Genomic DNA, 243,793 nt, shown 5'->3' on the forward strand with positions numbered 1-243,793 from the left:
TATGCAAAATTGTTTGACCACTATATGTTGTGTATTGTGATCTGCTGTGTACTGGTCCTAAGACTTGGTTTTTGTCTTGAGTTCCAGATGTGGTTGCTTGCAAGTGGCACAGACTCTGGAACTAAGAAAATGAAATGAGGCAGAGTGTCCTTCAGGTATCGATACCATTTTAGGGTGGGTAAGATCAGGTTCTAGAAGGGAAGAAGGAGATCTAAGGCTAGGGTATTTTAGGTTATATAGCTCTAGATTAAGAGTCTTGTACATGTTTTGATAACAGATTTAAGCATTACTGTTCCCTTATTAATTAGTACCTGAGTTCTCTGTACCAGTTATGTGTACTTTATTTCATGTGTCAGGTTTGTTTGTGTTGATAATTATCCTTGCTCTGTGTCAATGTTCATACAGTTATAGAACCGAACTTGTTTGAAGTTCAACTAATTACTAGTTAAGTGTAAAGAAAATATTTTCCCATGAATATAATCTTTTTGGTAAACATTCATGTGATGAAGACTTGCTGTGGAAACTGTTCTTATGTTTGGGAAGATCCTACTTTGAAATCCCTTTGTGTTGCTGAAAAAGGGTGTCAGTATTAGGCACAGGAAGCCTGTGGAAATAAAATTTTGCCTAATTATGTGATATTGATAAATTTTTCTGTACTCCCTAAAAGATTCTTGGGATAAGGCTAAAATTAAGGGCCACATTTTCAACAGTATCTGAGTAAACCTTACAACCTGTTTGAGGAAACAGGGTATGGTTCTTCATTTTGCATGAGCAAGTCACAGCTTGAGTTGCAAGGTTTTGATAAATGGGAAATTTTGGTACTGATTTCTTGGGTTGGAAACAACTCTGTGATGTCTTTTCTTGTACTATGTTCTTGCTTTTGTCTTCAGTTAGGTCACACTATTATATCAAGGCAAAACAGCATTTTGGCTGGGATCCTGAATGCAGTATTCTCCCTTTTATTTGTGATCTGAGGTCTGTAGGAGGCCACTAGAGATGATGACTGGGAGCAAATGAAAGAGTGCTAGTACAGAAAGCTATAATGACATAATCAAGCATCTGTTACTATAATGTGAATGTTGGTCATTCTGGGAGCTGGGGCATGGATTGTTATAAGCTCTTTTCTGAGGTTATTTCAAAAGCAGATATTGAGGCTGGCAAGGTCTGGGGCAGGTTTGATTCTCTAGGGCTTCCAAGTGCATGCTGAGTTAAAAGTTACGAATGCATCAAGAAGCAGTTTTTCTGAGCATAAGTTTTTTTTCTCCTTTAACTTATGCTTGACCTCAATATTAAATACCTTGGTCACCATCTGAATGAATTATATAGTGTAGGTCATTTAAAAACAGAAAATAGAAGCCTGCAATAGGCTTTGATAGGGTTGGTGAGTGTTCTTGAAACCGGAGGGTTGAGCAGAACTGAGCAAAATGATATGATCTCTTTACTGGGAGCTGACATTCTTTCATAAGTCATCACTGTGCTACCTGGCTAGGTAACTGGGTTTGCAATTTGCCATTCTTTCTACAAAAGGCCTACTACGCAACTGGACATTAGCAGCTAATGAATTGCAGACTATAGCATCTTTCTTCTTTCACATTTGATCTGTTTCTTGCCTGTTTGGTAAAACAGTTTAGACTCAGTATAGTGAAATAATAGCAGGAAAAAGTATTATTCATATGGGTAACAGAGCTGCATAGTTACTTCACGTGCTATTACAGCTAGTTTGTCTCTCTACAATTCAAATGTGCTCAAAGGATTAGGTTTTGAAAACCTATAATGTGAAGTGACGCAGACAGTTAAGCAAGTCAAGTGAAATTAAAAAATAAATAATGACAAAATTTTTCTTGGCTTATTATACTTCACAGCATCTTTGAATCTTGAAATTGATCACTTTCACAAAATATCTTTAGCAAATAGTTAGAGTATACTCACTGTGTGATCATGCTTTATTTCCCTGGATGTACATTGATTGATTTATCATTGAATGCCTGTTAGTTCTTAAGCTATGACAAAAGTAATTTTTTAGTGGCTTAAGCCGTGAACCATTTGAGTTTTGAAGGTCTGGGGGGAACCTAGGGGTTTTGGTTTGGATTTTTTACAATGACTTAAAATTAAACATACTTAGGATATAATCTTTTCTTAACCTCAAAGTAATCAAAATGTATGTGGAAAAATGGCGTTTCACATTTTTTGTCGTGTGTTATTATTGAGGAAGTAAAAAATAGATGAGTACTTGGTGGTGCGCTAAGGCTGCTTGGTGTGCTTCATGAAGAGGTTGCTCATGGTTGTCCTGACTTTATTGCCCTCTCAAATAACTTGTGGTGGTTAATGTGCATTGAGCGGCCATTAGATTATAAAAAATTCTTAACAGGTGATCAAAGCAAAGTGTCCAGAAGGCAGGAGTCACTACATAAAAGAGGTGAGGCAGTCTTTCAGCACTGTCATCTTGTAGGTAGTTTTTATCAGTGCTCGTTACTATCTTCTATTGTCCAACTTGGTTTGAGGCATAGTTTCAGTATGGTTTACAAGGGAAGATTTGGGAAAGCTTTTGAGGCATATCTGCTACAGAAAGTGCATTGTAGTCTTCAGTTTGTACTAAATTGATATTTAATTCATTGTACGAAAGTGCTTTTCCCACTGTTCATCCTCTAGCCTAATATAGATGCATCTGTAGATGTTCCATAAACACAACATTGGCTACAGCAGAGCTCAATGACCCAATGACCTGCTTCATTAACACTTGTTCTGGGGCTTTCCAGTATCTGATGGAAGGGCCTAGATCCCACTGTTCTTTGTTTCTCTTGTGTTTCAGTTGAGATCAGTGCTAACTAATGATAAGTGGGAGAATAATGTAGTGTTGCAAATACTTTTACAATAGCACTGCTTATTTTACACTCTTTCTGTCTGTAGAAGAGTAGGTTCCTTTCGATGCTGTATAAAAAAGTGCCATATGTTCATTTTATGTCAAGATCTTATTCTCTCATAGGTGCTTGACTTGTAGACATGAGGAATCAGAGCTCCACATGAGGAATAAGTTGAAAGTATAAATCAGATTGTTCAGTTGGTCCAGGCTATGGTTTCTAAAGCAAACTGAAACATGCTGATGGTTCTCTGGTGGTTGATGTAGGTTTGTTCACTGCATGTTTGGTTGTTTTTTTGCTTCTGTAGGCTCTATTTCTGCTTTCCCTGTTCTGAAACTTTAAAGATGCCCACAAGTGTTTTTCCATTAGTAAATTGAAGGTTTGAGGGAAGACAAAAATAAGATGAAACAGAGTTCCTGTTGATTTTCATCCTGCCTCTGCCATAAGGGAAATATAACATGTTTTCAGGTTACTTAGATGTGGAAATTGTGGGCATATGATGTCAAGCACCTTGTGTAATATGCAACTCTGCTTCTTTGGCCTTTCATTTTTCATCAGGGAATCTCAAGTCTTCCTTGCCAGACTGAAATCCATTAGGTTCCTGTGTGATATGTAAACATTTTGTATTGATATTCTTCCATAAATTTGGTCTAAATCAAATGCTGGGTTATTGACATGCCTCAGAGGAAATTCCTATTTTGGCTTAATGTCATGCTTATCAACGTAGAATTTTTTTCCAGTGTATCTTCCATGATTTAGAGGTGATGTGAAACTCTGTACTTGATTTCTTTCTGTATGAACATGATAAAAAAGAGAGGTTTTGTTTCATAAAGGTCAGATTACATGAAAAAGTCACACTGTTTTGGGGGATTCTTCTTGGACACATGCACTTTTACTGGGTCGTATGTGGGTGGCCTGCCCTGATAAAATCAAATATTTGAGTAGGCTGCTTGTGGACTGCTCAGTAAACAGCTCAAGTACTGTGTTTAGAAGTGTCTTAAAAGGCAATCGTGCAACATTTTCTGCTCAGCATATTGCAAAATCTTTGGTAGCTCCTTTTCAATAATCTGCTTGCATTTACTGTCCTGTTACGTTTCTGAAGTTATTGGAAAGAAGTCTCTCTAGTAACACCTAAAGTGTTTATTTTCTCTTGATTTTCTTTTTGTCTTGTGCATCAAAAAGACTGTGACCCATCCTTACCTTAAAGGGCTAGAAGAGCTAGGTTACCAGGATATTAACACAGTGCTACCCTCCCTCCAGTCTCAACAACCTTTTTATTATTTGCTTCACATACATAATTCTCCTTTCACCGTTCCCTGCATGCACACTGAATGTTGCAAGCAATCAACAGCTCTATTTTCAGACACTGTAAGGCTTCACTGTTTACAGACTTTGTTTGGTGACTGACATGATAATTTCCTGGTTTCAGGTTAGGTCAAAATATAGGTAACTTGGTAAACATGTGTTTTTAGTGAGGGTGGTGAGCACAAAGATGGTGTTTCACGAAACTCTGTGAGAACACCTGGAATGACTTTTATACATATTGGGCATGTCTCTTCTGTGTTGATAAACCTGTGGGCAGGGTTTACATACATGGTGTTTGACTCACCTTTGCCAAGCTACCTGGGTTAGTTCATATCTCAGGATTTTTGGGACATGGCTTGGGTTTGAACCTTAAATCTCTGAGTGTGACATAGATACAGGAATTACAGAAGGTCACCTTAGCTCCCCAGGCTTATGCAATGCTCTTGGAGAGGGTTGCCAAATCTTCTCAGTGCGTTGCCTGGATATTTGGGAGTCTTTGTCTTCCATGCGTCTCATAATTGATTTGGTCCATAGTTTGCTCTTTCCTTGTGTCCTGGCAAGGAGGTCTGTGTTATATTTTTCTGGCTAAGTTTGCCCTTACTTAGCCCCTGTCCTTCATTTTTCTTCTTGAGCCTGCTTTTCGTAAGTATAACCTTCCAAAAAAGTTATTGTGGAGGTGTTCTGTTTCATTTCCTTTTTTTTTTTGTTGTTGGTTGATTTTTGATTTGGTTTGTTTTAAAGGTACCTGGAGTTCATAGAACAGGGCTAAAATGTGTTTAACTCCCTGTTTGGCAAGCTGCTTCCCCATGGTGATATTAACGTGTTGGTGAAGAAAGGAAGCAGAACTTTTCCTTCCTGGTAACTCAGTCCAGTAAAATCATAGATTGCCAGAACTTGTTTTCTGCCTGCCCCAGTCTGACCTCAGTTAATACTTGGCTTGGGGGAGAACTCTTGCTTGTTATTACGTGTTAGCAAGTTAAATATTTAATGAATTAACTTGACAGCTCACCTAGTTTTACTGCACACCTACAACTGAGATGCTTGATTACAAAGTATTATCACAAAGCTGAAATAAAATATTCATATATAGTTAATGTGAAATCCCTAGTAGCTAACATTCCACAGTGGCTTCCCTGTGCATGAGATCCTGTCTTCCACACTTGTAGTGTGTACGTTCTGCTCCACTGCAGCATGTTCTCCCGTATAGCTTGGGATATCAGTGTATTCCAGTGTCTAGCTGCCCCTTAGACAACCAAAAAAGGGGTGGCACTGATTAACCCAGAAGTTAAAGTAGGAGGTCTCCTGCTTGCATATTCACAGGGTAAAAATTATGCTTCTTGCTGACTCTTTCACTGCATGCCTTTTTGCCATGACTTTCATTTGGTATTCTGTCTGTGGCAGGCAGATGGAAGACTAAAAGCAGGTGTGAAATTTGACACAGAGCTTTGAAGCCACCGGTGAAATAAGGATGGAATCCCTCCACCTTTGTTCAGTGTCTTCCTCTTTGGTCCTGAAGACATTGCACTTATTCTTATTCTGTCTGAATTGCTCTATTTTGTTTCTTCATTCAAATCTAAATGGTGACATAATGATGGAGTAGAATTCTGGGGATGAAAGGAAAGTTTGGTATTCATAGAATCATAGAATAGTTAGGGCTGGAAAGGACGTCAAGGTCATCAAGTTCCAACCCCCCGCCATGGGCAGGAACACCTCCCACTAAACCATGCCAACCAAGGCTTTGTCCAACCTGGCCTTGAACACTGCCAGGGATGGAGCTTTCACAGCTTCCTTGGGCAACTCATTCCAGTGCCTCATCACCTTTACAGGAAAGAACTTCCTCCTTATATCCAGTCTAAACTTCCCCTGTTTAAATTTTAACCCATTACCCCTTGTCCTGTTGCTACAGTCCCTAATGAAGAGTCCATCACCAGCATCCCTATATGCCCCCTTCAGATACTGAAAGGCTGCTATGAAGTCTCCACGCAGCCTTCTCTTCTCCAGGCTGAACAGCCCCAACTTTCTCAGGCTATCTTCATACGGAAGGAACGCTGGTCCCCTGATCATTCTCGTGGCCCTCCTCCAGACTTGTTCCAACAGTTCCATGTCTTTTTTATGCTGAGGACACCAGAACTGCACACAATACTCCAAGTGAGGTCTCCCGAGAGCAGAATAAAGGGGCAGAATCACCTCCTTCTACCTGCTGGTCACACTCCTTTTGACACAGCCCAGGATACAGTTGGCTTTCTGAGCTGCAAGCACACACTGAAGCACCCCCAAGTCCTCCTTGGGCTGCTCTGAATCTCTTCCCTGCCCAACCTGTAGCTGTGCCTGGGATTGCTGCGACCCAGGTGTAGGACCTTGCACTTGGCATGGTTAAACTTCATCAGGTTGGCATCAGCCCACCTTACAAGTGTGTCAAGGTCCCTCTGGATGGCATTCCTTCCCTCCAGCGTATCAACCGAATCACACAGCTTGGTGTCATTGGCAAACTTGCTGAGGGTGCACTCAATCCCACTGTCCATGTCAGTGACAAAGGTGTTGAACAAGACCGGTCCCAACACCGATCCCTGAGGGACACTGCTCGTTACTGGTCTCCAGCTGGACATTGAGACATTGACAACTCTTTGTATGCGGCCATCCAGCCAGTTCTTTACCCACTGAGTGGTCCACCTATTAAATTGATGCCTCTTCAATTTAGAGACAAGGATGTCATGTGGGACAGTGTCAAACACATTACACAAGCCCATGCAGATGACATCAACTGCTCTACCCCTGTCCATCAGATCCGTAACCCCATCATAGAAGGCCACCAAATTGGTGAGGTAGGATTTCCCCTTAGTGAAGCCATGCTGGATGTCACCAAGCACCTTGTTGTTTTTCATGTGCCTTAGCATGCCTTCCAGGATGCTGTAAGGCATGTGACAGCCCAGTGAGAGAAACCAAATACAAAGCTAAAGCTGTTTTGTAAGAAAACAGACGCAGTTCATATTAATTTAATGACACTGGCTGAAAATTGATTTAAAACAATGCAATTTAAGCTGTTTTAAAATGGATTAAAGCCCACTGATTTTAAGTGAAAATAAAAATGCTCTATGTCACACTAAGGTAAAGGTGGAATAATTTCTCTAGGTGCTTGTTTGTTTTGTCAGCATGGTGTTCATTGCTGTTCTTGCTTTGCTTTATTTTATAAAAGACCTTGTATTCAGGCTCTAACAAACCATCACTGTCTCAGGGTGGTTGCTGTCTTCCACCTTTTCTTCCATTCACACTAGTCTTACTGCCTCAGAAGGCTGGGACTGTCTATAAGGAAGGTGCTGTTAGCCATAAAGCCTGCACACGTAGGGAGAGCCACTGAGAGGCAGGTGGAAAACAAACATTAATTTTTTGATTTTAAAAAAGGTCATGGGAGGCAAAAGTTCGGGATGAGTCAGCATGAAGCTCTGTCTGAGTCAGGGTCACATCACAGTTTTGGATGTATTTTAGTCTGTCATTCATTGACAACCCCTTTCAGAGAGAAAAAGGAAGGCTTTTTTAAGTCTTTGTACTAATAAAGTGTTTTGGGAGATGTACCCTGTAGGTAGCAGCTACTGTGTATTAAGGATTTTAAACCAACAACAACAAGAAAAAAACCCCAAACTAATTTACAAGTACTTTTAGAGTAAAGGAAATGGAACTAAACAAACCAATTGTCTTTAAGGTAAGGTTGTCTGAGCCTTAGGTACGGTATGGCATGGCTTAGAGTCATCCATGGAAATAAATAGGAAGTATACCTGTTTACATCATTTGGGAAATGGATGTTATCTCTGATTTTTCAGATTTCTTGCTCATCAAGCACTGAGGCAGGAGCCAGCATAAAAATATGACTGGTTAAAGAGGCAATAACTCTCCCAATGGCTGTAATAACAAAGTTCTTTTGTGATTTAAAAGAACATCATGTTGAAACATTAAAGCATATGGAAGGCTTCCAGATTAAGAAAATTAATGAAACTTAGAAGCTTCTGATTTATAGTACCACTGAATACAAAGCTTTACAAGATTGTCTCATTCAGAAGCCTATAATTAGAGTATAGCTTTCTTGTGGGAAACTGTTTCTTTGCGTAATTGAAAAGACAAATTCCTTCCTAGTTCTAGCATATATTTTTATTTATTTTTCATGTTATGATTCAGAAACAAGTATTTTTTTCCAAAGGTTAAAAAGTCAGCAATTCTTATTTGACAATGTGTGACTCAACTACATTCAAGCAAATCATACATGAAATGAGAACTAGCATTCAGGACTGTCTTTATCACACAGAAGTCTTTTGTTGTTTTATTAGGTTTTGGGTTTTTTTGTTTTTTTTTTTTGTAATAAGTTAACCCTGAAATTAAGTTGATTGAATCTGTCTTAAAGACTGCTCTGTTTAAGCAGTTTAGTGAAGGAGAGGTTGTCAAATAATCATTTGCCTGAGGTTATGATGATATTTAATACCTGTATAGGAACCTCTGGCTCCTCCTTTGCCCTCTTTGGCACAGCAAATGGGAATAATAACCTAATTGAGAATTATAGGCTCCACAAGAACATGCGCATAATCTGTTACTGTTCTCTCTGAATCTTTTGTAGGTACATCAAGAACAAATGGTGGTTTCTTCACAGCCAAGATCCAGCAGCTTTTGATTATCTCCCATTTCTAAATGTCTGATTTGTTTTGCTATATGTTCAAGTTAGTCAGCTGTAGTAAAAAATGTCTCCAGTGCAGAAGCTTTTAGAAAAGTCAGGTGTTTCAGTTAACTGACACTATTGGAAAACAGAAAACAGTCTAGCTAGTTTGGGATGAGTCCAAATGTACAGTTGAAATATTTGAAACTCAGCACTGTTTGATGACTGATATATTCTTGCAAAGTCTGCATACTTAGAAATAATGGAGTGTAGATTTCTTGATATCCTTTCTAAGTTGTTCTAGAAACGGAGGAGGCTCTGGAATCACAGTATAACTCAGGATCTAAATTGGTATCTAACTGAAGTATAGTTCCCCTGGTTTAAGTAGAGGGAGAATATTGTCCCATCTTCACATGCCCAGACAACCTTCCTGAGTTGGGTGCTTTGGTACTTGAGGGTGGATTGGTGAGGAGATGCAGAACTTCTTCAGAAGTAATGCCATATTTGTGCTTGCTACCAGATTGACCTGACATTTCTCTTTATACCTGGAGAGTGCTCTGTGCTTACTTGGATGTCTTATTTGGTGCAGATGTTTCATGTCTTGAATGTCAATTTTATAGAAGAGTTTAAGGGGTTAAGGTCAGGCTGGTTGGGTTTATCCCTTAGTTAGGTCAGCTGTCATACATTTGGGACTATCTCACCAGCCAGGGAGAGCCTGCTCTACAGTTAAACATCTTTCTTTGCTACCTTTCCATTCTGATAAACTGAAGTAGCTCTCACTGAGCTTTAGTTAACTCTTGCATGTTTCTTATATGCCCCCTGTGAGTTTGGCTTAGTCAAGACTGCCCTTTCTGTAATAACTTATGATCTAAGCTCCAGATACTGCAATAAAAAGAAAAAACAACTGAACAAGTGAATGATGGATCCTGAGATGAGATCATTGTGCAAAATAATGAACAACACCTTTCAGAAATGAAATACTACTGTAATTCCAGTGATGTTCTGGCTATCATAGTTGAGTTACTATTGCCCTGGAGGTTTTGTAATCAACCTACTGTATTTCAGTCTCACGTCTGCTAAAACACCCCAGATAAGTGACTATACTGATTCAGTTACACTCATTTATTACATGCTTACATTCAGTGTAGGCAGAGAGATAAAAAGGCAATCTTCTGTACAGAGGATACTCACAACAGGACAAGTGAGTTGGTACTAATAGAGGGGACCAATAAATGTGGAAAGGAAAAAACTAGCCTCTCATGAGGGTTTGGTTAAATATGAAATGAGGAGCAGCTTACTGCTGAGGCCTCCAGTTCCCCTGTACCAAGACTGTGCCTGTTTACAGTTCTGCATGAATCAAACCTCTTGCAGACCAGCCTCTCAAAGCATGCTATGGCTATACTGCTTTAACTACTATTCTGTGATAACTCTGAAGATAATAAACATGAGAATTTTCCTGTCAAGTACTTCATGGTCAGAAACTCAGAAAGGTGTGGACTTCTCAGTTTCTAGGTTTGGCCTTGCTCAGATGGCTACCTTCTGTATTTTGTAAGGAAGAATCAAGCAGTACCAGTTTTTCAACAGGGAAGTAGAAAAGAGTATCAGGTTTTACCTTTTTAAAGATGCTGTTACAAAGCAGATTCAAGCTGTGACTTTGATATTGGTGGTTTGTCAGTTTTCCTACAGTGAAAATTGCTGTAGAGATCATAGTCAATACAGGTAAAAAGAGAATGTCCAAAATTTTACACAGAAGATGGTTGAACACTGGCTTTGCAGGGCACTGCTGCTGTGCAGCATAAGATGTGTTTCATTGTCCTGCTCTCTGTGTGAGTTTCCTTTCCTGGTCTGTCTGACCATGTACTGATGTTACTCAGGGTAAAATGGCCAGCCTGATTGTGAAGCCACGAGTTGATTCTGATACCTCATCGTAAAGCAGATGAATGGGAGTATTGCATTCAAACATGTAACAGCAACACAGCTGAAGTATCAGGCATCAGTGACAGCTCTTAAAAGTAGAGCTCTGGAGGTGCTCTGTGTGATGGTGGTGGTGGGGGGAGGCTTTCTTGTTACAGGAGTGGATCATAAAAATTACACATAACAGCTAGTAGGAAACTTAGCTGCTACAGAGGCCCTGTGCAAGACTGAGTAATGCTAAATAATACTGGTGAAATATTGCTGCTGGAGGCAGCAGTAAGGGGTCTGGAGACTCATCTTGCAGATATTTGTCTGTATATTCTTTCTAATATGAGAAGTCATTTATCAACAGGAGTAGCCGCAAACATACCTAGGAGAGCTCTGTAGCAAAAGACAGGATCAGCATACTGATGTGAATGTATACGTGAAGTTTAGTTTAATTAACAAATACACTGTGTACCATGTTAGTGCAATTATTGCACCTGAAGGAAACTAGCTATTGAACTTGATTTTACACCATCTGGAAAGCAAAGTCATAATTTGAGCTATTGTTTTGCTAATACCTGTGAAAGCTAAGAGAAAACACATAAGAATTAAGTAATGAAGATTTTATGGGAGTCTTGCCAATGGTCTCTGATTTTTGGAAGAGTGCAAAGAAGGAATATGTTTACTTGTTTTGGTAAGGGACGTAGGGCTGGGAGGAAAATTAGCGACAATTTTTTATTAAACATGGATTGAAGTGGAAGAGCAAAGAAAATGGAGAGTCCTAACACCAAGGCATACCCAGATCATACCACGCAGACAGTAAAGCCAGAGGTGTTTGTATTCCACATCGCATAGCAATGTTTTGTTTTTTTTTTTTGTTTTCATGCAAGCATTTGTTGATGAACTGAAAAACATGTATTATTCAGTCTCACTAAGCTGCAGTACTTGTAATGATTTCTGACAACTGTCAGTATGCCTGGGCACCTCATCAGAACATGCTTTGCTTGACAAAAGCACCTGAGGATGAAAGAAACTTTAGGTATTAATTCTCTTTTAAAGTTTGCAGCATTATTATAATTACATGAAAATGTGGTCTACTTAAACCCCCTCTATCAGCTGTTAGAACAGGATACTGCTGCGTTCCCATTGATAGGGTAATTTCTATTGTAGGAATCCATACTAATTAAAGGTAAAAGGAGCTCTGTAACATACTGTGTTTGGAAGGGAGCTTAATTGTGGCAGATTCACAATCACTTGTAAGAACTCCATGTAAGATGATACTCGTGGATCTAGAAATATACCAATGAAGAACGAAGAACAGGTGGAAACAAGTTTCCAGGGATTTTTTTGGATGGACATAGAATCACAGAATGCTCTGGGTTGGAGGGACCTCAACTAGCTCCAACTCCCCTGCCATGGGCAGAGACACCTTCCACTATACCAAGTTGCTCTAAGCCCCATTGAATCTGGCCTTGAATGCTGCCAGGGATGGAGCAGCCACAACTTCTCTGGGCAATCTGTGCCAGTGTCTCACCAACCTCATAGTGAAGGATATTTCCCTAATATCTAATATAAAACTATCCTCTTTAAAGTCATTACCCCTTGTCCTGTCACTACAAGTCCTTGTAACAAGTCCCTCTCCAGATTTCCTGTAGGTCCCCCTTAGGTACTGGAAGGCTGCTCTAAGGTCTAACTGGAGCCTTCTCCAGGCTGACCAAGCCCAACTCTCTCAGCCTGTCTTCATAGGATAGGTTCTCCGTTCCTCAGATCATCTTTGTGGCCTCCTCTGGACTCACTCCAACAGATCCAATTCCCCCTTGTGCTGGGGAACACAGAACTGGATGTAGTACTGCAGGTACTCATGAGAGTGGAATAGAGGGGCAGAATCACCTCCCTTCTGAAGCATTAGATCATAAATGTTTAAAATTAAGTATAGGGGGAAGTGCATGTTGAAGAAACATTGCATATTCAGAGTGAACAAGACCAATGAACCCCTTGTCACTAGTAAATGGACATAAAAATTCTGTTCAGAAAATAATTAAATTGTTATAAAATATGATTTTATTTCAAGAATGGTCTTTTACTTGTGCTGCTGTTGCCATGACACAAGTAAGCGTTATGGGAAGACAAGTAAGTCTAGAAGTCTGCATGATTCATTGAATTGTTGAATCCATTTTAGAGTAAGGACAGAATTGTTGTGTAGAGCTGTATTTTAGCATGTTGCACAGGATATGTATTGTCTTTACAGTTTCTGTTGTAAGCATTTTGCTTGTTTATACACTGTCATAGGATGGCATGTGGGTAAGAGTGCAATCTACATGTCAAGGAAATAATGGTTTCCTATTTCCAAAAGTACAAAAAGCAGAAAACTGGAATAGTTGTTACTGAAAAAATTGTGATCATGTTGGTATTGGGTATTAAAGTTGAATTTTCTGTTTCTCTCTAGCAAAAAACCCACTAAATATTGCCTCTGTTGACAAGGTGGCTACAGCATTCAGGAGGAATACTGAGCAGCTATATTGTGTGAGTAATATCTTGCAACAGTTGGCCTTGACAGTATTACACTTTCTTAAGCGGATTTATAATCAACTAATATTTGAACACCTCCTTTCAACACTTAAAGCATCAGCTTTTATTTTGTCATGACTGTTTCAGAAGGCAGTCTCTATCGAGTATGAGGACTATTTTCCCCCAAATTTCAGTCTCCTGAAATGCTAAATGAGATGTTTGCAGCTTTAACGAGAGGCATATTTCTTAGTTCATCACTGGTGCTGTCACAAAGGATATTTGCGCTCTTGTTTGGACAACAGAAGTTTCATTCTAACAATTTCCAGGTAGAAAAAAACTGAATGCTGAAGCCCAGCTTTAATTAAGTGTGCAGCATCTAGCTTAGCTTCTTTAAAAGGCTTAGACAATGAAATACCTAATAATTAAAGGGATAAGGTAAGCTAATAACTAGAAGCTAAAACAAAGAACCAAGTCTGGTTTCTTTTAATCATGAAGTGGGTTGGACTTGAGCATTGCAGCCCTTGTGGCTTAGTTCATCTAGCTGAAGTAATAAATGTAGTGCTCATGAAAAAGGGAGTGAAAAATAGTTGACAGCAACTTTACAAGACCCATTAATTTTCTAGATACTGCCACAGAGGAAAACATGACAGTGTGATGGGTATTTTTCTAAAACAAGCAAAAAACCCCACTAGTACTACTATTTCAGAGCTGAGATAACTCAATAGACACTGGAGCTTACCTGTCAGCTTGCTACATCGAGGCTGTTGCTGTGAGCAAAGAATTGCTGGATTTAGAAGAAAAAGAAGAACTGATGTTCTGGATATGTTATATGTTATATACGTCTCTTTATTGATGGCCTTATTGAAATGTGATAGAATTTGAAAGGCATTTTGCTGGTACTGATATCTTTCAGGGCAGAGTTACATTAACAGTAGTGTCCATGATATTTTAAATCTGGAAATTTTTTCAGTTTCTGTGACAATGTGGATTTTGAAAATTTGTACCAGAAACTATAGTTAAAATTTAGACATTATAGTCTAGACAGAATTTCTGGAAATTCTTTTCTTGCTACAGAGTTGGCTCTAATTGAATAACTAGACTATTTATTACACTTTATTAAATACTGCATTAGTCAAATCCTTTTTGACTTTGTCCATTAATTCATGTCTGCTCCTTTCTGTATATTCAGGTCCTTAGGTATAGAGGGTAATTGCTATTCTTATTTTCATGATCATATACACAATGTATACTGGAAAAGAGAAAAATAACATCTTGCATAATCAGCTGAAAAAGTAACATCTCATATAATGAGCTGACAAAAAAGCATGGCTGTGCACCTTTGAGCACACCTTTGAAGTTCAAGCAGGCCAAAGAAGCTCGGGGAAGAAACATTAAGGTGAATGTTTTACCAACTTGATCTACAAAGAGATCTAGTAGATATAGTGGAAGGCTGGGATTACTTTTAGGTAGGTGGCTAGTGTTGGAAGAACAGATTGTTAGATAAAGGAAGATTTTTGACTTGGTTTGCTTTTATCAAAGCATCTTACAGACATTTCAACATCAGTATGATTGTGACTTACAGTACTGGGTAGTAATATTCTGTCAGACGATGTTCATCTTGGAAAAACAATGATGAAGGATTGCTATTTTACAAAAGGGCTTAGAGTTTAACATACTTGGTGATGGGCTTGAAACTGATAGTATTCAGAAGCAAGAACTGAAGACGATACCAGACAAGAAATAAGGAATAAGATTTGACGTCTGTATTTTCAAAGGCTGTTATATAGTGGTTTCCCTTTGCATAGTGTTAGATAAAAAAAAAAAAGTTTTCTCTGCATTTTATTTGGAAATACACTTTGAAGTTAGCTGTCATAGTAGAAGCTGACATAATTTAGGAGGGTTAAAAGTGTAAAGTATTTCTACAACAATATTGCAGCAATTTTTTAATTTATGTTGTTTATTAAAGGTATTTATCAAGGTGAGCAGACCTTAATCACACTTTATTTTTTTCCCTTTAAAAACACCTCTTTCAATGCATATTAGTAGAAAAATATTGTAGTTTGGAGAAAACATGTAAGAAACGGTTGCCATATCTGATAAGATGATTTTTCATTATTTTTGCATGAGTCTGCTTATATTCTGTGACTTAATGTTTGAAATGACAACACTGGTGATGTTATTTCAGAAGGATGAGTTTACTACAAATTACATGTAGTAAAAAAAGTGGGGTTTCTGAAAGATGACATCTCTCGGAAGCAGCTATTTCATGACATACAATCTCTATCTTTTTATTGTATGGAAACTTTCCTTCTAAGTGGTTGTCAGAAAACCTTAGAAGGAAGGAAAGACACTTTGCTGATCCTAGGACAGTGTTTGTTTCATAGGTGTGTGCTTATCTCTGACAACCACAGCAGATCTAATACATATTTTCCACAAAATTTTTCAGGCCAGTATTGTCTGTGCTTTCTTCACCAATGATGAAGCTAAAGATGATGGTAAAGAAAATGTTGAAAGGAAAGTATGCACAGCACACAGTGAGAGATCTTTTCAACATCAGAGCGGAAGTGGCTTTTTGGTAGGTAACCAGCTTTTCCACATTTTGTATAAATTGAGAAGTTTCAGGAGGCTTTCAGAGGGCAGAGGAATACCAAATTCCCATGAAGCTGAGCTTGTTGAACCCAACCAAGGCATTCTCAAAAACTGCTGAAGCAAGCAAGCCCAGAAAACAAGGCCAAATTCTGTTTTGAACATATATAAAACGTAAAAATTGCTACAGCCTGGATGGGACAAATTCCATGGACATATCGTGGAAGATACTCTAGTGGTTTTTTTCCATCAAATTAAGTTCTTACAAGGAACACATCTTCATACTAGTGCTCACGCTGTATTACTATATTCTTAGAAAAAAAATCCCAAAAGCAAGCCACACTTTGCACAAGCTGGGCAAGGGAAATGGAACACAAATGCTATTGTAGGACAAAAATTCATTTGAAGAACGGGAAAATGCCACCATCAAGATTTCAGCAGTATGGGTTCAGCCCTTCTCTTAGTTTTCTGTTCTCCTGGTAGTGAAATGGTTATAGTAGCTATTTAAATAGCAGAGGAAACTGGAGAAGGGTAAGAAAGGGATAGTCCAGAGGAACTAGAAATGGAATAGCACAGAAGGATGTCACTTTCTACATAATTTTGCCTTGCTACAAGCTGTTGAGGGCTTTATCGTTGTCATCAGTCCCCGCTGTCAAACTTTAGACTTAGTTCACCTCTGTCAACCGGAGGATGAGTCTTGTAGTGAAGCTAAGGTATGCAGATCAGCACTGAGAGCATAGGTCTTTCAGAAGAGAGACTTCATAATGCATGCTAGGCAGAGAATATTTTGCAATTGTACAAAGAAAGATTAAAATATGAAGAGAAGGATCCCAGATGAAAATGAGACCAGATGTTTTAATTTGCATAGAAGCCAATTGTGATTTTGAATTTTGCATGTGGCTGAATTTAAATGATCTTAAACACCCATAATTTGCTCTATTTATGGAGCTGGGAAATCTATATCTCTGTGGAATTTGGTGCAACTTATTTAGATTAGCAATAACCTAACCAATAAGGGAAACTCCAGTCTGAGTTTTTTCATTACCTCAGGCTGTAACTGTCACTAGTGTGTGACTGTGCAGCTGAATGTTATCTGGTGAGCTGCCCTGATGAAGCAAACAGCTGGCTTTGCCTGAGATTCTGGAAAAGAATTGATTAAATTTTTACAGGTTCAGAAGTACCAGTGAAGTTTTGGAAACGTGCTTGAGGCTATAAAATGGTCACTTTGATCCAGGACTATTTGGTGTTTGGACTTGTTCAAATGTTGGAGTTTGGTTTGGCCATTTGTGGGGACAGCCCAAGTAGATAATTACTATTTTGTGCAATGCACCTGATCATCAAGGCACAGGTTTTCTCTTAGGTCTACTTCAGTATTTGTTCTTGCTTGATTACTGAATTTATTTTACAAGGCAGAAATGCAAAAATACTCCTAGAAGGTGATGATACAAGACGTTTTGGCCAAAATGGAAGCATGAGTTGTGTGGAAAAAAAGGCAGGAGCTGACTGCCTTGAATATCCTCGGTTGGCCTGTGAAAGTTTTGTTTGGCAGAAGGATGGTGATAAGAGTTGGGCAGTAGTCTAAAGCCTCCGAAGAAATGGTGTCTGTGTCATTAAGTTTTCTGCAGAAGGGTGCAACGCTCTAGTTTTTCTTCCTATGTTTGAAGAATAACACAAGCCTAGCATTTGATTTCCCCTTCTGACTAAAAATACTATTGTGAGCATAGGTCGGTGTGTAGCGCTGCCCCAGAAGGCACCCTTGTCATCCATCACCACATGGAGAAATGCTTTAATATGTATTTATTTCTTAGGGTGAGAGGCAGGCATAATGCTTTTTCTTTGTTTTCCTAAAAGTGCCTGTAACATAATGCTGTTCATTCAGGTGTGAACTGAATGCATTCAGTGCTGAAGGAATTGGTCCCTTTACATCTGAAGTTGATTTGTGCAAGCAGTTCTCACACATAAGTTTGGGACCAATTGATATGATTTTCATGCCATTTGAGAGACTGTAGGTACATGCGTTGTATCAATGAATTACATAGTTTCCTGTAATTGCTGCTTCTCCAGTGCAGCAAACTTGTAATTGCAGGAAAGAATAATGGTACCTAGGGAGAACAGCAAACAGGACTGCAGAGAGGTGTGAAGGAAGAACATATACGCTAAAATTGTCCTGGTGACATTATAAAGCACAAAAGTAGCGTCTGAGTGCTTTATGCTACTGTTTATATGCTTAATGGAAACAACAAAATTGCCTTTGAAATATTTTTAGAAATCTTTCAAGACTTCTTGTCCAATATTACAGATATTCTTTTTCCCCTGGGCTCAACAAACACCACCAAAAAACCCCAAACCCAAACCAAGAAACCAACCAAACCACCAACCTCCAAAACACAGGAGTCTTTCCATCCTATTTTTGTCAATGAAATAAGATTCATTTTTTTGATGTGAAAGCTGCTAAGTAAAAGCATTCAGAGCAAATCAATTCTTCCTAAAAATTCTGGAAACAAAATGGAATTGGATGTAAAGGCATAGTTTATTATTGACTTGTGGCCATCCTGCACATATTAGAAAACGAATTAGAGCTTTTTAGGAGCCACTCTATTTAAAAGAGAGCTAAATTAAATTGTTTACTTTTCTATCCAGATCATTTCTTTTCTGTCCATTGCATTCCGTCACAGTTACGACTCGTTGCACCACTTTCACCCCATGCTAATCCTAAAACGTGCCATGCATCTTGTACACAAAATGTTAGGATTTTTGGTTAGAACTGAATAGTTGTTTTAAACCAGAGTAAATGGTTGCCTCCAGTCTGTAAAAGATATAAACATTTATTATTTGATGATAATATTCACAAAAGCAGCCACACGAAATCACTGACTTCTCAGCCTCTGCTATCAAGGGACACCTGCAAAATATTTGCAAAATGAGACTGTGAACTAAAATTCCATATTAGTATACTGAAAAGTAAGGAGCCAGTGAACTTATTTTATTATCTGTTACAGTTTTCCTATTGGCTGCTCCTGATAATGTGAATGATAATGGCTGGGTTTTTTTCACCTTTGAGATGGACAAAGAGTTCATTCCCCTCATTCTGCTAACAAGATTTTTCTGTGTGATGATACTGTCATCAGTTTGGTTCTTCTTCCCCACAGGAAATGTCCAATTGATTAATGTAATTACATTTTACTAAAACCAACTGTGATTCACTTGTATTAGATTTTTACTTTGCTTCTCCATCATGTGAAGCCAAAGCTTACCATTTACTCACTCAGTGATGACACATGTTAACAGTGTAATTCATAGAAACATTTTCTTTTACAGAGAAAGATTTTCAGTGGGTGTACCAGAGCATTTAACCTTTTGACTTAATTGAACCATGGTGATGGATGAAGAGATTTAAAATATTTGTAAAACCAGTATTAAAGCAGCAACAGTGAAGTGCAGTTTGTGGCCTGCACTCTGCTGCCAAAGAGATTGAGAAAAATGTGTTGGCAGTATCAACTATTGCATATTGTTTACTTTACTTACTTACTTCAACTGAATTCGCACTGGAGTTCTATCATGTCCAGTATGGCAGCACTTGGTGATGGCATGACTTCATTCATGTTCACTTCTACTTTCTTTTAGAATTTTGTACTGGCCATATGGGACTATCAAAGGTTGACTGGGTCTTACTCATCAGTCCTTGACTTTCCAGTTGCTGAATCAGCTTACGGATGGAACCAACAACCCTTGATTGGAGTTGTATTGTCACCAGCACATTGTCATGGTAGCAATTGGTACCTGCTGTTCTTTAACTGATAGTAACCCTATAACAGAAAGATCCTCTGAGAGACCAGGCAAGATAGGCAGCTTCTTGATCTTCTGTGTACTTAAGGCAGTTATACCAAAAGCCCATCGGTACCTTTTTGGGCCCTTGAAGTACCCTATCCTAACTTAGTCTGTGCTAAGGATACTTGAAGCCTCCAGATTAGGCACAGTAGGATGCTTCTGCCACTCATTTCAGTCAGGAGACATACCAGTCCTCTCTGTTGCTATGTATCCAACTGCAGTACTGTTCCACAGTAACAGGAGTGCAGAAATAACAGACATAATGAGAATAAGAAACAAAGTGGTCTGTGTACTACAGGACTTGAGTCACATGCCAGAAGAAATTCTCTGCTGTTTCTCATCTGTGCTCATGTGGAGTGTGTAAATACCCACTGAGACCTGCTGCAGAGCAGACGTGGTCATCAGGTGTAGCGATCAAGTGATGAACAGGTAGAAAAGGTGGTATATGAGGAGGGCATGTCTAAGTTTCAGGAGTAGTCAGAAAAGGCATTTCAGTTTATGCTCTCCATTCTCAGTCTTGAAAAGAAAGTCTATACATCCCAAAGGTACAGATGATAGACAGCAGTCTGTCTAGAGAAGTCCTCCCAGATGGTAAGTGGTGCTTATCATTGGTGGTAATGGAGCACCCATGATCTTTGAAGCTGAGAGCTTCTGTGCTGTATAGTGTAATAGGTACCTGCAAATTGTGTTGTGGATTTTGGAGATTTTACATGCTAATGTGCTTTCATCTTCTTTTTAGTGCATCTTAAAGCAGTTTTTGCCCAGTTGATACATTTATTTTGGGCCTGTCTGGTTTTGTGTGTTATGCACAATTTGGTATGGATTTACCTTGGATCCTTAACTTCCCAATGTCCTTATTCACTTTTTCATTCTCTCATTTCTTGAGGGTGCTTTGGCCACATGCCATGAGTCAGTAGCATACTGAAATAGGAGGTATACTAGAATTTCTGTGACTGTTTTTAAATTAATGTATAAATCAATTTCTCGGATGTTGCTTGGGGTGAGTGACTTAGTGTTATAAATGAGGTTTTCATCTTTGTTTCTCCCAGTAACAGTGGGGTGTAGTGTGTAGTTGGCTGGCATAGGTGATGGTTTCATGATTGTAGTTCATAAGTATAATGCAGATGGCTTTGGGAAGGAATTGAGCAGAAATATCAGCATTGGAGTATTGCCATCAAAGCATCTGTGAAATGGAATGTTTCTGCCTTTACACGCCTTTCAGAGTTTAGTTAATGTATATGACTGAGCAGTAGTAAAAACGGTTTATTTTCTCCTCTAAACACAGTCTGTGTTGAGCATGTCTTTTTCTCCTTTGGGAGTCCCTTCCCATCTCCCAGTTGGCAGTATCATTTTAATAATCAGGATATTGCTGCAGGTAGATGCCCACAGGTAGGTCAGTGAAACAGTGGTGTGTCTGCTTAGGATTTCTTCTTCTGCTGCAGTATATAGCTGGCCCTGTGTCTGTAAGCTTTGGAAAAACTAAGTTACTGAGTCATATTACTTAAGTTACTGTGCATCTCAAAACAAGAGATGTGTCTGAATGTGATTTGTTTTTCTGAAGCAATTTTCAGCCCAGAGTTCATAAGAGCAAAATGATGGCCACTTCTCACTTGCTCTTTTGAGACTGTTTACCCCACATAGCGGAACCAATACTAACTACTTTTTCCTCCCCTCTTCCAGGCCATCTACATGCCACCAAACATGGAAAAAATTATGAGGCCCTGCCCAAAATTTTCCTGTGCCAGAAAAGATCCTAGAATCAGTGAGAGCTCTGTGATTTTTATGGTCTGTGTAAAAATTGGCAAGGCATTATTTAGTCATGCTTTATACAGTTGCTTGAAGTGATAGTAGATGCGTTTCCTGATCCATTGAGATGGGATTCACAGTACAAATTCCTCTTTACTTTGCTTCCAGAGTGGGTGATTTCATCCTGTCCATCTACAATAGAAAATACAGAAAGGAAAGTGCTGTGCCAGAATCTTGAGAACTGAGCTTGAGTATCCAACAGTCACTGTATGCATATAAGGTTTCTGTTGCTTCCTAATGGAAGCACAACATGTTGGGCATTGTAGAAACAGAGAGTCATTGTCCCAGGGAGTTTAAGTTGAAACAGATGTGTTAGAAGTGGGGGAGGAAGAGAAAGGCACAGAATAGCAGCATGGGTTGCCCAGATTTGCTTGGCTGGCAGAAACTTGGACTAGAACTCAAATCTCATGGCCTCTAGCTCATTGCTTTTTTTGGGCTGGATCCTGTTCTCTGTTTATATCCCTCATGACATCTGTCTCATTTCTGAGACATGCCAGGTAGGTTGAAGAGAAGAAGTTAATGGGACATTACCCCTGCAGTATGGATATCCAGAAGGTCCCAACACTACGATTATATTTCTCTTTTTTTGAAGGGGGAATGTGAGGAGGGAGGGGGGTTACACACAGATTTGCTGAAATATTCCAGTTACAGGATTGACTTGTACATGACTTCTATGCAAGGATCAGTAGGAATGGTTTTACCGTCTGGGATGCATTTTCCAACTCCAAGTTTTTCAGCTCCATTGTCATGTTAGCAATATAGCGACACGCTGCTGTCTGGGGAAGTGGGATGGCTGTGCCAAACCTTCATACCATTGCACTTCTGTAGATGGGCCAGGAATGATTGTGGCTTTTGTTTTTTGAGGGGGGAGCCAGTCACAAGAGTACTGCATTTTCTCTTGCATCTGGTCCCCAAGGTCTGGCAAGCAGGAAGGCTCAGATTGCTACAAAGCCTTGCTCTGTGTTTGACAGCTAGGTTCTGGCTGAGAACTGGCAAGATTTCTGGCAGCCTTTCTTAAAGGGATTTGCTTCCCACTGTGGGCTTAATGGTAGATGCAGTCTGATCTGGTTCCACAGAAAGATTCTTTTCTCGTCTAACCAGCTATGTTTTCTTCTTGCTCTACGGTCACAATTAGATTGGTGAGGGGATCTTGGCTGGGCAATGGGAGGTTTGGATGGAGGAGACTTCAGCAAGTATCACCATCACAGAAGCCTCTGTTGTTCTTTCCCTGATAATAAAAGTTTTACCTCAAAGTCAAAGAGGCTCACAAAATAAATGTACTGGAGCATCAGGTTCAGAGTTCCTAGCCTGAGAGTGGAGGAGAGCAACTTGTCAAGGAAGAGTCAATAGGAGGAGAAACTTTTAACTTGTTAGGGTTTGGAACTTCCTGTGGTGGGGATGAGGCTATTCCTCTGTCAACCATTGTTGGCATGGTAAATGTTCCTTGCAGGACTCCCTGTAAGTGGAAAATTTCTGGTTATTTGACATTGTCTCAGTCTTTCAGAACTGCTTCTCCATAAATGGAGATAAGCAATGACAGAGGGTCTGAAGGGACATGTAAGATTGCAGAGATGGTCAAGAGATCCTGAAGGAAATGTGGTATTAAATGCTGGGAAGCCTGTAATTTCTGTCTGGTACGTAATCCCAAAGCTTTAAAGAGTCCCAGTAATGGGGAGTCAAGCACAGTTGCTGGAAAGTTATCCCTTTGATAGATACAGGTAAATATTATTCCTAATTTGGAATTATTTAGTCTCACTTGCTAGCTGTCCCAAATGGATTTAGCATGCATTTTTAATTCTCTAGTTTTTTTTCCCTGATACCTGATACAGGCAGTGATGCACAGTGTGAGGCAGGTGTGAATGACTGGTAGCCTCAGTCAGATCACTCCCTTGTTTTTCAGCATTTGAGTCCAAATACTAGAAGATGATGATGAGGATCATGAGTTTCCTTATGAGGAAAACTGCAGGACCAATGCCTTCCTGGGAGCAGCTGATGAGGTTCTTAATTCTGGAATTACCAGGTCCCGTCTTAGTTTTTCCATTTTTGGATCTGGATTTCTGTCACAGGTGGTTTCTTCCACAGCTCTGAAGAAGCTGGGGAGCAGTGTCTGTTGATTCCCATGGATAGCATTGCGTTAAATGATGGTTGTGAAGGGCAACCATTTAATCTCGGCAAAAATGAGATTAAATTAAAAACCAAAACCAAACCCCACAGCACAACCTGTATGCCAGGTCCTTTATATTTATATATTTAATACAAATTTCACCAGCTCTGATTAAATAATTGCTTGATGAACTATAGGGGTCAAAAATTCAAAGGTCTGTATATCATCCGTCCTGGATTGTACTGGAAGTAGTAACAACTATCGTTTTGCCTTGGTGACTTGAAAGCATTACTCTTAGTATTAAAGGAAGGGAAGCATTTTCTCTTCTGTAACAGCCCTAATTACCTCATTGTTACAAGAAGTGACCCTTTTCATTTATGTGGCTGCTTGCCTGGAGGAGGAGGTCATTTGCCATAACACTATGATAAAATCTCTGAAATTAAAAACTTTGAGTACACAGGGCATCAGACATACAGTAGGTTCTGGAAAATACTCCTAAAACTAAATGAGGCATGTGGAGATGACAGCATCAGCCTTTATTACCATGATCAGGTATCCAGTTACGTTGCTCTGTTTGAATATTTGATTCTATGCAGTCTCTGCCCATGGCAACCCCTCCACTCACTGCATCTGTGTTGTGTAATGTTGGGGAAACTGTGATGATAGGGGACCTCTGTGACAAGAATAATATAGATACTTTAAAATACTCAGATGTAAAAATCCTGCTCTTGTGCATAGGGTTCTTCTTGCGCAAAGGGAGTACTGCAGTACAAGTACTTCTTGCTTTTCATCTGCTTGCTGAAAAGCAGAGTATCAATACAGAGCTTTAGGGAGAGGAAGAACAGATGACAATGACATTGCAAGAGGTAGTTGAAGTTTTTTCTGTTGAAAGATTATTAAGCACCTGGAAGGCATAAAACACATAGTGGAAGTACTCTGAGTCAGTTGCATAGCCTTGAAAACAGCTTGTATGTGGGAGAGAATGCAAGAGTGGCATTCATGTATCAGTAGAAAGAGGTCCCTATTTATGTTTGATCAAAACGAAGTATGCAGAGTGGCAAATGGGGCTTTTGGACTATGAAGATAAAAGCTTTATTTTGCTGTACTGTTAAAAATACATGGCGCAAGAGCTCTCCAGTATTTTGAAGTAAGTGCACTGTTTGAAATGGAGGCATGTCAGTCATACCTCAGGATGCATTCAAAAGAATGGAAGAGAAAGGACTCTAGACTGCTATGGATTTATAAATATTGAATTTGTTGCTAGAACTATCTGTCACTTGAATCCCCTCTTGGAATTTGAAGAGCTTAATTGGGAGATCCTGAAAGCTCCCAAAGCAAACAGTGAAGCAGAGTAAATGTTAAGCAGCTGTCATTTAGTGCTTTAAAACTCAACTGGCTCTCCAGATGAAGCAGGGAGCTGTGGCTGTGTTTGTTCTAGTTCTGAGCTCTCAGTTCTGTGCTACAGTGCAGTAGATAGTTTGTGCTTATCCCCAAAATCTCTGGTCATGCTTTAGGAGCTCATAGCCGATTTACTGCAGAGCACTGGCAAGGACTTTGTGCAATGTGCCATCTTTGAACCCCCGTGATTTCACTATCTGAATGCTGTTTTCAAAGAAGAAGTGGACAAATATAGGACAAACACAACTGGAGAAAGTTGTGTAGAAAGATGCTATGCTAATGAGTTTGGGAAGTGATGAATATCATATCACTTAACTGTCTGCTTTCATAGTGTCCAGACAAAAGAAGGTTTTCTCCAAGTTAGGCAGAGCTTCACAATGAGCCATGAAGATAACTGTGCTGCAATACTGCTGCACTGAAATAGCACTCAGGTTTTCCTTAGCTCCAGTTCATGTGATGCATAGTGGAGAATAGCAAGCACTGCAGCTTTGAGTACTCAGGTACTTGGTACTCAAGGTGTAACTGAGCTTACAATGAAGGTTGTGATGAAAGGGAGCCTATAGGGATGCTGGGGATGGACTCTTCATTAGGGACTGTAGTGGTAGGACAAGGGGTAATGGGTTAAAACTTAAACAGGGAAAGTTTAGATTGGATATAAGGAGGAAATTCTTCCCTGTTAGGGTGGTGAGGCACTGGAATAGGTTGCCCAAGGAGGTTGTGAATGCTCCATCCCTGGCAGTGTTCAAGGCCAGGTTGGACAGAGCCTTGGGTGACATGGTTTATTGCAAGGTATTGCATGGCAGGGGGGTTGGAACTTGATGATTTTAAGGTCTTTTCCAACCCTAACTATTCTATGATTCTATGGTTCTAAAGTAGCCAGGATTAGAAATCACCAAATTTGAGTAGGATTCCATCTCACCATTTCTGATTTTCTTGTTTGGCTTTACCGTGCTAGTTTAAATCTGCATCATATAATGTATTACGTAGTTGTGGAGCCCCCATCCCTGGCAGTGTTCAAGGCCAGGTAGACTGGGGCTTTGAGCAACCTGATCTAGTGGAAGGTGTCCCTGCCTGTGGCAGAGGGGTTGGAACTGGATGAGCTTTAAGGTCTCTTCCAATTTAAACAATTCTGTGGTTCTATGATTTGTTTCTATTAGCCTTACTTTTTTTGCTTACCAATAAAAGCTGACCAAGAAACACTGGAATGTGTTGTCCAGGGAGGTTGTGAATGTTCCATCCCTGGCGGTGTTCAAGGCCAGGTTGGACAGAGCCTTGGGTGAGATGGTTTAATGTGAGGTGTCCTTGCCCATGGCAGGGGGCTGGAACTTGATGATCTTAAGGTCCTTTCCAACCCTAACTATTCTATGATTCTATGTTCATCTTGCCTGTTTCCTTCTGCATCTTAAATGATGTACTTCATATGATGAAGCTAGTCACTGTTCAGAAGTGACGGATCAGGACTGCCATTGGGGAATCTGTGTTGATGTTAAACACTAGTTCTGTTAGATTCCTCCTTTCCATGTGCCACAAGGGTAAAATACAATGCAGTTGTTGTGTTTGTTTTCTCGACTAAAGAATACAGACATTTCTTAATGAAAGCTGTTTGAGACAAGGGCTTCTTACCCCTCTATGGTTGTTCTTTACTGATGTAACATAACAGAAACTGACTTGGAGGGTGATGTTTTGCTGCTGATGTCAGCAGAAAGTTACTGCTGTGATAGATTTGGACTTGGGGATTTTTAAATGGACACAGATTGTGCCTTCTGCAATAACAGTACCTACGCACTTGCTGTAAAAGCTTTTTGTTACAAGAAAGCATAGGAAGGAGTACAATGGCACCCCAGGAGGATGTTCTCTGTGGTGTTTTCATACTTCTACTCAGAGATTGGCCTTGACAGTTAGGTGAATGAGTGATCTCTGGACAGTGTGCAGACAGCTCAGTGGAAGTCTTGGGAATTGTGAAATACAGATACAATGGCAATGAATTTCATTGCTGAGGTTTTCTGAATCCTTTGCCTGTTGATTTAACTGTGTTAAACTCATCCCATCTGATACATTCATTCCTGCAGTCAGGTTCACTGTGGGGTGCTGTTTTTCCCTTGTAAATTTACTGCTGCTTTATGGGGTGGATGTTTCTGGTTTTCCATTCAGCCTATTAAGAGGCACTGTAAACTAGAGCTCCTGTTTACTGCTGATTAATACCCTCTAGTCACTTGAGGAGATTGCTTCTCCAGTGGTGAGATCCTCTGAGCTCTTATGGCTTGTTTTTTTCCTACGGCTTAAATTGGTACATTGCTTATGAAAATGCAGTAGCTCAAAGTCTACACCTATGAGAATAAGTTGAGACTATGCATTTTAACACCAGTTAGCAGAAACGCAACTATATTATTAAGTTACCTGCACTCTTGTATGTATATTGAATATATCACCAAAATAAAACCTGACACAAAATATTTTTGGTATTGCTAATTTCAGCTGGGCTGCTGCAGCTGCTAAATGGACAATTGGAGAGTTTTATGTAATGTATTGCACAATCTAAGTGTAGATGTTAAATTTTAGGGGAAGAGATTTTATTTTTAAAATTTTTTTTTTTTTTTCAATGTCAGTGTTCCCAACAGGGACAGGAAAAAAGCTTTTTTTCCCATGTAAATTTCACCTTCTAAAGAACATCCTGTTCTGTAGTTTTTTTAATGTACTTAAAAAAACACCAAGCACAAAAAACCCCAAGAAAACAAAACTGTTATTTTTTGTATGAAATCAAGGACTCTGCAAAATAGCGGTGTCAAACTGAGAAGAAAACTTATGCTATCTGTATATTTGAAGGTTTTACTCTATAGAAAGGAACAGAAAAGTAAAACGTTGTGTTCTACTCTATCTGTGCACATAGGATCCAGACCTTGCTGGTTTGAGCTTTGACTTACAATAAATCAAGATTCACTGTTACATTAGAAAGGGGTTCTTTATTTCTATTCCTTCCTACCTTCTGCTGCCCCTTGAAGGGATGCGTATGCTTGTGTTCTGTGCTTCTGACCAAAGATACAAGGCCAGTTACCTTCCGACTGTCCTGTGGGTCCAAATAAAATTTGCTTTACGGCTGGGAAAGAAGAGTATGTTTATGCTAGTAAGGGCTAATTCCAAAGTAATCTTGAAGAAATACCGGAAGATGTTTAGACAATCAAAGCCAAATGGTGTACAATCATATCTATTCTGAGACCCTGGCAACAGCCTTGTGAAAGAATCAAGTCTTGTGATTCCCAAGTACTTAAACAAAAACATTACTTTTAAAGCTTTTTGTTGATGTACCTGATCTTGCCTTGTTTCTACATTTCTGCATTGGTTTGTCACACTGCAAATCATCGCTATATCTATTGAAGCTCTAGTCTGTGTCTTCTGACACTTTTTCTGGTTCTAAGGAATTAGTATAACTTCAAGCATATATTAGATAGGTGACCATCTTTTCCTCAGTCAGAACACAGTTGAATCAACTTCCTTCTGTGAGTCCAGGATAACCTCATGTTGTTTTTCATAATGTTTTTAGTACAACTCTAGACTCAACAATCTGGACTTGAAGGAAGTAGACCAGATAAAAATGTTTGGACTCTTGTAAGAGTATGAAGAATTATCTGCTGAATACCGATATCCAACTTAAACACTAGGTTATACTGAGCACTTCTACAGAAAGGAAGATTGAAGTGATGAAAAACCTTTTATTCCAGTTCTCTCATGCAACTTGATGCATGACATGCCTATCTTAAGAGTCCTATCTGAGTCCAAGTGATGTAGACCGGAAAACAGAACATGTAGTTAGGAATTATGTTGCTCTGTGCAACTGAAAGTTGTATGTGAGGTTCAGTTGCCAAGTACAGGGATGAAAGAAGTTGCAAGGCAGGGAAAGCAGAAAATATACAGACTGCTGAGGAACATCTTGCTGCAGTTGAGGGAAGTAGATGTCTCGATGTCTCTGGGATCTTTGAGATGAAATGGTTCCAAGCTGGACAGCTATATTTTTGATAGATTTGAAGGTGCCCAAATTATCCAAACATTCCTGATGACTATAAGAAGTTTCCTGTATGTGCAGGGAAGTCTTTACATTTTTCAATCCATTTTCAGATGTGTCAGGTTTGGGCCCTGTCTCCAACAGACTTGCATGTCTGTTCTTTAGGGCTATTAGGTTCACCCATTTGTGAAACATCTTGCAAAATCTCTCCCTATGGGAACAGTAAAGACTTAAGCCACTTGTCAGGGTGCTGAGTATGGCTCATCCTTTTCTTACAGGACACAGAAGGATATTTATTTGGTAAGTTCTGGTTGTGTTTTCTACCTTGTGGCATTAAATTTTGCTGAAACCTGTCATGTTAAATTCGAGTCCTCTCCTTATTGACACTATGATATTGCATGAATGAAGGAAACAGCAGTGAGCCAGCAATAAAAAGTATCCAACAAAAGTTAAAACAATAGTGTTTAAAATTTCTACATCTTCCAAAATATTCCAGGCACTGGGGAGATAAGACAGATTTAATCTGTGAGTTAAGAATACTGATTGCCATGAAACTGAAAAATGACTGTCCAGTCTGTTCTACTGCGCAACATAACCAGAGAGAATAGGATGAGAAGATTCAAAATCTTAGTTCCCTGTCATGTGAAGTCTTTGATATGTCTCATTTTGCTCAGGTTTGGTGTCCTAGGAGTTAAGATGGGAGCGTCTTGGCATGGAAAATTAGCTGGGTACCTACCAGCACCAAACCAGGCTTTTCTTAGTCTTAACTGTGTATTAAATGGAGTTGGAGTAACTGTTTCAGTTACAGACCTGTTCCTACTGATCTTTCACAAATGTAGCTAATGAATGACTGGATATCGATGATCTCCACACAGAAAAGCAACTCAGGATGAAGGATTTCAATGCAATGAGCCCATTGCTGGATTGTTTTACAGTCTGAAACAGCCTTAGAAGAGTACCAGGTAACAAACCACAATGACTGCAGAGAGAAAGAACAGTAGCAAAAGGCCACCAGCAAGTGAAGTAAGGAAGGAAATCTGACTACAAAAGGTCTCCTCGTTGTTGTGATTAGGTATTAATAGTCAGACTTCAAGTGTGCAGTTCTTCAAGGACGAGTGGCTTTGCAGCTCAGTTTTTGAAAGCACCTGCATTTGCAGACACAAGGCTGTGATCTTTCCGCTGCGTGTTAGCAGGTCTGGTGCAGGACCAGGGGGTATGCATGTACCCACTGCTGCAGCCAGCAGTTCCAGTCTGCCCTGCGGCTCACTTCCTGTGTGTCTCTGCACTTAAGAAGTACATTGTGCCACTCTCCTTTCCCTCTTCTGGTAGCTGGAAATTTCCCTGCGGTTACTTAAGAGAACAGTACAGCAACTGAACAGTAATTTCCTTTAATTTAAACAAGAGTTCTTGTGTGTTAATATGGCTTTTCTTCAAATAAAGGCATAGATCTGCAGACTCAAAAGTTACAGAAGTGCCTGAATTAAGCATTTATATGATGTTGATTACTGTGATGCATAAAGTGAGGCTCCCACATGTACAGGCACCTCATCAGAGTGTTCACAGTCCTTAATGGTGGAAGGCTTTCCAGCCTGTTAAAAAATGTTTTTTCTAGTATGTCATTCTGGCTGTTCTCCCTGTGAGCCTGTGTTTGGCAGCTAACCAAGCTGAAGGCTAGTCCAGGTATCCTGCTGTGTGTGTGTTTAATTCTGTCCTACTCCTCACCATCTAAAGTTTGTGCATATTTACTTTCTCTTCTTGAGCAGCCATATGTATACCCTGTTTACTCTTCTGAAAAAAGATTACACTGGCATTAAGTCTGCAAGACTCCATGGTTTCTCTAAACTGGTGTGGCTGTTGGGACAAGCTGCATTTGGTGGGGTATGGCATGCTCTGTCTGATGCTGAGGACCTCTATTGGCCTCATGTCTGAGTTTGGCAGGGAGATATAGGGATGGCTTTGCTTCCTCCTTGTTTTATCTCGATAGACTTCTTTTCCAGGGACAGGAACAAGGACCAGCCCTCATACTGAGCATCTTGCTTAGTTCTCTTTTCTGGCTGGTTTATATCACAGCAAGCTGGGAAGCTGAGGAAAGCATCTTGGGCATTCCCCTTTATTTAGGCACTAATATCAGGGCTGGCTGCTGCAGGTCTTGACCCTTCTTGCAGCATTAGTGAGAGGCAGAGGTAAGAGATTTCATTCAGTATGGGTAACCAGGCAAATGAATGAGTTTTTTATTATTACTATTATATTTTCTGTTAAAAGTAGAAGCTGCTCCAGTGCAGTGGTATCCCATTACCACTGCTGCAAGCTGTAATGTGCCATATATTACAGTATGTAAATGTTCTTCAGACCTCATCTATTGGAAACCTTAATAGATCTGAGGAATTTGTTGGAAAGCTGATTGTTTTCAAAAGGCTGCAACTAATTCTTGTAGTACTCAGGATTCTTTAGTGCTGTCACATTGGGTGGAGCTGGAATTGGCACAGAACTGTGAGAAATGGGTAATGGGAGGGAAGTTTGGTGGGAGTATGTTGAGGTCTGTCCAAGCTGTACACTTGTCAGAGGCTGAGATTCTGGGTCGTACAAAATGCTTTTCCAGATTCTACAGATTTGCCAGCTCCAGTCATTAGAGGAACATCACATGTGGTGTGAGAAGCCGAAAATGGGCTGGGTTTTGCTGTTAGTGTGCGCAGTATGTGAAACTCTGCTTGGGCTTGAAAGTGTAATGTGCTGTTTCAACTACTATTATTAGTAATTTTTAATCATGATCTTATTGTAGTATAGTATTAGAAACTGCTTTTTGTCTCCTGATGGGGATCTGAAAGAAGAGACCAGTGACACAGAGCAATTGGGATTTTCCAAGAGAGGTTGTCTTTCCACGTATAACCAGTACTGTGGGGTCTGGTGTGCTGGGCCGAGGTGGTGGGAGGGAGGATGGAAGTTACACATCATTCATTGCTCTCTCTGAGCACAAGGAAAAGTGCAGCCTCACGCTCACTGAGTCACCCAAGAGCAGACGACAGTAGTGCCATTCAGAGAAGGAATGGCAGTTCATGAAACCGCATTACAGCTGTGGTTTCCATCATAATTCCTATTCTGATTTCTGCTGTGTGACTTGAGTCAGAGCTGGGCCTGTGGAAAAGGCACAGGGTCCTCCCTGTACAGGTCCTGTGGAAACCTCTATGAGGTCTACACAAGCTAAAATCCTTAGTCCTCCTTGAACAGGCTATTGGTACTAAGTTGCAGAGATGCAGACTGTCGAAAGTAGATGAGTCAAGACCACAGAAAATGTGTTTAGTTCATGGAATCATAGAATGGTTTGGGTTGGAAGGGACCTTGAAGACCGTCTGGTTCCAATACCCGTGCCATGGGCAGGGACACCCTCCACTAGACCAGATTGTCCAGCTCTGTAGTACAGGAAAGACATGGACCTGACAGAGAGGGTCCAGAGAAGGGCCCCAAAAATAACCAGAGGGATGGAGCACCTCTCCTATTAAGACATGGGCCTGTTTTAAGAGTTAGGGTTGTTCTGTCTGGGGAAAACTACAGGGAGACTTTAATGTAGCCTTTCAGTAGTTGAAAGTGGCCTGTTAGAAAGCAGGGGAGAGACTTTTTAGCAGGGCCTGTTGCAACAGGATGAGGGGCAATGGCGTTAAACTACAAGAGGGGAGATTCAGTCTGGGCATGAGGAAGAAATGTTTTACCGCGAGGGTGGTACAACACTGGCAGAGATGCCAGCAGGTGACAGATGCGCCATCCCTGGAGACAGCCCAAGGCGGGTTGGATGTGGGTCTGGCCAGTCTGATCTAGTTGAAGGTGGGGAATCCCCGCGCGTTCCGCCGGCCGTGCCGTACCGTACCCCCGAGGACGTGCGGGTCTCCGTAGCGCTCACCGCGGGACAGCGACTCGCGGGTCTGCGAGCTGCGAGAAACTGAGCGGCAGCGGTCTCGGATTCCTCCGCGCCGCAGCAGCAGTGCCGCCGGCTGCCAGTGAAACCCGAAACCGGGGCTGCGGCTGAGGGCCGGCCCTGGGAGGCCGTTCCAGCCCCTCGCACCGTGTGTATTTACACATCCATGCGCACACGGACACTCTTCTCAACTTCTCGGGCTGCGAGCCGTGCGGCGCCGGGGCTTACTGGAGGGAGGGCACTGGGAGCGCGGAGCTCCGGCGTGGCGCTGGCAGCCCGCGGAGAGGAAGGGAAGGAGGGGAAACTTGTGAGTGCACTCAGGCTGAAACAAGCTGTCACCGGTTCCGAGTTTGTCTGGGGGAGCCACCGCATTTATGGGTGAGGAGACTGAGTCTGCTTGTGGGCAGTAGGAGTCCTGGCCCGGGGCAGTTTCGGAGCTCTCGCTGGACTGGGTCGGCAAGGCAGCTGAACGCACGGTAGGTAGCATCGATGCGGGCTGTCCCGTGGTCATTGCAGGACAAATAATTGCTGCAGACCAGGAAGCAGAGGCAGCAGCTGTCTGTGCGTGTTAACGTCTGCTCTTGTCTGCCGGGCATGTGTGTGTGTAGGCATCTTTAAGTGGTGTTGTGTGCTGTTACTCCTTAACAGTGTTACATACTTCATAACAGGATTTCTCTTTGTTGGTGTCACGGGTACAAGCAGAATATGTGTCATCTGGCTACTTGTTGGCTTCAATATAAGTAAAAGCCCTTTGTGCTTTCTGCGATCTCCATGTTAAATCTTTGGATTTGTGATGGCTGTCTTACAGTCTTCCTCAAGTATCTGCAGCAGGCTTGCAGAGATCAGTTCTCACTGGGACAGACGTACCATAAGGATTTGACTGTAATCACAGAAGAGTTAGGGAATCTTCGGTAGGTGTCTAGAGCTATTGACTGGCTTTCTTGTTAAGATAAGGGAGTCTTCTCTTTTTTTTCCCTCCACTGGGCTTGTATGGAATATTTATCTTTCTTAGTGGTAACCTGAACGTATATTGTCAGTTTTGGGGTTTTCTTCTTTCAGCAAATTGGAAAGTAGTAAATAATTCATGTTTGATCTTGTTACAAACATTTTTACAACACATGACTGCAGATAAACAGCAGTGGGGATTTTCTGTTTGGTTGGGTTTTTTTTTGTTGTTGTTGTTTCTTTTATTATTTTTTTTTTTTTAGGTGGGTACTCTTCTGTGTAGGTAGAAATAAAACCCCAGATTAATTCCCTGTGTAGCACAGTGACTTTGTAACACTGGATTTGGCTAATAATGTGAATTCTGTCTGTGTTAAGTAGCATGGTAGCTGGGAAGATTGGCAGGTTGGGTCATATTGGATCAGCAGGTATTAAGACGCAGTTAAGTTTTTCTGTTGCAGAGTAGTTCTGTACCTGAAGGTGACAATAACTTCTGTATGTTCAGGGGGGAAAGGATTCCCCAAGGGATAAGAATTAAGGGAGAGGGATTTATCAATACAAGGGGCAATGTGTCTTGTCCTAACTAAAAATCATGGAAGTTGCATCCTATACTCACAGAAGGCATGCAGAATTACAAGCAGAGGTAGAGAGAAAGGAGGATTGAGTGTCAAGTGCTTGTTTCCAGTCCTGTGAAATTGTCACGCTGTGGCAGGATTTGTTATTGCAAAAAGCATCTTCTAGTATATTATACTGGTGACTTGTGTTAAAAATAAATGTGCTTAAGAACTCGTGTTTCTTTGTTCATGGTGTATAAAATCTGCCTCTTCTTTGATTGGTGTCCTGTCTCTCACCTGCTTTTTCTTCTCTTGTTCTTTACTTGACTCTCATTCTTTAATGAAATTAGACAGATTTATATGAAACTTATTGTGTGCCCCCCCCGCCTTCTTTCCTCAACAACAACAAAAAAAAGCCTCACAGTAAGTAAAAAATGTAAAGCCATGTAGAAAATCCAGCTAACATGATTGTGTGAAAGGCAAGACTTACATGAGAGGGAGGCTGTGGGTTATTCCTTTAAGACATGCCTCTCCTGTGTTTGCAGGTTAGTGCATGAAGTTCACTTTTATCAGTGGTCCTGTAGCTAAGTTCAGTTTTCTGAAGATGGAGTTCAGAAAGCTAGAAATTAAGAAAGGATTGCCTGACAAGTAATAGTTTGAACTCTTGATAAGGCCATGTCTGCAGAAGTAACTAGAATAGAAAGACCCTCCGAGCTCCATGTGCAGCTATAGCAGACCTCTCAGGCCCTTTTCCTCTCTTGCTGCTTCATTCAATATCTGGTTTTTTTCAACACACCATGTGAAAGAAAATTAAGAAAAGAGTTGAAATTCGGGACGGGCAGTTTGAAGTGATTTGGATCCTATTACCTTTAGCTGTCTTCCCTGTAGGCTATTTGGTATTTATTGTGACCTGAAGGTCTTTGGAATTACGCTTTATTCCTGGAGCAGTTACTTACTGGCTTTATCTATACTGGGCAGAAGGAATGCTTGACATGAGTTTTTCTTTTTTAAATAACCTCCTGGAACAGAGTGCAACACTTCATCATATTGGGAGGGTTTTAACATTGTAAACTGTCTTGTGGGTGAGTGAACTGTATGTTAGCTTTTAGCCGGGAAGGAAAAGAAAGGGTTGTCTTCTCTTGGAATTCTAAACCAAGAAAAATGCTGGAAGAGAATATTTGGTACAGGTTTTCTTCATTTACTGTCTGCGATTTATCTTACCTGGAATCCTCAACATTGCAGAAAGCCGAGTTGCCAATAGTGTTGGTTGATAAGGAAGTACACAGCTTTTATGAAACTTGTGACTCTACTACCTGTCTTGGGAGGATAGAAAATTAAAATGACAGTAGAGGCCAAATTTCCAGCTTAGATTCTCTTCCTACATGTAGGACTGCAAAAAGTCCCAGTAATAAGATTTGGTCTATGTTAGTTTCTATTATTGTGCTAAAAAGGAGGTATGTAACAGAATTGTTTTTTATAGTTGTTGCCTGCATTTATTTAGAAAAGCTTGATAAAGTTGCCCTTTTTTAATTGAGGGAGAAAGTTGGGTCAGCTGCATAACACTCAAAAGGGTATGAAAATACCAGACATCTCAAAGATCTGGCTGTACTTCAGCTTCGGCAGCATAGCAGACATCCCCGAGTCCTGTGTTGAGGCAGATAAAGGCTTCATATGCAGAGCTGAAATCCCAGCCTTATAGCAGTGAGGAGGATATATAGGCTTCGGTGGCAGCACTGCTATGGGAGCCAGGAGATGCTACCTTGCCAGGACTTTGCCCCATCCCTGGAAATGCTCAAAGCCCCATTCAACTTGGCCTTGAGCAACATGGTCTAGTGGAAGGTGTCCCTGCCTGTGCAGAGGTATTTGAACTAGATGATCTTTAAGGTTCCTTCAAAGCCAAACCATTCTATGACGTTGTGTGTGAGCTCCCAGAAGCAGCTGGATGCCATTAGGAAGCAGCTTGCTTTGGTCCCTGTGGTTTCCAAACCTCATTAGGACAGCCAGCAGTTGGGAGTTGATGCCTCCCAGGCCTCATGGTTCTGTGGTCTTTGCTTTCAACAGGTACCCCCACAATACAGCTGTGGCAGCCAGTCTGGAGGTGGCTGATCTTGGTGTGAGGGGCTGCATGCTGAGGGACATCTTCCTATCCTTCAGCTTCTTGTACACTTCCTGACTCACTCCTACTTCACCATTTTGCCAGTTAGATTTCAGTGATCAAAGTGTGGATGGTAAGGACCGGAGTGAAGCTGTGAATTTATTTCATGTTGAATTGATTATGCATTCAAAATGATCCATAAGGGTCCTTGATTAGCTGCCATTATAAGCTAGATCATTTATTTTTTGAAAAATATCCTGTTTTGCTAATAGAAAGTCACTTGATAGGCTCTTAATGCTCTGCATTATATCACATGATAATTATTGTCTTAAATGATATGCTTTACAAATTTATTTTATTTGACTGTCTTTACCTACCACTTTTGTTAGTTCTGGTTCTTACTAGCTCTTTTAGTAGCCTTCTTTATAAAAATTCCTGCTTCCTTTAGAGTTACTATATTATTTGCTACCTTTTCTTTGTAAAAGTGGAAAACAGAGTTCCTTGATTATGATGTCCAGTTCTTTAATTATTTCAGCCTTTTAAAAATGGTTTCCAGTTTTAGAAAATGCTTCTAGATGTTTGGATACTAGCACTAGAAGTAATACTTCGGGGTCAGTCCTGTGAAATCCAGAGACACAATAATGATCTGTATACTTTATTTTTCCCTTGTTAAATAGTCTTGTGATGATGCTGGGGATGGGGCTGTTGTGTTGAACAGGGACCTTGAGTTTTCCTTCAGGAGGATGTTCTCAGGTACTGTCAGATCTTCACAACTTCTGCTGAGCAAAACCACAGATGGCTGGCTGTCAGTCGCCTTTCCTCTTTGTAATTAACGGCTTCCTTGGTACTTGTCACTTGCACTGTTTTTCAGTCATTATCTTTTTTCTTTTCTTACCTTTTTTCTTCCAAGTCATTGGCTAAATTGCAAAATAAGATAGTTCCCTTGAGACTAGAAACCGCCTGCAGCGTGATACTGCGTTTTGTTTACAGTCATGGTTTTTGACTTATCTGTTAACTCTTTGAACTAATTTTGTCTGCCTGGCTCAGCTCTTGTTCCATTGGGCTTTGCTAATGAAAATGTCATGCTCTGCCGTGCCAGAGGCCTTTGAAGGAGAGAGCACATGAACTCAGTGCTTTTAACTTTGTCAAACTTCTGTTGTTTATTGTTGTACTGGTTAGTTTGGAGCGGCTTTTATGCTCTGGCTCAATGAGACAAACTTGAGCAACATGTAGAACCCTTTGGCAATGTTTATATAGTTTATTGTCGTGGCATACCTTTAGTTTTCCTATATTTAGTTCTGTGCAATTTTGTGTAATAGCGATTATGATTAATAGCTCTTTAGCAAAGATTTCTTTCATGTCTGTTACTCCCAAGAAGTAACTGGTGTATTCCTGTCGTCCTTTTCCCACATCTGCCTTTGCTTTCAAAGCAGTTAAAATTTTAACTGGACTGGTGTTCTTGGCCTGTCAAATTGAACAATCATGAAGTAAAATGCAAAACTCCAGCAATTTGCCTGTGTCCATCCCTCTAGATGTCACTAACTGGGTGAAACAAACATGCTTTTTCCTGTGTTTGTGTTGTCTGGGCCGAAATCTGTTGGCTATTTCCATATTTTGAGGTACTTCTCTGTTTTGCAAGGAGGTAAAGTGATCCTTCAGCAGGTAGAGAAAATAGCCTTCCACTTAATCCTTGCTGAAATGACCTGACCTTGGCTCCAGCAGCGGCATCCTGGATTTCCCATAAGCTTCCTTTCTAGCTCTTTCTGTAACTTTCCCGGCTACCACATCCTCTTTGTGAGAAGAAAAATACGGAGAAGGACAGAAGTGAGACCAGGGGAGTCCCTTGCTTCCCAAAAGTGCTAGTAGTTTGCAGCTTAAGCTCGAAAAGCTTTTAAAAAGAGCAGAAAGAATGGTCAAAGACACAAGACAGCTTCTGTCCAAGAAACAGTGAGGCAGGAAGGAACTTGTCAGCCAGATGAGATGACTGAGAAAACTGCATAAATGAGTGATTGGGAAAGAGTGAGCAGAGGCCAATTCTTCACTTATTTCCAATAGAGAATTCCCAGGGTGTATCCAGGAGTGATGGTGGCATGCTCAAAACAAATGAAAGGAGGTAGTACTGTGCACAAGATGTACATAAGGTGTAATGAAGTTGCACAAGTACTTGCCAGAAAATACTGTGGTTAGTTAAGGGAAAACCCAGTTTTAAGGGGTAGCTGGGTGAAAGTCTTGTCGTGTTCTTGTCTTAGATTTTCTGCTTGTTCCTGAGAGTTTGCTTGAGTCACAGTTGGAGATGGGATGCTGGGCTCCTTGTAGGCATCCATTTATTCAGTTTTGACCTTCTTGTGTTTTGATGTTACTTATGTGGGGGGGGAAACATGCAGTTCTGTGTTTGTGGCTTGATGGAAGGGAGCTGAATGACCACAGCAGACCATTGCAATGTGTGAAAGCTTGCCTTTTTCAGTTGGAAGTGTGTGGACATATGTAAGCATAAGAGCTGGTGTTGCAAAGCAAGTTGTGATGAATCTTTGTGCTTTTGATTTTTTTTTAAAGTTCACAACCATGTTTCCAGGTAGTGCTGTGGGGATGTGTGGGCACAGTGTTACAGGATGAGTATTCAGAAAATGCATCACAAGAGTGAATCACATGAATTCAAGTGGAAAAGAACCCCTGAAGCGTGTTGGAACTTACTCAATGAGTTTTTCTCTGCAGTGCTGGCTGTCAAGCCGGGTATGTAAAGGCGGAAAAAGTAGCTAAAGTACTACTGTGCTGTGACAGTCCTAGTGTGATAAATGATTGTTTAGCAAACGGGAGAGCACTACAGTCAAGGGTACTTAAAAGTATGCTAAAGGCCCCTCTTCAGTTGTTTCAGAAAGAAAAATAATGCAGAGGATGCAGACAATTAGCTTTGCTTCTTATTCTTCACATCCTACTCTGTAGATGAGATGGATGTGGTTACAGTTCCCCATGCCCAGAATGGTTGCTAATTCTTTCAGTATTTATTGGGAAAAAAAATTTCTGTAAATCTCTAAACCTTGGGGAGCTGCATGTTCTATGATAGCTCCAAGATCTTATTGCCACCGTAAGTGTGGTGAGGCACTGGAATGGGTTGCTCAAAGAAGTTGTGAATGCTCCATCCCTGGTGGTGTTCAGGGCCGGATTGGACAACCTTGGGTGACATAGTTTAGTGTGAGTGGATTTCTTTTATTACTGTCTTTAGGTACTGGAAGGCTGCTCTAAGGTCTCCCCAGAGCCTTCTCTTCTCCAGGCTGAACAAGCCCAACTTGGCCTGTCTTCATAGGAGAGGTTCTCCAGCCTCTAATCATCTCTGTGATTCTTGCTCCCTCAGGTCTTGCTTTGGGTGTTGCAGAACTCCACACAGGACTGCAGGTGGGGTCTCAGCAGAGCAGAGCAGAGAGGGAGGATCACCTCCCTCAACCTGCTGGTCACACTCCTTTTCATGCAGCCCATCACACAGTTGGTTTCTGGGCTGTGAGTGCACACTGCAGGCTCATGTCGAGTTTCGTCAGCCAACACACTTAAGTCCTTCTCCTCCTGATCCACCGAGGGTCCATCCATCAAATCCATGATTCTTCAGTTTAGGGACAACGATGTTGTGCTGGACAGTGTCAAATGCCTTGCACAGGTCCAGGTAGATTACATCAGTTGCTCTTCCCTTATCCACCAATGCTGTAGCCCTGTTGCAGAAGGCCACCAAATTTGTCAGGCATGGTTTGCCCTTAGTGAAGCTATGTTGGCTGTCACCAATCACCTTCTTACTGTCCATGTGCCTTAACATAGTTTCCAGGAGGATCTGCACTATGGCCTTGCCAGGCATGGAGGTGAGAATGGCTGGCCTGTAGTTCCTTGGGTCTAGCTTTTTTAAAAATGGGGATTATATTCCCCATTTTCCGGATGTAGGAACTTCACTGGACTGACACAACTTCTCAAATATGATGGAAAATGGCCTGGCAACTTCATCCACCAGTTCCCTCAGGACCTGTGGGTATATTTCATCAGGTCCTGTTGACTTGTGCACCTTCAGGTTTCTTAGGTGGTCTTGAACATGGTCATCTACAGCAGGCAGTTCTTTGTTCTCCCAGTCCCTGCCTTTGCTTTCTGTGACTTGGGCAGTGTGGCTGGAGCTCTTGCCAGTGAAGACTGAGGCAAAAAAAAGTCATTGAGCTGTCTCCATGTCCTGGGTAACCAGGTCTCCTGTTTCCTTGTGGAGGGGGCCCACATTTTCCCTGGTCTTCCTTTTATCTCTGATGTGCCTGTAGAAGCTTTTCATGGTGCCCTTAATGTCCCTGGCCAGATTGAGTTCTGTTAGGGCTTTAGTATTCCTATCCTGATCCCTGCTAGAACTCATTCTCAGTGCTTCCTTTTTGGGGTGTAACAGATTGCTGCAGTTCAGAAACAAGAATATGAATGCACACATGTATCTAGGAGATGAAGACAGACTTTCGGGACTACATTTAGTTAATTATATCATTGACTAATTTGTCTTGGAAAGCGTTATGAGTAATTTGGGATCTCGATGTTGTTACGTGTGAGATAATGATGAGGGAAGAAGCTCTGCTGTACGTCTGCTTGTAATTATGAACTACCTACTACGGTATTTTGATTGTCCACAAGAAGTCAGAGCAAGCAGCCTATTTGCTGAATAAGCAACTATGGTAGAGCCACTAGATGTTTCCTTCGAGGATTTGGTTTTCTGGGTGTTTTCTCTGTGTGTGTTTGTGTGTCTATAGTGGGCTTGTGTTGAGCTTTTACCTCTTGTCCTTGATGGAGATTAAAATTGCATGTCAGTTGCATGGATAGTAACTGTGATTATCACCACTAAGTGGTCTTGCAACACACAAAAGAAGTCGTGGATGCTAGAAAGAAATCTTATCTCTGGCAGTGGCAGTATTTGTGCAGCTGTTCCTACAGATGTTTCTTTTTCCTTCTCTTCTGTAAATTTCTCTGAAGAAGTAATCCAACAAAGAGAAACATTAAAGGGCCTGCCTGGAGAAAATAAAAACTTGCAATGCCTTTTAGTTTGGAGGCAGTGATGGAGATAGTAGATTCACAGTTTAAAAAGGACTGTGAAGTCTTACTTCATGTTTACAAGTACAAAGCCTGTCTAGGGTCTGTGTTCAGTATTGCTAAATGGAGGTGTCCTAAAAATGTGAGTTTTGCAAATAGGCGCTGAAAGTGACTGTAGTAATTCGGGGATCTTAATAGCACTTCTGGAACCCAAATTGATTTGATCTCAGTAACTTCACTGTAAAATGTGTGGAGTTTAGAAGTGGGCAGGAAAAGTCCCAGTCAAAAAGCTTGTTCTGACAAGAGTTCTGCAGTGTGGCTAAAAATGAAGTTTACAAATGAAAGCATAGCAGCAAGCCTTCCCTCCCCCTACTCAATAGCTGGTTTGTAGACTGGGGATTAATTTTGTTCATATGTATTGCAAAATGTCATTCAGCATCTGCTGTGAGATGCGTTTATTTGCTGTTTAAAAAAAGTGAAAGTACAATTCCATAGCATGGAAGAGGTAAGTCATGAAGGTGCCATTTTAAATACAATTTAAGTAAAAATTCTTCAAAAGTCAGTAAATTAATTTGAATGTAAAACATTATTAACATCATTCATGATGCTGAAACCCCTTCTGTTCCTAGGAGAGTGCAGGGCTCAAACTGGCGTCAGTTAACTTCATCATCCAGAAACTTATAATAGATGATAGTTAGAAAAACATACATTTTTTTATAGACATCTGTCTTGATGCCAGCAGGCTTTCTTAGGTTGGGTTTTTCTCTCCAGGGACACTACTAAGTAAGCAGCAAGAACCTGTAAGAAGGCACATTGTAAGTAGTGTTTTTTGAGTAATGAAAACTTAAGAAAAACAATATACATCTGTCTGTAAGCAAAAGATCTGATCAGCTTTTGGGTTGTTTAGTTTTCCATGTAACCTGGTATGTGTGTGATGTCTGCTTCCTAAATGTAACCCACTATGCTTCAGTACTCTTTCTTAAGAGAAAATCAGACCTGGCTTTGTGCATTGTAGTGAGAATGAGAGAGCAGCCTTAACCTCAGCATGTAAATACATCAGGTGGGTAAACATCAGGGAGGGGCAGAACTCTTTTGGGTGATGATGATGGAGTAAATTGATGTAGACTGTCCATGAGCATGCTGGGTTGAAAAAAAAATTCTAACAGAGTAGGGAGTTCCTGGGTCTGCTGGGTTGGGACTGAGGGGGATATTAAATCAGTTGGTTTGATGGTGCTTTTTCACTGTCTGTAAGTAGCTGTGTTGCTGGCTCCCGTGGGACTTCAGAAGCTGGGCTTAATGATTCTGGTGGTCCTTTACTGTCCTGCCTGTTTATCATGTGTGGACAGTTGTAAAAGAATAGTCTAGTCCCTCACCATAGGAATATTTTACATGTATTATGAGACGTGCCAAGGCAAAAATATAATTGACAGCAAATCAACATGCTTGCATCACAGCAGGACCCTTATTTTCACTGTGATGGTTCTGTCCTGCATGAGCCAACTGTTAATTCATTTCTGGTAGCTTGACTGATTTTGAAGAATTTACAAGGTTTCAGCATAAGTGTTGCAAACAGTTCTGGTCACTTGCCATGATGATTTGACTCCTGATTTGGTCAGCTGTTACTGGTAGGCTTTACCACATTTAGAAATAGTTGTTGTCTCTGCCTTTGCAGCGGTCTGTGGGTCTTTGTATGGGAGTAGCCACATAACTCCCTTCAGATGCTGTCTTCTGCTAGGTGTAAGGGGAGAGGGAAGCTTCTGGGAAGGAGCAGGGGGCAGCTGTGATGATGACTCTGTAGACTGGGGAGCTTGGCATGTTTTTTAATGCACAGCATTCAAATATCTTGGAGTTGACTGTTGTGTCCTCTCCTGTTTAATATGTGCTGAACTGTACCTCTTGCACTTCTGCTGTCAGCCTGAGCTCACACAGCTTGCAGTGCTCTTGGCTGACGCCAGGAAAGGGCTAAAGCAGCCGGTTGAGTGTGTACCACCTGGCACATTCAGTGTGACTATTTATCACGTAACGAGATTAAGCCATTGTGCAGCAGTGCTGTACAATGCAGGCTCACGCAGCTCCTGATACCTTTCCTCGGCAACTGGAAAAGTACAGAACAGGAGTTCAGCATCGGGGTGATCCCCTGCTAACATTAGAAATAAAATCCTAAATGCTGAGACTCCCTTCAGATGTTTGCATGTTATTTGACGGTGTCACTCCTGGGACATTGCTTCGGAGATCTTCATCTCCCAGCATGAACAGAAAGGCTATGAAACGTGAGTTTTACCATTTCTTACTTTCATTGGGACTACTGGGAAATGGCACCTTAGCCAAAAGGCCATTTTAGTTATTATTAGTCTATGTAGGACTATGCAGTAAATATTTTGCAGCTTACTTAGGTGCCCAATAGGTAATGATAAATTACTATACAATACCTGATGAAAATACCCAGGGAAGGAAATAATTTCCAGTCTGTACCATTATACCAAGTGCTGAATGAACCCAGGTCAATAAAACAATAAAGAAAAGGTCACGCTACTACAGTGGAAGGGCAAAAACTGGAATAATGGGATACAAGCAGTGCTACTGAGAGATTTGAGGGACATGCCTTTGCAGTATTTCAGTTTCCCTTCTAAGGATGTGAAAAACAGGCAGTTATCACTGAGCTGTTGCTGCGGACAGGTAGTTATGACAGGGATAGATCTGATTTCACTTGCAGACCGATTGCCTGATAGTGCTAAATTGTGGACAGAGCGACTGGGATGTATTGATAGATGTGGAAATGTGCCACGAGGAACTAATTATTTCCCAAATGACCAGTGAGAAAATGTTTGCTTTTTTTCCCCCCCCTTGGATTTCATAAAAAGCTTTCACCTGCCATTTAGCTCCCCCTTAGAAATAATTGCCTCCAGTGTCTTAGGCTGGTGGGATTGTCTGGGTAATTTAAACCAAAATTGAATGTCTGGGGCCTGTGATGCCACTCAGATGTGCAGATATTTTAAGTAGGTCATACTTATTTTCTAATGACCTGAAATACCTGACAAATCTCCATACAACATGGCTCTTGAGGAGAACAAGAGTATGGCAGCTGTGGTAACATTTTTTCACTCAGTGGTCTGATTTTTTGAGCTGCAGGAGCATTCCTCTTCTTTTTGTACTTTCTTCTTGGAGAAGACGTTTAGCATTTTCTTCTGGATCTTGGAGGTGCTGCATGAGGGACTGCTGTATGTGTGACAGATCAGTGATCTGTTCAGTTTCCTCTGTCATGTACCTTAAAAAGAGAGCTCTAATGCAAATACAGTGTCATGTACTTTACTTATTTGTAGCCTCACTGCTCCTTTCATTCCTATCTGGAGATCAGAGGTCCATGTGAGGTCTGGTTTGTACCCATCCTATTCAGTGTAGTCTTGACATACTCAAAAAATACCATGATACTTCCTGTTAAATCTAGACCTTTCTCATGGAAGATTTTTCTTTGCCTGTTACTGCACTTTATCAAGTCTTGTTCTTTAATATGTGTGGTGCACACCTTCTTTACGTATTTATATCTTGAAAAACAGTGTTTGTTTTCCATTTTCAGTTCTCTAACATATTATGTTGGGGATGGAAAGACAGATAAAAAACAAGCATATTTTAATTGAGGAAGAGTCCCTGTCTGTCCATTTTTACAGTTACGGAACGCGTACATAAAATAAAAGCTGGACCATTAGCCAAATATTCTGCTGGAGGAATATTTGGTAATATCAGCAACTAAGGTAGTTCAGGATTTCCATGCCCATCTTTAAGACCTACACAGAATTTCTGCTCTTTAGAAATTGTAACTTGCAGTGCCTAGAGCTGTAGGCATTTGCATTTACCTGTCCCATTGCTTTTGAGAATAAGTAAGAGAGATAGAATAGGTTTTGTATCCCTAGACAAGATTTATTCTTGTCTTTGAATAAATCTTTCCCCTGTCATGGAATGAATCCACCGTTTTATGATTTCAAGCACTAAAGAGGTAATGTTGCCCTGGAGAATAATCAAAAGTATTAGGGAAATGCCTAAAGCATGGAAACCAAATAGCAAGTATGTCTAAAATCACTCGGCACTGGGAGATTACTGGAAGTTGCAGCTCATGTGTGGTGAATGTTGGCTGTGATATGCCAGTACAGCTGAAAGGATACGTGTACAGCTATGGATGTTAACTTGGAAAATACGAAGTGTGGAGCTGGTGGTAGCAAGGTACTCCTTAAATTTTGTGTGAAGTTAATGTCTGTGCTTGAAAAATAGGATGCAAATCTGAGCTCAGAAACAAGATGTGTGTGTTGCTAGAAGTCTGGAAAAAGTAGATTTGTGTGTGTTCAGAAGCATGCAGAAGCTCAGCTTTTTAGCATCTGCTGCAGACGATTAGCAAGGAAAGGGTTGAAGTCTTATTGTAAAAACAAAAAGATGATCTACTGGAAAACATAGAATGACACAATGGTTTGGTTTGGAAGGGACCTTAAGGATCATCCAGTTCCAACCCCCTGCCATGGGCAAGGATACCTTCCACTAGACCAGTTGCGCAAAGCCCTCTCCAACCTGGCCTTAAACGCTTCCAGGGAGGGGGCATCCACAATTTCTGTGGGGATGCTATGTGTCAAGAGCATCAAGAAATAATCACAGAGACGAGGTCTATTAAACAAGTTTCTTGGTTTGTGTATGTTTAAAAGCAAGAAGGCTTGAATAGTTTTTCTAGTTTGTAAAGTTGGATGCCTAGACAGATTGCTTGGAAACTGGTATGAGCAAATAGTTTGTTCTGAGACTCACTGGAAGTGGAACAAAAAGAATCTGTGTGTTTTGCCTAGTCCATCATTTGCAGAATATTTGAGGCTAATAAGGAGTAAAGTAGTGTGGAAATCATGACATGATTCTGTAATTTCTCCCCTGTTAACTGGCCTTTTAAAATTTTACAGAGCTCTTTAAGCAGCAACTTGTATTTTTGGTGGTGGTGGTGCTGAAACAACTCTGCAGGAAGACCGGATGTTTTAGCTGAAAGCTTATGTGAAAACACATTAGTTTTCACCAAGCTGACATGAAAAGGTCGCTGAGTTCCAAGATAGTGATGGTGATGCCATCCTGGGACAAAAGAGTACACAGTAAAATTGCTGTTTGGTTGGGGTGATGGGGTTTTCTTTGGTTTTGGGTTTGTTTCAGTTTATGTGACAGGATGTTACTGAGCCTGTTTCATATATATGTGCTATGTCATATAGTATAACAAAATTGTCAGTTCTGTTGGTTTAAGTTGTGTTTGAAATGAAAAGCAAATAATACACTACTATTAAGTAGCATCTCAATAAGGCCTCGGTGCTCCATTGTGACATTAGAATGGCTGATTGTTCTGGTCATGAAATTTGTAAAAAAGTCAAGGAAGATGCAGAGATTGAAAAGGTTTTTCATGGTAGGTGTTTTAGTGATGGAAGAATAATACTAAAGCCTCTGGAGTTGGGAAATGGGGAAGCAAGCCTTGGTCTTAACACTTGTACACTTAAGACAGGATTGAATTGGTAAGCTGGTGTTCAGACAAGGAATTCATGAACAAGGAGGCAGCATTTTTCTTGCATGTGTTTTTACTTTATAGATAGAGCTACTTTTCTTAGAGACTCTGAAAGAACAGGTGTATTGCTGCTAGTTAGTGCTAGTAGCATGTGGGGTTAAATTTGGCATTGTGAGTGAATTATAACTTTTTTTTGTTTGACATGGCAACATTTAACAGCTAAAAGGTGAACTTCAAATGTATGTGATTGATTCTTGCACAACACAATTGCTCACCACCCACTGACTGATACGCAGCCTGTCCCTGAGCAGTGATCGGCCCCTTATGGTCAACTCTCTGCAGTTTCTGTACTGAACATGGTGTTTTGTGGTGTGAAATAACCCTTTGGCTAGTTTGGGTCATATGTCCTGTCTCTGCTCCCTCCCAGCATCTTGTGCCCCTCCTCACTGGCAGAGCATGAGAGACTGAAAAGTCCTTGACCAGGGTAAGTGCTACTGAGCAACAACTAAAACATCGGTGTGTTATCAGCATTGTTCTCAGACTAAAGCTAAAACAGCACTGCACCAAATATTAAGAAAAATAATTCTATCGCAGCCGAAACCAGGAGAACAGAAAAAATATGACACTTCAGCCTGCACCCTTGAAATGTTGGATTGTTTTAAACATTGTTATTCTTGTTGTCCATACTGGTAAGAAATTTAAATGAAATGATGCCTTTTGCAGAGCTGGGGAAAAAAACCTCTGTGGTAGAAAATCAATAATTGCCATGCCTCTCCCAGCTTTTGCAGCGCTTGCCTTTACCCAAGCTGGCAGTTCAGTGTATTTGCTGCTTGTTAATAGTCATGCTTTATGTGATTTGGTAACATGAATGTGCACTTCTAAACAGCTGTTAAACTTCCTATGGCGTTTGTGAAATGTTAAATGTGAACAGTTTGCAGGTTGTTTTCTTGTAAGCAAAATTCTCTCCATCAGTCAGGAAAACATATTATGTTGTAGGTCACAAACATCAAGCACAGCCAAGTAAAATACTGATTTTTGTCTTGCTGTAGAATTTGGGAAAATTCTGAACAGTTCAAGGTGATGTCTTAAAACAATGCTGCATTAATTTGAGCATTTGGGGTGGGGAAAAAAGTTAAATTGAGTAAGGTCTTCAGGGTAACTTACCGGTTTTTGTGTAGTTATGCTAATTTTGCTGTGGGTTTTTTGCAGCTAAAGGAAGAGTCTGTTAATCAGAAAAGTTTTTAGTTGTTACCAAAGTACAGTGAGCTCTTGTAAGGGTTTTAGATGGCTGAATACCTATTGCTATAATAACAGCAAAATTTTATCATTCTTGTTGACAGCAAAATTTTGACTGGCCCTTTGTGGGTGTGCAGGGCTGGTGAATAAAAACGAAGTCCTCTGAAAACAGCAGAAGGCAAGCTTCCAAGTGTCTTGTGTTTGTAACATACCTGAGAGCTAATTGTAATTGGAGACTCTGTGTACAATGGACCAGAAAGAATAATACTTCATTACTGCATGCATTCGGTCAGGTAGTGTACGTGGTACATGTTTAACACAGGAGGGGGCTCTGAGAATTTCATGGACAAGTTTAGGGTGAGCACGTTCCTCGTGCGTGGTGAATTGGTGGTTCATTTCCACTGAGCATCTTTTATCCTCTCTACTCTGCAGCATGTTTAGCAGTTTTCCATGTTTGTTTTCAGACAGGTTCTTAAAAATTGCCAGAGAGCTTAGAAAATGCAACAGCTGCTGTGCAGAAAACTGGGAACAGTTAAGTATGAATAGGTGCCTTCAGTGCTTTTAGGACTTTTGTTTGTTGTTCAGTGTGTTGACCTGCTGTAGAGGTTAGTGTCAGCAGCTTCACAATCCATACTGTTTTACCAATAGATTTTGACACACCTTTCTTTCAAAAAAAGCTATTACTATTGAACTTAGTACTGTTGTTGTTATCCTAAGTGCTGCTGACAGTGTCTTGGCATTCTGATTGTACGAGAGATCGGGTTCATGACCTCAAGATACATCTGCTGTGGGCTTTTGATAGCTGATGTAATTTTTCCTCAAACAAAAGCTTCCATTTATATCGTGTTCAGTATCTCCTGAAACCAAATAAAAAGGGCAGAGAAAGTATTGCTGAGAAAAATACAGCACATACCAATAAACCAGGAGTCAGATAAATGTAGCAGAAAGCCAGTAGTAAGTTGAAATATGTGGAACATCATTTTAGGGTTATCCCAGTTGTTTGTGTCAATCTACCATCTGAAAGAGGAAAACTTCCTGCAAAGAAAGTCATATAGTTCATGGCATTACTGCTGTTTTGTCCAGCATGCATTCGCAGGTTTGTTCATATGCTTAAATCCTTGGTTTTGACCTGAACAAGTTAGATGCTGTCTTAGTCAAAAATGCTGTAACAATGGGATGATTTCTTCACATACGGAGGACATCAGCAGTGAGGGATACTAAGGTGCGTTTTCCTGAACTGCTGTATTTTCATAAATTCAGAACCACACTTAATATTTTGAGCTTGATGTGAAACCATGCAAAGCTCAAAACATCGGAAATCTGAAACAAGTGGCAGTAGTCATACAGAGAAATCTTTTAGCTAAACGTAAAACACATGTCTTCAGGAATATACATTTTCTGTTTATGTATAGGATCCTCATGAACAGCTTTGTGTTTATGGAATGGTAGTCATCAGGATGGTAAAGATGTTTGAAAACTATTCAGACCATCTTTTTTTTTCTAGTACAAATTTGGATGAACGTGTTGTGTGTGGAAAAAATGAACTTGAGCCAAATGGTGTACCTGCATGTCTGAACAGCTGAAGGAACACCTCACCGAACACCTGAGGGCTTTTGCTGGGCAGTGGAAAGGTGGTGCTTGTTCTTGTTGTTTAAACAAGAGACTGTTTACTCACCTAAGCATGTGGTGGTAACTTTGATGATTTATATTGCTGATGTACTTCCCAAGCCACATATTTTCTTGCCATATGTTTGTCATCTTCCCCTGCATGTTGTTGTTTTTCTCCTTAGTGCTTGCACCCTTCAAATATTTGTGGAATGTTTTGTGTTCTTTCCTTGGCTGTCACGGTGTCAGTCCAACAAAATGCTCATCTTTATTCCTCTGCCCTGAATGTCTTCCAAGTTGTTTTTGTTGTTTCCAGTAGAGAAAAATCAAACTCGGTGAACAAACTGATGATACATTGATATGATGTATTATTTTCAATATTGAATTGGACAGCGAGTTTGCAGCTAATTTGTTATATATTACCACTGTTAAGGAACTGTAATGAAGAAAGACATCTATGTTTATTGTGTTCCTTTCAGGCTGTTTTTGTCAGAGACGGCAAATAGTATTTTTCAAATGTTAATCTTGCAAGAAGTAGGCCAGAGTTGCAGTCTTTCCTCTGTTCTTAGTCCATCAAACGTAATTCTTGCAGTTCTCATGGGGAATCAAATAATTCTTACAAATCTTAAAGGCAGGTTTCTATCCAAGAGCAGCAACTTTACTGCCTTAAGATACGAAGAAAAAAGCCAGAATAGCTTTGACGAAGTCTGAGTTTTGTAAATTGTGCCATCTTTGTAAAGTGTTCCATTGCTTCCAAATTACCACTGTCGAAGCCTTTTTTCCTTTTCTTTTCAGGGATGCTAGAACAGCTTGCTAAGGTTTTGCTTTGCAGATTCACACTTTAAATAGCTCCTTGGGAAAGGGTTTGTTGCAGGGCTGCTTGAATGGTAGATTCTTAAAAAAGATCTGGACCGTGAGGTGAATTATGCCAGGATGCTCCTCAAGTCCCAGATGTGAGAAATATTTTGGGGCACCCAGATTGCTCAGCAGTCTCTCAGAAAATGTCAGACTGCTGCCAGAGCTGCTTATGTCTTTCCTTCCTTTCCTTCCTTTCCTTCCTTTCCTTCCTTTCCTTCCTTTCCTTCCTTTCCTTCCTTTCCTTCCTTTCCTTCCTTTCCTTCCTTTCCTTCCTTTCCTTCCTTTCCTTCCTTCCAGTGAACATGAAGTAAATTTCCCCAGTGAACCATGGTAACGATAGTACAGCAGCTTTGTTCTGGAAGACTGTATTGAAATCTGTTCCTTTTAAAACCGATTTTCATTTTTTTCATTCATCATGTGCCGTGCAGCTCTACCACGTGCTTAGCACATCTAATGTATGCTTGCGCGAGAGAACTGGAAGTCCTGTTTAAAATATTTTGCTTTCATAATATCCAGATGTGTCTTTTAACTGTGGTGATGGCATGTCAGTTTTCTTCTTTTTCTTCCACTTTGTGTTCTTCACAATTGAGTAATTCAAAGTGTAAACTGTGGCTTAGTCCTCCGTGTCAAGTGTGACACAGGGATGTGATCAGTTTCTCCTCAGCATCTGCTCTGAATTGAACTCATGTTTTGTCTTCATAGAAGAGCTAATGTTACATGTGTGTGTGTTTCACCTTTTCATACTGTTGGATTCCTATTTCCCGGACTTTTGCCACACTCCAATTTCATTGAAGAAAGCTGGCCAGCAACTTAACACTCATTCATGTAATTGTAACCATTGATGGGAGCTTATCACTTGCATTATTTTTCTTTTTAACTCAAATGCTGCATTGCTTGATTTTGAGAACATTTTGTGAACTAGTGTCTAATTTAACAAATAATATACCTTGTGTTGACTTTTAAGATACTGGGATGTTTCTGAAATGATGAAAAGTAGAACTCGGATTCAAGTTTCAGATGAGAAAATACTTAGAAAGATGAGGGGTTCTTGAGAACGTGAAATCTAAGGTTCAGTACTGTATGGTAGGAATGTGGACATAATTGCACTTTTAATCTTAAAATTATGCTATTCATCTTCTTAGGAGTTGTTGTGCATACTTGTGCTTGTACATGGATTTGGCAGTAAATCACATACAGAGATTTATTACCAGTTATCAACTTAAAGCTATCACCATGATAAATGTCTACTTCTTTGTTTATATTGCTGTTCATTTAAAATTCTCTATAAATCTTGCCTCTAATAGTGTGAAAGGGCTGCCATCTGACAACTCTCTCATTTTTTTCCTACCAGGATCTCATTATTTTCTAGATGCAAACAGCTGGCTTTGACGTTTTCATCAAACTTTGAATTCTCTCTTACAGTTTCTGTGTGGTGGCACAATAGCTGTAGACCTTGCATAAATAGTGTCAGTGATATGTTGGTCACTAGTTTAATTTGTCCCCCTGAAAAAAATAGTTTTCATTGGAGATGATCTCATCATCACTTTGTGATTGCTTTGGGATTGAAAAGGTTGTAGTCAGGTTGTGATTTCTAGTTCCTTTTCTGTCCTCATGCTCTGGTTGATTGTGTCTTGCAGAATTAGCAGTCTGAAGCAAATGTCACTGGGAGAGAGTTAGATACTTCTCTTGAATGTCCTTTTTGGACTCTGTGTACAAAATAATTGGCAAATGTTTTGGGGTTGCAAAACCAAGTAAAATGGAGAGGTTATAGCTGTCCTGCTTCATGTGATCTCTCCTTCTGTGCATTGGTTTTCAGTGAAAATTACTTCATAAAATACTCTGATATGCACCTCTGCACCATTTTCACCCATGGCAGTGGTTGATATTGTCAGTGTTGTTACAGGACCAGCAAATCAAAATGCCCTTTTGGTACAGCAGACAGATCTTTTGGTTACCAAACCCATGCATTCATAGCTCATTACCCTTCTTGAGAAAAATGAACCAATTTGTATGGTCAGAAGCATTTTCTTACCCTCTTCTTTATGGTGTACAGGTCTCTAGGAAGTGGAGGGACAGTAGGTGGAGCCTAGTTCTAGTTTCTCCACAGCTGTTTGAAAGAGGCAAATGGAGTTTATCGTAACTGCTTTTGCCTTACCTCGCTTTTATTTCTCAGCTGTTGAACCAGCTGTAGAGCTGTTACAGGCTCAACACAGCTGCACAGCTGTGTCAGTTTTATGCTTGGATCACCTGTATGGGTGTTTGTGCAGGAAAAGCCGTGTGACTGAGCTGGGTAAAAGTAGTAGTAACTGAACACTTGCCTAGTAAATTCCTGGGAACGTACTTTGCTAGTCCCAAAATATTTACAAATGAAATGTTCATTTGCCGTTTTTGAGCAGAATAAATAAACTGAGGTAAATTTACAAAAATGCAGTAATGAATAATTTTGAAAAATATGGGCTCTGCAGGATTTTGAATGCTCAGATGCTGAAAAGGATCTCATCTGCTCAGTTTCAGTTTCAGTGAAAGATTAGCCAGATCCTGAAATTGTTGCTGAGGAAGGAGGGATTTCAAGATCAAAGAGGTGGTGTGTCTCAAGAACTTGTTTCTCTTTAAAATTTTGCCAGGAATGGATTCCAGTATTTGTCTGTCTTGCCAACCAGTAAAGCAGCTTGCATGGCTGTGGGCTAGGTTAGCTACAAATACCTGTTTATAACTCATTATCTGAACCACAAATTCAGTAGAGGGGCAAATGTGAGAAAGCAAAATGATAGACCTTGTTTTGATTCATACCAGTTCTTATGAAAATCAGTTTATCTAAATGAAACAAATTATAGATTAACTCAACTGTATTTCCTGCGTTAACAATACAGTTGTGCTGGACCAATTAATGAGCAGACTTATCGGCTGGATGCATCCAAATCTGCCCAACCTGAATATGTTACTTGGTAGACATGCCACTTTAAAGTACAGTTTCTGACACTACCATCATCCCTGATCAGGTCTTATTGTTCCTTTTTTATTGCATCCATTGCAAAGTACGTATCACTGAGCACTGCCTTTTCATGCACTTGTAACTTGTAGTTTGCATCTGTTTTAAAGGAATGTTATAAAGTTCATGTATCTGTTTAAAAACAGCATCCCAGAAACAGAGATGTAAACCAATAACTTTTGGACCATAAGTGAAAATTTCACCTGTAGTACAACTTTGCTACTTAATGGAAACTGTTTTGTAAAACCTCAGAGCAACTTTCTCCCTCCTCCCCCAAAGTCTAAAGTTTACCTGGGCTTAAATTGAATTTAACTCCTCATAAGTACCTTGCAGGCTAGCCATCGTCTCAGTTTGTATTTTTGCTGGTACATGCACAAGCATGAGCATGTGTGAACTTACATTGCAGCAGTTCAGTGTGTTGTCATTTGAAGCACTAAATAATGACAGTTAAAATAGATACACTATTGATAGAACAGTGCTTTGGTTGTGTCCAATACTATAGATGATGTACTAGAGGAGCGGATAGATGTAAAAACCAGATTTTTAGTTTTGTTATTCTGAAGCCAGCCAGTACTGGTTGTACTTGCCTTCTTTGTAGCAAACTTTATTTCAGAACATGTTCTTGTAAAGATAGTTTAAGAACCTGCATTCCCTGTGTTCCCTGCAAGATCTCAAAAAAGAAAAGATGTTGGAAATAGTGAGTTTTGATGTGGATTCCAGCTGAATTTATTCATATCTGTCTTGTAATAGGAGTTGCATGAAAAGGTAGAAAAGTTAACAATGCACAGATAAGTTTTCAACGATATTAACTCTTCAGCAGCTATACAGAATCTGTATCAATGTGAACAGGGTACTAGCTATATTATGTATTTTACTCATGTAAATAGTCTCAGTGAAGTATATGTATGTCTGATAAGAAACATTCGACCGTACTTGAACAGTGTGTGTGTATGCTTGGAAATGCAGTGGTAATGGTTGAACTTGCAACCTATTCACAAATTTTTTGTGTCATTTAAGCCAGAAATAGCCGCTGCTTTGGAGACGTTTCAAACATATTCTGTGTGAGGACTAAAGCATCAACTTCTAGCATGGGCAGACAATTTTCTGAACAATCAGAAGCAAGTACTAGAGAAAGGTATCGCATGAAAAATATACAACCTACTCCCAAGTGGCAAAACTACTTATTGCAGAGTTTACAGATCAAACCAAATTCTTATCAAACTACATACCAAAGAATGGAGCATGGGAAGAATAATTCCTTCACCATTCAATAACTTTTAAAGTGCTAGAAGTATTTTCAGAATGGAGGGAAAAAGCCGGGAATCGGGGTTTTATCTGCGTGCTTTCAATGTTTTGTATTCACTGTTAATATTTGAGGACAAACTAAACGTTGAGGAAGCTAAACATATAATCTGGTTAAACTTTTGTTTGCTGCCTTCAGTACCAATTAAAAGAACAAAGCCACCTACACATGGTGGATGGCATGGCTTCTGTTTGCAGCCATAACCAGAAGTTGTATTACTAATGGACATACAGAAATGTTCTTTCTATGCAGTGACTATTCAAATAATAAAATGAGCAAAGTTTATAAACTGGTTGCTGAGACTGAGGACTGGAAAAGCTTGTGCTTTCAATTTCTCTCTCAGTTAAATATCTTGTAGGCTTTGGTCTGTCTTGGGGGCATTGGGAAAGTGATGGATTTAGTCCTTTGGTCTTGGGTTTCCTGGAGCTGACAGTACTGAGAGGTGTACATTCTTTCTCCTTTTGTCTAATTTCCTCCCTTTGAAGTGGAGATCAGGCTTCCATTGAAAGCAGAGGTTGTCCAGATACATGAGACGTGAACATCTGACTTTATTTGAGGGTACATGAAAGGCTTTTATTACTTTCTTTTAACATTTCTGTCTCATAATATCATCCTAAATCACACTATGAAGTGAAATCATAGTAGTTACTCCTTCCCTTGATTCCCTGTGTGTTGTAGAAAGCTTAATGCTTTATGTACAGGGTCTTTCAAGGCCTAGCTGAGATTTCAGCTGCATTGTCTACCATATGTTTGGAAAAAAACCTTCATCTGCATCTAATTTAGCAGAAAGCTGGAATGCCGGAAACATAATTTTGTTCTTGTTGAACTATAACTGCAAGTACTTTGTGAGCAAAAGCATCAAATTGGAATTGTTCCTGTATTTGTGTAAAGCGGAGATGATTTCCAAGTTCTAGCTGCTTTTATCTATTTATAGGTTAGGGTTCATACCTCTTCGGTGTGGCCTGAGCTTAAAGGGGTGCAATGAGCCAGTGCTGAAGTCATTAGGTTGGCTGTGGTTTGACAGTAACTCTTGGTGTACAGTAGAGGAACCCTGCTGCTGCTCAATCCTTGTTGCATGTGTTTGCGTGATGATCTAAAGTCCTTAATGAGACAGCTAGTCCTGTAGGTTTCTTGCATATCCTAACAAAGTACAGTTGGTGATGTTTGATATCTTAATATCTTGCGCTTTGACTCTTCAGCTGGTATTGATGCAGAAGGTAAGTAGATGATACCACTCCGTTACAATGCCTAGTCACAAATAGCAACCAAATGAACAATTTTATTTTTTATTTCACTGAAGCACATGGCAAATTTGTCATCTCAAGAAGCAATGTGCATTGGTGCTTCTGAGCATTGGTATGTTTTGTATGTGTTTCATCCAGATTCCCGGTTCCTTTACCATCTTATTGTTGGCGAAGCTGAATGCCTTCCACAACACCCACAGGTTTGACAGCTGTTGGCTGTGCTCAATTCTTCTTCTCTCTGTTAATTCTGAAAATTTGATGTAGAAAGCTATTTTTTAGTTCTTCCAGGACATTTGACTGTTTTGTTAGAAAATACAAAGTCACGGAATTGTTTGAGTCTTGCTGTTTAACTGCTCTGAAATGGCACCAGCAGTCTTCTGTCTTCTGAAAGACAAAGGCCTTAAGAATAATTGGAAAGAACAACAACAAAAAAAAAAAAGTGAAAAATTAGAAAAGCTTTTTCAGATCTACTGTAAAGAAAGAACTGGAGTCACAAGACAATAATCAGAGCATCTGTCCTGCAGACAGACTACAAAGTTCTCTGAGTTTTCTAGAAAACCCAGTTGTTGCTGCAATGTCATCCATTATTTACACTGGCTAACCTGGTTTTTATTTTTTAAAAAGATTAATTATGTTTTCCATTTGTAAATGTTGAAATGGTCTTGAGAACCATCATATCTGATGTAAAACACAATTCTGATCAGAAATGACTTCCTATGGGGCTGATACCTAGAAATCTTACCTTCCAACTTAGAGCAGGCTTAACATTCAAATCATTATCGTAACAAGAGATGATTAAAAAACATACAATTGTAGTTAGGGTTGTAGGTGCAAAGAAAAGTCAAGTGTAAAGTTACTAGAACAGATTAACTGCCTTATAGTGTCCTTTCTGCAGTGTTTCTTTCAGAGGTTTGTAATTCCTGATGAAAAATTATACATAGCTGATAGTTTGAAAATCATAAAAGTTGTAGTTACAACTTTTCCTGAGCACTTCTGCACTGGCTTGCATATGGAATAAACTCTGGTGCTGATTGCTGTATTTCTATTAGCAGTTACCTTGTGTAATTTATGCTTTCCAGAATGCACCTTATTCTGCAAAAATAAATCTTTGAGCAGTCTGTGCTTAAGGAAGTAAGGAGCTGCTTGAATTTATGAGGCACTGACTTAAACTTCTGTTGTTTTCCTGCACTGAAAAAACATGTTGCTTTTGAAATGCATGACGGTGTTGGCACGGGTTATAGATAACTTGAAGGTTACAAGTGAGGAAAAAAAGGTGTCCTTCATTCTAAAAATAAATACTTTTGAAATTACTATTCAAACGTGACAGAGGGAAAAATTCTTATTCTATGAAAGGAATTTGATTTTTTTTCCTGTTTTTCTTAACCTGTAGCCACCAGAAAGAAGGGGAAGATAATACTTACATATGCATTACTTAAGGCTCCTGAAACTTGTAGAAAAGCAAAACTGCAGGAACATGAGGATGAACAGAACTTGAAACTGGATACGGTCACTACCATGTACAAGTTGTACAGGAAAGGAAATCAACGGTTCAACTAATAATAATAAATTAATAATATGGGTAGGAATTCTTGTAAAATGGCACTTGGGAATCTTGACATCTCTCTTCATGAGTGCAGCAGTGTCTAGAAGATATACTTGATATGGAAGTGCAAGGGGCCACATTGCACTGTATTTCTGTTCTCCTTTTTGTCTATTCAAGTTCTAGATTGGAGTATGAATTAGATCAGCGCAGTTCTATTTTTTTTGTCCTTTTAAGGTAAAAATCCTTGTTCATACCATTTGACTGGGGATAAAACTTCCTTGATTTTTATTGTTATGGGCACTGCATAGGAAGTATGTCCCTCCCAGCTTTATATGGTGAATCTATAATGCTGGGAAGACCCTGTTCATTCTGATACTCTACATGTAGGAAAGCCCTTCTGTTGTATTTCCTTCTTTACTTCATTGTTCTGTGTTGTTAATCAATTAACACTGGTTGACTGATAGTATGTATCACAGAGCAGTTGTGATTTTTCTTCTCATGAGGATGATTTTTAAAAGACTGGTGTCAGCAGCGGGTTGAAGCTTAAAGAGCCAAAAGGAGAGGTACTGAGAGAGGAATGACTGTTACTTTGCATGAAGCTGCTTTTCCTTTTGAAGTGCAAAAAGAAGAGCAATCTGCATTGAGACCAAGAATGCATATTTCTGCTGGTCAGGAACAAGCTAACTCCACGCTCCCACAGAATCAAGGACCTCAGCCAACAGCATTGCTAGAGACATGATAGCATTGCATGAGCACAGCAAAATGAGTAGATCAGCCTGTGGTCCTAGTCCTCAAACCATGCTTGTTTGGCAAGTTGGTGACTGTTGTCTCCTATTAACTTGTACCTGTCATAGCCACATGAACATGGTTACTTTTTCTGTCCTGTGATTTATTGCTTCTGATGATGTGCTGCAAATGGGAATAAGTTTTATTCAGTCATAATTGTGAATGTAGTTTGGATGGAGGCAGAGGGTAGGGATGGGGATGAAACGGTGTTATTAGCTAGCTTAGCAAACTAATAGGTAACTTCCAGACACTGTTACGAAATTAAGAGTGCAATATTATCTAACTGGGTCTCCAAGCATCTTGATGTGTTAGCATGGTTTGTGGCTTTTGGCAACTCCCTAAGAAACTGGTATTGTTCAAGAGTTATCCTTACGTGTTCATTTCCCTGTTGATTTGTTACAGTCAGCAAATTTTTTGAGATGGGAAGAAGAAAAGCTGAAGTGTGATGAGTAACTTACATCATCACAAAATGCAAATGTGTATCATGGAGATAAGCTGGCATTGTTTTCAAAGCTAGTGCTGACCCTACTTCAGAATTAAGCACCAAGTGTTGTAAGTGTGATGAAAAGGAGGGCACTGTGGGTGCAGAAGAAACATCCTTTGTTTAATATAGCACTGTATCTTTCTGATAGTGCTATATATGACCCAGATCCAGGTCCATGTGTACTTGCAGCTTTATGCTGTAAGGGATGAGCTTAGTTAAAATTAGTGGCAACATGGGTAATGCAGAAGGAAGTTCTGCACATTTGGGTTTCTAAAAAGAGAAGCCCAAACAATGAGGGTTTTTTTTCCCCTTTCACACATGAATTAGAGAAACCTGTTAATGGGATTCATTTTTCAAGGAGTAATTGTCCAAGGCAGTAGTTGCAGGCTTGTGAAATTACAGCTGTTTTTGGGGATAAACAGGGAGAGAAAGAAAAGTCAAGAAAGCACCAGTGCAGTGCAGTGATGTCCATATAAAGATGGACTGTTTTTGTGGGGAGGGCTGCAAGGCTTCTCTGTTGCTTTGACTACAGTAACGTGAAATAGGAAGGCTCTCTGAATGTAGGTGATAACTTCCTTTCCCTTGGGCATGCTGATATGCTGCTCTACAGGTAGTGACTTAGGTAAGACACAGACTTTCCTTACTGTAAATGGAGTTAACAAGAGGAGGTTATCTTGCTGGTTTGTTCTTAACATTTTATGCTGTTGATGAGCACTGTCATTCGTAGCAGGAGGCATTTATATCCTCAGGATACTTTGCCTCTCTTAAAGTAGACGCTGAATAAACTGAACTATGTAAACATGAACATGCTTAGCACAGTTTCAAAGTGGTTGCAGAGTCAGGACCTGCCATCTTTGGGTTTGCTTCTCTTCTGCTTTTGTGGCTGTTTCTCTGAAGTGTTAGTCCTAGTTAATGCATCTGTGTCTCTGTGGCCTACTTAAAACCTGGGGAGTGCCTGATGTTGCTTTTCTGGTGCTTTTTTTAAGTAAACAAACCAAGAAATTGTAAGTTTTGGGTAGGTAAGTAACATGTCCATGTCTTCTGTTCCTGAATCATTTACTAAGTGAATAACTTAGTCTTCACTTTTGGGTGGGAGAGAGCAATGCCAGAAAAAGGTGTTTATGTGGTTTTAGCTAACTTCCAGGTTGCTGAAAATGACTTGCTAACGTGCTCTTGATTTTGAATTCTGCTTCTTGTTCAATTCACATAGCAGACAAATGTGAGGAGGAAGGCTATTCACTGTGGTGGCATGTAGTGGTGTTCTATGTTGTGCAGATTTCACATGCATTTTATGTATTGAACAGAAAGACATGAGTGAACACAGAATGCTATTACCTTTTAACTGTGGGATATAGTAATAAAGTGAAGACTCTGGGTGCAATACAGTAGGGTTGCATCTTTGTCTTTAATGGTTCCTCCAGTACAAGCTGGAAAAGTAGGTGTTAGCATCCATGCACAGATTGACCTTTTAAAGGATAAGGATCACATGTATTATACCATTCCTCCATATGAATTACTTTTACAGTCAAGGGACAGTGTCTTGGTCCTAGCTTAGGAATTTGGGGGCAGAATTCACTTAGGCTTTACTGGAAAGAGCAGTGCCACAGTGATTTTATTAGTGTAGTATAGTATAATTTTTCATTTACTAAAACAATTTAGATGGCATAACATACTCATTGGTGCTTTCTAAATTATATAGGAAGGATTGTGGACACTGTTTTCCTGATGCTAATTTGGCTTTTAAAAAGTAAAAAGTTAATTCCATAAGCACGAAGGAATGCTTTTCCTGGGCAAACGATGGAAGTGTCAATGACAAAGTAATGGTGCTTATTTTGAGCTGGCTTTTTCCATGTAAAGACACATATCTGCTTTTAAAAGAGGTGACTATATTGTCTTCAGTAGTATAACATAGAAATTTATGTCAGTATGGTTAACGTTTTTAAGTAACAGAGGCAATTACCATTAATATAAAACATGTCTGAACAACATTAAGACTATACTGATTTCAGTTTAAAAGTAGGTCTGTTTTAAATTTATATTCTGCTGGGGTTGGCATGCAGAAAGGAACACCTGTCTTGGCTCCAGTGGTGAGTTTAGTAGGAATGGAAGTGGATGCCCCTTTGAGTATGCCAAGTTTGAGTTTTTGGTTTTGACGTGCCTGTGTTTAATTTGGGAAAGTGCCAAGATGCTCTCTGAAGCTGAGTGGGTGCTCACTACCTGTGTACAGTACGTGCTTAGCTGTTTGCTATCCATATACTCTTTTTGGCTGCATACAATACATGTGTAACATGGACACACACACCGTTACGGTTGCCCCTCGGTACTGCACTGTCTATGAGCCTCTGGAGTGGGTGAGAAATGAACATGATAATTCTGAATTTCAGTGTATGCAGATGTTGTAATTCTGTCAGTTCCTCTGAGACACTGGGGCAGGATGCTCCCAAGTGCACATTTCAGTGATGCCATGGTACTTCAAGGGAACACATTTCCAAGTGTCAGATGTCTGCTTCAGAGGATTTCTCAGCCAGATACCAAATGCTGCTGCTGTTACTTGAACTTCTTTGAACTGAAAAGGAAACACATTACATTGTTCTTCACAAAGCAGAAGGAAGTAATTTTGCATGAAATGTTAATAGTAAATATGTCAAAAATAAGTCCACAGACTTCTGTTTATCAAATGTGAACTAGCGCTTAGACTTAAAAGGTAATTATGGGGTAGGATGAATCTTCCTTTATTTCCACTGTGGTTTCTATGAAGGCACCCAGAAGTAAGGTTCCTCATGCTCGAAACATCTGTGGATCAGGGGAGATGTCGTTAGCCAGTATTTGCTGTGCTAACCTCTTGTTGCCAGAGTGGGGGCTTTGCTGGGACTGTGTTTGCTCTGAGAAAGATGAATTTGAAGTGCAGGCCAGGCAGCAAATGTTCCTCTTCCTTCCTCCCACTTTCCAGAAACCACAAACCCTTTTTGCAGAACCTGTGTGTTCCTTTGATTAATAATTGCAGCAGGTTTGGGAGGAGACTTTTGCTGCTGTCATCAAACTGGAATATATTTTGCCTGCCTACCAGCATACTTGGGGAATAGCTTGTAACATCTTAATTCTGTTGGTCAATTTTACAAGGAATGTGGAAGGCCTGAACTGCAGTGAATGCAGTGAGCACAAAGTGGAAGGTCCTGTTGTGTTGGATCGAGCATGTAGCCTCGTTGCATTCTCTGTGATTCACTGAGAGAGCTGCTGATATGCTTACTCCCAGTGCCTTTTGCCATCAGTCTTTGAAAACAAAGCGTAGTGCCAGAGATTATTTTTATGCTTTGAGAGATCATCTTCTGAGATCATGCTTGGACATAACTCATAATCAAGTCTTTTGTAAGTGAATCCAGTAAATAATGAAGTATTCACCCACTCACATGTGGGAAATAAGTTACTGTTAAGCTGTCCTTACAATCACTTTCTCCATGTAAAGTATGAAGCTATAAACAGGGTTTGAGGGTTTTTAGTGTTTAGATATTCATATGCGGTATAACCCATTGGTTGTGAGAGACATGTGGGAGTTGGAATATCTTTTTGCTGTTTCAGATGCTGCTTTTGACATGCTCCCTGACCTTTTTGCTGTTCAGTATTTCAGCTTGCGAGACTTGCCAACTGCTCTGCATTTCTTTGTCCATCTTTCATCACTTGACCCTTCAGCTACCAGAGGCTCTTTTCTGTCTTGTCTGTAGTTTTGTATGCTTCTCCAGAGAGCTACAGCTGATTTTCTGCTGTATGCAATTTGCCTGTAGCATTGCCAGTTTTACAGATTAAGACACCTGAAGTGGAAGCCAGGGCAGAAACCTGGAAGATGAGGGACTACTCCAATCTATCACACTTTCGCTTTTCCGGTCACTTTGGTAGCTGTCTTGCAGCTGTGTGCTGCCATGTGAGGAAAAAGCTGGGGACATATGTGCATAATAAGTAACATGCAAAAGTGTAACAGTGTTCACCTTGTAAGTTGCTCCTTAAGGCTTCGAAACCTATTTTGTGGTGCGACATTTCATAATCACTGCTAAATCAGACATGGTGTATCTGCACTTGAGGAAAGACAGCTAGGCACATTGTGCACATTGTATGTAAATGTCTGTCAGTTACACAAGTCTTCTACAGTGGGAGTCCGTCTTGACTCAGAAAAGGCATTGGGATTAGGAAGTGATGAAGAGAACAAAGTGTCATTTCTGGTTGTCAGCAGACAGTCTGTAACGGGAAAAATGCTCTTAGCTGTGCAAATTCATTATGCTTCCTGCTGTCACCAACAGTAATAGAAGGACAAGAAAGGGTTTGTCTAAATGTTGCTGCTGACAGATACAGGGGAAACTTTGAAATACTCAGTTACCCAGCTATTTCTACCAAAGCAGCCAATATGATTTTCTTGCTGTATGAAAAGGAGTAGAGAAATTATGTGTTTAGAACTAACTTTGAGCTCCATTCAGTGCTGACTACAGAAGGATCAAAGCAGAGGGAAGAGGTTCTGACTTTGTAGTCCCCCCATCTGTCAGCATTTTGTACCAAAGCCGCTCTGAATATGAAGGCACTACTATTGGTCATTGCTATTTCAAGAGCAACTGCAAAGCATCTGGCACACTTCAGCTTCCTGTCTACCAGCTTGGTAGAGTGCTGTCCTGAACATAATAACGCAGAATTTTTTGGGGAGACTATTCTGTTAAAGGATTCCTAAAAGGTAGGTCTAATGCCTATGAGTTATCCTAGACAGTGGGCAGATTCACATGTAGCTGGTGCTGTGGGATTATGATGTGGGGAAGTGTCCAGACCTCATCTATAGGGTTTAAACTGTGCACAGTCATAACCACAGAAGATAAATGCACATGCATTGATGTTTTCAAAGGTGCCTGACATAATTTGTTAACTAATTCCCATTGTAATTCACAAGAATTTGAATACGTTCTTATGTTCTTTATAAATTCGTTGGTCCTATTTAATTTAGGCCATTTATAGCTGTGCTTGAATTCCTGTAAGCAAACAGTAGGCCTGTAAAAGTTTAGCTATTGTAAGATTATCTGTAGGATGGTTTTGGTGTTGAAATGCAGATCGTGTACTAAAGAGTTATAATTGACCAAGACCTCAGTTTTCTGGCAAAATTATTGGGTCTTGGTTTTGCATCTGATCCCAAAATGCATTGAAAAGTAATGGCAGTTTTTCCCTTAGCTTCACTGGGCAGTGGATCAGGCCTTCTACAATCTGACTGCTGATAATACCTCTCTCAGTTTTTATTGCCTAAGTAGTAATTATTTAGGCTTTGGAAGTGAAATTCTTTCAAACAAAATATCTTCAAGCTATCCCTGATAGGATCAAAATGAGAGTGGAGAATGCAGAAGAGCCAGCTGTATCTGTGATTAGGAGTGTTACTGCCAATAGTACAAAAGGTTTCTCAGATGTCTTGGAAAACCTTCTGTGTAGAAGTATAAAGTCTGTTCTAAAGGCCTGTGAAGGAAAGCTACTGGCAAGTGCACTGCCACAGCTTTTGGGAAGGAGCAAGACAGGAACGCTTTAAAATCTGTCCTTGCAGAGACAGAACTTGAGGCATGCCTTGTAGTGCTCATCTTCTAAAAATGGCTGCTAAGCACTAGCAGAAAGTTTACTCTCTTTTAAAGTATTTTTTTTGCATCTTTGACATGTTTTCTCCTTCCATGTGCAATATCCTATTGACACAGCAGATGAGTAGCAACTTATTTGAAACATCCTGATGGTGACAAATAGGCCACTCTTTTGCTTCCTGCAGCAGTTTCTCACAAACACATGCCTCGTGTAGCAGAGATTCAGGTGTCTTGGAACATACTTAAAGTAAGATAAATGCAGACAATAATTTAACATACTAAATGGTTTTATGAATTCCTCACCTAGCCAGACTACACCAAGAAAAATCAAAAGGAAACTCACTGGTCAGAGACAGCACTCCATGCCAGAAAGATGCTAATAACCTTAAACTTAGGCATTTATACTCTATATAGCTCGTGGGAAATAAGTAGAAATGAACTCAGAATCAGACATCACTTGGAAAGTGAGTTATATCTCTTCGTGTAAGTGGTGCAGTACTGAGTCTGATTTTATACAGAATCATTGTGTCACATATTTTTATGAATTTTGTATGTGTATATGTGTCTGTATAGGTATTTGGCAGATACTCAGAATATTATAATCATAGAATGGTTTGGGTTGGAAGGGACCTTAAAGATAATTTAGTTCTAACCCCCTGCCATGGGTAGGGACAGCTTCCACTAGACCAGGTCGCTCAAAGCCCTGTCCAGCATGGCCTTGAACATTGCCAAGGATGAGCAGCCACAACTTCTCTGGGCAACCTGTGCGAGTGTCTCACCACTCTCACAGTAAAGGATTTCTTCCTTATATCTAATGTAAACCTCCTGTTTGTCAGTTTAAATCCATTTCTGCTTGTCCTGTCTCTACATACCTTTATAGAAAGTCCCTCGCCAGGTTTCTTGTCAGCCCCTTCAGGTACTGGAAAACTGCTTGAATGTCTGCCCAGAGCCTTCTCTTCTGAAGGCTGAATAAGTCCAACTCTCTCAGCCTGTCTTCACAGGAGAGGTGCTCCAGCCTCTGGTCAACTTTGTGGTCTCCTCTGGACTTGCTCCAAAAGCTCCACATCCCTTTTGTGTTGGATGCCCCAGAGCTGGATGCAGTACTGCAGGTGGGGTCCCATGAGAGCAATGCAGAGGGGCAGGATCACCTCCCTCATTTGGCCAACTGTTGCTGCAAAACTGCAAACCTTTACTGGCTGGCTGTTGCGTTGATTGCCCTTTTGGGGCTCGACCTTGCAACAGGCTCGAGGAGTATGATGCTTAGATGCTTCTCATCTTTATACTTTTTGTGCCAGGCTGACAGGATCTGATAATGCATCTGAGCAATGGCAAAGATGACGAAGGGTTGCTAGAAGTGAACTCAGATGATGTTCTGCATGCTTAAAATGTGCTGTCTTGGCCATGGGAAATTTCAGTGGGAATAAAAACATACTGCAAACCATCACAATTTCTTGCCAAATGGGTCATCGTGGTGCAATCCCGTGACTGTTCATTGTAACTGGATTTGCTGTGCCTTAATGACTTTTTCTGACTATTTCCTGCCAAAGTGCTGGGATCTGGGGGTGCTGCCCAGTTCCATATTTCAAGTACTGAGTGGGTTGTAGTTGAGGAGAAACACATCCCTGCTTTTTGTGTGTGGCACCTTCCACATTGGAGAGGAGGATGTAAATGCAGTTATTTGCTTTCTAGACAGACTTTGAGAGGCAGATGCCCTTATGGGAGCAGAAGGTGGTTGGATTGGGACCAGCAGCAGTAGATGGTGATGGGCTCTGTGGATTTTAAGATGCTGATACAGAGCCAGTGTGTCAGGGAGCATTTCTCATTTTGTTTACTTTGCACTCCCAATGTCCAGACAAGCCCAGCAGAGTTAGCCCACAGCCAGCCCCAAACAAATAGACCGTGTAGCATTTGTTCAGTTCTGGTCATTACTAAAACTGGAGGTTGGCCAAGTCAGTAGAGTTGACTCTGGCAGCAAATACACGTTATGTTTCCCGTTCAGAAGATGGGTTTGATGAGTATGCTCATTTAGTGCTTGAAAATGCATGGCTTTCTGCCTTGTTTTATGAGAGGACTTGCAGTATGTTGATGTAATTCCACACTTTGTCATGTGTTATTTACATAGTGTTTGCACCTCACTGTTCTCTGCATCAGTGCCAGCGCCCTGATATTTCTGCAATTTATTTTTATGATCTTGCTGTTGAAACAGCTGTAAAAACAACCAGTGAAAATGAGCCAGCTGCTGGAATTTCTGATTCTGAGTCTGGTTTGTAGTAGGCATTTTCCGAAAGGCAAAGAGGGATGTAGAATAACAAATAAACTTAATCTCATGACTAAATACAATTCCTTTTAACAAAAACAAGTTAGGTGGCTAAATTTTGGCTGCTGAAGATATTTAAATCACTAATAAATGAAATAATGCAACTGTTTTGTATAGGAAGTGTCCAAAGACATACTACTGCTTTAAAGGAGATCTTATACTTGCCTGTGAGGACTTGGGAGCAGTTGAATGCCATCTTTCCTACACCTCATTTGCTTTACTATTGCAGAAATACTTTAAGATACAGATTTTACCAGACAAAGAGATGTACATCAAGTAGTGTTTTCCCTGGCTAGCTAAAATCCACAATCTTAGTTTGTACACTGGTGTCAACATCAGTGAAACAGGACTTTGAGGAATTAAATTAAAAATAGCCTTTCATCCAAGCAGTTAATTGCTTTTGACTTTGGTGTTTAGATTCTTGTTTGTGGTCCAAGTGTAATGGGGACCTGGTGTCCTTAACACTGCAGTGATACTCGTAATTATTGTATTTGAACCCTTCCTTTGTTCCTGCCTTGAGTCTGGCCTATGTAGCAGAGATAAACTGATCAGATTAGCTGAAGCTGAGAGCTGTGATTGTGCAGCAAGGAGCAGGGGGTAGCCTAAGGGTAATGATTTTATTCTTCACTTTTTTTCAATTGCTATAACTTACCTGCTGTTTACAATGTGTTTGCTAATTCACTTCCTAAGGATATGAGTTGGGGGGCTGCTCCCTGGCATTTACTTTGGCCTAGCCAGAACACAGCAGCATCCAAGAGATTTCTGCTCATATTAAAAAAAGTACTAATTATGAGTTGGGTGCATTTCCTTTTGGAGAGAATGATCTCATATAGCACAGATAAGTCTGTCCTCACTGGAAATGGTGACACATTTTCACCATACGTGGTGATGAGCAGAGGTAGGGTGCAAGTCAATTTCATAAAACCTGTTGTGTATGGATGAAGTAGATTCTTAGAGATTGTCTGACCATTGCTTACTATAAGTTATTTTGCTTCACTTGTCTTCCTCCTCCTAAAGAGCTAAGGGAAGAAGTAAGAGAGCTTGGGCATCCAGGGATAAAGCTGTACAGTTTTCAGAGGCTGCTTGGCCACTGCTTTGTTGCATTCATAATTAATTATTACAGAGCAAAGTGAATTAAAAATATTATAAGAGCCCAGAAGTGTGGGCAGACGTTTATGAAAAGGCACTGAGAAAGCAAGCTATTAATTTTTCTAGTGGCAGTAAAATCGGTTTGCAGCTCCAGATTGGAAGGAGGCAAGTTTCAGTTCAGAAACCTCACTGCAATATCTAACATACTCTGCAGCCCTAGAGCTGCAGTTTTCAGAGTGTGTACTCTGAAGATACATAACCCTCATAGAAACCTTCTGTCAGTGTGGTCTGAGGGTTGAGGGTTTATCAGCTGGTGTGTTCTTGCTCAAATGAAATAGTAAGGCACAAAACCCCCAGTCTTCGCTCTCTTGAGGGCCAGACACAATTGTATGTTTTGCAGGAACACTCTGCTCAGGTAGATGCAGCAGTGCAAGTGTTCTGGGTGACTCTAGGTAAATTCTAAAGGGGCAGGAGAAAGATGTTATTTTCCTTTTTCTGAGAGGAGTATCACCAAGTGATTTAACTTTTGATCCTGCAACATGTACTTGGCTGCAAAACCTCTGTGCTCATGTTGAGGCACGTTAACATCAGTGTGCACAGGGCAGTTAAGTTTTAATCATGGAGATCAGATTCCAGGATCCAGCCCAAAGCAGGGACATGACAACAGGCTGTGTGTGGGTGTTAAAAGCAAAAGGTATAAATGCACAGCAGATATGGTAGGTGGAGAAGTTGTTCCAAAGGGAGCATAAGTGTGAACAGTAGGAAGAACGAAGGCAAAGGAAAAATGGGCTGAAAACCACTCCTGACTGGAGTCTATTATATATTTATTTCTTCTTGCTTGTTTATATTGCAGTTTATTTGGCAATGATGTAGCACTATCCAAAGTGTTGTATTAATTATCAGAGGGATGGCCTTGTCTACCGAATGAATGTGTGTTTCTTGTTTCTGGTCTACCTTAGAAGCTGAGCACATATTCTTGCAATGCTGATGTGTTTTACTATGATCAGGAACATACTGCTGTATAGGGGATCAGAGCTGGAGTGCCAGGCTTGGACTTGTCTCCTGCCTGCAGTGTTTAGAATGTTTTATTCTTTTCCCATCCTGATGTTTGGAACCAATAGAATCATAGAATCATAGAATAGTTAGGGTTGGAAAGGACCTTAAGATCATCAAGTTCCAGCCCCCCTGCCATGGGCAGGGACACCTCGCTCTAAACCATATCACCTAAGGCCTCGTCCAACCTGGCCTTGAACACCGCCAGGGATGGAGCATTCACAACCTCCCTGGGCAATCTATTCCAGTGCCTCACCACCCTAACAGGAAAGAATTTCTTCCTTATATCCAATCTAAACTTCCCCTGTTTAAGTTTTAACCCATTACCCCTTGTCCTATCACTACAGTCTCTAATGAAGAGTCCCTCCCCAGCATCCCTATAGGCCCCGTTCAGGTACTGGAAGGCTGCTATGAGGTCTCTATGCAGCCTTCTCTTCTCCAGGCTGAACAGCCCCAACTTTTCTCAGCGTATCTTCATACAGGAGGTGCTCCAGTCCCCTGATCATTCTTGTGGCCCTCCTCCAGACTTATTCCAACAGTTCCGTGTCCTTTTTATGTTGAGGACACCAGAACTGCACACAATACTCCAGGTGAGGTCTCATGAGAGCAGAGTAAAGGGGCATGATCACCTCCTTCAACCTGCTGGTCATGCTCCTTTTGATGCAGCCCATGTCAGTCCATGTCAGTGACAAAGATGTTGAACAAGACCGGTCCTGACACTGGTCCCTCAGAGACACCACTCGTTACTGGTCTCCAGCCAGACACTGAGCCACTGACCACAACTCTTTGTGTGCGGCCATCCAGCCAGTTCTTTATCCACAGAGTGATCCACCTATCAAATTGATGTCTCTCCAATTTACAGACAAGGATGTTGTGTGGGACAGTGTCGAATGCTTTACACAAATCCAGGTAGATGACATCAACTGCTTTACCGCTGTCCATCAGTTCTGTAGCCCCATCATAGAAGGCCACCAAATTGGTCAGGCAGGATTTCCCCTTAGTGAAGCCATGCTGGCTGTCACCAAGCACCTTGTTGATTTTCATGTGTCTGAGCATGCCTTCCAGGAGAATGTTCTCCAAGATTTTGCCAGGCACAGAGATGAGACTGACTGGTCTGTAATTCTCTGGGTCATCCATTTTCCCCTTCTTGAAAATGGGGGTTATATTTCCTTTTCTTCAGTCGTCAGGAGCTTCACCTCACTGCCATGATTTTTCAAATATGATGGCCAGCGGCTTAGCAGCTTCATTCGCCAGCTCCTTCAGGACCCGCGGATGGATTTCATCAGGATCCATGGACTTGTGCATGTTCAGGTTTTTAAGATGGTCTCGAACCAGATCCTCTCCTACAGTGGGCCCAAGGTCTCCATTCTCACAGTCCCTGTGTCTGCCTTCTAAGACTTGGGTGGTGCGGTCAGAGCCTTTGCCAGTGAAGACCGAGGTGAAGAAGTCCTTCAGAACCTCAGCCTTCTCCAAATCCTGTGTAGCTAGTTCTCCCGAGAGCTTCCTGAGGGGGCCTATGTTCTCCCTAATCTGTTTTTTATTTGCTATGTACCTGCAGAATCCCTTCCTGTTATCCTTAATATCCCTAGCCAAGATGATTAATTCTAACTGGGCCTTAGCTTTCCTAACCTGGTCCCTAGCTTACCAGACAACATCCCTGTACTCTTCCCAGGCCGCCTGTCCTTGCTTCCACTTTCTATAAGACTCTTTTTTCATTTGAACTTTCTTCAGCAGCTCCTTATCCATTCAGGGAGGTCTCCTGGCCCTCCTGCTGCACTTCCTTCTAGTTGGGATGCAACACTCCTGAGCTTGTAGCAGGTGATCCTTGAAGACCAACCAAGAGTCTTGGGCCCCTCTACCCTCTAGGGCTATATCCCATGGAACCTTACTAAGCAGGCTCCTGAAGAGGCCAAAGTCTGCTCTTTTGAAGTCTAGGGCAGTGAACTTGCTGCACACTCTTCTGACTGTCCTGAGGATCTCAAATTCGACCATCTTGTGATAGATCATAGATCACAATAGATCATTGCCTATGAAGTTGTCTTTCTCAGGCTCTAACAGCTGTGCAAGTTCCTGACTAGGCAAGAAAGGCTGCCAGTGGTAGTCTACAAAGAAGAGAAACATGTTCTTCAAGCACATAAGCACAGTGAAATTTCACTGTTAATTTTGCATACTGGTGTGTTTGTGATTATACTCGTATTTTATTCTGTTTAGGTAAACACTGTTTGGCACGTATATGTCTCAGTTTGATTTGTGTTTCAACTGAAAATATCAGAACTTGAAACTCAAAATCCTGAGCTTGTTAAGCTTAACAGACTTTATTAATAGACTTAATAGGGAAGCATGAAGAGCCTTTTGACCATGAAGGTTAAGTATATGACTGCATAATTGTGTGTACAAAATCCATCAGGAAGATCCGTCTCTGTCCAGAGATAGTTAGAAAGTTTAGTTTTAACAAGGCTGAGGAGCCACATAAAACTTTGTCAAGTTTAATTCCACACTTCAGCTCTGATTTTGACACACTTCTTGTGCCTTAAGTTGATACACCAAAATTCTGCGTGATTTGCAAAATGCCTGTAAAAAGAGTGGCTGGATGCACACTCACTTTGGTCAAGTGGTGCTTGTATGAGGGAATATGGAGCTATTCTTGTATGTACTGCCACCATTCCATTAAATAGGCTTTAGTAAAACAAAACAAAAAAAGCCTGCTTGTCTGGTAGGGTATATTAAACCCTGTAGAAGCAGAGGCCTCTTTAATATTTGCTTAAAGCAGCAAGCCTGTCAGGGAATGTTAAATGGGGAGGTACAGTAGTGAGAAGCACACTGCTTTTCTTAGTCCAAAGATGTTTTGTAAATTCATTCCTTGTTACTGCCTATAATCCAGGAGAACTCATCTCAAGAAACAGCTGATGTCTTCCTCAGTGCTAGCTGAAGTATCTTACATTGTACTTGAGCAAATCTTTTGCTTCTTTCCTGCTTTTTAGCAACTGAGTTCATTATTGTTACTGTCTCAGCTGATGGGGTGCTTAAGAATAAGCAGACAGATCCTAAATGCTTTTCTAGCACCCCTTTATATCTGGGGCATATTTATTTTCCAGCTGAGTTGAAAGGAGCAAGTTACTGCCTGGATAATAATCTGATTATTTACCTTTCCCTCCTCTTTTTTTTCTTTTTTTTCTTTTTTTGTCAGCAAGAGACTTGCCCAGTTCCAGAATGGAAGAACACAATGGCTCTGCGGAGACTCCCCCACCGAGCCAAGGGCGGCACAGTGCCATTAAGTGCGGGTGGCTGCGGAAGCAAGGAGGCTTTGTCAAGACCTGGCACACACGTTGGTTTGTTCTCAAGGGTGACCAGCTTTACTATTTCAAAGACGAAGATGAAACCAAGCCCTTGGTGAGTGATGGGAGGTGAGAGAGGGAAACAAGTTAATGAAAACAGAGTTGTCTGGTATTTAAAGAAACAAACCTTTTCATTTCTGTGACTGACTCAGTACGACTTGGGATTTTGATAACAGTGAATATAAAACTGAGTCAGGCCTTGGCAGTTAGTGTGGTTTCCCATTAGGCTTGTTTCTACAGCTTCCTTTTCCAGGTCAGGTTTATGATTGCATAATTTTAAATGGAGTGGAGTGTACATGAAGTTAAAGTAGCAAAAGAAAGTCAGATGAACTTGACTGAGGCAGATGAATAAGCCATATTTGAAAAGGTACTGCTTATTTTTCTGCTTTTTTAAAATGTGGAGTATCCCTACTTTGTATCTACCTAAATAGGAGATCCTGCAAGACTGCAGCCTGAATACTTTGCCATCTGTAATGTGGGACACACTGCTGTCTGCTGCCTGATTCTGTTGTGGTGATTTACTGCTCCTTAATTCTCATGTGTTTTCCTATTTATTTATCTTTTTCACCAGCATGTCTTAGGCCGTCTATCTTGAGAGTGCCATAAGTGTAGAGTAAATAATGCTGCCCCTTAAGGTAGGGCAGGCCTGAGCCTCTGTGATAATAAATTAAGAGAGATCTTCTACTAGTACCTACAGGAGTGTTATAATTTTATGTATTAATCACTTCCTAGATGCTTATGACTTCAGAAAAAGTCCTGACATGTTTTAACTTCTGTACAGATATTAAAATATAATTATGCTTATATTTGTTATGCCTACTAAAGTTTTGGTGGTGTACCTTTATGTGCAATTTGACAAGCTGTTCTCAGACATGTAAAGTCCATCTAATCTAGCTTCCTGTGTGGAATAGGTCATGACTCTTTGTCAAGCTTTACAGCTTGTATTGTGGTGCATGTGTCAAGGAAACTCTTCAGTCTTGAAGTATTGTTCCCAAAGAAGGTTCTTGTACTAGTTAATTTCTGAGTATCAGTTTCACAGCCTTGGTAGCAGTTTGTCCTTAAAATTATCACAGATCATATAGGTTAATAAAATAATGCACTGCATATTTACAGTTTACACGTTTTTATGATTACTTTGAATATTAAACAGCTAATAATTTCTGGGAAATCAAATGTATCTTTCACTATATATATTGTGTTTATGAAGAAGGTAAAAGCAGCCATCAAAACAAAAATGTCTATGGGCCAGAGGCTGGGTTTCCAGAATGCAACTCTGCTTCCTAGCACTTGACATCTGCTAGTATGTTTGCATGCAAGGACTTCATTGCTTTTTGAGAGATGACACAACGCTGTATTGTGTGGAACTTTTTACAGCACTGTGGAGCCCAAATTGGCATCTTGTCTGTCTACCACTGACCTGTGGTATGACTTCAGAAGATTCTATTAACTTCACTACTTACCTTTTGCAAAATGGAGGTGGTGATTTTGATCTTCTCATACCTTTGATAGATAAGGTATAACTTGATTAAGTAACTGAAAGTTTGTTTGAGTTTTCCATTGAGAGATGCTATGGGAAGAGGGGAAAAGTGCCAGCAGAAGTGTAATTTAAAATAAGCCAGTAGGTTTGGAAAATGAATGGCTTTTCCAGATTAGGATCAGTCAGTTTCTCATGTTGGTGTAGCTTTGAAATGTTTCTGAAACAAACTGCACGACTCTTGGTTCCTAAAATACATCCTAGGTTCAATGCCATATACAGAAGTGTGGTTTTTTTTTTTTCCATTTAACTACACTGAAGGGTTTGCTGCATTAACTTAGATAAGAAAATCACTATGACCTTCTAGGAACTCTGTTGTTATTACTGTGGAGAGCTACACCAAAGAACTTCACTGATACCATAAATTTTCAATGCATAGGGATATCATTAGGAAATAGTAAGCAGTACTTATTATTAGATTAGCCATGTAATATTTGGTCTGTATTTAGGATAAATGCTGTTTATTCACTACTGGCTTATACAGTGTGTACAATGTACAATTGTACAATAATTCTTTTAGACAATAATATAATTGAAGAGAGTTAATGAGGTTTGGTTTTTCTTCCCCAAATGGATTGTAGTTTTTATTCTACTTACTGATTGGTTGTATTTGGAAAGAGGCAGAGAGTGGCGATTACTTGTCCTGAGGAATGCTCAAATTGCGCATCTTGTGTATGTATATTTACAGAAGGTGGAAGAACGACAGCAGGAGGGGACACACAAGCCAGTGAGTTTGTGTTCACAGCCTTAATGCAAATTAGAGGAAAGCAAAATCCATATTGGGTTTCATACTGGTATGAAATCAGTAGGTGTCCTGAGCACCAATCTGCTTAACATTCGGGCTTGGATTCTGTCCAGTCTGCACCAGAAATTATGCCATGATATCTGTGGTTTTGGAAGTGATAGAGATGTGAATGGGACTGAATTACAGAGAAATTCTATTATCTGTCAGACTGTTCTGCAGGTGGCTGTGTACAGTGGGATTAAAGAAAAGAAATAGCATTTGTGTCTAAACCATCGGTAAATGTTTGGAATTCCTGAAGCGTGCTCATTTCCTGCTAGTAATACAGGTAGCTATCACATACACTTTAATCAATATGTATACATCTCCTTGATGTCAGACTATTAAATGTAAAGGTCATTAACTATAAGTGTGAGTATGGGAAAATGTCTCTGCCAGCCTATTTCAGATGTCTATAGGCATCCTGAGCTAGTGAAGAACAGCAGCAGAAAAATCAGCGCACAGATCTTCATCTTATAGTCAAGGTCAGTGAACTGCCATTGATTCTTTAACATCATCAAACACAAGAATCTTTCCCTTGTAGTTTTACCAGTAAGAATAGCAAATACCTGTTGCTCTGATATCCTTGAAATGGCTCTGGGGACCTGGCAAAGATGTCATTTCTGTTTACTGAAGATGTGGGTATGGATGGCAAAAATCTAGTTAATTCCAGAGACAGAAAACCTGACAAATAAATCAGCAAGGCATGTGAAGAAATAAATTATGATGTCTGATAATTCTGCGTAATTTTGACTATTTGGAAGTGATACTGGATATTGCCTTGTTAATCTTTTTACTGTCTTCTAAGTCACTCTGGACAGCCCACATTGTGCTTTAAAAAGCTAGTATTATGCTAGATCTGAAGGTCAGCTATCCAAACTTGAAATGTGGGCAGCTGAAAGAAATTGGCATTTAACATTCCCCCTTTCACAGTGCAGCTGTTGTTTAAAAGCAGCCCATTGAAAATGTATTTCTTGGTTTTTTCTCTGCCTGTGGCTGACTTCATCTGTTTCTGGGTTGGCATGGTCTTAACTGAAGATGGGCAGAGGAAGTCAGCACCTTCTCAGTAAGACAGTATAATCTTTCTGTAGTTTCATAAGCAATAGGAGAGAGCTTCCAAGCATCCTCTTCTTGCAGCTTTGCTGTTACACTCTCCTGGTGTTACCGAGGAAGTGTGTTTATGGGAGCAAAACTAGGTAACCTGTAGTGATGGAGCATCATCAGTACGAGGTTGCAAATGGGCAAGTTTATCCAGTCAAAGCAGTGTTTTAGTCTTAGGCACTTACTTAATGTCATTGCCACTCAACTTGGTTTATGGTCTTGAATTTGAGATGTTTACAGCAGAGAGATCTTAAAGATCTATGAACTAGCTTTCAAGAAATACTTGATGTAGGCCTGAAAGCAGATGATGAGCTGCTGTTTCAGTTTATATCCCATTCTGAAGATTTGCTGCACAGTTTTTATCCTCTAGATCCTCTAGATCCTAGTTCTTAACTGTTTGGTGTAAGTAATGCTAAGCAGTATTCAGTGGCTTACAGCATCTTAGACAAACCCTGGGAATGGACAGCAGATTTGAATGCTAAGGTGTGAATCTTAAATGTGGAATTTTAATTGGTCTTTGATTGAAACTGTAAGTAAGTGACAGCTGGAATCATAAGTAGATGTACAAACAGAATATTCCGAAGTATTGCTTTCTGGCAAAATATGTGTGCCTCGTTTAACTGAATTTATGTAAAAATTTCATTGACAGAAAATGCCATTTAATGGCATTAAAAGGAACATGACAAATTTCAGTTGCATTTTAAAATGAAAATAAAGCTTCTAATGAATATGTTATAAAGAAATTAATGTGATAATGACATGATTTGAAACTTAACCTGTCGGTAGGGGAAACCTTCAGTATTAATATTGGACATGTTTAAAGATCAAGCATCATGCTTTTTTTGCAAGTTAAAAAGGAATGGATAACATTTCTGGCTAGAGGAAAAAAATCTAACTGTACATGCACTCCAGACCTGCATCACAAGAAATCGACACCTCTCCTTACTGCCTAGAGGATTTTTATTAAGGGAGAACAGAGTACTGTTTGCTCTGGTCCTTGTCTTTGGAAAGCTACATGAACATTTACATTTAGTGTAAATACTGAAGAGCAGCATAGCAAGCAGAGCAGCTTCTCAATAGATACTGCTGTGATGTGTGAGAGCAGGTCCCTCTGTCTTGTGTAGGAGAGGATGTGAAGCACCAAGTCTCTGCATGCTTGCCTTTGTGGGACAGGCTTAAAACTCTATGGAGCAAAGTAGGGGATTTGATGTGAAAACAGCAAGTGTCCAGACCACTAATAATGTTTTTTGGATTTTTTTACTTTTCTTTTTTTTATTTTTAGGTACAACACTTGCTATTAGTCTAAGAAATAGAAATGGTCTTGGGATGGATGGGAATAATCCTTACTAGTGTAGGATCTATGGGATGAATCCTTACTAGTGTAGGAGCAGTGAGCTTGGCTCATTTGTGCCTTGGTTGTTCTTGTTATCCCATGGTAATTCAGCAGTCTGAAGTGTGAGCTCTCCTTTATTTTCTTTCCCTTCATGGCTTATGACTTTGCATAAGCTCACTAAAGTAAGGGTACTGCTTCTTCCAGTTTTGTACTTGTGCAAACTAGAAACAGATTTTGGGTTAGCTGTATATTCCTTGTGTAATGATATTTTCTGTTTCTTGAAACACTTTGTTGAAGGAAGAGAAGCCTCTGTGTAACATACCTTGCTATTTATGACAAGGGCATTTTTTTCTTTTCTGATCATTCTTGATCTACATCCACCGAACATAAAGTCTCTCAAGTTTTAAACTAAAAATTGACTTCTTAACTCTGTCACTGATTGAGTTTCAGATGAGGCAGGAAGAGTTGTTTCCTGCCTAATGTGAATAGCAGAATCTCATGCTTTTTACTGTGTGAGACAGAAACAGATATAACCTGGCATGGCAGCAGGCAGAGCCATCTAAAGCTTGGTGGTGAGCTGCTACCCGCGCTGAACAGTAGCTATTCAGTGTGAAAAGTGAAGTGGAAGCCCCAGACTGCTTTGGATCTTTTTTGTGGGTTTAGAGAATGTCTCCTCAAGTATATGTATATAAGCAGGCTTTTGTAACTGAAGCACTGAAACTTCTGGAATGTAGGGATGGTTATTGAAAGATAGGTATTAGGTTTTACATACAGTAGAAGGTTCTGCTGTTTCTAATACCTGTATGCCTTTGTAAGTTTTTAAGTAATTTATGGCAGCAGGTTCCAGCAACTTATTCATAGTGACATATTATTTATTTTTTTTTTTACTGCAGTGATTTATGTGTTTTTAAAGGTGTAATACAATTTTGTGGATAGATACCCATGGGAATTTTGTACTAAAAGGATTACTGTGGTAATGCTAAGTTTAATTGAAAATAGGGTGTTTCTAATGCCATTATTCTGTTGCTTGCAAAAGGTTTCTCAAATTCACAGGGCTGAATTTCTGTCCTCAGCCTGAGATGAATAGCCACAAGGTCAGTTACTGAGGTACTAAGTTGGAGGCTCGAATTCCAATTTTAATCCCCTTTTTTATGCTTCTTTGGGACCCAAAATATGACCTTGAATTTTCAGTGATTAATCTTTTGAAAAACTTAGGAGGCCTTGGCCTTGGCCCAGTAGAAGTCTTGAAAATTGTCACAGGAAGAAAAAGGGCTTCTCCTCCAGTATTAACTGCCATGTTAATTACAGAAATGTCACCAAACACTGTGCAAGGTTATGGATTCTGTGCTAAAATCAGGCAATTCCCAGTGCTTTGCCCCAGGTTATGCAGTTGGAAATTCAATTCCCCCAAGAAGATGGTTTTTATGTTTCAGTTCAACGCAAGGAGCGGTGTCTCTCTTAGTTTTGCATGTAGCAGTTGTGTCATTGTGTGTGACTGTACTGGTACTATCTACAAACTACTATCCTGCTCTTGTACTAATTAGTTTAGAATCTGTACATACTTAATTCCTGAGGGCTTGTAGCTTTTAATTCTCTCTGAACTTTAGTGAATTTTCAAAACAGCTCTGAGGTGCAGTCTTTGTCCTTGTATTGATGCTGTTCTCTCTGTTATGATCCAGTTCTGACCCCAGCTTCCGCTGGGTTTTCTTTTGCTTCCAAATACATTGGCTGGCAAAATAACTTGCCTCCCTACCTCTCCCAGTATCTATAGCATTCAGAAAGGGCCAGATGTAAGGCTGTTGCTCTCTGACATGATTCAGTGTGCCCAATCCCATTTCATGACTTGGAAAATAGCAGATTAAATGGTTACCTCCTATTCCCCATGCCTTCAGCAGTTCCACTGGCTGCCTGAGCAGATCTTCAGTTTAAACTAAAACTGAAAGTTTGCCTGTGTTTTCCACAGTCAGCCTCTTCAATTGCTTTTGACATCCACCTGCCCCAAAACATAAAACAAACAGTGGGCCTAGATGCTGTGCAGATCTGAGAACGTGTCCATCTAGTTTTGGCTTCAGAAAACTAGCCCAGTGACTGAAGTTCAAAATTGCTTGAGACAGTTTTATAGGTGGGAAATATGAACCTTTCAAGGTATTTGGACTTGCATAGTCCACTGGGAGTTTCTGTTGTTACAACTAAACTAGGAAAGTCAAGATGGTAAAGAAAAGATGATACCACCTGATTCTGCCTGTTTATGTGGCAGGCAGTACAGCCTCAGGTCCTCTTCCAAAGCCATTTGGGAAGAACAAATGCATCTTTCCATACTTCTCTATCTTTAATTAATCCAAATTTGGAAATAAGTTCTAGTAAATATTTTTATAATAGAACAAAGCAAAAATACCTCATGGCATTGATTGAAAACGCTAGCACCACTGACCATGTGTGCATTCAGAGCTAAAGCTCTCAAGTGTGCTACCATGTGTTGTATAAACTGTGTGTATAATTAGACTTAGACAACAGCTGCCATTAGATGGGAAAAGATAGTCGTCCTAGTGAGATGTAAACTAGCCAACAGCTTAATTTCAGTTCCTGGTGGCCAGTGCATCTGCTTAGTCCAAATGTTCGGAGAACTGCCCCCACCTTTCGCTCTGTGGGACCAGAAAACCAGCTTGTTTGTAATAGCTCACTAACTCTGAAGTAAAGTTAAACCCTTAGTATGCTTCACTGCGTTTCATGGATGAGCAATACTCCCAGATGTAAGGAACCACGGCATGATACAAAACTGCTTTTCCATCGTGGTGAGGCTGCCAAGGCTGTAACTATCTTGAGTCTTGCATTTCTTTTGTGTGATTGCACCATCTTTCCTTCCCTTCTTCCCTCTCCATTTCTGGATCATGCCAATTGACAGGATTTGGGGCATGGAGGAGAGAGGAGATACTCCCTGCTTTTCTCTGTTGCCTGCCAGATGAAAAGTTAGTTTCTGGTGAATGCTGATGAATGTATATTTAACAGGCTGATAAAGTTGTGTAGAGGGGTAAGGAGAGTGTCAGGCTGCTGTTGTGGTACATTGTGTACATGTGTACATTGTGGAGGTTGTCATTGCTTGTTTCATTGTTACTACCTTCTTGTCTGAAAGACTGCTAAACTATAAATTCTTAGTCATGTCGGTGGGTTTGTATTATCAACTCTAGTGCAGTGCAGTGCCTTCTGTTATATTCAGTCAGGGAGCAGTGGTCTGCTCTAGATGTTTCTGTCTAGCTTTCCTTGCTTAATAGCTGTTGTACCAGTAGTGTAAAGCAACTAATGTGAATTCTACTATGCAGCACTTGTGAGGGTATGAGGTGAAATTCTGTGGAAATAAATCTCTGAATTCATCTTTAAGTAAATTGAATGCTTTCCTTTTCAAGCATAGATGGAGCCTTAACCATTTTAAGAGTAAATGTTGTAGTTTATACCCAACTGGTAACTAAGTATCACACAGCTGCTTGCTCACCAACACCACCACTTCCCACGGTGGTATGGGAAGGAGAACTGGAAGGTAAGTAAAAAATGTGGCTTGAGATAAGAACATTTAATAATTGATATAAAATACAACATAATACTGATATTAAAAATGGAAATAATAAAAGCAGAGAGATGACACTAAAAAACCACCAACAAACAGTAGTGATGCACAGTACAGTTGCTCACCACCCCCTGGCTGATACCCAGCCTGACCCAAGCAGCGACCTGGCCTTCTGGGTAACTTCCCCCAGTTTATGCACTGGGCATGGCATACTGGGGTATGGAATACCCCTTTGGCTAGTTTGGGTCAGATGTCCTGCCTTTGCTTCCTCCCAGCTTCTTGTGCCCCTCCTCACTGGCAGAGCTTGACTGAAAGGTCCTTGAGCGCTACAAAGCAACAACTAAAACATCAGTGTGTTATCAGCTTAGTTCTCAGACTCAAGCCAAAACACAGCTACTAGGAAGAAAATTAATTCTATCCTAACTGAAACCAGGACATTAAAGTTTTTCTTTTGCACTCCAGTAATTTGTGCAGCAGAGGCTATATGACAAGTTTGTCTTGTCTAAGGGCTAACAATTGAGGTAATACATGGCTGTTGTAGTTTGGAACCTAACTGATCAAATTCGGTGACATCTGATCAATTCATAAGCTGGCACTCCTGCAGGTACCACTATCTTTATATTATGAAAAGAACATTTGAGATGTTGGAAAGTTCAGTTGGTGCTGTGTTGATTTGTATAGGCCATAGTTAACATCCCTATTTAAAGAAATCCTAGGTGTGCTTGCTTATTTCCTTGCATATTGCTGAAGGAATTATTTAATGTTTCAGCTGTAGTAACTGAGGACTGAATTTAGCGACAATTTTTAGCAGCATTTGTGCAAGTTCACTGTTTTCAGCTTCATTTAGCGGGACTGCATAAATGCTCTTCTCTGTGAGCTCAGGCTCATCACATTAAATCCTGTGCAAGTTCAAATGCATCAAAATGTTGACAACAAGCTATGTAACATAGACACTGTGGGCAAAAAAAGCCTCTTCCTTGATGTCTTGGTTATTAGAGCCTTTGGGTTGACACGTCTCCCTGATCAAGCTGAGCCAGACATTTCGAATCCCTTCATACAGAACAAGTTTATGAGAATGGCCATCACAGGTGGTATTTGTGTTGGCAGCCTCAGAACAGAGGCCAAGGGTTGAATGGTAGCAGAAGCAGCTAAATTAACTTCTAATACTGGAGGGACACCCTTTTCAGCAGACTTGCAGCACAAAAGTTGAGCTAACAAAAGCTTTCTCTGTTACTGCTTTGGCTGCAGAATAAAACTCATTAAAAGCATATGCAGCTACACACAAAGAGCTCCTGCTCTGAGTGAGTAATCGCAGCATCTCCAAGAAAAAAGCAAAAGCTTTTAACTCTTGAATAATGACAAGGAGCAATTTAAGAGTTTCATAGACACAGAGATGTGTTTTGGAAACCTGTTGACATGAACATTAGTGTAATGATTTGGTAATGCAGGTGACAGAAAACAGACATGAGGCTGTGATTTAAGTAATGAGCTGATACTTTAGTAAGCTCCTGTATGTGGATTTGCCAGAGTACAGTGAGGATCTCACAAGAATCTTCTTGTATGATGGCCCTGAAGTATAGGCTTTTTTCACCTAGTCCATAGGTGTCAGCTCTGTTTTAGGACTACTTACCTGCTCCTTTTCCCTTTGTGTTTCTGTAATATCTGTTGCTTCAAACTTAAGTTTTCCTTTCTTCCCATAAGCAAAGGAAAAATGGGAGGTCTCCTTTACTTTGGAATGGTGGCTGTTTCAACCTTGAAATAGTGCTGGATGTGTGAAGGATGGGAAGCAATGAAAAGCCTGCATGCCATGGTCCTATATCAGTAATTAGTGTGTTTCTGTGCTTATGCTGAGAAGAGCATAGAGGCCACCCATCAGGCCACCCACTTGGTCTTTGGTGGGGATCACCTCCTTTTTTTGCTGTTTAATCATAGCTTTAGTATCTTAAAAATGCATTCTAAAAAGCACAAATACTCTAGCAAGATGCGAAAAGAAAAAGTAAATGAACAGCTTGAAAAAGACATGGAAGTATTCAGATGTTTTGGAGTGAGAGTGAGACACACTTGCAGTTTTTGCTTGTTCCTTCTTTGCTTTTTCCTCACTTGGAAGCAAAAAAATAACATTCCATACCTGAAGAAGAGGTTTAGTATTTGTGGGGAGAAAGGATATTGTTAAAAACTTTTGTCTGTAATTCTTATTACAGTTACTATTTGCCACATACTGCCTATTGTTAAGGTGCCAGATTTCCTCCCTGGGCTGAAAAGTGATACTTATCCCATTGTGTACCAACAATTACTCAAACTCTGTTTAGCTTTTGCAAGCTGAAAGTATATTTAGCAAATTACTTATGTGCTGTGTTTCTTCTGATACTTTTTCTGCGAACAAAGTTGCTGTTCAGTACATTTTATATTAGAATATATATTATAAATTATATATAAATAATACATGTGTAATGGTGTATTTAATTGTATATTTTATATGTTTATAGATATAATTATATATAAATGTATAATATATATGATAAAATATATTAGAAAACCTTTTATTTCTAATACGAAATTACTAACCATAAAGTGATTTATGGTTAAATAAAGCTGACGAGTCTCAGCTTTTCTTGCTATCTTTTGTTGAATGCAGTATTACCTTTTCATCTGCATACTTTTAAATTCAGTGTAATGATCTAGTTTCCCATGACTGAAACAGACTTTGTGCTATATAAACATTGTGTTACAGAAATAATTCCTTTCAACAGGGAAAAGATTGCCTAGAGGAACTTATTGAGAAAACACATCATGAGAAATGCAATAATGATTTGTTTTAGTTACAACTCCTGTTAGCACTTCCCAGAAAAGGAAAAAGAAAAAGACAGACTGACACCAATCCATTTGCCCAGTTCCTTACATAAATGTTTAAGAGCAGAGAGGATGGGCATGGATAGAGCTGGGACGAGATGTACAGTAGTGTTGAGAAAGAACAGGAGATGCAGCACTGTGAAGTTTACTGTGCTGTAACCTTCTTTGTGCTTCTTGAGAATGCCAGATCAGTCTCATGAACATCAAATCTACTTTGTTCCCTTTAAATGAAGGTATGAAATTCCATACAGTATTAAAACTCTTCTGTCCCCAAGTATCTTGCTATGATGGGCGTGAGGCTTAGCAAGACATGCATAACAATGGACTCTTGGAGGTATGTTGTTTAGTATGAGAATTCACAGATTTGTCTGGAAGTCTAGTATTAGACTTCATTCATAGTCCAGACTGTAAAACATATATGTTGCATTTAACTAACTTCAAATCAACAGAAGATCTTTTTCCTTTTGTTTCCTTGGTTTGATTTTTATTCCAGGTGTGTTTCTTCATTTTCTTTGTGTATTTATATAATGTCATTTATTTAGCCAACACTATCTGGGAAAAAGAAGTACGATTCACAGCTGAAAAATAAAGCTTACAGAGCCTCTCTGTCAGCCTTTTTGATATAGTGAAGTATTCGGGTTTCCATTTTCTCTCGTATGGCTTCATTTTTTAATAGGTTAACCTGAGCTGAGGTAGAGGGTACAGAGTAAAATGAATCTTCAGTGTTTTATAATGTGACAGAAGAAATGCATATAATAAATTTCTACCCTCTAGCTCTTTACCAAGGTGAATAGGTGAATTGCCATTGGTGAATACCAGTCTAGCATTTTAAGTAACCAAGCTGTTCTCAGCAGTTGCAGACAAGGATTCACATCTTATGTCAAAGAGGAAACGGTAAGCTTTTTTTTACTTAAAATAATCTTCAACTTCTAACAAAGCACTTGTGCCAATATAATTAGTAAGTCTAGCAAACATCAGTGCTATCCCTGGTTCTTGTCAGCTGTGGAGCAGTCTTCACTGGAAAGAGCACTGGAAAGAGAAGGCCTGGTCCTTTTCCCTTCTCCTCTGCAAGCAGGAGCTTTACATTTTCCAAGGCATTTGTGACTTTGGAGCATGAAAGCTCAGCCCTTACTCATGTGTGAAACCAGGATTTTAAGACCAGTGCAGTATGACTGTTGGTATTAGGTAATGTTTCCCACTGGACCTGTGGATGTGTTTGTGATTGCAAGAAACAGGTTACATCCACTTTTAAAACCAAACAAGTGCATTTGTTTTAACCTCTGTAGTGTAATAGCTGGTCTAGCAAACATGGTGATTATTTCAGTGTCCCTTTGCTACACTGGAAAGAAGTATCCAATTCACTGAGTGAAGAAAACATACCTACTGCTCTGAATGCACAAAAGGCTGATTAAATGTCTAAATGTGAGAGTATTTAACATTGTGAGTAAAGCTAATTAAGTTATTAAGACACCATGAAAAAAACACAAGGTAAAATCAGCATACCCACTCTTGGCTTGCATTCCAGCACAGCTGTGTTCTTGCACATTTTGATATGATGACTCACATATAAGCACAGTAGTATTTCTAATTAAATGTTTAATTAGAAGGAAGGTCTGCTAGGTTAAAATGCTGCTTTTCTTGGTACCTCAGAAGATGACAGCACTGGGACTTCCATGGTTATTTGTGTCCTGCTGAAAATCCTGATGTTCAGATACTGATGATACTGCTCATAATAGCTTATATGTGAGCTGTGCTTCAAATTATTGTAGAAATTTTATCCTAACTAAATGCAGTGTTGTCTGTGGAGCTGTACTACAGCTGTGTGTCTCAATGTCTTTTCCATTGCTGGGGGTCCTGCTCAGTTTGCTGTCTCTCTATCATTCTGGGTAACATGGGGTCTCTGTTTTTTCTTTCTGTTTTCTTTCTGTATTTTCTCCAAATATTTCAATATTTCTCAAATACTTTTCTTCTTGAATATGTTTAAGTATCAGACATTTAGTGCAGCTCTTGAAAGCAGTGCATGGTAATTCAGTTGTTCTCTGTAATGGCAGCCATATGACTTGCATCCAGTGCAGTGATCAGCAGTTGTTATGTCTCCAGTATGCTACAGGACCTTAGAAATGCAGGATGCTTTCCATACCTAAGCAGATATTCCTTCATTTGCTTTCAGGTTACCCTGTTACCCAAAATAAAATGTTACCATTGAAGAGAAGAGCAAGCTTGCATATTTGACTTTGGTGGAGTCTGTCAGAAAGTGTCCTTTCTTTAGTTTGGTTTTAATTTATATTGTTTTCTCCAGTGTAAATATGCACAGTGTTCTTCTGCTCCTCTTCCTCACTGTCCCATTGTGCTTTCAGAGGGGGGCAGAGCTGGGGAAGTAGGAGGAGAAAGGCAAGGGTGAAAGGTCCTTAAGTACTATTTACACTTGGTTTCCTCCAGCAGCATCCATGTATCAGGACTGAGACCATCTGCAGGGCATGGATGATGGATTTCCATCACCCCTGTCCTGCCATCTCTTTGCTGCTGGAAGGGGTGTACTGGTGGAAAGACAACATGAGATGGATGCTGCCCAGTAGTGGGATCCCAGTGAGAAAGTGCTTTGCGGATCTAGTAGTTCAAATGTGAGCTAGTCCAGCTGACTAGTTGGAGAGTGTGAATTCGATCTGGCAGCTTGAAGAGGGTGCAAGCAGGGGGAAATTCAGAGAGGGGTTAAATATATGCATGCAGAGCTGTATGGGGCTTGCACATGGTGCTGTGGGAGTTTGGATGCGAACGTAAGCATTTGACCTTGGGATGGGGCATGAAGTGTCAGCAGGGCCTGCATGAGAAAATTTAGCTGTGTTGTGTGGGCTCAAAGAACGTAATCTGAGATTGAGGGAAGAGCACATTAAATGAGTGGCTAGAGAACAGGACCAGGATTTCACTGCAGGTGTGAGGAGGAAGAGCAGGACTTCCAGAGCTGGTAAGACTTCCATTAATCTGTTAACCACCATTCTTCACATTCTCAGTTTTCTTCAGAGGATAATTATTTGCCTGCCTTATGCTGCTTGGCTCAACTTGTGAGACACAGTGTGCATCTGCAAATGGCATTAGCTTCAGTATTTGGCTTTTAGTGCTTTCTCATAAAAGACTTCAGCCACTATTGTTTTTAAAACCGTAGGCAGCTCACAGTAGAGCTCATGAAGGTATGCTGTGTGGATGATACAGGGACAAAAGGGCTTTTTTACAGAATGCCCTCTTAAGTTTCAGTGTGCAGACTCTTTTAAATTAACATTTGACAATGGAATAATAATGTTAAGCAAGCCAGACAGTAAAATGCCAAGGCATTTCTGAGATGCTAGAACAATACATAGGCTTCTCTCAAAATGGTGGTAATGTCAGCAATGGGACAAATGGCTGCTGAAGAATGAAACCAGCTAAAGGCATTCCCCCCCTCCACCTTCCTTATCCCATGAACTGTGTCCAGCAGGTCCCCAGTGTGTTGTAAACTTTCAGGAATAGCATAAAAGCTTTTTATGTAGGGTGGCCATGAATAATAGATATTTTCCAGAAAAGAATTCCTGCACATTGTGGAGTCCATTAATGCGTGTGTAATCAGTGAGAAGGTTGAATGACAGATTTTTCTATTAGCTGCTTGCACAGATGGCCAACAATTTGTACACTGTGTGCCCAGCAGGAGTGAGGTGGTAGCAGGAAGGGTTGCTGAGCTCAGACTCCCTGTGGGTCAGGCTGGATTTGGGGGAGTGGTGGAGTTTTGCTGCGGAAGAGGCAAGAAGCTGTGCTTCTCTAAGAAAAGAACTAACAGAAGACTGAAAGGAAAATGCTAAAGATAGTATTTGAATGGTAGAGTGTTGGAGATGAGTCTTTTGACTTCCTGTCTGAAGTGTAAGTGATCCTGCTTTGAAGCTCCAAGCTCATGTTACTTTCAAATGAATCCAATGTCCTTCTTTGAGGTCTTTCTAAGAAAACCAGAATTTCTTGGACAAGGTAGGAATAGGAAAAGTTTTAGGTTTTGTATTCAGCTTGTCTAACAAAGCATTTAAGTACTCTGGAAAGCATTGTCTGCACACAATACAAAGAAAATGCAGGTGCTGACAAAGGACGTGAAGTCCATCATGTGAAAGCAACCTCTACCTTTGCTATTACAGTGACATGGTAGCTGTGTGTTTCTGAGTGGAGGTGTCACTTGGGGGCTTATGAATATGGTAGCAGTTCAGGAGTTAAATTTACTTCCACCCCACTCCCCCAATACATAACATATTCTATCACTTTAATGACTCTTGGTTCAGTTTAATTGACTTCAATTGTTGCACACATTTTCCAAAGGTATATAAATATTTTTATATTTATTTCATATCTGCTAAAACTGTTGTTTTCTTTTCTTTGGGGTGATTTTTTTTTCTTTTGCTGTCTTTTTTTTTTTTGTTGTTTAAGGCTTATTTAGGTTGTAACAGTGAAAGCAGTGTTAGTGGGTATGCTCTAAATCCTGCTATAAGAGCAGATCCTGGCTTTCTACTCTATTTATATATATATTAAAAAAACCCCACCCAAACCACCAAACAAAAACCAAACCAACAAAACCCCCCAAACCCAACAAAACAAACAAAACAACCATGCAAACCAGTAAACCCACTAAGGTTACTAATAGATTAATAAACAATAACTGCTCTGTAGACTCCTGACTGGCCTAAATGATTCAGAATAGACCTTGATGTTACCTGCCAGGAATGTCACTTACAGCACTTCCATGGGACTCCTAAATTTAGAAGGTGGCACTGAAATGGGTGCCTAGGCAAGTTTTCATTGGCATGAAAATGGAATAGGATCTTAAAAGACTCTTCCTTTTTGTTTCTTCTTATTATGCTAGGCAATAGCAGTTACAGCTGGAGGGATGAAAAAACAGATTGTGTAATGGTTGAGAGATGTTCCTGAGAGCAGTGTATGCCAGGCAGAGAGTCAATTATGGCTGGTTTTCTCTGGATTTTTGCAAATGCTTGTTTGAAAAACACACTCATAGGAAGGCCACGATTTTTGTTTAAATGACGTGGAGACACAAGTAAGAATGAGGAGACTGTCAAAACACATCATTACAGCTTTTTCTGCATACCAGCAAAGGGGCAGGGAGACAATTTGCTGGCATCTCAGAGAAGCAGCTTTGGGTGCAGGAGACATGACTGGGAATCACCAATGTCAGGTGTGAGTTTCTTGGCTTGCCAGGGATAATTATTTAGACAGCTAACTTTCTTCATCTGTGCGCTAGCAAGCTCCTTGTCCTTCATTGGGTGAGAAATGCAGCACAGCTATTGGGCAATTTCTTTTAATGACTGGGTTATCAAACAGCATCTGTATCTCCTAGGACTGCTTAAGAGTATACTGTGGGTTATGCTTCACTTAACTGCAGGTTTAACACTGGCTTTGGTGTGTTCAGGTGGTACAGGTTTTACACTGGCTTTGATGTGTTCAAGAAGTCTGTAATGACCAGTGTTCAGGCCTGGTCATTTCTCCCTTCAAAGAGAGAAACATATTTGTTGTTACTCATGTGTATATACCTTTTTCTGAATTAGCTTGGTAATGAAGGAGGAACACCCACTGAAAAAATGCATGCTTCAGGTGAGTGTGAAGAGAGTTTTGCTCTGTGCATGCCTGTGCTTGTCCTGAGTGGCAGAAACTTTAGTGTCTTTGTCACTTACCTCTGGTGACAAGTCCCATTTTGCATCAGAAACTCTGATGCAAAGAATGCTTAGGATGCAGTTCTATTTTGACATAATAGTAGTGTTTGCCACCGTAGTATTATTGCAGGTAACACTGTCCTTTCATATTCTTTCCCTTTTACATTGGTGAAGTGGAGTGGAAGGATGAAATGTCTAAAAAACCTTGGGGGTGGAAGGGTGTTGGGAGTGTTTGGAAATAACAAAGCTGAGGTTGGGGTCTTGGGGGAAGAGAAGGATGTAGAACTGTAAATTGTAATCTGCCATACCTAGTGTGGCAGGTACCCAAATGAACAGAGAGAGTTTCTGAAATGTAATTTCAGAGAGTGTTACCTGTTCAGTTGCTTGTGAAATATATGAAGGCTTGTGCAATCTGCTGTGGGCAGAAATTTAGTAGCCCAAAAGGAAAAGCCTAGGTTTATGGTTTTCAGATATTTTCAAATATCCACTGTTAGTTTTAGTGTATGAATAATTTAATAAGCACTTTTTAAGTTAAAAACATTGCAAAATATGAGTGAAAGCATGTAGAGATAATATTTTAATAGGATTTGGAAAGGAAAAACAATTGCATTTAATATTTTGAGAATATACAGACCTCATTTTGTTGGGGGGCTTTTAGCATACTGAGAAAGAATCGAATTGACGATCATTAGTTTAATCTGTGGATTAAGTCTACAATAGGATGCACATTTTTGTGTGTGACGTTTTTGAGTGTGTCAGTTTTTTGCCTAAGATGAAGCCATTGACTCTTCCTGAAGTGGCATGCAAGGATAATTAACGTAAGACCTTTTCAAAACTGTCAGTTACATATAAAGAAAAAGAAAACCCCAGGTAAAGTATGTCATTGCTGTTATAATAGTTGAGTCACTGATTTTGGACCTAGATTGAGGTTGTAATGGCAGGAGTAATTGCAAATGCTAGGCTCTGTCATTAGCAAGATGGATAAATAAATATCGTCTTTTCGAGGAATTACTTTTTTGTGTTGCTGTCTGCATCAGGCCTGCCTTTTAGTGGGAAACAGAGAAACATTCCTTCAGAAGAAGGAATGACAGGTTTAATGCATTCAGCATTTTCATGCACGAGCAACCCAACCAATCCCGTGAAAATGAGCAGAGGAATGAGATTTTCTGTTCACCTTGGTGAAACTACAAAATTATTTTCTAAAAGAAGAATGTTCTTTTAAACCCATGGAGTATGTTTTGTAAAGGATAAAAAGGGTTGAGCTCCCTGTGGCTGCAGAGAATGGAGGCAGTGTGTCATATAAAGACTTCATGAAAACAGCAACTATTCATTGCAGCCTGGCTCTTATTATCTAGGATCACAATGGTGGAAATGGCCTTTATAAACTTGCTTAAGAACACATGGATCCAAGTGTGTTTAGAGCTTGTATGCGCTTGGTTGAATTGCATAAATGCTTTGATGTTGCTCCTCAGTGTATTCTTAATGGGTTGAGGAAAGTGTGCCAGAGATAGGGAACACAAGTCGTGTGAGCTGGTGATTCGGGATAACACCCTCTTGTAACGTGTGGTGTCTGAAGGCTGTGGCATGGCTGCTGGTGTTGGCAGTTCTGTGCCAGGCACCTGTGAGAAAAGTTGTAACTATTTTAAGGATTAATAAAATGCCTTTTGTATTTTCTCGAAATTATCTGCAAATTGAATGTAAGTGCAGCTGGCAGGAATCTGCATTTGAAATTTTGTAGCTCTTCACTAGAAAAGTTTTCTGTAAGACGGTAATTTCTTTGGTCTGCGTTGTGTGCTTCACTTAGCTGCAGGAGGGAGCCGTAAGCTTTGTGTGGGGTAAACTGGAAACAAAACTTACCATAATGCAGTAATTTTTAATTTCTCACAAGAGACAGTAGATGCCCTGTCTTGAAAAAATGGGTAAGGGCCATGTACCTTCAACTATGAGGAAGTAAGAGTGGCAGATCTTTTTATACCTTTCTACAAGTCTAGAAGTGTAATAGTAAAATACTATTACTGCAGAGTGTAATAGTAAAATACATTGGACCTTGCACACTGTATGGAGCTGGTGACAGAGGGAACTAGTCTCTACCAAGTGTTTGCAAATGGGCAATTATGTTAAGTGTTCTCCTAAGAGACGACATCTGTAGGAACTGCATAGCAATACTGGGATTGATGCAGTCACTTAGCATCAGGCAGGGCCGGGCAGCTCCTTTCCATGTGCGCTGGTTTTGACTGCTAAGTTTATCAGTGAGTGAGTGAGTGACTAGTCCTAGCTTAGGCCTTAAATGAAAATGGGTCTCTTCTCACGTGCATACTTTTATAGATATTAGCACTGTGATATTAGGTGCTGGTTTGTGTTTATTTCCTATAGATATTCCCATGTAGGCAAGTACAGAGAATAATTACCATTGTGCAAAGATGTCTTTCATGTGGTCCTGAAATAAAAGGGACATGGCAGTGGGATGTTAAGATGCTTCATGTAGGAACCTCCCCACTTCCTGTTTTCTTGAGTCTTCTATTGAAATATAAATCTTGTAAAGATACTTTGTATCTTAACCGAGTAATTTTGCTGCTTTTTCTGCTGATGAGTCTTATGACTTGTTAATTATTCAATGTAAATACCAGGCATAAAGAAGGACCACCATGGTCTCTTGCTCTATTTGATACCATTGTAAAACAGACCACATGAATGTTTTATATGATCTTGTAGGATGCTAGTGTCTACCTCTTTTTAAGGAGCAATTTTAAAGTCAAACACTGTTAAGAGGTTAATATATTGTTTTCTGTTTTGTGGTTTTGTTTTTTTTTCCACGCTACTAGATTTTTGATAGATTTTTAAGATGGCTACAAGGGATTTTTAAACAATACTGTGCTGCACTTGGCACTTTTCATCACAGGACTGTCAGCTCTTCTTGTATAGGCAATCACTGCTACTATGTTTTTCTATCAGATTGTGAAGCCAAGGGAGAGTTTCTGTTTAAAGAGGGGAGCAAATGAGACTAACATTCAAATTTATTAACTGTTTATTCCAAACTTAAAATTCTTCATAACCTTTATGGAAGTGTGTGCCACTTAAAATGAAAGAGTGGAACAGAAATATTATTGTTTTATGCTTGAGATTTCTCTGAAATACTGAAATGTTTAATGACCACAAAACATTTCTCTAAGGAATATATCATCCCCTTTTAACTTCTACAGAATGATTTCATCAAACCATAGAGCACTAGCTCCTGCATGAACTTTCCAGAAAGCATCTCCCCTGTCCCATGTCATTAAAACACAGAAGGTGAATGAGCAGGGGTGACAGCTCCCAACAGTTTTGGATCAAGAGAGTAACAGTCCCAATAAATTAGAGATGACTGTCACCATCCATCAACTGTAGTAAAAAAATAGAGCTTGCTGGAGGAGAATGCATGTCCTTGATTGTGGTGATGAGGCTTATGGCAGAATGCTTATGATAACATAGCTACAATGAGAAGGAAGTCTTAAAAGTGAGGGAAGCATTATGCTGTGCAGCCAGCTGCCCTGTGTGGAGGCAGTGTGGGTGGTTTTTCGGGTCAGATAACTTTTGATGAAGTAGCCTAAGATAAGACCATGCTTTTCAGCCATTACAATCTGAGGAGTGACTGCTGGTGTAGCCAGACAAATTGCAGCAGGTAACTGCTGTGTTTTGTAAGGCAATTTTGATATTGCTTCTATTTCTACTGCACACCAGGAGTCAAGGTTTTCTCATTTCTTAAGATGTTTACTCTGGCTTGTGAAAGACCGACTCAGTAGCCTGTGCATTTAGATTGGGAGTCAGACTGCCTTTTGCTAACTTAAAATTACTTACGTGAATGTGCAAATAAAACCTGAGATAAACTTGTGGAAGCATAAGTGATGAATTCTCAGTGCTCAGTTGGGTACACTGACTCCATGAAAAATGAAGCTCCTTTCGGAGATGAGTTGAATGCACAGAACTGCAGTTTGCTGCTTTGTCATCTGATGCTGCACATGATAACACTTATGGTACAGTGGATAATTAAAGTAACACAAGAAAGCATTAATGAAGAAAAAATTAAAAATCAATGTATTGGCTTAAAGAAAGCACATGGCCATATGGAAATTGTTCTATATTTTATCAAGGTTCTGTGAAACTGAACTATAAAATGTTCAGTGTCTGCTGAGCTGCATCACGTGCTGGCTAGCAGACAGAAGAACTTGAGTTTTCAGCAATGGCTTGCATTTGGAGGAGAGTCTTTCAGATACTTAAATTTGCTTTTTATTTTTTTTTCATAATAAAAGCATATTTTTTGAAATGGTCGAAGTGTAGTAGTAATTTTAGCAGTTGAAACCGAAGGACAGGCAGTGAATAGAATGTGGTCTCTTTTTTTATTCCCCAGCTCCAGTAGGGGTGGCAAGCTTGGCTGTGTGCAAGATTTCCTAGGGAATTCACTTGTCTTTGCTTCTGATTATCAACTCCTTCAGCTGGTCATTAATCTCCAGGAAATGTTCTGGAACATGAGCCTTATTACTTAAACAGAGAGTTCATCTTGTGGTTAGCTTTTCATGCTTAAGATGTTGCTATTGAATGCTGTGTTTCTTAGTAAAGCTTCTTTGAGGGTGATTATTGTGAGGTACACTCTGAAGGTAAGGAGTTCACATCTTCTATTGAATGCATAGCTACAATGCTGTAATAGTCGTTTATTTTCAATACATGTTGCTCTACATATATGTGATAATACCTGCTTCATGAGTTGTGGATATCTAGTGAGAAGTTTGATTATGGGTATGTCTGTTTAATTAGAAGGAATGAGACAAAGCCTGACCCATGTCTAATGTTTGTTTTTCATTGGCATGTTCCAGATGTTAAATGGCAAAGAGGAAATGAGTAGAAAATAACAGCTACTTCAATCAAAAATATTGTGTTACAGGTAGCACCAGGAAGGGAACTTTGCTTTCAAACACCAGAAATAACTTTTTGTCCTCCAATGGTTAGCAGCCCCTTTATACGTTTTAAGGCTTTTAAGGTGTGATTAGAAGCTTGTCCAGGCAGTTTTGGTTTGCCATAGAGGAAGATAAAGTGAGTAGCTTTCACAAGGACTCTTTCCCCAAAGTGAAGATGACAAGCTGATAATAGTGGTCCTGTTCCTTGTAATCTTACATAATCTCTTGATTTTGTCAGAAGGGTGCTCTTGTGCATTAGACTAATCATGATATCAGGTCAGTATTGTGTGGCCTGAGAAAACCAGCATTGCAGTGTTTTCCATCCCACACTCAGTCTAAATGCTGCTGTAAAAATTCCCAAACAATTAGGGATGATAAGCAGTTACGTGGTAATAACTTTTGTCTACAGCTTGACCCTTGCATGCTGCTCCATGTACTGTAATGGACTTTTGGAAGATCTTTCTGTTTTCCTGTTTAAAGAGAAATTCAGCACTGTAGGAGGTCTGTGTCTGTGCCTGTCTAATTCCCCTTCCCCCCCCCCCCTTCCTTTTGTTTACTTAGATGTGGTACAAGTGCCACATGGTTCCTGAAGTAACAAGTGAATAGCTCACGAGACCCTCGTTAGTCTTCAAATGAAAATAATGGAGTTCTTTTAGCCTATTAGTGCTTAAGAGTAGCCTTCTCTAAGTCTATTACCTCTGGGATAAAAGCCTTGAATAAGCAGCGTGTACAACACGACTTGTTGCTAGGGAAAGAGGCTTGCTTCCTTCTCTGCCAAGCAGAGTGGCTTGTGTAGCAAATAAAAACTGAATGACTTCAAACTGCATTCTGGAAATCCTCTTTACTCTTCAGTTGGCAGTCTGGAAATATTTATGTTGAGTGACTCTGGCTTTCTGGAGCTGTTCTTACTCCCTTTCATGAAGTCAGCAAAGTGGGAAAAGAAGCCTCTCCACCCTGTCGGGGTCAGATCTATGAGGGCAGCACTCACTGCTGGTGCTGGTCTCATCCAAGTAAATGCCCAGAGGCTGGCCTCACATGGCTCCATCAAAGCCTGTGAGATGTGGGCAGAATAGTCTGTGAAATTGGCTGTCTTTTCCCATTGTCATCACTGAAGCAAAGGGACAACTTCTTTGCAATGCTGAAGAATAAGGCAAAATGTTGGTAGCAAAACATGTAATAGCTGACTGCAGGAAGTGACATAATTTGGAGCACCTTTGTGAATGCTTGGATGTAGCCTTATCTTAGACTTTGCAGTTGCTGGAGTCCTGAGCTAGAGCTGGGAAGTATGCCTGTGGTGATGGTCCTAGATTTGGTGCTGACACTGTGTGGACTAACCCAGCAGCCTTGGGTTGTGATGGATTTTTATCTTTTTTAATTGTTGAATGCTGGTTTTGGTGGAGTCACTGATACTAGCCTCCATCAAAAATGATCAAAGGGATCTTTCACTTCTCGTATGAGCAAAGGCTGAGAGAGATGGGATTGTTCAGCCTGGAGAAGACTCCAAGCAGACCTTATTGCAGCCTTTCAGTAGTCAAAAGGAGCCTATATGAAAGATGGGAAGAGACTTTTTAGCAGGGTCTGTTGCGATAGGATGAGGGGTAATGGTGTTAAACTGAAAGAGGGGAGATTTGGGCTGGATGTGAGGAAGAAATGTTTTACAGTGAGGGTGGTGCAATATTGGAAGAGGTTTCCCAGAGAGGTGGTGGATGCACCATCCCTGGAGACATCCAGGGTCAGGCTGGATGTGGTTTTGGGCAACCTGATCTGGTTGAAGATGTCCCTGCTCATTGCAGAGGGTTTGGACAAGATGAGCTTTGAAGGTCCCTTCCGACCCAAACTATTCTATGGTTTTATGATTTTATGAGAATCATTCCAAGGTTGTTACAATAGATCAGGCAGTGTAAAAGAGTGTTGAGAAGACAGGACATTTAACTCTTTATTAGAAACAACACACATAAAAATACTTTTTGCTCTTTAACAGCTGAAGTTTAAAATAACTGCACAGAACACAGTGGAGAAGAAGCTGAGATGGTACCATACTTATTATTACAAGAAACTTCAATACAGCAGGTCTGCGGCAGTGTCTTTATTCAGCTTGGGTTAATCAAATGGATCCTTTCCCCCCTCTGGAAATGAGGGAATTTCAGTTTTAGAACTCATACTTTTCCTTTAATAGGAATAGCAAGTTCTGGAGTTGATACTGAATTGGTGACAAAAGGGTAATTAATAGTTTTTTAAATGTTTAAATGCCAAAAAAGGGCTTGGTGCTTATTGCTCTGATACCCTCTGTCTTACTTTCAAATGTCTTTTTGCTGCAAGTCTTTGCACAGGACAACAGGGACCAGGACAGGCTGCAATTTTCTTAATACTAGCATGATATATATAATGAGTGTCAGAAGCCCAGAATCCTGACAGTGTCTAAAATCTGAGGCTGCGTCCTACTCACCCTTTGGGTAGATGCTGTAGCTGTCTCAGTTTAATAATAGACACAAGAATCCCACGAGGCTGATTGTGGCTGTCATTTATTTGTCTGGCATGAATATTTAAAAGGCCTCTTTGCAAGAGGTATCCTAAGTCTTGAATATAAGGTGTGAAACATCCATGTATCAGTTAAAATGCTTTGAAACTCAGTGATGAGGACTGTACACTAAATATCACACAGGAGCATTTGCAATCTTCAGTAGTTTCATTGGTTTTCCTAGATGATAAAGCCATTTGTATTAGAAAATGTTTTTCTTTATCCTAAATTCTTCTGATCAAACTTTTGCCTAGTCCTTGTATAAATGGGAGCAGAGGCCTTGATCTTATGCTCAGGAGGGGGGTCATTAAAGGGCTGTACAAATCTGTGATTCAAAATAAAAATCTATCCCCTAGAGTGGAATACTATCTCTGTCAATCTCTGCTTTAAGGGGGGGGCAGGGCTCGGGGAGGACCGGGAAGTTGCCCTGAAGTGATCATTGATACAAACTCTTCTTAAGAGGGAAAGGAGGTAGTTTAGAGGTGGGAGTTTTAATTCAGAATTGGGAAAAGTAGCCTTTTGTTCCCTAACACAGACCCTGCTAAAAATAGTTGGATACTGTGGCTTCAAATGAACTTGCTACTGTTTGTGTTTGCTTATCATCTTGCAGTTCAAGGGAGTTCTCAGGCTGGAGAGCTTTTTTTTGTTCTGTTTTGCTAAGCGTATTCCAGGGAGTCTCATTTCTTGATTGAGGCTCCAACAATGGATTGTAACAGTAGAAATGATGGTAACTTGCTTCATTCTCCATAGCTCCAAGCCTCTCTTTGAATGTCTCTGCTGACACAGGCAGAAAACGAGTTTGAATCCAAGTCTTTTAGATTTAGGCCATTGATCAGTGGCTCTTTCAGTTGGACTGGTTTGTTGGTTGTTTTTTTTTTTTTTTGTAGTATACATAATAAACTGTTTTTCAGGCTAAATAGCAAGCATTTGTGAAAGGGTCCTACCTGGATGGATGGCATTCTGAGGCCCTGGTGGTCTGTCTCTGCAGTGGGAAAGTTTAACCCCTTTGTTGATCCTAGGAGTTACGTGTGACAGTCTCACCTGACCTGTCCACAGGATGGACCTCTCGTTTGAGTGCTTGTTGGAAAAAGTGGGAACTGTGTCTGGCTTTTGTGTGTCTGGGTGCATATACAAGTAACTGAGTTTCTGAGTAAATTGGGAAATCATAACAGCGTAATCCTTTTTCCTTTAGACAGATGTTTCCCAGGACAGCTGTTCAGTTAAAAGCCTTGGAATGGCTGAAATCTTGCTTTTCCATAAAAGCAGCATTTCATATCAACTCCTCATCCAACTCTAAAATATGCCTTTGAGTCTAGATGTCTCTTCCTGGATTGCTATGGAGCCTGTGCAGAAGCAGTTCACCTGCAACTCTCTGCTTCACTCAGGGTATCTGTCCAACTACATTTAATGAGTTAACCAGTTTGTGTTAAGTATTTCCTAGACAATTGTCTATTTAAAATGCAAAAAATACCAGAACTGGAATAGGAAACTGAAGAAGAGAGCTTTTTAATCATAACTATGAGATGCTGTTTGTCAAAATCAATGCTAACATTTGTACAACACTATTTGATTCACATAATGGTTAAAACGGCAGCCTTGAACACAATGCTTTATTGAACAAGATAATTTATCTCAGCAAATGTGTTCACAGAAATATTTTAAAATGAAAACCATGATAAATCTGTCTAGAGCCTACACACAGCATGCCACCTGGTAAAGATTTTAATTAACTGTTCTTTATTTAACAGAAAAAAATCAAATTAGTGCTGTCACTTGCTGAGACTTCCCTTATCTCAATCACTCTGAGATATTGTTGAGCAAATGCCTCTAAGTGGAGCAACTCCAATGTTTTTAATTAGAATTACAGCAAATTGGTGAGGAATGCCATTAACTCTTAAATGCAGCTTTCATGCGACTCAGCCATGAGGATGGACTTTTTATCAAAGCCACTCAGTGTTTTCTTAGGAGCCAGAGGACACCCAGTCTCATACCATGAGATTATTGGGAACTTATTTCCTCTGGATTTTCTAAATGGAACAGGATCTGTTTCTCTGAGTAAACCAAGAATGTACTAGGATGTTATACATCTGTGTGTAAAGAGAGAAAGCCTTTGAATGAGTTAAGCCACAGGGCTTAGTGGAGGGTTTTTTTGGAGCAGTGAGAGAAGGGTTCACCCATGTCTCCTTTCTGCAGCCTGTTTTTAGAGGGGAATTAGGAGATGTGGAGCATGTCAGACTTGAACCATCTGCATGAGGACAAACACCATCCTCTGAGAGTCTGCAGGAAATTTATGTGCTGCCTTTTTTTTTTTTTTATTACTGATAAGTGTGTTCTTTAAGGATTTTAGATTGGGCAATGGTTTAGGAGATTACAGTTTTGTAGGATCTTTCTTCCTATGTTTTTAAATGAATTACCACTCTTCCATCCAGGAGCATAGTGAATGCTTGTTATGTAGTTCCTTGATTGTCTTTCACCTACTGTGAATGTGGAAAACATTTCTGACTGAGTAAACAGTACTCAGCTTCTGTTTAAGCTATGCAATGACCATACTGAAGCTCTCTGTTGTATAAGGGATGTAAAAGGAGGAAAGGTGCTAGAAAAAGTAAAAGCAATAGGTAAGGAGGTAGAATAGCAAGGGAGAAAGCTGTAAGGAGATTTATGAGATACACAGGCAAAGTAATGAGCATGATCAATAATAGTCATTGATAGCAGCACAGCAGTTGTCAAATTAAAGCCTTAAAAATAGTAAGAAAACCTCATTAATTACCTTCATTGTCTATTCTAACTTCAACAGGTTTGAAGCAGCCTGGTGAAGTGGCCTTGAGCCAATGGCTCAAGTGTGAGATTGGAATTCAGAAGCTTTTCTGTTTTCCTTTTGGCTGAACTATGTTTTGTCCCATAAGACAAAATAATGTGACAAGCAACTCTAAATTTGAGACACCCCCTCCCTTTTTTTGCAGTGTTCTAATCAGTACCTTGGTTTCCCATGATGATCCCAGCCTCCCAGCTGTAATCAGTATGCTCTGTAGCTGTGAGCATGCCAGAAAATGGGGCCACAGCTGGTTAGGCTCCAAAGTAAACATTTTTACTTTCAGATTGGTGGACTAACAGATTTGACATCTTTGCTCTGTGTTTTCACTTTGAAGAAAATAAATGTGCAACAGAAATAAATGTGCATCTAAAAATGCTTAAAACTTCAGAGTTCTCTTTCAATAAAGCAGATTCCAGAGTGTTGACAGCAGATGACTGGTACGAACTATTCTTTCTCATTAGCTGGAGGAAAGGCCCCTTTTCAACAATAACTCCAGGCAGGGAGCAGTCTGCTGGCCAAAGTATTACTGTGTTTGCCAGAAAACCTGGAGTTCTGTTTGTGTTCACCTGCTGTGTGAACTTTGTCTTGGTTTCTTCTCTTGCATAAACTGCAGTTCGTCCTTTGCTTTTGTAGGGCTACTGCGGTCTCTCCTGCAGACCGTGAAGTCCTTCATGGTCATTTATATTTTTGTAATTTATTAAAATAGCAGCATGGAATCTAAACTATTTATATTAATACAGTGTGGGACAGAGCAGCTGCTACAGTGCAGTTAATAATGTTGGTCTCCAGTCACCCTGAATCCATTTTTACCCTAGACAGTCTGGCACTTTGCAAGATACCACTCCCCCCCCCCCCCAACAGGTCTGCAGAAGGCATGTCACACTGTCTTATGGAAAAGCATATAAATGATGGTTTGGTACTTCAGTATGAAACCCCACAAAAAACTGGAAGGAAACCAAGAACACTCAGTTATTCTTGATATACCTTTACAGAATGTTGTAAAATACTTTCAGTGTTATTAGAAGTGAACAAAAAATCCGTATTAGAAAAGTCTTATTTATTCTCACTGAAGTAAATCCTATTTTAAGACAGCATAATGTTGAAAAATATTGGCTATTTTTAAAACACATCTTTAATTCAAAAGGTCAGCCTCCCTGTGGTCCTTGGTAAAGTCCAAGAGTGAGTCATTCTGGGGCCTTTTGGATATGGAGGGAGCAGCTATATGGGTCAGCTTCACCAAGACTTTGGCTATGGTCTCCCATAGTGTACTTATAGCCAAACTGCTGGGATAAAGGTGAGAGAAGTGGACTTTTTTTGCATGGATAACTTTTAAATATAGACTCTTCCAGCCTGTGTTAACCTATGACTGACTGTGATTTTCATCATGCACCTTGTAAATTTCTCTTGGAGTAGCAAGCTGGCCTTCCTGTACTGGCTGTCAAAGGTGGAATATAGGAAAGGAATACCCAAGGGAAAACAATAGATTCTGTCCCTTTTTCCCAGCACATAGGCAAGCATTAAGGCAAATTCAGCCATAGAACCATGCAGTAACTTCTGGGTGAAAATACCAAGTGTTTGATTTATGTTTTCTATCCAAAATTCTACCTGAAGCTGCGAGAGTATGTTTTACTGTATAGAAACATATGATAGTTCAACCCCCCTGCCATGGGCAGGGCCACAATATCCTAGACTATGTTGGCCAAGGCTCTGTCCAACCTGATCTTGAACACTGCCAGGGATGGAGCATTCACCACTTCCTTGGGCAACCCATTCCAGTGCCTCACCACCCTCACAGTAAAGAACTTCTTTCTCATATATAACCTGAACTTCTGTCTAAGTTTAAACCCATTACCCCTTTTCCTATCACAGTATTTATGTAGGTGTCTATTTTGCCCAAAGGTCTAGTTTTTACAACACCTTCATCTTGCCAAAAGCATCAGCTTTCCATGGCAAACTCGGTGTGTTTATAACCCATGTCAGTGTTTTGTGTGTTTGTATCCATCAGGTATCAAACAGTTCAGTTCCTAAGGCCCACTGTTCTGGCTGAGGCTTTCAGTGTTTCAGTTTGGAGACAGACAATCTATTTCCTGCTCCATCATCTGTGCTCCAGGGAGATGTTTGCTTCTTTAAGTGTTGTGCTATCTATCACTTATATTCATCTGTTAGCTGTTACAGTGGGTCAGGTCTTGACAGTCTGCTCTGAAAACCAATTACCCAGCTGTATTTTTTCCAACAGGTATGCAGTGTTAGTGTTTCCATACTGTTTTCCTGCTAAATTGATCCTCCTGCAATGTAAAAGCATAATTCAGAATGAGACCTACCAAAGCACTTCATTATCTATTCTGGTCACTCTAAATGTTTTTCTTTCCACCATGGACTAGATCCTAATCCTTTTCCTCAGCAGTGAGAATTAGACCACAAATTGAGCATATAAATGACACCCACTTGATTCTTGGAGGTAAGGCAGCTGTGTGCAGTGACCACTGGTTGCCACCTTTTCAAAATAAGAAATGAAACCCAGATGGACTGGAAAGCTTTGTTTCAGGGCCTTTTTTCTTCTCTCTGAATCTTATCTTGAAAAATATTTAGTTCGGTATTTAATGAGTGACTTGATTTAACCTGCTCAATAATACATGCTGCATTCTTTCACAGTGTCACCTCTGTCACTCAAGACTGTCACTAGAGAGCTCTCTATCTAAATGAGAGGCCATACTTGGAATTTTCTACTGCCAGCTGTCATCCTTTTGGGGAATAATTGCATTGTTTTGGCTTAGATATTCTATGACTGAGAGTCTGTAAATTTCCTTTACAAAAGAGGTCTGTAAACCAAGAATTGGTACTCCGTGTTCTGGTGCTTTGTGCTTTATTGTGTTTTTTTTCCCCTTGGGAAAATAGTTTCATTTAATAATAAGCTACATTTCTTATTTACCAGAGTTTTCATAGCTGCCTTTTTCTTCTGTAGAAATTCAGTAATGCCCAGTCCAATTATTACCTATTGATCATAATTAAATGTTCATTACAAAGCCTAATTTTATTAGAACTTCTATGCATACATCTAATAACGATCTTAGCTTGTGCACGAGTCCTTAAACTCAACACAGTCCCCAAATTTATTTGTACATCTCCTTTTGTCTTCAGAAAATACCAAGGGTCCTTTCTGTAAGCAGCATGGCAATTGCAGAATGAGTTCCCCAGGAAGGCACCTTGTATTATATAGCTCCTGCAATTTCTTTTGGCCACTGAACCCTGTAACCTGTTATCAGTCCCATTATACCTGTCTCCCTTCTCCCGAATTGCGTCCCAATTACTCCTGCTGGAAGTGCTTGTGTGGGAGCACCATGCCTTCATGTCTGAGGTAACTCAAGAGTGTTACTCATGAATTAGCTCACTCCCTGTAATGATCTCCCAGCTCCTTATACCTGCTGTGCCAAAATTGGGGAAGAAAAGCAAAACCTCTGGAGGAGAAGCAGTGTTTCTCACAGAGGCTGGTGACATATAATTGAATAAGCTCATTCATTAGGGAGGAGGCTGGAGAGGCGGGATAAAATAGGTGTTAAAGCTTCTCTAGATACCACAGAAAATCAGCTTTAGAAAGAAAAGCTGCTTCATACTAATCCAGGATCTGTCTGAAACTCTTTAAAATAGCAGGCAGAATTTAGAAGTGGGAAAAGAATGTGTTAAGTTTTACTTTCAGCTGTAAGGTAGAGGTTGGTGCTGGGAAACTGATTCAGAACGTGAAAGAGCTTTTAATAATTTCAGACATTGTCTGAGACATGGTTAGGAAATGGTCACTCTTCTCCCTTGTCCCTGCTATTGGAATAAAAACTATAGGCATCCACTATGCCTCTATCTAGCTGCTGGTTTTAAGCAAACTTAGTTTTTTGTGGTGTTACAGCTTAAATTGGTATGAGCTTGCTTTCTCTTGTGGAACAAAAAAGGGAGTTTTTTTGTAGTGGCTGCTCAAGCCAAGATTGATTCATTCTTGAGGGTAAAAGAGTTTCTTTGGAGCACAAAAGGCACTCAACCATTAAGTGAGATGTGTGGCAGGAGAGAAAGATAGAAAAGTCTTTAAAGAGGCTAATCACATCCTAGTAAAACTGCCAGCTCATTCTCTCATGTCAGATTAATGTTTTGGTGTTCATTGCCAGGCAAACAGTACATGTGGTGGTAAGCGCCACAGAGAGGTGAATTTCCTTCTTGTTTGGAAAACTAACCTAAGGGGTAGTCTTGAACGTTTCCTTAGGTAAAGAACGAATCCCCTTTATACTCCTGTTTGTGGAATTTCTGAGAACTAAATGACAGTACTTGTTCTTTAACGGAAACAAATTGGAGTAATGTGTTAAAGTGGGATGAGAAAATGTCAAATGCAATGGAATTTTTGCTAGAAAAATGTATGCTGTGTACTGACTGCATTTTACCCAATCAACCCTATTTCTTGTGTAATTTCTCTTTGTTCCTGGCATGTTACATAACTTCTAAAATCTGAATAACCTCCCGTCACCCCCCAGATGCCTCAAATAGCACTTGTTCTTGCCCTGTGCGTGCTGTGGTAGCTGCAAGACAGACTACATCACCTCCTGCAGTAACCATACTTCTTCTAGAGCTTTGGTTGCTTAAGTGGTATAAAAGTCCACTCTTATAATAAAAATTTTAAAAATGTCACTCTCTTAAAATAAAAAAATAGAACAGCTGTTTCCTTCATTCTCTTATAATGATAGCTTGGATTAACTTTGTTGTCCCGCTACTGTAATGTCAGGTTTCCTAGCACACATGATGGATATATAACAGTGACAGTTCAGTAAAATCACTAGAATCTGTTTTCTTTATGCAGTGTTTACCAAGAAGATTTAAAACCCCTAACGAACATGAGAGTAAGGTCTCTGGACAAAAATACTTCCTGCTTAAATTGTAGAACAGCAGTTCTAGTCAGAGCATTACCCTGCTGTAGTCACAGTTTCAACCTTTTAGGCTTGCTTATGGTAACTACCCCCTTATAGATGTGTTGTGAAATAATCACACCAAATAACTTGATAGATCATAACTGTAGGGCAGCAACAGGAATGACACTGAAATGTATGAAATGGACCATTGTTATTTAATTGGGTAGACAGGCCAGGGAATTTGAAGCAAAGAGCTGGCTTCTGGCAGAGGATGCTTCTTTTGCAGACTAAGGCTAAGTTTGCTTTCAGAATCATAGAATCACAGAATGGTTTGGACTGGAAGGGGCTTTAAAGCTCATTCAGTTCCAACCCCCTGCTATGGGCAGGGACACCTTCCACTAGACCAGGTTGCTCAAAGCCCCATCCAACTTGGCATTGTGCAAGAGTGAGGGCAAAACAGATGTTGCACTGGACAGGGCAAGCCAAGTCACTTCAGGCAGTGGGCTGTGAACAGTTCTGGGTAATGCTATGCTGCATGGCCCAGTGTGCTGGGATATGCTGCTGAAGCAGTTCTCTGCCTCTGTTACAGCACTGGTCCAGTACTTGGAGCCAGCTTGTTCACTCACCCTGGTCCCAGCTTGAAACACAGATACCTCTGTGCAGGTAGTCAAATTAAAGCTCTAGCTTTCAGGATAGTTGTGCCCTTTTGCAGCAAGTGATTTTACTGGCATCTTGGAAATACATTGTAGTAGTGAAAATAAAATGGGATTTTTATGGTTGCTGCAGTCAAATTGTGATTTTTTTTTATTATTTATTTTTTTGTGTGTGATCACGGTGCAGGTTTTGTTATTGACCTCAGTACGAGTGGATTTCTGCCTATGCTATAAATTTTCCTCCTCGCCTCATGTCTGTAGGTTCCTGAAAGCACAAGGGGCTCACTCAGACTTGAGATAAACCTATTTTTGTGATAGTTTAGAGGCAAAACTAGTAGTTATGTAAGGAATGAGGATTTATAGTTAACTGATACCAGCTTGCGTGTCCACTTTATCCTTCTTTGCTGTGCATCACTTGTTTATGAATTCACCGTACATGTAGAAATATACATATATGTATACATGTGCATGTGCATGCATATCAGGGATATTATTTACTCTGGATACATTACAGGTTTTACTGTGAAATACAGTGGATGCCTTTCAGGCTGTGACTTTGTAAATATTAGTGACATTAAAAGTATTATCCACTAAATGTAGTATTTTTAAGATGCCATCCAAGTTGAAGTACATGGTTGGTCTTAATTATGACACTCAAGAATTTCCAGATACAGCAACAAAAGAAACCATCCGAGCAGCACTTGGTTGCACGTGGCTGTGAATCATATAACCAACGCATGGACCCAAAGTTCCTTTATGACTCTTAATCCTCCTATCGGTTGCCTCCTTCCTGGCTGATTACCTCCTTGCCTTTCTGAGAGCTGATTCTTCTTTAGCCCTTCCTATGGAGATGCTAGACTTCAGTATGGGGAATAGCAGTTGATTGCACACCACCCCAGCGCTATTTCTGAGGACCTTTTGTCCCGAGGGATGCAGTCCAGCTTGCACAGAAGCATGAGTCTGCATTTGTTTAGGAACTGCACTCTGGCAGAAATAAAGCCCTGGAAACTTTTGCTGCCAAACCAACGTGGCCACTTCTGCATTGTTGTCGTTAACTGGTTAACCAACCTCTAAAAACAGAGAGGAAGAGACTATGTGAAGATCCTCAAAGTTAACTGAAACTACAAAAGTGCCGGAAAAAAATTCTTGGGAAGAGTTTCCCATGAAACAAGAAAAACAGATATGCAAATGCAGCACTTATCTTCAAAGCTGAAGTAAAATTCAATGATCTTGATAAATCATCAAAGCTAGAAAGGCAAGAAGAACATTTGATGTAACTGCCGAAGTTGTAGACTTCTGAAGTGATATTTTTAAGGGGTGACAGGACAAACTGTGAGCAAGCAAATAAACCAGTTAAGCTTTGGGGAACTGTATTTGAATAAGTACAGATGACATTATTTTGCAAGAAAGAAGTTAATCTCCTCACATGTCTATGTGCTTTTGGAGTAAAATCCACCCAGAGGCATTGAAAATAATCTGTTTACCTTTGTAGTTTCCAGTCAACATCTTAAAGGCATGGGAATTCCTTGTATCATAAAGTTTCTTGGGGAAATCCTGGTATCTCTTGAACATAGGTGGTAAGTCTGCTTTAGAAAATGAAGTCCAAACAAAGGTGGGGAAAGTGTGCCTAGAGAAAAGTCATGAGAAAACAAAGAGGCACAGGGTTGTTTCAGTGTTCGTTACATAGAGTGTTTAAACCAGAAAAAACTAGCTGTCACCTGGTTGTCATGAATCACTTGTGTGATCGCCATCTTGTCTCCTCTTCCATGTTTCCTCATGAAGTTCATTTGCTGAACAGGCCCAAAGTGATGCAGGGGGCCAGTGTGAGATAAAACATCTCTTTGAGCAAGACTGTAATGCTGTGACTCTAATCCAAAGTAGGTTTATGTCAATCTTGCTGCACTACAGTATTTTATCAGGCACTTTCTTAATTGAGTAGTAATTTTTCTTCAGTTAAAGATTTTATATATGCACATTTTTAATAACAATATTATTTTTCCGTTTCTGTGATCTTTGGTTTGAAGCAACAGTGTACTGTAGTAAAATCTGTGGGTGTGGATTTTACTCCTTTGAAAGTGGGCTTGGGACTTGGTTAGGGAAAAGGCCAATGCTTCCTGAGCAACTCAGACTTCTGCATCCTGTAAGTCACCCTCAGCACTCAGCTAGAGAAGCAGAACTGCCCTGGTAAGGACAGAAGTGTTGGAAATTGGAAAACAGCCTGGGCTTACCAGGAACAGGAGCTCTCTGAAATGCTGCTGACCTGGTGGATGCATAGCCTACAAACAAAATGGCAATGGGACCCAGAAGAGAATTGTGTCAGGGCCACATTTGTCTCTCAGTCCCCCTTTTTTTCTACATTTCTGTAGACTGTATGCCTTGTTCCCTGCTAGTACCATGGAATTTTCTTTATTTTTTGAAAGAATGTTAATATTGTCTAATCTGGAGTCTTGAGTTGAGGGTTTGTTTTAAACAGCTCTGAATGATTTGTTGAGTTTGATATGAAGCAATGTGAAGTTTTCTAATTATGGAACACTTACATGTGCTGATACCCATGGCAAAACATGTATTTCCTCTGGAAATCACCTTCATCTTTTATGTGCAAATTGCTATCTTGTTAGGTGTCTTAAGACAGTGCAGTTGCATTTCCCCCTGAAATTAAATAAATCAAGGGGCAAAACCAGAGCTTTAACTTGTTGAACCTCTCTGGTAGCCTGTACTCCTAGGATTATCACAGTATCACAGTATGTTAGAGATTGGAAGGGACCTCAAAAGATCATCTAGTCCAATCCCCCTGCCGGAGCAGGAACACCTAGATAAGGTTACACAGGAACGTGTCCAGGCGGGTCTTGAATGTCTCCAAAGAAGGAGATTCCACAACCTCCCTGGGCAGCCTGTTCCAGTGTTCCGTCACCCTCACTGAGAAGAAGTTTCTTCTCAGGTTTAAGTGGAACCTCTTGTGTTCCAATTTGTACCCATTTCCCCTTGTCCTTTCATTGTTTGCCACTGAGAAGAGCCTGGCTCCATCCTCGTGACACTTCCCCTTTATATATTTATATACACTAATAAGGTCACCCCTCAATCTCCTCTTCTCCAAACTATAGAGACCCAGCTCCCTCAGTCTTTCCTCATAAGGGAGATGCTCCACTCCCTTAATCATCTTAGTTGCCCTGCGCTGGACTCTCTCCAGCAGGTCCCTGTCCTTCTTAAACTGAGGGGCCCAGAACTGGACACAATATTCCAGATGAGGTCTCACCAGGGCCGAGTAGAGGGGAAGGAGAACCTCTCTCGACCTACTAACCACCCCCCTTCTAATACACCCCAGGATGCCATTGGCCTTCTTGGCCACAAGGGCACAGTGTCGGCTCATGGTCACCCTGTCGTCCACCAGGACCCCCAGGTCCCTCTCCCCTACACTGCTCTCTAACAGGTCGTTCCCCAATCTATACTGGAACCTGGGGTTGTTCCTGCCCAGATGCAGGACTCTACACTGTCCCTTGTTATATTTCATCAAGTTATTCCCCACCCAACTCTCCAGCCTGTCCAGGTCTCTCTGGATGGCAGCACAGCCTTCTGGCGTGTCGGCCACCCCTCCCAGCTTAGTGTCATCAGCAAACTTGCTGATAGTACACTCAATTTCCTCATCTAAATCATTGATGAATATATTAAATAATACTGGTCCCAGAACCGACCCTTGAGGCACTCCACTAGATACAGGCCTCCAACTAGACTCCGCCCCATAGACTACAACTCTCTGGCTTCTCTCCTTCAGCCAGTTCACAGTCCACCTCACTACCCCATTATCCAAGCTGTAAGATGGGACAGGTGTAAGGAAGGGCACAGACAGGCAATTGAGCAAGGGACTGAGAGTGATGGGAGTACTGGGGTACCACTGCTCATATAAAAAACTCAGCATCCATATGGCTGGGCCACATGGGTTTTGTTACAGTACAGTGTGTTCCCTGGGTGTCAGTGTGCTGGTGTAAAACATATCATTAGCTGCTGAGATCTAAGCAAAGGGACAAAGACCAGATAGCCTTCGTACAGTTGTGTAGATAGCTACAAAACTCGCTGAAGGGGAAGTGTTGCTATGTGGTGAGGCAGAAGATGGGTGTGAAAGCAGACAGAATGGGAAGTGAAAGAGCTGCAGTTGCTCTCTTAGGCTTTCCCCACTAGTCTGAGGCATGCAGGTGCATGTTGCACAAACAAAGCTATTTTCATATTAAAAAAACCCTCCACAGATATATTTTTAAATATTTCACGTGCACTGGTATTTCCAATAATAGCCCTGAAAATAGACAGTAAAATACAGTTAACTGTTTGAGGACATGTTTTCTTTTTCAACCACCACAGTGTTCTCTATGGTATTGCTCTCTGGATTCCCTTCATATTAACTTAGCTGTTATGTGTGGCTTTAGGCTTCACATTTTAGTAGATGAAATAGGCTTCATATATGAAATGAAGATGCTGAGGTTATAAATAGTATGACTTTTGTTTTTATGTTCTCAAAGATCTGTCATTAAGACAGCTCGCTGTAAATACTACAAGGGTTTTACATCATGGAATCAGAAAGTATCACATCATAATGAGACTGCAGCATGTCTGTGAGTTGCTAATGAGTTGACAGCAAAGCTGAATGCAGTTTTCATTTGCTGCCTCATTTACAGAAGGCATGCATACGTTGTGTGCCTACACTGACACAAGGTCCAGTGAAATTTACTCCAGATGAAGACTGATCTGCCCATCCTGTGTGCTTGGCAGAGCTTTTCTTAGGTAAAGCTAGCTCAAGCTGGAAAATAAACTGGTCAAGAAAATTAGACTTGTCTTAATGGTCTGTTGCATGTGACATAAAATACATGTAATTGAAAATGTTTTTTAGAGATTCTTATTCCTGTTTTCCCATGATTCTTTGACAAAATATATTCATAGAATTACAGAATGCTTTGTGTTGGAAGGGACCTGAAAGATCATCCAGTTCCAGCCCCCTGTCACAGGCAGGGACACCTTCCACTAGACCAGGTTGCTCAAATCCTGTCCAGCCTTATATGCTGTTTTTCTCTCGCACTTATATAAGAAGTTGAGCTATTTTGTGACTCATCTGTTACCATTCATATACTTATCTTTGCTTATGGTACTATTCTTGCCTAATAACGTATTTCACAAAGGTTTTGGGAGTGCAACAGCTATTAACAGTTGCTGCTTATAGCAGGAATGAAGGAAAACAGTTTCACTAGAGCAATTGGCCCAAGGGACTTACTGTTTATAATACATCTGTATAAGGAGTGAGTAGGGAAAACACCCCCAACTGCTAATTTGTGCTGCTACTACCACCTCAGCAGAATACTGTCTATTTTATCTGGTTTTAGTAGAAAGTAGCATAGTAGTTAATGGAGGTGATTTATTTTTTTTTTTATGATCTGATAAAATATCTGTGCACCCTGTCTTTGGCTTCTCATGAAATACTGTACGTGCTGGTGAACAGCAGCATTGTTATGCAGTAACTGGAGAATATTGATAAGTAGGTTTTCTCTCCCATTAACAGTGATAGAGAGCTTGTACCTAATACAATTTCTAGGATGCAACTCTGAAAATTTTGGGACAGCCATCCCAAAATAATTTCATTAAGGAGTGCCTGCTGACTGTGGAGAAAATAATACTAGGAGGGCCTATGATATCTGAAAATGAAAAAGTTCTCAGAGGAAAGGGGTAGTATTTTGATTCTATCTGACAGCAGGGGAAAAAGGACATATGCAGAGCTAAAATTCCCCATCTGCCTTCTCAGGGTAGTAAAGTTGTGATAAAGGTGTTCGGAGCCCATCGTGGCTATCATCTGACATATCTGCCCGTAGCAAATGCATCTTTAAACAGGGCTCTTGCTGTGCCCTTGAGAGATGCCTGTCTGCTGCTGTGAGATGCACTGGTGCTGCCAGTGGATGGAAGTGGGATGTTTTTCATTGTACTTCTTCTCTGGGATGATGTGGCAAAAAAACACAGAGCAGGATCTGGGTATGTGCCCCACAGCTTGAGGTTACTCTTCTGTGCACATACGGTTTGGCTTTAGCCAGGAAACCTAGCTGGTAAATTAATCTGCCTCGCACATGCAGCTTAATAGCTTTTCACCAACAGGGTCAAACTAATCCTTTCTTGTAGTCTCAGATTTTCCCTGCAGCACTGTGGAATTAGTACATGTGATTAGTACCAATATCTGCATGGTATCAAAAACCCAAGAGATGAAAAAACCCCTAAAAAAGTTATTGAATGCCTCAGTTTTAATTAAGGGGACCTATGGTGTTGGCTTTTGGTGTAATCCATCCTTAGTCTCCCTTTGGAATTCAGTAGCCCAGGCGCAACACCAAAAATTCGTGTATACCCCAGTCCAAAAAGAAGGAGTGTTAATCTATAAGAAGCGTGGTAGCAGTTTTAATCCCGTGTTTGTTGTTTTTTTTCTTTAGGGCACCATTCTTCTGCCTGGCAACAGAGTAATCGAGCATCCCTGCAATGAAGAAAGCCCAGGAAAATTCCTTTTTGAAGTTGTTCCAGGTAGGGTATTCTACTCCATGTAAAAAGTCGTAGCAGTTTTGTTCTCAGTGACAAATGACCATGTCTGTTCTGCCAGAACAGAAGCTGAAAGTGATTAATGATTCCATTTAAGGGGAAAAAAGCTTTGGTTAGTCTGTTAATACTTTCAGAATTTTTTTCATTCACCTCTGGGCAGCATAGGGAAAGGATGTGTTTTTTAATTGTCAATTTAAAGCATAATTGTTCCCAGCAAGGGATTGCACCACTGAATGGCATAGCAACAATACAAGTGTATTTGGTAATTATTTTAGATTATACTAGGAGCTATGCAGTAGTGTCCCTGGTGGTAACAAAGGGATCCACAACCTAGCATCAACAGCTTCCCAGTGTGGCACCTTGACTGGATAACATCAGTACCGTCACTTAAGAATGCTTCCTGGTCACTGTGGTTTGATAAACAGATTTTAACAACAGCAAGCAGTGCTGCTTTGAAACCCTGAACTTGGTTTTAGTTGGGTATTTTTTCCTTGGAGTAGATTTGTCTAAAGAATATTACACTGTCAACTGAGTGGTAATCCTGACTCTCGATTGCTTCAGTGATTTGCTAACCTTTACTGCCTTGGACTCCTGGTGGGCAGACTTTGGCCTGTTTAGGAGACTGGTTGACAGAGCCATTTGAGAGGCAAAGAAGTTCAGGAAGGCTGGACATCCCATCAAGAAGGAAATCTTAAAGGCACAGGAGCAGTCTGTCCTTGAGTGCCAAAAGACAAGGTGGTGGGAAGACGACTGGCGTGGCTGGACAGATTGCTGTGGCTGGAACTTGAGATAAAAAGAGTTTAAGTCTTTTGACCTCTGTTTTTAATAGTTACACAAATTGTTCTCAAGGTACATAGCCCACTGAGCTGTAAGAGAGAGCAGAATGAAGCCCCCATGATCCAAGGAGAAGTGGTTAGTCCCCACTACACCAGTTAGACACACACGTCTATGGGGCTGGATGGGATCCATCCAAGACTACCAGAGGGAGTCTGGGGCGACAACCTCAAGTTGCACCAGGAGGGGTTTAGATTGGATACTTGGAAAAATTTCCACACCAGAAGGATTATCAAGCACTAGAACAGGATGCTCAGGGAAGTGGTCAAGTCACCATCCCTGGACGTATTTAAAAGACGTAGACATAGTGCTTAGGGGACATTGTTTAGTGGTGGACTTAGCAGTGTGAGTTTAATGGTTGGACTCTAATCTTAAGGTCTTTTCCAACTTAATGATTCACTGTTTCAGCATCTGGTTAGCCCACTGTTTATTCAATATATTCTTTTAATCCCTGTATTACTTTTCAATTTACTCCCACAATGGCTATTTGAAGGGGTAGAGGATGTTTATTAAAACTCATCACCTTGTTCTTGCTTTTAAACCTTCTCTATGTCATGGCATAAATGTAATTGTCTTGACTGATATGCAGAGATTTTGGTATGTTGTACAAGTGTAAGAAATATGAAGTAGATTTCAAAGCTAAGGAGGATGGTCACTCACTGGAATTTGCAGATGCAGCTCAGTACAGTACAGCTTATTTTTTTCTTTTTATACGTGGCAAAGAATTTAATTACGAAAGCTGTGTGTAGTAAGGGATTAGTATGCAAAGAAAGCCAACATGGTGTCTGTGAGGTTTGCTCAACGTTCACCCCAGCTTGAATCAATCACATTTTAAAAAGTTTCACAATGTGGTCTGTATCTTTTTCATATGTTCTAAATATTGAAAGAAACCTATTATTAACATTGGAAGTCTGGGGTTGACTAAAATCTTGTTTTCATTCCTTTCAATTGAAGAAGTGCCTTCCTCTTCCCCCCACCCTTCCCCCCCCCCCCCCTCCAAACATGTGGAATGCTTTCTGACCTAAAATTTCCAGAAAAAAATGGGGCTTCTGATCAGTCATTTCATAAATTAATCCTGTATTTTTTTCTGGATGTTGTAGATAGCAAAGAAAGAAGCTGACCTTCTGTAGTTGTAGCAGTAGGGTCCATGCCTAGGGGGTGTGGAGGGGCTAAGATCAGCAGACAGGTATGCTGGCACTGATTTCAGTGATGGTGGTCTCCTTCTCACAGACATGACCATGGGAAAAGCAGCTTTAGTTTCTGCTGTGGGTTAAACTAGGAGGTGCTGCTGAGGAAGTGCACAAAACAAGGGTGTTGTTATCTCAAAAGGGCTGGGATGCTGCCACATCACATGTGAAGAGTTTGATATAATAGATATTGCCAAAGCTGGTGCTCTGTATGTCCTGATTCATAATGCACCTCAATATGTGGTAATGCTGAGTGTGCTTATTATACCTCTGGTCTTTGTGAATTTGGCATCAAGTGTGGTGTATTTAACTGTAGGCCGGAGATCCATGTGCGGTGCAGACATGAAAACATTCCTATGTAAGCATGCAGGTGGCTGTATGGCACCAGAGTGTCACTGCCTGCATAGGACTTGCCATAACTGAGCTGCAGAAAGCTCCCTCGGATAGTGCTTGCAATCTTCCCTAATTCTGGCTGATAACAGAATAGTAGGAGATGGTGGTGGAATAAGGCTTGAATAGTCAAACGTTTACATTATGAAGGCAGGACCTTCTGTCCGTGTTCAAGCACTTTCCTCAAAGATCATTCATTTTCTGTGTATGATGCTATCCCAAACATCACTGATGCCTGTAGGATTCATACAGCACATTTGGAGAGATCAGACCACTCTTGGCTGCAGAAACAGTACCTGGGTGTTGCCTAAATTTTAGAAAGCCCCCAGACAATGCAGTGTTTCACCTTGGTTTTGAGTTACCAGTGAACTGTGAAGTCTCAAACACTGTCTGTGTTGCTTCTACTCCCGTATTTGGATTGTTCGTTGCTGGTTTTCAAAGTGTCAGCACCTCTGACTCAATTTGCTTCTAGCCTGAGCCCTTATGTGCCAAGCCTAACTGGGGTCATCCTTCGTGTCCAGGTTGAAAAGCCTAGGGCGGCATAGCTGGGAGTACCAGCTGGTGAACTGATGGCAATGCTGATGGGAGAGCATGATCACTCTCGTGATTTCCCAAAATATTTGTGATGCTATCTTTCTGTACACTCAGATTAAAAAGTAGCTTGCAATTAGTGTTTGGGCTGCCTTCAGTGTTCATCTGGAGCCTTTCTGAGAATCAGGTAGGGTGTATTGTTTAGCTTATTTGTGAATTCTGAGTATGGGGTTTTGAATGTGTGTAGGATAGCAGTGGTGCATGCGGCTATAGTGACTTCATACTGGAGTAATTTTCCTGTTGAGATGATATGCTAAGACTTCATGACAAAAAGAAGGTTTTAGGAAATCAGATAGGATGTTTCATCATAGGATGCCACAGGACTGGTCTTTGAGGGATGAAATTAAAACTGAGTCTCAGGCTCACAGGAGGCATGAGAGTACCTATAGAAGTGTTGTCAGCTGTATGTTAAGCAAAGATGAAGTGAGCTTTGCCAGCATCATGTCACTGTTGCTTCTCAAGACAAGTATTGTCAGCCTTTTTAAATGGAGCTGTTTGTCATCTGTATCCTCTTAGTGACTCAGTATAAAAGTTTTATAGGCTGACAGCCACAGAACCGAGCTCATTGAGTGCAATAGAGAAAAATTTATGGTTTGGGTGGGAAGGGACCTTTAAAGATCATCTAGTAATTGTATATTGTAGCCAAGGTTCTGTTTAGCCTTTTTTAGCTTTCATATGAGAAAATAGCTATATAGCAAAGGGCCTATTTGCAGGGGTTGTTTTTCATTTTGTCATTTTGAATGAACATTGTATTAAATGTATGGTACTGAAGCTTGTGCTGCTCTTTGATTCTGCTTTGCATGTATTAAAAGTTGAAGTAACTTTAGTTATAATCAAAAAGGCAGTAGTGACAAGTCCTCTTTTTGTCTCTCAGGTCTGTAGGCGGCATGAAAGCTTGTGTGCATGTTTGTTTATTGGTAATGCATGCAAATTATTTTGGGAATGTACGTGGGAGTAGGTTTATACTATGAAACTAATTCTCTGTACACAGCCATCTCTGAAGATGAATGAAAGAAATGTGTGGGGAGACAAGTATCTTGCAGTTTTGATGCTGTAATTAAAATACAGATGCCTTTAATTTGCATTTTGAAAACATTCTGTTCATTCCTTAACTCATGGCATGGCTTAATACTTAAAATTGTTCCTTTTTTCTTTTGCTGTGCTGATGAAGTTAATTTACAGGAGTGAAACTGTCTCCTGTACACCATGAGGCCCATGTCATACTTCTGTGCAGGAGTCCTTTTGTAGCAGAGTCAGTGCGACCATGAGGTGATGTCTGTGGTTATTAACAGCTTCTCTTGCACTCAGAGGAATATTTTGTACTCAACAGAAACCAAAAGTTTAGATAAATATCTTTTTAAATGAGGAATATGCACATACAGCAAAGTTTGTCAGTAGGTTTGTTCAAGTGACTGTTTTATTTGCTGATTGTTATTAGTTTTATTTAGAAGATAAAATCTCATTCTATGTATTTGTTCCATTCTAAAGGAAACCTGATGTTTTTATATTGATATGCAGTTGTAATGGAGGAGGAGGCTTGTGTTCACACAGAACTAATGGGGTGACCTAGCTGTGTTTTTGTGAACTAAGCATCACCTGTAGGAATGGAGATGCAGAACAGAGGCATGTGAAAGCACTGTACTTTGCATGTGTGGTGGTTTGTAGACAGAGGACTTGATTCTTGCTTCAGTTGGATTTCTTCACCTCATTTGCACCAGGAGGAGCTGAGCACAAAGCTGGGGAAGCTCAGACTCATCCATTATTTTACACACAAATATTAAATGCCTTTTTGGAATCCCTTGGAGTTTCCAAGGATTGCTACATGAAGGTATTTTGGACAAAGGCAGTGTTGGAAGGAGAAGGTTGCAGCTTTCCCAAGGATGTCAGGATACTTGTAGGAGCTCCCAGAACTTGAAACCTCATCTCCTGGTGCACTGAGGAAACACCATCAGATCAGAATAATCTGGGATTATGTAGGTAATTGCCTAGAAGAGATCATGGTTACTGAATGGGCAAAGGAATGTTCTTCATTGTTGACTGGACTTTGATGCTCGAAACTAAACCGTTCATACTGCTACCTGCCCAGTCGCTGTTGTTTGAGATCCCTATACAGTGGCTGATTTCCTGCTCTGTGAGAGTGATAAGTCATTTTATAGTTTGGCCTCATAGGTAAGAATCCAGATCACCACTCCAGTGATATTTCAGCACTTCAGTGTTATTGAATCCTGTATTATTTAGCCCCTGTTCTGTATTACATGCACATTTCATAAGAAAATAGCACTGAAGATGAGTTTACTTACAAGACCGTGTTTGCTGGCATATGATCTCTTTGCATGCTGTGTTCTAAGGCATGAGTTGCCCTAGAGATGGTGATGAAGATTCCCCCCCCCCAAGATTTCTTTGAGTTGTTCAGTTGCATAAGTGTTCGTATTTAATTAATACTGTTTAAAATAAACCACACTTTTCCAAACGTTGATCTTTGACATTCCTTGTGGAATCTTTTGCTTGGAAGCATTGTATATCTGTGTTGTACTTTCCACTGCCGACAAAGTATCATAACCTGACATGTATGTCTGTCTCTGGGGGTGAATTTGTACTTTGGTAATACTGAGTTAGCGGAGTCTGTTCATCCCTCTAAAAGCATTCTTGGTGCAGCCCCATGTTACGTGTCTGCAGCTTAAGGCATGGTTTCATTCTTAGGGTTTATTCAGACCATTAGGAAGTAACTAATATTTCAGGGAACTTGTAGTCTCTGCTGCTGTTTTTTCTCTGCACTTGTGTGTCTGATGATTTCTTGTGTTTATGGCTCCTGGGCTATCTCCCTTCCCATCAGGGAACATGAGATTGTTCTTGAGTAATGGATGGTGGATACTGCAGAAGGCAGGAATTACCTTCAGCACTGTACACTTTCATTTGTTTAAGGTCAATTTGTCAGGCCTGAGAGCTGAAGTCAGAAGAACAAACCCAAACATACTTCTGAGGAAAACCCCACTGTTTTTGTTCTGGTTTAATGAGTTCTGTCTGTGCACGCTTCTTTTCTGTAAGTATATCTTTTCAGACACTAGTTTCTCAGTGATGCTACTCAATGGAACTGTTGGTTCTCATTGTGGTACTAACTGAAATCAGGCCAAACGAATTCCCGCAGTGAGACAGCTTGTTCTGCTTCTTCAAGAAGTACAGGATATAATTAAAAACATGACAGGTACTTAAAATACTTGAGCTACCTTCTCAAATGCTTCAGCTGCAAAGGATATGAAACAAAAGCAGTTTCACTGGACTGCTGTGTACAAGCCTGTCTCAGGACTTAGTTTTGATATTCCAGCAGTCTTCTATAATACTGTTCAAACATTTGGCTGCTTTTGCATCACAGCTTTTCCCATAAGAATTATTTTCAGGCAATTTAGAACCTGCAGTAGGTCTTACAAATTGACATTAGAAAAATGATGCCCAGTGCTGTTGTGGAGTGTGCCCGGTGAAGTATTTTTATATTATATTGAAGGACTTGAGTTGTGGCTCTTCACAGCATGTTTGAATCTCATTTTTCTGGCATGAAATTCTGATGCTGTGCTCTCTCAGAGCAGTGGGCAATATTTCATCAGGTTTCTAGGTTGACTTTATGGACTTGTGAAGCCTTTGACTACACAACATTTCCCAACAGCCCATGGCTTTATTAGGGAATCTCTGCAAGGCAGTGAAACATTAATTCACAGAACTCTGAAAATGTTTGAATTAATTTTTTCATTTGGCAGGGGGAAAAAAAAAAGGTGTCCACTGGCTTTTTTATTTCTTTGTGTCTTTATTTGCATACCGTATGGCAAATGATGTTTCCTACATATTAACTTCTGGTAGGAAGCAAGAGGCGGGTTTGAGGAAGCATATTAAAACTATTTTGTTCTCCTGCTGCAGTAGGTTTTCACTCCTCAAAGCCAAATTATATTTTTAGTTCCAAAGGGCAGTGTTATTTCATTTCTGCAGGATAGCTGTCTTATGTTTATGTCTGTGTGCCCATGGCTGAGAGTCAGGAGGGATCTTTTTTGCATATATGTATGTCACACTGATTCCATTGTTGGTTAACAGGCCCTTTAGACTCCAAGTGTGTAGTGAAGATAAATGTCTGCTAGTGTGTTGTAAAGTTATTAAAAACTCTTCGGTTCCCTGTTGATACACAGTGCTTTAGCAGATTAAGCCCTTTGAGACTTCCGCTGCCAGTTCTCAAATATCTGAAATAGGAAGGCAGCAGTAGGTGATAATTCTTGTCACCTTCTGATTGGCAGTGTTTTTAATTGAAGGTCCATGAAAGCAAGGAAGTGTGGATTTGGCAAGTTCACTTGCATTTTTTCCCTAAGTGACACAAGTAAGACAAAACAGGAATTACAGGTAAATCTTTTCTTTTGCGTAACAATTTTCTTTGTAGTGCTCCCATATACCTTAACAGGTTGGATACTGGATACTTAATGTAACTTCTATTTCAATATTCTGCTGATAACACTACTTTGCGGTCCTAGAAGTCATATGACAGCAGGACTTCTGTGGGATGGGAAAAGTTTGACTCGAGAGGCACCAAATGGGGCAGATGATTACGTGACACGTTTGTCTGTGACTGTTATAACTCAACATGATGTTTTGAGGATGGAAATGTTTCAGAAGGTTTTGAGCCCTGTTTTGAAGTAGAACTGCTTGTTTTCCGTAAGGATGTAGCCTTATGAGAAATAAGGGCAAGAGTTCCCTGCCTTATCTTTTCAGGAGTAATTGCCATGTCCAAGGTGAGGATACACCCACATGTACAGCAAGTAGCTTTCCTTGAAGGCTTAGCAGCATGTCAGGGACACAGCTAAGCAAATTCCCTTCTTGTGACTTCTGGAGAAAATTGTTTGTGTATGACAAAAAAAGCCTTTCCGTAGGGCACTTGCACGAACAGCCAAGCATTGAGGTACTCTCTCCACCTTTGCTGTCATGCAGATGCTTGGTGTTCCCTTCACTATCAGCATGGCTAGCACAAAATTGATTCCCTTTTCCCCCGTGATCTAAACCCCAAAAACAAAGCATTAAAGCAGTCAGCTGCTTTGACTTGTTTCCTGTGCTGAATTCCTATCTCATCCTGGTGTGACCACGGTGGATTTAACTGGTGCTGCCACAAAGATGAATGCCTCCCCCTGTATGTGCTGACAGCTAGCAGTGCCTCTTCATTAGTTGTTAGGAGCACAGGACCTCAAGGGCATTGCTGATACTGCCGACTGAACTAATTGTCCCTCTTGATATCTTCTGGAGGTAGCAGGCAGGCTATTTAATCAAACGGGCACCAGCATTACTGTGCATAGGTATTGTATCTCTGTGTGATGGTGTCTTGTGCTAATACAGCTTTGAGCGTTGCTTATTTCCTATTGAAGATCTCCTGAACACATTGCCATCCTTATTAACAGCATGATTTCTCAAAAATGTATTTGGTGGGGAGCCTCCTCCCTGCATGTGGACATATTGGCCCACTTTGTCTTATTGTCATCCTTCAGAGAAACCTGTAACAACTCTAAACTGCTTTTTTTCTAAGTGACCCTTGAAAATGGATGGACTCAGTGAGCCAGAGAAATGAAGCTGGCTGAAGCTGTGTTGCTTGTTTGTCACAAGGTTAATGGTGAGGGCTCAGTGGGAATGAACACTTTTCCATCTCGAGCAGCAGTTCTCATGATGCACAAATATTTGACATGCTCATAATAAGTTTGCCCCCTTCATAGATCTTAGAAAAACAAAACCCAAATCATTCCCAGTCTTAGATCCCGGTGCAATGAGATGGTGGTTCATGCTGCCAAGCTGTTGTGCTGGCACCATAACATTTGCTAATTTCAAGCTCTGTTCCCTTCAGGTCAATGCATGCAATATCCCTCTTAAGCATGCTTTTTTTTCTTTTTCTTTTTTTTTTTTTTTCTTTCTTTCTGTGCCTTTGTTGTCATGGCTACTGAGCAACACCTGGGAAAGGCACCAAGCTCAGGATATCTGCTTTGTGTTCCAGTTCCAGCAGTGTCTCCTTCCATGACATTGTACCAGATACTACCTCCCTGTGCCTTCATGTCCACATGTTTAATTGAGACAGCATCTGCATCCTTGTGAGAAGTACAAGCCTTGCATATTAATGATGCTAAGGAAATGGCAATCTTAACTAGTGATAGCAAGTTTTTAAAACCCTTATACTGAGGGAATAGACTGGAATTGTGACACATACCTGCAGAGTGATATGAGTAGTTTTGCCTCCTTTCTTTCATTTGGAAGATTCCCTCGTTATATCACATCTGTTTAAAGAGCAAGATTGGTATGACTCGGTCTTGAGCTACTAAAGAACTACCAGAAAATGTCCTGTATATCCTGCAAGGGGAGATGGGCACCATTTGCCTTTCAGAAGATGCAGTCTCTTTCCTAGTAGAACTCCAGCACTTCTATTTAACATACGAGAGCCTGTAATAGCTGTTTTAAACATAATTTCTTTATCTATGAATATTTATATATTTTTTATTTTCTTTATTTTTTTTTAATTATTAATCTGGTAGAACTTACATCAGTTTAGGCCATCTGCTTTTAAAGATGGAGGAATTAAATCTAGATGCAAGCATTATTTAAAGGAAAAATAAAAAAGAGCCATTTCTAAGTTCTCTGGGGTATGCTGCATGTGCTAGTAACTTAACTCCCTTCTATCTTTGTGAAGGAGTGCAGATTACAGACCAGAAGTGAGTGTGTTTATATTAGACGTAATAGTGCTTGCTTTTTTGAATGCTATTTCCTACTTATGATCTGTTTTGAGGAGAGGTGACAGATTAAGAACTTCTGAAATCTCCTAAACCCATTTTCTTTTCTGTAAAGGATGTAGCTTGTATAATGAAAATGTGGGGGCATGGATTGCTCCTACCCTATTTTAAATGCTACCAGTTGTAATCATAGCAGCGATGATGATTTTTTTTTTCTCCACCTCAGCACTGGAGCTTGACTGTGTTGGCAAATGGCTTTAGTAGTGACAGACATGCGGAGATAGTTTCCACAAAGCCAGGTTGCTGGAACAAGAGCTTGTTGCTCTGACAATTTTTGATAGTGATTTGAGGACCAAATGGGGAGGGAGGAGAAGCATTATTGGCTTTTTCCATTGGTCTGTTAAGCTGCGAGGAATTTTCTGACCTTTGATAGCGCAGACTGTGCTGAAAATAAATCACACCAGCTACAGTAAAGTCTTTATTCATGTTTGTGTTACACACTTTAACTACATGCTATGGGCACTCCATTTTGTTTGCCACTACAGAATCAGGCATGTTGATACGCTTGGCATTGTCTGGTGTATAAATACAAACTGTGTCTCAAAAAAAGTAAAGTGCCTTTTATCTTCTTGACTACAATAGCACTTTGAATGGCATCTTTGACAATTACTGGCTTCATATATGTCCCTCTAGTGGCGACATCAAAAAGTCCAGTGAAGTAATAGATGTAATATGTTGGATACCCTATTCAGGGCTTCAGTTCTTAGTTTGTTTCATGCCAGCAGTATCCTTGGCATATCATGAAGCGCAGCTTGAAACTTAGATTCACAAACAAATTCTGTGAGGTGGGAAGACAGTATGAGGAAAAATCGGAGGCATTGGTAATTCAAGCTTTTTGAGAAAAGATTTTCCTAAAAGTCCATATTCATGGAATCATAAAATGGTTTGGGTTCAAAAGGACTTTAAGATCATTTAGTTCCAACCCCCCTGCCACGGGGTTGCTGTCATTATTTTGATGAATTGTGATAATGATTACTTTGCTGTCTTGCCTCTGCTCACAAATTGATGATCCATCATCTTTAGTCAACATGCAAAGATTTACAATAAGATGATAATGTTTTTATTACAGTTTCCTGTGTGCACTTTGTGTATGTCAGTTGTTAAATGATTATCTGTACTTGACTACAAGAAATAATGAAAATAGCATTATAGGAAGAAGCGAGACAGAAATATTATGGAGGGATGCTCTGAAGTGTAGACATTCAAGATACTGTTATCCTTGGGTTGTTCTGTGGTACAGATGTCTGCCAGTCTTCTGAAATAATGAAATTTTAATTGGCAGCAGTAACCTCTGCAGGTGAGAAAAGTAAATCAATTAAAACACCTACTTCTTCTGTCAAATAGCTGGTAGTATCCCACTTAAAATGGCAGGAAAGACAGAGAGTGGGCGACTTGCCTGAAGCTGTCTGGGAAGCTGGTGTCTGAGTCTGAAGGCAGATCTCACCTGCTTGGTGCACCAAAAAGCTCTGCCCTCAGTGTGGGAGGCCAAAATATGCAGGCCTGTGAAGCCCTCTCATCTCTGAAATAATGGGGAAATGTAAGGTCTATTTGGATTGAAGGATGGTTTAGCCAAGCATCCTCAAAATATGGTACTTCCTAGTGCCTAGGTCCTCTGACTAGAAATCAGATTATATTCCTAAGGTTTACAGATCTCAAGGCAGGTATGCTCTGTTTTTTCTCATGTGCTTGGGTGTTCCTGCCTGACCTAATCGTGCACCCTGTGACTGTGGCAGTAAGAGGCTCAAAAAGCCTTTGCACTTCATCCAGTTCTTCTGCAGGATCTCTCACCTTCCCTCTTTTCTGTTACTGGTGCTAGTAGGGCGACACTGATCATTATTTAAATGAAGTATCATCTTTCTCCTTTCTTCTTTTTCAGCCATGTATTAAAGGAATGGGACAAAACATTTTAAGTTTATTGTGAGTGTAGGAACCTCACTTGTCTTTGTTTCTTCAGCACAGGCAGGGGTCAAATTTAAGGCTGAAAAGCAGAATTTCTGCCTCATTTCTCCCGGTTTCACAGTTATACCATGTACATGGTACTGATTCTATGATTTAACATGGTAAAAGCTGGGTTAGCCTGACTCCTTCCCTTTGACGGGAAAGGAAAACCTTTCTGTGGGATGTGAATGTCTTTGCCCAGGGAGACATACCTCATCTCTGCTCACGGAATTGTAGCTTTATTGCTACCTCTGGAGATGGAAATCTCTGCTAATTGAATTGCATATCTTTTATAAAGCTAATGGGCATAACTGGTTATGAAATGTTGATCTTCTGTGCTGTGTTTCAGATCCCTGCTATATTCATAAATTTAGTCAGTGGCTAGCTGTTACTTTCTGGAAAAAATAACAAGGTAGCGCGTGTGATTGATGTATGTTTGTGAAGAGATTGCTTCAAACTACAAGTGCAAGGTTGACTGTCAGATCTTAATGGAGCTGGTCTACAATTTCAGTGGTGATTAGTGAAGGAAAAATACCAAGGAGCAGTGCTTGATGTTGTTCTGTTGGCTTCTGCTGCAGACCAGTCTCCTCTGTGGCAGGAGAAGGGCTGCTGCTCTGGGTTGAAACAAGTTGCAAATCTGGCTCCATGGTGTGCGTTTCAGGTGGCACATATATCACAGAATCATAGAATAGTTAGGGTTGTGAAAGGACCTTAAGATCATCTAGTTCCAACTCCCCCTGCCATGGGCAGAGATGCCTCAAACTAGACCATGTTGCCCAAGGCCCCATCTAGCCTAGCCTTGAACACTGCCAGGGATGGAGCTTTCACTTCTTTGGGAAACCTGTTCCAATGCCTCACCACCCTCACAGTAAAGAACTTCTTCCTTTATATCTAACCTGAACTTCGCCTGTTTAAGCTTGAACTCGTTACCCCTTGTCCTATCACTACAGTCCCTAATGAAGAGTCCATCTCCAGCATCCTTGTAGGCCCCCTTCAGATACTGGAAGGCTGCTATGAGGTCTCCACGCAGCCTTCTCTTCTCCAGGCTGAGCAGCCCCAACTTTCTCAGCCTATCTTCATACAGGAGGTGCTCCAGTCCCCTGATCATCCTCGTGGCCTCCTCTGGATTTGCTCCAACAGGTCCATGTCAACAGTTCCGTGTCTGGGGGCAGCCTGCCCTTTTGTCCACTCATGGCTGTGTGCAGCCAAGGCTGGCAGGGGGATCCTCTCTGCAAAGGGCTTCTTTCAGGGCAACTATGGAAAATGTGACAGCCTTGTCAGCCAGTTTGCTGCATGCCAATATGGAGGAGGGAGAAGGAAAACACCCAGGAAAGGGTGAACTTTGTGGCTTGCCAACTGTAGTGTTGCAGCTATGGAGTCTGGGGGAAACACGCCATCTGCTACCATTTGGCATGACTTGGCTGTGAGAGCACAAGAGGGCATTATTGTTCTCAGCCTTAGTGGAATGAGCTGGCAGCATGCCTGCTGGGCTGCTGTCTTCTGCGAGAGATGGGAGTGGGAGGGATGTGATGGTAAAACAGCAACTGTGTCTCTGCCTTGCATGTTGCAGTGGTGCGAATGCTGGGGGAGAGGGTCAATGGTGCCTTGGACACCGCATGCCTCTCTGCTTCTGTGTGGTGAAAGGGCATACTTCACCAGGGTGAGTGGGTCTAGCAAGGGGCTGTGATGGAATAATGTGCCTGCCAAGGACAATAACACTGTTAAAGTTCTTAGTAATGTTAGAGGTGTAATAACAGGGGGTTTACCCAGGCTGATGAGAGAATGAGCTGGCTCAGTGGAGACCTCGCTGAGCTTGGATAAGCATCCCCAAACAAGATTAGCTATACTAGGGGCTGGTTTCCTTACGAAGGGCAGGACATCTGCAGCTTTATGCCTTTCAGTTTGTATTGCAGCTTACTGTTACCTGTAAGTGTAGACCTCACTTTCTAGGACAGAGAAGAGAAGATAGCAGGGGCTTCAGGAAAAACTTCAGATAAACTGCCTAAAGCACCAGGTACACCTTGGCTCAGAGAACAAAATACTCGCGTCTCAGTTATCGCAATAAAATAGCACAGAGGTGGGAGAGCACACTTCTAGCAGCAGGCAAGACAAACAGTAAATCTGTAATTCTATCATCAAGGTATGAGAAGCAATAATGGTTGGAGCTAAGGAGAATGAATAATGGAATTAAACAGTGGGCTACCAAAAAGGTATTTAAAGGGGAGTGTTTGTGTCAGGGGAACATGAAATAATTTGGGTCAAGCCCTTGTTATTTTCTTGTCAATAGAAAGTCAATTTAAGCTATGGTAAAGGCAAAAGAATAGTCATACTATAACAGTTGTTCATGCAAGGCATGCATGCATGTGGATGCTGTCTGTCCATTTGCAGTATTGCAGAGGAGCACTTCCGAAATGGTGTAAGAGAATCCAAGCGGGGAGAGCAGCCGGCTGTATGTAACGCGCCTGTGATGAATAAAAGCACGTTTAGCTTCCATCTGTTCTGTTTTGGATGATGCCAATAGAAGGGTCATAGCTTTGGCAGTGATGGATATTTGAAACCATTGCCATTTTTAGCTGCTCCCAATTTTTTCTCATTCTGTGTATTGGATCCCTATTTTCCTTTTTGACATGCATGGCCAGATACACTGCAGGTGGTGATTTGCTACAAGTGTTAGATAAAGTGAGTCCTTGCTGTGTCTCCTTCTACCACTGCTGCACTAGATACAAAAATTATGGGGAATGGAAATCATTAAGAATATGTTTTGGCACATTCCAGATAACTGTAATTTTGCTTTTCTGGACATACATGCATGATTACTTTATAGTTTATGTTTATGAAATATTATGAGCTTAAAACTAATAACAAACTTAGATATGCAACTACAGTGCAAGAAATGGATTACTTGCCAAACACAGTATTTTATATGATTACTGAAATGTAAACTTTTATCTTTTTTTTTTTTTTTTACATGATTACAAAAAGGCATTGAGGAGTGTTCTTATATAATTCGGCTTTCATTAAAAATAGAAATGTGTTGTGGACTTGTAAAATGGTGCACCACACACAATTATAGCACTCAATAGTTCTTCCGGGAAGATGGCAAGAGATCAGCAGCACAGACACAGGAGAGCCTGAGATGCTACTTTTGCAAGTTGTCATTATGGTGGGAGCTGGGCCCATGGTCAAACATGCCCCTCCAGAGGTTTGTTCTGTCTCTAGAGGAGATCCATGTGGATTGAAGAGCAGTATTTTTCCATAAATGATTGTAAATCCATTTATTGTAGTCCGATATTATTAATCTTTGTGAATTTTTGTAATACCTAATCAGCCTTTATTTAAAATGCTGTAATTGCTTTGTTAGACCTCAGTGCACTAAAATCCATTTAAAGAATCCCCAACGGCTTTTTACATGTCAGTCTTTTTAAAGCCACACAGATTTGCAGAGAAGTGGCCTGTCTTAAAGGTGCTATAGCAGGTCTAAGTGTATGTGTTGATTTGTAGTGTTTTGAGTATAGCTTTGTCCATATATGCAGATGATAAGAGAAGAAAAATGTGAAAATCATTTTTCACTTTAAAGTGCTTTTGTTCTCTTGGGACTCCTACACACCCCAGTGATAAATCCACAATTCAGGTTATGTTTAGCAGAGAGTGTTGACACTGGAGCTGGCATAACTGAGGTTTATGTTTTTTGAGTACCATTATGTACTGCTGGATCAGCAGCTGTGTTTTTAATGCATCAGCTCGCTTTTAATTCCTTTTCTGTTTTAACAACGTAAGCTATGTATCAACATGCTATTTAAAATAAATAGACAGTGGTCCCCTAGAAATGCCCTGAAGATTCAGTCATGTTCGTAAGTTGCCGTGTGCCAGCAAAAGCTGGGGAAAAGATTTAATAATGCTTTTATTCCATATTAATTAAATGTCTGACTGGTGACACTGTTACTCAATAGATTCAGTTACTGTGAAAAGATCTGTCATGCAGAGATGCCCATTAGTAATTACGAGTGCCAGATGGCACATTTGATGCCCCTGCAGTGTTAGCCATTGGTTGAGTCGCTGTGTCTGAAATAGGCAGTAATGCATAATGTTTTTCCAAAGGTGTTTTGTGCATCTTGTTCTATATGTGAAATTGAGACAAGTCTAATGTTACCAAGTTACATGGATTTGAATTTAAAACTCATTTTAATTGCTCACCATCCTTATTCCTTAATTTTTTTTTATTATTGTTTCAATATTAGCATTGTTATTATTTTCTGAAACAGGTAATTTGTGCAGTTCAGAGGCCAACTAAAATCTCTACCAAATCATTTTGACACTTTCAGCCTTGATATAGCTGAGTACATCCTTGGAGGTCTGTTGTACTTAACCTGCTTCTGTTTCTGAAGAGAATAAGTAAAGATTAAATACTGTGCTTAGCTCTTTATCTTACCCTTTTCTCCTTCAGTGGCATAACTTGCTGCAAAGAAATATAATCAAGGCCTTGTACGGCCCTGCTGTTCAGTTTAATTCATGTTCTCTCTATCAGTAATGTGAAAATTGCTTTTGTGAATTGATGGTGAGATCAGTGTTATGTGGAGTGTGTGGCAGTTCTTCTAGTGCTCTCTTTGCTAATTTATGTACTTAAGTGATGAATCTTGGCCAGCTCTTAAACAAAATGAAGTTTAAATCTAAGCTGGATTTTTGTGCGTCTGAGGCAGTGGTGCCTGACCTCTGACTGTGCTCCACAGTGATATTTTGTTCTGCAGTATGACAAATAATCCCTCTCCTAATTTCTGCTAATAAACAGGCATACTGAGTAGTTCGTCTATGCTTAAACTCACTCTAGATACAGATCAGCTTCTCCAAATCCATTTACTCCTCATGCTGAGGTGGGTGATGAAGTAGTAAATAGAGACCTTTCAAACGTAAAGACCTTGTAAACAAGCTGAACTCTGCCCTGATACAGTGCCAGGCAATTAGCTGAGAGCACCACTTGTTTGCTGCTGCTTCCAATTTACTTCAGATGTTGTATCCTGTGGCAGCAAGCAGTGATACTGTAGCCAGGCCCTTGGCTGTTCCTGTACTCTCTGGCTTTTTCTAGCTCTTTCTTTGTCCAGCTAAGGGAAAGAATTGCAATGCCCTTTTCATCCCTGATGAGCCTTTACTTCCTCTTTCCTACATCTTCCTGCCTTGGAGCTAGCTATGGTCTCTGAGAGCTGGCAGTGCCTGGCCTGTTCTTGTCACTCCATGTCCCCCTTACTCTTTGCAAACCACCCTGTTCTTACTGACCAAAGACGTCATGCAGCCTCACAAAAAACACTTGCTTCTGAAAGTCTCTTGCAGTGGGGGCACATGGCAGAACTTTCATTGCCAGGGCCAGTTATAGTGTCAGCATGTGCAAAGTCTGATACCCTGAGGAGTCCATTAGTTTTCAGGGAGACCTTAATAATCAAGGAAATTTTATGAGCCGTCAACTCTAAGGTTAATAAAGTTAATGTTTCATTGTTACTGCCTGTGATGTACTGTACTGGGTAATGCAAGCCAAGTGTATGGCAGTGCTGCCCTCTGCAGCCTCCTGTTTTGGTGGAAACAGCAGTCGTGGGGGAGTTTTAAGGCAGCCCTCCTCGAGTAAGGTTGGAAAGCTACCCATGCCCAGCAAAGCCATATTAATGCTCCTTCTGCCCTCACCCTGCTGAAGTGCTTTTTTGCCTGCAGGCTATTGAACACCCCCGTCAGCCATTGTTAAGCAAGCCAGACTTTTCAAGTTTTCATGGGATGCTCTAAGCCTTAGTCTATGTTGATCATGCTCCCGACATCGGTGTAGACATATGCAGCAGAGCTTGTGGAGTGACTTGGTGTGTGGTGGGTATGGCGAGTAGGTACTGTCACACACAGGCACAGCTGTGTTTTACTCCCTATTCATCTCCATCTGAAAATTTGCACTTTTTGTGCCTGTTACCAGCTTTGGTATGTAAGAGATCTGTTGCCTTACAGATGGCATTTTTCTGAAGAGTACGATTCTTTGCTTGGAAAAAAGAAGTATTTGGGGAAAATTAGTATGATGTTCTTAGTAAATTTTGTTAATTTGTTTGGACTGTGCATTGGGATGATGTTTCGAAGAAGAGGTTGGATTTCTGTGTGTTTTTCACAGCAGTAATTTTTAGTGGGCTGAAGATGAGTGGTTGGATCTGTTGAGATGACTTCTGGATCTTTTCAAAGTTATTTTCCTGCTCTAGCTTTGTTTCTGGATTGCATAATCCAGTCTATTTAATTAATTCAATGTCTCACATAAGCAAAGAACATGGTATTCTGTTACCATATACACTTGGTCACCTCAGTTGTATTTGCTGGTGTGCATAGTTCATAGTTACAATGCTCTTCCTCGAAGTTGAAAGTTTTGTGGTTAGACTTATTTACAGTGTCTAAGTGAATTGAAGTCATCCTGTATTTTCCTCATTATAAGGAGAGAATTTGGCCTCGGTGTAATTCAATTTAAACTTATGCCACCAATGTAGTTAACTTCCTGCCAAATTACATGAAGCCCCATGGTTGTGTGCATGATGGCTTGGAAGAGCTGAGCTAAGCCTTGACTTTCAAGTTAGGGAATTCAGTTTTAACCCGTCTGGCAGCTCCTTATTGCATGTTTCTCAGCAGAGCCCTATTCTTGACTTTATTATTGTCAGTTTTTCCTGTGTGATTATTTTATGTCCAGAAATTAAACATGAGCAATGACTGTCTTTTCGGGAAGCCAGTAGGGAAACTCCAGAGATATGTTAAATATAGTAAGCTGAAATGATCAAGTTGTGGAGCTTGGAGAACCAATGCAGCATGCTGACTGTGATTTTGATATTGATTTATTGTCTGATTTGTGGGTAATGCCAAGCTGACAGAGGCAGAGAAACATGTCTTTTGTTAGCCAAAATAGAACCATGATGCTGTGTGCTGGAAAGAAAAAAGGGATTGATCCCATGTATTATCAGCTACATAAGAAAAACTTAGTATGTCTTGGCTCTTCCAGTGGTTAATCTACCAAGGTGAATCATCCCATTAAAAAGTCTCCATTGAGTATGAAGGAGCCTGAACAGATGGAGGCTTTTTCATGGGTATCCTTAGATGTTGTATCAGGTCCTGGAAGCAAAACTGGCAAGAAAGTAAAGGCAATGAGTGCTTAACAGAATTTCCCACTAGTATAATCTCAAAGCTGACAAGTTATGACAGGCAGCAGGTGAATGTATACTTGAGAATGGATTGTTTTGTTTCTCTCCTGACAGGCATATAAATCTGTCTTCACATAATATATGTATATATAAATTAGAAGAAGAAAAAATAAATATGTAAACAATTTCTTGAGTTTGCATTGAAATTACAAATTATTTTAAATCCATGTATTTGTGCAAGCAAAGTTTTCATGCGTGAATGTAAGTTTTAAGTTTTAGTGGTCTGCTTGCTTTCTCCTTGCTTGATATATATATGTGTGTGTGTATATATGTATATATTATATTCCTGTTGCTTTCCTAGTAGGCATTTGTACTTCACAATGCTTTCTATGCTGTCTTGTAACTAAAAAGAACAGCTTAATGATACCATGGTAATGATACCGTAGGTGTCTTGTTGTCCAGGGTTACTTGAAAATTGGAGAGCATTTGAGGTAGTATAGGACCTGCTGGACCCATTTTGTGTGAACAAATAGGGTTTAAAAACCTCTCAGTTCTGGGTGCTAGACAGAATTTTCTATTTGGCAGACAAGAGGTGTAAGGACAAATTAATCGCTATGTACAAGAAAAAAATCAAGGTAATCAGAAAAAGCCTACCTCTGTGGAAGGTGCCAGTAGTTCAGCCATATAGCAGTTGGACGTATTTATAATAATAAATATTTATTTATTTATAATAATAAAAGAATTAGAAAACATAGAAGAAATTATAGAATTAGGTGGTATTAAAGTGGATTCTTGGAAATCATACATATAAATGCTGTAAACCTGCTAAATTAATTTAAATTATTTTTCTATGTTTATGCACATGTATTTATAGGCTGAACTGTCCTGTTGTATTGTGAACAGTAGTAAACCAGAAAATTAGCTATGGTCTTTACATTGTACTTTCATAAAGCACAATCATCCCTTGCATCTCTCTGAAAAGTAACTTGTTTCTAAAACTGGTTAGGCTGTATCTCCTCTCTGGGAAACAGTCCGCTAGTGTCATTGAAGGCTCTCACATGGCTGAAAATGAGCTTTAAAGCTGTGGTGTTAGAAAAATTAACCTGAAGCATGATATACTTCAGATTTTCTTTCATTGTGACATGTTCTGATGAGCAGTGTTTTCTCAAGGGGGTTGTCCTGGTTGTGTTGCTGCTCACCAGATTGTTTCCTGAAAATGCTCTCAGCCTCAATGTGCACTGCTCCTGCCTCTCTCTACTTTGAGGGAGAATGTGGAACAGCATGGAGGCTTCCAAACTGTAACATAAGTACTGCTTCATTATTTCCATAAGAGCTTAGACTAATGACTAGCAGTGGGAATGAAACCAACACAGGATCATGCTGTGAGAGTTGCTGGGCCAAAACAGAGTGCCAAAACAGACTTTTGCATTACTTTTCACATCTGTGTCTTGTAGGATTTCTTACATATAGGTCTCTCTAGGAGATCCTGCAGATAGGGTTTCTCAGCTCCAAGCCATGTCAGAGCATCCATTCTGCTAACTGTCTTCAGAAGAAAGGTCTGTGACAAATGCTAAATGCTCAAGGCTTCTGGTCCCCTGCTCAACACTAACACATCTTGATTTTGGAGCTGGCAGTGTCCTGCTTGTTTCTGTGAGCAGGCATGGTGCAGGCTAGCAAGCCAAGATGCAGTGGTGTCATCAAGGGGCACAGCAATCATCTTCAGGCTTTTAAAAGGGTAAAGGGTAACTTTGAAATGGTATTTTTGACTGGATTAGAAATACCTACTCTCAGTCTTGAAACACTGCTTATAACCCATCACCATAATCTTCCCTTTAACACTGGAAAAATGCTAAACTTCATATTTTGCTCAGAAGCATGCATGCTTAAGAGAGATGCTGCACACTGTGATTACCGCATTTATGTGACTGATTGTACTATGTGACTATAGATTTATTACCTAGGATGTGTGTGACACATGCAGCTATTTCAGAAAAGGCTCCTTGAATACATGTGTATTGCGTTGTTAATAATAAATAAGAATGAAATGTTCCAGCCTGTGTTAATGTATTTCAAAACTAGCTTAGGTTGAAGAGGGATGATTCACTCTTCAAAGCGAAGTGCACCCATGCAGTTACTGAACATTGCTGAATGTTAAGTGTCTGTTGTGGAACTTGACCTTAATCTCTGTGTAACTCTGGGAATACTTGGAAGTCTGGCCCCAAATGGCCTCTGGACACCTAGGGAGTTGTTTTTGGTTTTTGTTCTTTTCCCATTCTGCTCTTAAATGTTTAAATACTCAGTGGTTAGGGTAAAATGTTCCAGATACCATGCTAACTAGTGCTTCACCTATGTGATGTAAGGAAAAGAACATAATTCTTAAGCTGAGGTTAATAATATTTTGTAAATGTTTTACAGGGGACTAGTTGTAGGGTTTGGTTTTGTTGTTTTCTGGTTTTACTGTTCAGGAAATTTGGAGAATGAGGTAGTTGGGCCTGTCTCTCACGGACCTCGTTGCACAGAGCAGCTCAATTTGTAGCAGAGAATCCAAAGCAGAAATGCAAATGAGAATTTCCCTCCGGATACATAGTCTCAGAGGAGAGAGGAGAGTGTGCAGCTCCATGGGTGAAGGCGCAGGCTGGTCAGGAGAAGCTGTGCATGCTGATGGGCAGTACTTGATCCTGTGTTCAGCAGGATAAATGGGATTGGAGCCTACTTCAAACGTACTGCTAAAGAGTAATTAAAAATAAGCAGTGGGTAGTAGCGCTGGAGGGGGAATGCTGGTTCAGCGGGGACTCCAAGGCACTGGGATCAGGTTGCAGCCTGTGAATGCCAGGTCCGGCCCCAGTGTCAGCTGGAGCTGTCTTCATCCTCTGATGTATTTGCAATGTAAATAATACTGTGTGTTTAAAAACAAAGTGTGCACTGTACTGCCTGGGATAAAGAAACGTGTGCACTCAGAATAAAAGGTGAGCTTGACTTGAAATTTCCTGGTTGCCTCCAGTTTCAGGCTGTAGAGGGATAGGAATGTAAATTGAATGACCGTGTTGTGACACCTTTCTGGTCTTTGAACCGCTTGTCTTTATGTGTAGTTCCATCATAGTGGACAGATTTATAGGGGCTTGTTTTGGAAAGTCAGTATTTATGATCTGAGAAGCTGCAGCTGTGTTGGTCTGTGGTGTTACACCTCATCTTTCAAATACATCAAAATGTTTGGCAAAACTGACTTCTCAGGGAGATGGATCTACGTTTTTATCAGTACAGCAAAGCTTCTGTATGTTATTATTGAAATAAAATTGCCCCAGAAAGGAACAGAAACTTGTAACAAATCAGAATCCTGTCACAAAGACGTTTCCCTGCATTAGCACTTTGTGAGAGAGTATATGGCCTGCAATGTTATAACTAAAACACACCGTTTCATTAATGTAAAGGGGACATAATCTAGTCAAATGCTTGTGTGTTGATCCTACTTGTGAGTGGCTCACTAATTCCAGTAACGATTTGCAAGAAGCAAGCTCCCAAATACTGTAAAATTTTATAACATATTTTTCCTATTTTTGGTTCTATCGGAAACATTTAATGACCTCTGTCTGGCATACTGCCACTTAGAACTTTGCAGCATTACATTTGTCTTCTGATCTTGGTGGCAAAATTCCCAGTGACTTCAATATAAACAAGATTGCAGGCCAATTATGACAGGATATTATGGAAAATACCATAATAAATTGAAAAGGAAAAGGGGATTTTAGGCTGAAAACTGATAAGTATCAAATTTGAATTTAGCTGAAATAGCTGTGTTTAAACACCCTCCGTCTTTGATTCCTCCATGTGAATGTTTTTTTGGGGGGGTGGGGTAGATTCATTGTGAGGACTTGAATAACTGTATGTGGTCAGGAAGTCTGCTGCAGGTTGCATCCAAAAGCCTTATAAGATATACCACAGCTCTGAAGGTACGTTCTCAAGTAGAAAATCAAGCAATAACAGTGAAAATCAGTCTGCTGTTCTTTCTTGATCTTATTGCATTATAGAAATACATGAAAAGGATAAGAGAAACTCAACAGCCATGTCCTCTCTAAAGTGCTCCTTGCCTATAATTTCTTACATTAAAAAAAACAACAACAACCCAGCAACTGTGAGGTTGAGTTACCTCTGAAATGCATTGAGCTTTATATAAGAATAGTATCTAAAATTCCACTTTTCCTGGTTAGGAATGGATTCTCTTAAATTGACTTAGAACAATGTTTGCAAAGATCAGGTCCTACTTTAGTGATAAGCAACCCAATTTTAATAATGAAAGCATCTGTGGGGTATGTTTAGACTCAGCAGAGGGGTATGTGTGCTTAAATGCAAGTGTGTGTGTATGTATACTTGTTATTGTTTATTTGCACACATGATATGTTTAAAACCAAACAGCTTTCTCCTTTGTGAGGTCTGATTTATGCCTAGTATTAATAAAATCCATGGTGATGGTTTTCAGAAACTTAAACCAACAGTGCAGCATTAGAACTTTTCCGCTCCTGCCCCCATCTGCTATGGAGGCATCCTTCTGGGAAGCTATTTTGCCTATATTTATATGTATACATACCAATTCACTGTTGTGTGTAGTGTAAGATTTTTATTGCATACATAGGATTTCTTTTCCCCTAAAAGATTTTTTTTACTTGTTGCTTATTAGAAGAGTGACATATTTTAAAATGAAGAATCAAGTGTAGTGTCATCTTTATAAAGCTTTATCAGTTATAGAAGTGCCACTTCAAAGCCAGCATGTAGCTATTCTTTACCTTTTTTTTTTGCTTCTACCCAAATTTTGACAGTATTCTGGGTTTGGGTGTATTTGTTTTTTGGGGTTTGGGGGATGGTGAGGGGGGAATGCAGATTTTCCCTTGATGCTGCTAAAATTTTTCAGGGGGGTTAATATGGAAATACAGATATGCTTGTTCTGTCCTGTATGTAACCAGCCAGCATGTTTGCCATGTTTCACATTATGAAAACATATTGGTATGTCCCATGAGGGCTGGCCAAAGATTAACTTTATGTTATTTTAATGGCAGGAAGCAGAAGAAAAAGGAAGAGGGCATTTGTGTACAAATACTTCTCACTCTGAGCTGACTCTCTTTTTGTTCTCTTCCCCCCAGATTATTTGATGGTGTAGTTACTTAATGACTTCAAATAACACTAAAATAAACAGCTGTTCCCAGTACTTTCTAGCTAAGATCTTGCTTGTCTTCAGAAGCTGCTTTCTAGAGGGACCAAGCGAAGAGGACGTTATTTCAACCAGGGAAATGTCCTAGCAAATAAGGTCTAGCCATTAAAGGGAAGGCTTCAAAGTCTTCCCTCTTCCTGATCTTCACTGCCTGGGAAACAAGATTGCTCAAGGTTTGGGAGAAATCTGGTAAAGAAATCTTTAGTCGGTGCTTGAATCTCATGAATGCTGGAGCCACTGCTTAGCTGGTGGAATGTTGATCCTGGAAAAGTATGTTTTGGTCTTTAAATGACTGCTATTTGAAATTAAATGGACAAAACTGGAGGTCAATAAACTGGTTGTTGTCTCACTAGTCACACAAGCAGGGAGGCCTTGTTCTCACTGAGACCCATCAGGAGTTGGTGGAGCACTACTGGAGACAGTATTGACAGCTTTAGACCTTTTTACCTTGAGTAAGTTAACCAATGCTGATACCATAAACCAGAGAAGGCCATGGTTTGAGTTGCTAACTGTTTCAGTGCTGTGGTATTAACTGGAGGTAAGAAGTAAAGTTACTGCAGATGCCAAGGTGTTGACACTTGCAGTTGACATAGCTTGCAACCATAGTGCTTCATCAGCAGCAGGTGAGGAGAACTGGAGGCTGTCCAGCTCCCCTTAGCTGACTTGTGTTGGCCAAACACTGGTGCTTTCTTATGCTGAGTAGCTTTCCTGCAGCTGTGTTGGGAGTTCATGTCCCATTTCAGATTGTACAAGCTCTTAGGAAGCAAAAGCCAAATACGTTTCTCCTTCAGGAGTGGATGTTTGCTGGAGTGAAGTAGTATTGGCTAGATAAATGTGAGAAAAATTTTGGTTTCACTTGCAACGTGCTGCTGCTGAGGCTCTCCCCTCTCTGTGTTTGTTGTCTCCTTTTTTTTCCTTTTTTCCCCTCCTCCTTCCCCATGTGTTGATACTCTTCCAAGTGCTTGGACCATATCATTGCTTTCCTGGTGGTGCTATAAAATGTGTGATGCTTATAGTGAATTTATGGCTTACAGTGGTTGTGATTTAAGTGTGACACCTTTATCTTGAGGGTTAAAACATGCTTGTGAGCTGTGGGAGCATAATTTATTCATTTTAAGCCTCTAAAATGAAATAAGAGAATGGTGGATGAAAGGGAATTCTAAAACCAGAAAGTAAAAATCGTTCTAGTTTTACTTCCAGTTGTTAGGAAGCCCCTAGTTTTTCTGAACAGGGGAACAGTGCTGATCCTGCTTCATATGTGTTTGCTGGTATGTTTTGGAGCATGAAACTGGATGTAATTCTGCTCAACTTTGGCACTAAAAAGCACAAAGCATAACCAAAACATGCTGGAGTACCTGTGCATGGTGATTTCTGTCAGTATTTCCTAGTGTACCACTGAGCCTTGGGACAAGCTCCCAGCAGTGCTGCTTCAAGCTGTCCATTGGTCATTTCGTGTTGTGGAACTGTCATGGTCTTAAAATCTGATGGAAGAAGTTAGACAGAAAGAACCCCACTGGACATGTTGTTGAATCAGCCAAATTTAAGTAGGGCTGTTTGCTTCAGAAATAGCACACAAGCAAAGCACAAACTGATATATATTTTTTTTGTGGCTGTTAACAGTGAATTCAAATGCAAAGCACATACCAACAAGCTATGTCAAAGAGTGGGTTTCCAGTCTGACCTTGATGGCTGTTCACTTATTGCACTGTAGGAAATGCCATGACCTTCTAAATAATTATTAGCCCAGTTATTCAGACCTGCAAAAACTGTATGACAGCAGCTAAAAACCTTCCACCTACAATATGGTCTATGTAGCATAATTATTGTTAGGGTCATTATCTGATTTTTAGATTCTTTCAACAGTGTCTGCTTGTTATTTCTCCCTAGGAGACAGATACAAACCAGTATTTTATTTCTGGAAGTAAGAATGTAGCCTAAAGATCTAGTATGGGGAAATGTATTTGTCTTCAATGCCACATAAATGTTAACTTGATCCTTCCTAAGACAAATAGTTCTTGACAAATTAAAGCTTAAATACAGAAGGTTTTCTTAAAGATGTTCAGGTTTATGAAAAGATATACTGACTTCTAGGAGACAAGGTCCGTATCTGCAAACTGTGGTACCAGGCACACACTTGTATTTCACCAAAGCCAAAATTTTTGGGGGCTACGTGAAGGTTTTACATTTACTTGGAAAATAAATAAAAGAGAAATTCAACTAGCAGCACTAGCTGGGAATTTAATTCCTTATGAACTTCATTGTCTGATAACTGTGAGCCATGTTACGTTCATGGGATATTGGCATTCATAACTGTGATATCTGATATACCTACAGGTAGTAATTTCAGGATACAGTCAGAAACTCAGACCTTTGCGTGACTGGTATTGCAGTCACACAAGTAAAACAAGCATCTGTGGCTTGGTCCTTCAATTTTTCATTAATGAAGTAAAAGCAGAACAGTGAAAAAGATTTTATGAAAAAGATTTTATGCAGGATAGATAATCCCAGTTTATGTTGCATTATTAATATAATAAATATGAATGGGTTTTTATAATTGGATTTATTAATACATTTTTCTTTTAAGGACTAAAATTCTGAGGGATTTTTATCACACTGTGTTTTTTCTATTCAGTGAAAGATTCAAACTTCTGTTTCAAGGAAAATAAGGTACACGCCTCTCAGCTGCCTTTCTGTAAGTCTGAAATTGTTCCTCTGAGGCCAGTATATGGATGTGTGTCCAATTTTAAAGATTATTTCATAGGCCATTATGCACTGCATGAATTTTGTTATCAAAAACACTGAAATACCTGTTAGAGCCATGTGGTATTTGTCACACATGAAGAAACAGGTGGACCCAGAATGTGTGAGTTCCCAGTGTAGCCTTGGCAGGGAGGTTGTTCTGTGCCCACCTTTGGAGAAAAGACCTGTGCCTTTTCTATTAGTGCTTAAGAGCTCAGTTCTATTGAACACAAAGGTCAGAGGGTGTTACCAGGCTAAGGCAGGGATAAATTGGTGAATTAAAGCACTTTTTCTGGCTCTGAGTCATACTTATTAGCTGTCTTATAGCAGTGGTATATACAGTGGCCAGCTAAGCTGGTTGTAAGCATGGAATTAAATTATCTGATCCGTATTTCCCTTGCTTCTAGCCTGCATGCAGCAAGCCCGTCCTTTCTGACACAGTGCTTTCATTCTGCGTAGATGCATGTTAAGCATACAGTCTGCTCTAAGATCTTAGAATGTGAGCACTACACAGAAGTCCTTAAGATTTGTGTACATGTGTGGTGCCACGTGTAGTGAAGCCCTAGCATTAGTTAGGGCATTAAGTACCCTTGAACAATAAAGGATTTTCCATAAGGTGTGGAAGAGAATAAATCACAGTGTAAGCTAGGATTTTCCAGTCTGCTGAGTATTGTACTTCCAGACCCACTTATAAAGGTATTTATTATAAAAGAGCTAAAAACGTTTGTCAAAGGTCTATTAAAAGAGGGAAATACCCTTCAGAGACACTTAGTTACTGCCTCTTCCCCTTCCCTCTACTGATTTAAGGCACTGTTGTAAATAGAATTATAGAATTGTAGATTCATAGAATGGTTTGGGTTGGAAGAGACCTTAAAGATCATCCAGTTCCAACCCCTCTGCCATGGGCAGGGACATCTTTCACTAGACCAGGTTGCTCAAAGCCCTGTCCAACCTGGCCTTGAACATTGCCAAGGATGGGGCAGCCACAACTTCTCTGGACAGCCTGTTCCAGTGCCGCACCAGCCTCATAGTGAATAATTTTTTCCTAATATCTAGTTAAATCTCCCCTCTTTCACCTTAAAGCCTTATAAAGTGTCCCTCTCCAAATAGCCAAGTGTACAATTGAGCAGTGGTTTAATGAAGCCCTTTATGGAGCCTAAAACTGTCTGGGCAGGCAATTTTTAAGGCTGGGATTATGAGATGCAGCAGGTTTCTGCAGAGAACAAGAACGTTGGGGCTTGGGTGCAGCATGACCTTTAATTTCCATCACAGTTGGGCCTTGCCCTGCAAAGGGTGTGACTGAGCCTGATGTGGAGGACTGGTAGTTGGGCAGGATTTAGTTACAAAGCCTCAGGAGGGGGAAGCATTATAAAACATGCTTCTCCTGGAAAATAACTTGGATATGTTCACTTTTGTCTTTGCCAGCATGCAGAGAGCGAGCGAGAGATTATTATTTGTTGAGAAAAAGATATGGCTTTATATATAGAATGTGGGAACCCTCCAAAACTGTATGCATGTTAGCACTGGGGAAACTACAGTCACAAATCCTACCCTACTATCCCTGGCCCTTCTCAAAGTAATTCTTTGTGGTAACCTGCTTTAAATGGCAATTTTGTGTTGCAGACACTGTATATATGTGTATATTAATTTTAATGTATCCAGCTAAATTCTAGGTATTAAAGTAATTATATTCCTTGGGAGCTTTAGACAGGCTGAGGTTTAGAGCTAGATAGGAAGAAAGGAGTGAGCTTGATCTAGTTTGGGGATGGGAGTGGCAGTCTTGAAATTTCAGAATTCTGTGTTAAATAAGTGGAAATGTGAAGAAGTGTTGCCTACCTTGTATAACATTAGTCTTGGAAGATAGGGTGACCGTATGCCCTTGTCCCTTAATGCCATTTTAAACTGATAGGACAGCTTAGATGTTGTTAGACTGCAGGCAGCACGGGAGACTGAAATCCCTGTCCCAGCCACAAGATGATTTCTTGGAAATATTTCGAGTATTGATCTTTACACTTAGGTTTTTTTATGGATGTTACAGGATGCGTGGATGTGGTATTTGTGTGCTTAAGTCTTTGATATGTGTGAAGCGTGTATGCTCTTCCACCAGGTTGTGTGCCTGTTACTCCTGCAGAAACATGTGCCTGAGCAGACACATACTCCAGACAGCAGTTGGAGACTGAAAGACAACTAGAATAGAGTTAATAAATCTGGTGGAAAAATCCTGTTTGAGGAGGGCCAGCATGGAATGGGCACTTCATTCCAGAAGAAGCTAGTTGGTTGCGAAAGCCAGAAAAAAGCCCACTCCTGTAACTGGAGCCCTGGGACCTAAAACCTGGGAGGTAATGTAATTTGTAGCTTGCTGGAGAACTCTGTCAACACAGAGCAAGCCAAGATGGGAGATTGAATTATCTATGAAACAGTGTGTGCAAAATTATTTGCTTTCTCCTTCCAAAAATGTAATAAACATGTTAAAAATACAATTTTTCTTTTATTCTTGAAACATCAGTGGCTGAAACAAATCACTTAAAAATTCTCAGTATTGGTGACACAGTATTGTCGTGGGTCTGCTATTTCAATTAGTTGAATGAGTTCTGTTCAAGAAAAGAGCGAAGCCAGGAAGCTTGGAAAATAAACGTTAAGCCAGAATCCTCTTAGTTCCTGTTTAGAGAGATGGTTGCTCTTTTAGGCTATTGAAAAGTGTCCAGAGTATCAGCTGTGCATTTACTGTCTGAAGAGATTGGCAGTTAATGACTTGTGAGCTGAACTTAGAAGAGGCAAAGAGATAAAACGGTCCATCTGTGCTGACAGTGCTATGTCTTCTGATTTGTGCTCACAGTTCATATTTCCTGTAGTGTGTGAGGACAGTAGTTGTTCAGAGGCATTTCTAAAGACATCAAAGTATGCATGCACTGGAATGCAAAAGATTATTAAAATATCACGGTTTGCTGCATACTGTAACTCATGAGTCCAGTCCATGTGTACTTCTGAATGCCTCACTGACTTTTGCGGATTCCTTCTAATAAGGTTTTTAGTGAAAATGCTGAGATTGAGAGTAAACACAAAATATTTCGCTAATGTACATTTTTCGAAGGTCAAGTCATCAGAAAGAGAATGATGTACTGCATTTCTTTGAAAGACTGAGGGCTTTTTAAAAATAATTTAATAATGTCAATACCCTTGTTCTGTTAGTGCTTTCAGTGGAGAAGGACAAGAATTTGACACCGTTCCTCTGTCTGTGCATCTTCTGTTATTTTGCCCGCTGAAACCCAAGAGGGGCTGTTTGTCTGCATTTCCTGTATGAATATTTAAGAAAAATAGTGTCCATCTGTTGTTTATGAAAAATTTGCATGGGAAAATGCTCATTTACACATGGCCAGAGAATGGACAAACTGTTTTGCAAAGAACGTCAAAGAACAGCACACCCTTGGGTCTGCAGCTGCCCAAAGAAGCTTTACGCCCTAGCCAGCAGTAGCCAGCAGCCTGTTGATGTTTTGCTACTTGGCTGTTGCAATCCCTGCTGTTTGGTGCACAGCAGCACAAGTCAGTAGCGGGCCTGGGTGAGTGAATTGCTCAGATGTGCATGAAAACATCAGTTTTGCATGTGGGACCTTTTTGAGATACTGGCAAGGGACCATGATTCTGTGTTCTGCCTGTCTTGACAGGACACACAGTACAGCCTTGGTCTCTTGCAGAGAGGGTTTGCTGAAGAGTTGGCTGTAACCTACAGTGCCTTCATTTTTTCCAGCACTTTGCTTCTGTGCCATTCAGTAAAGGGCAGTTATTTATGGTGGTTTGCTTTTTTGTGTTTTTTTTTTTGTGTGTGTGTTTTTTTTAATGCTTCACATGCACAGTCCAGGAGCATGCTACCAAGAAGCTTCAAACTCTTGTTATTGACACTAGAGCTTTGTGCCATGACGTGAACAGCAAAAAGTGATTCTTGGTGTCTGTGCATATTGAAGTTAAATGGGAGGGTACTTTGTGCTTTAAAATTACAGACTACTTTTGTACTTTGTCATTAATCTCTCCTCCTCCTCCTCCTGCTCTGTCTCCCCCACCCCTTCCTTTTTGACCACTCTTTCCTTTGCTATTCAAATAGTGGCCAAATTGCTATGGCCAAATACTAGCAATCTGGGGCTTCCTAACAGCTAGAAGATGCCAGTGCTCTGAGACTGATCATCTCCCCTGTATTTGAACTGTTTGTGAAGGCTATGGAAAAGGCCTGGAAGCAGTGCTGACACACATTTGCATTAATTTTGCAAACTTAAAATTATCTGGATGTACAGCATGCTTGTTATGCCTGGCTTGCACCAGGTGGCATGACGAGATGCAATTCAATGAGCCTGTTCTGTGGAAAGGTCACAAAATCAGCATGCACTTTCATTGCATAGTAAAGAAGCAGGAAAAGAAGCACTGCTGAGCTGTTGCCTGGGTGTACCCTTGAAACATGGTGGTATTGGTACTCTCATGTTCTTTAGATGTGGTTCTTGCTGGCATTTTTGTGGGTTTCCTATCTTAATGTACCTGTGTAAGGTTACAGTATCACCAGAACCTCAAGCAAAAGTTCTCCCTTTCTCTGAGTAGCTAGAAATCTGATATAGCATAAGTTTGTCAATCCTTGTGACTAAGCAGTTATCTTTGAAGGTGCTACCTATTGTCTCTTACTTTATGGGGATTGTATTTATGCTTAAGAAAATGCAGTTTGAAATTATTTGTAGCTTGATTTGATGTATTTCAAATACACTATGGTGTCCTCTGCTTTTATATGCAGTGGAAGGTGAAAAGCTGAAGTACTGTTTTCAAGTAACAGAATGAATTTTAAAAATGTATAGCATTTTGAGGAATTGGGAAATAACAAGGCATTATACAACAAGAACCAGCAGAGATTTGGGTTATCTGTCACAACGTTGTTCACATGAGACAAACTCTTTGAAGTATTTTACATTAATTCCTTAGTGAGCAGTGCATGTGGATGTTTTCCTGCTGCTTTTTCAAAGTGGGTTGATATCACTTGAGGCAGTGCTGGTGTCTCCTCAAGCCTGCTCAAAGGAACTGTACCAGAGTTGAGATGGAAATCCTTGCCTTTCCTCTGGTGCCAAGGGATTTCAACTAGTCATTTTAGCTTTTACAATATTTATTCAATATTGCACAACATAGAATCTCCTAAAGACTTGTGCTTCCTAATGTGAGTGTACAACCAGCCTAGCTGGTGCTGTCTGGGTGAGCACAGTTTGAATTCCACCCAGGCATCACTTGTTCTGCTGGAGCTTCTGTGGGGCTCTGCATTTCTCACTTGAATTGGTGAATGTTGACTGCATGAACAAATCCGTCTCTCCTTTTCCAGACCATGTCCTACTGGTGTCCTGACAACAGAAAGCTAACAAAATGAAACATCATAGCTGCTTCCTTTTCTGTGTACTCTGAGAGTTACAGATTTTACACAAACTCCAGATTTATTTCCCAAACTCTTCTTGCAACAGAGAAGACATAAGGCCAGATTTATGTCAAGGAATTCTGGCCCCCTGGAAAGAGATCTGATGGACACAGGGGCAAGCAGCCCAGCAGGCATTAGCTGGACAATTTTGGGCAAGGGAGGCTATCTGCAGTTCAGGCTGTGTTAGTAACAGAGTGAGAGAAGGATGCGTGGCCCAGTCTGGGCTGCCTAGCACAAGGAAGAAGACCCTGATGTACTAACTTCTTAGCGGAGTGGCTGGGGCAGTGACGGAGGAGAAGCTGAGAAAGGTGGCTCTTTTTAGTCTTGAGACAGGGACCCCATGCTGCTGTCTGCTGCTACATGATTGAAGAGGGTACAGAGGAGGGGAGAGATACAGAAATACATCCCCCAAGTAAGCATTAGTATGTTGCTGACTGCTTTTACAGCAGGCTTTTGTTTGCATACATAGTTGAATAAAAGTCTTGCATCACAGAGATAATGCAAAGGAGATGGACACGCTTTTTTTCACCAGTGTGATTGCTAGAGGTTTATTTTGGTCCCTTCAATGTAAGGCATCCTAAATCCCACAGCATTGCAGCAGCTCAGCACATTTCTCCCATCTATTCTGACTTTCTCTTCCTATGTAAGAGAGTTTCTAGCTTCAGTGCTTCCAGGGATCCTTCTGGGTATGTGCTGTGTCCCAGCTGGGGCTAGCTAGCAACAGCCATCCATATGGGAGGAATTTATATTGTCTGAAAGGCCTGAACATTGAAGTACTGTAAATGGTGTTTTCACACACTGCAGCTAATTCCCACAGTTTCCATTGCTTTAGGCTGTTGCTTCTGATGAAAAGCAAACAGAATGGTCTGGGAGCTGAGGAATGTAGTCTGAAGCACAGTCAGCACGAGGCCTCTGCGCCAGTGTACAGTTGGAGTTTGAAAGGGAGATGTGTAGTACCCGTACAAAAAAGGAGAGTCCAGGCTCATGGTGTTCTGCGCCCCTCAGTGTCAAGGCCCCAGTTCTGAATGGTTTTCAGAGCTTTTGGCACCCAGCAGGGTAACCAGCTGCAGTGGCTGGATGCTTTACCCTGTCAGCAAATTGAAGTGATTCCTTGAAGACATACTCAGAGCAAGTTTCAACACTGAACCTGCAGATTCAGTAAAGTTTTCCAGTCATGAGTGAGTAAATGGAAATATTCACTACTGGGGAAATTTCTTACCAAAGAGGAAAATAACTCTGGTAGGGACAGTGACTTTTTGGAAGTACGCTGAGCAAGCACAGTCATGTGGCTTTGTATTCTGTTAGGATGATCTCGTAAGTAATTATGCTTCAGTTTCCTTTGTACTGCTGCCTGCCTTTTGCTCAGGCTATTTATACCTGTTCTTTTCCTATAGTCTGTTGCTTGACTCCCCCTTGCAGTTTGCATGCTGTATTTTCCTGTGAAGTGGAACGTATGCAAAAAAGAAAAGAAAAAAAGATCTAATTTGGAGATTCTTCAAGTGACCGTGTCACGTGGTTCCAAAAGCTGATGTGGATAATTCGCATGTGTTTATCACAGCCACAGGTAATTCTCTGATTCTCACATTGGACAAACTCAGCCTTTTCTGAGGCTTCCCATGCACAGCAAAATATCTTGCCATGTGCAGCATCTAGGGATTTTTCCTTGGCTAATTCTGCCAAACCTGAGGAATTGCCTTCTTTATTCTGCATCCTGTCAAACTGACTTACTGGGGTTTAACATAAAATGATACTTGATTTTTATTTTTTTTTCTCCCATGAGCTGCTGGTGAAAATCAATGAAGTAATTCTCACAGCATCCACTCACCTGCTGTGAAAAATTAGCAGTAGGGTTTTTTTTAAGGAAATCTTTCATATTTTACTTACATATAAAAATTACTGTGTGCTAAGAGCTTGTTGCCAGTGCTACCAGGACCTTTCCATTCTCCCCTGTGTGAAAATGAAGACAATCAAATGAAACTTTAAAAGGGCAAACTGCATTGTCAGTGGAACTTCAAGCACTGCACATCTGCCTTTGGCTATTTGAGTGCTGGGAAATAAAGGTAAACCTGCCTTGTTACACAAGGACACAGTTTAGCTGGCAAGTGAGTTATCAAGGCTCAGTTGAGTTTTCATCATCAGGGTTTGTTTTACCTTATTATCAGTAGCATCAGCTTTTTCAGGCCCACAGATGCCCAAAGGCTTGCAGACTCTTCCTGACAGATAATATTAATGTGCCTGAGCACTGTTGCTGAAGGCTGCTTGTAGGTAAATGCCACAGACTTGTGTGGTTCATACAGTTTAGGCTGAGGTGCATGACTCAGCCCTGGGCCTGAGAAGAAAACCGGTTACTGGGTAATAATGGGATGAATTTTTCTGAGCTCTCTGGGAATGCCACAGCCAGCACTCTCCCTTCACCCCTCTGGGAGATGCTCTAGCTGCGTGCATGCATGACATGCCGTAGAGCTCAGGAGGAAGGAATATGTGCAGTTTTGACTGCTTTTCCTTCTCTTCACTGCATTCTGGGAAAAGAAGGGGGAATATTTGACTTGTATTAACCAGATGAGATGTTACAGCTTAGTATTACCACCAGCACACAGGCTCTGACTTTGTGAATTTTCTTTGGGAGCGACGTGAGCTCCCAGCAGCACTGCATGGGTTTGTATGAGAAGGAATCCCTGGGGTCCCAGAGTATTCATAAGTACGCTTAATGTGTTTAGGAGTATTTCCCTTGTGACCTGTAGCACTTCTCATTTTGGTCATGGTATTCAGAAACTTCATTTGAGGTCACAGAGGTTCTTGAGGGTTGTCAGCTTGGGACACTCGATTGTTCCAGGGTGCAGCTGCCACGGCAATGAACAACCTCTGTGCAGGGCTGGCTTTCTGTCCTCCTGTAGGGAAATACAGCAGAGCCAAAAATGTGTTGCTCTGAGATGGGAAGAGTTTGTGCTTTATACTTCACTGTCTCTGTATATGCATCTATAAAATCCCATTTTAATTTGGACCTGAGTGTAAAAGGGAATTCTGAGGAGGAGTAAGAGGTTGAGTCAGTAATAACTATGCTTACAAAGTTGTTAATTTTTTCAGTTTCCTTAGGAAAAGAGGATCCAGCTTTCCAAGCCCTTTGTCAGTGCTTTTATCTCCCCCTTGCAGCAGCCAGCTGACCTCCCTTGACATAAGTGACTATAAACTTAATATGTATATTGGGGAGGGAATATCTACCCTGGAAATCTCTGCTGAGAAACTAACGTTGCAAAGTGCGTGAACCTCTATCTGTGATGGCGCCATAGAGCATGAAAGTCAGTCACCAAAAGCTTGAGTGTATCTTGTGTGTTCATGAAAAGTTTTGTAGTTTTCTGATGTTAACTAAGACACAGAGCAGGTCAGGGACAGTGGCGTGCTTTTCCCTCTGGCATGTCTGTTCCCAGAGCTGTTTCGTCTCTGGAGTTGTCATGGAGGCAGCCATGGCAGGCCATACTGAACTGCTCCAGAAAAAAGGGGAAGCTATCCACTTGGAGACACATTTTTCCCATAAGCCCTAGACCTTTATCCTAATAACTCTAAACAAACCCTGACCTGGAAAAATCTTTTCATTTTCTTTTTTTCCCTTCAAGTGTGGGAAGAGAAGTCTCACTCCTTAACCTTTACACAACCACAATTAATCTGATTTCCTACTCATCATGACATGCAACTACTCTTAATTTGATTTTTCTTCTTATATTTTTATGTTATGTTTTTATTTTTTTCCCTTGGTTTTGTTTTTGGTTCACTGTTGGTTCATTGAACTTCAGTCACGAGTACCAGCTGGAGGGCACACAGCTTGTCATTTCAGCTAATCAGACATTTGTAGATCAGAAGGGGCTATTGCATAGACACATGAAAACTAGAGCTCTCCTACTGTTCCTTCCCCATCTTGGAGGCCTTGGCCAGTCACAGTTTTCTCATTATGTTGGCCCACCAGGATACATACTCTTTAGAGACCTTAGCATAATAATATTCTTCTTTTTGTTAGTGGATTCAAAAAACTGTGCCACCCTCTGTTCCCTGCTGCTGCTGTTCTTAAACAGTATTTTGAAAGTTAGCATGGGACTACTAGCGTGTTAGAAAGCAATTTATGTTCTGCTGTGTTTTCAGACAGCTGGTATAATCCAACTATTGCATTTGAGATAGGAGTGACAGCAGATCCATGCTGTCTTATATTTATTTTTTGTCTTTTATCACTTAATTAAAAAAAAAAGAAAAAAGAGATAGGATTAAACTGGTGTTAGAAGAAAATCATGTTTTGTACTCCTGTAAGAAATACCCTAAATTAATACGTCAGGTAAAATGGCAGTAGTTTGAGTGATGAGCAGCTGCCACTAGCTTTGCTTTAAAACATTAGCAACAAGTGGTCAGATCTCAAGAGATGTTTTGATCTTCCCTTAGCAGAAATGTTCTGGGAAAAAGAGAAACTCACACTGCTTTACATTAAGAAATAATAATAAACAAATTGAGTTATGGTTTATGATGGGCAGCTGACAAATACTTTTTTTAGGGACAAAATCCCAGAGACACACACCTCTCCAAAAAGCAAATGAGATTGCTTTTTTTATTTCCTCAAGTGCCTTCCATTTGCTAGAGGCTCCACAGAAAAAAAAAAAAATGTTCATTTTAAGCATAATATCAGCAAGACTTTGATTAGCACAGTACCTCGAACTCCCTTTCACCACGTAGCATAACATCTTTTCCCATGCCTATGTTTAATTGCCGCAAATCCAGCAGTTCCCATGGCTTATTACAAATTCTTTCCACTAAAATTGCTGAATCTTGGAATTCAGGCTATCAAACATTGCATCTGTGAAAGTAATGAATCCTACAGCATAATAAATCCTGAGTGATTTGAGATCGCTTCCTTAACTGTTTTGTGTCTTCTACCTTCTCTTGCAAGGTTTCTGGTTTTGTTTAACCTTTTTTAGTGTTACTTAGAACTGTCCCATCTGTGAGCAACATTCTTTTTTTCTGAATACTTTATTGCTAAGATTGGAAGGACAGTGTCATCTCAAGCACAGTTGGTGTTTTCTTACTTTGCTTGCAGAAGAAAGGTGTGTTCTTCAAAACTCGGCACAAGTAAAAATATTTCTATAATTATCAAAAGTCATAGAGGAGTAATTTAGAGTGACGAGATTCTCAAGATCAGTATGTGCAGCTCAAGTGTGCTGACATGCTGTAAGCGAGCAGACTGCCTTCATTAAGTTTCAGTGGCTAAATTCAAAGAAAAGCACGTGTAAATGACAGTAGAAATTGTGAACAGGTAAATGATATTTCATTTGGGTATTTTTTAATCATACCAGACATTCTTAATGGAAAAGGTAACTTTGCTGGGAGTTATTTTAATAACATGGTAGATGGTAATTTAGATTCTCTCTTCACATTCATATTGCTGCATATGGATATATATACACTGAAAATTTGGTAGTCTAGTGGCTCCCAAAGGATTTGACTGCATAATTAGATGACTTTACAGCTGAACACCCACTAAACCCCAAAGTTCAAGATGTCTTGCTCCTCCAGAGCATATGTACCAAAGTAAAAACTTACGAAAACTGGTGTGACTTCTTTCAGAGTAACGCAGCAGTTTGGGGATATGCTTGTTCTTTCTGTGAAGTAAAACAAGATGTCCCTGAGAGGTTGCTCTGTCCTGTATTGATTTTTTTTTTCCTTCCTTTTTTTATCTTCTCTTAAAGTAAACAAGATCAGCTTGAGCTTTCTAAAACTCTTATTGGAAATCTTTTTCCCAGAGGTGAAGAAAAGTGTTTGAATGAGCTTCCAATTAACAACAACAAAAACAAAAAAAGCCCCTTACTAATATCAATTAGCTAAATACTCTTTTGTTCTTTTTTTCACTACTTTAACAGGTAATAAGTCTATGAATGTATTGTATTTCCTTCCCTTGTCCAGCTCAGAGCAGGCATTAGTTTAGATGTCTTGATAACTGGGAGGGATCTCCAGCAGCAGGTCAGTTAAGCACACTGAAAAGCAGAGCTGGCTCATTGGGTCACTCTGAGAGTAATGAGTTGCACAAGGTAAGAGTGGAAGAGTAGCAACGGTGTATTGGCTAAGTGGGGACGGGTAGTGTTGGGGTATATGGACTGCCACTGAAGTACCGCATTGCCCATTCTCCACTTGACAGGGTGTTTTTATTTTCCACCTTTTGGGAGCAGAGCCCATAGCATCTGCTTGTGCATGCGTTTGCACTACCTGCCCTTGCCTGGCTCCTTCGTAAGGCTCAGCCCTCCTTGGACCAACAGTGATGTGTGCATCTCTTGCACCCGTGAGTGTTTTAGGGAAAGGTGCAGATGGTTATAGAGCTAATAGGGGTGTATTAGAACCATTTCACAAGACATTTTCTTATCCTGTCCAAGGTCAAAACAGCACAGTGATCTGAGTTCATTTTACTTACCACCTACGTTTGAGGAGTGCAGTGTAACATACACTTCCCTACACTCACATCTTTTATTCCTCCCAGTTATGTACTCTATACAGCATCCAAGGAAATTACTGTTCAGCTATTTCCCAGAAAGGCTAATTCTTCAGTTAACAGACATTGGTTGAGATGATCACCCCTACATCAAAGCTAGGGCAACTAGATGTGCATCTACTTATCAGAATTATCTTTAATTCTGTTATTAAATTAGCAAACAAATAATATCTTTACAATGTTTTTGAAAAGACAGGCAGCAAAACTGGGTACCATGCCACTTTATGCAGATGCATAATGTTTCAAGTGATCCATCTGCCCTTAGTGCAAATAGATATCACATTAAAATGGAGGAAGATTACATTTGTAATTGCTCAACATTTATCTTTTTCTTGAAACATTTATGGTTCATGAAACATTTATACCCATTCATGCTAAGAAGCAAATAGAAAATAAGTGATTGCACAGGGTCTTAGTTTTCTGAGACAGAAGTACACAGTTGTGTTCACTAAACTTGAAAATGAAGGAATAATTTACCAGCTGTCTTAGATGTGGATATCTCAGCATTATGCCCTGTTCTGTAAAAAGATAGTCCATCTTCTCTAAGAGCTGAATACAGTTGGATTTTGCTATAAAGTAGCTAAGAATAAGTGCTTAATGAGAAAGCAATTACTGCTGCTGAAATTATAGTAATTATATAATTAGTCCCTAATTCATCAGGGAATTTACTCCACGTTCATTTCTTTATCATGTCTCTCAGTACATTAGCTTTGGACAGGAACAAGTGCATATAAGGCACACTTAGGGATCCACGATGGCAGAGTAACTAGTGGTCTGTGAATCCCCAGCCTCCATCTGGAGCACTGCCTGGCCTCCTTACAGCGACTGAGCAGGGTCAGACCACGCTTTTAGTCCTGCCCTTACGTTTTAATCAATCCTCCTGTGAACTGCTCATCCCCATGCTCCTGCAAGATAAAAATCATTCCTGGGCTGAAAAGAAATCTTTTCTACCTCCTGAAGACATCCATTATGTGTTTCTCTGTATGAACTAATAGTTCATTTCTTCCTTCCTTGTGCTGCAGGCATGGTAGGACCCCACCTGCCTGCTGAAGTGAAGGGAGGCTAGGGCCAAGCCAAGGCAGCTCTGATGTTAAGCAAAATCTTAAAACCCAAGTGCAAGAGAACATTCAGAAGGAGGTTGTTCATTTGGTAGTTCTGTATAAGTATGACTTGGTATATCATAGAATGGTTAGAGTGACCTTAAAGGTCATTTAGTTTCAACCCTCCTGCCATAGGGCAGGAACACCTTCCACTAGACCACACTGGTCAAAGCCCCATTCAGCCTGGCTTTGAATACTTCCAGGGATGGGGCAGCTGCATCTTCTCTGGCCATCCACACCGTCAGCTAAATGTGAGCAATGGGATGCACAGAGGTAGGTGTAAAAGGACAAAGAGAAGTTGTACAGTAATTTTTATAAATGGGTTTTGGGGGATCAATTATGTTACAAGATGCTGAAGATCATTTCAGGTCCTTTTAAGGTTTTGTTCCTCTTTTTGCACCATCCCTACCACTATGAAGCATAACTTTACATTTACAGCTTGTGAATCACCTAAATGCAAACCCAGGTAGTTTTTCAGCCTCTTATCTTCTAATATTCACTTGCAATCTAGTGAGCCACTTACTGCCTAACTGCTTTGATTTTCATACCAATAAACTGAAGTGATAGTAACCGAATTTGAAAAGTTCTCTGAGCAATTCTTATGGAAGACAGGTAATATATCTGTTAACACTGTTTCCATAGTTCTTATTGTCTCTGAGCATCTCTGATTGGAGAGCTTTTGCATAGAATCACAAAAAAGATAAAATTTGCCTTAAATGGTCTTTGTTCAGACAGCAGGTCTCTGGTAAGTGAGGATGGCACTTCTGTACAGTGCCTCCTTTGCAACTTGACAGCCCTGACTGTTTCTTTTGAAAGCTCCTTGCCCTTCTCCATTGTATGTCTGACCCTTCAGCATTCCTGTGTGCCTCTGTCTCTTTGAACACTATTTTGAGATAAAACTGCTCACTGTGATGCATTGCATATTTTAGCTTTTGGAAGTGTAACTCGCTTAGCTAGAAAAGAAAATGTTACCACATCAAAATGTAGTATTGTCTTAACAGAAATTCAGATGCCCTTCATAAACAAGAGTGTAGGGTCAGACTTCATTCAAAGAGTTGAGTCCCTTTGACATTGCTGGCAATTAATTTGCCTTCATTGGTAACTAGATTGCTTTTTGTAATGCAAATGTTTAAAAAATGTTTCATTCATGTGGTTCAATCCCTGGGGCAAAAGCTTGCTGGCACTTCTCTGCCTTTCCTTGTCCAGATCTGCTCTGCACAGGAGGGGTTGATCATGCATGGGTTACAGCTCTGGTTTGAACAGCAGGGTACACGATGCAGATTTCATTGCACCTGCAGAGATCACTTTGCTATGGATGCTCTTGATACCACCAAAATGTGAATTACGATACAGGCCTTGCCTTGTCTTAGCCAAACTGATCTCTGAGTTCTTTTTTCCAGTTTTAACTCATGACTGCAGTTTTTCATGGGAACAGTTAAGATAAAAGAAAAAGTGGAGAAAGACCTACTTAAAATTAAGGCATGCTTTTCATAATTAAAGGTTTTTCTCCTGAAATCTTAAAAAGGCTGCCTCTAATCATATGGTGTTTTCTCAAAGCAAGTGACTTTCACCAAGGAACTTGGCTTGCACTGTTCTGTAGAGCAGCCAGTGGAGAAGTAATATTTACGAGACTTGACATGAGAGGTCAGTGGGAATGTAAATAGTGTAGTCCTTCAAAAGACACTGTAGTCAGAGCAATCATCCTGCAGCTTTGACAAATTTATTAACATCTGAGAAGAGATTCAGAGCAGCCCTGCAGAGAAGGACTTGGGGGTGCTGGTCGATGAGAAAATGGACATGAGCCAGCAGTGTGCTCTTGCAGCCCAGAAAGCCAACTGTATCCTGGGCTGCATCAAAAGGAGTGTGACCAGCAGGTCGAAGGAGGTGATCCTGCCCCTTTATTCTGCTCTCGTGAGACCTCACTTGGAGTATTGTGTGCAGCTCTGGTGTCCTCAACATCAAAAGGACATGGATCTGTTGGAACAAGTTCAGAGGAGGGCCACGACAATGATCAGGGGACTGGAGCACCTCCCATATGAAGACAGGCTGAGAAAGTTGGGGCTGTTCAGCCTGGAGAAGAGAAGCTGCGTGGAGACCTCATAGCAGCCTTCCAGTATCTGAAGGGGGCCTATAGGGATGCTGGGGAGGGACTCTTCATTAGAGACTGTAGTGATAGGACAAGGGGTAATGGGTTAAGACTTAAACAGGGGAAGTTTAGATTGGATATAAGGAGGAAATTCTTTCCTGTTAGGGTGGTGAGGCACTGGAATGAGTTGCCCAGGGAGGTTGTGAATGCTTCATCCCTGGCGGTGTTCAAGGCCAGGTTGGACAAGGCCTTGGGTAATATGGTTTAGTGTGAGGTGTCCCTGCCCATGGCAGGGGGGTTGGAACTAGATGATCTTAAGGTCCTTTCCAACCCTAACTATTCTATGATTCTGTGATCTGCTTTGGCGCCATTTCTGCTGTACTGACCTGCCATTAACCATGGAGAGGGAAAGCGTTTAAATAAAATGAGCAGATTGACATGTTAAATTTTGATAAGATCTTGCCATCTGGGTGGTTTATAATTGTAATTTTCTCCACAGCTTCTTAGATTTGGGGTATATTTCAGTGATGCCCCAGTTATTCTCAGGAGGGTGCATGACCCTTGAGCACTGGGGTTACTAAGCTGAAGTGTCAGGCTTTGAGTATTTGTAACAAGATGTATATTGCAGCATCTCATTTCTGAGCTGCATAATTCTCCTTTTACAACTTTGCATTTGCTATTACGTCTTGTTTTGCTAACACATCGCTAACTACTTAGTGCTAGCCACAACTGCAGCTGTAGATTTTAGGTAGTACAAGATGCATGAAAATTATTTATTTACCATAATTAAACCTCAGTCAATGGATAGTCAGTATGGGCTACAGATTAGGAGTCATTTAAGATATGCCTTAGCCAGGCCACATTATTGATGCTGTATTGGCTCACTGCTCCCATTCCTCAGGGTGGAAGAAGGGTATGGGTGGTGGAGGAAGAAAAGTCTGACGTTAGGGAGCTACTGCCAACAAGAGAAAGCATTTTAACTGGGGGTGTAGTATGGGAGGTTCTGCAGAAGTTGCTGTTGCTGTGCGCACAGATGGTTATCCACTGGTACAGCCACTATTGGTGAGGTTTTATAGGCCAGAACAGCCATAGAAGGTAGAGGAGTAAAAAGTCACGTTGTTTCTCTATTCCCTGCTAGCAGTGTATTGCTGGCTTAGTACCAAATAGCTCAAGAGAAGATTGCTCTTAATTTGGGTGGAAATTGGTAAGTAAAATTTTGCAGTGCTTTAAATGCATAAGCATAGAGTCACAGAGTTGGAAGGTACCTTCAAAGCTCATCTAGTCCAATCCCCCTGCAATGAGCAGGGACATCTTCAACAAGATGAGGCTTCCCAGACCCACATCCAGTCTGGCCTGGAATGTCTTCAGGGATGGGCGTCCACAACCTATCTGGGCAACCTCTGCCAGTGTTGTACTGCCCTCATTGTAAAACGTTTCTTCTTCACATCCAGCCTGAATCTCCCCTCTTTTAGTTTAAAACCACCACCCCTCATCCTATCACAATAGGCCTGTATGAAAAGTCTCTTCCCATCTTTCTTACAGGTTCCTTTTAAGTATTGAAAGGCCACAATAATGTGCTGAATGTATTCAGCTTATGCTTTAGCATTTGTTATCTTTTCAATTTATAATAGGTTAGAGCAGGGTGTTTCGTATGATGAGATGCTGCTATAAATAATAGGCTTTTATAGGTTTAGAGAAAATCATTACACAGTTTAATTGCGTAGACAGGTTCAATCCCCAGGGAGGCCAAGAAGGGCATGAATTGAAAATATTAATCCAGAATCAATATTATTTAAGTTTTTGAACTGTACTGATCCAACTTTTTAATGGAATGGTCTGTTTCTGCTGAAGTAGCAACTGCATTGTGGCTGGTGTGTTACTTGAATTGGGCTCCCCCATACAGAGCTGTTGAACAGATGAATTGTTTGGGAAGCTGGTACTGCTATACTGGTATTGGACTGTTTAAGCTCAGATAACTGTTTACCTGCCTGCCAACAGTCTCTGAGTGAGATTATGTTGCAGTGTATGAGCTCAAACAAAGTACTGCCTGCTTCCTACCTTTTCAACTGCAGGATGGTGTCTCAAATGTTGCAGCAACCTAAAGGGAAAGGATTTGTCAGGACTTAAAGAGGTGTAAGGGTCTGAACAACTGCATAGGAGGGTATGGATAAATGTAGTAGTCTGGGTAGAGTGCAGGAAAATAGTTTCAGACTCTCAAAGTAACAACTTTTACTTTAGTTTTTATGTATCCAGTTTCTTCAAAATACAAGAACTAGGACCTAGATTCTCTTTGGCCGGCTAGGCCACCTTCTACGCAAGAGGTAACTTCCAGGCAAATGTCCATGATGCAATTGCACTGATTTTCTTTTCAGTTTTTCTGTAATCACTGTAACTGCACGAATTTTTGAGCTGTTTCAGTTTGTATAAAGGATGTCAGCTAAGACAGGTTTGTTTGTAAATCTGATGATGCTGGACTGTAGCTCATCTAGTACATGGAAGGACATGGGGTTTTATAAGTGCTGTTAATCTGGCTGTAATAACCATGCCTGTGTATGCGTTTTTCCTGGATAGGCTTTAAAGAGAAAGCAATGTGAGCATCAGATGAAGAAGTGATGTGATACTAGACATAGGTATAAAGCCAAGGAATGGATCAGAAAAGAATACACAAAATTAAGGGAAATTTCTGATACTGAACATCTGCAGTTTGGAAATGCTGTATTTGTAGTATTAATGAGGAATTCATGTATGCTTTTGGAATACTCTTACTCCAGTTGAAATTATTGAAGGGATTTTTACAGGATGCAACATATCCTATGTGTTGTACTCTTTTTGAATTTGGGGTTTTTGGATGCAACATATCCTATGTGTTGTACTCTTTTTGAAGGTTGCCTGTCACTGTACAGCTGCACTGGTTGAAAAAGTTTTCATTATTGATCCTTCAGAAAATAGTACTGGCTGTTTCCAAATGTTATTAAATAGTTATGTCTTCTGGTGTGATAGTGTGTATGATATAGGCACATGTAGAACACCTAAGCCAAGGCTTTGTGGGTGCTTGTGGATTGTATGTGTGTCACATGGAGAGATTAATCCTCCTTAACCCAGAGCTGAGTTTGATTTTGCTTAGTTCCTCAAAGTTCCGAGTATGCTTGTAATAGACACAAATGCACATAGGATATAGGAGCTTTCAGGGTGCCTCAGTTTCTTGGCACTTCATAAGGATTACATCTTCGGGGTGAAAGTGAAAAGCACAATTGATTTTCCCTTTTTCACCTTTTGTCAATTGTCCTTGGAAAAGTGTGCAATTGAGGAAAGTATAGGAAAAGGTTATGCAAACAGAGACCGTGCTGAGCTTGGAAGTATATTGCATTGGTTCAGGGGTGATTACAATACAAAAATTCATATTCTTGTTTCCCAAAGGAGGAAGCGAAACTGCATCTTGTGTTCATGTCCACAGATGTCAGCGTTGCAGTGAACCTGCTGCAGAGGTCAGGGAAGCACAGCTTTGGTGGAAGGCTCTAACAAGCCCTGTCAAAATAAAAAGCCCATAAATATCATTTGAGCTGTGAATCTATGCCCAAGCCTCTGTTTGTGTGTAAAATTGATCCTTCACAGAGTGCTGGCAAGAAGCCGAGGTGTTTTCTGACAGGGCTCAGTTCTCAGCATGTTTTGCTTCTGCCCTTTGAAGGATACGCGTAACTTCTCTGGACTCGTCAAGAAATTAGGGTTTTTCTGAGAAGCTGCTAAAAGCTGTGCAGTGAGTGACAACAGAGCTCCAACGGCAGCAAAAATGGGCTGTTGGGGTAGGAGGCTCTTTGGAGTGGTAAGTTCTGGGGATCCCTCAGGGATGCCCACCCCATACTGCAGCTCAGCAAGCCAAACTGGAAATAAGATCATGGCTATCCCCCATGTTCACTGCAGAACAAGGGTATGTGCTGAGGGCACCTGTACCCTGGGCAAAGCAAATACATAATTTATTTTAACCTAATTAGCAATGGAGCAGCAGTAGTGGAGTGAGTAGTGGCAGCGGCTAGGGAAAAAATGCATTACATTTCTGTTCTTGGAGCTGCCTCTCTCAAGTCTGCTTTAGATATCATTGTTGCCTCATTGCATTCATTTTGCTATCTGTGGAAGGGGGATAAAAATATTTACACTGCAGCCTAGAGGAATTCTCTGTTTATGTAATTCCTTTCTCAAACATATTTTATTAACATTAAGCATAGGAATAACTGTTCTCTTGTTTTAGTCCCTGGAAGACAGTACTTAATGCCCAGTAGACCCTTATTTTTCTAGTATTTACCTATTAAGAATATGGAAAATGAGTGTTCACTGCTGTTCTTCTGTTTCTGCTTATACACTGCACAAAAGCACATCTGTGGACAGAAGTAAGGTTTCTGCCTGCTTTCTGTGTTTTCCCTTGTTCCTTTCTCAAAGGTAGAGCAATGCAAAGTACAGAAATCTAGCTTTACCTTCCAGCTTGCTGTTGAGTCTATGTTTTTGGGATAACCTACTGATCCTAGCTGTCAAGTTGCAGATGATGTGTCTGTGAGTTAGGAAATGGTGCACAGCTAATTATCCCCTTATTGCTATTCTTCTCTCTTGGAAACTTTGGAATAAATATAAGCTTACATTATGTACCTTAATGGGGAAGGAACAGTAGTTATCTCCTGGCGGAGACCAAGTTACACGGGATAAGACAGGTCTCTTCTGGCATCAGGTTCCATATGTGTGATCTTTGTATTATTATAAATTAGCTATAAGTCACAGTTTTCTGTAGGACCCTTGAAGGTCCCACAGATGACGCAGAAAGGCACAGCACTTTTAAGGAAGCATGTTTCCACTGTCTTAGGAAAATGGTGGTTATCAGCATCTGATTCAGCACAGCCCAACAGAAATTACAGTATTGCCAAGCATGACTGAGAGTTGTCAGGTAACAGAAAACACACCTACAAGTTTTGAAAGAGCAGAGAGTATGTCTCATCTCCTGTAAGCCCCTCTGTTCAGAACAAGAAGAAATCATAGGACAGAGTCCATCAACTACATGTGCCATGCCCTTGGCCTCTTTTATTGAGCTGAATATTAAGGTGTTACTGATTACAGTCATTTTTATGGTGATGCTTCCCCAGCAGCAATGGGGTGAACCACTATCTCTTTTCATAAGAGCTGCTTCGCAGATGTCAGGCTATGGCAGCTTTCAGTTGTTTCAGAACAGGTTTGTATTTGAACTGAAGGCCCAGGAAGGAACATCTTTAAACAGTTGGATTCATAATTGTGATATTTGCAAATGAACTTTACCACCCTGGTGGCACATGTCACTGAGCTGTTGGACAAGTTGCTGGGAAACAAACCCTCTGACTTGCAGGATGTGCTGTCTGTGTTTCCCAAAGCAAAGATTTTTCAGAAGTTTTGTTTCCCATGTAAGAGCAAGTAATGTGTTTTTCTGGCTCACTGAAGGGGTTATTTTTCGTGGTCAAACCTCAAAACCATGTTCATCTTCAGAACCTCTGCTTGTTTTCTGATTTCCTCTCTGGGTCTGAAACCAAGACAGTGCTGTCACAAGCATTTCACTGTGATGCAGAGGGAGACACATGTGGAACAAGCATATGCCCACTTCTCAGCATATATGTGACTCAGTTTTACTTTAGTACATGAGATACCAAAGTCCATGCTTGATTATGTCAGACAAGATGTTAATGGTATGTGTAAATAAAGTGCCAAGTTACTACTACAGAGAATATACTGGAGTATCCATGTTGTCTCATGTGCTCTCCTTGACTCGCAGTTGACGTGATTGTGTAGTAAGTTTTGAATCCACATCTAAGCTTTATGAATTCCACATTTAATTAATAAATTTTTGTTTACTCATTTTAAAACCAAGCAAGTAACAGCTGGTGTTTGCTTATATCAAGAAGACAGATGCAGCACACAAACACCATACTTTCCCAGCATCAAAAATGAATGTGACTTAATGTCTGAAGTGGAATTTGTGTATATATTTGTGTTTATGAACCTGTGCATGTCAAATTTAACAAACGGATATAAGAGGTAGTCAGAAAAGATGTTGTCCTTATGGATTAAAACAGCAAAATATTTTTTTCCTGATGTTTTCTTCCAGACCTGCTATGACATTTCTCATGTCTCTATTCCCCTTTGGAGTAAGCTATTCAAAAAGCAGCATATTTTGGCAATAGCTTCTTGTGACCTAGCTCCTAGAGAGGGTTTTTCTAAGCTGCAAGGCAGAAGAGCAGCCGGAAATGTAATTGGGCAAGTTAAATGGTTGTGCAGCTGAGAGCCCTTCACACGGTACAGCTGACAGAAGCTTCCACGAGAAGATCTCAGTATGTCATATTCCGAGTTACTTGGGCATCCCTTCAGGCTGCATGAATATAAGCAGCTTAAACCCCAAATGCACAAACAATTGGAGAAAGGCTCATTTCTTACATATCAGCTGAATTAGATGTGAACTGCAGTGAATTTGGAAGGAAATGGAGGAAAGCAGTCAGATTCATTTCTGTGTTAGAATATGAAAAACGAGATACTGCATATGTATCTCATAGGAAATATTTTTTTGTGCCTGATTCTCATTTTCTGTGACTGTAATCTCATTTTCCACTTGGTACATCCTTTAGTTTGCAGTTATGGTTGTGCATGTGACACCTGCCCAAGGAACATGTATAGCACAGTTTTATCCAACCAAATTCAATTGAAAGAATAGTTAAGCTTCTCATAGGAATGTCTAAATAGTGCTTATCATTGTAGTGCTGCTTTTAGTAACATTGAGGACCAAGCTGAAAGCTTTACTTTCAATAGAGATTATTGACAAGGCTTGCTGATAATGTAGAGATTCAAATCTGGACTTCCTTCTAGGAGTTTTTTAACAGAGACCCTAAAGTGTTCTTGTCAAACTAAATTCTCTAAGCAGTAGTGATTGATAGGTATCTTAAAGGTTCACCTCAGAAGTATTCTGTAAGCACCTACACTGTCTTCCTTCAGGCCTCATTCTTTAATATATATGTGATCATATTATTCAACATATGTCATAAAACACAAGGGATATGCTGGACAGTTAAGTTTACATTAGTGTATGATCCTTATAATTCACATTTCTGGGTGTTGCTGCCTTTTTGCATGGATGTAGCCCAGCTGGCACCTCTGAAAAAGTTCCTGCCTGAAACTACTAAAACTGAAGGGAGGAAGAGGCTCGAGTCCCATTTAAGCATGCACTGTGAAAAAAAAAAAAAGCTTTCTGAAGTCACATGAAGTATTAAAAATAATCCCAGTGTGCTCGGTTACAGTCTCACAAGTAATAACGAAGGGATGTTGGAAACACGAAGCGAACACTTCAAGTGACAGACTCCAGACCTTAGAGGCAGAGCAGAAATTACTAAACAGTATGTTCCATTGGGTAAGAAATGTAATTCTGGTACCAGGAGAGAAAGCAAAATGTCCAGCAAAACAGCCCTCCCTTATCCCAGCCAGCTGGCAGGGGAGGAAAAGTTTTTAAAGTCTGGACACAGGGAGCCGCAGTTGGCATCGTGACATTTGCAGGCAGCAAAGCTGGTGAGTTTCCCATCTCCCTGTCCTTCCCCTTGTTCCCTGCCCACCTACACACACAGCTGCTCCCTGCCCAGGCAGGGTCAACTGATGTCCAAAAACTCCAGGAACGCAGCCTCACAATGCTGTGACTGGTGCTGGGGCAGAACACAGGAACATGTGCTGTTTATGGAAGACTGCTCTAAATACTTCCTGGTGCAGCAGAGAGTGGAAGTGTGAGACAACAAAGGGAACAGGGAAGGATTTCTTACCTTTTCCATGAACTGCAGGAAAGGTAGAAGGCTATTTATTGTGTAATTTTTATTGAGGGAATTCAGAACTTGAGAGCCTGATCTTTCATATAGTGCATCTTGTGAGGCTATTGACTTGTTTAGGTGAAATGTGTAATTCACCATTCACACACAGAAAGTGTTTATCTTCTTGAGTTGCTGTGCTTGATCAGGAGCCAACTCCTGTGCTTTAGAAACTATTTTTAAAAAGCCCTAGCCTCCAAAAAGGATAAGGTAGCCCAAGTGTAGCTCACTCTTTTGCCTTTTACACAGTGTGAAGACTCAAAAGTTGTGATTTGGACACTGAATAGGTTTTAAGCATTAGTTGTGCACTTGTTGAGGGTTTTCTTGACTTACCAGACCAGTCCTTCAGAATATGGAATCATGTTCTGTATCATGCTTCAAACTGGCGACCTGTCACTAGTGGGGTCTCCCAGGGATCAATAATGGGCCCAGCACTGTTCACTATCTGCATAAGTGATCTGGAAATGGGATCAGTTGTACCCCGATGAAGTTTGGTGATGATACCAAACTGAGAGGGGAAGTGGATATTTTGGAAGAGAGAGGATAGGCTGAATGAGGGAGCTAACAAGAACCTTATGAAGTTCAATAAGGAAAAGTATAAGGTCTTGTACATGGAAAACATAATCCAGGACTGCAGCACAGGCTGGGATCTACCTCGCTGGGGAGCAGCTCTGTGGAAAGAGACCTGGGGGTTCTGATGGACAAGCAGCTCAATGTGAGTGAGCAAAGAAAGCCAACAGGATTCTGGGATGCATCAACATGGGCATCACCAGCAGAAATAAAGATGTCATTATCCCACTGTACTCTGCTCTTTTCAGGCCACACCTGGAATGCTGTGTTCAGTTTTGGTCCCCACTATATAAAAAAGACATGGACAGGCTGGAGAGGATCCAGAGAAGGGCCACAAAGATGAGCCAAGGACCAAGAAGCCTGCTGTGTGAGGAAAGGATGAGAGTTGGGTTTATTCAGCCTTGAGAAAAGAAGGCTCCAGGGAGACCTTATCACCATGTTCCAGTATTTAGAGTGGCTGCAAAGATGGAGACTCCCTTTTTACAACGAGTCACATGGAAAAGATGAGGGTACTGGGTACAAGTTACTAGTGGTGAGATTCCAACTGGACGTGAAAAATTTTCACAATGAGACCAATCAGCCATTGGAATAATCTCCTCAGGAAGTGGTGAATTCCCCAACATTGGACATCTTTAATATTCATCTGGACAGGGGGCTGGGACATTTTGTCTAGACTCTGCTTTTGCCAAGCAAGGTTGAACCAGATAGGTCCTTGAGGTCCTTTCCAACCTGGTATTCTATGATCATTCCATAGACAAACACACTGCAGGAGAAACAGCTGCAGAAAGCTGTCTGCTTAGGCCTGAGGGATGGAAAATGCCCCTGTGACTGGGTAGAGAGTTACAAATTATTGAGAAGAACAATATTGAATTATTGAGAAGAATAATATTGAGTGGGATATTTGGTCAACATGACTGCAAAAGGCTGTGACCCAGGGCTGCATTCATATTGATGGCAGCATTCCCCTTGATTTCCATAGGGGAAGGAGCTCCTGAGTAGCATCAGAGTGTGATGTATTGGGAGGAGAATATTCTCCTCCTCTGGTGACTTCATTGGGTGCAGCTGGTCCTCAAATGTGTTTTGAAGTAGTTTCTCATTAGGATGAACTCATGGGAAGTAACAGATGGCAAAGTGAGGCTAAATTAGTGGGAATTTTGTGCTCTGTTAATGCTCTTTGTCTCCATAAAGAATAGCTGGGAGTGGAGCAGGAATGAAGACTGTTATGTTTGTGGCTACCTCTGCTGCTGTGTAGATGTTACATGCTGCCTTGCAGCATGTTTTGTCAGCAATAGGAAGCAGTACGAGGACTTTCCCAGCCCTTTCACAAGGGCAAAAATATTGCTGTCCTGTTGCAAAACAAAATCAAAGCAATGTTCAGAGATGTATTGGGGGGAAACAAAAATGTAGCAGACAATTTTACATTAACAGCCAAACTGGCCACATAACCACCCTGGTCTGTTTGGTTTCCTACTTCTTTTATGAAAATCAGTGAAACAAACATAAGTCAGTGTCACTTCTCTGATACTCCCAGTAACTCTTTGACTTTTTAGTGTTTACTTCCATCCTAAAATCTTCCTTAAAAAATATATATATATCTATAGATTTCTCTCTCTCTGTATGTATATATGTAAATATGTGTGTATCTACAGTACTACTGTAGCCTTCAGGGCTACTTCTGTAAAGCTTCTCTGGCAGTGGCAGCTTATTTGTTGAGGTGAAAGAATAATTTTCCTGCAAATTTACCCTGACTTGCAGTGTCACTGAGTAGTCATATAGTGACCCTGTGTAGCACAGACTAAAGTTATAGATGCTGTCTGCTCACTGGTTTTATGTTATGTGATAAGAGTCATGTCTCCCAACAGTAGTAAGACTTCACTCCCTCTGGTTCAGACATACTGGCTTGCTGTCAGGCATGCTCTGGTGACTACCAGGAAAATGATTGTGGCTTTACCAGCCTTTTAAAATGTTACAAGCCGTTGCTGCCAGCCATAACCTGCACATTCTTATTTCTTGGCCTATCTACCTGTGCCATAGTGTGAATATGAGAGTCTGGTGTGTGCTGAGTGGAAGTTTTGCATCTGAATCTGCTTCTGGGATCCAAGCATGGGCACTGGCAGGAGCACTGACACCTGTGCCTTGAATGACATTTTTTGCAACCTTTGTCTTCAGTGATTGTTTTTAGGCCACAGTAACAAAAAGCTTTGCAAAAATAATTCCCTCTATTTTTTTTTCCTTAGACTAGTCAGCCTACACCATAAACTTTCACATGCAGCATGGTTATGGACCACTTTTGTACTCTTTTCCACAGACTTCATTAACAGCACTGCAGGACAGATGCTTCTATTAATCATCCTCTTGAGGAGTTAACCAGTGTGAAATGCTGCTGTGTTTCCCGTGCTAGCATTAAGTTTGCTGTGGAATCAGGTGTTTAACTATTAAAACCAAACACCACAAAACTGAAAAATTCAGCAATCCTGGAATGATTTGGCTCAGAAGGAGCCATGAGCAGGGACACCTTCCACTAGACCAGGTTGCAATGTGAAGCTTTATTTTTTAGGGGGGGCTGAACAGCTCTGAGACTACTAAGGAGATGTACTTCCTCCAGGGATCTTTTATTATAAAAGCAGCTTAAGTGACTCACTCTTTCCCCAAGGATATTCTTGAAACAACTACACTCATTTCATCTCCTAGCCTTCAGAAACAGGAGTTATTTTGTGCTGCTTTTAACAGAAAAAAAAAAATCTTTTGAAGAAAGTCAATGGCCATATTTCCAGGAGGATCCGGGCTATATTTAATATTAAAGGTCTGTACAGCTCGCTAATGCACAGGCTGACTGGCACTATGTTCACTCAAGCAAGTGCTTCAGCAAAAAATCCAGCGCTATTTTTAGTTCTCTTACAACAAACCACTTGATTGTAAGGCCTGGGGAACTGCGACATTGTGATCGTGAGGGGTCTGCTGTAAAAAAGCAGGAGGAGGACGACACACAGCAGCGTCCTAGCTACGCCGGGGACTCCCAGCTGATGCAGAGGAGCACACATCATCACGAGCAGGTATTTTAAATCATCTTGTAAGCCTCGATCTGCCCGCAAAATGAATCTGCTGGTCAGAGACAGGGCATGAAAGCGTTAGCTGGCTGGCTCTGTCTGCTCCTGCCCTTAAAGATTTCATTCCACAAATTCCTGTCCTGACCGTCAGCTTTTAAATTGTTTCTTCTCGTTTCCTAGCCTTTTCTGGGATTTTACAGGATCTTGGGCCAGTTAGTAAATCACAATAGCAAACCAGAAATAAGTTTCCCAAAGCGAGGGCATTCTGCTCTTAAAGAAACACAGCCGTTGCAGTGCCGGGTGAGTAGCCTGTAACAAGTACTACAACCCAGTCCTCTCTCTGCTAACTCTATTAACTTGTAAGAGAAGATAGCCTGCCTTTACCCGGCCAGCCGGCTGAGGAGCTGATCATATCCGACTAGGGGCCGGAGGGATTGCTGCCTGCCTCTGTGTGTGTGTGCACCCGATACCAGTCGGCTCTGCCCCAGTGCCGTGGTCTCCCGCGGTCCCCCTCCGGCAGCTCTCCTGACCTCCGTTTGTCCCCAGGTCGGTCCTACGCGATGGAAGCCAGTCCCGGGAGGTGCAGGGTCCGCTCCTGGCGCGTCTCCTCCCCACGTTCGCGGCTCCCCCTTTCCCCCCGGCAGCACCGCGCCCCGAGGGGTGAGGTGCTTGCCATTCCTGGGTGATGGAGTCACTGGAGAGGCGGGAGCGCGGGCAGGGCTGGCGGCTGCCCCAGCGGCAGTGGCCGTCGCGCCCGAGGTGCCGGCGGTGGTTGTGGTGCCAGGCTGTGCTCCTGGCAGGGCAGAGCGCGGAGCTGCGGAGGGACTTCCTAGACGGGCGCTAGTACATGTTGTCTCGCAGCCCGCTGTGATGCTGCCAGGGAGTTGAGCTATCGGGTTTCGGCAGCATCCTGCCCGCCTCCTCATCGGTTCACACGGGTTGATGCTGTTGTAACAGCTCCTTAAAGTGTGCTTTGTTTTAAGAGAGGATTTCACACGGGCGCTCCTGGCTTTCGCAGGGTGCTGGAGCAGCAGCTGGACTTTAGGCAAGGAAACTTTTGCATATTTAATGTGCCTTGGGTAGCTGAACAGTACTTTACTCTCTTGCATTTTCACCCTTTTGTTTTAACTCTTTAGTGCAGTGTTTGCAAATCCTTGCTTTCAGAGTCAGACCCAGACTTCAGGGTGAGCCTTGATGCAGTTTAGCTGCATTGCTGTGTTTTAAAATAACTACTTATATTTTATGCTCAGTGATAGCATTATCTTAAAATAGCATGACGTGATGCCTCTTCTGAGTTATTTGTTAGACAGTGCAAGGAAGGGGAATTGTTGAATTCCCATGAATTCTGTGTTAATGATCCTGCCTGGCTTTCAGCACGCTGAGCTGCTGCAGCCTCCTCTGTGTACTAGAAATTGGTATTACAGAAATCATAACATTAACTAGGCTGGAAAAAACCTTTAGGATCATCAAGTCCAACCTTTACTCCTGCTCTCTGCACTGCTGTGATCATGTTCCCTGTCTCAGTTTTGGGTGCATTTGAAATACAGATGAGGCGGCATTTTCATGGTCAATTTTACAGTATATTCCTGCTAGATACGTGCGCTTGTACGTAAACAGTGCAGATGGTGCAAGCAGAATAGCTACAGCATGTGTTGACTTATGTTTGCGTGAACCGAGTTCAGATAATTAGCTAATAATCAGTCATGTTTATGTCAGATTAGATAATTAATGTTTTGGGACTTCTTAAGAACATATTCAAATATTTGTATTTAAATACCCAGTGTTGGTCTCATTGATTCTGGCCAGTCTAGGTTTTTATCCTCCAGAAATAGTCTTTGACACTGATTGGTGAATTGGCAGCCTTAACACTGGTTACTGAAATGAAGGCAAGTGGAATAGAGTCAGTTACCCCATGACCTGAATTTAGTAAACTGTGTCTGTCATTATATTTTCTGCGTAATTAAGGTGACTTAGTTGGTGTTTCTTCTGGAAAAAACATGGAACTGAATGCGATTTCATTAAGACTCCAGTGACAAATGTCTTAGTGCTATGGCAAGTAGTCCTTGTCTGGGAGACACTGTACATGTCTGTGTAGATTAAAACTATATATCTATCTGCTTATGGTGATCAAATGCACAAACTTTACCAAACTGCTGGAAAGGTTGACTGGCTGCTTCTTAAGCAGCATTGTATTTTACTGTCTTCCTCCTCCTGTTATCTTGAGTATTTCATGGGGAAACAAACCACTTCTGGAAATACTCACCAGTATGTCTTAGTACCATATTTGCATTTGCACAAAGGATACTTGTGCACAGTACAGTCCTGATACCTTTTAGGTAAATGATACTGTTCATGACTGGTATGTGCTACAGTCAGCCTGGCACAGGAGTCAGTCTGTGTGACTAACTGCATCATCTAATCTTGATATTCGTGTATGTCTGTATTGGAAAGACACAAAGTCCCCAAAGCAACAGACAAATTCCATTACCTCAGGGATACTACGGTTATTCTCAACTACCTGCAGTTATTGTCAACTACCCAGCTGGAAATCAGCCCAAAATAGCAGCAGTTGAGTTGGTTTTTGGTAGTGTGGATTGTGCAATATGAAAGGTAAGAGGAAGATAGTTGTAATGCTCCTGAGAGCTGCTATGAAGTGAACATGTGCTTACACAGTATTTGGGTATAAAATCCCTTCTTTATCTTCCCTCAGACCCTTAAGTCTTTTAATTAGGTCAGTGGGCAAGATGCTGTGCTGCCAGTCACCCGTCACTCCCTGAGCACAGCCAGAGAAGGTGCTACTGTGGAGTGTGTTGTAGCACCCCTATTCTGGAGCTGTTGATGGGTATTGCAGAGCTCCCCTCTCCTGCTCTGCAGATTGCCTGCTGCTGCCTCTTGCCTTCTCTTTCCAAAATTGGGTTATGCTTTGCTTTGATGTCTGTGCAGGTTCAGAGATGGGGCAGAAATCTCAGATTGTTCCAGATGGGGTGAAAAAGTCATGGTTTGCATATAGCTCTGCACCTGGTATCTTTCACAGGTTATAAACCCAATGATGCAGTTCAAAAGTAAGTTGTGAAGTCTGGGCCGAATTTGTAACTTAAATGTCAAGTCAAAGAAATATTAGTTTCTGAGCTTATTGTTGAAGATAAGCAGTTGTCAAATTCATTCTCTTTTCAGGTCCTGTAAATGCAGAGCTCTAAATCACAGTTACATAGACTGGTTTAAAATTGCTTTCTGGGTTCTTTTTTTATTCTCTCACCACCCTGGAAATTCATTAGCTAATTTTAACTAGAATTAATTAAACTTCATTTTCTAATGAAATCAGCTCATCCTTCTTAAGCCAAGTCTGATACAAAACCAAACTCATACTAATCCTTAAATCATTGAATGAACTCATTGACTTTTCTGTCTGTGAATGTCAGATGGTAGCAGATTACTGAAGTGCTTAACCTGAACATTATCCATAGACTGCAGCTCCCTCTTCTTCCAAGACATAGTTATGAAGTGCTTTAATACAGTGCATCTAAAAGGTTGCAAGTTCCCACATTCACTGCTGCTGGCAGAAGAGCAATTATAACTTGCTTTTGGGAAGAGATCTTGTGAAAAATAGATTTTTGATTTAATGATGAAAGTAAGTGGCAGACTTTCAGAATGACCAGGAACGTATTGGAGTCTTTCAGGTTTGTGACAGGAACTGCTCTGTCTGTGATACTTTTGACAACTTTGCCCTTCTCTGGATATGCAGGTAGATTCTTAAACCCTCGTGAAAACCCAACCCCAGCTGTGAGAATGGCACTCTTGAAAACATAGCCATGAATTTTACTGTTCATGAGAAAGTAATGTAGTTCCCAGGCTCCCAGAGATTTTCCTGTCTGCTGGTTGGATGTCAGAGTGCTGAGGACTGAACTGTGGGTCTCCAGGCTGTTCCTCATCTAAGCTCAGAAAAAGAGGAGAGCTCCTGACTTGAGGGTAGGAACAGCGCTACTACACTGGCGCAGAGCACAGCTGCTGCAGTGCTCACCAGTGGGATGCAGGTTTCCTAGTGCAAAGCTGTCCTCTGCTGTCACAGCTCTGTGAATGGCCAGGACTAGGTTTGTCTCTGCAGGTAACCTTATAACAACCCCAGGGGTCACGCACACGGTGCAGTCACTGGGAGGGCTGTCTGAGACACTGGGAGACATTGCTTAAGGAGTTGGCATGGCAGTTCTGGGAATATGCAGGTTTGATAAGACTGCAGATCAGTATTATTGATAGCTTGTAAAGGTACCAAGCTGAACTTGGAGATACTCATGTTGTTACCTGTTTCCTGGAGCCCTCACTTGTACACAGAAAGCCCAGCTTCCATGGATGGGAAAGATACCAGTGAATATCTGAACCAACATTTTACACTTAGCAATAAATAAAAGGGAGGCAGCTAGAAGCAGCAAAGAATATTGGTTAAAAAAAGATATCATATGCTTGAGGATAGGGTAGGATATTTCCGTTGGAAGAAGCCTACAATGATCATCCAGTCCAGCTGCCTGACCACTTCAGGGCTGACCAGAAGTTAAAACAGATAATTAAGGGGATTCTCCAGATGTCTCTTAAACACTGACAGGCTTGCTGCGTTGCACACCTCTGTAGGAAACCTGTTTCAGTGTTTGACCAAGCTCATGGTAAAGAAATGCTTACTAATATTCAGTTTAAACCTCTCCTGATGCATCTTCGAACTTTTCCTATGTGGGATAATACTCGCCTATCTATGTAGCTAAGAGCTGAAAATGTGTGGAGGAGCTAACAGCATCCAGCAGTTGTTTCAGCTTCCTTATTTACACTCCATTTCAGGCTTCGCTTGGTTCACTTTATTCTCCTGGTGGGATATCTTCATTGTAAACGAGCTGGCTTTGTAATGAAAAAGTATTGTTTCCAATATTAAGTGGACAAAACCCAAAAATGTTTCCTCTTCACAGTAAAGCCTACTGCGCTTGTCTGTGGATTTTGAACATCTACCATCTGGGGAGCCAATTGGTGGTTTGTGTTATCAGGCGAAAAATATTGCGTGTTTTGGCAGTGTTTGTTCATGTCCTCCCATGGCCTGCCATTGAGATCTTTGTTTCAGTATAAAAGAAAAGGAGGGTTAGTGTCTTTGAAGATCTGTTACTTCACACTCCCAACAAAACTAATGAAGTGATAGGATGAAAGTGTAAAATACAGACAGCATGACGTAAAACATGGTAGAGGTGGCCATGCAGTCAGAGCTTGCAATGAATGGTCAAAGATGATAATGGAAAAAATCTATCTTTACTGAAAGTGGTGTGTGTAATATATGTACTTAGTCACTAAGAGTCAGGAGAGCTGTGGATGCTTTGAATAAAAAATGTGTCTTCAGGAAATATTTTTTTTTCATTTATGCTTAATTTGAGGAGGTTTGAAAGTAGAATTACTTGTTAGAGAATTTGATTATGACTTCATTGTTATATTTCGCTTTTCTACATCATATTTTCTTTCTTAGACCCACAAATAGCTCTTTCATCCTCGTTGCTGCTGGCAAAAACCTTTAAATCAGATTTTTGGATGCATATGAGTGCATCAGAAATGCTGTGGTTGGGAGTTTTGCAGTCATTAGAAGGAGGTGCTGAAACGATACAAGGTCAATTGGCCAGATTTAAGCAAACTCAAAGTTTTTTTCAGCAACAGCACGCTGGTGAGTTAGTGCCAGTAACCTCAATGCTGAATCACATCATCTGTCTTTCTGCAGCCTGTGTAAGCTGTAGCACACACTCTCTCTCTGCAGAAATTAGGTTATGCACTTTGCCAGTTGCGAGTATAGTCAGGAATGAATCTTGAACCACAAACTAGTGCATTTAAGTACTGGCATCCTGAGGGGAACAAATGAACTTGGGCTTATCTTTGCCCTTTTGTCTGCATCTCTAAAAGATGTGATGATAGACTGGGAAATACACAGCTCAGTTTGCCTTTTCCCCAGGGTTCCTGGTACTTAGCAGAGCCTGTGGCTTGTTGCTGGGTGAGCTGAGGGGCAGGCAGCAGCTCAAGGACAGGGGAAGCTATCAGGTGGAGCAATGGGAAGAAGATGCCGAGATCCCTCATCATAGAAGTGCTTACCTTAAGCAATCCCTACCAGGTCCTGAAAGGGTGCGAGATCACTGCTGACATCTGCTTTGTAAAGGGCTTTGGATACCCTGAATAGGGTGTTGTTCACTAGGCAAAATGGGAAGGGTGGCTGCTTAAGTGCTTTGTCCTTACTTCTGTGCTCCTTCCAGCCTTACAAAACCTGACGTAATGCCCCAAAATGCACCCATGGTATAGGGAGAACTGTTAGGGGAAAGATACAGTGCTGTGGGGATTTGGGGCAGAAGAGATGACGCAGTCAATGAAGGTTTGGCAGCTTTAAGGGCACTGTCAAAAACATTTGCTGGGCCAACAGGAGTACAGGTGCTCACTGTGACTGTTGTTTACCAATGGAAGCATACAGTACCCAGGCTTTCCTGGGAGGTTCACCCTCACCTGCCAGCCCTCCCTTTCTGGCCAAGTTGTGATCCTGACTATGTTTGCATCCTCCCACTTAGCAGAAGGGTCCTGAGGCAGCAGTGAGACTTGTGAAACAGTGCAGTCACTGCTATTGAATTATTAACATTAAGGACTGCAAGGTATTTTCCCTGATCCGTGACTTGTCTCACGATCCTGGCTGGTCTAGCTGGCAGCTGGCAAGTTTTTAAGCTGATGCATGGTACCTTGCTTTACAGTGGTATGTGTGAAATTCCCTGGGGGCAAAATATACTGTTAACCTTGCAGGTTGCTGAGGTAGAAGCAGCAGCATGTCCCCTGCCCTTGCACACACCTTCTGACTATGTCTGCATGTTGTTCACTCTCCTTGCAGCTCAGGAGAGCCTGTCCTTCAGCCCTGTAAGAACGCAGTCATTGGCAGCTTTCAGGTTCTGAAGTACTGAAAGGTGCTGATTTCTATTTTTAACACCAAAACCTAAAGAGGCCTTAACCTAAAGCTAGTGACAAGTAGCTGTGAGAGGCGCTTTTGCTTGTGCTTGTGCAGGCCCTCAGGCTTTTTACAGTTGAAAGCAGATAATACACCAACATTTATAGTTAGTAGTTTCTTCCAGGCATCTCTGACTGCAAATTGCCTTTAAATGCATTCTTTCAAGTCCACCAAGTAGCTTGTGAAATTACGACCTCTCTGATGAGAGTTGTGTTGTGAAATTTCAGTTAAGGTACAGTGGGAAAGGCGTGTTGTAGTAATTTATATGGTGACTTTTTCTTTAAATCTAAACGGGGTCCTTATTTGACGCATGTAGTTTCAGATACGACCTTTGTGTCTCTGCTGGGTCATTTTCTGGGTTTACAACACGCTTTGCATTCCTGTAAAGCCTTTCTCTGGCTGATCTTATAGTCTTTACAAGCCTTAATTAACTGAAGTGCTATGTCTCCCCTGTAGGGTCAGTAAATATTCTCAATTGCTTTTTGCAGAAAGAGGAAAACGTGGCGGAGAAATTTTAAAGGAATTCACCAGTGCTGGGCAAAACGCTGCTGGGGAGCCAGGAGCAGAGGTCACGATTCCTGAACCCCCTTTGATGTGCACCGTTTCTCCTTATTACATAAGTATGCACAGGGAAATATGTAACCCAGCGTAGTGAAGGAAGATGTAGGTCAGGTTTCCTTTGTCGGTACATCTTCTGCCGTTTGACCTGTAAGTTGCTGAAAGCAACAAAAGTCCACGGCTGAAGGGTTCTTTTCAAAACTGGTTAAAAAGCAACAAGCAAGCCCTGAAAGCCTCATTCCCCTCTAAAGAGCTATTTTTAGGAAGCTAAAGCAAAGACGGATACCCAGGGGGGTCTTGTGTGCAAAGTTTCTGTCTGGCTGCCTTTGGATAGCTGAAGTTTTAATGCACTTGTCAGGCTGTCGCCATTTGTCTCTTGTGAAAAGCAGGGACCAGACAGAGCAGTCGGTGCTGATGGCACAACACAGCTGCTGTGTGGTGTGCTGCCATGCAAGGAGGGGACGGATCCTTCTTTGAGGCTGCTGGTGCAAAGCCAGCAAAGCTGGAGGCTTTGTGAAGAGGCAGCATACAGTGTTAATGTGGATCTCGCTCCCATTTTGATCACAGGATGTTGCTGACTCTGTCCTGAGCCAAAGGGAAAAAAGATTTCAACTGTGCTGTTGTTGACTACTTTATCAGAAAAATGAGAGTGCGTAGAGCATGAGCAGAAGGTACCAGATTTATTGATAACAAGGTTTGATACCCAGTTTCAAGGACCACCAAGGAAAGAGGCTTAAGGGGGCATCATTGTTGTCCTTACACAGCTGTGAAAATCAGTCATGTGTGTCAGCTCAACCACATTCCATCCCACTTGGGAATTCTTTTTTACCCTTGGGTACCTGGGTGTTTACTTTTGCTGAATGTAGAATGACTAATGTTGGAAGGACTTTGAGGCTTTATTCTGCATTTGAATGTCCTGACTGCAGGATATGGTCTCCTGATTCAGGGGGACAACACAAGCTGCTCTGCTGTTGAGAGAAAAGGGAAAGAAGTACTCGCACTGTTGTAAGAGTCGCAGTGCAGCAGAAGTGCCGTGGGAAGGCAGTCCTTGCTGCTGGTGCTCTGAAACACTTCAGCCAGAGCTGAAGCACTGGCTTTATACAAAACAGGCTCTTGACTGTGAAAGTTGCAGAGAAGCAGAGAGCAGCTGGGCAAGGAAAGCAAAACCTTCATTTACTGAAGTCCTTGGCAGTGGTTGTACCATTTTGTTTTACCCAGCACATGATAAGTAGATACAATAGTAAGTGCAGTCGTGCAATAGCAAAATTGGATGAGCTGATTTAGGTGAAATGAGGCTCGATGAGGAGTTAACTCTAAGGTATTATTGCTTTGACGTTTGCAGCTCACATACTTTCTTTCTCTCCTATTCTGCCTAAAAAAATACCTCCCTTTTTTTCTACAAGGACACTAGAAGGAAAGCTTAGGCACAACTGATTTGAGCTCGACTGATCAGGAGTAAAATCATGTCCCTCTCCTGAGAGCAGAGTTGCTCCCCCCCCTCCCTGAAAGCCTTATTAAAGCAGAGAAGGCTGCAGACATTACAGCGACAGATTCCTGTGGCCTTGAACTGTGCTGTCACAGTATAGTTACTCTGGTTTGAAACAGCAGTTGTCATTTTAAAATTGCTTTGAATTCTTGCCTCGAGACTTTAATTGGGGAGTTGATACAGAATTGGCTGATAAAGAATTATGTCATTGAGTGAGTTAAGGCAAGAACTAAAGAGCAGGTGATGGTAATATTCATTTAAAACCAGACAAAAATAGAATCAAAATTAAGAGCAGCAGACCCACAATCAGGTCTGTAAAGGCTGGGAACCAATTTACTAGCAAACAGACCAACCCAGTCAGCCATTCCAACTGAAGAGAAGTTTGAGGAGGGATTGTATTACCTAAGGCATGGGAAGATACTGCAAGGTGAAGCTGTCAGCTTCTCAATTCACAAGCACCAACACAGGACATAGGGTTGTTGGGCATTGTTCTGAATAAGGAATTGGGGTTGTGATTTTGCATTATGGACTCTGCCTTGCGTCCAGTGGTTATTTCTGTTAAGTTTGTAATGTAAGAGTGATTCAGGTGATTAAATGAAACTTAAACTGATAGAGCTGAAGTGACTTTTTGTCTGCTGTAAGATTGTGCATCCATAGTTACCTCGTGATTTGTAAATCAAAAAGATTGGTTTGCAGCATTTTAGGGACATTGTGGTGTGTGAGTACTGGATACTTCAGACTCCTAGGTAAGTTCACTGCTGTGTTCAGTGTTTAAAACTAGTTAGTACCTCATAATAAATACCAGACAGCAGCCCTGTATTAATGAATCTGCGTTTACATTTGATGCCCATTGCAAAAACTTTGTTTGCTGACATGATGCACTCTAAGGATGCCGATGCCTAACAGCAGCCTGGTATGGCAGCGTAGTACTTCTTGCTGTGTGGCAGGGAGTTGTGTGCGATGGTGTCACTGCCACTGCCTACCCTCCAGATCAAAGCAAACCCAAGAGGAGGTCCTGCTGCAGCCAGGAAACAAAACAAGACATTGCGAGCTGGGACCTCACACCTGGCAATGACTTCATTGCATGTTAAGCCTATAGGAAATAATTTATTGTTAGCAAGCTAAATGCTTGCTTGTTTTTTCAGACAGTTCCAGGTACGAACTGTTTTAAAAATACCAAACTGTTTGAAATTCCCTTAATCATAAGAGCAGAAAACTAATACTGGCAGGGGACTTCAGTCTGACTTAGAAAAGCTTGCTTTCTTTTGTGGGGGGGAAAGAAGAAAGCTACACAAACCCTCTGCTTTTTACCCTTTTCCCTGTTGTCTGCCTGTGTTGTGTTTGCTATGTCAGAAGGCGGAACCAATGTTTCTCCTGCATTATATTTTGACCTAGTATAAGTCTGTTCCCTTAAACAGGCAGGCAAAAGATCAGGAGGACAGAGTGGACATGACATTCATTTTTTGACAGCCTGCCTTTGGAGTTCATAGTAGGATTCCCAGTTGTGAGCAGCTATATAGGGAAGAGAATCTTATGTTTTTCTCTAATGTGACTGAAGTCATTTAGCATCTGCAGGCTGGATCAGGAAGTGCTTCTTGGAGATAAGCAGGCATGATGCTGTACTGCATAGCTGATTAATTATCAGATCTGGAAGAGAAAATTCTGGGATGCCACTGCTTAAAATGTTCTTCGGTGGTCCCCAACCTTCCAGTTTGGAGAAACCTGACAGGCTTGAGGATGAAAATGTAGCCTTAGTCTTGAAAATGTCATGTACTGAATACCAGAGCATTTGCAGTACTGAGATCCATGCATCACAAAACCAGATGACAAGCATGTTCTTTTCTGTAATCTGTAGTATCGATGTCACTTGTTATCATTGCAAAATCACTACCATGCTGTGCATTCTTTTTTTTTTACATGCTCCTTTGTTTTTTGTCATTATTTGATCTACTTCAGCATGTCCCAGCTCATTGACGTATTCGATCAATATTTTGGCTGATTTGGTGTATTGTGTACATTCAGAGCACCCAAAATATTCCCCTAGTGCAGCTGAAACCAATATTCCCCTAGTGCAGCTGAAACCATGCTTTGATCTGAATTGCATGACTAAGCTGAAATACTCCCCTTAGATTAATTTTTTTTGCACTTAATATCCAGAGAACAAGGTTGTTGTGTACTTAAATAGTGTAAAAAAAGTGAGTATATTTGTACCTGTGTAACATAGTGGATTTAAGTAGCCCTGTCTCTTCCTCTTCACCACCACCAACCACCCTTGTAGGCCACTTTTATGTCTGTTTAAAAGGCCTTAAACAGCAGTCCTGAAGGAAAGCTTGTTCTCAGGTGGTTAGTAGCCAGATGACTTGTAGGCAGCCGCATCTCTCACCCCCTGCCAACTTCAGGTCACAGGGTTGCACAGAGCAGCTTCATGCTGCTAAAGGCATGACAGGCATTAACAAGAAATGGCTCTCCCATGTAGAAACCGCTGTGGCAGCGTAATCTTTGTCTGGGGTTGTTTGGGCAGCAGACTGGGCTGCCCTAATGGGAGTAGAACATACATTGTACAAGCCGTGGAGAGCCGCACGGATACGGCCTGTTACCAGCTGAAGGTGGGGCTGTGCTGGGATAAACCACCATATCTTGCTGTCCTGGAAAACTGGAAAAGAAGCTGGGAGTTGAAAGGAGCAGCAGCAGTAAGGAGCAGAGGCACTCTGTGTGCTTTTTGGTGTTGTACTGGTGAGTAAAAGGAGCAATGGAGGTTAGAGCGACATTGTGGTGGACAAGTCCCTTTCTCAGAATATTTTACTGAAACCTACAAGTTGTTCCAGGGATAAATATCATCATAAGTTTGTTGCATTTCTGGTTTAATGTGTTTGCCAACACTGCAGCCTGTAATAGTATGAAGACATTTACATCAGTGCAGCGTGTACTGGAATCTGTTTGCAAAAGCCTACATCTGCTGAAACTTTTCTGTAATGTGGAAATTTCAATTTATGTCAGTTCCTCAGAATGAGCTTGTAGGAGCTGTGGCTGTAATGCACCTCCAGGTGGAATGCAGAGCTGTGCTTCCTGATGACAGATTTCCATTGTGTCTGTGCTAGAAAAGCCTGTGTATATGTTGGCATGTGCTAAGAATAATTCCCAGCACCTCCTGATAGAAATCTTGTTTAGGAGCTTCACGATTTTTAGATAGTAGAAATACAAATTGTTTTTCTTTCCTGGAGAGAATCATTTTAGTAAGTCCTACAACTGCAAGGCAAGATTATTTGGGGATGGGGTGGGTTGTTTTGGTTCTTTTTTTGCCCATCAAAAAATGAATCACAAGACTAAGGGAAAAAGCCTCTGGGCTTCTCAAAATAAGATCAGAATTAGAGCAAATAAGAATATGTTAAATTTCTGCGGCAGCTGTGCCAGCTGTATAATGGTAGCTGTTACATGCCACAGTGACATAAAATTGTGGTAGTTTGGAATGTTGTGAGCAAACAGCAACATTAGTGTAACTCTCACACTTCATATGTAATAGCAGTTTCTTGTGTCAGAGACTTCAAAATAAATCACTACTTTTTTAACATAGGCCTGCTATAAGAGAGTTTTTAATGCAGCAGAAATAGAGATGCTCAGATTAAAATGAAGTGAAAAAAGAATTACATGGTAAAGTGTTCTTGTAAATATGCAGGGGAAATACCGTACTAAAATGTGTAAGTACTCAAGGATATTCTGAAATACAGCTCTGAGGAAATAAGCTAGCAATTCAATTCAAGAAATAAATTTGAATTTGTTGTGGTTGTCTTTCAGTGGATGACCTGTGGAGTACTGGAAGGTTTATTTGTGGCATCTCTTCCTTACAGTGCTATACTTCACTGCCAACCTTTATATCTGAATAGAGCAGTTGGTGAGATGGGAGCTGTTAGAGAGGAAGCACAGGAGAATAGCATGGAAGGAATGGCTGCATCAATATCACCTCTGTACCCTGTCTGGACCAAAGGCCAGGAGAGGTCAGTTGAATTGGATGCAGGAGTTGCTGAAAGCAGAGCTCTGAGAGGAGGCTGGGGAGGATCTGCAAGTGACAGCCTACTTTGTGGAGATTACAGATGTGGTATTTTGTGTCATTTCAACAAAACTTGCAAGATGCAGGCAGGCTGAAGTTGGAGGTAGTACTCCTTCAGTGATAGGTGGTGATTTTAGATCTGGATAGAAAAGACTTCCTACTGCAGTCAAATTAATTATTTTTTTCCCCTCCCGATTTTCAGTCTTCCTTTTGCTTGCTTTGGTATTCAGCTGCATGTAAGCTGGTTTTCGTTCTCTTTGCTACCACTGTGTTGGATGGAACTGGCTCCTCCCTTTTGTTCACCCAACTGTGTTCATAAAGGACTTTGCTTCTAACCCAGAAGCTGAGGAAATCAGTTTTGCTCATAGGTCAGCTCTCTCAATGCACTAGTCTACTGGACTTGCCTGCGTTAACTCCTTTGGTTTCTCATGCTTCAGCTGTCTCTCGTTTTCAGGGGCTGAGATCATATCAATGTATTCAGAGAAAAGGCGGTAGCATCTCACACGCACCCTCTTCTTCATGCTGCTTGCCACATCTGCATTGAACTTGCAGAGTGTGAACTCTAAAATGGTATCTGCATCAGCTGAGGCCAATCCCTCTGAAGAAAGCAGGATCCCAAGGTGTGTGAAAGCCGTGCAAGCACAGCTAACCTGGATGCTCATCTTGATGTTAGCAAAGGTTTCTGCTCTTTGCTGCTAGTGTAACTCAAAGTTTAGATCACTAGTTCTGCTGAGAGCTAGAGGGGCTTCCCCAAGATAATTGTGTCTTAGGCTACCTAAAGGATGTGGCCTAAAGAATTTCAGAACAATTTGAGGTTCAGCTTAAAGGTATGTGGTGTAGGAGCAACAAATGTCCACTTCGCTCTAGTGTTGCTCACAGAAATGTGCTTCCCTTGCCACTTATTAGGCCTTTCAAGCCTTGGTATTATATAAACCACATGTCCCTCATATCTGTTCATTAAAGGCTTGGAAATACTAATGGCTCATTTTTGTCATAGCTTGATAGCACAGTCAGGGAGCATATGGAATGCCTGAGACAGGCAAGGTTCTTTGTAACACCTGCACATTGTACTTTCCTGCTCCTTTTACTGCACCTGGAGGTTTATATTCCTTAGGTCATGTTTGTTTGACTGTGAGAAGTGGCTCGTATGCAGAAACTTGCTGTTCAGCATGGCTTTCCAGGAGAAATGTGAACTTGATGAGTGTTCCTGACCTTGCTGCCCTTGGCTGTAAAGATCTTTCCATTGTATGCAGCTGCATGTACGGCAGGTTTGTGTTTGCCTCCTTGAAACGTGACAGGGATTAACCTCTCACAAAAGCAAATTACAGAGAAATTTGCCTGCCAGTACAGACTGCCCCTTGCCATCTTTCTCCTTACTGGGGCATACGTTTGCCCCTGGCCTGGGACTCCGTTTGATTTTCTGCAAATAAAAACATCTGCCTTGCCCCAGTGAAAAGAGCATTTTAATGAGGTTTTGGAGACCTTCTGCACTTTCCCTTGAAATCGAAATTTACCCAGGGACAGAGATTATTTTGAAAGAGCAGGAGCAAGAAAATGAGGCCTTTGTTGTGAAGAGTGAGAAAGCAGTCTGCTAGTTGTGTTAAAATGCCTGCACCTTTAATTAATATTGACTGAGACTTCTCAGAAGAGAATGGTTATATTATGTGCTGTGGCTGAGGGGATGTTGAAATACAGGCAGGAATTATCAGGCAGGTTTCAGTCAGGGCTGTCATCGCTCTTGTGTTTCTCATTGGGTTTTAATTTCTTTCCTTGTTTGTTAGAAGAGTGATTCACAGAACAGCTTTCCTTGTGGAAGACTGTTTTATAGACCTAGGATCTGGCTTTTAGCTCCTAGCTGAAGAACTCAGGGAAAATACAAAGAGATGGAAGACTGCAAGAATAACAAAGTGTAAATGAGCTGGAAATAAACATTTTGCAGTATGTTAAATACTGTCCATGGACTAGGATATAGTATTCTTGTGGTGCATTGTTGAGAAAATGGGATGAGGTTCCTGTGGGGAATGGCAGCAGAGAGGGAAAGGAGAAATGAGGCCAGGAGAAGCTGTTACTGCCAGAAGGTGCCTCAGACGGGCAAGTGCGGATGATAAGGAAGAGCAGAGGGAAAGGGGATCTGCTGTGGATTGTCTGCCTGAGCTCTGGAGGTCAGCTCTGAAGGCCAGAATTGAGTGCCTGGGTGCTGCAGTTTTGGCTCTTACGGCTGAAGGTGACCGACCCTCAGAAAAGGCTCCTCCCCAGACAAACAGCATGGTAATGCTGGCTCCTGGAGCTCAGCTAGCAAGAATGACAAAGTAAAGGCTAGAGGAAGGGAATTACATTGTTTTTTGCTAAGTTAACAAATTGTCATTTATATGTCTTTTCTGTATAACTTCTTGGCACACAAAGTGTGAAAAGCAGACATGCTTTATATTTCCTCGCAGCATGTAAGAAAGTGAATGCATTACAGTATGTGTAGCATTTTTATATGATATGCTATTGTTTTCTAAATGTCTTTCCTGAATGCAGTAATGAAATGTCATGGTTGAAAGGTGACTGCAATTGGGTAACAACTAAGGGAGAGGCACTACCTTAGAAGTATCCTAGTATAAGACTTCCAACCAGAAGTCACTATTTTGGAACTTTAAACAATAGTTTGCAATTGTGAAATTTCCAGTATGCATTGCTTTTCAGTGTGGCTATTGATTGAAGCTGTGAGGGCAGAAACCTTTCTTTGCATTATGAACAAAAAGACTAAATCATCATTTGGGAACACTGAGAATTGAGAGCAGCTTTCATGCTGACACTTAGATGCTTGACCCAGGCAAAGAAACCGAGCTGCATTTCATGGGCTTCAACCCAAGCCGGACTTGCTGCCCCAGGGAGCCACTCCCTTTCTTGGTACTGGGGCTCTTCTCTTCAACCAGACATCACAAACAAATCTGCCTGGATCTGTGCATTGACAGACCAAAGACATTGCTCGTGCTCTATTATTTAATTCCCCATATTATATATCTGATTGCCCATCTTAAAGGCTTGTAACTAGAATTACAAAATGCTAGCGTGTTTGCAGAATACTGCAGTTGGCCAGCAGGTCCCAGGTAATGTGTTGCCATGGTATCAAACCGAGCTGGCAATGATCAGTGTGCCTGTGGACAAGTTATCAGTGTGATAGTGAATGTTTACACTCATTTTACTGCAGTCAATGAGACCGGCGTAGGTGGAGGAGAGCAGAGGGGAACCGAACAGATGGGTGGCTGGAGCCAGTGCTTGGTGCCACAGGGAGCTGTGCCCAGGTTGAGTGCTGTCTGCAGCTACAGAGGCTTCGCTGTTGCCTGTGACTGCACAGTCACTGCAAGCAGTGTTTTATTTATTCAAGACAAAATTTATGATGCTAGTAAGGGAGAAAAAGTATTTTCTGTTAACTGATGCTTGGGTGCTGTGGTAAAAGAGGGCTGGAAAATTTGCCGTTGCCCCTGAGCAGAGTTGTTAACTGAAGCTATAGGTGGAGTTGAATTCAGCAAACGCACCAGGTAAAAAATACGAGTAGATTTAGAGCAGCACTTTGTAGAGGTATTTCTCAGGTGAAAGGGGTGTGATTGGGAAGTGATAGAGGAGCAGTAAAGTTTTGGTTTAAGATCTGATTCACAATGACAGTGGTAAAATATTGGAGCAGGTTGCCCAGAGAGGTGGTGGATGTGCCATACCTGGAGACATTTAAGGCCAGGCTGGATGCAACCTGATCTAGTTGAAGATGACCCTGCTTATTGCAGGGGGGTTCCAACCAAAACCATTCTATGATTCTGTATTTTCAAGAAATTATGGGTTTGGAAGTGTTTTTCTTATTGAAAGCACTTTGTCTTGCTTTTAAAATTGCCAAGATTGCTATACAATTATGGCATAAAATGAACAAACCACTTTCATATTGGATTACCATATTTTTTTTTATTGCATGAGCATTTTCAGATTTGTTTTACCAACGATTCTAAAAAGCTTGCCATTTTGAGTCAGTGAAGTGACTGGTTTTCTTTGTCCAGCACTCCATGAACTCACTTATTCACATAGCTATAAATAATGATATCTTAATGTATTCATATCGACACAAGGAAAGTTCAGGTTAGATATAAGGAAGAAGCTCTTTACTGTTAGGGTGGTGAGGCACTGGAATGGGTTGCCCAAGGAAGTTGTGATGCTCCATCCCTGGCAGTGTTCAAGGGCAAGTTGGACAGAGCCTTGGGTGACATAATCTAGTGTGAAGTGTCCCTGCCCATGGCAGAGGGGTTGGTACTAAATGATCTTCAGGTCCTTTTAACCCAAACCATTCTATGATTCTCTGACACATTTTGATTTATAGCAGCAGCAGCTAAAGAAAATAAGTGCTTTCCCGGTCTACAGAAAACTGCTGAAAAATACGTTCTCCTATGTGTCTTTTCGTTTCTTAACTGAATTATACACATGACAGAAAGATCCTGGTGATATTAAAACATGTGTTCTCTTAGGGCCACAGCCCTTGACAGATATGCAAAAAAAAGATTTCTGGTGAGGATTAAAGGTATTTGTTGAGAGACATTTTCACAAACAATAGCAAGAAAAGCACAAGTCCCCCCAGCTTTGCAGTGACACAGAGCAGACTGAATCCTAAATTTTGGGGTGAATTAAGGAAATACTGACTTTCTTACACTCAATCTCTTCCCCAGCTAAGAGCAGGTTCAATTAGAAGCAAACCTGGTTGCTACAGCTGTTAATTTTCCTGTCTGTACCCTGTTTTCCTGCACCCTTCCTCTCCTTGCCATGCAAGTGTGTGTGTGTGAGGGCACAGAGCCTGAGGAACTGGAACTGTTTGTTTCCTCTCCTAAAGGCCTGTATTGCTTTCCAGTGCCGTGTGTTTCAGTAGTCTCAGTGACTGTATTTACCCTTCTGCCTCAGAGCCTCAGTGAAGGAGCCTGTTGCTTTTTCTTGGCTGGACTGGAAATGTATTTAAAAAACCAAAATAATAATCTTATGCATCACAGGTCGCATCTTTCCTGTGGAGAGTTAATTCAGAGAGCCTGGGGCAGGCTGTTGACACCAGGCTGGAGAGAGGACTGCAGAAAGGCATGCCTGTGCTGCTAAATATAATCAGTAGAGCAGAGGGCTTTGCTTGGGATGGAGCAATTTGTTTTCTGTCTGTTTTTTTTTTTTAGGGAAGCAGAGGTTTGTTTCTTGTCTCCTGAAGCAGCACATGACACTATTTGATGAAAATGAAGTGGCAGTGTTTCAAGGACAGCACAGATGTGATGTATTCTTTCAATCTTTGCAGCTCTAAAGGGAATGACCAGTTACCTGGCTGGGTGTAAGGCTGTCTGGGCAGCATTGCAGCGAGGCAAAAGCTTCTGCCAGTCAGAAATAGCTGTAGCTGCTTCTGGTGCATTCTTTCTTGTTGCTCTAAGAAAGCCAGCCCCAATAGCATCTGCTGAAGCTATTTGTTGGTCATACCCTGCTTCTGATTTCATCTTTGTGGGGTCATGAGCAAGTTGGCATCTGCTGGTAGATAGGGTCCTCACCTTCTCATGACTGGCTTTTATTATCCTTCCACAGCTATAATGGCCTCCTGTAAAGGGAAGCTCCACATGTGCATTACCAAAAGTCATAGTTGCGAGCCAAAGTTATACTGAGGGAGGAGCTGTTGGCACCCTAAGAGCTAACTCTCTCATTCTCTTCTCCTCTGTGACGCTTGCAACTCAAGTCTAATACCAAGTGTTACACGAAAAATAGCATAGACTCAAGGTACAAAGTCCCAATTCAGATCTCAGCTGTACCAGAGTGCTTACAGGGGAAGGGGTTCAGATGCTGTGTTCTGGTCTAGGGCAATCACTAATGAAAGTGCTTCACTTGAATAGTTACAGCGTTTCTGTCTCTGTGATTTTGTCTGTCTTGTCCTTGTTGCTACGGCTGTGCCAGTATGAGGCCAGCATGAGGCCAGCTCTCCAGCAGGAAATCATGAAAAGAAAGGGCTACCTTTCTCCTCTCTTATTAAAATATACCGAGGGTGCTCAGCAACCTGGAAAGGCTGTGTTGTTTAATAGATCAATGGCTGTAGTAGCCAGTTGTTCAGCATCTCTCCATGCCAGTTTGCTGTAATAATTGTGGTGTTCATTAATGCTTTTGCAGGTGCTGAGATTAGAGTAGAGCTGCTGCTGTTCAGCAGCTCATCAGAAGTAATTCCTTTGTGAGGCAGCCTTGGCTATTTAACCTGCTTTAGGGGTCCTAACTTAGGAAGAAACTCTCCAGTGAAAGCCCATCAAGCTGCAGAAAACAGTGGTGCTGCAGGCAGCAGCAGTCTGCCTGCTTCACTTGTGACCAAAAGCATTTCCTTGGAGTATCACCAGGAGTACAAGGTGCCATTATAACTACTGATTTTATGGAGAGATGAGAATGTCTGCTTCCTACAGAAACTGTTGCCGTAGCAGCTATGTACTTTAAGAATGGCTTATTAATACAGTCTTGGTATTTAAGGTATGCCTTAATGGTTAAATGCAGTACAAAACAATTAGTTAAAGAGCCAATAAGCTAAATGACAAGCATAACTGGAATCAAGTATTTGGGTCTAATTCTCCTTATCTAAGCATCTCCATCACATCAGCAGTAGGCATGTCATATTCAGAGTTACTTGTTGTAAGCTGCCTTATTTACCTGTGTTAAAATAATACTATGGATTATGTGTGCTGCAAACTAGGAGAGTGTGAGAGTCTGCACACGTTTCCATGACCAGGCAAATTTTAACCATAACGACAACTTTAAAAGTTCTAGTGATGCAACTAGACCAAGTGTATGAGGCTCAGGTGGCTCAGTGGAAATCATGGTACAAGAAATAGGGCTGAGGAAGCCAAGACAGGTTTGCATGTTTTTGCTCTGCACATGTATGAAAAGACATACTCAGACTAAAAGGAGGTTCGAGTTGCAAGTATCAGGCTGCAGCATGGTTAACTTCCCAACTGACTGTTCTGGGATTTGTTTTTTTTTTTTTTTGGTGTGCTATATGATATGCAACACCTAATTTCTACCTACTGAGAGAAGGAATTTCAGTGTAAATTGTATTTTCATTCTGCTTTTGCCACATCGGCATGGAAAATGGTAAAATGTCTTTTGTTTGTATCAATATTTTACATTCTCATTCTTCATGCATATTGTCGAAACAAATAAAAAGTCCTCAGAATTGCAATAGCCTAATTTTACTAAGGCCCTTTTGTGAATCTATAATGAAAAGTTAAGTAAGCAGAGAGGTTGGGAATAGAGAGTTTTTTCAGATGCCTGCAACTGTAGGCGTAAGCCACAAAATAGAAGCTCAGGACCATAAATGCCGCTGTACCCGTACTGCGTTTGGAGTCCGGGGGTTGGGTGCAGTGCAGGGTTACATTCTGAATAAAATCCTTTTCAGAGTAGAAATGTCATCTGTAGCTGATTAATGGGTCAGAGTGCTCCTTTGTGCGCCTGGTCCAGCTTTGGCCTGGGGACCACACGCCCTGTCTCCTGTTAGCCATAGTTGTCATGGACGAGACCAAACATCACCCAGCATGTGCACAGGTTTCTAGACTGGTTGCTTTCTTCCCCTAGTTTCTGTGCTACAGCCAGTAGGTTTTGGAGACTTTTTTCAGTGATAAGCTGAGATCATTGAAGCAGTAATAGCTGAAACAGGACCAGGTCAGAAATGCGCCATAATGGGCAGTTTGTGGAGGTTCTCTGATGCCCATACAGCAGGGCAGGCAGATGGCTTTCTGTGACCTTGTTCAGAGCAGATGTTCTCTCACCAGAGCCAAGTAATAATCAGTGTTGGTTTAGACCTGAAACAGGTTCCTGCCCACTATCTGCATTGAGCCACAACCTGCTACTGCACCATAGCTCTGTTCTCAGGAGACCCATCTGCAATAACTACGGCTGCACATATTTATTTGTGTAAAGGACCTGTTAGAAATTGCAGCTGCCAGTTGATGTTTGTCTGCAATATCCTAAATATAGAAAACTAAGGAAACACTCTTATCCTTTAGTCTCCTTCCTCTCCCTATCATTAATCTTAGTTTTGCGGGTAAATACATCATGTACAGCACCTATGCAAAGTGCTGGAGGAGTTGGTGCACGTGGGCCTACCCGCTGTCCTGAAGTGGTCAGCACTGAATAAACTCCTTTGTCACCATGGCCATTGGGTGACTTGGAGCCAGAGGAGTCATTGCATGCCTCTGTAGCCTGTCTGCTTCAGCTCAGTTTGCACAGACCGCTTGCTGCTTTGGACTAGGAGCTGTGAGATGATGTAAGTTATTCCCTTGCCATCCCCAGGCTCACAGTCTCTACTACTTTCACCTGCCAATTTGCCAACTATAGTCTTCCAAATATGTCAGAGTAAATTAAATTTGTAATTCCATCTCATTTTTCTTTAGTAATTTTACCACCGTATGCTCAATGTTATCTGTTACCGAGTCCGGCTCTTGAATTACAGACACAGTATGTCAAGTTGGAAATACTGTCCTCGATAGGTATTGTAGTCACTGTGCAATAATAATATATACCTGTCACATCAATATGTAGGTGTTTAAAGTGTTTTTTTTACTGTGTTCTTTCTACCAGAACTTAGTGTGGCAATTACATGAATCAAAACTAAGGTAAAATATCTGTTAATGTAAAGCCTGGAAGACAGCTGCATTCCATCTTGAAACGCCATGCTGGTATGTTTTAACATGTGCTTTAGGTGGACTGAAGACCTGGAACTGTATCTGAAAGAATGAGCTCTGAATGATGTAAAAGGAAAGCTAATTTTTAATAAATCATAGCCTAAATTCTGCTTCCTTCCCATCAGAGCTGTGGATGTCAGTGGTATCTTCATAGCTGAATCCTTGCTGCCCTCTAGGAATATTTATAATGAAATATTGTCAGAAATATCACTGTATGTGTATTGCAAGATGTGGGTTCCTTTATTAATGTTCAGTCATAATGTTATTGAAAATACTTCACATTTCTACAGGGATTGCTGTATTATCATATCTTATTTTTGCGAAGATCTCTGGGAGTTCTGCATAGCCTCTCCATTACTGCCGAGTTCTTTAGGGCACTGGCAAAGACAGCAGAAAGTTACTTGTAATTTAAGTAAATTAAGAATTAAATCAGCTTTTCATTTGAGCTTACCCTTGCCTGTCAGCAGAATAAAGGTTGTGGCATTGAACAACGCTGAGTTTAAGATTCCTAATAGAGAGATATTATGCAGTGAATCTAACAGAAATTACATGTATATCACTAGAAACTTTTTCTACTCTAAATAGTCCTTCGCAGGGTACTTAGCAGGCAGTGGGCATACCAGCTCCATATGTTATAATGAGAGGTAGATCTAAGCAAATCCCGCACTGCGAAGAAAGCTTTATTGCAACTGACGTTTTGTAACTCTGACAATCAAGATCAATACTGGTGCCTCATCATCCTTTCTTTTGCATCTCCCCTCACAGGAGAGAATGAGTGGTATGACAACATGGTGTGGGATGTGTCGTCTGTTATTAAAATAGTGGATTAAGTAACTGTCTGTGGTTAATGAATGCCACTTGATAAGCAAGATTAGTCCAGAGATAAATGCAATGGAAATGCCTAACCCTGGACAACTGAGTATCATGTAAGGTCCTTAAAGGATTACAAACTTCAGTTTAAATTAATAAATGTTTGAAAATGTTTCAGGATAGATATTGAATGGGTTATTTAGGAAAATATTTTAATTAATATTTAGCAACTGGGAGAAACTGCATCATACACTGTTGACATGCAGCACTTAAAAGCATCAAAGGTACGGCTGACTGCCCTGAATTCCCTACACAGAAACTGTGTGTTGACAGCAAAGCAGAGCCTGGCTGTTGGCAAGGCCTCTCACGTCACTATGTCCAGGCTTGTCAGTGGCAGTGGGAGACAGCGGTGGGATCAGAAGGTTGATTTTGTGCAGTGCAAAGCTGAGAAATGAATCAGCTGCCTGATTTCCAGCCCAACTTTTACATAAATAAGCTCCACGATAGGCAGGCGCTTCACAGTGGTTAGGGTTTTTTGGAGCATATCTCTCCATGGTGTGCACGTGCAGTGTAACTGCAGGAGCTGGTTGCTGTGGTGCTGGTGGCTGCTGGGTTCATTTTCACGGCCTGTTGGGTAATGTGGGCTTTGCAGAGAGAAAGAAAATAGGATCTTCTGACTGCTGTGATGAAATGGTGTAACAGAAGAGTATCTGTCCTGTCTTATTTCTAGCCATGTCACTGAACTGTGTTCAATGGGCTGTTACACGTATTTTGGGAGATCAGTTTTCCTGATCAAGTTAGTTTGAGGGCATAATTAGGTAGTAATATTAATGTTTACAGCTGATTAAAAAAATAGATCTTTTTTTATGAAAGCTGAATGAGAGAGACTGCAATGTTTTCCATAAAATTGAAAATGAAACATTTTTGGAGTAATGCTTTTGGCTCCAATATATTCAGATATGCATTCTTCCATGACGTGATTACCATTGATATCAACAGGTGTTTGAGAAAGAAACAGGAGAGATATTTACATTTTTTATTGTCAGTTAAAAGATCAGCTTGCAAAAGCCTGCAGCTGATGTGTTTGGGCCAGTTTAATACTGTTCTCAGTGGAAATATTCCCAACTTGCATCTTGTGTTGGGGTTAGAATTATCTGGTCTCTTGTATGTGATACAGAAAAAGTGTTGATGCAGAAACGTGTGTTTCTACTTACATGTCACAGTCAATGAAACGGTGATGGCTGAGGTGAAATAGGCAACTTAAAGTCAAGGTTGGTGGAAGCTAATACAAATCCCTGTAGTGAAATTAGAGACTTAATTTACTATAGACTGATTTACACAAGGGAAAATAGTATCTGCTACCCAGAGTTGGTAAAACACATAATGAATATATGCTTATTGCTGTTAATGGATGTCCCCGAAAAGCTGTTTGTCTTGCATCTGATTTGTCAGCTGGTGCAGTCTGGCATGTGAGGTTGTTACAGAGAGGGAATTTGTTGAGGAGCAGCTTAATCCCCAGCATCTTTTTGAGCAGCTGAGCCAAATTCTCCACCAGTCCTGAGTCAGAGGAGCAGCCTGGGCAGCCTTCAGGGGCAGAGTGTGGCATGGAGAATGCATTGCAGCGTCACTACAGCCACTGACCCTCCTGTAGCAGTAAGGTCTGTAGCCCACTGGTTAGGGGTGTTGTTTCTGCATAATACATAGGGATTTTCACCCCTGACTCACTCCATAGCAGCATAGCATCACTACAGTCTCTGTTTTCTGGGGTTGTGGATAGGTTTGAGCACATGTCTGCAGTAACTGCAGAAGTGGGGGTTAGTTTGGGGATTTTTTGTTTTAGATAACTCCAGTACACAGCTCAGTGGTTCTCAGTCCAGATAGGTTTTCTGTACCCAGCTTTCTGTTTCCAAAGGCTTGCCTTGCTAATATCATGTGGGACCTACTCTTTTATTGTGTCTGAGGCATGTGTATGGTGATACCATGCCACACTCATGATCAATGATTTTGAAAATCTCAAGTGCTTGCCTCCTGGGCTCTCACACTGCTGTGTTTCAGTCATGTTTGTGCTTTCAAGGTGGGTGAAGGGACCACTTTCTAGGTCTGGTTAAGAGGGAGGAAGCAAGTCTCAGCCCATTGCTGCTAGGCAGGTACAGCTTGCTCAAGTTCTCGACTATGTCCTTCAAGAAGCACTGGGGTCTAAATACCATTTATTCCCAGTGCAGAAGGAGCCAGATGCTTATCTTTTTGTTGACCATACCGGAGGCTTTTGTTCTCCTAGAAGTTAGTGCTGCTTCTGATAACTGGTATTTCCCCCCTGTTGTTTGGCTGATACACCTCACCAGTCAGGGAGGAGGTAGGAGGGCATAGAGGGCATGTGGCTTGCTTACTATTGATTCAAAAGCGTCAGTTTTCCTGTTGAAACTGGATCCTGAAACTCAAAATGGTCTGGAGGATCCCTGTGAGAAGCTGAGCTTGAAAAGCCTACACTGTAAACAGCAAGGCTTGGTTCAGCAGGCCTGGGGAGACGTTGAGAGCTGCTGAGTCAGTTCTTTGAGTGATTTGTGAAGATTTTTATGACTCTAATTGCATTAATTTCTCTGATGGGGAAGTTATGCTTTGGGTCTACTTGGGGTTCCTGTTGTTGATTGGGACATTTTATTTCTATTTTTATGAATCAAGTTCTTATTTTTTTATGTTTAAATTCAAGTACAGACTGTGTACTGTCTGTTTCCAGTATTTTCAGCAGAGGATTTAGGCTGAGATTAGCTCCATGACTACCTTCAATATATGGTCTATTCAAATGTCAACTTTGTCATGTCAATAACTTTCATATCAAGTATCATATGTGTCTTGAAAACTGGTGTGTCAGTGAATTTATGTTCTTGTGATAGGCCAGTGCAAAGTCTGGGCTTACTTGATAGGGCTAAATTCTACTTGTAACCTCACAGACCACTCATGAAGCTTACTTTGATCAGGAGCTGAGGTAGCCCCTTTTTCTCTGTGTCATCACAAACACTGAAAAATTCACAGAGACCTTTTAATTAAATATTTCTGATTATCTTTCACCCTTTTCAGATCACATGATTGAAAAAGCCATTGAAATTCTGTGCAGCAGTAGATAAAGGTCTCGCCATCAGCCTGTGTTGCGGTCTCCTTATTTTTACAGTACATTGAACTTTTGGTGATGCCACTGAGGGAGACTGTACTGCATGCAGCAGTGTATTCAGCATGTGGGGTACAGAAAAGAGAATATATTTTGTACCCAAATGTCATTACCTAGCATACAGGATTGTGGCACATTTACAATCCATTTCTTACTGTTTCCAAGTACATTGTAATCTGCAATATTATTAATCTAATTTTCTGTGTTTTGAGGAATCTCTCATAGATTTCTAATACAGTATAGCTTCCATGTCCTTCCCTTCACAAATAAACAAAGAAAATACTGATTCCCAGAACCTGGCTGAAAGACTTAGCAATTTCTCCAGTATTTGTCAAAAGTGGCTTTCTGAATGTTATTTGCCTGATGGAGTCCATGGTCAGGATCAGCAACTCCTTTATTAGTTAACAGCTCGGGGACTAAATACAGAGGAAATGAGTTAGTGTGCAAGAAATATATTTGACTAATTTCTTTCTTTCTTTTTTAAAATAAAGCCTCTCTTCACTTCCCAGGTTAGAAAATGCAGTGTTTTATTTCAAAACTTGAGCAAGTATATGCATTCTTCCTCCCTTATCCAAATGCAGCCTGGGAACAATTTTGGTGTAGTTTGTCTCACTGTCTCTCAACTTGCGCCTTCTTACAGTAGGATTTTTGGCTTCAGTGGAAGTTCATTATATACCTGATACTGTACACACTGGAATAACTTACATGGGTAGTATTTCATTTCTTTAAACACACCATATGCACATACAAACAAAATATCGACCAAATATGTTTTAGATGACAGCAATGTTTCAGTTCCCAGACCTGCATCTTAACGCCAAAATGAAGTTCATTTCACTCAGCTAGCTGATCTGCTTCACCTAACCCTTTGCTACAGAGAAACTGTTTGACCTGTATAGTTTGTGATGCAAATGACACAAACCTCCCAATTTCTTTTCTAACCCTGTATATTGGATAGGATTAGCAGCTTATCCTGAGCATGGCCTACCAGTCTAACTCTTCTATAATGGAATTGCATATTGCTAGCCTAGCACTGGAATTCGTCACCCCACTTTACCTTCCAGTGTGGTTCCTGCACCTCCATGCACACGTCAGAAACCTCCTTTCATACTTCAGAAATATCTTCAACCATTCCATCCTTCCTCATCCTTGTCCAAGCAATATTTGCATTTTCAAGGCTAACAATACCTTTACAAACAATTTATACACAAGGACACTGAACTCTAAGGCTGGAATGGCAAGTGGCCTAATCCCTACTGATAGGATGGCATCCAGACAGCTGACTGTGAGTACCCAGCCACCTCCTTTCATAAAGTAACTGTTCTGGATTTGCTGTTGTGAATTTACGGTCGGGTTGGTTCATTGTATGCAGGCAAGATTTTCTGGTGTGTAGTGACGCTACTTCTTTCTCACCATGTTAACTGTGCTTCTGGCTAATCAGATGCCCATGCTAGGAATGAGATAAGATATAATTTTGTTTGGGTGCTTCCAAGGTAAGAGTTGGTTTTTGCATGGCTTCAAGCAGGTTTGGTAGGCTGCTGATATCCTTGTTTGTCTTCTTTTGATTGTAAGCCTCTGTTGCCCCTTGCAAGGAGGGGAGATGGAGAGGCAAACTGTGAAGAAATGTATTTTGGAGCTGCAGGTGAATTCTATGGATATCAGAGCAAAAAGCTGTAGAGCTGGTTAAAAGGTTGCTTATGACCTGAGATACAGGCAGCATACAGTATTAGCACATATCAAACAGCGTTTCTGTTGTCTCACTTGTAAAATAGTGTTTCTGTGAGAACCACACAACTAGATTTGACAAGAACAAAGGCCAAGGTGAGCTGGTTTGCAAGGGATGCAAAGCTTCAAATGTTGTTCTGGGGCTTTAGTAAGCCATGCTGTGGTGGTGATGGGAGAGGTCCATCATCTGGACAGAGAAAATCCAGTTAGGAGCCCATAGCTATAACTCCTGGTACATGACAACAGGGAATCTGTTCTGTTACTGAAGATAAGACAGGTGACATGTATCTCTGGCCTCTACAATAGTGTGGGTAGCAGTGTAACAGTTGGACTTGATTATCTTAAAGGTCTTTTCCAACCTACTTGATTCTGTGATTCAGTGAAGGGTTCTCTTGGTTCATACCAGTAAACAAAGGACTGTACTAACTGAGGTGGGTGTGTATAGCCTGTTCTAGGACAGCTCTGAAGTGCAGTTGGAGAAATGTTGTGCAAAACTTCCTTTTCAGCACTTTTAGAGAGCTCACTGGTGTGAAAGTCAGCTGAGAATTGCCGTCTACTGAAGGTATGAACCTGATGTCTTCCTACAGTAGCATCTGAAGGAAGTGTAGCTGTCACCGGCCTCTGACACAACAGGCTTGGTGCTTGGCTGTGGTTTTTCCCCAGCTGTGGCTCTCTTGCCATCTCCGAGAGAAAATGGACATGCTGTCTGGGAAGTTCAGTTTTGTTTGCTAGTATCCCAAAGAAACTTAGTCTGTTTTGCAAACAAGCTATTGTTCATAGGTTTCACTGAGGCAGCTTGCATCTGCTTCGATAGGCTTGAAGCATTATTGCACAGTTTAGCAAAAGAAAATAAGTAGACCCATTTGTCTCATATGTCAGTGTCACAGCTGTCTCACACCAGCGGACAATGAAATGGAAGATTTCATGCAGTGTACATACAATCCTGGCCTTTGGATAACCATTTTGTACCTGTGGCCCATGCAAGATGGGTTAGGAGGGGTGGTTGGGTAATGAAATGGTGGGATCCCGGGATTAATGCATTGGAGCTGACACTGTCCAAAATGTAGAGAAAAGAGCAGGGGAATAGGGTGTCTGAGATTATTTCCATCTGGACCTCATTAGAATATAACTATTTTCTATTGCACTATTTACCAAATTCATTCAACACCTCATTACTTCAGGAGTGGATTACTATAATGAGCTCTGCATGGTGTTATATCTTCAAACCACTTGTAAACTGGAAATGGTGCAGGTTGCCATGATGATTTGCTTGTTCAGTGGAGTTGGATGGGGCTAACTTGACCATAGTACTATTGAATGCTCAGTAGCAGTGTGCTGGTATGCAGGTAATAGCATTACACCTTTTAAAGCTGCAGTGGTAGTTAACTGATGAGCAGATCTCTTCCTGTGCAGATCTGTTTCATGGAGTTGTAAGGGAGGTCATCTGTGCTGCTGCCAGGAGGAGATGTTCTCCTCCAGTTGCCTCACTTCTGATGCAGCATGGCTGGGCCATGTGGATCTGTTGGTCCTTGTGTGAGACGTGATTTTTCATTGTGTGATGGGAGGATGAGTGAAGCTATTCCATGTGTTGTTAGATTTCAGAGTGCCTGTTTTAGCCTTGAAAAATAATTAGAAAAGGTAATTTAAATGTTTGATGGGGTACTTGGGATAAAGCAAGTAATGGAGAAAAGCCAGCTATTTGGTATTAGTTGGCTGTTCACAAAAGTACATGAATGGGGAGTGTTGATCTGGAGTCATACTGAGGGCCAAGTTTGCTGGATGGGGAATCCAGGTACTTCAGATGTCTGGAGCCTAAATAGAAAGAGCCCAGGCTCTGCTCTCACCCAGTAACTCCTCTTCGAGCACAAACTTGCACCCATTATCTGGTCCCCAGAGGTCACTTCTGAGATCCTATCTTAGCACAAACACAGCCTTTTGTGGGCTCTCTCCACAGGTGATAGCCTTGCAATTTATGGGTTACTTCTTTAGACCCATGAGATCAGGAGTATTGCTTACATTTAAACAAACAAGCAAAAGAAGAGTGGCTAGACCTTGTGTGGAGTTACTAAGCATACAATTGTGTTGACTTAGGGATAAAGCACAAGAGATTGGAAATAATCTGAAATCAGCAGCATTCCTAAATGTATCGGGGTTTGTTTGGTCTGTCCTTTGCATACAAACTCTCTGAAACAAAAGTCTGGGAAGGCAAGAAGGCAGGCTGTTCATGGCGAACCTGCTCTGCCTCTAACAGAGGTGAGAGCTGCTCACTGGTGTCTGGGAATGTGTGCCCTGCCTGCACCACTTTCCCTCTCATCTGAAGGTATATTCCTACATCTCTCTCTGACACCTTCTGGCACCATCTCTCCTGAAACCTTCCTTTGTCACTCACTCGTCTTTGTCACATGGATGTAGCTTTTCCTTTGTTTTTGCACACACTCCCTTCTCAAGGATGGGAAATACTTCTTGCTTGAGCAAATACGTAGTCTAAGGAAATTCCTGAAGAAACAGCAGCTGCTGAACATAATGACTCATGTAATGAATATAATGGCTCATGATCATTTCTCATCTGGCATGGATGCGTCCCAATCTTGGCATCTCGGGTGGATACACAAATGGAGTCATTTGGTGAGAAAACAGCTTTCAGACTAGCTGAAATACAGATTTCAGAAAGTCCACCAGCAGATTTCATGGATCATCACTGTGAGTGCATACAGTGTGGAACTGCTCCTGAGAAGCAAAACAAGGCAGGATGATGGATAGAAAACACGGGAATGAAGGGTCAGGGCTATATAGCTTGAACACCGAAGCACATGGAAAAAGTAGGGAGAAAATAAAGAATTAGATGGAAGGTGAAATGAGAGTTTGGTTATGTTTATCTGCCATTAGATTAAGATTGTTTGATAAGCCCCAGCTATTTTCTTAGCTTCTTACTGAAGCAAGTCCTAATTGGTCAGTCTTGTTTTGTTGTTTGGGTTTTTGTAGAACAATTTGCAAACTGAACCACAGCAAATAGGTATTTCATGAGTATTTCATCTTCTACTCTATCAGTGTGTATGTAAATACTAAATTAAAACAAGTTTTAGCACCTCTGCTTTGTTTTCTCATCATCTAGCATTCCTTGGCAGAGGTTTAGGACTCCTTTTGGGCTGTAAACTGAGACACCCCTTTTCTTGCAGCACAGGATTGCACACAAGGACAGAGTGCTGTGCCACCTAACATGAAAGCTGAGACCACCAAACTGATATGGAGTAGAGACTTGATAGTTCCAAGGGAGATCCCCAAGCTTACCGTTCTTCTGAGATGTGTGTCAGTATGCCATGTAGCCGTATCACCAAAGGAACCTTCTCATGCTTTATTACTTGGTGTCTGTGGAAAATATAGGGGGGGGAGGGAGGAGGAAATTCCCCATCTTGTCCAAAAAGTTGTTTGGATTCAAAGAAATAATTGTTTTATAGCTAAAAAAACTCCTCTAAATCTGGCAATATTGGCTCCCATTTTAGCTAGGAGTTTTATTTTTTTCATGAGGATTTAGGCTTCAGGAGCACAAAGAACGAGGTAGGAGACTTTTCCTTATTTCTGGGAATGTTTGCTTTGGAAGTCTCAAATTTTGATGCCTGGATGGGTCTGTTGGGATTTCAGCCCACAAATAGGGTTTTATTCCTACCACACATTCATGTGTAAACAAACACCTTTGTTTTATGATTGCCACTGGAGCAGAGCTATTAGATGTCATACCTGAGTCTTGCTGAGAAGCAGTTACTGAAAGAATTCACCTTTCAGTGGCTCAGGCCGTGTGGTGGCAAGTCTGTTTCCCCGACCTAGGAGACCTAGTAATGGAAGTTGCTCTAGAAGGTTGAGAGTAGAGATCTGGGAGTTTAGTTACATGGCCAAGCAAAATCTGTGTTAGGGAGAAAAGCTATTAAACTGCAGAAATCGTATTAGCAGTCCTTGAATGGTAAACTTTGCTATTAGTTTTTCAAATTGCAATCTTGGTGCATCTGAGCTCTTCAGAGTTATTCAAGGCATTCTTCTGAGAATTATGCATACGCTGTAAGAATGCATAGTGACATTTAGTTTAATATAATGATTCATTACCTCTAGATTTGTTTACCATTCTAATTGTATCATTTTAATTCTACCATCGTTTTAAATTAACCTATACTCTCCCCTCAGATCCCGCTGCCTTTTTAATTTTCTCTTCCATGGGATGTTGTCTCATCTATAATTATTTTACCAGCATTTAAACGGTGTTTAATCTCAAAATAATGAGCAGAGTAAGGCACAAGGCATTCGTCCCCATTTTGCTAACGGAGTGGAAAACAAGAGGTTGTTTTTTCTCCTTGCCTGTGCCCAACTATTGGAAAATTGGCATGGTGACATGGGTATACACAGCATAACTACTATACTAACTGGCTAGTGGGGAAAAGGACCAACCTGGTCACTGGAGTACAGGTCTGGATCTTTGGGCCTTTGGGTCAGTGCTCATCCATTTGTTCATCTGCCAGCATACTGCTGTCTGGAGCAGAAGTTCTTGTAGAAGTATCTGTAGTAGTAAGGCCCCCTAAAAAGGAAGGTTTGCAGATCACTGCTGCCAGATACCTTTCAAGGCATTGAGAGCTAATCCTTCCTAGGAGGAGAAATCATCAGGTTCTTTTGTATAAAGTGTTTATTTACTCTGTGTATACCAGAACAGAGAACAGAGTAATCTGAATATCAGACAGTACGTTTCCCCTCTCAGAAGTCTCTATCCAAGAACTAAAAACTAGTTCTGTGTGAGTGTTGTCCCCAAAGTGTCACATAGGTTTACTCAGGTGTGGCTAGCAGTCTGGCCACAGCCAGCACAGATCTCAGTACAGCCTGGTTCTGTACCCTGCTGCTCTGGTGGGGATTTTTAGCTTGGTTTTGAGTTGCTTCATCCCATTGCAAGGTCACTTCTTTCTCCATCTGTGAGTACTGTAGCAGCTCCAGATGGATAAGATATCGGGTAATGTGGCTTCTTGTCTTTATAGTAGGGTGTCTTTTGGTCATTCAGCTCACTTCTTGTGCCATTCATTTTGAACAAGTCTTTTCTGCTCATAAAAACCTTAGCTACTTGGCAATCAAGCATTATTCTCTCCACTTCAGTGCTGTCACAGTCATTTGTGATGCTGGGCATCAGCTGACGTTGTATTTAATATATGAGGAACATGGTGAGATTAACTGGATATTGACCATCTGTCCATGGCAAGAAGATGTCTTACACAGACAAGCAAAAATTAAGTTGTAGTAAGTTTTAGCCTCTTTCCCCATTTAATTAGCCACAATCAACTTAAGTTTTTCTTCCCTTTGTGTGATTTTTTTTTTTTTTTACAGAATTAAGAGTTACTGTGTAGTTCTTCCAGAAATATTTGTGTTTACAACTTAAAAGTGTAGCATGTGTGATGGGAACTGTATTCCTCTTCACCTTATGATCAGTACATGCTTTAACGATAGAATACTCTTGGAAAGAAATACAAAGAATATAAGGAACTTGCTTAAAAGCCTGACTATTCAGAGTTTGTATCCAACTTATTTTCTTGCTAGATCAGAAAGTGTCAGTGGAATTGTGCTTCCTGTGCAAGCACAGCCCTAGGGATTAAGTCATGCTGGTTTTTCCAGAGCTGTATAGTAGATTTTTTTTCCTTATAAAGCTTTGAACGAATTATTTATCTTTGGGTGCTTTTATTATTTTATTTGTAATCTAAAGGTGCTATATCACTGACCTTGGAGAAGTTTTGAAGGTGAATTCTTTGAAAGGAAGTTAAAACTGCACTGTAAATGTAACACAGTTGGATGTCATCTAAATATTGTCTTTGATGTATTTTCATTTGCTCTCTTTTATTTTTCATTTTGAAAACCTAAGCAGATGCATGTAGGAAAGCTCTTTTCCTCCTGCATCTTCCAGCATTAGCTGAGCAGCTCTTAAGAGAAGGGTTCAATGACAGTGCTTGCACTTGATCTCCGTATAGAAGCATGGAGACCACCAAACTGGATTCATTCCCATAGACTCCTCTAAGGCTGCTGTACTTACTGCCTGCTGTTCCTGGCTTTGGGCTAGATAGCAGAGGTGCAATTTAGCTCTGTGTGAGTGTAGAAAACAATGCTAAACTGAGTGTTTCATTTTGGAGAGAAAATTACAAGGGAAGAAATTAATTCAAACTCGGGGCTAGTCATGTTTGTGTCTGAAAGATTGACCACATCATCCAGTAAAGTCTGAGGCTGTTTCATGGCACTTGGGAGAAGCCACTTGACTTTCATTATGAGGGGGAACTTCTCTTTGTCTGGCAGCTGCTGGCTATACCATAAAAATCATTGAATCATAGAATGGTTTGGGTTGAAGGGACCTTAAAGATCATTTCATCCCAAACCCCTGCCATGGGCAGGGACATCTTCCACTAGACCAGATTGCTCAAAGCCCTGTCCAGCCTGGCCTTGAACACTGCCAGGGAAGGGGCAGCCACAACTTCCTTGGACAACCTCTGCCAGTGTCTCACTACTTTCCTAGTGAAGAATTTATTCCCAAAGTCTAATCTAGATCTCCCTTTTTTTTAGTTTAAAGTCATTGCTTGTTGTCCTGTCCTTACATGCCCTTGTAAGAAGTCCCCTCTCCAGATTTCAGAGTGAGTGTGGTGACCCAGTGCCAAGTGTGCCTGGTTGAACAGCTTAGAAAAGAACTGGTATCTCCACAGTGTGATTCATCTCATCTTAGAGGAGGCTCCAAAGATAGCTTCAATGAGTGGCAGTTCTTCCCTGCCTTGAATAGAGCGTACAATGACTGGCTCAGGTTTAACTATGTAACTGCTTCCTTACTAGTGTATTGTAGGAGCACATCTGTGAGTTGTTCTCAGATTGAATGAGCATCTGGGAGGCAAAACCACTAGTATGAGCTAAAGCTGCATTGGTTAACAGTGGCCTTGAAGCCACTTAAGTCAATGACTAGCTGAGCCTAAAATCTTTCATAGGCTCTCTCTGACTAGCCCACTGAAGCACTTGTGAGTGAGAAGAGACAGTGAACAATCTTCCTTTAATTTCCAAAGATACTGTTGGAGTTGATGAATAATACTATCCCTGCTTGCCACATCTGACTGATGGAGGTCATTGATGTCTGCTGTTTCCTTACTCATATAGACGGCATCATCTTCAAGTGTTGTTTAATTTTTTGGGACGGAAGAATTCCTAGCTCTTCTCCTAAGGAGTGAACCCATGATGAGCATTTCCATGATGAACATGCTGTGTATGCTGCTGCCAAACAGTTTTTGAGTTATTTATTGCGTCAGGGCTTCTGCGGATTTTTTTGTGGGAAGTTGACTTGGGTGTGAGCATAGAGGGCAGAAGGGGCCATCTTTATGTGTCAGAGGTAGGGCTGTTGCTGGCAGGAGTCCCATCTCCTCAGTGGTCCTCCTTCAGTGTTTCAAAGAAATGGCAAATGGACACAAGACACTCTTCTTTGTACAAGAACTATCTATGAACGTATGTATATTACCCATTTTACAATTTTTCTGTACCATGAACAGAGTTATTATTTCATTCTATGCAATGTCCTTTAAAAAGCAATACTTCAAAATACACTGGGTTTCTCCTTGCAAGTACTTTTTGTTAGTCTACACTGCCAGAAATGAGACCTAAGTGATCTTTGGCTAAAAAAGGCATCCTGTGGTATATAGGCTCCAACCGTCAAGGTGAAAGTATAGACCTAGGCAAATTAGAAGTAAGTGCACTCTGGGATTGTTATAATCATAGAACAGTTAGGGTTGGAAAGGACCTTAAGATCATCTAGTTCCAACCCCCCGCCATGGCCAGGCACACCTCACACTAAACCGTGTCACCCAAGGCTCTGTCCAACCTGGCCTTGGGCACCACCAGGGATGGAACATTCACAACTTCCTTGGGTAACTCATTCGGTGCCTCACCACCCTCACAGTAAAGAAATTCCTCCTTGTATCCAATCTAAACTTCCCCTGTTTAAGTTTTAACCCATTACCCCTTGTTCTGTCACTGCAGCCCCTAATGAAGAGTCCTTCCCCAGCATCCTTATAGGCCCACTTCAGATACTGGAAGGCTGCTATGAGGTCTCCACACAGCCTTCTCCAGGCTGAACAGCCCTAACTTTCTCAGCCTGTCTTCATACAGGAGGTGCTCCAGTCCCCTGATCATCCTCGTGACCCTCCTCTGGACTTGTTCCAACAGTTCCATGTCCTTTTTATGTTGAGGACACCAGAACTGCACACAGTACTCCAAGTGAGGTCCCACAAAAGGAGACCAGAGGGGCAGGATCACCTCCTTTGACCTGCTGGTCACGCTCCTCTTGATGCAGCCCAGGATACAGTTGGCTTTCTGGACTGCGAGCACACACTGAAGCTGGCTCATGTTCATTTTCTCATTGATCAGCACCCCCAAGTCCTTCTGCTCAGGGCTGCTCTGAATCTCTTCTCTGCCCAGCCTGTAGCTGTGCCTGGGATTGCTCCAACCCAGGTGTAGGACCTCGCACTTGGCATGGTTAAACTTCATGAGGTTGGCATCAGCCCACCTCACAAGCGTGTCAAGGTCCCTCTGGATGGCATTCCTTCCCTCCAGCGTATCAACCGAACCACACAGGTTGGTGTCATCAGCAAACTTGCTGAGGGCACACTCAATCCCACTGTCCATGTCAGCGACGAAGATGTTGAACAAGAGCGGTCCCAACACCGATCCCCGAGGGACACCACTTGTTACTGGTCTCCAGCTGGACACTGAGCCGTTGACCACAACTCTTTATCCACCGAGTGGTCCATCTATCAAATTGTTGTCTCTCCAATTTAGAGACAAGGATGTCGTGTGGGACAGTGTTGAATACTTTACACAAGTCCAGGTAGACAACATCAACTGCTCTACCCCTGTCCATCAGTTCTGTAGCCCCATCATAGAAGGCCACCAAATTGGTCAGGCAGGATTTCCCCTTAATGAAGCCATGCTGGCTGTCACCAAGCACCTTGTTGTTTTTCATGTGCCTTAGCATGCCTTCTGGGAGAATCTGCTCCAAGATTTTGCCAGGCACAGAGGTGAGACTGACTCGTCTATAGTTCCGTGGGTCATCCATTTTCCCCTTCTTGAAAATGGGGGTTATATTTCCCTTTTTCCAGTTGTCGGGAACTTCACCTGACTGCCATGATTTTTCAAGTATGATGGCCAGTGGCTTAGCAACTTCATTTGCCAGCTCCTTCAGGCCCTGCTCATGAGTGAGAAGGAGAAATGTGGACTGTATTATCAACATGTGTCTGTGGCATACATATAACAAATACCAAAATTGAAATGAGGTTTCTGTTCATTCTGCTCTGTTCAAGGTGTGGAGGTTTACAGAGCTGTACACTGTCTATGCTCTGCAGGTGACTGGTGTTTGGTGGTTCTTGAGGAAAGCTGCCACTTGAATTAGGCATTTCAGAGACTTTTAAAGGACAGGAGAGTTGAGCTGTTAATTCATTAAGTAGCACGTTTCTGTCTTCAGTTAATATTGAACTGATAGCCCAGAATGGTGCAAAGAGGCACAGTGTTCCTGGAGATGATTGATCTCAGGTGAGCTGTGTAACAAATGTCCTGAACTGATGATTAAAATCTCCTGCTACTTGAGATAAGCAAGGTCATCTTCCACTGAAACTTAACTCTGTACTATGTAATTGTCTTCTGCATATGTCAGTTAGCCTATACATTTTATTGAGTAACTTATTCTTGATTTATTTTCTAAATCACTAAAAGGACTTTGTGTTATTAAGCAAGTGATATTATAATGAAATTATGTGTATGTATAATATATACTTACTCAGTTAGAATGTTTGCATCCTTTTGGTGATGTATCTATGCCACAAAGAGCTATTATTTTTATCTGTGATGAAATTTGAAATCAGCAGCTTAAATAACTGGTTGCTCTCTTGAGAAATGAAGTATTTCTATGTTTGGGCATAATTCAGTACAGACTGGAAAGTACCGTATCCAAAAGTGGGGAGAGTATGGTCACTTTCTTCTGGAGAATCTGTTGGAAACATGGCAACTTTTCTGTCTATTTACAAAATAATTGTCTGTAAAATTAGAAGACAGACAACATTTTCTGTGTTTATCAGATCAGTTTTGTTGCATAAGAATTAATAAATAGCACTGTCTGCTTGTCTGTATGCAGGAATGACCATAGGACGCTGTATGAGACAGAATTTCAAAGACTGGCCCAAGTTATGGCTTAGCCACAATTCACTGTCCGGGCTACCAGATGGTTATCTCCTGATCAAAGCTGCTCTTTTTGGCTGTCATCCTTCTAAAGGAGCATCACAAGAATTTAGCAGTTCAGCTTTGGTTTTGTACTGAGTTAATTCTCTCTCCCTTGTGTTGTGCACATAAGAGCATGTTTAGACTGGTAAAAGAGCATCTTTATTTGTACCTGCTGAAGGCTCAGGATACTCCATATTCATCAGCATCTGAGAGCTTAATGAGTAGATGCTGAGAGCTGAAGTGAGCACGTGCTTTGAATGTTGTTACAGTCTGAGGACAATCTAGGTCTGGCATCCTAGTATGCTGGCTTTGCAGCCTGAAGTTCATGTACCAATGTGTATAGGTAAATTCTCCTAGTCCCTGTGTTAATTTGTGTTTGAGGACTTCAGGTATTGATCCTTCCTTACCTAAAATCATCAGAGGTTTTAATTTCCTGCTAGGTCAAATGACGTACAAATATGTGCTGTGGAACTGACCTTTCAAAGTAATCCATTGCAAGTTGAGTCTTTGCACTTCAATGAAATTTAATGACGTGAGGCTGCAAAGCAAAGAAGGCATTTGGTAGCACAGGGCAGCTATCTGTCTTTCCAGCAACAACAGCTCCAGGATCTTGCTTTTTGCCAGAGCAGGTTCCTCGCAGTCAATTACTTTTGAAGCATCTTTCTATATGTTGACTGTATCTAGATCAGCAAATGCATGGGGCTTTTTCTTCTATCTCCTTAGAAGTAAAGATGGATATATGTTTGCAGAGACTTCCTCTAAAATAGAGATCAACCAATTTCAAGTAACATGGTGGCCATTTTGTGTGTCCAACTTGAGACGCTTCAAAGAAGGTTCTTACTGTCAAATGACAGCAGAGAAGAAATTTATCTCTAAGGTGTGTCACTCAGAACAGAGAAAATAAGGTTGCTATAATAATTTGTATTTATGCTTTTCTCTTAGAATCAGTTATGACAGGTAACAGTGAAGTCATCTACCAAGTCTTGTATCACCACTAATGTTTGACATTGTAATCCTCACACTTCTTGCCAACTGCGTAATTATATTGATTCCCTCTTGGCAAGTCATGAGGCAAGTCATATTTTCCACAGATTTTAACTGTTATTGGAAGAAGCAAGTAAAATAGTAATTTCAGAAGGTAAGAACTGTTAAATTTGAGAAATCATCTGTAGGCACTGCAGCAATATTCCAAAAATTAGATGGCAAACTGATAAAGCAGTTAAATATGGAGCTGTTTCTGTAGTTCTGCTGCCCCCCATTTCTAATGACTCCACAAAACAGTGTTTGAGAAAGGTTTCAATTACTAGTGAATCTTTGCTACTCAAGTCAAGAGGTCTTCTCAGTGGAACTCCTCAGTGCTGAGGACATTTCACATCTGATTAATGTCTGTTTTGCCTGTCTTCTGCATTCCTCCTTAAAAATCACCCATCCTGTAGATGTATCATCAGATACAACCATGTGCAGTCAGTGGCGGGGTAAAATGCTGTGCCAGAGCTGAGTCCTGTCTCCAACCATTCTCTTCTCTCTTGGTTATTGCAATTCAGATCTACAAATGACATAGCCTGATGTGAAGATAGTAGAAATAAAGCATAGTAGAAATAAAACATTTGAGCATCACAGGTGATTTTTTTCCTCTGGGTTTTTTTTTTTTTTTTTTGTTTATTGATATTTCTCATATCTTCCTCATGTTCCCCAGTCCATCTGTTTCTGTAAGTTCATTGCCAGTCCTCACTATACAGGTAGAAAAAGGTGATTTCATCTCAGTTAGTATGGCTGAAAAAAAAATGTAGAAAAATACTTTTTTTGCTGTTGTGTATGGTTTCACAGAACTTCGGCATAATAAGAAAGTAGAATTGTTACCAGCAACTCTGAAAACAGCTGAAAGTTGCAACAATAGAACAGCAAACACGACAGTTCAGACTGCATTTTATATCATAACAATGCTGACAACACTGAAAAATTCTGGAAAGCTGAAAACTGTCAACAGCAGTGCAAAAGGAGCATTCCCCTAACTTCCACATGTTACTGATTAACTCGGAAGGCAGCAATGTGTGCTGCTGCTCAGGGGTGGGGAATTGTAGAGCTCTGATGGGCCCACACAGCTTGATTGCCTATTAATGCAACCTGTGAACAAAATGTTTTAGGTGGTGTGTCTTGAGCAAGGAGATGAGAATTTTTTCAAGTGGGAATGGCACTGGGGAAGGGTAAAATAGAGCAGTTAACTGTGCTGACACCAGCATCTGCATGACAGGGTAGTCAAGGAGTAACAGACTATATGAAATAGGTACTATTTGGATTTGTATGTGAGGATGAGGTGGGTCACTGCGAAATCCATTCGAAGTGTAGTGGAAGTTTGAACTAGGAATAAAGGAAGGTCAGAAGAAGTGGGGAAGAGGAAAAATGAGGCATGCCTGAAAAGATTGTGCTCAGAAAAAAATCAGAGCTCTTATATTGGACAAGGGATGATTTGAATTCGCATCTCTCTTTTCCTCATTAATAACATCTTTTAACATAATTGTAACTGCTGATGAGCAAGCATTACAGTTTTTGCTTTGGTATTTAAGCCATAATTGTTATGTTATGAGAAATACTTGGTAACTGTGCAGTGCACAAAATTGCTTTTATTGTGGAAGACACTAAACTTATTCTTGAAGACAGTTGTAGACCTGCAGCCCAGAAGGAAGTTACCTGTGCAAGAGTCTTCATTGTGTTACATGTAAGGAATACATTTCCTGAGCCTGATTTCAGGTATCCAAACAGGAGCTGGTTCAAAGCTTCATTAAAACAGCTCTGTCTATTGAAAAAGCCCTGCTGTCTTCCAGGCTTTTTTCAAGTGGGGAAATTGTGGTGGAGCATGATGCCCACCAGGGAATGTACTTTTGTTAGCAGTCCTTTGCCTTTTAGCACTTAAATTAGGCTGCAGTCTTTATGTTGAAAAGTTAATATGCCCAAAAGACAATGCACCCTTAGTGTGGAGAACTGTGGTTCAAGATTATAAATGCAAAAGCATGGCTTGGATAGCAGTAGAAAATTATATTTGTGCTGAAGGATTTGAAAAGCAAAATCTTCATTACTGACTTGTTTACAGTTACTTAATTCCCCTCTTGGGGAAACTGTGTTAGTTCTTTATGAAGAGAGAAATGAAATGGAGCACCTGATATCGTTTGGTAGTAAAACAATAGTGAGCTTGAGAATTCTGTATTTCAAAGCTGAGGTTTCTCACTGGTGGTAATATAAGTCACTTAAAATATACAGGTGATACAAGTGTCTTCTGGCCATCTCTGTGTTGTTTCAGATGACAGAACAGTATTGAGCCAACAAGAATAGAGGATGTAATGGGACAGTCCTGGGTAAAATAATTGAAAATGTAATTTGTATAACTTGCTCAACCCAGCCTATTACCTGTCATTGAGGCCTTAGGAATAATGCAACTATGTAGTGTAAGTGAAAATAATGAACTGGGGGCCTGTGTGTACCTCAGTGTGGTTCAACAAGGTCAAGTGCAAGGTCCTGCACCTGGGTTGGGCAATCCCAAGCACAGATACAGGAGGGCAGAGAATGGATTCAGGGCAGCTGTGAGTGAGAAGGACTTTTGGGGGGTGCTGGTTGATGAGCAGCTCAACATGAGCTGGCTTCAGTGTGCTCTTGCAGTCAGAAACCAGCCGTGTGCTGGGCTGCATCAAGAGGAGTGTGACCAGCAGATCAACAGATGTGATTCTTCCAATCTATTCTGCTCTTGTGAGACCCCACCTGCAGTACTCTGTTCAGCTCTGGGGCCCCCAACACATACCAGGGACAGGGACCTGCTAGAGCATGGCCAGAGGAGGCCACAAACATGATCATAGGGCTGGAGCACCTCTCCTGTGAAGAGAGAGTTGGGCTCTCTGAGAGAGTCTGGGCTTGTTCAGCCTGGAGAAGAGAGGGCTTTTGGGAGGTCTTTTAGCAGCCTTCCAGTACCTAAATGGGGCCTACAGGAAATCTGGAGAGGGACTTTTTACAATGACATGTAGGGACAGGACAAGGGGGAATGACTTTAAGCTGAAAGAGGGTAGATTCATATTAGATATTAGGAAGAAATTCACTGTGAGGGTGGTGAGGCGCTGGCACAGACTGCTCAAACTTGTGGATGCCCCATCCCTGGCAGTGTTCAAGGCCGTGCTGGATGGGGCTTTAAGCTCCCTGGTCTGGTGGAAGGTGTCCCTGCCCATGGCAGCAGGGTTGGAACTAGATGATGTTTAAGTTCCCTTCCAACCCAAACCTTTCTATGATTCCATGGATGTACTCAGTCTGAACTCTGAAATATTTGCTCATCCTTTTAACAGCATCTTGGATTTCTTGCAAACAGTAGTTCTAGCATTCTTGAGAATGGAATGCGAAAGGATTAAATTCATACCAACTGTTTAAAAGAGAATTTTCTCCCAGAAGGAACATAAAAAACCAGGATTAATCTGATTTTTCCAAGCTGAGAATGTCATGTCCAACCTCAAAAGAATATTCACATTCCACCAAAAAACAATTGGGGCCAATTTGGAAGTGAAACAGTTCCCTACTCCCTTGTACATTTATCTTAGCCACAGTTTCAGAAACCCTTACTCTCAGCTTGGGAACTGAAAGATGGTGACAGGCAGACTGGCATTACAGGATAACCGCTGTGTTTCCTTTAGAAACATCCTCCTGCCTGGATGCTTCACATTTGTCTTGTTTATTTTTTATTTTTCAAGAAAATGCTAAATGATACAATTTTACCCTCCTAATGTTTCAGGTGAATACATTAAATGCACCTCCATATGGTATTCAAATAGTATTCACAAAGGAACTCCTGCCTGCTCATCACCTCACAAAAATAATCAAGCCATAATACTTACAAAAAGATTTAGAGCTAATATTCAGACATTAATTTCTGAAAAACTTGCCTGAGGAGTCCTTTGTTTTGTTTCTACTGCACCCTATTTTCACTTTGTTTTCAAAGTTTTTAGTTTCTCTTTCAAATATTTCTCTTTGCTATATTGTCTGGATTTCACTTCCAGCTACTACGGTCCATCATCACAGTTCTGCATACATATACTAAACAATGCTTTCCTCTTCTCTCACATATCCCTGTATCACTCAGAGCCTCATCATTATACGAGCCTGTAAGGTAGAAGAGCTGATCTCTGTGCAACTGTTATTCCGTACAAATTGATTGCAACCCAGAAATGCACCCATCTGTGCTTTGCATAAATCTTCCAATTGTAGCTTGACGTAGAACTAAGTGCTATCCCCATATGCAATGAAGCAGGCATGCTCTTCTATGTTCAGATGTATAAGAAGACTGTGTAATTTGTAGTTCCTGATCAGGACTCCAATTAGTATTTTTTCACAAGTAAAACACCAATAATTACAATAGAATTCATGGCTCTTCCACTACACTTTGTGTTCTTAAGTTTTCTCTTATATAGTAGATGAACTGCACATTAAGTGGCATATTTAATCAATTTCTCTGGAAAAACCCACCTGCATTTCCTTCATCAGCTTTCATTTTACAGCATTTGTATTTAGACTTTTAATCCTAAACACAAATAATCTCTGCAAGTGGTAAAGGATGCTAGGATATCAGAGAGCAAGATGAATGTCCTTATTCTCTTTTCTTTTTTCCTAATGAAACTCCTTGTTTAGGAGCAAAACAGAAATTTTGATCACCCAACTTTTATATTAACACTAATCACTGGTGATTTAAGCCTAGAAGTCTGAGGATATACTGATGAGACACTAAAAGACAGCGTAAATCCGTTTGTGTCTGTCTTCCATATATTGCCACTGGCAGGGTTGATGTGGAGTACTACTATTTGGGATGCTAATGCTTCCCATTCGCCATAACTGCATCTTCCACTTCTTGAAAGGTAAAAATGATGGAACATAGCACAGAAGTGGCTGCATTTTGACTGTAGAAAGCAAGAGCCTCTCTTTACTTCCAAGTTCAAATTTAAGTTTTAAATAGCAATGTCTTCAGTAGGATCTGCCCATGTCTGGGAAAATCTGGCTATTTTGTTTGCCTAATTCCGCTTAGGTTCTTTTTACAGTTGTGTGTCCTAATTCTGTGAAGTGTGCGCTGTACAAGTAGGTTTATTCAGAATGGTTGTGCTAGGAAGTTGTGGTTGTATTTTCTAGCTCGTAAGAAATTTCTCTTTAGAAACCTATCTGTTGTAGAGGCAAGCAGTGGTCATGACACTCTTCAGAAGACCTCCCAGAAGCAGTATTCCAGCTGTAATGAACAGAAACAGTTGCTTTAGATATGACTAGAAGCAATAATACGATGGAAGAAGCTGGAAAGAAATGAACGCAGAACTCGCAGGATTAATAAGTCATCATGTTTGTGTGGGGGGTATATATACATGCATGCCCTTGGCTCAGTGAAAGGGCTTCAAAATGTCTGGCACTATCTTTCTGGAAGGGTTTGCTTCTTCTGCAGTGCTGGAAAGGTGGTTTGAATCCCCATGTGCTCTTGCACTGACATCATATCCATTAGCATGGAGGTGTGGCACTACTGCAAGTGTGAAAACCTGGAGCTGTGGCAAGCCATGTTCTGGTTTTGACCCTTTTAATGTTGGCCCATCCTTTAAATAAAGGATAATAGAGCAGTGTGTTCCCTCTTAATGTAATCCCATTAGAGCTGTCCAAGGCAGTGAGTTGTACCATGTCAGCTGCTAGAGTTGGGTCCCTTCTCCTTAGAGATTTACAGCAACACTTGGATGTATCAAATATTATTGCCATGAATGTGACACATTGTGCTCCTGAAGATAAAAATGGAGTCATCCCCACTTGTTCAAAGTGCACTTATCTTTCTTTGCATTTATTCTCCCAGTCAGGGTACAGTAACTGCTGCAAAATTTCCAGTGTGTATATCAAGTTACAGATTAGTGCAGGCTCCCGTGGTTCTTGGAACAGCATGGGGCTGTTTTTGTTTACCGATGACATTTATCCTCTCATTTCCTTTTGGAAGCATGACAGCTTCTTGCTGTCTGATGGGGAATGTACTTACAGGACCTTCTTTTCGTGCCATGTCTGATGATAAACACTCCACTGCATAGTATCCGTGTCTGCTTGCTATGAAGCCGCTATTCCTGCTTTCAGCAGTCAGTCTGGCAGGAACTTGGCTGGGCAGGAAAGAAAAGGGTTTCTAAGTGCAATTATCTTCTCTTGCAGGAGGAGACCGAGAGCGGATGACAGCTAATCATGAAACGTACCTTCTTATGGCAAGCACACAGAATGACATGGAGGATTGGGTGAAATCCATTCGCAGGGTTATATGGGCACCATTTGGAGGAGGTGAGTCAGTAAGGGAACATGCAAGGCTCCCAGATACATAAAGACACATAAGGGTTCTTGCCGTCTTTCTATTACGGCCAGAATTTTGAGGTGAAGGAGAAGGGTCTAGGTCTTCCAGAAAAAGTGGAGTAAATCCTGTGTTTTCACTTGCAGTGCAGGTATCAGGCATGTTCCTGTGCAGAGGGCTCAATTAAAATGCTTTAAACTGTCTGAAACCACTTCCCTTGATTAGGATATCACATGATAGTGCATTACCAAGGCAAGGGGGGATTTTCACAAAAGGTTGGTCTTCTATGGGATCAGCTTTCCCACAGGGAGAGGTGGGATATTTCCTTTGGTCACTAGCTAAAATACTGTCTGTGGGCTTCATCAGTGCCTGTTACAAGAAGCTGTCAGTGCTTCTCTTGCAAGGGACAGCTAAGACCAGCATTAAATAAAGCTATGCACTCCAGTATAAACTTCAGATTCTTTTTCCTGTGATTGGCATACTTAATAATTTCAGTAGTACTGGACCAAAATTTGTGTCAGATGTGTAGCTGTCTTTTTAAAAAGCCCTCTTAAATTGAATGGGCTGAAAATTATTATCGACATTATTATTATGGTGATAATGCCTGTATTATTATAATGTGAGTATGATTGATATGTTTGCACAAAATGTTAATACATTAATGTGTCTGTTCCTAGAGCTCTAAAATATCTAAGTTTGAGGACAGAAATGTTTTTCCACTGTGAAAGAGCACCCATTTTGCATCAGACGGTTTGGTCTTGTCTGCAGGTTGCTGGAAAAGTAAGTCAGGCAGGGTTGTCTGTGCTGTTTCATGATTAAGAAGTGCAGTTATCACTGAAAACTCTGATTGCTTACTGCAAATGTTATTTTTCTCAACTGAGGTAGACCACAGCAGAGAGGATTGGTGGGACTGAAGGAAACTAGCATTCTAAACTAAACTTTTATTGTAAGCCACCCATCTTCCCTTGTGCTTCATTCAGGTCACACAGTTCTTAGGTGAAGGCTTTGGCCTCACTGGGTGGCTTGTGCTGAGGGAACTGAATAGCTAGGGCTCGCCTGACACCTCTTCAAACATGTCTTCTCTTTGGCTCCTCCTGGGGAAATGTGCCCTGGAGAGATGGTGTTAAGCAGTCATCTCACTGGGATCTGGCCCTACACCTTAATAAGCTGGCACAGTCCTGGATCTGGGTGTGTAAATCTTGCAGGAGGATGCTTAAAAAAATAACCAAGCAAAACCCAAAAACCACAAAGTGAAAGGTTTCTCTTAAAAAGTGGAAGCTTCTACAGGAAGTTGGTTTGGGAGAGGGCAGGTAGAGTCTTCTACTATTAGGCTGGGTAAGGAATATGCTTGTTTACATAGCCCTAAAATCACTCATCCCCAACCGTCTCTTTGTAAAGCAGGCTTCATGATGAGCTCCTCAATGTTCTCTTACTTCCATCTAGTAGCAACATAATCTATTGAAGCAACAATAAATTTTGGGGCATAATAGAACTGGAGTTTTCAGGGTGTATCTTTGATTTTTGCACTTGGCTTTTAGCACCACAGTATCTTCCTATGGCAAATAATGAGGAAAGGCAGGCTTTCGGTTCTGCAGTTGAGAAGTGTTTACAGGCAGGGAGCTGAGATTAGGTGAAACTCTGTTTCTAGCCCACAGCTACAAATAGAAACCAAATCTCCCAAGCCCTGACCCTATGCTTTCTTCACCAGCCTCTCATTTGCTTTTATGGGGCAAGAGCTATTTCTGGTTACAGCTGGGAATCCTTCCAGCCACCATGAAAATTCTCAGGACACCACCATTGTTGGAGCAGTGTTTAATTTCCGTTACTGAGAGAAGCACCTCACTGAAGATTTTGCCTGCTGATTTGCATAAAACAAGAGATGGGTGCAATTCTTGAATTACTGTTTAAATTCATTGCAGTTAAAACACTTGTAAGCATGAGGGTTTTGTTTTTGTTTTTTTTTTGTTCTTCCTATTGGATTTCTTGAACAAATACACTGACTTATTTGTATTGGTAAACAAATAGTTAACTTCTTGGAAAACATGAGAATAGATAGAACATGATTTTAGGTTTAGTGTTCACTGAGAAGGTTTGACTGTGATAACAAGACAAAAGCAGTATCATGGGATGTGTCACCATTAAGAACTGTATTTCTAGTATGTCCCCTATTTTATTAACTGTTACTTAACTTGATATTCTGAGTTATCTTAACCAATCTTAATAAGCCCTATTAAGTGTTCTGTAATTATGTGTCACTGAACACACTTGTACTTCTGTTATGCCGTGCTACATGGATGTTGCTACAGCTGCTGTGACAGTCTGGCCCTTCTAAAGAAGGGCACTTCTGGCTTAAGTTGTCCAAGAGTCTGACTTCACAAGCTGTAGCCCCTGAAGTTAAAAATCTTTTTACCTATTACATTGGCTATAAACAAGATGTAGAGAAGTTGTAGTCACATGGTGATGATCAGTCAGTGACAAGTACAAATTATTTTGAACAGCTGATTATAGTCAAAACACACGTTTCATATCGGCTTCCTACATTACAGTACTAGATGCTGAAACGCAGTAGCCTGGTGTCATACAAGTCAAGAGCCACTTTGAGTAACATTTGAATTTTCTGATTCTTGTAAGCATTGTAAGCAAGCTCTCTGTGTGTGTGTGCACATGCAGTGGGTATGCCTGAGCCTTGGTGAGCCACTGGTACTTGGAGTTTGTCTGGCAGTGGGAAAGGACTCCTGGTACCAGACCCAGGAGCACTGTAAATGATTAACCGTATCGCTAAACTGTTGTTTGTTAACCTGTGCTAGAAAGAGAACACAGGAGGGGGGCAGGTGGGAATCTGCTAAGGGGATCAGAAACAGGTTGGGGTTTTGCACCAAAAGAATAAGGTGAGTGTGGAAAAGATTCTGGATGGAAACAGAAATGTAAATGAGCCAGGGCATGCAGTGCCTGTTTGCAGATGAAATTCCCTTCCTGATTAGATTAAAAAGGCAATTTTTTTACAGGAGGGAAGGCCTGAGCTTGAATGGCAGAGCTTGCAGCTAAGGGGGAGGGAGGAGAAGGAGCATGAGCACTGTAGCAGGGTAGTAGTGTAAGGTCTGGCACCTCCCGCAGGAGCCGGGCACAGCCTGCTCGCTTCTCAAGCTGCCGCACACGGCAGCCGCCTGAAGTCACCTCCAGGTCTCCCGGAGGAGCAGGCAAACCTGCGCTGCGGCGGATTCTCGTTTCCCTGCACCTGCGGCAGGCGCGGGGCTGGCGCAGGCGGCAGCGGCCCCGGCTGCCATCGCCAGGCGTGGGACCGGGAGGGAGCGCGGCAGCAGAGCATCCCCCCGGGAGGCACGTATTCCTCAGCAGCTCCCCAGCATCCTGCCGGCAGAGATGCACTGCTGCCGCATCTGACGCACCTCTCCCGTGAGAGCTTCTGGTAGTTCGAAGGCAATAAAAAAGCGAGAGCCCATGCGAACATCATACAGGGAGCTGGGTATATAAAAGGCCATTTGAATCTGTTACGGACAGAAAGTCTTTTGGGCGGAGGGACTGTTGGTTTTGCTTCTCAATTGCAGTGATAAAGGGAGCCAGCAAGGAGTATTGTATCCCTGAGGATTCTTCAGTGGCCTTGGTATTGTTCTCTTTCCCCTTGCACACTGCAAAGCACTGACCTTTTCTTGTGGAACTGGAGTCTCTGCCACTCAACCCCCTGCTCCAGCTGGAAGGAAGAGGTCTTTCTCCCCCTCCATCTGTGCAGGCACTTCTGTTTGAATGGAAGATACATCTTTTTGCTGAAACTCTTTTGTTGTGCCATTGCATAATAGACAGTTGTCTTGCCGCAGGAAATAAAAGAAATGAAAGGAAATAGAGAGACGGAAGGAAATTGTTCCCCAAAGCAAAATTGAAGAAGGGAAGAGAACATTAAAATCACTTCAAGCTCTACCCAAGATCTAGAAGACCACAAATCTCCTAGCTCCAGAGGAAAATACACTACTGTAAAAACTCCTCAGCAGTCAGTAACGATGAGCAGCCGTGGTGTTTTGTCTGGATGCAGCTGGTAAAAGAAAGCTTTGGAGGGACGTGTGGGCTCTGGCCTGTATGATGCCTGAAGACAGAAATGCTGGAGTCCGCAGCCCAGGTGCCTTAGCAGCAGCTCCTTTTATTCCTAAAACTACTTATAGGAGAATTAAGCGATGTTTTAGTTTCCGTAAAGGTAGGTTCATTCTGTCGCTGTGTTCTGCTTGCTAGTGAAGCCATGGTTTCTGAGGAGTTGAGGGGACTGTGTGTGCAGGGGCAGATGAGAGTACTGAAACAAAAGGCATTAAACAATGCAGATGCCAACATTCCACGAATGATTTATTTACTTCTTTGTTCATTTGTTTGTAGCTAGCCAGCTGATATGTCTCCTCTACATAATAACCCATGAATGGGATGCCTGAATGAGGTGGCTTGAGACAAGATTATCACAGAGCCTCTGAGCAAAAATCAGTGAGAGCAGTGGGGGAATCAGACCTGTGGTTTGGCAGAACATCAGGGAGAAGAGTTTGGGCTTGCATTTTGTCTGTGTGGGAGGAGGGGGAGAAGAGAGGGAGTGAAGCAACATGAAGCAACATGATAAATGCAGCATCTGTGCTGAAGACCAAGTCCTTGAATTCAGAGATTTCTGCTGAAGTGTAGCCCTACAGTGCACTGTCCTGTTGCAAATGCTGCATTGCCACTTCATTCTGCTTCCCTGAAGCTTGAATTTGCCTTTCCACCTGCTGCATATGGATATTTAAAGCTAGTTTTCTTCTGCATTGCACATGCTCCTGTTGAAGTAGAGCATGGCAGTACTGGTGGGAGAAGGGCAAAGATGGTGCTAGCTTTCAAAATGTGTCAGCTGGAAACACATGTCTAAGAGAGATAGATGACAAGTGATGATAAGCTGCCACTGTGCTTGGGATTGGTGGGGAGAAATTATCTCTATGATGAGGACAAAAATTTGTGTGATGGAAGAAGGTAATATCGGTGCTGCCTTAAAAACTATGCTGGACAGAGAAATCCAAGTTTAAAGGGCTAAATTTTCATGTTACTCTGAAGGGTGAGAAATGCTCTTACACAGTTCTTTTGAAATACAATCATCTTTATCTCCTCCTCTTCCCTAAAGTGTTCTTCCATACTGCCATTTGTCCTTTTGCAAGACCATGCAGCTCTTTGCTCACAAGACTCAGTAGTGCTGTGCTGGCGTCATTGCTTTTTGGGTTGTCTGTGCAGGCAGTCAGGGGCAATGCCTTGAAATGAGAATCACAGTGAGGGACTTGCTGCAGAACTGCAGCAGAGATCAGCTATTGCCTGTAGCTGAGAGCCTTGAAAGCCTTTTCCCTGCTGTATCCCTCCCTTCCACCCTGAGGCTGGCATTTCCCTTGGTTGCTGGAGTTCAGTCCATCTGGAGACTGGCCAGGAGGATGTGGATGTGTCTGTTTGAAGTATCCTAGTGCATTTCAAGGTGTCGGTATGAATTAGAGCTGTCTGTACCCTGTTTATACACTTAACTCTTTGGGAAATATTTGGAAGTTGAATAAAGGATTACCTGATAATTTTACAGACAGCTGCTTTTGTGCCTGACTGCAGCCTTAGCTCCAGGAAGAGCTGCAGCTGTTGATTCTGTCCCCGTATGTACTGACACATAAACTCTTCATGTGAAAAAGCCCAAGCGAAGCTGCAATGCTTGAGGCAGAGGGCAGAGTGATGGAGGCCATGCTGCTAACTTGCTTTACCCCACATAGTTTGTTCCAGTTGCTTTCTCATACAGGATTGCTGTCAAGAGCATAGTCACAAGGCCCCTAAATCAGAGCTGCAGAATTCTGGTTGTGCGTGTTATACTAGGTCCGTGTCCCATTGAAGACAACAGAAATTTGAACATTTATTGGACTTTCAGTCAAGCTTTTACTATGGTTGTAAAGACAAATAAAGCTAACTACAATCGTCTTATTAATTGGATGAATTCTTACTTGTAGATTGTCTACCTAAGTATAAAAACCCCAAAACTAACATTCTGCAAACCTAGCTCATATTTGCATAAGGCAAATCAGTTAGTTCTCAGCTGTGCAATATGATGCAGAAAATAAAATTAGCAGGGAAAACCACTGTCTTTGGAAGAACTACAAGGCAATCACGACACTGTGTGTTTAGGCAGAGATACATCATTATCTTCACCAGTAATACAAGGTGTAGAACCCTGCCTGGAAATCCAGATCAAAACTGCATTGTGATAAGCATCAAAAAATTAAATGTCAGACCTGTTTGTAGGTCATGTCATACAAGTCAGTGCTCAGTGGCAGCATCTGAACAGAGACAGACCCAGGCATCTTTAAAATCCAATTTGGAGAAGATGCCTTCTGTTGAAATACCACCAGAGTTACCTCCTGAGAGCATAAGCAGGAAAAGCAGTAGCTGAGGGTAACTTTTCTGGTGTGCAGTGGTGAGAACATTGAACAGCATGTTGAATTTGGGTGAGCAGAGTTTTGGTGGTGGAGGTAGCATTGGTCACAGCCAAAGAAATGGTGCAGGCCCTGATGTGATTGCACATGGTAAGTTCCCAGTGATGTTTTTTAAAATTGCCTCTCTTCCTTTTCAGCCTGTAGCTAGTTCTGCTCTTACTTCAGATTTGTCTTTTCTAGGCAGTAACCTCCAGTGTTAGGAGGTCAGGAGTTTATCATATCTCCTGCTGGCATCATATTGACTGTGGGGTAGGAGAAGGCTTGAAGGAAAGAGAATGAGTCAGGGAACAAAATTCTGCCTCCGCTAATTTTGGTGGGATTTTTCCTCTCATGGATGTCACAAAATCCTGTAAAGAAGAAGAATATACTCCCTGCCTTTGATCCCTCAGAAGAGAGAGCACTTAGTGCTGGGGAACACTGGAGAAAACTGAGAAGAAATAATAATTAAACCCCCTATATTAAGAATTCTGTGGCCATGACAGCCACTTCTCTGTGTTATTTCAGGATCTTTGTTCTCAGCCCTGCTGTTGAAAGCCATTCACCTGATCTGTTATTTTCACTGTCAATGAATTACTGATGTAGAATTGAGAGAGAATAGAAATTCCCATTTGGATCCTAAGCTGAGATCAGTTCCTTTCACCTTAACTGACCCTTTCTGATCAGTATAGCCTATAACTCAGAACTTCTTTTGGAAGGGCTGCACATGGAGAGAATACATGTACAGGCGTGGGCCCTGTGTTGAAAGCATCAGCGGTCTGTGCTTTATGCTCTCTGAAAATCATGCTGTCATCTGAATTGCTGTGAGGTGGCTTGAGAAAGCACAAACCTGGCTCAGTGAATGTGTGTGCTGTGGTAGAGCTACAGCATTTTCTAGCATTTTCAAGCTGTTCATTATAGAGCAAGGAGACAACTGCCTAAATCCTTCTCCTTTATTCTTAATCACAAGTGTGGAGTCAATAGACTTGCAGTGTGACCCCCGCCTGTGCTCAGCAGCTGAGGAAATCATTGACTAATAGCATTCTTAGATTTTAAAAACACACTCTAACTGTGAACACTGAAATTACCACAAGGTTTTCTCAACTCTTGAGTAGACAAATGCAGAATTTGGGTATAGCACTGTAGTGTCTTTCATAAGCTTTATAGGTATCTGTTAGGCTTGGAAACCTAGTTTCTCAAAATGTTTACAAAACTTCTGCCACAGGAATGTTCTAGTTAATGAATAATCGCTCGGCATGCCCTTTACTAGCATGTGATTTTCCTCTTTGATGTTATGCGTGATCTTGGCTTAATTGGATATAGCTTTAAAGACCTACAAGGGCCTCTCTGAAAAAAAAGCAGTTCTGCTGATTAAATCTAATGACCGGTCAGAGCTGGAATTCTGTACATTATCCTGCTGCCAGCTTTTAGGAAGCCAAGCTGCTGCCATCCTGAATCTCAAGGTTTCCTGTTGGTTTTGTTTGTTTGTTTCCCCTCTGGCACCTTATCCCAAGGATAAACCAAACCACAGGTCAGCACTTGTCATCTCTGCGTTTCTGGATTTTGGAGATGCTGAGATTTAGGAGAACTTGGGTTTGGATTATAACATGAGTTATGAGGGCTCTCTTTTATTTCATTCACAGAGCTGTTATTGTTTAGTTACTGTAGTGTAAATTTACTTGTGAAATTACCTCTGGTTTTGGTTATACTGTAGTCTCCATAACTTGGACTGTCTTTGCTTCTGTGTAAAGGAGATGCTAACAGTGAGCAGGTACAGCTAATAGTGTTCACTCTTGTCTGCCCCTGCCAATTGCTGAAGTAGCTGTATGTTTGCAACCACAGTTCTTACAGCATTGCCTTTGTTTTGTAACAGCCAACGTCTTACTCTTTGTAACCTATTAATCTGAAGTAACTCTGTAGTTGAAACATAAGAGGGGGTAAAGGTATTAGAAAGGGACAGTGGGAGAAGGTGAACCTTGCAGGGCAGTGATCATGGCTTTTATTCCAAAACAGTAAAAAGCCCAACAGACACCAGAAAGATAAGGTAAAAGTTATGACAACATGGTGTGGAAGTAAAGTTGTCATGTTTCCACCACTTCTGCCCCTGGCACCAGAGTATTTTTTCCATGAGGCATCAGCAAGTCTGTAACTTCAAGCCAGTATTTATGCAGGCTTATCATGACTGCTTTCCTTCCAGGGCCAAGTGCTGCCTGGTGCGGTGTTATGCACATGCTAGCTGGAGGAAATGCTTCCTTTGGAGAAGTTCAGCATAGACTTTAAAACCAAACCAAGCCTGCCTGAGGTGAATTCCAATGCCAAACAAATGGAGGATGCAGAGTGTAGTGAATGGTGACTTCAGAAGCACCACACAATTATGTGGTGATTTTCCATAAGATTAAGTTTTAACTCCAGGTTACTACGTGGCTGTCAACATTTCTACACTAGCTATGAGCTTCGCAAAGCTGAGTGTGGTATGGTATTATCACCATTTATCTAGATGGGGAGCCAAGTCCCTGACGCTTTATCTGGTATGTGAGGATGAGGGCTCATACATGTACCCTTACAGCCATGAAGTATATATGGAACCAGACTTGATGCAGCTGTGTTCTGAAGCTTGTGTAGGATCTGAATCCAACCTGTTAAATCTGAGACAAGTGTTGTAGTTGTTCTGTCTCTCCTTTAGGCATTGCTAGCTTTGTGTATTTTAAGTGTTTCAATAGAAGTCCCTGAATTTACAATGCACTTTATTGCAGTCAGTAGTAGAAATAGTGCAGTGTTTACACTTACGGGACCAGATCTGGTAAATTATAGGCTCCAATTTGGATTACTTGTTTTTTTTTCCTTTGACACTCTCCATCATACCAAGTTTGATTTTTCCTCAGATATAGGTTTGGGGGTTTAAGATTTTCTTCATTCAGTACTTGTGATTTGCTGGTACAACACAGAACCAAGTTTGTCAGATCTGTTAATATATGTCAGCTTTTATGTGTGATATCACTTGTTACTTTCTACTTGTCTTAAAAAATACTGTTTGACGCTAGTTACAGCCATCTTAATGCTTCATGATTGCATTAACAATTTATGATTGCCACATGTTTTCAATACATTTTGTGTTTATGTAAATACAAGAACAGGTTTTGCTCCCTACCTGTACAAAACCCTCTTATTCTGATTTTATTTGTTATCTGCTAGATACGATAATAAAATTAAAGGGGGAGTGGCGGAAGGAGGCAGGGAAGGCAGCATACCAAAAAATGCATTACTATGAAGTGGTTTGTTTTGACTGCAGTGTCATTACTAATAGGAGTTTCAGAGCAGTCTGGTAGGTTTGAGAACTTAGTCTTTCCTCTGTGAGTGTAAGCTCCAGTATGCACATGAATGATTAAAGAATGTTAGCATAGACAGAAGAAAGTATAGCCAGTAGGACAAAGCTAACTTATACTAATTGTACTGCCAGTGGGCATGAGTTGTACTTGTACATCATATAAGTGGAATATCCTATCTTATACTGATTAATTTTGTTTGGAAAGAGGCAAAACCTCTTGTGTTTAAAACCAAGAGATCTCATGGGCTGTTGAAGGGAAGCTCAGACTGTATGTTCGTAAGACAAATTGGAGGAGGATGGCCAAGTCCTATAGCTAAAAAGGAATAACCCCAGGGAAACAGCTCTGCAGAAGGAACCTGGGTACCCTGTGAGACAGTAAAGTGGATGTGAGCCAGCAGCAGACCTAGCAGCAAGGAAGGTTTGAAAGCAGTCTGGAGCAGAGCCAGCAGAGAGAGGGAAGTGATTAATCCCCTCTGCTCAGCATTTTTAGATCATATTCCAAATATTGTATACATTAAAAAAAAGGGTGTATGTGTGGGGGAGTTGGGAGATCAATCTGAGGAAGCTGAATAAAGAAGTAAGGGTCACCAAGATGGTTACGCCTTTTGAGGAGAGGCAGAGGAAATGGGGCTTGTTTGGCCAGAAGGGAGTGAACTGAACAGCAGCCTTCTTGCATAAGGACTTTGAAAATCCTTAAACTCCCATAATCACACAGATTCCTTAACTGACTTTCAGTGGGCCTTCCTCCTGAGTCTAGCAAATGGAGTGACTTGAGGATTTCCCTCATGTTGACCAGCAACAATCCTTAACTCATACATTTAATACTCCTGCCATCCCCATAGGCAGTTTAGGGGGGTTAGGATTTTTTAATTCTTAATTAAAAGAGTTAAGAAAACTTACTTAAACTTCTCTGCCAGCATGAAGAGGCTGAACTTTATGGACATCAACTATTCTACATCAGTCAGTATTATTCTAAGCTTGACTTGGTCTGAAATCTCACAAATTCTTTCTTTACTTGCTAACTTTTGGGCTTTGTACAACATGAAAAAAAGTGAGCCAATAAAGAGTGACTGTGGAATGTCCATGTTCCTTACCTAGTCCTGGTTTTGGCATCTGATAGTGTGGGTACCATAGAAATCATAAAATATGCTGCTCTGCATCTCAGAATACTTTCTGGGTATCTTAACTGGACATCAGTTTCTGTCTCCAGTTATTTCCTGTGCTACAGTAAAAATAATTGCACTGAAATACAAACCCCAAACCTTCAGTATGGTGACTAGCAGCTTACTGCCTGCTTGCCATAACATCCTGGAACTTTGCAAGTTGCAAGGCAACTTTGCCCTGAGGTGTGAGTTACCTTGTTGGAGGAAAAATGTGGACATTAAAGGTTATACTGAAGGGTGCTTCAATCTGAATGCTACCTTAGCTTGTGATTACTTGTTCATGTAATTGTAATTTATTAGTGAATAATTTTTTGGGGCCAAAAGCAAAAGCTGGCAAGCACAACTTTGGGCTTTATTTAGAAAAAGCAAACCAAAACAACTCTGTTCTCGTTGCTGGATCTTTTTAAACCAGTGTGTGCTCAGTGAAGGGCGCAATTTGACATACTGCCTTACCCTTCACACACTTTATAGTGTGCATAATTGGAAAAGGAGCCTTCCAAGCATAGGTAGTTATTTGGTCTTTAGTTTCTGATCATGGCTGTCTTAGAACTATTCATTGTCTTGCTATTATCTAGAAATTGAATTGCCTCACTTCAGCCGCAATGTTATTCAACAAATGGTGGTCTCAAGTGAGAGCTTCCCTCACAGGTGGCATGCCTGAACATTATTGTGATGCTGTCTATGATGGCTGGCTCTGCAGTTTGAAAGGGAGAGGCAAAATAAGTTATGACAAGTATTTGTCTTTCCAGTGGTAGCAATGATACCCTCAGAAGTTGAAGTTAATTCTGTCAAGAAAAAAAAAATCATCCATGTTCTTTTGAGGTTAAATGCAAATGCATCTTCCCTGCAGTTCCTCTGATATATTTCAACCTTCATGTCAGTATCTTACTTCATGCATAAAATTTATTGTTGCTAAAGCCGACAGAGATAATGCAATTGGTAACACGTTACAGCAATGTAATCTTTATGTGAGAAACCCAAGTAAGTTAGTTTAGTAAGAACAAAATCCTGAGTTATATTTATAAATCTTTTGCTCTCCATGTGTAAAGGTAATGTTTGTATGCCATTGAAACTGGTACAGGAACTAGGGTTCTTTTAATAGGCATGAACCAAAGAAAATGGAGATACCACTTGATTCAGAATGTTTGTGATGGAAAATCCTGCTTGTATTATTTCTGGGTTTTGTGCTTATGATCTGAAAAGTCGTTTACAGTATTATATTTTAAATAATTTCAAGCATTGCTGTAAAATATGTCAGCATTGTATTTCCATGAGAATATAAAGGCAAAATCTAGCATTTTGTTCTTAAGAAAGGAGAATTATACATGCATTTAAATGACCGGTAAATTGTATGGGTTGTAATAGAAAACATTGGCTCCTCAAATGTTTTTTTTATGGATCTCAACCAAGTCACAGCTCTCTTTTTCATGCAGGTATTTTTGGCCAGAAGCTGGAAGATACTGTCCGATACGAAAAGCGCTATGGGAACCGCCTGGCTCCGATGTTGGTGGAACAGTGTGTGGATTTTATTCGACAACGGGGGCTGAAGGAAGAAGGCCTTTTTCGACTGCCTGGGCAGGCTAATCTTGTCAAGGAGTTACAAGATGCATTTGACTGTGGAGAGAAGCCTTCTTTTGACAGGTAAAATCCTCCATCTCTCCCAACTCCCTGAAGCCTTGACAGGACACAATCTGTTCTACTGACTGACCCACAGGGCTGTAAAACACGTGGCAGCAACAGACAGAATGACATGGTCTTGCAGGTTTTTCTATATGTTTCCTATTATGGCACTAAAACGTCTTCTTTTATTTCTGGCTTTGATGTCCGATTTCAAAGCGATTTCTGGAGAATTTCCATTTGTGAAAAGCTGTTTAGGAAAAGTATTGCTAATGGTTTGGCTCAATCAAAAATATCTGGATTGCCTTGATCTTGGTATCGTTTGAAACACAGTGGTGATGCTGGCATTTAGTCAGTTCCACAAAAGAAGAATTGCTCTTATCACCAAGTTCAATATGTTCTGTTACCTATAAAACTGACTGGAAGGGAAGTCTACTTTTATGTATTCCTTTACAATTTTGGGCCTTTGGTCTTTAAAATAAAAGACCATAATAACAAACCTACGTGGTTTTGAGGGTCCAGGTCCAATTTGTATTCCAACATTTTTGCAAATTTTGCAAGAATTAATGAGGATTTTCTGGGTCAAGGAAGAACCCAGTCCTCTCTACACAGCTGTAGCTTTAGCTTTAGCCTTCTGTAAGATTAATTTTTGTGCAGTAATTAACATTCAGAGTGTGCAGTTAGAGAAAGAGAACCAGTGGATTATGAATGCCACATAGACTTTTTAACTTGGATTGGAGTTAATATGGTGGTAATGAAATTCCAGTTCCCAAGGCCGTTAGACAGTGGTTTTCCTCAGCATGTGCCCTAAGTGACATCTGTAATAAGCCTCCAAATTGGAATCCAGGTACTTCACTCCAATTTGGGTGGGCCTAATGTGGGTTAGGAGAAAGGTTACATTTATTTTGTGGGTCCTTTGACTGGTAGCAATGCAAGAAACAGGAAGGAGAGCATACTTGATCTTTTAGTACAAAAACATGACATGATATGGACCTGATTGCTGGAAATCATTTAGCTTTCTCCATTCCCTATTCCTATGAAGTGAGCAAATTTGTTACACATGGAGGTATGTGTATTATAGGTGCACAGAAAGCAAACATGTGCAATGTTGTATCTCCAACAGTTTCCTCAGTCCTGACCCTCACTTTAAGAAATGTCAAGAGATGCATAACGTTCTGGAAAAGTCAATTGTCTTCCTATGAGGCTTATTAGTTTCTCATTGGAAGGTGAAGGTTAGGATAATTGACCAGAAAATAGCTTTAAGGAGCCAGAGGACTATAAGAAATGACAATGTTAGCTGATAAATATTTGTAGCATACTCCCTGGCTGCTGAAATACTGTGTAACATATTTAAAAATGGTACAGAAGCATCCATTGGGTATGTGCTGTGGTTTAAGCCCTGGGTAAGGAAAATGGATTCTGAAACCAAGACAGTATGTTTTCCTTACTTGGACATTAAGATAGATATTACTGGTCATATCTACTAGCAATACAAGTAGGGAAATGGCAGAAACAGAAGGTTATTTTTTTCCTATGTCTTTGAGCCAAATAATTGTGGAGGAAATGCTTCAGGAAACAAGTAATCCCCAGCTCCAGGAAGATGATGTACTGAACACCCACTGAGAGGTACAGCTTGAAAGGGGTACGCAAGTTCTATCTACTTGGAACATATGAGACCAGGGCTTAGCCACAAAAAAATTTTTTGCAAGGTTATGTGGCAACATCTGTAGCAGGCACTAATGAGCCCAGGAACAGGCATGCTAGCTGAGCTTTAGTAGATGAAAAGGAGAAGATATTTTACATGCTACTGCTGTGAAGAACGCACATAATCTCTACTATAGCAATTAGAAACATCAGCAGGAGTTGCCTATAAATTGCTAGTCCTGTAGTTCTGCTTCTGAAGCTGAAAATTTATAGAACACTGACCTTGTATGTCTGTGTGTCTCATTGTGAAGGGTACTTTTGCTGTTTACTTTCTGACATTTAAGTTTGGAGCAGTTTGGCTTAGGTGTAGCGATGGCCCAGAAGTCAAGCAAACATAAATTCTATCTCTATCTGTCTGCCATTGTTTCCACTGAGCATCTACTTTCTTCTCCAACCTTTTGTTCTTTCGTAAGCTTTTGAGGTGAGATTCGTTTCACAGTGTTTATAATTCCTATGTGATTACCTTTTTTGGGGGTAACTTGCCATTGTCTTGAACAGCAGCGTGGTCTCCAGGTTTGGTGCAACTTATTTGGCAAAGCTGAACTCTTGGAAAGTGGCCACAATATGAAACACTGCTGAAGACTAAAGAAAAAAACATATACATTAGGGGCTCATGCTTGCTTTCTCTCATGAATCTCAAGATCACTGTTTAATCTATAGTTGTATGGTATTATCAATCCAAAGTCCAGTAGTGCAAAATCTACCTAGCTTCTGTTTATTAACTTACATTTTGCCTGTTCTAACACATCAATAAAGATTTTTGCAGTTAGAGCTGAGCTGATGGTTCTGTTGATGGGCATGAAACAATGGAATCCAGGTCAACTTTTCTAGTGGTGCCGGGTCACTGGCGCTGACTGGGAGAAAAGCTAGCTCCTGTCATCTGTGTTGGAACTAATACAAAGAGCTGATGTTTGAGGAGTTTGCCATTTTTCATACTGATGTTTTTTCTGTGTATAAGTGCATGTAAGTCAAACAAAGACTTTAGAACAAATGAAGAGGCTTTGATACATGTGTAGGCTTCTACATATGTTTGTGTGAAAAAAATAGTAATAAATAATCCTTGTTCTTTTATGCTTTCATAGCTAGTTCAGTAAAATGCATGACTTCTTAGCTAGTTCAGTACAATACATGACTTCTAGAATTAAAAGCAAAAACAAAGGTAAGATCATTCAGCCATGATTAGTACTGCTTTGAAATATGATCTCTGACATCATGACCTTATAGCCATTGGGAGATGGAGTCCAGAGGCACAGATCCTCTCTTCTGCAGAGTTCATCTGCTGTCCATGGTAATGTGGAGACACTACCCATATATAGATGACAGAATAGTTTTGGTTGGAAGGGATCTTAAAGATTATCTTAGTTCCAACTGCCCCTGCATTGAGCAGGGGCACCTTCCACGAGACCAGGTTGATCAAAGCCCCATCCAACCTGACCTGGCCTTGAAATTTTATAAAACAGTTCTTCATTCATGGAAGCCGATATTTACTTGAACTGTCACTTCTTTACAATAAGCTGTCACCATGACTAAACAATATAGGCCGCCTCTTGCATTCCTGTCTGCAGCCTTTTGGCAAAGAGGACCACAGAACAAATGCGGTAGAAGTAGTAAACTCATTGAGAAAGTTGGGGCTGTTCAGCCTGGAGAAGAGAAGGCTGCGTGGAGACCTCATAGCAGCCTTCCAGTATCTGAAGGGGGCATATAGGGATGCTGGGGATGGACTCTTCATTAGGGACTGTAGTGATAGGACAAGGGGTAATGGGTTAAAACTTAAACAGGGGAAGTTTAGATTGGATATAAGGAGGAAGTTCTTTCCTGTTAGGGTGGTGAGGCGGTGGAATAGGTTGTCCAGGGAGGTTGTGAATGCTTCATCCCTGGCAGTGTTCAAGGCCAGGTTGGATGAGGCCTTGGGTAATATGGTTTACTGTGAGGTGTCCCTGCCCATGGCAGGGGGGTTGGAGCTTGATGATCTTGAGGTCCTTTCCAACCCTAACTATCTATGATTCTATAAGTAGTAAGCCAGCTTTGCTTTAAGGAAAATGCAGCCATGTTTTGGAACATGAAACGTGTTTGACAAGTGATAGCTCTCACATGAGTTAGTAGCTGGATGTTCTGATTCTGAAGTCATTTATAACGCTCAAAGTGAGTCCAGGACAGGACAAGTTGGAGAGTGGCAAAACTCTTTATGTATTAATTTGATCTTGATCTCATAGTTCGATGAGGTGTTGCCGAAGAATCATGAGCTGTATGTGGAACCACTGTGTGAAACTCAAAATGAGAAAACCCACTATCTGACCTGAAACATCCAACACCCCAGGCCCTTTAGTATGAAAACTGGACCGTCAGTATTTTTCACAGTTGTAGAAAGGGGACGTACAACTGCTACAACTGGGAAAATTCTTGTTTGCTTCTGCCTGTCCCAGGCTTCCTTCCCTGATCCTCACAGGCTGCTCATCGGTTTTGCCTCTGGAGCCACTTCCACATCCTTTCTAATTCCAGTCGTTTTTCTAACTAGTTAGCAGAAATAACCTCTGCATATGGCACAACTTAAAGATCTAGTCTAGCAATTAAGTATACATTAGGAGACAAATTTCTAATGTGATGCAAGGGTTATAAAATCAGTTTAATTGGTATCCTGCTGTAGGAGAGTGTGTTTTTAGTTACTGGCAGTGAATGAACACTCATAGTTGCTTTGCATAAATTTCAGTTTCAGAAATGGAGTTGGTGTGTCAGCTATGATTAAAGGAAAAAAAAAAAAAAAGCAGCCAGGTATTTCCCTTGTCAGTGACAAATGCCTTCTTAGATGGCCATGGTCACCTTTAAGAAAGCATGACATTTTGTTACTATGTGGAAGTTCTGACAGTGTGTTTTTTAAAGCATCCTTTCTTAGGGTTGCAAGATTTATGGCTTTCTCTTCCAGTAAGCAAGAACAGGTAGTGTATTTGTGGTGATTTTCCATGTTTTATATATACTTACAATCCCTGCAAAATCTTGCAGAAGCTGAACAGTCTTTCTGAACCAACCTAGCAGCATATTCACTGGAGCTGGTGGGTTTTTTTTTTGTTTCTTAGGCCTCTGCCCACCTTTCTTAAAAGAGCACATTGTCTCTCTTTAAGGATCTAAATTTGTCTAAGCAATTTTTAATATCCTTCCGTACAGTTTGTCTTTTCATTTGTCTGTTCTGTATTGCTGTCATCATTGCTGCTTTTAAAGCATCACTTTTTAGCCCAAATGAAATCAGCTGCTAATTACTGAACTGGATATCTAACTTGGAAATAGAGTCTGCTGATCTTCAGAATTGCTTATGGTGGTTAGGCCCCTGAATAACCAGCTCCTGGCTATCCCTGGAGACACTCAAGGCTAAGTTGGATGTGGTTCTGAGCAGCCTGATCTAGTTGAGGAGGGCCTCTGCTCATTGCAGGGGTGTTAGACTAGATGACCTTTGAAAGTCCCTTCTGACTGAAACTATTCTATGATTCTAAGGTAGCATAGATTGTAAACATCATAAGCACAAGGACAAAGGAACAGAGTATGCGTTTCTTTTTTTTTGTTTTCTCAGTCTGAACAGTAAACCAAGAATTGATATAATTGTTAATATAAGGTAGAGCCAGGCTCTTGCAGCAGCAAGGAGGACAGACAGCTCAGGGCTTAAAATGGGAAATGCTTTCATATGTTTCGCAAGTTGTAGGCAAAATTTCATCTGGTACTTAGGTTAGGCACAGTACACTGCTTGTGCTAGGTACACATTATATAGGAAAATTATATACAGAGTAATGCTTACAGAATAAATCATGTAGGACAATCAAATGTTATGCAGTTTACCTGACCTTTGAGTTTCTGGACCAAAGCTTGACTTCGAAAATCAGTTCTGATTCATTTCTGATTCACCATAACGTTACTGAACACAAACTTTGCCCTCCTAGCCTCTGGGTACTGTCTTCTCAGCAGTAACAATATTCTGGTTCTCTCTATATGTGGTTATGTACATTTGTAATATTCTCTTGATGTTGCTTTACTCTGTATTTCATCACTGGTTTATCATGGGCTCTGCCATCTCCTTTAAGCTGTCTGCAGACTGGCATCAAAGGTATACACTGCACAGCCAGTTAGGAACTCATCCTCCCATGTCAGGAAAACATCTATACTCGTCTGAGAGATACTCTATAGACCTGGATGCAGCTAAGCAGGGACACAGCAAATGTTGCAGTGGGTACAGTGTATGTTGGTGAGGGACACTGTTTCCAGGATTGTGATCTGTGATACATCTGAAATGATGGAGCTGTAATTCTAATCATTTCAGGAGGTACTGATTCACAGACTGTTTGAACTGTACTGTTCTCGATGTATTATTACCAGAACTCCTAAATTGAATTATAGCCTCACAGCTTGTTGTTCCCTACTGTTTGTTCTTTATGCAGACTGTTTATGTGTCATCATGATCTAGAGCTATTTTTGGCACAGCACTAATCTTTTTGTAATGTGACCTTGCTCTGTTAATATTTCCTTTCTGAGAGTTTATGAAGGGCTTGTTGGATTTGTGCTCTGAAGGTCCGACTGCAGCTCACTGAACATGCTGTCTGCTTGTCCATGTGTGAGGGTTATGAGTGGATTTCTGGTGGCCTGCTGGGCTTCAGTAATTTTCGCTCATGGCAGAGAGGGTGAAAATCTCCAGGCAGTGTAATCGGTTTGACAGCCACTTCCACAGTGTCCGTGGTATCACAAAGGAAAGTGCTGTCAAAACAGCAATGCCATGAGGGATATTGATGACAAAGTTCAGATGAATGGGGCTTTGAATACGTGTGGTGTGATGACTGGTGCATTTGCATTTGTAATGCCTTTCTATGGACAGTGGTGGAGTGGGGGATGCTCCTTTGGAAACATATCAACAGTAAAGCAGTATTAATGTTTTGGTGGGGTGAGTAATCTTTCTCAAACTTTCCACCACGCTGTGCCAAAGTAGGCTGTTTCTCAGCTTGCTGATGCTTTTTGTATTGAATTCAATTTTCTGCTTTGTGCTTTGTCATTCCCATTTCAAGTTTAGAATTATTCGTTGTGCACTTGGAGAAAGTCCACCTCAATTAATGAGGGTTGTTCCAATTTAGATAACAGAGGATTTTCTGCTGGAATTTGACATGCTCTATTTTAATATTTGTTAATGAACACTTGTAATCGTGTTAATTATGAATGTGTTATCATGGAACACTTTGATATTACACTGTCAGATAGCAAAAGAAATACCAAGATGGGTATAATCATTAAGTTTCTGTAGCTGTAATGGTCCTAGAATATAAGCAAGGCCAGGTTCGAAGGGAGAAGTACCTCCTTGTCTGAAACTGATCAGTTGTAGCTGGACAAAGTCTAGGAAAAAGTCCTCTAACAGCCCTGGGAAGATCCATGTCTTACAAACTACACAAATGCCCTCAAGGCAGATACATAAATGCTGCTGGTTGACTTAAACTGTGGATAGAACACTGCAGGTTGGAAAGGGAATAAATGCTCCTAATCCTCAAGAGACCTTGCAGTGCCACACTCCTTTGAAATGGCTGTCCTCTGTGTCTGAAATGCACTTAATGGGATTTGTGGATTGAAACACCTAAAATACAGGTGGATTAAAACTAAAGTCTGCCATTTTTAAGTTGCCCTCTGTATTGTAAAACAAAACGGGGGAAAAGTGCTGCTAGACTCCAAGGTCTAATCAGGCCTCAGTGTATATGAAGCATTCTTTTAGTTACATTATTTGAAAAAGTATTGGCATCTTCATACCAATAGTTACTTTAAAAGTAGAAAATTTCTGGCTTTTGTCTGTTGCTAAATAGAATTAAAAATTCCAAAGAGCTTTGCAGGCAGGGTGTGTGTGTGTACGCATATGTTTGTTTATGCTGCCAAAATCGGTATGGTAATTTCTGTATAGAAAGATTAAGTCCTAATCAGTGTTCCAGTACAGTTTGGGGGGGGGGGGGCGATAAAGGAAACAAAACACATTTTCCAAAATCTTATCTTGCAATTCCTCCATCTTGTGGCAGTCTGCAGTATTGCCCTCGCATTTGGCCCGCAAAAGCAAGTATTCTACTTCACACTGAGGGACTAGGGTAAAATCACTCTACACAAAGCATGATCCTGGCAGTACAAAGGAGGGAAGATGATATTCCTTAACCCACTCACTGGGACCCCAGTGTGCTAACTTTTAATGTTCTCAGTAATTTATCTCAATCCACCTGTTTGAATCTTTTGTGTTTTGGAAAGGCCTCTCTGTTTTATGCAAATAGTCTCTGGCAAGATATTGTTCAGTTCTTCAGCAAGACATGAAGATAATAAAATAATAATAATAAAATCTTCAGAAAGACCATCAGTGCCCAGCAATCAGAGTTAATTCTCTGCAGATCGATGTCTGTTCTCGCTTTCCTGTTGCAACGTCCTAAGGCTGCCAGTTCACATCTGCTTTCTCTAGCTGCTGCTGTCCTTCAGAATCTGGCTAGCTAAAGTCTTTCCCTCTGTATTTGTTTTTTGCTTTCCTGAAGCACTGACAACTTAGGAAACTGAAGATCTCTCTATAAAGTTTGCTTCTTGGATAAGGCTGAATAGTGGCAACTGCCAGGTCATGCATGCCATGATTGTGTTCTGAAATATAGCTCCAATGGCAACAAAGACATGCAAGCAACTACCTAAGAAATTACTGCGGTTTGGGTTTTAAACCTTTGGGTGGTGAAAAGAGTTTTGTTAGCAAGGATGTCAATCCACTTACTTTGCATCTGGATTGGGGGTTAGGTGGAAGTCAAGGTTAGAGCCCAACACTGAGCTAGGATTTGAAATCTCATCACATAGTACAACTATATCTACTTCATGTGTAGTACTGACTATGAAACATCCTTACATATGTTGTACATGCATCCAAGAAGCAAGGTGGGGTAAACACTGTTTACCCCATTCCTGTTTTTAATTCAAGCCAGTCTACAAGTAGAGGGCTGCAATCAGGGAATTAGAATTTGAGCCTTCCTTAAAAATGTGGATTTGCACTAGTGCTTCCCTTATAGAGCTTTTTGGAATTTTGGCTGGGAATTATTCATGATTGAAACAAAAATGTTCTCTGGGAATTTATTTTGAGGAGGGTGGTGGTGGTTAACATTTAAATATATACAGTGCTTTATTGTTTCTCTTCTTCTATTTTGACTTAGATTGCTCATACCATACCATACCACATTAATCTAAGGTTGTTCCCATCATTCTTGTTAAGGTTTAACTTAGTAAAAGCCATTATTGTTTTAACAGAGATCATTCCAAAATAATGATTAACATACCTCTAGGAAAGCCTAAGTGCGTCAAATACCAGTCGTTCCCTTTGAGGGACTGTGAGTTTAAAAAATGTTCCTTTAAAAATGTTTTAAATGGAAAAGAAACCCACAGTTACGTGCAGTGTAGAAATATCTTTGCATTTTCTGTTTCTTATGAATGAAATTAGCATAATTTAGTATCCATGATCTTGATTTTTTTCAGAGGTCAGAGGGGAAGGTATCAGCTTGCAGTAGAACTCTTTATCTAAACAAGGGAAAAAGCATGTAGAACATTCCAGTAAGGGTTTGAATAAATGCCTGAATGGCTAAACCCAGACATGGAGTCAGAAGTAACTCAGGCATTTTTTTTCATGATAACTTGTTGTTTTTATCTATTTCTGTTTATTTCTTTTCACAGAAGTACTCCTAAGTTACCACAGTGTAATTGACACACCACAGAAACATGCAAGAAAGTTTTATTGCATATTCTGAACTTGTGATTTTGATCTTTCTCCCAATCATCTTACTTTTAGTATGCATGATAAACAGCCTAGGCTCCTACTAGATGTGTCCAAAGAAAACTAAAATTTCTGCAATGTAATTATGAGAAAGCATTTGTCATACCAGGTCTTTGACTGTCAGCCCTATAATGTTACCTGTTGTGTTAGCATTCAGGCATTTTCTATTTGATGACTTGCGATGCCTTAGCTCACTCAGTACAGGATAGAGCTAAAACTCATTTCCCATAAATTTATGGTTGTGTGTGTAAAGTATATCCAGGTTTTGGTGTAATGGTACAGCTAAACAGCACACTAGTCATTCTGTGGGAGCCCATAGGAAAAAGAAGCATCTCAGGGAAAGAACTGCAGGGAATTTTCAACTAAACTCCTGTGGTATACATGGTATCCCTTAGAAGTTGCTTTCTTACTACTGATACCAGAGCAGATGGTGATACAGTGGAATCGCGACATGCTGGGCATGTTTTGGGAAGTGGGCCCATCTTTGGTAGGTCAGTAATCCCCACTGTATAAATGGAATGCCTGGTTGCTGGCTCAGGTGAAAATGAAAAGTGTCAGTTAAGATGGATTTTGCATGCCTGATGTGAGATGTCTGTCAGGATCCTCTCAGTGACTATGCCTGCAAATAATGCCTTATTTGTAATTATCCATGGCAATAAATCAGCAAAAGTGACAGACTTGTTTGTAAGTATCCCATCTTCTTTATAGGACAACACCCCGCCCCCCAGTAATCAAAACAAAACAGACTACAGATGTGATGATCTATACATGCATATAATACCAAAGAGTAAAATCTGGGGTGACAGTTTAAAAGTTATGTGGCAGTTTTTCACTTGTCAGTCTCACAGTATTATCCTGATTCACAGTAACAACTTCTTTATTCCAACCCAACAGCAACACAGATGTGCACACGGTGGCATCACTGCTTAAGCTGTACTTAAGGGAACTCCCAGAACCTGTCATACCATATGCAAAATACGAAGATTTTCTTTCCTGTGCCAAAATGCTCAGCAAGGATGAGGAAATGGTGAGTTGGCAACTTGAGTAAAGTAAAATAAAAGACTGACATGTTATAACCTGTTCTGATTTTGGGGAGGAAAGAACCTAGTGATTGCCAGTCTTAATTTAAGATGTGCATCTATTAATTGAGGCTGGTTTTATATGAAAATTGTTGCCACCTAGGTAATTTGGAAGTCTAAATAAAGGCCCATAGCATAAACTTGGCTGTATTTATTGCACGTTGCTGAATTCAGTTAAAGTAGACATTATTGTGGTCAATAGCTTCCATTTTGTATGGAAGAGACTTCTATTTTTATGCATTATAATTCTGAACTTCCAAACTGTAAAAGGAAGGGACTTGGTAGATGCTGTTCAACTTGTGCCATTAAATCAGGGGTCATTTTCTTCTAAGCATCAGGATTTTACTTTTAGCCAACTTTTACTGACTTTTAATTGAAGGCCAACGGACTCTATTCATTGCTTGTAGTTGAATCAGAAGGCCTCAAAAAGATGGACGTGGGCCACTGGAACTGGGCCACCTTCCAGGCTCCTCTAAACCAACAAAATGCAAATAATCAAAATAAGAGATCTGAGGGATAATATGTGCCCTGCAGTTGTATGGGCCTACAACTTATTAGTCTGAGGACATAAAAAACTTAAGTGCTTGTTTTTACATTGTTCTGTGTGCTTATGGATAATGAGGTCAAACCTGCTATTTTCTTTTCAAAGTCAATACAAATAGGCTTACTCTGTTGATTTCAGTGTACTCCCCTTAGTTTCCAAGTTGTTTATTCCTTTTTGACATTTTAAATCTGACTGGAACTGGAACCTCTCCTACCTCATCTTCTAATTAATTGAGTAGGAGCCCCTCTTTTCTAACTGAGACCATCTCCTTTCTGAGCCTTCAGCTGATGACTACCAACAGCAGAGGTGGCAGTTGTTCCCATCTGATGGAATGGAGGGTAGGGAAAGATCTGTGGCAAAGTGGCTTCTATGGTTATAATCTCTTTCACCCACCAAAATCAGACTGGTTTGGTTTTATTTTTGCTGTTCTTTACAGCTTGCTACAAGAAGCAAATTTTTGTCAGCTGCTTGCAAAAGGCGAGAGTGGGCTGTTCAGCTGGTTTAATTTGAGCTTCTCTTTGCACAAGTTATGGCAGGGGATCCTCATAGCTAAAGTTGCATCTATTTGCTTGTGCGTGTTGTGAATGTCTCTGATGCTTGATAGCTCCAATACAAAGGCACCTGATAGCTCTTCAGTTAGGCATCATGCAGTTTATGTTTGCAGAGATACTAATTTTCAGATTAAATATGTAGTAATTTTATATCAACTTCATCCAGGATGTATTTATGTAGTTCCTCAGCAATTAGGCCACAAACACTTTATTAAATTCATTTTGAAAGCATGTTTAAGTTACAGTGGCCTTTTAGTTCTGGAGTTGGTACTGGCAGTTTGTGGAATATCATTACTGTAGTTGGTGAGCCACTTCAGTTCTCTTTATGGTGGTTTAGCAGTGTTACTGTAAGGCTGTCTGACTAGATTTTCAGTTGACCTTTCTCCGTGCAGAAGTTAAAAGTGCACTCACAGAAAGAGCTATTCATCTTGGGGTTTTTCTTAGCACAGAGAGAGCAAACTTGTGCAACGTCATGATCCACATATCTTGATTTGCATTTTTTTTTTGTATCATATTGTAATCAAAACTCTGCTGATGGTGGAAAAGTACCAAAAAAAAACCAACCCCATACTGAAAAAGAGTCTAAAGGCACTGGTTGATAAGTTCAGCCAGGGTCTGTTTCCACAGGGTACAGAAATTAGTGTGTGGTATTCTGCTTGTCCCATTCCCAGGTGGGCGCACACTGAAATAACTGTTTACTGGTCTGAATCTAGTATGGGACAGAACTGGGTAATATAACCAAATAGGTTCTCATATGAAAACACCAATTAGTTCAAAAAATAATAGTTCCTGGGAGCCTCAGCCTTGCTATCATCAGGGCGAATGGAGCTGCTTTTCAAAAAAAGAAGAGTGAAGAAGGAGGGAAAGACAGGATGAAACCAAGTTATTTATTTACTTGTTTATTTTTATCCAGAGTCAATCCTTTTTTAGCCAAATACAGCTTTCCCTATCCAAAATGGATTCTACAAGCTATTTCTGATGGTAATGTGTATATAGCATTTAATGTTGCAGTCTCAGTGGTGTGTTTATTACCTTGTAATTGGAATTACTGACTTTTTTTTAGTCTCTGGTAAAATACTAAGAAACTGTGCCTCCCCACTTTGGTTTTTTTTTTCCCTTAAACCACTTAAAGGGCCTGATAGAACTGGTGAAACAAGTGAAGAGCCTGCCAGCTGTCAATTATAATCTGCTGAAATATATCTGTAGGTAAGTGCTCTTGCAAGAATATCACTATGGTATTTATAACTCTGAGCTGACAGGCAAACCTGGCTGTGTATGTGCCCTGAAGGGAAGGCATTACTCAGAGTCGGAGGATTAGTAAACTTCAGTCAATGCACTAAAATTACGGGTTTACTGCATGACTAATTACTAATTTGCCCTATCAAGGTGCACGAGTTATGACTTCCCTCTTGTCAGGAGTGCAGGCTGCACTCCACAAGAGACGCAAGAAGGTAGAAATTTATATATTCTGTCTTCTTTATAGGATCCCTGATTCCATTTCTAACTGCAGTTACTTGCCCTGTCTGTACACTCCTGAAGCATGGTATCCTTGAAAACTGTGTGTATCTTGTAGTATATAGAGTAGTTTCATGGATATATCTAAGATTGTAAAAATCATGTCTTGCACAGTTGCAATTTATGAACTTAGAGGAAGTTTTCAGCATTAAACAAAAAAATCAACTTTTTTAAAATTGACAGTTTGCATTTTGGCCATATTCTATGACGCAAGTAGATGATGAGTTACATCGGAGAAAGTTACTGTCTTCAGCAGAGTTGTCTTGTAGTCAGTCCAGATTGAGACTTAGACTTCGTTATCAATAGAATCATAGAATCCTAGAATAGTTAGGGTTGGAAAGGACCTTAAAATCATCAAGTTCCAACCCCCCTGCCATGGGCAGGGACACCTCGCTCTAAACTATATCACCCAAGGCCTCATCCAACCTGGCCTTGAACACTGCCAGGGATGGAGCATGTATCATTTTGAAGAAAATCTGAAGAAGTTGAGGAGTATAGCCTTCAGCTTTCAAGGTGTTCCATGAGGATTTGGAATGGAAGAATTGAACTATGTTAAGAAAGCATCACATACTTTGACTTCTTTTCCTTTTTACACCCTCCTTAAAGGCCTCTTTCTTCCCCACAGATTCCTTGATGAAGTCCAGTCTTACTCAGGCATAAACAAAATGAGTGTGCAAAATCTGGCTACTGTTTTTGGTCCCAACATTCTTCGCCCCAAAGTGGAAGATCCTCTGACTATCATGGAAGGTGAGCTTCCTGTACATAACTTGTAATAGAAGTAAGGAATGTCTTTAGGTTTATTAACAGTGCATAACAGTCCATGTAATATGTGCAGTAATTTCCATCTATCTGTTTTATAGACACAGAATTCTTCAACCTAAATGAACTTCTGTGTTAAATCTTGCAGATTACTATAAAAGTGACTGGAATGTGAGCATTGCAAACAGACTTTGTATGAGAGTGTGCTGTCGCCCTGCCAACTTCACTAAAAATGCACTTTTTTTTCTCAAAACTTGCTGCAAATATGGCATGTTTTCATTCAGCATGTGTGGTTGGAGTGCAGTTAATATTTTACTGGTGGTTCTTCAGGGTGAGAAAAAGTTAGTACAGGTTCATACTGCAGTGATCCTTGTTGAATCCCCCACAGAGCAGTGGTATATATTGCATCCCTTCTGGCACACCAGTGATCAAATTGTCAGCTGTAGTCTATTATTTACAACAATGTTCCACTGTAACATTTTACTATATTAAGACAAAAATATGGCCATGGCAATCTCCTCCTATAATAAATTGTGACTAATTCTCCATAAAGTACATGATGCTTTTTCTCCCTTCAAACCCTTTTTTGCTTAATATTTGAGATTTACTTATCATTTTCAGAAGTTAGGGCTGTACACAGACTCTACACTGAAAACTTTACCAAAACTCAAAAATGCAGTGTCCATAGCTTATTTGAGAGTGTGTTGTTTTCTTCTTTTTTTGTGAGTATGATGATTTTCTCTTCCCCAGATACAACAGTTTTCCATACTTTGTTAATCTGCTTGTTCTTCTGAAGACTTATGTTTCTTCCTTCTTCCTTTTAATTCTTAAAACAACTATGTGGCTATGAACAGGAACATGGTGTTTCTAAATCATGTATGAAAGCAGTGAATGGTCAGGGTTAGCTTTTTGAACAGTAGTTCAGAGAAGCCAAAAAAACTCATGTGGAAAGGGTTTTTAAATATGGACTCAGAGAATGGTTTGGTTTGGAAGGGATCTTAAAGATGATCCAGTTCCAAGCCCCGTGCCATGGGGAGGGACACCTTCCACTAGACCAGGTTGCTCAAAGCCCTGTCCAACTGCCTTGAACACTGCCAGGGATGGGGCACCCTGTGCCAGGGTCTCACCACACTCGTAGTGAAGAATTTCTTCTGGCTATCTAATCTAAATCTACCTTCTTTCAGTTTAATGCCGTTCACCCTTGTCCTCTCACTACATGCCTGTGTAAAAAGCTTTCTTGTAGACCTCCTTCATGTAATGGAAGCTTTTTGAAGGTCTCCCTGGAGCCTTCTCTTGCCCAGGCTGGACAAGCCCAGCTCTCTGACTGTCCTCAAAGGAGAGGTGCTTCAGTCTCTGATCATCTTTGTGGCCTCCTCTGTGCTTGCCCTGACAGGTCCATATACTTCTTGTGTTGGGGGGCCCAGAGCTGGATGCAGTACTGCAAGTAGGGTCTCATGAAAGCAGAGTAGAGGGGGCAGGATCACCTCCCTCGAGCCTGCTGGCCAGACTTCTCCACACTTAATCATCATGTTCACTTGAATGCCTGGATTCTTATTGTCACAGGGAATTGTTTGATCATGTGTTTGACTTAAAATGGTTTGCAAGAGCAGGTGTCCAATGTATGTGCATATTTACTGACTGCATGAGCATCATCAAATCTCTGCAGCTTCAAATGCTCTTAAATCAGCTTTTGCGGCTTCCCCCTGGTTTCTGTACATACTTGTCTCAAATGCACCGTGACTATCAGATACAGTGGTGCAGAGATAAGCTTCACTGTGTCATTGCAGTCATGTTTTTACATCTCTTACATCATCTCTCAGTGGTATTTAGAAAAGAGAAACCGTAAGAGTTTCCTGCTTTTTTTCCTTCTTCCACTCTCTTGCCGTATCTCTCAGGAGTTACATTTGTGTGTGTCTGTGTGTCTGTGTGTCTGTGTGTGTGTGTGTGTGTGTGTGTGTGTGTGTGTGTGTGTGTGTTTGCTCCCTATCACTTCACTTTTAACCTATTTCTGCATCTTCAGAACTGACAGACTGGCTGGAATAATAGTTTCTCTTACCTTGCCACTGCTTTAGAGCTTAGCAGCCTGGTAGATAACTGCTGTGAATGTTTTTCTAGGTCAGGCAGCAAACTGTCCCTTTTTTTTCCAAGCTTTTGCATTAAATAGTACAAAAAGTACTTCAAATTGTTTAATAGACTGGAATTAGTGAGAGATGTCACGGAGCTGATTTATACCATTGGAGTCAGTGAGAATGGTATCTCACAGGATGACAATTACTGATGGGATACAATACGTCTTCAGCTCACCTGGGGCAGCCTAGGCAAACAGAAAATTGGGGTAGGAAGAGAGGAGTTAGCCATTCCTAAATAAAATCAAAGGGATTTTTTTTTAACTAATGAGAAACAGGTTTGATGAAGGAGGTTTATGACTCTGTTTTAAGCATAACTTCAAGATTTGAAATGGGACAATGCTGATTTGCAATTGAGCTGTGCAGAGTTAAATGTATAGGAACAAAGACTGTGCATCAGTTGGAGCTCATGGCCACCCTGCTCTTTGCTTTTTGGAAGATACAAAGTGCTTTTCTTGCACAAAGTCAAACATGCAGCTATGGGTAACCATACTTGTATAATGGGGATGAGGACTTGGTTTAGTTTGGTTCAAGAGAGATTTTCCAGAATTCCAATCATGAAGCAGTCTTTTCCTGGCCAATGCAGTAGTAAAAGTACTGAGTACAGTGCAATGTTTGTGCAAAATTCTGCACATAACACCTAATGTTTCCAGAAGGAATACAGTTAAATGTGCTAAATAAATTTTCCATTAGAAATGCATAGTTCTAATGTGTGAATTTTCCTCAGCAAATAAACAAACAGGAAAACTAAAAAAGATGTTGTTAGGTACCTACATTGAATTGTCTCTTAGTAGTTGTATTTTTAAACGTTGGGGTATACAGAATAGCTAGAATAATGCAAAGGAGTTGTATGTGAAATGATATTGCACAGTGGGACATTGTGGACTAGAAGGGCACAGTGTACATCTGAAGGCTCTCTGGGAGCTGGAAAATGGGTGGTTATTTTGACTACCTTGACCTTGTTCCTGAAATATTCTTAATAATCCTTAATGAGGGTCTGATTAACAAAATAAAGTTGCACGTCTATATTACCCTAAGTCCAATTGTAAATGTCAGTGTGTAAATTACAGTGCAGTCAAGTAGTGTGCACGCCAAGGGGTGGCTCCTTAGAGGAAAGGTGGCCATTTATTGCAGCAAGTAGCAAACTGTGCTTTGCATTAGTTCCGTGCTGTGCTATAATGTGGCATAGTTTCAGCAGCTGCAAATCCCTTGACTGCCTGTTTTCTGTTAAACTACTAAATAAATGTGCTGTGCCAGAATAAGACTTTGATTTTAAAAATGATTGCCACGTTGAGTTTAGCCACATCATTTGCAATGGTGTTATCCCATTTACAATGATGTTATCTATTATCTCCTTCTGTGGTCTTCCTGAGATGCAGTTACTCTCACGGTAATAGCTTCTTCACAAAAGTTCCTGTTCTTAAAGGTCTGTGAGTCTTGCTGGCTTGGTTTCATGGAAGGAAAAGGTGGTGCTGATCTGGCCCAGTTGTCAGAGGCACTTCAAGTGTTTTAAACACTCAGGGTGTTACACAGGTGGATGAAATGTTTGTATAAGTTGATTTTTTACTGTATATTTGTGAAATCTGATGGATAAAATATATTAATGCCTTAAAATAGGCCAGTAGTGACCATGTGCTTGGTATCGCCTTTCAGGTACAGTAGTAGTCCAGCAGCTAATGTCAGTGATGATCAGCAAACATGAAGAGCTGTTTCCCAAGGATGCAGACCCTCAAATGGGACCCGAGGTATGCAACAACAACAATGAATTGCCAAAGAAGACAATTGCAGGGCAGCTGCAGAACAAAGAAAACAACAACACCAAGGAGACAGCAGTGAGGCGCTGCTCTTGGGACAAACCTGAGTCACCCCAAAAGGGAAGCATGGACAATGAGTCCCCAACTGCTATGCCAGGCAGCAAGACAAGCAGTCCCAGGAACAGCATCCAGAAACCAGATGTCACCAGAAGCCCACCACTCATGGTGAAAAAAAATCCTGCTTTCAATAAAGGCAGTGGCATTGTCACCAATGGGTCCTTCAGCAGCTCTGTGGAAGGCCCTGAGAAGAGCCAGACCTTACCAAACTGTACCCTGCAAGCCAGGAGAACATCATCCCTGAAAGGACCAGTGACTAAGATGGGCACACACAGCGTGCAGAATGGGGGTGTGAGGATGGGTGTTTCCAGCACAGATGGGCACAACACCACCCTCAACAGTCGGACCCCGGGCTGGGTGCCCAATGGCTATGTCACACTGAGGGATAACAAGCAGAAGGAGTCTGTGAGTGAGTCAGGCCAGCACAACCGGCTTTCCACCTATGACAATGTCCACCAGCAGTTCTCTATGGTGAACTCTGAGGACAAACAGAGTGTGGACAGTGCCACCTGGTCAACGTCCTCTTGTGAAATATCCCTCCCTGAGCACTCCAACTCCTGTCGTTCATCCACCACCACCTGCCCTGAACAGGACTTTTATGCGGGTAACTTCGAAGACTCTGTGCTGGATGGACCACCACATGAAGACCTCTCAAACTCGGGTGACTATGAGAACAAAAGTGACAGGAGGAGTGTGGGGGGCCACAGCAGCCGAGCTACCAGCAGCAGCGATAACAGTGAAACATTTGTGGCCAACAGTACTAACAATCACAGTGCTTTGCACAGCCTGGTGTCCAGCTTGAAGCAAGAGATGGCCAAGCAAAAACTAGAGTATGAAACAAGGATAAAAAGGTAAGACAGCTTGGCTCTCCCATCTCGCTGCCATCTACAGAGCAAGCAGTTTTCCCTCTTGTGGCTCACTAGCAATCTGCACTAGCTGCAGTCACTAAGTGCTCACCACCCAGTTTCCCATCTTTCAGTGTTGACATATTCTGATATTGTGTTTGTGATATCATGATACAAAGGAGTTTGTTTCAAAGCAATTGATTGCCATGGTTGTGACATGCTATCCTATTGTTGTCAACAGTAAAGCCAGAACCATGTGGGTTTCTGTATAATATCCCAAAATCAGTAGGCTCTCACAGTGTTTTCATTAGTTTGATACCTGTTCTCCAGAACTGAGAACAGTAACTCAGTTCTGAGGTAACTGATACCAGGTACTCCAGAAGAGTAACTGGGCATCACCTATTGGTGAAAGCAGTGCATAACTTAATCCATCTGTAGTTTTGAGGACTGGAAAACTGCTGGAACCCTTTTCCAGTGTCCTCATTACTCTTGAGACACCACTGCATCTGGGAGTTACCTCTGCTCACTGTCCTATCTCTGTGCTGCTGCTTCACCATTCCTTCCCAGCTCGGACCTGTTAAAGAAGGCAAGGAAGAGCCACATCTTTGTCTACAGATAGTGTGGACTCTTCTCACATACAATGAGGTTACCAGGATGGATGGCTATAACAATCAGCAAATAACCTTAAAGTGTGGATTTAGTATTAAGTACTGTACATGGCAGTGCAGAGCTGAATGCACTATTTGCAATAAAGGTCCTTCCATAAAGCTGTTCAGGACTTGTCTCACCTGTGTTGCACTGCAGCTCTTTGCATTGGTACCTTTGGCACTGCAAGTCATAGCTGGATCGCAGTATGTGAGAGCTACTGGCAACAGTAGCTGTGAGTGAAAGTGCAGCATACGGAATATCGCAGTCTTTCACCCACATAGCTATTTTCAGTGCAGTATATAGTATAATAGAGCCTTTCTTTGCATGCTTACTATGCATGATGATTGTGTGTTTAGTACTACTAGGATTTCTAATGCTTTCCATTGGAAAGCTGGATCTGAAATACGATCATTATTTTTGTTGTCGATCCATGTTTGCAAATAGATGTAGAAGATAAATCAGATGAAGAAAGGAGATTAGCAGCGAAACAAGGCATTCAGGGCATTAGCCTGACTTTGTAAGTGACAGTAGCACAATTGCAGCAGGACCTGGGTGTGAACGCTTCCAGAAGAAAAAGGAATATTTAACCTGTTCTTGAAAAATTAGATGGCGTAGCTTGCTACTGTGCACCTTGCCAGTGGCTGTTACTAGGCATTTTCTAAATGAGCTACCAGAGAGATTGCCTTATGAGAATGGTTCATTGATGAAGCCATGGTTCATAGCTACACCTCTCAAAAATTCAGTCTAAGCTTTGTAAATGATAAAAATATGAATTTGTTGTTGGTGGGCATTTCTGCTTGAGTGAGTAAGGAGTGCTGCTCAGGAGCTGTCTGCTTTTATTTCCTTTTGCAGCTTGGAGCAGAGAAATCTCACCCTAGAGACGGAAATGATAGCCCTGCATGAAGAACTGGATCAAGAGCGGAAGAAGTTCACAATGGTAGAAATCAAAATGCGCAATGCAGAACGAGCCAAGGAAGATGCAGAGAAGAGAAATGATATGTTGCAGAAGGAAATGGAGCAGTTTTTCTCCACTTTTGGAGAACTGACAGTGGAGTCTCGCAGACCAGAAAGAGGCAACACCATCTGGATCCAGTGAGAACTGGAAGTGTTGACTGTGGGACTTTGGGGAAGGGCTTGGGGGTATTATACTGTATCAGGTGGCTGGTCACCTGTCTGAGGCTAGTACTCAACATAATGTTATAAACCCTTGAAGGAAGAGGTCATACAGACATTAACCACTCGTATCTACAGTGTGTACTTATCAAGTTATACTCTCTGAATGCTTCATGAGACTACTGTCAAGTGTTAAACTGGATATGTGTATGTAAATTCTAAAAAAATCACCTTAGAGAGCAAGAAATATTTTAATGCAAGTCTTGTATTTAAACTGGTAAATTGAAATGTTGTTGCAATCAAGCTTTATATCAAGGCTTTTCTCCCTTGCACTTAACATATAAGCTATTTTTGGCATTGTGTTACCATCCGCTTATTTTGTATATCAAATGTTTTTTGGTTTTGTTTTGTTTTTTTTTGTTACCCCTCTTGCTGGGGAGTGGAGATAAACAGATATGTTACAGTATATGTGCCAGTGGTTAACCCTGATTTGCGTCACTTCTAAAAAGACAGTAGGATGAGAAACAGCAGTACACTATGGTCAAAACAAAGCAGTATGAACTTAACACAATTGATGGCCAGGGTAGAAAGTACCAGGGCAGCCATATCATAAAAACTAAATGAAGATACCAAGTCAGCAAAATTGCAGACAGTGGTGAAAGGGTAAACAGCTGCTTGCTTGGGAGCAAATGTGGATGGCAGAGTAAGAAGCTGG

At 41.0% G+C, this 243,793-nt stretch overlaps 1 protein-coding gene across 12 annotated transcripts; it reads left to right on the top strand.

Annotated features, from left to right (window-relative positions):
- The first annotated feature begins 32,990 nt into the window (after positions 1–32,990).
- Positions 32,991–243,544, top strand: ARHGAP24 (Rho GTPase activating protein 24). 12 transcript variants are annotated; one of them, XM_061350913.1, is made up of 10 exons: positions 32,991–33,308; positions 72,243–72,442; positions 111,455–111,542; positions 209,860–209,982; positions 222,354–222,561; positions 232,922–233,054; positions 235,334–235,407; positions 236,342–236,463; positions 240,255–241,323; positions 242,818–243,544. In XM_061350913.1, the coding sequence occupies exons 2-10, from the start codon at positions 72,263–72,265 to the stop codon at positions 243,059–243,061; spliced, it is 2,241 nt and encodes a 746-aa protein (XP_061206897.1). In that variant the 5' UTR covers positions 32,991–33,308; positions 72,243–72,262; the 3' UTR covers positions 243,062–243,544. The 12 variants fall into 12 exon arrangements, with proteins under 12 accessions (XP_061206897.1, XP_061206898.1, XP_061206901.1 ...); XM_061350914.1 differs by lacking the exons at positions 32,991–33,308; positions 72,243–72,442 and adding an exon at positions 88,982–89,155; XM_061350920.1 differs by lacking the exons at positions 32,991–33,308; positions 72,243–72,442; positions 111,455–111,542 and adding exons at positions 218,630–219,232; positions 220,675–220,717 and having other exon boundaries at positions 209,854–209,982.
- The last annotated feature ends 249 nt before the right edge of the window (positions 243,545–243,793 follow it).

The sequence above is a fragment of the Neopsephotus bourkii genome, unplaced genomic scaffold, assembly GCF_033783945.1.
Source record: "Neopsephotus bourkii isolate Nb327-2 ecotype Australia unplaced genomic scaffold, CSIRO-AGI_Nbou_v1 NB_547, whole genome shotgun sequence".
Taxonomy (NCBI): Eukaryota; Metazoa; Chordata; class Aves; order Psittaciformes; family Psittacidae; genus Neopsephotus; species Neopsephotus bourkii.

What these genes read in the sequence shown, in the direction of transcription:
- ARHGAP24 (XM_061350913.1), top strand. Translation starts at nt 72,263, where the DNA reads ATGGAAGAACACAATGGCTCTGCGGAGACTCCCCCACCGAGCCAAGGG. An exon ending in CCTTTTTGAAGTTGTTCCAG is followed by an intron (nt 111,543 to 209,859) that starts GTAGGGTATTCT and finishes CTTCTCTTGCAG; the next exon opens with GAGGAGACCGAGAGCGGATG. An exon ending in CTGCTGAAATATATCTGTAG is followed by an intron (nt 235,408 to 236,341) that starts GTAAGTGCTCTT and finishes TCTTCCCCACAG; the next exon opens with ATTCCTTGATGAAGTCCAGT.